We start from the raw sequence: 252,778 nt of genomic DNA on the forward strand, positions 1-252,778 counted from the left end.
AGGCTTAAAACTGGAAGCCGTCTGTAACTGACTGACACTGAAACTCCTTTGAAGATTCAAATCATCAGCTCAACAACAAACTCATATACATCCTTGGAAGATTTGGGGCACTAATAAATATTTAATAATATGAATGATTAGTTTGACACTAAAAATAACAAAATGAAAGGTTTCCTACCTCTGCTTTGCCACATTAAGTCGATAAATACATTGAGAAAAATCTAAATTATGTCATAAACCATAGACTCTTGTAGGCGCAAAGAACCTCAGCTTATTTAGTTAATGAATGACATAACCAATTAAGCTATCTGTTTCTTTAACCAATAGTTTAAGTGTAGTATTAAAAACAGTTCATTCACATACGTACAATGAATAATTAGTGATTAGTTAGCAATTCTGCTTTATTTTCAGAAAGAATTTATTCAAACGGCAGAAAAGCCACACCCCACCCAAGACCATTTCTCACTACCAGCAGCTTCTCAAGAGGAGGTCGTGTGCTTGGTTGAGAGTAAAAGTAAAAGCACCACCTACAAAGAGCTAGCTTCTTCATAAACCCAAACTTATAACTTATGAAGTTACACATACACATGCATACACATACACATAGAGACACATATATGACGATTTTGGTAAATTAAATAAGTTGTTATCATCTACATTTTTGCTTCTGAGTATTCATAAATTTTAGAAACTCCTACAATTTCAACCTTTAATGAATGCCCCCTCTTTTGATGAAATGTAAATACTTAATGCACAAAAGGAACTATTATTTTGAATGGTGGATTTTAGATTGCAGGTTGTGACCCATTATAGATTGTGAAATAAAGTTAGTGGGTCATAATTAGCACTAAAAATAAAGAAATAAATAAAAAGTAAAAGATCAGGAGGCAGTAGATATGATAAATATGCAAATAAATATTGTCTGTATAACTTTTGTTTCAATTTATATGTATGTGTGCACTGGGTCACAATGTGATATATATTTCTAAATGGAGATTTGTTGTGTATTGTTTTGAAAGCAAACAAGCCTGCATCAAATTTAATTTGCAACTGGTGATATTTTCCTTAATATTCCTATATTGGCACTGTAATATCTGTCTTATCCAGTGATCTACTTAAGAAAGGCATGTCCTATATCAAAAGGGAACAATGACAAAGTAAATTTGAGCTTTTTTTTTTTCTGTTGCCCAGGCTGGAATGCAGTGGCATGATCTTGGCTTACTGCAACCTCTGTCTCCCAGGTTCAAGTGATTCTCCTACGTCAGCCTCCCCAGTAGCTGGGATTACTGGCACGCACCACCATGCCTGGCTAATTTTTGTATTTTTAGTAGGGATGGAGTTTCACCATGTTGGTCAGGCTGTAACTACTGACCAAAAGTGACCGCCCGCCTCAGTCTCCCAAAGTGCTGGGATTACAGGTGTGAGCCACTACACCCAGCCAGTTTGAGTATTTTTTAAGAGATTTTCAGAAAGTGTCCATATGAGATATGCTTTTTTATGGTACTTTAATCCATTCAACATATGTATATCAAAATATATATATATGCATGCATATATGTCACTCTATATATCTATTCAACACACACACACACATACACACAGTCTACTATATGCCAAATGCTAGGGATGCAGAGATAATAAAGAAAGCTCTTCTGGGGGTAAAGTCCTAGTAAGGAAGATAAACCATTAACAAACAATAACACATATGCTAATGGTTTAAATACATGTTAGAACTGCTAGTCTAGAAGCATAATCTCTAGTTGGGTAATAAGAGTGCAGATCTTGAACTCAATGAAATTCCAATTTTCAGATGAATAAAAAGAATTGGGACCAATCTGATAGGAAACATTGCCATTTGGAATTAGAATCTCAAAAATCTTGAACATTTCTAGACTTGATGAATATTGTTTATAATCAAGAGATTAGAGCAGCGTGAAAAAGAGGCAAGAGTGACCCTGGGACTGAGCAAAGCAGGAAGCTGCTGCATCTCTGATTCCAGCACTTATATCCTACTGCAGTCGCCAACCTGCCCAAGAGAAAAGATGAAGGGGATGCTAAGAAGATGAAATCAAGGTGAAGGATGGACCACAGAAGACTTGCAAGGTTGTCTGCTAAATTCACTTCTCCTAACCCAGAGCCCAAACCTAAAAAGGCCCTTGCAAAAGAGGGAGAGAAGGTACCCAAATGAAAAAAGCATTCTTGATGCTGGCAAGGATGGGAATAACGTTGCAGAAAATGAGGATGCCTAAACAGACCAGGCACAGGAAGCTGAGGCGCTGCAAATGCCGACTGCAGTGTGTGTATTTTCGATATCTGTGTACTCTGGTGACAGCAGTTTGAAATAGGATTTTTTACCAAATTATATGAAAGTGCAGAATTTTCTTTTCCTGTTTTTTTAGGCTATGTTGTTAGCACACCGAACTAACAACATAGTTGTTTTCTGAGGAAGGGGTATATATTACCAATAGAATGTTCCTGAAGCTGGATTGATGTGGGAAAACACCTTTCCTTTCTAATTTTGAGAGACTTCCTCTTGGTGTCCAGAAGGAAGGATTCCCTGAGGCTGACACACATAGCCACCTTGGCACAAATGCCTGGTGGTGTGGAAAAACTAAACTGCATTTTTAAGTCCTCTTCTCGCTCTTTGCCTTCAGCGTAGACTTAACTCCTTTAAACCCAGACACCAGTTGGAACAAGACCTTCCCAGAATCAGTTACCAGTGTGCCAGGCAATCTGGACTTTCCAGTGGTACCATTCAGATTGCATCCCTCAAAAAAGCAGCAGTTCCTGTTCTAGATTGTGGCTTGTCAGATAAATTCCACCATTTCTTTTCATTTCTTGAAAGTCAGGGTTGGCTCATGAAAAGTTAAACAACATGCTAAATGTGAAATGTCAACCCTTCATCTAAACTTTCCCTTACATGTTGGTTTTCCTCATATCAGAGTGTCCTGGCTCACATAATACTCTCGCGGTCAAGTGTGATATCAAAGTTTACAGCCCCGGTGATTTTTTAGGTCTCCGCATTCTTTTCCCTTTCCCTTAATTGCCATGTGATCCCCAGAGCTAACTTGAAAGACACTCCCTGGCTAACACCTTTTGCAGTATCTATATCCTCATTGTCTATGAAATTAAGTGTAAAGCCCTTGGCATGGCATAGAAGGTTCTTCCCTTATGTGGCTGGGTCAGGGTATCAAATGAAGAGTTCGTTTGGGTTTTAGAGTGGCTTTCTGATTTGAATAGTCCATTGAAGGAGAGAATTTGAAAGCTGTTCTATATTCTTAATGACCGTCTGCACATGTCCTGCCTGATACCATGATTGTTTACGAAAAGTATCTTTCTTTTTTGAGATGGAGTCTTGCTCTGTCTCCAGGCCGGAGTTCAGTGGTGTGATCTCAGCTCACTGCAAACTCCTCCTCCTGGGTTCAGGCGATTCCCCTGCCTCAGCCTCCCAAGTAGCTGGGATTACAGGCACGCACCACTATGACTGGCTAATTTTTTGTATTTTAGTAGAGACGGGATTTCACCATGTTGGCCAAGATGGTCTCGATCTCCTGACCTCATGATCCACCCGCCTCAGCCTCCCAAAGTGTTGGGATTACAGGCGTGGGCCACCGGGCCCGGCAGGAAAGTGTCTTAATAAAGCTGGATTCAAGGCCAACCGTAGTAGCTCCCAGAACTTTGAGAGGTCTAGGTGGGTAGACTGCTTGAGCCCAGGAATTCAAGACCAGCCTGGGCAACATAGCAAGACCTAGTTTCTACAAAAAATAAAAAAGGTTTTAGCCAGGCATGGTGGTATATGAGTGTAGTCCTAGCTACTTGGGAGGTTGAGGCAAGAGGATCGCTTGAGCCCAGGAGTTGGACGCTGCAGTGAGCCATGATAGTGCCACTGCATCCAGCCTGGGCAACAGAGTGAGACCCTGTCTCAAAAATAAATACATAAAATAACAAATGAAATGAAATGAAATAAAATAAAATAAATAAAATTTTAAAGCTGTATACCATTTGGCTTGGGGGAAAAAAAGGAGTTGCAGTGACCTACAAAATAATATAGAGTGAGAAGATGACAGTGCACTGATTGATTACTCAATTCAACAAACATTACTTGAGCACTTGCCGTGTGCCAGGCATGGTAACAGGAGCTGATGAAACAGAGGTGAAAAATAATACTCTTTTTGTGTCCACAGTCAATTGTTGTCTAGTAAGCAAAGCTAATACAGGAAGATAATTAATCAGAGCACAATTAGTACAGGCAAAAGAGGTATTGCAGGTGCAATGGTAACACAGAAAAAGGAATCTCCTTGGAGAAGGAGACACAACAGTTCATGGAATGCAGGAAGTTGGAGCTGGAATTAGGTTTTCACAGTAAGAGAAAAGGAGAAAGGCATTCTAAGCTGACGGAACAAGCTCTGCAAGGGTATGCATTAGCATGACACATTTGGGCAACTACAAGCAGGTGCTACCCCGGATCATAGGGTATTAGAAGGTAGCCAACAGGAGTGAGGTTAGGGAGGCAGACCCAGCCACATAAGGGAAGAACCTTCTATGCCATGCCAAGGGCTTTACACTTAATTTCATAGACAATGAGGATATAGATACTGCAAAAGGCGTTAGCCAGGGAGTGTCTTCCAAGTTAGCTCTGGGGATCACATGGCAATTAAGGGAAAGGGGAAAGAATATGGAGACCTAAAAAATCACTAGGGCTGTGAACTTTGATATCACACTTGACCTCGAGAATATTATGTGAGCCAGGACACTCTGATATGAGGAAAACCAACATGTAATATTTTTATCTTACAAAGCTGATAATGCAGAGAATTAACAAGTTAGGCATGTATAAACAGTAGACTCACAGTTTGGAAGCCGGCAAGTGTCCGTCACTTGAGTCCTGTAGTGTCATCTACCTGATTCACCTTTGGGCTTATCAATAGCATATACAGAGTCGTCATGATCACTACCTGGGTCTGCTGGTAGCAGGCTGGTTCACTGTGGAATAAATTAACCCCTCTAGATTTGCAATGAAGTCCCCCACCTAGGTTTTTCATTTACTCCTTGCCTGACATAACTATTTTCCCAAATCTAATCATTTCTTACTTTTCAAATCTATTCAAATCATCAGCATTTGTCTCTTCATCTTTTCTGTAAATTTTGGCCTTTAAAACCAATTGTTATTTTAATAATAATAGCAAATGTTAATACTTCCACAGCACTTCCTAGCATTCCTAGAATAGCACTATTGTAGTATTCTGATACTAGAATAGTATCAGGCACTATTCTAAATGCTAAATGTATATTAAATGATTAAATCCTCATATCAACCCTATGAGATGAGTACTATCATTATCTTCATTTTTCAGAGGAGGAAACAGCAAGTTTCCCATGACACTAAATAGGAGCAGAGCCACTAATCAAATCCAATCCATTTGGTCCTGGAGCTGATATTTTAATTCACAAGTCTTAGTTTGTAAATGTACTCAGTAGGAACAAGGGACCAGTGCATCAAATGTTGCCTCAAAGAAAACTTTTCTTGGATATTCCTTTTTCATAAACTTCAAAGTCCTGTAAGTTTTGCTCCTGTACCAAGTTGTAATGCTTTTGTAAACATAGTTTGCATTGTTCCAACAACCTTAAGAAACATGTTTGGAAGTACAGTTCAGCCAGACTGAAAGATTACCACTGTCAACTGTTTTTTTTTTTTTTTTTTTTTGGTTTTTGACAGTTTAACCTATACTCTCCATCTCACAAATAAGGTCCTTCTGTAAGAGTTCTTCCAGGACATGAAACTTACTAAGGATTTGCAGCTCATTAAAATTTCTTCCTTTTAGGCCGGGCGCGGTGGCTCAAGCCTGTAATCCCAGCACTTTGGGAGGCCGAGTCGGGTGGATCACGAGGTCAGGAGATCGAGACCATCCTGGCTAACACGGTGAAACCCCGTCTCTACTAAAAAATACAAAAAACTAGCCGGGCGAGGTGGTGGGCGCCTGTAGTCCCAGCTGCTCGGGAGGCTGAGGCAGGAGAATGGCGTGAACCGGGAGGCGGAGCTTGCAGTGAGCCGGATCCGGCCACAGCACTCCAGCCTGGGCGACAGAGCGAGACTCCGTCTCAAAAAAAAAAAAAAAAAAAAAATATTTCTTCCTTTTAATACTCAAGATTGAAATAAAACATTTTCTGCAAGGTCAGCAATAACAGATCTAATGTAAGTCCTTTATTGATCTTTTAAAAGTTGACTACATTAATCTTTTCACTTTTTATCTTGTCTTTAGGTCATAAGACACCAGTCCTTTTGTGAGAGGAAACTACTTCTCTTATTCTCTGAAGCTTTTCAAGACAATATAAAAGGTAACAAAGTCATTTTTTAAAAAATCAGCCTACCATATAAGGGTTTAGGATCTACTTAGAGGTTGAAAGATCCTTCACCTTGCACAGTCTTAGATGTTTCCTATGTCATTTTTGGAGTCTGAGCTTTATTTCCAGAAATGATTAATTCTTCAGAAAAAAATAGTTGGCACTTAATTCTTTAAAGTTTTGAAACTTTTTTTTTTTGAGATAGAGTTTCGCTCTTGTCGCCCAGGCTAGAGTGCAATGGCAAGATCTGCGCTCACTGCAACCTCCATCTTCTAGGTTCAAGCGATTCTCCCGCCTCAGCCTCCTAAATAGCTGGAATTACAGGCACCCGCCACCACACCCGGCTAATTTTTTCATTTTTAGTAGAGACGGGAGACAGGGTTTCACCACGCTGGCCAAGCTGGTCTCAAACTCCTGACCTCAGGTGATCCGCCTGCCTGGGTCTCCCAAAGTGCTGGGATTACAGGTGTGAGCCACCGCGCCCGGCTGAAACACTCTGTGAGCCATTCTTAGAACTTTATGGACTTCTGATTCTCCATACACTCTGTAGTAAACTACTCCCCACTTTTTTCCACAATTTTTTCAAAAAATCAATGTGAATGACTCAAAGGTCAAAACTTTCAGATGAATTTTGTGAAAATTATCGCTAATGCTTCAAAGGGAGAGGATCAGGAAGGTGGGTGTAGAAGAATCTGTGTTTTTCTTCAAATGTTAATGGAGTGGTTTATTAGCACAGACCTTTTAAACCAAGCATCGGAAAGGCAGCGGGATGTTTTCAAGTCCCCTTGGGCTGGCGAAGCGGGTACTTGCTGTACCTTATCAAGCACTGAACACTGAATACGTGTTTAAAACAGAGCTGATACGCATCCTTAGCAACCACTCACCTCTGCTATTGTAACAAAATGTCAAGCGAGCAAGAGAAAGAAAGAAAGAAAGAAAGAAGAAAGAAAGAAAGAAAGAAAGAGAAAGAAAGAGAGATTAGCATACAAGGCAGGGCATGCCACCTTTATATTCTGAGCTCTGTCCACAGTGAGCAGGTCATGCCAAACATTGGGAGAGACAGAATGATTGATCATGCAAAGCAAACTGTAGGCCATCTACGAGTTATGAAATCTTGCCAAACTACCTAATGTCTCGGTACATATACCTAGAAAACTAGAATGATCCCAACCTTTAAGATGAGAAGGGAACTGAGTGGGAAAAGCGGACGAGAACAGCTGACCCCAGCAGCCTCCCAGTAACCTAGTTTTCCCTTCCCATCTCTGTGTCTACGGTGTTTGGTGGCCTCACCATCTCCGCCGCCTCCAGTAAGTAGTTCCTTCACTCAGTGAAGGTCCTGCACCGAATGGCCACCTTTCTGTATGTGAGTACTGATCACCCACCACCTTTCTGCTTTTCGGTGCTATGCCCTTTTTATCTTGTCTAACAGCCAAAGCTGAGACTGGTGGGAGTCATTTCCAGCTCCGATGGTAGAGGAGTAGGACTGACGGGAAATGCCAAGGCGTGCTCCACGCCTGCAGTCCCCAGCCCCGTTGGGCTGTGGCACTCTCCTGACCAAAGTCTGGGTCACCAGGAAGCAAGACGGAGAGCCACTAAAGGTCTCTTGTGCCCTGTATTTCGCCACTGCATTGCCAGGATAGGAGTGGAGGCGGACGGTGTCCGACACCAAGACTCAGGGAGCGATCCCTGAGCTCGCTTGGCAATTCCCGGGCTCCGGGAACTGGCCTAGGCGGGGAAGGAGTCCGGGCGCGCAGCGGCACCGGCGAGACTGCAAGGCGCCCGAGCGGTCGGACGGGGGAGCGAGAGCTAAAGCTTGCAGAGCGCGCCGAGCCGTGGGCGCTGGCGGCCCCGGGTAGGGAGCTGACGCCGAGCGAAGCCCGCCCGGCCGCGGGAGCTGCGGGAGGCGGAGGCCGAGCGGGGGGGGGGGGGGCGGAGCAGGCGGCGCCGGGGAGGCGGAGGCGGTGTCTCCCAGAGCTGCGCAGGCGTTGCTCGCACCTTGTTGATTAGTCAGTGCTGGGAGCGCTGCTATGGCGTTTCTCAGACCCGCGGCTCCTCCTCACACGCTCGAGGCGGAGGGAAGGAGGGGTAAGAGGAGGAGGAGGCGAGCGAGCGGCCGCCGCAGCTGCAGACCCAGGGCCAGAGGAGGAGGCGGAGCGGGAGCCGCCGCAGCCACCGGGCCGCTGCCGCCGCCGCCCGCAGCCGCGGGGCTGCTCTGAGTCTTCTCCGGGCGTGAGGGCACGCGGGGCGCCCCAGCCATGCCCCGCAGCGGCAGCTGAGCCGGGCGCCGGTCCCCTCCCTCTGGGCCGCCCCAGTCGCCGCGCCCCCCGGCTGCCCGCGGCCGGAGCTGCCCGGCTCCTCCCGCGCGCCCCAGACCGCGAACGCGAGCAGCGGCGGCCGCTGAGGCGCGGGTGGTGCCGGCGGCGGCGGGGGAGCGCGGGACAGGAGGCGGCGGGGAAGATGGACCCGGCGCCCTCGCTGGGCTGCAGCCTCAAGGATGTGAAGTGGAGCTCGGTGGCCGTGCCGCTTGACCTCCTGGTCAGCACTTACCGGCTGCCCCAGATCGCGCGGTTGGACAACGGTGAGTCCCAGCTGGGGCGCGGGGCAGACAGGCGAGGACAGCCGTCTCCACGCGGGTGTGCGCTCGTGTGCTGGAGAGGGTGGGATCCGAGGGGAGTGGGCTGCCCGCCCCCGAGCGCCGGAGTTGGCCCGAGCGGCTGCCGCAGCCCTGGCGCGTTACTCTCAACTCCCCCCAGCAGCAGACAGGGAGGTGGAAATCAGAGTCCTTGCAGTATAATTAAAAAGGACGCCCTGAAAAAAAAAAAAAAGTCAACATAGGGAGACCTCTGCAGATCGTAATTTTGGACGCCAGCGATCCCTCCCCACCCGCCTGCAAGAATTACTCAACTAGGGAAACCCTGAAGAGTTATCTTAGGCAACTTTCTTGAGACTATCATTGTGCTCTGGGTGGCATCTTAATTTGGGTGCTCTCCTCCCTGTCTCCCCCATCCCCTGCCAAACAGATTTAAGAGGAAAAGCTCCTGGGTGACCATTGAAAAGGATCATGTTTCTCAGGGACCTTGTATTACCGCTTGTCTGTTTTGTTTAACCCAACCGAAAGTAATTTAGGTCTGTGTGTAGAAAATGTTTTTAGCAGAAGTGATGGTATGCTTAAGGTTAATTATTAGGTTAGCGCATTTCCAGCCTGGAAAAAAAAAAAGTCACCAAAACATATTGATTTGGAACCTGAGCTCAGAACTAACAAGGGTGTATTTCCTGAAACTGACCACCAGAAACCCACCCAACTCCTTCCCCCAACTGTTTATTCTGCAGTGTGACAGCTGCAAACACATCGTTGCGCATACTGTCAAGCAAGTACCTTTCAGTTTGAGAGTGATGACATGTAAGGTGGCAGTTTAGGTGTGTTTGGGCTTCTCTTGTTTTCATCAGAACTTCAGTGGGCTTTGGCTTCGTGCGATTTTAGATTGTTTGCAGAAAGAAGCCAGCCCAGCTGTGGAAGTACCCGGGCCCAGGCTGGCAGACAGGCAGGCAGAGCTGTGGCTGCACAGGCCAGGTCAGAAGAACACTAAGCAGAAAGATGTCATTTCGAGTCACAGGCACTAGGGTTACTCCTTGTTTCCTAGGGTAAAAGAGTGGGTAACATGAGATGTATACATATACAAAGGAGTTTTTATTCTGTTTCTTATCTGTGGGGTTTGATTAGACATTTGTATATCTGATGTGAAAAATAAATGCAGGAAACTTCGTGAAAGCTGGAAAACAGCCTTGGCTTGCTTGCTATCCTGGTTTGATTGTTGGTAGTAGTAGGGTTCATCGGAAATAAGCTGGAAGTTTTAAAACTAGTAATGAAGTGCAGATCACAGTAGCTGTTGAAGCAGAGGGGGGGATTGGGCGGGACACACAGGTGGTGTGTTGAGGCGTTTCTTCTTAGAGTGGGGATAGGAAAATGTTGTGTGCTTTAAATAGCATCTGCAGACCTGAATTGGTGTGTGTGTGTGTGTATTCCCAGCGTTTCATTTCCTCCTCCAAAATTGTGTATATTGGAAGGTTGTGAGTCCTTACCTTTTCCTACCTTCTCTCATCTCTGCACACTGCCAAATTTGGTAGCTAGGCAGAGAGCATTGCTGCATGTGGTATAAAAGTCACTCAAAAGCTTCATTAAACTGAAAGTTTAAAGGGGCGGAATATCACTTTCAGACATGACTTTTAGTTTTATTTCCCACTTTTCTATCCCTGCCATTCATAAAAAGGATCTGAATCAGCAGTGTACTCATCCCACACTTCTTTCTAAAATGAGGACGTGGGTAGTGAGTCTTAACACTGTGTCCTTTCAAGCTGTGGAATGGATTTTGATCACTACATGTAATTCCAATTCTTCATTGTAAATTTCTCTTATTTCCTTATTGCCGCTTGAGAATCATAGTGGCACATACAAATTTGGAATCATTGCCAGATACTGCTTTATAACTTGCTTCTTTCACTTAACAGTCTCATCTCATTTAAACATTTTTGTTAACATGATTTTTAATAACTGCCAAAGAGTCTGTGGACTAAGCTATACCATGTAATTTCACCCCCTGTTGTGGACATTCTTAAGCTATATCATTTTGTGCTATTAAAAATTGTGGTATAATGAATATTCTTGTACATACATCTGGGAGTTTTTTGATTAGAATATATTTCTGCTTTGCTGAACAAGCATGTCAGTACTATTAAAATCCTTGATACCCATTGTCAAATTGCTTTAGAGACTAAAGGAAATCCTCATTTACACCAACGTGAGCATTGTGGTAGTATCAGTCTGCCCACATCCTGAAAATACTAAGTATTTACAAAAAAATTGTCTGCTAATTTGATTGGGGAAAGTGTTGTTTTAGCAGTTTAATTTGGGTGGACTTTAAAAGAGTCAATTGTAGATTCTGTGCATGTTTTTAAACATGTTTCACACAGTTTAGGACAGGTTGAGGATATGCTGGCATATTTATAAATGTTATAGGTGAAATCTTAAGTTTTGTGCTGTCCTCATCCTGTGTTTGCTTTTTCCCCAGTTTTAGTACTGCAGGTACATTTTACATCGCACACGCCCACCCTATACTTAGACATGAAAGGTAGTCATTTTCCAAATCACTTGTTTTTAAAGAGACTAGAACAAAATTGAAAAACATGCCAGTAGTTGACATTATGCCAAGAGGAAATGATTGGCTAATTTTAAATACTTTTTAAAGAACATTAAAAAAATCTAATTTCACAACTATTGATTATCAAAAGCCTACTATGGGCTGGTACATTTCTAGATGCATAATATATATTGTCTCAAATCCTCAGCAACACAATTTTTAAGAACGTCGGAAACCTAAGAGTCAGAGAAATTGACTTGCCTGAAGACTGGTACCTAGTAAATGGTGGAGTGGAATTTCCAGCCGACCTTCTGACTCTGAAGACTGACCTCTTATCTCAAACTGGGCTACCTCCTTATACTAAAGGAGAGAAGGGTTGAAGTTGTTCTGACATCTGCTCTAAATAGGTTCACTGTGTCTCTGAGAGCTTGAGGACTGGAAAGTCAATATTTTAAAAACAGTGTAGATACCAAATTAAGTGCTGGCCTCATCCATCATATATACGACTTTCTGCTTCCCAAAGGAGTGGCTGAAAAGAGGCAAGAGGCAGTGGGGAAGAAGAGGTTATAGAACAGGAGAAAAAAAGGAAAACATTGGGGTTCGAGGGCCTAGTAATGTAGATGTGTCTGTTAAGATGGCTCTTCAGGACATTTGCCATCCCTAGAATATTCACTACACGATATGTAAAGAACTCTCCAATTCTTTGTATTAAATGTGCCACTCCTGAAGTGCCAGGTAGATAGGTGTGTCCAATATTACATCCTTGATGGTGAAATTTGCCTTTGTATGATAAGATAAATACAAAATAAGTGAGCCTTTATAAATATTGCCCCATAAGTTTTTCTGGAGAACCGAAAGAAAGGTACTCTAGCAGTTCTCCTTGGGAGATTTGATGAGATACATCTCATCAGCTGAGGTCTAAGCCCAGTCAGCAGTACAGTTAAGATCAGATATTTAAACTGATTGATATCAGTCTTATAAACTGTTGGCTGTAGAACTGGGTTCAGCAAATGTACTTAGGACCAAGGAGAGGATGGAGAAAATAGTAATCTTCACTCCACCCCCAGCCATCCTCACTCAAAACTGGATAGGTGGGAAATTGTTCATTTTCTCTCTCCTCCTCATTTCATCTTGGATAGACCCTGAAAGCTTGTATTAGAGTAGCATTCTTACAACCTTTTTGCTTCTGTGCCTCCTAAAAGATTTGGTGAAACTCTGTCCCTAAGCACATTCTTCAGTTAAATGCTAAAACTTTTCATCCTAAGTTTAAATACTTCCAGGGGATGTAATTTCTCAGCATATTGTAACTGTTAATATTTTAAAGTATTACGTCATTCTAAAAACTCTAGTAAAATATATATTTGATTTCCAATATCATTTGTCTAAAAAATTCATGAGATTCAAGAATCAATCTTTCGAAAGTTAAACATTTTACATCTTTTCTTTATCTCTTTAAATTCTTACTCCATTTCCCTTCCACAGTATAGAATTCTCTCAGTGTAATATATTTTTATGCTTGAAAGTGTTCTATTGATCACTCTGCCATACTCTCTGTAACTTAAAAAAAGTATATAAATTGAAATCCAGTATTTCATATTTATTTTGATCATAAGACTTTCCATATTTAATGATTTCTGGTTGTTTTTTAAAACAAAGAATTGGAAATAAACTGACTTAACAGAAATAGTTGTTACCTAAATACTAGAGGCTTTCACCCTGCAACATGAATCAATATTTTTGTTCCTTTGTTTGTTTCTCTACCCAAGGTCTTTGCACCCTTGGGCAGTGCATCTTAGAAAGATATAGAGAAAGTAATACAGGTGTATTACTTTTGTAAAGTGGTTGAAGAACCATTGTGAAGGGGGGATGGTGAATGACAGCCTCCTTCCATCACAGTGAAGGTCATCACAGGATGGATGTCCAATGCCATTGTGGACCCAAGCCCATTAATTTTTAAGCAAGAGTACTTTTGGAAATTTCGAATATAGAAACTGATTCCTTTACAGTTGTGATGATGAGACCCTTGGGAAGCGTTAGCTTTGCCTCAGACATGTACCCCAGTTTAAAGAATGCTTGTCTAGCACAGTAAAAGATGTATTAATGGCCCTGTTTGCTGAAAGGAAAAGGAAGAGCAAGGCTGTATGGAAAGGCAGGGAGAGAGAAGAAGAGAAGGTGGTAGGAGTAGGAGACTGCTAAGTAGGTAGAACAGGAGCAGTGACCATCTCTTTGTCCTGTGTGTAGGAATCAGATCGGATTCTAAGTCCCGGATTTGTTGGGACTGTGGGAACTTTGGTCCTTGCTTTGTGCTCAGAGGCTTCTGCAGCTTTATCATTTACTGGCCTCTAGGAGCAAAAGCATGGACACTTAGGCCCCAGGGAGGCTCCAAGTGTCTGTAAATGTCAAAGATCTTTCTCGGATCCGTGTTTTATCACTGAAATTGATGTCAATTCTCAAAATCTACTTTGTAATTGATGTCTTTTTCTTTTCTTTTCTTTTTCCCATAGTAACTTAGTTTTGCTCTCGGAAGGTATTCTGTGTTTATCTTGTGGCTTCATTTCTCCTGGCGTTCTGTATTTTAAGAGAGTACACATGGCCGGGGTGGGGGGAATGGTAGTTTAAAGAATGCTGGATTTGGAGCCAAGAGACCTTCGTTCTGTTAGAGGTACTGCCATTTCATAGTCATGTGATCTTGGTCAGGTCTTGCAACCCCTTTGATTTGTAGCTTTCCCATGTAGAAAAACTGGACATTATACTTGCCCATATTCTTCATTCAGTAAATTGTGTATTAAGTCAGCTAACACTTATTAAGTCCCTACTATGTGACAAGCCCTGTTACAGGTGTTGGGACTACAGCACTGAACAAATCAGACAGAAATGTCTTTGTGGAGCTTACATTCTTGTGCATCTACTTATTATAGGAATTAAATGCAGCATTGTATGTCAGATACATGTGTGAGATAGCTGTGGTAGAGCTACAGATCAGTTGAGGGAGGTTTCAGAGTATAGCATATCATTCAGGCAGCGGCAGCTTTTATTGTCTTTGTACAGAAGAAGCAGCTGAGAGAAATGCTCTGAGTGACTTGAGTGTGTTTCCATTTGAGTATGCCAGGTTACTGATGTAGTAATCCACAGGTTAGAAAAAGGTGGCAAAAAGTCTTTATCAGACAGGAAGTGTTATAAACTGACTAATCTAACCAAGATTGGCCTTCGGAGGGACTGGAGGAGTTAGGAAAGGAACTTTTCTTTTTTAAAAAAAAGGGATGGGTTCATGTTATGTGGCTCAGGTTGCCCTCAAAATCCTGGGCTCAGATGATCCTCTTGCGTCAGCCTCTCAGGTACCTGGGACTATATAGGCCTGAGCCACCACATTAGGCTGGGAACTTTTAATTTAATCCAGAATCACAGGTGAGTTTTACCAAATGGTACCAAAATAATGAGCTTAGACACTTGTATCTTTTTTTTTTTTTTTCTTTTTGTGTCGCCCAGCCTGGAGTGCAGTGGCTCAGTCTTGGCTCACTATAACTTCCTTCTCCTGGGTTCAAGCAATTCTCCTGCTTCAGCCTCCCAAGTAGCTAGGATTACAGTCATGCACCACCATGCCCAACTAATTTTTGTATTTTTAGTAGAGATGGGGTTTCACCATGTTGGCCAGACTGGTCTTGAACTCCTGACCTCAAATATCTGCCCACCTTGGCTTCCCAAAGTACTGGGATTGCAGTCATGAGCCACTGCGCCCAGCTTTTTTTTTTTTTTTTTACCATGTACTCATCATTATATTCACTGATGGATGATCATTTGTTTTTAACTATAGTTGTATAATGGTTTGCAGGAAAGAGGTGCCTACTATAATGTTATACATAAAGTGAGTGATTTTAAAAAGTGTCTTTAATATTCATTGATATATGATGTACTTTCACTTTCTTCCAGTTTTCACCTATTCTGACTATTGGCTGTGCCTAAAAATGATGAGAAAAGAACAAGAGAGGACATTGTAGCAGGCAGTGGACAGTGACAAACATAGACCCACAGGACAAGATTTGCAGATAGCTCTTCCAGTGTCTTTTTTTTCAAGTAAGATGGCTGTTTTGAAAGTCTTATTTTTTTTCCAGAGAACAGTACTGTAATATCTATTTAGAAAGGAAAGCAAGTATCTTGAATGTAAGGTGAATATTTACATATTCTAGTTAAAAAGTATAACTTTTTAATTGACACAATCATTATATTAATACATATTTATGGAGTACAATGTGGTGTTTCAATATATGTACACATTATGTAATGATCAAATCAGGCTAATTAGCCTATCCATCACCTCAAATATTTATCTTTTTGTTTTTTTTTTTGTGGTGGGAACATATAAAATCCTCTCTTCCACTTAAATTGAGATATACAATACCCTATTGTTGACTGTAGTCACCCCACTTATTCTTCCTTTCATTTAGTTGTAACATTGTACCCAATGGCCACCCTCCCCCAATTGCCCTGCTTTTCTCTGCCCTCCCCAGTCTCTGGTAGCCACTGTTATATTCACTACATGCTGATTTCATGTCCTTTTTGTATATACTCCATAGTGGGATTGCTGGACCGCTATCTATCATCTATTACTGAACCCCTATTTAATGCCATATATAAAAATCAACTCAAAATGGATTAAAGACTTAAATGTTAGACCAGAAACTATGAAACTACTCATGGAAGAAAACATAGTAGAAACACTTTATGACGTTGGACTAGGCAAGGATTTTTTGAATAAGACCTAAATATATAGGTAACAAAAGCAAAAATAGACAAATGGGATTACATCAAACTAAAAGGCTTCTGCATGACAAAGGAAACAACAGAGCAAAAAGGCAACTTGCAGAATAGGAGAAAATATTTGCAGACTATGTATCTGACAAGATGTTAATATCCAGAGTACAGGGAACTCAACTGCATAGCAAAAAGACAAATAATCCTATTTAAAATGGGCAAAAGACCTTAATAGACATTTCTCAAAAGAAGACAAACAAATGGCTTATAGGTATATGAAAAAAATGGTCAACATCCGTCATTAATCAGGGATGGCAAATCGAAATCGCAGTGAGATCTCATGTTACTCTAGATAGAATGGCAAAAAGACAAGATATCAAAAAGACGAAAGGTAATGTTGGCAAAGATGTGGAGAAAAGGGAACCTTGACATACTGTTTGTGGGAATGTAAGAGTGTAAATTTCAATTAATAAAGCCATTATGGAAAACAGTATGGAGGTTCCTCCAAAAATTCAAAATAGAATTACCTTGTGACTCAGCAATCCCACTACTAGGTATATATCCAAAGGAAATAAGTCTTAACTGAAATGAGTATCCACATTGTCGGTAAAAATCTTAAGACACTCAGTTCATTTCTGAAAGGAGAACTGGTTTGACTGTTGTGATCAACTGCATTATAGTTTAAAGAGGGAGTATTTTAGTCTCTTTCACTCATTGGCCGCCTTACTGAAATAGCAAGTTCTTGTGGACCAGCTTGTAAACTCGTTTATTTTTGTTTGAGATTCCTGAGGTATCTGTCTTTTCACTTACTGAGCTGCTGGTTCTAGGAAGACTCATAAACTCCCCACTCATCTTCAGCAGGACTGTCAATCTTAAGAACACCAGCTATGATATGCCATGGGAAAAGTAACTTTTATTTCTGGTTTATGTAGTTTTTGTAAAATATAAATACCTGCTAAAATTTTATTTATTTATTTATTTATTTATTTATTTTTTGAGACAGAATCTTGCTCTGCCCCTCAGATTGGAGTGCAGTGGTGCGATCATGGCTCACTGCAGCCTTGAACTCTCAGGCTCAAGTGATCCTTCCACCTCAGCTTCCTGAGTAAGTGGAACTACAGGCACTTGCCACCACACCCTGCTAATTTTTGTATTTTTTATGGAAATGGGGTTTTGCCATGTAGTCCAGACTGGTCTTGAACTCCTGAGATAGAGCCATCTGCCTGCTTTGATCTCCCAAAGTGCTGGGATTACAGGTATGAGCAACACCCCTGGCAGGATGAATTCTTTTAGACCTTTCCACATGAAAAGCCTCCCCTAGCCCGGGTCCGGTGGCTCACGCCTTAATCCCAGCACTTTGGGAGGCCTAGGCGGGCGGATCACGAGGTCAGGAGATCGAGACCATCCTGGCTAACACGTTGAAACCCCGTCTCTACTAAAAAATACAGAAAAAATTAGCCGGGCATAGTGGCGGGCGCCTGTAGTCCCAGCTACTCGGGAGGCTGAGGCGGCAGAATGGCGTGAACCCCAGAGGCGGACCTTGTAGTGAGCCAAGATCGCGCCACTGCGCTCCAGCTTGGGCGACAGAGCAAGACTCCGTCTCAAAGAAAAGAAAAGACAAAAAAAAAAAAAAAAGCCTCCTCTACCACCCTGCTGTACCCCTACTCCCAGTTTCATAAGAATTGCTTACTTGAATTTCAGGTTAAAGGCATCTAAAATTATTTTTGCCATTTCTCAGCTCTTAGCACAATGCCTGGCATGTAGGACGCACCCGATAAACATTTAATAAATGAATGAGCAAATCTCGGTAGTAAAAATTATAAGGCCCGAGATGTCTGTATTACTACAGCAGTGTATGACCTCTGCAAATCTGAAATAGAATATCACTTTTGTTTGATTTGAGGCGACATTTTATATTTTTAAATATATAAATTGGAACTAAGATGGCAGGTCTTAATATTAGCAGAAGGAAAAATAGAGACTATGGTGATTTATAAAATAATGATTCTTAGGGTCATTAGTTACCCATGTTCTAAATAAGTATTTCTGGAAAGTACAACTCATTTTTCGATTTTTCACTTTTTTGCTAGTTCTTTTCATTCTGAAGTTAAGATATCTCCTTTACATATTATTAAGTGTTGCCATGTCACTGAATTTTTAATCTTTGGTATTATCATGCTTTTCATATGACTCCTGAGTGTATGGACTAAAATGCAATATATCTTAGAAACTCGTCAGTTCTTAACAAAGACCTGATGGCATAGTCAGCTAACCATTTATCTATATCTCTTCTCTGGGCTCCACGAATTTTACTTCTAAGCAAACAAGCCATTTGGTTCAAATAATGTTACAAAACTACAACTGCTAATTTGGTACAGTTGTCATCTTCCTAGAATAGCCCCAGGTTTGACTTGAAAAAGTAGTGTCTGAATCCCAGACCATGAGTTTCCTTTTATGCTGTGCGGGAAAGAAGAAAAAAGCAGTATTCCCAAGCTCCTTTCCAGTTCTGTGGATGAATTGCTTTACAATCACAGGGCAAGTTATTTTAATTGATTCTGCTAATTGTTAACCTAGTTTGAAGTATTTGAATACCACGTGGGCTTTGATGACCTTATGGTTGTTTAATAAATACCAAGTTATTGAACTAAAAATGCAATATGAATTCTTTATAGTTATGAAGACATTTTAGTTAATATTTAACATAATAAATTGTTATGATTAAGCTTGGTGATAGTGTTGAGAGGAATGTAACTGTCTCTGAGCAGTGCTTATGTAAGTGTCCCTGGGAAGATTTAAAATGAGTTGCGTTCTGTTGTTTTTTCTCCAATTAGTAGAGAAAAATTTCCTTGGTCAGACTTTTTTTTTTTTAAAATGAGATGACAGTTTTCTCAATTATCAGACTTTAGGATGTTAGAAATGAAAATTTGCCTTCCTAGCAGGAAACTAGGGTTTAAATATCTAAAAGTACCAGAAAAAGGGTAAATGTTTATTTTTAAAATTTTAAAACGTTATCTGTTACTATTAGGTAATTAGAAAGCACTCGTTATAATAGAGTCTGTCATCCACTAAAGAAAAGGTTAGTGAAATACCTGAGAAGGCCCACTTGAGTAACCCCAGAACAGCTGTCTGTGCAGATGCTAAATTCCATGATTGATTCTCATTTTGGATTGCTGCTCTCTTCTTTTAGCAGCAATGGGCAAGTAAGGGTTGGTTTGAATAAAAAAACTAACATTGTCATTTCTGGTCCCCAGTAGTTTATGCTCCTAGATCTTCGTTTTAACCTGCTTTAGGTTTTTAAAATAATGCAAGATTCATTTTTTACCTTTGGATCACTGACCCACAAAATCAGTCAAGCACTAGACCCAAGTTAAAAATTATTTAATTGGTTGTGTCGAGAGAGAGATAGAGCGTGAGAGAGAGAGCATGCACTTTAGGAGGTTCAGATTACTTATTTAAAAATAAATAACAAGTAACCGAAAGCTTTATTAAGATATTCTACTCTTATTTTTTCTGTTTAGTTTGGTCCTGTCTTTGGCCAGTTAGGAGGAAGTCAGCCACTAAGAGAAGATAGGATCAGAGGGAATCTTCATAGCCTCATTATGGCCAGGGACATCAGTTAAGGTTAATTTCAGTTGTGTAAGATAGATAAAAAAAAAAAATAGCAGCTTATACAACACAGAGAGTTTATTTTGTTTTGTTTTCATATAGAAGTAGTCTGAAGATATGTAGTCCAGGACTGATAGGGCAGTTCCACAGAATGAAGGATCTAGACTCTTTCTTTCTGCTCTGTCGTCTTCTGCAAGTAGTTTTCACTCTCAAAGCTTCGTGGTCCTAGATGGTTGCTGGAGCTCTAGCTGTCATGTCTACATTCCACACAACAAGAAAGGCAAAAGGCTATGTCTTACCACTTGTCCTGCACAGCAGTTCACTTACATCTCATTTGGTCAGCACTTCAACAGTCCTCTATGGGAGTACAGGAAGGCGGAAGCTGAAGTCTTTTAACTGCGCATAATGCCCAGAGCTTCCTACTGCAGGAAAAGGGGGCATTGGATATTGGGATCCACTTAGCAGCCTTTGCCATCTAGATTGTTGCTGTGATGCCTTTCTTCACTTTTTTTTTCCTACTAACAAACTTATTAAAATAGCCATGCATTGGGCCCTAACTCCTTGACATCTCCAGAGTAGCTGGGATTACAGGCGTGAGCCACCATGCCTGGCTAATTTTGTATTTTCACTGTATTGACCAGGCTGGTCTCAAACTCCTGACCTCAAGTGATCCTCCTGCCTCGGCCTCCCAAAGTGCTGGGATTACAGACGTGAGTCACTATGCCCAGCCACTTATTTTTCTAGTAAAGACGGTCTCACTGTGTTGCCCAGGCTGGTCTCGAATTCCTCAGCTCAAGGGATCTTCCCACCTTGGCCTCCCACAATGCTGGGATTACAGACGCTGGCCATCACACCCAACCTGATTTTATACACACAATGATAATAGTAGTTCATTTAAAAAAAAAAAATAGAGATGGGGTCTTGCTGTGCTGCCCAGGCTGGAGTGCAGTAGCTATTCACAGGTGCAGTTATGGCACACTACAGTCTCAAACTCCTGGACTCATGCTGTCCTGCCTCAAACTCTCAAGTAGCTGGGATTACAGGCATGCCACTGCCCAGCCTAGTTGTCCAGTTTTTTTTAGAGGTGCTTTTTTTACTGCACCTCTTTTGTCAGAGAGACTTCGTGTTTTCTCTTTTGTCAGAGAGACTTTGTGTTTGTGTTTAAAAAATAATATTTACTCTTCTCCCCAAAAATATTACCATTGTAGACAGCTTTGAAAATATAGACCAGGAAAGACAAAAATGACCATCAGTTTTAATTCCAGATATTGTATAACTTGTTATATAACCATGACCAACATTTTGCTATTATACAGGCATGGGATGTAAATTAAAAATACATTTACAAATGGGACCAAATTATATATAAAACTGCTTGTTAAAATTTACATTAGATCATGAGCCTTTTCCTTCATTATTAATATTCTTGGGAAATAGACTTTTTGTGACTCAATGGAATTCTGTTATTACCAATCAACTATTATTTATTTGACTGTTGTGAGACATTAGTTGTTTTGAGTGTCCTGTTTTTGAGACTTAACTTAAATTTGACAGTTTTACATCATTTTATTATTTTGGGTTCCCGGAAGTGGGATGATTGTTTAAAATTTGTTATTTTTAGATTGTTGGTATGTATTGGTAAATTGCATCCAGAAAAGATTGGACCTTCAGCAGTGGATGACTAAGCTCATGACTTTGTATATCATTGAATATCATTTTTTTGCCTTTGTTTAGATAATTTAAACATTGTATTTCTTTGCTTGATAGTAGAATAGCTTTAGCTTCAATAATATCATATTTTGTTCGTGAATTTCCTGAACCCTTTGTTAAATTTCTTTTGGTAGAGGTTTTTTTTTTTCAAATCTTCTGTAATAAAAAATCCTCCTGTATGTTTTTCTTAGTTTTCTATGGGATGTTTATAAATACTGTTCCGGTTTCATGTGGGTTAATCACTTTTTAACTTATTTGTCTTCAGCAGTTAATGTTCATAACTATTAATAGCTATTACCTCTGGTTTTGAAATTGAATAATTGTGATTCATTTACTCTTCTTTTTTTTTTTTTTTTTTTGAGACAGAGTCTCGCTCTGCCGCCCAGGCTGGAGTGCTGTGGCCGGATCTCAGCTCACTGCAAGCTCCGCCTCCCGGGTTCACGCCATTCTCCTGCCTCAGCCTCCCGAGTAGCTGGGACTACAGGCGCCCGCCACCTCGCCCGGCTAATTTTTTTGTATTTTTTTAGTAGAGACGGGGTTTCACCGTATTAGCCAGGATGGGTCTGGATCTCCTGACCTCGTGATCCGCCCGTCTCGGCCTCCCAAAGTGCTGGGATTACAGGCTTGAGCCACCGCGCCCGGCCTCATTTACTCTTCTTAACCAACCTGGATATTGGATTTAAATATGATATGTTCACTCTTGTATTGCAACTGTCCTCTGAAAGAATCCCCTTGCATTGTATGAAATCAAATAGTCTCATGAAAATCTTGGTAAAACTATGTCGTGTGTTCACAAATATAGTTATATTTGTGTTCCATTCATGCAGAGTTCCCCAAAGATACTTCATTGTTGATAAAGTCCTGTGCATTGCATGAAACAAAGCAGATGAATGATTTGTCATTTTTTGGCTTTAAATACTAATAAGTAAATGGACATGTTTGTAAAAATATTTAATTATTTTTACATGTAATACATAAACCGAAGTGACACATTTGGGATAATTAGATAAGAGATAGATGACAACAACTTCGGAGTCTGTTGAAGTTTAGAATCTGTGTACAGACACTAGTGAATAAATAATAGAAATTCACAGATCACTTCCAGATATGGGGAGAAGCACAGGTGATAGTTTGAAAGTCGTTTCATTTTTTTCTATTGAATATCTGTGTAAATATTGACTTCACTGTAATGACTAAGAAGAAGATAAATTAAAAGTCCAGTTTAATTATCTCTGGACATAGATCCAGGGGTCGATGGGTAATAAAGTACATATCACCAACAGGACACATGTATACATATGTAACAAACCTGCACGTTGTGCACATGTACCCTAGAACTTAAAGTATAATTAAAAAAATAAAATAATGAAAAATAAAGTACATATCACTCTGCCAATTTAGCACCTGAGGACTCTATAAATAGTTGTATTTATCAGAGTGTTGAGGTGACATTGCTAAAAGTGAAATAACAAGATAGCTTTAAGAGAATCTTTTAGTGCCAAACCAAAGAAGCTTCAAATTAACTTTATAGTAGATCAGGTAGACTGTGAATTTTACTCACCCCTCCCCCATCTTCTGTTTCTTTTTTTCCCCGTTGACTTGACTGGGAAGATACGTATCTGAGTAGATTGTGTACAATTGAATACTGTGTGTTATCAGAGGAGAGTTTCATGCTAAGCAGAGACCACAGAGTTGGGTGGGAGGAAGTGTGTGAACTAAGTATAAATACTATTTGTAGTCTTCATTCCCCTCTGATTATAAACATATGTATTATGAAGAATTTGAATACCTAAAAGGTATTCTGAAGTCTTGAGATAACCACCAACATTGTGATTCATTCTCTGTTCTTTCTCTACACACACACACACACACAATTTTACATAATAGTGGCATTTTAGCTACTTTTTAACAAACTTTCTTCCTTCATAACAGACCCCATTCCTCCAACCCTGCCTACCTACGTAATCCAAACGTAATCCACTCTAACAGTCCAGTGCATATTATTCCTATCTTCTTCATACTAATAGAATCCTACATCACTGTTACATATACATACAGAGACATGAAGAATTCTGTCATTGTTCTATAAAAATTGGATTATATGACAAATACTTTTCGGCCTCTTGCTTATATCACTCATGGGAATCTTTCTAAATCACCCGGTATAATTGAAATTCATAACAACTGCGTAATATCCCATGATGTGAAAATACTCATTCTTTTATTGACAGGAGTTCAATTTGTTTCCTTTTATTGGCCTCTGTGAATTATACTGCACTAAACCTTCCTGTATATATCATTAATTTGTTCATGGTTTCTGTAGAATTCTGTGATTTCTAATAAGTTTCACTTCTCCAAGACATTTTTGATAACATTGTTTTCCTGATTCTTTTCATTTCCTATGCAGCTACCAAAACTAAATAATTTTAGGAAAAAAAATGTAGGGGAAACATGATTGTCTAGCATCTCAGTAAAACTCACAGAAGTGGAGTTGATTTAATAGATGCTGCCAGAATGCTATCCAAAAAGTCCGTAGCAATTCTCATTTCTATCATGGATGTGTGAGAATACCATTTCTCCAAATCTGTGTCAACCATAGTTTTTATAATGTTTTTAAAAAAATTTGCCAGCGTAATGGATATAAAAATCTTATTGCTGTGTTAATTTGCATTTCCCTGACTGTCGGTGATTTTGGGGGCTCTCTTTTTGTATATCTGTTCACCACTCGGACCTGCTCTTCTATGGATTAAAATCATACTTTCTGTTGGTTTTTCTGTTATCGGCTTGTTCTTGTCAATTTCTAGATGCTGTTGGTATATAATGGAAATATTTTCGCTTATTTACATTTTTCCTATCAAATGACCTAGTCTACATGTTTCCATTTAAGAGTTTTAAATTTTCACATGTACAGAGAAGTCTCTTGTTCCTGTTTTCAATCTTGTCTAAGAAAGGTTCCCTGACACCTAGATTGTACACGTAGTCTCTAAGATTTTCTGGGAAGATTAATTTTTTTTGTTTTTAATCCATCTGGAATTAACTTTTGCATATGATGTAAGATTTTTATTTTCTTCCAGGCTGTTGTGCCAGCCCATTTATTCAAAGACCTGTTTATTCTTGATATGAACTATCTTTGCTAAATTTATTTTGCTCGTTTAGTAGTAGAAAAACACTTCAGCAACACCTGTCTTTCAGGGACTACCTTGGGCTGTGTTCCAGGGACACATAAAGTTAATGAAATCGGAAAACAATTATTTTATTCCTAAAGAAGTGAAGTTGTAGCTAGAACTGTTCCTGATCCTGACTTATCCTTCTTCTCCAATGGCTATGAGAGGTCTGATACGTGTTTTTCCAAAGAAAATTTAAATACATTTTGAAGCCAGTGTACCCTGGTGAGTCTCTGAAGTAATAGTAACTTGTTAAATGCCTTCTAGAAGGATAGTCCAGATGCTTTGGCAGTAAGTTTTCTCCAGGGAAGAATTTGCTTTTAAAATGATACTTTACAAAGCTGCTGCTCAAGTAAGCGTGTCTGTGTGTGTGTGTGTTTCAGAATTTAAGAAGGATTTGCACGTTGCACTCAGCTTGACTACTTAGTTGAAAGTGTATTTCCCCCATTATTTTTTGTAGGAGGGGCAACTTTCACATGCTATTTTCAATGTATATATGTGTCTCTTTCTTTGAAATCCCATAATGACCTACATCTGTCGACTTAAAAATTCTTAAATTTCTCTTACATTTTGTTTACTTTCCCCCCAATTTTTCATGGCCTTATCTTCCTGATTCCTCTTAATCTCACATGCAAAGACCAGAATGAAATCTACATTTTAGAAAAAAAAATGCAGGGCAATGTGAGTCTCACATCTTAATGTCAAAACCCAGACTGAGTAAATATAGGAGAAATGAGTGTGAGAAGAGGACTTATAACGTAGATTAGTCCCTGAGACTTTGCTACATAACCTTTGTGTAAGATTATAACAAAACCTTGATCCTGGATTCCATGCAGATTTTTATTAGGTTGGAGTTGTGTGTGTTTAAAAGTTTTATTACTTCCTTTTTCATATTTGTCTTTCTAAGCTGTCCAAAAGCAGAGAGCAGGAATCCTGTCTTGTCTTTGCACTGTTCATTTCACATGGTTCACATGATCTGGTGTGATGTTCCAATAGATGGATCAAAAATTTTGTCTGAATGACTCATCTACAGAATTGTTGGCATACTCCAGCCTATCCCTAAAGTATTTACAAGCTTCCCCGACTAATACACACACAGGTGCACACACTCTGTTCTTTACAGCCTGACTTTTTAGCAGGTTCTGGGCAAGGAAAGAAGTGATGATTCTAGCAGCCTCTTCCTGCTCAAGGAATTCAGAGTTCTTTCTCAGTCTCTGACTTTTCCAACCATCTCAACCCTGGAAGAGACCCAGCATATGAGAGTATGCCCTACTTTTAAGACTTAGTGAATTATATTTACATATATTAGCCTGATGGAAAGAGGTTGAAAAATACTCCGAGGCTTGTGAAGCCAATTCAGCATTAAAATTTTGCTGGGAAATCATTGAGATTTGGCTATACTATTTAATCAGAAGCTGTTAATTTGTCTGGATGTATTGTAAGAATATATTTCAGAATGGAAATTAACATGTTTCATTGATTCTAAGGTATACATTTTAATATCTCTGAAATCAGCATGTATCTTATAACTAATAGTGTGACAGTTTTATCAACAGTCTTGGTTGTTGTCAAACAATGATTGTCTTGCAAGTGATGGCATTCTAAATTGTATGAATTATGGTAGTGCCATGGAGTATCTTTGGGTCCAGTAACTCAATGTGCAAAGCAAACATATGAAACAAAGACTTTTTGTGAATGTCCCAGTACAGGGTGGGGGATAATCTAAACTGAAAATCAAGTAGTATTCCCTGAACCCTCCATCCCTAATGGAGAAAGTGTTAGCTTACTCATTTAACAGCAGGTAAGATGAGGTCACTATTATATACAACCGTGGTGTAATTTTTTCTCATACTACATTTTCCAACTTTAAAGAATAAATTAATTTTCATATTCACCCCACCCCCCTATAGATCCTGACTCTATGAAGGCAGAGATTGTGTATTTCATGTTCATCATTGTGTCCCCGGCACCTAACACAGTTTCCAAACTATGTTACCTTGGTAACATGTAGGTGTTCAATAGAGCCTTGTTTAAGGAGTCTTCTTTGTACAATATACAACACACATGCACACAGGCATGTGCACACACAGTGTAGTTGATTGAATGGGGGGCCTACCAAAAGATTTGTCCACATCAAAATCCCTGGAACCTGTGAATGTTACTTTCTTTTGAGAATAGATCTCTGCAAATGTAATTAACAGTCTTAAGAGGAGGTCATTCTGAATTACCTGAGTGGGCTTTAAATCCAGTGACAGTGTATTTATGAGCGAAAGGCAGACAGAGTTTTGACACAGAAAAGGAGGCAGGGTAACAATGGTTGCAGAGATTGGGATAATGCAGCCACAAACCAAGGCTTGCCTGAGCCACCAAAAGCTAGGAGAGGCAGGGAACAGAATCTCTCCTAGGACCCTCAAAGTAAGTGTGGCTGTGCCTGCAGCTTGTTTTTGGACTTTCGGCCTCTAGAGCTGTGAGAGAATACATTTTCTATTGTTTGATGCCATTCAGTTTGTGGTAGTTTATTATAGCAGTCGTATGGTTTGGCTGTGTCCCCGCCTAAATCTCATCTTGAATTGTAGCTCCCCTAATTCCCACATGTTATGGGAGGGGCCTGGTGGGAGATAATTGAATCCTGGGTGCAGTTTCCCCATACTGTTCTCGTGGTAGTGAATAAGTCTCACGAGATCTGATGGTTTTTAAGAGGTTTCTCCTTTTGCTTGGTTCTCATTCTCATTCTCCCTGCGGCCACTTAAGACGTGCTTTTCACTTTCCACCATGATTGTGAGACCTTCCCAGCCACATGGAACTGTGAGTCTGTTAAACCTCTTTTTCTTTATAATTACCCAGTCTCAGGTATGTCTTTATCAGCAGCATGAAAATGGACTAATACAAGCAGTCACAGTAAACCTGTTACAGACACATACTCAAGCACATACCCACGTGTCAACATACGCGCACACACACACACACACACACGTATAAGTTTCATTACCCTGTAGTTAATAACATGCCAAGTTTCTTTTTTTTTGAGGCGGAGTCTCGCTCTGTCGCCCGGACTGGAGTGCAGTGGCCAGATCTCAGCTCACTGCAAGCTCCGCCTCCCGGGTTTACGCCATTCTCCTGCCACAGCCTCCTGAGTAGCTGGGACTACAGGCGCCCGCCACCTCGCCCGGCTAGTTTTTTTATATTTTTAGTAGAGATGGGGTTTCACCGTGTTAGCCAGGATGGTCTCGATCTCCTGACCTCGTGATCCGCCCGTCTCGGCCTCCCAAAGTGCTGGGATTACAGGCTTGAGCCATCGCGCCCGGCCGCCAAGTTTCTTAAACAAAAAAACTTGTAAGTGTAAAACCTCCTTCTCTGGATTTTCAAAGTAACAGTTTCCCCTAACATTCATCAATAGGCTGATGGGTAAGTGGGAGTATGGTATGTGGTTTCCACAATGCTATTCATTTAACAGCTGTGGAGCATGTGCCTGCTGCTGTGCAAGCACAGAACAAGGGCTAGGCGCCCAAAGATGAATACATGTGATACTCATTCTCAGGGGGTTCAGAGGCCCACTGAATAGGTAGGTTCTTAGACAATTAAATGCTGTCATGTGATAAGCAAGGAAATGTTTCAGCCCAGAGGCCAGTTAGTGTTGCCGACAACGCTTGGGACAGATTTTACGGAAAGCATTGATTGACCACTGAGCTAGTTGTTGAATGACTAGAATTTTGCGAGGTTTTAAAGAGGAAATGGTGGCCTGACAAATTTGGAACGCCCTGAACAGAGGCATGTGAGGGGAGGGCAAGTTGGGAAACAGATTTTGAAGAGCCATAATATACTGACGTTTGACCTTTCTCCTCTGGCTAACCTGGTGGTTCTTAACTTCCCTTCCCCTTCCAGGACACAAGTAACACATGGTGTTACAACAGAATGGATTGCAACAGAATTCACTGGGGTCCTAAATTTGATGAACTCTATTATAAAAATGGTTAACTAACAAACTACAATGATGTATGTTATAATCATATGTAAGCTGCTAACATCAGTAGAGTCTCAGGAGGGACTTGATGCAGTATCTTGGGCCATGTGCACATCTTGGCTAGCTAGTGATGACCTCCATCTCTTCTCCATCTCAAGAAAGCATGTCAGAATATGAGTGAAAGTCAGGTCTTCATAGAACTTGAATTAACTCTAAACTTGAATTAACTCTAATTTTTATTTTAAAAATACCTTTTTCACAGATTTCAGTATTTTACTAAATGCTAGTATCACGCAACATTCTGCAGCTGGCTCTGTCACTGCATCATGTTGAAGATCATTGTCCAGGCACATGGCTCATCCTCATTCCTGTGGTACCTCGCACAGGGCCTGTTTGCAAACATGCCCCTCCAGTATTTGTTATGCAAACAGTGGGAAGTGCTGAAGGACTGTAAATATGTCAAAGGCCCAGATTTTTAAAAATTATTTAACAAGGGTTATTCTGGTCATTTTGGAAGATCATTTAGAGCAGAAAAAGTTTGGAATTAGACAATATTTGGAAGCTGTAGGGTTTATAATCAAGGAGAAAGAGCGCCTCTAGCCAAAACTAGATTTGTGGGAATGTAGTGGAGCAGGGTGAGTGGGAAATATTTTAACTTAAGATTTCCAGGATTAATAACTGGATAATGGGACATGAGGAAGAGGGAAGCATTAACTAGTCCTGAGGTTACTGGCTTGGGTGCTAATGCCCTTATCAGAGATAGAGAAGCAGGTCGCAGGTGGGTGTATTACGCAGAGTAGGCCAGATTAGGTGGTGGTAACAACTCCAAAGTGTTAGTTGGTTTAAAACAGTAAGGGTTTATTGCTCACTTGTACTGCATGAAATTTTGAAGAATTAGAGTAGCTGTAGGAATAAGAAATAATAATTTTGGTCTTCATAGTTGAGATGAAATGAGCTGGCTTGGGGGGTGGGGGGCAGGGGCTCTGCACTCCATCATCATCCTCATTGAGGATCCCAGGCCTAAAAGCCTTAGTTTGTGCTTCCATGGTTGTTTTCATTCTTGTTTTTGTTTGAGACAGAGTCTCACTGTGTCATCCAGGCTGGAGTGCAGTGGCACCATCATGACTCACTGCAGCCTCAGCCTCCCAGGCTCAAGTGATTCTCCCACCTCAGCCCCTGTAAGTAGCTGGGACTATAGGTGTGTGCCACCACACCTGACTAATTTAAATTTTTTTTTTTTAATAGAAATGAGGTTTCCCTATGTTGCCCAGGCTGGTCTCAATCTCGTGGGCTCAAGCAGTTCTCCTGCCTCAGCCTCCCAAAGTGCTGGGATTACCACAGTAGTTGAGGAAAGATAGAATATGGTAAGTCATGCCCTGGCCCCTTAAAGCTTCTGCTCAGAAGCGATGCACCTTGTATCCCTCTTACATGTCATTGTTAGTGGCAAGTCCCATGGCGACACCTAACTTTCAACAGGGCGAGGTACCATCTTTCCATATGCTGGGATTAAGACTCCAGTAACTGTTTTTTTTTTTGGTTTTTTTTTTTTTTTTTTTTTTTTTTTGAGACGGAGTCTTGCTCTGCCACCCAGGCTGGAGTGCAGTGGCCGGCTCTCAGCTCACTGCAAGCTCCGCCTCCCGGGTTCACGCCATTCTCCTGTCTCAGCCTCCCGAGTAGCTGGGACTACAGGCGCCCGCCTCGTCGCCCGGCTAGTTTTTTATATTTTTTAGTAGAGACGGGGTTTCACCGTATTAGCCAGGATGGTCTCGATCTCCTGACCTCGTGATCCGCCCATCTCGGCCTCCCAAAGTGCTGGGATTACAGGCTTGAGCCACCGCGCCCGGCCTCCAGTAACTGTTAAAGGCTGGAGGTATGGGAAAGCAGCAAGGTAATTTGTGGCTGTGTTGAGGTATTGAAGGGGAAATTCAGTTCAGGAGTCAGAAATGTGCGCTTGCATCTTGAGAGAGTTCAGGGCTAGAGAAATAATACTGGGAGACTTCAAAGTAATGGTCATAAATCAAGCCATGGAGTGAATCACATTGATCAAGAGGGAATTGAGCCAGTGCTGATGATGGTAAAGATCAAGGTTAATGTTTGTGGTTACAAATGTCGCAACCCCTAAACAGTTTTTTTTTTTTTTAAGCAGCTTATTAGAACTTTTAAATAATTTTATGTAACAGTTGGCATAGGGGTTGAATTAATCACTTAAACAGGATTTAGCTTTTTAAACTCCAGAATTGCTGACTTGCATTTAGGGATTTAAAAGATACCCTTAGATTTTTACAGTAGGATTTCAGCCAGTTTTCTAATCCAGCAGGGAAGAAAAAGTATTGCAAAGGATAGCCTTTATAGTTGGAACAGAAGATCAGTTATAAGTTGATTGATACTGATTGCTGACTACTCAGAATATTAGAATATATTCAAAAATTTTCTGACTGGTTGTGCCACAGACAGCAAGATAATAGCTTAACCTTACTGTAATAATACTCTTTTTGTAGCTCCAATTACTGGCAAATGGAGGTAGTTAATGGCACCTTTTCCCATTGGCTAGTGTTCATACATAAGGAGACTTGCTTTTTCTCTCTATTCTTTTTAAAGGTTCCTATGCCTTTGCCTGACCAACCTCCATAGGGCTCTCCAACTAAATTATTCACCTTTTAAACTTTTTATGTAGACATTGGTGATTACCCAAAATAGACTCTCCTCCCTTCAAGATTATGTATTAACAGGAAAATGAAAAAAAAAAAAACCTGGTTTACTGCATGTCACCATTCTCTCTGCAAAGGAAATTTTGAAGAATTAGAATAGTTGTAATGATAAGAAAGAATAATTCTGGTCTTCACAGTTGAGATGAAAGAATATTTATTAAACTTCTACCACGCCTGCCCCACAACCCTTTGTTTTTTTGAGACAGAGTCTCACTCTGTTGCCCAGACTGGAGTGCAGTAGCACAATCACAGCTCACTGCAACCTCAGCCTCCCACCTCAGCCTCTTATGTAACTGGGTCTACAGGTCCCACCACACCCAACTAATTTTTTTTAATATATATTTTTTGTAGAGATGGGGTTTCGCCATGTTGTCTAACTCCTGGGCTCAAGCAATCCACTTGCCTCCGCCTGCCAAAGTGCTGGGATTGCAGGTATGAGCCACCATGCCCAGCCTAAACTACTTTTTAGTAACACTTTACTATGAATGATTAAAAAGTTAAAAAGGAAGCTATAGCTTTTACCTTCTTACCAAAGGCACTTAAAATTGTTAAAAGTAACTCTTCCATGTTCCCGCAAACAAACAAATCCACTGGTGTTTCTTTCTCTATAATAATTATAGTTAGCGTTCATTGAGGACTAATTATAGTGCCAGCTGTTGTACAACACTTTACGTACATTATCTCATTTACTTCTCAAGAGCTCTTTAACATAAGGAATAATTTGCTCAAGGTCACATGGCTGAAAAGCTGAGAAGCCAGCAACAGAGGCAGTTCTAGAGCTTGTACTTTACACTCTGGCCTGCCTTTCCTAATTCTCAGACCAACAAGTAGTGTTTTCCCATTCGTACTGCTTATCATAAAATGAGAGAGTCTTCTGCCCATCATCTTTATTGAAAGTTGAACCACTGTAGGCAGAAATATCAAGGATAGGTCTGATCCCACTAATTGAAATAAAAAGAACCATGAGAGCCTCACAGAATTGTTAATAGAGGATGGGAACTCAACTGGACCTTGGGGATTACTCACTGAAGAAGGTTTTCCATTTTGAGTGTTTATTGTCTTCCTACCCCAGTCTCCCCAACAAGAAAGACTTGGGGTGGAAAGTGACATGTAACAGCAAAGTAAGAACTGTTTGCATTTTTCCTTCTTGGTTTGTAAAAGACTTGTTCCCAAATTGTCCTCAAAGGTACATAAATGCATACATATGATATTTGTATATATAAACACATATGTATAGTAATATCCTTCATTTACCTTGGGGTGAGACTTGAAGAAACTCCAGCCTTCTTTCTAGAGAGCCTCTGCTTCTGATATTTACCTGTCACAAAGCCCATACCTGCTATCAAACCCTTTCCCTTAACTGAGGAGCAGTGCATTTTACGATTGTGGAGTAGAGTAAGTAGCAAATGCTATGGAAACTAAGCAGAAACAGGCCAGTGCCATCATAAATGACAAGAGCATAACAGACATGAACGGGGATGTGGTCAGGTCCTACTTAGGTTCTGACATCAACAGATAATCTCCCCTCCCCCAGTATGCATTTGTACCAGGTGATAATTTTACATATTTTATTGATTACAGCATTAGCAGTGATTCTTGCTTAGCTTTTTGGAGATCCTATGAAAGCTACAAATGAACATAGCTATAAACACAGTTCTTCACATAATTTCAAAGTATTCATGGACCACCCTCCACCTGCATGAAGCCAAGGACTCAGACCCTGAGCTAGAGTGTTCTGACATTGCATGATTCCTGGACAGCACCTCACTGTGGGGGCGAATCCCCATGCAGAGTTCAGTCGCTGATGAAATTAAGAGTGGAAAGGCCCTTTTATTTTATCATTTTATATTAAAATCTTTAGTTTGCTGGCTAGTGGTTTTATCAGAGTGGGAGTAGAGGAGGTGGCAATGCTTTGGGGGTAGGAAATGATAGAGAAGGCTTCTCAAAAATGAAATATGTGGTGGTCATACAAATCTGATTTTGCTTTCAGTTCTCCCCTACCAAATGGCAATGAGTTTACCCTAAGCCAGGGGTTGGCAGACGGGCCCATGGGCCAAACTTGGCCTACTGTCTGTTTGAGTAAGTGAAATTTTATTAGAACACAGCACACCTATTTGTTCACCTCGTGTCTGTGGTTGTGTTTGCACTACAGTAGCAGAAGTAGAGGTATGATAGAGACTTTATAGGCCACAGGCCTAAAGTCTTTACTACCTGGCACTTGACAGAAAAAGTTCACCAAAGCCTTATCCTGTGCCATCTGTTCTTACCAGTTTTCTTTGAGACCAGTGTTTTTCATCTACACAGATGAAAGTAGAGATGTCTATAGATTCTATAAAACTAATGTGGATTTAGGCCAGTCTTATGTATAGAAACTCCAGCCTTCTTTCTAGAGAGCCTCTACTTCTGATATTTACCTGTCACAAAGCCATACCTATTGTCAAATCCTTTCCCTTAACTGAGGAGCTGCATTTTACAATTATGGAGTAGAGTAGCAAATGCTATGGAAACTAAGCAGAAACAGGCCAGTGCCGTCACAAATGACAAGTAAGAGCATAACAGACATGATCAGGGTTGTGGTCATACTTAGGTTCTGACATCAACAGATAATCTCCCCTCCCCTAGTATATATTTGTACCAGGTGATAATTTTATGTATTTTATTGATTACAACATTAGCAGTGATTCTTGCTTAGCTTTTTGGAGATCCCGTGAAAGCTGCAAATGGATATAGGTATAAACACAGTTCTTCACATAATTTCAAAGTATGCATGGACCACCCTCCGCCTGCGTGAAGCCAAGGACTCAGACCCTGAGCCCTTAATAGTGCTTTGATAAATGGTAGGTGTTTCTTTGACAATGGGGTAAGAGAGATCCCACAATAAATCCCTTTAGAAATACACTATAGCAGTTCTTTATTATCTGTGTCCATATTATTTATTTGTGAAATGACATAATTTTCATTTTACACCAGGTTCTCCAGTGCTCTCTTACAGTATACTTAGCCAATGCCAACTGAATTAATTGCATATAACACACGGTGTAGGATTAGGAAGGCAACACCTCAGTAATAACAAAGAATTTCAACAACATAACTTCTAAGTTATATAGTTTCTTGGTTCATCCATGACACATCTTTTAATTAATATTATTTAAGAAATGTCTGTAGAAATAAAAACAATTTCGTGAACAATTTTGTGAAGAAATGTCTGTAGAAATAAAAACAGTTTTGCGAATAAAAACAATTTCATGTGTAAAGCGGATGGGGAAGTATAAGGTCCCTACCCTCAAGAAATTTCAAAATTTGGTACTTTTAGTACTGAAGGTTACATCATTTCTTACAACTGTTTCTGTAAATTTGAAAGATTTAAAAAGGACCAAATCTGTACCAATCCTGAGAGGTAACAAGTCATCATTTATTATTTTCCTGTAAAATAGTTTTCTAGACTTCACCACTACACTGATATGATGTGACAAGAAAATATTGCATTAATATTAATTTGACTATGTATCTTCTTTTAAAAGGCTTACTTTTCTATAAAGTCAAGGGAATTTATAATATGGGGAGAAGGAGTGTATGCCCGTAAGACTACGTCTGAGAAATTTATTTGACAAATGGTTTTGTGTAATAAGCTTTTATTTTTTATTTATTTATTTTTTTGAGACGGAGTCTTGCTCTGTCGCCCAGGCTGGAGTGCAGTGGCCGGATCTGAACTCACTGCAAGCTCCACCTCCTGGGTTCACGCCGTTCTCCTGCCTCAGCCTCCCGAGTAGCTGGGACTACAGGCGCCCGCCACCTCACCCGGCTAGTTTTTTGTATTTTTTAGTAGAGACGGGGTTTCACCGTGTTAGCCAGGATGGTCTCGATCTCCTGACCTTGCGATCCACCCGTCTCGGCCTCCCAAAGTGCTGGGATTACAGGCTTGAGCCACCGCGCCCAGCCAATAAACTTTTAAATATGCAAAAGTAAAACTTCAAAAGTAGAGAATTTAGTTGAATGTTTTGATATATAAATAAGTTAGCCAGTTTCTTAAAGTTATGTATGTATATATGTAATTCCAACCAGGAAATAGTCTTAAATTTGGTAATATTTTATTCAGAAATTTGGCTCAAAACATGGAGGAATAGTGTAGTAAATGTAAATGAATTATCAGAAACCCACGCACAGCTTCCTACTGAATGTAAATTAGGTGGTGATGGTTGCTGTGAAATGGTTGTAACTGCTATTTGTGCACACTTGTAATAGAAACAGTGTATATAGTTTTAAAAGCAGCAAAGTTGCATGTAATTAGTGCTCTCTATGGATACAGGACAATCAGGGCCATTGATGGCCTGTGGCAGTTGAGCCTGCTGGGATGATGTATACAGTAAACGTCCTTTAATAAGATACTGCTCCTCAGTTACTGTTTGGAGGTTGTGCCTGATGACACTCACCACGGCTGGATTTTTTGTTTCACAGAGAGTTTTATCATCCCAGTGTCTTGAAGTTTTAACCCCACATTTATTTACCTAGAATAATTATAGGAATTGCAAGGGGATTTGAGAAAAAGTGTAGATGGAAGCAATATTAATCAGCTCAGGAAGCCTCATACAAGACATATTGATGAACTCACAATTATAACAAAATAGGGAAATAGAGAAATATTGGTACTACATTCGTCAACTTCTGGTTTTTGTTTGCCTTGGAAGTTGTTATTCTTTTGAACCACAGTCAGATACGGATTTCATTTCCAATTTCCTCTTGTCCCTGTATGTGAACTTGGGAAATTAAGAAACTTTTCTGATTTTGTTTCCCTCTTTGGAGAATCCCAGCATCCCGGTTTGGCCAGGATAGTCCAGTTTGCATTTCTTATGCCCTTTCTCATTCTCAGAAGTGTCTTGGATTGGGCAATACATTGTATGGAAATTGTATTTATAGGTGAAGCGGAGATAATACCTACCTCCTTGTCTTGTTGTGATGATTAAATGAAATAATATAAAGTGAACACTGTGGTGCTTTTGGTTTACAAAAATTTTGTTACAGCAGATAACCTTGAATATTGTGTTAATGGTGAGCAATTCTATTGTTACACACACACACACACACACAATGGGGAACTTGCAGTCTGAGAAATGGATAGACTATTTTGGTAGCCATTTATTGTGTACTAGTAATCAACAGTCCCTGTGTTTTGAAAGGAATAATTACTACTGTATTTATGTCATTAGAGATTTCTACTGCACAGCTCTGTGTATCATTGTTTCAGTGTCTCCATCTGTTACTTGAATTAATTTGAAGGCTGTGCTACCCCCCATGGAAGAGCATCATGTAAAATTAAGAGCATTTCTCTTGATGAGCAACATGCATTTTACCTCAACATGATACTTCCTGGAATAACGTGGTTCTGCTACTGAAATAATTTGTGAGACTAATTTCTACCATGCTGCTATTGCCTTAACCTATATGTTTTTGCCAGAAAAACGAATTTAGTTTAATACCCTATGGCTTGATTCTGGGATTATTATATATGCATATCAGATATTTATGACTTACTATAGGGATTTTAAACTTTTTTAGGAGGTGGAAATAATTTATTATACTCTAGTAAGATGACTGAGCATTAGATTCCTGCAAAACAAACTAAATCACATTTACACATACAACTTTGACTAGTTAAACTAGAAGTCTTTAGCTTCAACCAGTCAGCTTGATTATGTTTCGTCAGAAGACTTCTGGTTTATATTCATTAATTTATGAACTTGAAATATTACTATAGCAATAGCTTTGACAAGACTATTGATGCCATTCATTTTATTTTCTTTCTCTTTTTAAAAGAACGATGTGAATGGGGTTCTGGGGGAGAATATATACCCCTATTGGAGGAGCAGACTGCTGGTAAGCATTTCTGGTGAACTATTTTACACAGAGATCGTAGGTATACTGCTTACAAATCAGTTCTTTTATCTTCATGAAAGATGCCCAGATAATAGCTCTTCCGCCTTTTTTTGGCGGGGGGGGAAGCAGGGGTTGATCCTGAGTGAAAGCAATATATCTTTTAATAATTCTGTCATTTACCCTTTTTACTAATGTGCGTATATTTTCCCACCTGCATTCATTAGTTTGTATAGATGCTGATGCCTTTCCAAAATGAGAAATCAAAGAGCAGGTTTGCTTTGGGGAGTGGGAAAAGTAAGCTGATGAGGTCAGGGGTTGAACCTGCCGACTTTGAGTTGCTGATGGGACACCCAGGTGGAGATGTACCCCAGGTGGTGGTTTTCTCTCTCATTCACCTGTGCACATCCACGGGCACAGGCGTTCTGGGATCTCAGGTCATGGACAGAGCCATACTGATGGTTGGGAAGGGAGGCAGGATACATGCTCCAAGGAGGAAGTATTGCCTATGCTGAGTCTTGAAGAACAGATAGGAATTAAGCCAGATGAAGAGGGCCTGCTTTATTTCCCTGTATCTCTTAAACATGTCTATTAATTTTATAAAGTCATACCCACTTAAATGTTTGTGCCTTAGGAACATATGCATTTGATCTAGAATTTGCTGAACCAGCCCATCTAGGAAAAGGGATATAGAGAATTTTTCACTTGCTAGCAGTAGGTTAATTCATCAGGGCAGGTGGGAAAGAGCTGGGGTGAGATCTGGCATTGTTAGGTGTTTAGAATTCCCAGGGATAGCTTAGTTCAGCTGGTTTTACTGTGATTCTTTCTGTTTTTTGGAAGTATTAACCCTCTTGATGGTTATTTCTCATATGATGACTATACTTAAACCAGAATAGAATGTGAAATTTCTAGTGACTCCCAAATATGCAGTGGAATTGCTGCTGTTATTTTGATATCTGGCATGATCATAGAATCATCCCGTTGAAACCAGAGGCCTTGTTTTCCTAGCACCCTAGCCAAGCAGTTAACATAGGTGGCAACTGAGGTTCACAGAGCCATTGTCTTTTAGCAAGCCTGGGGGGCAAAAGCAGAGCAGGATTTGAGCCCCTTAACTCTGAGCCCATGCTATTTGCTTATAGTAAATTACTTTAAAAAACACTTTATTAACATGTTTCATTGAAGAATAATTCACGTACTATAAAATTTACCCTTTTAAAGTGTACAATTCAGTTTTTTAGTATATTCAGAGTTGTGCAACCATCACCATTCGTTAATTCCAGAACATTTTTATCACTAGCAAAAGAAACCTTGCACCCATTTGCAGTCACCTCATTCCTTCCTTTCTCTACTTCTTGGCAACCGCCAATTTATTGTCTGTCCATGTAGATTTGCCTACACTGGACATTTTGTGTAAATGGAATCATACAATATGTGGCCTTTTGTGACTGACTTCTTTCACTGAACATAACATTTTCAAGGTTCATAATGTCGTAGGATGTTTCCACACTTCGTTTCTTTTCATGGCGGAATAACACATCATACCAATCTACCACATTTAGTTTACTTATTCATCAGTTGATAGACATTTGGATTGTTTCCACTTTGGGCTGTTATGAATATTGCTGATGTGAACATCTGTGTACAAGTTACTATGTGGACATCTGTTTTCATTTCTGTTGGATTCATACCTAGGACTGGAATTGCTGGGTCATATGATAACTCTACGTTTAATGGTTTGAGGAACTATCAAACTGTTTTCCAGAGTGTCTGTGCCATTTTACATTTCCAGAACAATGTGTAAGGTTCCAATTTCTGCACATCCTTGCTGTTTCTCTTTTTGATATCAGTCATCCCAGTGCAGTGTGAAGGGGTATCTCACTGTGGTTTTCATTTGTATGTCCCTGATGACTAATGATGTTGAACATCTTCCCATGTGCTTGTTGCCATTTGTGTATCTTCTTTGGATAAGTGGTTATTCAAATTCTTTGTCCGTTTTTAATTGGATCACTTTTCATTGTTGAATGGCAAGGGTTCCTTGTGTATTTTGGATACAAATTCTTTATCAGATAAATGTTTTGTAAATACTTTCTTCTATATGGGTTATCTTTTCACTTTCTTTTTGAAGCACAAAAATTTTAATTTTAAAGAAGTCTAATTTAGTTTTCTGTTCTGTTGCATATGTTTTTGATTTCACACATAAGAAACCATTGCCAAATCCAAGGTCACAAAGATTTACTGCTAGGCTTTCTTCTAAGAGTTTTATGGTTGTAGCTCATACATTTGGGTATTTGATCCATTTTGAGCTGATTTTTATATAGATTATTTTTTAATGAAGAGTTATCTGTGTTTCTTAGCTGTTTCATCTTCACTGTGTTTCTAGTGTTTGAATCCACATGAAATTACATGAAAAGTTTTAAGAAAAATACCCATTTCATTCTTCTTTGTCTTGTTTTTGGTCATTTGGTGGAATCCACTTACTGACATAGAGTTATTAATTTTAATTTTCTTTAACCTAATGCTATTGTGAGTTGAAGAATACACATGTTCTCTTTTACAGTAGCAAATACAAGTCAGTGTAGTGCTGAAGGCTCTTGCTCTGTTAACCTGAACAGTTGGTCTCTGTTCTAGAACAATATCTTCATTTTCTGAGAACATTTGTTTGGGATCTTTCAATGAAAGCATCTCTCTTCCCATCAGCCTCTTATCTGCACAATGAACAAAGCTACTGAGTAGAGGGCAAAAGCTTAAGACATGCAGGTGACTTGGGAACTGCCACATCCCATGTGCTGTCAGTGCTGACAGTTAACATGCATACTGAAGTTGAGTTCTGGCAACTTCACAATATATTCTTTTCCTCAAATAATATGCTGTAAAGTTTTATTATAAAGTCATCTTCTTTTAAATTTTTTATTAAAACAAGATTATTTTTTCATCCTTTAATATGCTTAATTTAGCATTTGGTGATACTGCTCTTTTTATAAATAGCATGGTTTAAATTTAAAAGTGTTAAGATCTCTTAAAATGTACTTTGTATTTCAAAGAGCTTCTGCTACCCTGAAATATCACATGCCGAGTAAAGAGCTGAAATGGAATTTTTACACTGAATTCACATAAATTTGTTTCTATTCTTTGGTTATTATTTTGGTATACTTAGCTAATCAGTTTGTTAAATAATTTGTTACAAATAGCTGAGCTTCACATTTTATGGTTATAAAAATTGGTAAATGTCTGATAAATACTGTTGTAATTGAGATATAACAGGCAGTGAGCATTGTATCAAGCCATAAAATAGTTTACTTAGTGCAAAGTAGAACAACAGATTTTCAATATAAATTTTATTTTAAAATGATAGATCAATAATATTTTTCATGTAACAGCTCAGTAATTTAGCTTAGTATTTGGCAAAGCTGCTTCTAGCACTTCAGAGGGATTTTTTTTTCTGTAAAAAAAATTGCGATTTGCACCTGCCTTGAATATGGATGGAAGTAGCTTTCAGCTGCACAGTGTTGTATTCTGGGGGTTGTTAGGAATTGCTTCAAGTTCTGTTACAGTGACCTTCCAAGGGACTCGGTAGGTTGCATCAGGGACAGGAAGTTTGCTGTATTTTGGAATGCAAGCAAAAATATTGGCACATTGTTTCTCCAGCTGACTCTAAGAGCACTTTTCTTTCTGTGCGGGGTTGGGAGGGTAGCCTCTATGTGGAGAGATTTGCCGTGTGGGTTGGCTTGTGTTTGAAGAAGGAGCCCTTTCAGATTTGGATCTGATGACTGAAACGGGGAAATAAAGCAGCAGTCGGGCTGCTTTTGTTTCTGGATATAAGAGAAGGCTTCTGTATGTTTAAAAGATGTTTGTGTCTGGGTGCGTAGTCAGTAAATGGAGAACACAATCTTGGAAAGAGTTTTAGTCATGCACTTGAATATAGTATGTTTCAGCTTTACTTACCTGCTACTTTCATTTTTCTTTTCAAAAGCTGTGTTTTCCTGATTGTTGGCTACTAGGAGTAGCTCACATATATTGAATATTTACTCTGTATCAAGCAATATTCTTTCTTTAGATGGATTATTTAGTCCTCATAACAACTGCAGCTGAGTTCAGTATTGTTGCTATTCCCATTTTACGCTAGATGTTGTTATTGGACTTTGGCCGCTAGTCCACATAGAACCCAGATTCTTAAATGAATTTTAGAAAAAAAATTGTTAAGTATTCTTAAAGTATACATTGTCTTCCATATCTTTAAATGTATATTATCTGATAATTTGCTTCTGTCCCTCTAGGCTTTCTCGGACTTTTTCTCTCTCGAAAAAAACATAGGAACTAGAGTCTTGATGTCTTTTAAGTCTCTGAGTCAACTGTTAGGTATGATACTAACTTCTATCTTTTATTAAATCTTAAGCATCACTTGTGAGAGGCACTATTTTTTATATATACAGCTAAGAAAGAAAAAGATGTCATAAAATGGTGCTTCTTAATCACTTAAAATCGTATACTTGTTAAACTCTTTGAGACTTATGTAGACACAGATTTTTACTCTTGGGCTCATAAAGACAAAAATGTATATGTGAAATAAATGAAGGTATTTCTAAGACTTCTTTCCATTCACAGTTGAGGAGTTCTGCATTGCTTTTCCACGCAGCTGCAGATGTCCATGTATTTCCACACAATATGGTCCTCTGTGCCATCAAGAGCATCATTGATACAGCATTTCTTAGGAATGCCACTGTTGTCTACAGAATTTTCTTCCAAGCTGCTGACACTCGTTCTGTAAGTTCTGTGGGTATGCACAGGCAATGAGGATACAGCACAACCGCCACCTGCTCGGCAATGATTGTAGGATACATTCCAATTTTGGAGATTCATTGTAGAATCAAAACTTAGTATTGTAATCTTAAAGGAAGAAGCCAAATCAAAGGCTGAGATTTCTTCACTTCATCACCTTTTACTAAAGGCTCACTATTACATTTTCTGAATGTGCTTGTGTTAATTATTAGTAATGGTAACAGAGTACAGACAGTATACTAATTAAGCAGGGCTGGCTGGTTAATTCTCTCTTGAGAATTTGAACTAGGACATATCAATAGCCTTGGGATCTGAAGCTATAATAACATGTGATAGAGAGGTTCCCAAAACCTATTAGAGTCATATAGAAGCCGTGTGATCTTAAGCAAGTTATTTAATTGCCTCACTTTCTCCAACTAAAAAAAAGTAAGGATGATAGTTTCCATATCAAGACTTTTGGATTTAATGAGTTAATATCTGTGGAGTCTTTAAAACATTGCTTGATGTACTGGTAAGTGCTATTTGTGTTAAATAAGCTAATAAACAATCAAATAAATGCCTAAAATCATCAGGAATTAGGGAACAATGTATGAACAGAAGAGGCCAGCCACCAGAGAGAGGAGAATGGAACAGATGTGCAGAAACTGTGCTGCAAGAGTGCCCACGCTGGTCCTAAGGGACTAGGCAAAGATGAAATTTCTAGAGCTGACTCTTGGGACTGGGGGATGAGGAATGGGAGGCAGCGCTTGCACCTTCATTCACCTTCATTCACTAGAACCGTCCCTGAGTGTAAATAAAGGTCATTTGTTTGTGTGACCGTTTTTGTAAGAGAGTGTGTGTGTGTCAGAATGGAGGTTGGTGGCTGATGGAGACAGAGGGGATGGTTGGGAATGATGGATGCTGAGGCTCAGTACCCAACATTGCCCTTACTTAGCTATGTCAATCAATGACCTCTTGTATTCTTACCAGAAATAACCCCACTTTTTAAAAAGTGCTTTTTAAAGAAAGAAAAAAAAAAGGCTTACTCGGTCACTCTGTTACTTTCTAACCAAAGCATTTCAGGTGTTTTGTCAATATCTTTGGTCTAGAAATGGCCCACGATGAGGTCCAACCTGCAGGGCTGTCAGTCTGCTAGGTTCTCTTGAGTTGGAGAGGTTGAATAGGGCTGGACAAACCCCCTGGAGCATCACCTTATCAGAAGTAAATTGACTTAAGCAAAGCAATCACAGGAAGTTTCTCCTTATACAAAATGTGCCTGCTTTGGGCTCTTTCTGTGCTTATCTGATGTCAGCCTGGCAGTAGAACTGAGGTTCTTATTGTCACCTAATTCTGGTTTTTCCTTCCATGTGTGTTCTTTTGAGAGAGAACTCTTCTTTCTTTTCTCTATAATTCTTCATGTTAAATAACTGAAGTTGTAATGATAGGTGAAGAAAGTGGGCCTTAGAATTCTATTGACCGACATTTCAGTGCCCAGCAAGCCTTCAGAGCCTCGGTCTTGATGTCTGTCTTGAGGATCCTCTGCAATTATGCTGTTTAAGCTCCAGGTCTTGCAAATAATAGTATTGACTCAATAAAGGCAGTGACACCTGTTCACAATTAGAGCAGCGGGGTGAGGGTGAGATTGAGGATCAGTATATAACACGCCCCCTCCACCTGCATGTCACCACCAGAGTCCTTACTGAAATGAGTCACTGTTCCTCATGGGAGGATGTGTGGGGGATAGGAATGAAAGCTGTGCTACTTCTGTTCTCATCCCTTCCCATCTTCCTCCAGTTCCTAGGGCTCTTGCTTAGCAGACATGGTGCCTTCAGATTTGTCACCTTGAGGGGCTAACTACTTATTTCAGTGACAATTCCCTTAAATGTTTCTTGGCAGTCCTATATCTTGAAAGCAATCTTGTAAGGTAATATTATAGATTTCATTTTATAGATAAGAAAACTGAGATTCAGCAGTTGGGTAATTCCCAAAGAAGTAAAAGATAAGTTCCATTATAAACTTATAAATCAGCCCAAGTTTCTTGCTTCCATATTTAAGTGTAATTATCACGATGAGGATTTGACATGCATTTGTTCTTGACTCACCTTTGCTGCAAGGTCTGGAAAGAAAGGAAGGCTGTCATTGTCACTAACCCCTGTCCTCAGCAGCAGTTAGTTCCTGTGGCTCACAGCCTCCCAAGGGGAACAGTCAGTTTGACAGTGGGTTCATCTGCCTCTAGGGCAGAAGGGGCCATGTGGAGGAGCTCTAGCTGTCATCACAGGAGCCACGCAAGCCAGGCAGATGGCCAAGGTGAGGAAAGTGTGAGGGCTTAACACGACCTGTGAAAGGAAGTTCACGGATGGAAGCCATCAATTCACAGGGCTGGTGGCTGGCATGGGAGTCTAGCTTTAGATCATAGCAAACAGACCCGCTCTGCCAGATAAAGCCGGTTTATTTTTGTCTTTTATTTAGTTGTATATCGTAGGCCTTCTCTCTGCCTTATTGTTTTACTTGGAGTAGGAATGGCAGCTGAAGTTCGTTCCTTTCCAAGTAAGAAAGAAAGAATATAGAACTGGGGGAAGGTACATGTTTAGTTCCTCATACTCTTGGTGAAAGCAGTAATTTGTTCAAGCAGTTGTTTTTTATCTTAGACTTTAGAGGTGCTGGGGTTTGGTTATTTTGGACTTTTGGACATTAGTTTACCATTTTAACGAGATCAGTTCTACTGTTTTTTGATGGAACATCATGAGAGTCATGAAAATGCTGCTTAAAGGTAAGCTCAGTTTGCCTAATTTAAGAATGTGAGGAGCACAGAAACTGAGTAACAGCAAATTGTAAATAATTTAAAATAATTTAAAAAGGAAACATTCTTTAAAACTTATATTTGCCGGCCGGGTGCGGTGGCTCACGCCTGTAATCCCAGCACTTTGGGAGGCTGAGGTGGGTGGATCACGAGGTCAGGAGATCGAGACCATCCTGGCTAACACGGTGAAACCCCGTCTTTACTAAAAATACAAAAAAGTAGCCGGGCGTGGTGGCGGGCGCCTGTAGTCATGAACCCAGGAGGCGGAGCTTGCAGCAAGCCGAGATCACGCCACTGCACTCCAGGCTGGATGATAGAGCGAGACTCTGTCTCAAAAAGAAAAAAAAAAACAAAAAAAACTTATATTTGCTATTGTCTATGTGGGATTTTTTAAGAAGAAAATATAGACCACCACTGAAATGTCATTTTTTTCCTCCCATTTTCTTGTGTTTGAAAGCTCCCTGGTTTGCCGTCTGTAGGTAAATCTGTCTCCACATTCAGAGGTGGATCTGCCTTGACTTTCTCGGGGTATTCGGTTTGGCTGCCTGTTTCAGGATTTAATCATCATCCTTGTTGTTCATTGTCCCTGCTGCTCATTTTCTTCTTTACCTTTAACCCCTCTAGAAAGTCAGTTTCCGATGGTCATGGAATTCTAGACACTGAAGATCTTGCGATAACCCCTCAAGTGTGCAGACTATCGGTTGTCTTCTCCCTTTTCCTTTTCTTTAGAACTAATTTCAGTTGCAGTTTTTACAGCATTGCTCACTGCTGTCTTTCTCAAGCACCCAGCACAGAATAGTAGGTTGAACTCTCAGGATTCTGTAGCTAGAAGGAAGCCCTGAGATGATCCCATCCCATCCCCTTCCTATGGCAAAAAGAACAGCAGGAGAAAGCAAGCATAGGAGCTACTGTAGTCCTCTCAAGGTCATTGCTGAGTCACACGTGAAGTAACAGCTAAAGGCCACGTCTCCTGGCTCTGTCTGGTGCTATTTTCACTATAACACATTGCTTTGCTTGGTTATACTTGCTAGTTGCCCATTTGTCACTTTCATCATTTTAATGATTGTATGTCATTATAATGGTCGAAATCCAGGTGTAAAATTAAGAACGTGATATAGTTACTTTTTCTCTACCCGTATTAAAGGCTCTCTCTCTACAGGTGCTGGATTGGGATTTATATGAGTTATTTCTCATTTATTTCCATGATGACCTTTAAAGTGGGCTGCACATTTATTGACTCAAAAGATAAGGCTTGATTAAGGTCCCCCAGCTAATAAGTAAGGAGGTAAGGATTTGAAAAAGGAGTCTAGGATTTGAAACTGTTTCTCCATCTACAAAATCTGTGTCCTTTCAGTACCTCCCAGTTACATATTCAGAATAAATAAATCTCTCACACTTGAGATTTTGTCCATTTTAGGTTTGAAAATGCGTAATCAGAATAATGGGTTTTTCTTAAACTGTTATCCTACCTTTAATTTTAAAATGAAATTCAAGGGAAATTGTTGGTACAAATAAGGCGATACGCTTAAACACTCCTAATAATGAAGTTGTTTAAACTTGCAGAAATGACATTTGACTTTAGCTGCTTCGTCAGGTTAACTGTAAGAAAGAACGTTGGTATTTAGCAACAGAGGGCTGGCTTCTAATTTTATAACCTTTTACCCAGAATTAAAGTTACAGCTGCTAATATGAAGTGTTTCTTTTAGGTTAGAAGAATATAGATAAATATATGTCCTCTTGTAATTATTTTTCTTGTGGATAAGATGTTGCAAGTCATACACACACACAACTGGTAAACTAGAGCTGAAATAAATTCAAGAGTGTGACTGTAATGGCTCTATGTTCTGCCTGTTTCCCTTTAACTTACTTGACCTTCAGAGGTCTACAGGTTGGTTCTGTGCTGCGTTTCTTACATCGCTTTTCATATTTCCCCAACTCTGAAATTTTTGTGAGGAGAGCGCTCATCTAAAACCTCTTCCACCATTGTCTTCCCTTTATCATTTAACAACTTAATTAGTTCTACCGTATACCATCTTTAATCATATATTTTTTACTCATCCTCTTTGATATATTTTATTTTTCCTGCTAGCCTCTAAGTTGTGCCCTTTACCAGAGGAAAATTACTCTCAGTTTTCATCAGATGCAGTCAATAGAGAGAAGAGACCTTAAACTTTGACTTGAGATTGAAACTCAGTTCTACTGCTTAACTAGGAGACCTTGGGTGCAATTTTTTTACTTGTAAAGCAGGGCTAGTAATAACCTTTCTTACAAGGTAATAAGATTAGCTAAGATTATGCGCCAAAGCCACTTAAAACTGCCTGGCACACTCTAGGAATTCAAACATGAATACTTCTCACTTGCCTTTCACCCCTCCCAGATTCTATGTGTGAAATTAGCCATAGTAACTGTTCAGAGATTGCGTGGGTTTTTACCTCGACAGCAACATCTTTCTCCTCTTTTAATTTACTACTTTTTATCATATAACAACATTTCCTAAAACCCTAATTTTTATTCTGTGTCACCATTTTTCATTTTTATTGTTACACCTATACTGGTTTCTCCCATTATTAAAAAAAACCTCCTTGTTGGCCTAAAAATTTTTGTGAGATATCTTAGAAAATCTACCAGTGATGTACAGTTGTTCTGCAGACAAATGTGATCTAGTATTCAGACAGCCAATTAATTAATGTTAAAAATAAAACTTGTTTTTTCAACTTTTTATTTTGAAATAATTTTAGACTTAAAGGAATTAGAAAAATAGAGTTTTCCTATATTCCCTTAACCCATCTTCCCCTAAATACTGTAGTATAGTTATCAAAACTGTAAGATTAGCATTCATTCATTAGTACTAAGTAAACTGTTGACTTCATTTGATTGTATGAGTTTTTTCACTGCTGTTTTTTTTTTTTTTTTAACCCAAGATTCAATCTAGTATCCCACATTGCATTCAGCTGTCCTGTCTCCTTTGGCTTTTTAAATTTTTGATAGCCCCTCAGTTTCCTTGTCTTTATTGATCTTGACACTTTTGAAGAATTCTGGTATTTATTTTGTAGAGTGGCATTCAGTTTGGATTTGTCCAATGTTTTATCTTGATTGTGTTGAGGTTGTGCATTATTGGGAAGGATCTGAGAGGGAAAACATGCAGAGATGAGATGATGTGCTCTTCCCAGTGCATTGTGTTTAGGGATACGTGATGTCAGTATAGCTCATTACTGGTGATGTTAACTTTCCTTATTGATTAGAGTGGTCTCTGCCAGAGTTCTCTATTATAAAGTTACTACTGCTGTCTTTATAGTTAATAAATATTTGGAGAGAGTTACTTGGAAATGTGTATCTATCCTGTTCCTGCTTAAACCTTTGCCCACTCATTTTAGCATTCACCTGTGGATCTTGCCTGCAGCAGTATGATAGTGGCATTCTGATGGTGATTTTCTGTTTCCCTCTTTCCTTCTATGTTTACTAATTGGAATTCTTCTGTAAGGAAGATTTATCTTCTCCCATATTTATTTCCTTATTTGTATTATTAATTTATATCAGTATGAGTCATGGATATTTTATTCTTTTGGTTTATAATCTAGTATTATTCCTATTAAACTTGTTGCTCAAATTGTTCTAGCTTTGGCCATAGGGAACTCTGATTTTGGCTTTTGGGTCCTCCAACGTGCCTCCATCTTTTCTAAAAAAAGTATTTTCTTACTTTCTGACACATTACAAGATGCTCCTGCCCTAGGCTTGGAATCAGTGACCTCTCCAAGGAGCCCTCCTTTTTTAAAGATCCGGGTACTAGGTGTGCTTGTTACTACTAGTGACAGCCCTAGGCTTCTAGAAGCTCACAGTTAGGAAATATATGTATATCTAATAACAAATGTCCACACACACCTATACATTTTATTCTGGATCCATCTGTCTGTGTAGGAACTCAGGAGTTCATACTATATAACTGATACCTAACACAACAAGTTTCTTTTTAATAGTCCTCCTTTTCGTATTTGGAACTTCTTTTTTCAACAGTGAGAAGCTGGCTTTCATTGTCAAAAACTGATTGGCTGTATTTGGGTGGATCTATTTTTGGATTCTCTATTCTGCTGTGTTGATCTGTGTCTCTCTCCATTCACCAGTACAACACAGTCTTGATTATAGTTCAGTCTTATATAGTGTGAATCTTCCAATTTTATTCTTGTGATTAAAAATCACTTTGACAATTGTGATTCCTTTGCCTTTCCCTATAAATATTAGAATCAGTTTGTATCTACAAAAAAATCCTGCCAAGATTTTAATTGTATTAATTCTATAACCATTTTGGACAGACTGATGTCTTAACTATAGTGAGCATCCAATCCATGAACATGCTGTTTCTTCATTTCTTTACATCTTCTTTTGATTTCTCTCAAAGATTTTGTCATTTTCAGCATACAGATTCTGTACATATTTTATTAGATTTATACTTTTTTGAACTATATAAATGGTATTGTATTTTAAAATTTGTTTCCAATTGTTTATTGCTAAGATAGAGAAATGTGATTGACTTTTGTGAATTGGATTGATACTCTTCAGCTTTGCTAATTTTACTCATTAGTTCCAGGAACTTAAAAAGTAGATTTTAAAGGATTTTCTATGTAGATATTTATGTTTTCTGAAAATGGGGACAATTTTATATTTTCCTTTCTAATCTATATGTTTTTAATTTCTTTTTTGTCCTTAATTGCAATGGTTAGAACTTCTAATATTGTGTTGAATAAGAGTGGTAAGAGTGGGTATCCTTTCCTTGTTCTTGATTTTAGGGGGAAAACATATATTCTTTCACCAGAAAGTATGATGTTATTGTGGGGTTTTTGTAGATGTCTTTTATCAGGTTAGAAAGATTCTCCTCTCTTCCTAGTTAAAGTTTTTTGGTTTTTTTTAATCATAAAGGTATGTTGGGTTGTGTGAAATGTTTTTTCTACATCCACTAATATGATCCTGTGTGAGCTTTTTTTTTGGGGGGGGCCTGTTAATGTGGTTAATTAAATTAACTGATGTTCAATTGAACCATTTCAAACACTGAATTCCTGGGCTAAATTTCAGTTGGCATTGATATATTGATGTTAATATTTTGTTGAGGATTTTTACTTTTGGGTTTATGAGGGATATTGGTGTGTAATTGTCTTTTCCTGTACTCTTTTTTTTTGAGACGGAGTCTCGCTCTGTCGCCCAGGCTGGAGTGCAGTGGCCGGATCTCAGCTCACTGCAAGCTCCGCCTCCCGGGTTTACGCCATTTTCCTGCCTCAGCCTCCCAAGTAGCTGGGACTACAGGCGCCCGCCACCTCACCCGGCTAGTTTTTTGTATTTTTTTAGTAGAGACAGGGTTTCACCGTGTTAGCCAGGATGGTCTCGATCTCCTGACCTCGTGATCCGCCCGTCTCGGCCTCCCAAAGTGCTGGGATTACAGGCTTGAGCCACCGCGCCCGGCCTCCTGTACTCTTTTTGTCTGGTTTTGGTAACATGGTAATGCTGGCCCCATAGAATGAGTTAGGAAGTATCCCCTTGTCTTTTATTTTCCTGAAGAGATCTTATAGAATTGGTGTTATTTCTTCTTTAAATGTTTGGTAGAATTTGCCAATAAAACTGTCTTGGCTTTGGGATTTCTCTTTTTGAGGAAAGTTGTCTCACTACAAATTTAATTTCATTAATAGGAGACTATTCAAGTTATCTTTGTCTTCTTCAGTGAGTTTGGTAGTTTGTGATTTTCAGGAAATTGGTCTAGTTTATCTAAATTGTTGAATTTATATGTGTAGAGTTGTTCTTAGTGCTACCTTGTTATCCTTTTCATGTCTGTTAGATCAGTAGTGACATTCCCTCTTTTCTAATATTGATAATTTTTATCTCTTCTCTTTTGTTCTTCGTCAGTCCAGCCATTTATCACTTTTGTTGATCTTCTCAGAGAATGATCTTTAGATTTATTGATTTGTGTCTATTGTTTTTCTGTTTTAAACATTTATTGATGTTTGCTCTCATTTCTAAACTCTTTAAAACATTTTTCTTTTATTTGTGTTCTTCTTTCTTTTGGATTGCTTTCAAGTTATTCTGTTCTTTTTATCCAGTTGCTTAAAGTGGAAGTTTAGATTGATTTGAGTCCTTTCTGCTTTTATAATGAAAGCATTTAATGTTATAACTTTCTTTCTAATCACTGCTTTAGTAGTATCCCATAAGACACTGAAAATCCCAAAAGACAGTTAGAGTTTTTCGTTTGAACCATCATACTTATTTTAAAGAAATTAAGAAAAGAATAGTCTGTGGTATTTACACAGATATTTACTGTTTCTATTGTTCTTCCTTCATTCCTGATGTGTCTAGTTTCCTTCTGTTACCATTTCCCTCTGTTTGTAGGACTTTTAAAGCATTTATTTTAGGGCAGATCTGCTGACAACAGATATTTCTCTTAGTTTTTCTTCACATGGGAATGTCTATTTCACCTTCATTTGTCAAGAATATTTTCACTGGGTATAGAATTCTGGGTTGACAGTTCTTTTAGGACTTGAAAAATGTTGCAGTTCCTTTTGACCTCCATGATTTTTTATTTTTGATGAAAAATCAACAGTCAATTGAATCCCATTTTTTCTATAGGTAGTTGTTGTTTTAATCAGGTTGCTTTCAGGACTTTTTCCTTTGTCTTCAGTGTTGACCAATTTCATTGTGATGTGTAAGGGCATGGATTTCTTTAAGCTTACCCGGTTTGGTATTTGCTGACATTTTTGAATCTGTGAATTTATGTCTTTCACTAGATTTCTAGAGTTTTTAGCCATTATTCCTTTATTTATTTGTTTATTTTTGAGATGGAGTCTTGCTCTGTCACCCAGATTGGAGTGCAGTGGCATGATCTCGGCTCACTGCAACCTCCACCTCCTGGGTTCAAGCAATTCTCCTGCCTCAGCCTCCCCAGTAGCTGGGATTACAGTCATGCACCACCACACCTGGCTAATGTTTGCGTTTTTAGTAGAGAGGGGATTTCACTGTTTTGGCCAGGCTGGTCTTGAACTCCAGACCTCGTGATCCTCCTGCCTCGCCCTCCCAAAGTGCTGAGATTACAGGCGTGAGCCACCATGCCTGGCCTTTCTTTATTTTCTTTTTTAGTACCATACTCTCTTTTCCTTCTGGACTCTCATAACATGAATATTAGACCATTTGGTATTATTCGATAGTATCCTGAGGATCTATTCATTTTTTCCCCTTAAGTCATGTTTTAATGTTTTTCATATTGGATAATTTATATTTACTTATCCTCAAATTTACTGACTTTTCTCTATATATCAGAACTGACCTCTGTGTACATCACCCAGTAACCAGTCTTGGTCTTGGGTAGTGGTCTGTACTGCAGTTCAGTTCTTAAAGCATTTGACAAGTTGTTTACGGTCAGATCCAGGCATGCAAAGCTTTCTTACAAAGGGATTCATACTCAAATTTATAGGATCACTCTGTTGAGCTCCCTTCTCTGTGATATACCTGACATTTTCTAGCTCTCTGAAATCCCCTTCCCAGTCTTCTGGCCAGAAAGTCAAAACTTTAGCTTTTCCTCTCTGCCCTGCACTCCCCACAATTGCATTTCCAGGGCAAGTGGCGAGAGTACAGAGATTTAAAAATTAACAGTGATTTGCCCCATACTCTTGGAAACACAATTTCTCTAGTCAGAGAGGATTTTTAGGGACCTGCTTAGCTGTTACTGCCACTGTCATTGCTTGTGGATTGCTTGAAGACCCTAATGTGATGCTATATCAAATTCATGTCCTCTTCTTCTCCTGGCTGCTCCTTACTTTTTAGAGTCCTCAGAATGCTGCCCCATGCACTCTCTTCGTGGTTTATAATTGCATTCAGTGGAGAAACAGGGTGAGGTGTCCTGTATCTCTTAAGGAAGAATCCTTAAGACGCTGTAGTCTCCAGACTGAGGCTCTCTTCCTTCCAATATATTTGTTTATGTGTCAATTCTATTATATATAGAGAGAGAGTTTGTGAATCCATACTCTTGTGAGAAACAAGTTGAGCAACTAGAGTACAGTATTTGTGTACAGGTCTTTTTTTCTTTGTATTACAGCATGAAGTCAGAAATACTATTTCCAAAACGACTAGGGACAGCTCCCTTCATACCTGTCAGTGTGTTTGTATATGCCATTCATTTGTGATAAGTTGATTGATTTGGTAAGAGAGTGTTCTAAAGGTTGGTTTTCCTATTTCTGAGATACCCTGAAATACCAGCATTCTCTGCCATGATTTTGTCTTTGGTCTGTTTTCTGGGTCTGACAGCCTGCAGAGTTGTACTTCAGTGTTCATTGTTTCTTCCACTTACCACCCTTCGCTTTGATCCCACTCAGCAAACAACTGTTTCAGTGTTCAAATGAAAATATAGCACAGTGACATGGTGTTTGAAACCAAATTGTTTTATCACGTCCTTCAGTTTCATGTTACTCGGTTGTCCATGACAAGCCATGGTTTCTAGTATTTTTTGAACTTGTTTACCAGTCTTTGCAGTGCAGAAAGTGGCTGAGTATTCAACTGTGTTTTGTTTTTGTTTTCTTGTTTTTCTATCTTACATGCATACTGTAGGCCAACAGCAATTAAGATTGAAGAATGTCATTCCTCCTCTGCACCAGGAAGGCATGAGATAGAAAGGCTGTTCATTTAGAATTAAAGTTCACCTTTAGTTGGATTAGTGCTTTTCATTAAAGGAGTAAAGTGTCTTTTATCAGCATAGATTAAAATGGTATCAAGCACCTAAGCCGGAAATACAGCCGGCAAGCTGAAGCACTTTCTGGCTTTTCTCAATTCATAGCTTCACAGCTTGAATTCTCTTTTAGTATTTGAAGTACTGTGTTGTGGAGTTCAAAAATATTGTGGTAGCAACAGAATTCAGAATGGCATGCAGCGTCTCCTTTAAGGTGACTATGGCTACAATGGAATAAAGGATTTGTTTTGTTAGAAAGATTTAGGCTTGGTTACTGAGTATTAACAATAGTGATTCTGGGAGGTGGACATTACCCAGAATGCTGAAGTTCTTCTTTGAACTATCTCTATTTGATTCTTACGATAGAAATAATCCTAAGTGACTTTTGATCCTTTTTGGATCCCTGATCCAAAGGATCATTGACTCCAAAATTACTAAAATGATTTAGAATATCACTGGGAAGATCTAGGAGAAATAAATCTCTCATAGTGTAGAATGACAAATAATTTTATTAAGTTGTTATTGATGTAAAAGCGGTCCAACAATGAATCAAAATTTGAGACAGGGCATTTCCCATTGATCGATGGAGATAATAAAAGTTAATATGGACGATAGAGACTCTGAAACTTATCTTGCCCATTTCCCCTCCCCCATAAAAGGAAGGTGTCATTGCAAGTCTTTAGAGAGTTGTTTTTTGAGAGGAGAGGGTAGTATATAAAGAAACATAAATTCATTCTATAAGCATTTTTGAAACTGTAAATTTTGCTAGGGCTTTGCAGATGATACAAAAGATACGAAAATTTTGCTAGGGCTTTGCAGACGATAGTATCAAGGAATTCAAGGGCAAGAATGCAGCAAAGGACTAAAACAAGGAACCGAAAAGATGGAAGATGATTCCACATATTCATTCTTGAGCCAATCAACTGTGTCTGGAGAGTTGAAGCATTTAGTATTACACGTTGTGTCTGAGGATAAGAGTGACATTTAATGGTTGTATCAGTCTGTTCTTGCATTTCTATAAAGAAATACTTGAGACTTAAGTAATTTATTTGAGAAAGAGGTTTAATTGGTTCACGGATCTGTGGCAGTATAGGAAGCATAGAAGCATCAGTTTCTGGGGAGGCCTCAGGAAACTTAAAATCATGGCAGAAGGCAAAGGGTAGTGAGGTATCTCACATGGCTGGAGCAGGAGGAAGAAGAGAGGGGAGCGGTGCTGCACACTTTTAAACAACCAGATCTTATTAGAACTCACTCACTGTCCCAGCCACAGAGAGTGATGCTAAACCATTCATGAGAAACCGCCCCCATGATCCAGTCACCTCCCACCCGGTCCCACGTCCAACACTGGGGATCACAATTCTGTGTGAGATTAGGGCAAGGACTCAGATCCATACCCTATCAATGGTTAAAGGGTAAACTAGACAGAACTCGCAAAAGCTGTCTTTTACAATACCATGTTTAAGTTTCTAGCTTATAATAATTAAAGCGTCTAATGGTGTGTGTCCGTCAGGAAGGTTACAAAATTTATCAAACTTGCAAATATAAGTTTTTTAACCATTTTTGTTCATAAGCTTGTCAAACTGTTTTAACAATTTTCCTCCAGGTGGCTGCTCTATATCTTAAAGATCACTGCATTTTTAATGGCATTATATTTTTTAAAAAGATGATTTCCTTTTCCTCTTACATAATCTACCACCATTTTTAGAACTCTCCATATAATACACTTTCCCTCCAGACATAGTCATATTTTTTCATGCACTTTTGCTTAAATTGCATAGGATCCCTTTCTTTCCCTTTATTGATGCTATTGTGTGTTGAAAGTTTTTTGAGACCTAAGAAATTTTAACTTTCAGATTTAGAAAATATAGCTTTAATATACCCATAAATGATGTGGCATTTTTTGAAAGGTCACATTTTTTATGGTTGGAAGGAAAATTGGAAATATTTGAGTCATTTTAGTTGTCTGAGTTTAATGCCAGTTTTTCTCTCCAAGGTTAGATGCTTAATTTAAACACAGAGCATCACTTATCTTCACGTGTCTGATTTGGATTTTTATCATGTGACAGAATATAATAATACAGTCCCTTGGAGGAGAAATTTTAATGGGCATTTGTGGGTGATAAGCATGTTGCTGCCATCAGCTTTTCTGTCTATGCCTCTGATAGTAGTGATATTGCACCAGACCTCAGCTCCCTCAAACATCACCATTGCAATCATTTCACAATTGAACTCTCAATTTCCATGTCAAACTCAGGGAGGCAGACATTCCTGGTTCTCTCTCCAGCTCTGTTATTTATTAACAGAATGATTTGGGGCTGGTTACCTCACCTCTTTGAACTTAAGTTTTTCTCATCTATAAATTTGGGAAGAATAACTTACATACCTGTTGACTATTAAACACTTAGTATGTTTCCTGGAAAATAATTGCTGCTCAGTAAATGGTAGCTACTGAGCATACTTAATGATGTAGGTGTTTCCTTTGCAATATAACTTCCCCAGTGAAAAGTCCCTATCTTAGTTCATTTGATATCTCTTTTATTGATTTGCAGTGCAAATGTGTATGGCTCTCAAAAGTTGGAGATCCCAGAAACTACCATGGGAAGTTGGGACAACGAGAGTAAAACAAATTTAGGAATAGAATGGATTAAAATTTCTTAGGTCTCAAAAAACTTCCAACACACAGTAGCATGAATAAAGGGAAAGAAGGGGATCCTATAAAATTGAAGTAAAAGTGCAGGAAAAAATATGCCTATGTCTGGAGGGAAAGTGTATTATATGGAGAGTTCTAAAAATGGTGGTAGATTATGTAAGAGGAAAAGGAAATCATCTTTTTAAAAAATATAATGCCATTAAAAATGCAGTGATCTTTAAGATATAGAGCAGCCACCTGGAGGAAAATTGTTAAAACAGTTTGATAAGCTTATGAATACAAATGATTGAAAAACTTATATTTGCAAGTTTGAGAAATTTTGTAACCTTCCTGAAGGTTACAAAGGTTAACAAGCCCATTAGCTAGTCAAGTAATATTAAATTGGTGGAGTTGATTGAATTGTGAAAACACTTAAGTAGAGGTGGAAGAGGAATTTCTATAGAAAAAATGGTAGTAATACATTTGAAGATGTACATGGAGATGTACAATTGAAATACATGAAGTAGAAAATGGAAACTGAAAGAACAGATCTGTATATAGTAGAGTGAAGCATAAGCTGAAGCCAGAATTTCTGTCATGTGTATCTTTTACCTTAGATCCTGGATTCCTATTTTAATGTCAATAAAATAATATAATTTTTAAGAATAGGAAAATAATCCTGCCTGTTAGCCAGGCCATTAGTCAAACATCCTATTTTCTCTTTCAGACTCTAGAATCAAAGAAAGAGGCTGGGCGCGGTGGCTCACGCCTGTAATCCCAGCACTTTGGGAGGCTGAGGTGGGCGGATCACCAGGTCAGGAGATCGAGACTATCCTGGCTCACACGGTGAAACCCCATCTCTACTGAAAATACCAAAAACTAGGCGGGTGTGGTGGTGGGTGCCTGTGATGCCAGCAACCCATGAGGCTGAGGCAAGAGAATTGCTTGAACCTGGGAGGCAGAGGTTGCAGTGAGCCGAGATCACACCACTGCACTCCAGCCTGGGCGACAGAATAAGATTCTGTCTCAGAACAAACAAAGAAACAAACAAACAGAATTAAAACTGGAGAAAATTCAGAGAAGAGCAGTAGAAATAATCTTATTTATTAAAAATAAGGTCCATGAATGAGGAAAGGGTAAAGGAGTTGTGAATCTCTAATTTGAAGAAAAGTTTAAGAGACCACTTAACTGTCTGAATAGGTAAAAAATAGTCATGAAAAGAAGGCTGAACAACTGTTTTCCTTCTCACAAAGAACTGAAAAAAGAGAAACAGTTCAAGAGCTACTTAGATTAGATGAAAAGGCATATTTCTTGCAAAAGAGAAATCCGTATGAGTCCGACTTACTGTTCAACATATCTTTGTTTGGCTGTGTTCTTAGGAGGTAGGGTACGAGCCTTCACTCAACATTTGTTGACTTACAGTCTTGGACACAAAATTAGCGCTGAGCCTCAAAATTAGCATTTTATCTCACACTATTCTTCATTTCTTGGTTCTTTTATGCACATTACTTTCTCTTTTGTGTCTCCAACCCCTGTTTCTCTGTTCTAAGTTACAAGGTAGTACAGAGCACAAAACAAATTCTTGTGGCCACTAAGAGACTTTCCAGGAACTGATCAGTTAGCAGACTATGGAGGAAGATCTTTTCCCACAATGTTTATGAAAACACTTGGAATCACTGTTTACCTTAAAAGATAATTTTTACTTAAAAATGGTAGGACCTTTCTTAAAGAAATCTTCCCAGTAGTTAATAGGAAATGTCTCCAGATAAAATTTTGTGCCACAGTAATGGTTTAGTAAATTGGTTAACTGTGTTTCCTGTCATTAATGTGGAAAAAATATATATTTTTAAAGTGGGAGCTGCTGAGTTAATAGGGTTTAAAAGCGAAGTATGTAGAAAATACTAAGCACATTTGTAGTAGAATAGTTAAGTGAGTAATAACAAATTAACATATGCCCAACCCATTGAGATAAAAATAGTGGAGGGGAGGAGCCAAGTGATCATTTGGTTGACCCTTTACTCAATCACAAACACTGAATTGGGACTGGTACAGAATTTTAAGTGCCTTTTTCTTGGGCCTTACTGTTGTGATCTTTCTTTAGAACAGTTTGATATACCCTTTGGAGGGCTGGCCTCTGTGGATGTTGTCTGTGCCAAATTACAACACAGAACAAGGGACTGTTCTGTTTCATTTACTGAGAATAGTGCTTAATAAGTACTATTTGACAACATGCTGAATTAAGAGAATGTTATAAGGATGTTTCACAAAGGAAAGTGAGTAAAACATCTGATGTTCACAAGTTCTATTTATATGTATGTTGATAGCAATATAAAGCCATGCTTAAAGCTTTATTTTTAAAATTTTATTTAATACATGTGAATATGTATGCTGAGAGAAAATGACCTCATCTGGTTCCAAATATATACAGTATCTTGATATAGTTAATGCTATTTCAGAATGCAGTTTCTTTTTTGTTGTTTGTTTGTTTTTTGCCTTGTTGGTTTGAAATATATTAGACCCTGGTAAATTGATTTATGTTAACCAAAACACGTGCAATACTGATTTGTAACCTGGGATATAGTCATGATTCTTTCTTTTCTCTTGCCTTTGACTTTTATCTTATCCTAATATCTTATCTTACTTTATCATCATAAGTAACTGTGGTTTCCTTTCTAAAAATGGAATCTCAAGTGGAAATTATACTGAGTGATCATACATTTATGTAACTGTGTTTGCACAAGTATAAAAAAGATCAGTGAGATTTAATATCCAATGGAGAAATAACTGTCAAAAATTTTTTATAAAACTTCTATTTATACTTCAGTGTCACAGGCTACGCATTTATGTTGAGTTTAATTCATCATAGATTTTAGCATATGGAAGTACTCCTGTGAGATATTTGCTTTTTTTTTTTTTTTTTCCCTCAGCATGATCTGAGCTCACTGCAGCATCTATGTCCTGGGCTCAAGCGATCCTCTCACCCCAGCCTCTTGAGGAGCTGGGGCCACAGGCATGTACCACCACACCCAGCTAATTTTTAAATTTTTTTGTAGAGACGGGGTCTCCCTATGTTGCCCAGGCACATCTTAGACTCTTGGGCTCAAGTGATCCTCCCACTTCAGCCTCCCAAAGTGCTAGAATTACAGGTGTGAGCCACCATGCCCAGCTCCATTTCTTAATAGATATCTATACGCTATAATCAGGTCTAACATATGAAATAATTAACTTGTGTGTTGAAGTATAAAATACTATAATTTGTCATTTAAAGGAATGTAAGATTTAGATGATCCTTAATGCTCCTTGCAACTTAAAGATTCTGCACCTCACTGACATTAAGCTTGTATGAGACCTGTAGTCTGTTTGAATACATAAGCAGCTACCTGTGTCACACAGTTGTAAGGTGGTATTATACTTGTGATGATTTTAAAGAGCTATTTCTATTTTGTCACTGACAACAGAGTCTAAGAAAAACCTGAATTATTGCATAATCAAATAAGACCTAATATCCCTTTCTTTTTCTTACCTTGGAGCTGGTATAATTCTCTTGAACAGAGCAAAGGCCAGCATCAAAACAAGAGAAAGATTTAAGGATAAACAGAATAATGAAGTCGTGACTAGTTTTCACATTCACACGTGAATGTATTTTTCAGTGCGAACTAAAATACAATGTAAACTAGTACCTATTTTATGTTTTATTTTATTAATATCTGGCACTCATGTAACATTTATGATTTGCAGAATGCTCTCATTGATGTTCTCATTTAATTCTCACAACAGTTTCTGAAAGAAGTACTGTTCTCACATTGCAGACGAGAAGACTGCCCGCGAGCAGTTTAATCAGGAGCACACCGCTAGTGGCCCACTGGAATTCTAACTCTGCCCTTGGACTTCAAAGCTGGCCCATCTCTCTGTTGCTTCACTGTGTTCCCCTGGGCTGGGTTTGCTTTGATATTACATTGAGATACACAATTTAGGTCAATGTGTATGTGCTCATATGAAATTTGAGTATCTTATTTATTTTATAGATTAGGCGATTTAGTTTTCCCTCTCAGATGGTATAATGTTTGAGACCAAGAAGCAGGAGGCCGAGTTCTAGTCTTGCTATTGCCACTGACTGATAAGGGACCTTGTACATATTTCCTTAATTATAAAAGGAAAGCACCTGACCTTTAGTTTCTCCAAGCAACCTTCTAGTTCTAAATTTCTGTGATTCCAAATTTGTTCTTGTTCCACTCAAAATTGTTGCTTTAAAAAACTCCAACCTCATATGATTAGCCCAAATTTTTACATATGTTGTTTCTAATTGCCTAAGCCAGGAATTTTTAGCCTTAAAGTTTTGGATAGTATACTAATAAAATCCCTTTGTAATGATACAAGAAAACCTTTCTTCCAAAAAATTCTATTCTGTAATAAATAGTGTTCCTTAGTAAAGCTCTCATCCTGAATTTGGAGAATGGAAAATGACAGCATAATGCCAGTTACACAGGAAACTTAATCCAGGAAACATACATTAAGCATCATTATTAAGTACTGGAGTTGCTAAGACCTTGAGCTCTCAGGCTAGTGTGGAAGGCAGACCTACAAATATGAAATGTCACTGCAGTTACAAGAACCCTGGGGAAGAGGTGTACCAGGGCCAAGGAAGTGAAGGGAAGGAATCAGTTCCATCTATTGGATGGAAGATGGAAGGTATGCCAGCAAAGGTTTCACTGGGAATGGGAATTAGAAGTCGGAGAAAGGATAATTTTAGGCAGAGGGAAGTGTGTACAGAGGGGCAGAAGCTTTAAGGTTTGTACTTCCGAGAACCTTAGGTAGTTTTTTGTATCACCTGCTGGAAGAGGATGATGTGCTGGAAAGGTAACTTGTGTCTAGCTTGGGAAGGTTTTATGTAGATTTGGGAGTATCCTAAGCATTAAGGAGACTGTTAAGAAGGGAAGGAAAAACAGATCTCTTGCAAATATGACAGAGGAGACTCTCCAATTTCTAGCTTGGGTAACTATAGGGGAAGGGCTTTCTAGGCAACAGAATAAGCCTGAGAAAAAAAACCATGGAGGCCTGAGATAGCCCCTGGAGCTGTGCTGGTCTTTATCTGTGCACTTTTCTTTGATTCTGCCTTCTGGTATACGATACCAGTGTTACTGCTGTGGCTGGGTCCTAAAGGGTTGCTGCACCCATGGCATTTGGACTTTTTTGTTAGAGTAGTAAAGAGCCATTGAAGGTTTCAAAGCAGGAGAATGATGTGAGCAGATTGGCATTAGGAAGGTTCTCATAGCTCTAGAATGGGAACCAGTTTAGATGGGTATTAGAATGTAATCAGCTGGGAGCTGCTGGGACCCTTATTAGGCCTAGAACAGAGGGGATGTGCAGAAGAGAATGGACCTGAGAGACAATGAGTTAGAACAATGACAATCAATTTACCCTGCTTAATTGAGTGCTTACTGTATACCAGGTGCCTGGTCCAAGTGCTTTGCATTTATACACACATTTAATCCAGCCTACAACCTTACAAAGTAGACACTATTATTATTAATATCTGCATTGTGTTGATGAGGGAAGTGGGTTAAGTAACTTACTGGGCCTGTGCTTGACAATTATGTATATAACTTTAAATATTATACAACAGCTATCAGGATTAGTGAAGCTTAATACAGTTTCACTGGCCGTTTCATAATTGCCCTCCATCCGAAGGACTCTGAATGGGACTTGAGTTTATGTCCTCTCTGTATCTCCCTGGGTATATTTATAAATGTTACTCTAAATAGGTAGATCCAGCGCAGATGCTGAGGAAGGAACTCCAGCTGCTGTATAAGTGAGAACAGTCTTAGGTGCCCCAAGGTTGTTGAATTCTCCGTAACGAAGACAGAGCCACAGCAGAGAATGTTCATGTTTATTAAACCAATGCAGTTAAGTACTATGTGACTCTCTTGCATCCAGTTTTGGGATTCTTTTTTTTTTTTTTCCTTCCATTTTTGAAGAGAAGGGCATCTCACTACGTTGCCCAGGCTGGTCTCAAACTCCTGGACTCAAGCTGTCCTCCTGCCTTGGCCTCCTGAAACATTGGAATACAGGCATGAGCCACTGCGTCAGCCGGGATTCTGTTCTTTGCAAATTAAACGGAAACGTTTTTTTACAAACTTCCCTATGGGTATATGGTTTCCCAGTGGTGGTCATTTGGATGGATGAGTGCCCCAGGGTGGCAGTTCAGGGTCGGGAAAAGTGAGTCCATAAAGTAAGGGAGTCAGTGCCCAGCAGCAATTGAAACCATTAGCTGCATCCCAGGAGGTGGAGATGGCATTGGAGTTTAAATCATGGCGCCCATTTCCCTCAGTATCAGTGGCCAGCAGGGTTTTTTTTTTTTTTTTTCTGTTTTTAAATATTTTCTGGTCCCTAATATAGTTCTTTAGGCAAAAAAACAGAAAGACTTCCCTTTCTTCTTTCCCCTTCCTATGTAGGGTTGAAAAGTACAGTCAGAGGAGAAAAGAGAGGAAGTCCCAAGACCTCAGCGTGACAGTTAGAGTAATAATTTTGAAACTATTTAAAGCTATGATAATTATGCTCCATTAACTTGAAAAAGCCAAGTGAAATTGTTGAAAATTATTTCAAACTTTATTCTTAAAGACTAATAGGTTTTGGCTGCATTTATTTCTCAATTAAATTTATCTGAGTTTAAGATTCTGTTTATCTCCAGAGCCTGCGGAGTGTGCTCTTTTGGCCTAGTGGCAATGTGAATGAAGTAGGCTGTACTGTTATGTGGCTCTTCCACTCACGTTAGGCGAGGTGACAACTGCTTTTGTATCGTAATAGCTCAAAGTATAAAATGGGTTTTGGTCACTTTTTACCCATGAAGTCTTTTTGAAAGGTACTGTATAAACACAGCACTTGACCTGTCATTCTCTTCAGTTCTGTATCTAGTCTGTACTGAAATAACGAGCTTTCTTCCTGTATTAGCATGTGTGATAGGCAGAATTCTGAAATGGCTCCCTTGTACTCATCCCCTGATGTTATGCTAGATTATGTTATGTGTATGGCAAAAGGGGATTTAAATTTTACAAATGTAATTAGCGTCCCTAATTGGTTGAACCTAGTGTCTTAGTTCAGGCTGCCATAACAAAGTCCCATAGACCAGGTGACTTATAAACAACAGAAATGTATTTCTCACAGTTCTGGAGACTGGCATTCCAGGATCACGGTGCCAGTATGGTCAGGTTCTGGTGAGGGCCCTCTTGCAGATTGCAGGCTGCTGACCTCTCCTTGTATCACGTGGCAGGGAGAGAATGAGAGACGTGCCTGGGGTCCCTTCACTAATCTTACCTATGAGGCTCTACCCTCATGACCTACTTACTTCCCAGATGCCCCACCTCCTCATACCATCCCCCTAGAAGTCAGGATTTCTCACTTTGGGAGAACACAAGCGTTCAGCTTATTATCCATGCAGGGAGACTATCTTGGTGGCCCAACCTAATCAGGCAAGCCCTTTTGAATGCAAGAGATTTCCCTAGCTGGTCACAGAAGAGAAAGTCAGAGATGTTTGAAGCCTGAGAGGGATTTAGCATGAGACAGGTTTTCTGGTCTGGTGCTGAGAAGGGGATGGGGCCACTGGGCAAGGACCTGAGAATAGGAATCAAGAGCAGTTTTCAGTGAATACCCAGCAAAAGGACAGGGACTTCAGCCTTAACAACTACAGCAGAATTCTGCCAACAGGAATGGGCTTAGAAGAGGACCCTGAATTCCAGATGAGAAAGCAGCCAGCTGACACTGATTTCAGCCTGAGTGGAGAGCCCAGCCTTGGAGTGCTAGACATCTGACTATATTTAAGCTGCTATTGTGGTAACTTGTTGCACAATATTACAAAACTAACACATTATCCTTCTCTTCATTTCTGTCTACTGATGCTGATTATTGGTCTTGAGAGTTGCAGTGTTAGCATCTCTCAAGCTTACAATATGTTTTCCATCTGTGGCCTTAAGAGCCACTGTTGCATTGAATGAACGAGAACCCCACTCATTTCTTTCCCCTTGTCTCTTCTGAAACCCCAAGTTCGATCTTACTGGTTCTGTTGTATTATGATACTTGGTATGGATTTCAACCTCTGGGGCAGGTAGGAAAGACCTTAACCTCTCAATTGAGAGGTTACTTGTTAAAGTATCATCATGCTTAAAGTGATTTGAGGATACAGGTTTCTTTCCCTTTTACTTCACTGAGTTAATTCTTGGTGATTTTATGTCATGCTCACCTTACCCTTTGGAGTGAGTCTGTTATTCCCATTTCGTATGTAGAAGACAAGCAAACGAACAGTATGTGGCTATTCCATAGTGAGGTGGAGTTGAGCCCTAGAGCAGAGCAAGGTGTGTGGGATGAACAGAGGGTGTTTACAGTACACAGCAACCAGGAGCCGTTGACTTTGGCTCATGGACTTTGACACCATGGACATCTGAGACTCATCAGGGAACTCTGTAAGCATAGCAAGAAGGAAGTCTCTAATTTTGACTGTCTCACAAGGGGGAAAAGAACATGCGTTGCTGTATTATATGTATGTGATTATTCTATTTTAGTCTCCTTGGTGTTTTTAGACACTTTATCTACTTTCCTTTTGCATCTAGAAAATATTGAAATGGAAATATTGAAAAATATGAGATGGAAGAAAATATTCTCATTTTATTAAGTTGATGGAGAGTTGGAATGGGGTAGAAAGTTTTTCATATTCTTTTTTTTTTTAATTTTGTGGTTACATAGTAGGTGTATATATTTATAGGCTACATGAGATATTTTGGTACAGGCATGCAGTGTATAATAATCACATGAAAAATTGGGTATCTATCTCCTCAAGCATTTGTCCTTTGTGTTACAAATAATCTAATTATACTTTTAGTTATTTTTTAATGTATAATTAAATTATTAATATTGTTGACTGTAGTCCCCCTGTTGTTCTATAAAGAGGGTCTTATTCTTTTTAACTTTTTTTGTGTGTGCCCATTAACCATCCCCACCTTCCTCCCACCCCCACTACCTTTCCCAACCTCTTGTAACCATCCTTCTATGTGCTGTCTTCATGAGTTCAGTTGTTTCGATTTTTAGATCCCACAGATAAGTGAGAACATGCGATGTTTGTCTTTCTGTGCCTGGCTTACTTCACTTAACATAATGACCTGCAGTAGCACCCATGTTCTTGTAGATGACAGGATCTCATTCTTTTTGACGGCTAAATAGTACTCCATTGTCTATAAGTACCACATTTTCTTTATCCATTCATCTGCTGATGGACGGATGCTTAGGTTGCTTCCGCATCTTGGCTGTGATGAACAGAGCTGCAACAAACATGGGGGTGTAAATACCTCCTTGTTATACTGATTTTCTTTGTTTTCTATCTATACTCAGCAGTGGGATTGCTAGATCATATGTTAGCTCTAATTTTAGTTTTTTGAGGAACCTCCAAACTGTTCTCCAAAGTGGTTGTACTAATTTACATTACTACCAGCAGTGTATGAGGGTTCCCTTTTTCCCATGTCCTTGCCGGCATTTGTTATTGCTTGACTTTGGATAAAAGCCATTTTAATTTGGGTGAAATGATATTTCATTGTAGTTTTGATTTGCATTTCTCTGATGATCAGTGATGTTGAGCACTTTTTCATATACCTGTTTGCCATTTGTATATCTTCTGAGAAATGTCCATTCAAATATTTTGCCCATTTTTAAATTCAATTATTAAATTTTTTTCCTATAGAGTTGTTTGAGCTCCTTATATATTCTGGTTATTAATCCCTTGTCAGATGAGGAGTTTGCAAATATTTTCTCCTATTCTGTGGGTTGTCTTCACTTCAATGATTCTTTTCTTTGCTGTGCACAAAGCCTTTTTACTTTATGTGACCTCATTTGTCCATTTTTGCTTTGGTTGCCGGTGCTTGTGGAGTATCACTCAACAAATCTCTAGTCCAGTGTCCTGGAGAGTTTCCTCAGTGTTTTCTTTTAGTAGTTTCATAGTTTGAGGTCTTAGATTTTAGTCTTTAATCCATTCTGATTTGAATTTTGTATATGGCAAGAGATAGGGGTCTAGTTTCATTCTTCTGCGTATGGATATCTAGTTTTCCCAGCACTGTTTATTGAAGAGACTGTCTTTCCCCCAGTGCATGTTCTTGGAGCCTTTGTCAAAAATGAGTTAATTGTAGGTGTGTGGATTTGATTCTGAGTTCTCTGTCCTGTTCCATTGTTCTATATGTCTGTTTTTATGCCAGTACTATGCTGTTTTAGTTACTATGGCTCTGTAGTATTAACATAATTTGAAGTCAGGTAATGTGATGCCTCCAGTTTGTTCTTTTGCTCAGGATAGCTTTGGTTATTCTGGGTCTTTTGTGGTTCCATATAAATTTTATGATTGTTTTTCCGTTTCTGTGAAGAATGACATTGGTATTTTGGTACGGATTGTGTGGAATCTGTAGATTGCTTTGAGTAGTATGGACATTTTAACAACATTGATTCTTCAAATCCATGAACAGGGAATATCTTTTCATTTTTTTGTGTCCTTTTCATTTCTTTCCTCAGTGTGTTATAGTTTTCATTGTAGAGATGTTTTACTTCTTTGGTTAAGTTAATTTCTAGGTATTTAATTTTATTGTAAGTGATTGCTTTTTTGATTTATTTTTCAGATTGTTCACTGTTGGCATATAGAAATGCTGTTGATTTTTGTTTGTTGATTTTGTATCCTGGAACTTTACCAAATTTGTTTATCAGTTCTAATAATTTTTTGGTGGAGTCTTTAGTTTTTTCTGGATATAAAATCATATATCATCTGCAAACAAGGACCATTTGACTTTTTCCTTTCCAATTTGGATGCTCTTTATTTCTTTCTCTTGTGTTCTCTTGTGTGATTGTTCTAGTTAGGACTTCCAGTACTATGTTGAATAACAGTGGTGACAATGGACATACTTGTGTTCCAGATTCTAGAGGAAAGGCTTTCAGTTTTGCCCCATTCAGTAGCATGCTAGCTGTGGGTCTGTCATATATGGCTTTATGATGTTGAGATATGTTCCTTGTATACCCAGTTTTTTGAGGGTTTTTATCATGAAGGGATGTTGAGCTCTATCGAATGATTTTTCAGCATCAATAAAATGACCATATGGTTTTTGTCCTTCATTCTGTTGATATGATGTGTCACATGGATTGATTTCTGTGTGTTGAACTGTCCTTGCATCCCTGGGATAAATCCCCCTTGGCTTTGATGAATGAGCTTTTCAGTATATTGTTGAATTTAGTTTGCTAGTATTTTATTGAGGATTTTCTGCATCAATATTCATCAGAGATAATGCCCTGTAGTTTTTTTGTTTGTTTGTTTTGGTGTGCCTTTGTCTGGTTTGGGTATCAGGGTAACACTGACCTCGTAGAATGAGTTGGGAAGTATTCCCTTTTCCTCTATTTTTCTTTTTTTTCAGAACAGTTTGAGTATGATTGGTATTAGTTCTTTTTAAATGTTTGTTAGAATTCAGCAGTGAAGCCCTCAGGTCCTGGGCTTTTATTTACTAGGAGACTTTTATTATGGCTTTGATCTCATTACTTGTTATTAGTCTGTTCAGGTTTTGATTTCTTCCTGATTCAGTCTTGGCAGATTGTATATGTCTAGGAATATATCCATTTCTTCTGGATTTTCCAATTTATTGGCATATAAGTTGCTCATGGTAGCCACTAATGATCCTTTGACTTTCTGTGGTATCAGTTGTAATATCTCCTTTTTTATTTCTAATTTTATTTATTTGACTCTTCCCTCTTTTTTTCTTAGTCTGGCTCAAGGTTTGTCAATTTTGATTATCTTTTTTTTCATTTCATTGGTATTTTGTATTGTGTTCTATATTTCAAATTCATTTATTTCTGCTCTGATTTTTATTATTTCTTATACTAATTTTGGATTTTGTTTGCCCTTGCTTTTCTAGTTCTTTAAGATACATCACTGGGTTATTAATTTGAAGGTTTTTTTCCTTTTTGATGCAGGCACTTATAGCGATTAACTTTCCTTTTAGCACTGCTTTCGCTGTATCCCATAGGTTTTAATATGTTGTGTTTCCATTATCATTTGTTTCAATACGTTTTAAACTTTTCTTCTTAATTTCTTCATTGACCCACTGGTCACTCAGGAGTATGTTGTTTAGTCTCCATGTGTTTACATAGTTTCGGAAATTTTTCTTGTTATTGATTTGTAGTTTTATTCAGTTGTGGTCAGAAGAAGGTGCTTCATATTATTTCAATTTTTTTTTGCATATTTTAAGACTTGTTTTATGACTTAACTGTTTTTTTTATGTAACCACTTACTTCAGGTAAACTTCTTCAATTAGTTGCCCTTGTCTGAAAAAAATAACTCATATGTTTATATATGCTTAATGATATTCCAACTGTCTTTCTTCATGTCTGTATACTCATCTATTTGTCTGTCTGAGAAATTTAGAAAATAGTCACTGGATCAAGTCGACACAGTGATTTGCTGATGGATCTTGGTGAAGGACAATCCTTAATTTATTGAGCCAAGCTGTACTGATCCCTTATTTTGTCATTGTCTGTGAAAACCTTAAAATGTTATTTCAATTTAATGTAATTTAAACTTTGCAAATAGCGATCTTTTATCTATAATTTTTTGTACACTTTCAGTCATTAAAATAGATTTTTCATTTTAAAAAAGTATATGGGTATACAATAAACTTATGAATTCTCACAGCTATGGCTTGCCTCCCCTTAAGCCAGATAAATATTCCATGTCTCAGATTACAAGTTTAGGAAATATTCCTATGTAAGTATGACTAAGTGTCAAAGTGATTTTCTTTTGTTACATTTTGCCCCAGAAAATTATACTAGTAATTTATTCGTAAGCAGTATAATTGCTTGGGAATGTAACCACAGCAACAATTTAATTGATGGTATCTTTCAGTCAGTATCTGTAAACTCTTGGGGTTGGTTTTGGTGGAGTTTTTTTTTTTTCCCCTCATCTTTAGAGTTTTAAAAAGAAATGATAGCTGCTTTGTTTTCCAGTTCAGTTTTAAGAAGTTGCACCCTACTTAACAGAGACACTTATTTTACTTCTTTTAGGCCTATTATATCTTTATAGCCCTATCTATAAAACTTAATGATCTGGGTTTTTTTAGTGTTTGCTTATTTCCATTATTTTGATATAGTGCCCTTTCATGTTGAACTTTTTTATTGTGTGTGTTTTGAAGTCATGGATGTAGAATGTCATCTAGCCACTGTTTTCAGGGCAACCCACCTGGCAAAATAAAATAGTCTGCATTTTTCTTATTAACCCTCTGTTATGTGTACAGATAATATTAAAATTCGGTGGTTTTATATATTGATACTGGACACATCATTAGGTTTTCAACATTGACATTTGTATGAGTCTTTGTTTCTTTCAAGTTGTATGTGGTTTTGTTTTTAAGGCGAAGCAGTATTTTTGGAAATCTACTTAATGTGAGTGACTCCCCCAAACTGTCAAATATGTAGTTGAAATATTTTTCTGAAGGATATATATTTGGTATGACTTCTGGTACAATGAATTATATTTTATAATTTGATTCTCTTGTATTTTATGTTTGTTTTATTTGTCACATAATAAAGTTCAAAGGAAGCTATGCCAGATTTGAAACTGACACTGAAAATCCCTAACGTTTGACCTGCAATCCCAGCTGCTCAGGAATCTAAAACACGAGAATCGCTTGAACCCGGGAGACAGAGGTTGCAGTGAGCCGAGATTGCTCCGCTACACTCCAGCCTAGGTGATGGAGTGAGACTCTGTCTCAAAACAAAACAAAACAAAACAAAAAACCGAAGTCATATTTGTTGAGAGACTTCTATCTACACAGTACTATATTGAGTCCTTTATATTTATACTCATAAAAGCATCTCAACTTCCTTATGTAATTATTGATACTATTATTTTAAATGTGAGAACACTGAAGGCTCAAGATGTTAAGTAATTTACCCATGATCATATAGTTAATTAATAATAGAACCATGCTTTGAGAGGCCAAGGTGGCAGGATCTCTTGAGACCAGGAGTTTAAGACCAGCCTGGGCAACATAGGGAGTGATCCTGTTTCTACAAAAACTAAAAAACATCCAGTGTGGCAGTGCATACCTGTAGTACCAACAATTTGGAAGGCTAAGGCAGGAGAATCATTTGAGCCCAGGAGTTCATGGCTACAATTGAGCTATGATCGTGCCAGTGCACTCCAGGCTGGGCAACAGAGTGAGACTGTCTCTAAAAATATATCAATAAAAATAAATAAACCACAGTTTCAACTAAATCTGGCTGTAAATCCAATCCTAGGCTATTTCTGAGAGAATGCACACTGTGTCTCACCTACCAGGTAGAATAATAAATTCATTTAAGTTACTGGAAGCAGAGAGTTGGGGATGGAGAGGTTGGGATCTTAGAAACATGGCTGGTCATTTGGCCTCTGATGTCTGTTATAGCCTGAGATGACACCTGTCTGCTTCTGTGATTCTCTTACTTTCTCTGTCTTCTGTGTGCCTTTTATGTGTGAAGAGACCTTCACACAGTGTTATAGATACACACATTGCACAAACCAAATGCATCATCTTACGACCTGTCCAACAGTGGAGGACAAACCTGATGTATCAGACTTACTGAGAGGAATGTCTCTATATTGTAGTTTAATGGATTTTCAAAGAGTAATTCTTTGATGTAAATGTGAGCGCCCTCTCTCACCTGCATGCCTGAAATATTCCATGGTACGTGTCAGGTCTTGTGCTAGGAGATTTAGTATATTTTGAATGTTTGCAGAAATACTGGTACTACAGTTGCTCATCTGTTTTTCTGAAAGTTGCTTGGTGTAGAAATCTTATCTTTTAAATATTAGTTACAGTTCAGTATTTCAGGGTGTAAAATTTCAGATTTGAATTAAGGCATGCTTCTGTTTCATACAGCAGGAGTCTATTATATGTAATTCCTGGTCATTCTACTGTTGAGAAAGGAGTCTTTTGTCCAAGGGTTCATTTGAAAAGAGGTAATAATATATCCCTAATCTTTTTTTCTCTTTTGTATCATGCATTCCTGTTTGCTTAGATTTCACCTTGAAGTTCTTTGACTTCATTACCACATATTGCTTTGTCTAGATTAATCTCGATTTTCTTCTTTTCTTACTGGGATTTCACAGTAAACTGTAAAATGTAGAAACAAAATTCTTTCACTTGCTTGGAGTTCAAGTTTATAGTCTTTGGGCCTTTGAATAAAGTACTAACCCAAAAATAGGATTTTAATGTAGCTTTGTTGATGTTTAAGGTAGGAAGATATCAATAGAAAATACCTGAAACATTTTTTTTCTTATACATTCTGCTTTCTTTGAGGGGCTTAAATGTTTAAAATCTGAGTGCCTAATTTATATTTAGACGTATTTGATATGAACATTCACCAATTTATACCTAAGATAGTTCATGTAGAAAGCAGTTGTTACACACTTGCTCTATTGCCTAGTGGTCTTGTGGAATGCAAACAGCAGAAAAAGAGATGATGTTGAGCCAAAAGAGCTGATAGGCTAATTGGGGAGATGAGGGTTTCTGCTTGTTTCATGGTGTACACACCAAGGAAAGATAGGTGCTATGGGGACTTAAGTGCATCTTTAGCACTTATTCTGTCATTACTTTTCTAAACATTTTATACTTCTAGTCAATACAGGAATTAGAAGTCACTTTTAGATTAGTCAACATTTTATGACAGCAGATACATAGCTTAACTTAATCAGAATGTTTTCCCAGAACAAAAATATTCTGAGGGATTTAAAGGAAAAAACCTTTCTGATTTGATTGGCATATAGATTCTGCTCCCAAAAGTTAAGTTGCTTTCTTTTAAATTTTTGGACATTTTCAGAAAACAGGGAGCTCCTAATCATGGGTTGCACTAGAATTTCTGTGCTACATGTTTAAGGCCTAAGGTACAAGAGAAGGGATTGAGAGTTGGTTACTGGGTACTTAGTCTTAACAATAGTCAAATGGGTACAGAAGCCACAGTCTGTGCCGTGGCTTTCCCTTTCTGTTGTACTCACTGTTTGATATCAGTCAGGTATTAATGCTGACGTTAAGTTCTCCTGCTGATGGTTAATTCTAGGACAGATGTTTCATCTGTATTCACAATTTTTTGCCATTAATATAAAAGCACTCATTGTTTTTCTTTCTGCATTGGGGATACTTGATATCACCCCATTTAGACTTATGCCCCTGACTTAGTTTATCAATAACTTAGAATCAAAGCATATAATATATACAAATTTAACCATTCAAAGAATGAGTTAACAAATACCTCTTTTTTGTAAATAGACACAAGCACGGAGTTTTTTTTATTAAAGGTGTGACAATATTTTTAGTGATTTTAGGGTAATCTTGGCTTTCTGAAGTAATCTAGAGTTAGCAAAAGTAATACAGCCTCTACAATCAGAAACTAGGAAGCCTGAAATGATATATTAGAAGCATAATATTGATAAATACTGTAAACCCAATGGAATTATTTTGAAGTTGAAAAAAATTAGATACCAAACCTTGTTCAAAATTTACAATCTAGAACCAGGCTTAGACAGTACTTCCTTAGATGGACACCTTTAGTAAAGTTGTTTTTTAAAAAAAAAAAGAAAAAGACAAAACTCTACTTTTGTGTGTTGGAAGTAGTACATATATTTTGATTGAGTCATGCAGGCATTGCAATATTTAAACTTTATTTAAATGCTCCTGTGCATCAATTTCAGCTTGGACTCAAGTCACAGAGACCCAAAGTGAAGTCTAGCTAGGAGATCTGAGGTTGATGCTGCTCAGGATGACAGGGACCCAGGTTTTTTTCTCAGTTGTTGCTATTTCTTGGCCTCAATTCCAGTCCTAACTTCCCTTCAAGATCTGAGATGGTCGCTGGCACTCTAGTAATGTCATCTACATTCCATCTGTCAGAAAGAATAAAGAGGGAAAAGAAGGGCCCATTCTTTTTAAAGATAGATCTTTGTTGCCACTTATGTTCAGCATTGTACTGGAGATTCTAGCTAGGGCTATTAGGCAAGTAGAAGAAAAACGTGGCATCCAGTTTGGAAAAGGAGAACTAAGACTGTGTCTTTTCAGAGATGACATGAATTTGCATACAGAAAATCCTAAGGAATCTATTTGTTTTTGGTTTTTGTTTGTTTGTTTTTGAGACAGTTTCACTCTTGTTGCCCAGGCTGGAGTGCAGTGGTGAGATCTCGTCTCACTGCAGCCTCCACTCAGAACCACTGTCACCGTCTTCCTTAAGGCTGCCGATCCTTCTCACACACAGGGACCATTGGCCCTGAGACAAGCAACTGTGTTCTCATTTTTACACATGATTAGAACAGGACAGCAACTAAACTCAAGTGCCACTGTTGCTGTCTATAGTGGTTGTTTTTCCAGAGCACCTCGTGTCTTAGTATCCACAAAACAACAGCACCTAGTAATGCGCTGCATTGTTGAAGTGAATGAGAGTAGAAACGTAGGCACTTGCATAGTGTTGGAGGATCATTTGGGATAGCTGAAAGTTAGAGGTGACTTTTAGCATAGTAATAAAATTATTCATTGTGGCTGCTCAGATTTAGGACACTGATTTTCTGTTGCATTCCTAGTATCTGTCCAGAAACTTTGTCTTTTTAAAATCCATACTATGCTTTGCAGGAAGCTTTTATCATCAGGTGGCTTCAGATAGTTTTCTTTGATTGATACCAGTGTCTGTTCCTTCCTCTTCAGTCTTATACTTTCTTATAATACCTCAACCATTGGGCTAAAAGCAGTTTCTTCTCTTGTTCCAAGAGCTTTCTTTTCCCACTGAAGACATTTTGGTTTTTTCAGTTTCCATTGACTTCATTTATTACCTGTACTTCAGTGATGTCCTATAACCACATCCTTCCTTATCACTTTGTCATTTCTCCCTCTTAGAAGTTAGTTGCCAATTAGTTACTTATTTCAGAGTTCTCCTCCTCTTTTTTGACGTTCTGTTTGGAACACCTTGCTGCCTTTTCACAGACAACATTTTCATTTTTTGATTTCATGATTGTTCTTTCATTGTTTCATAGCAGTTTTCTATGATTTCACCTCTTTCCCCCCACCACATACCGTTTCTTTACTCATCATGTAATTTGATTATAGTCCATCAGGACAGAGAAGTACTACCAGAATGTCATGTTGTAGTCTCACAGTAAACAGTTCTTGTTTGTTTATAAGACAGGAAAACAACTAAGACATCATTTGTTTTAAATGTGTGAGGATGCTAGGCTGGGCGCGGTGGCTAACGCTTGTAATCCCAGCACTTTGAGAGGTTAAGGCGGGTGGATTGCTTGAGTCCAGGAGTTTGAGACCAGCTTGGGCAACGTGGTGAAACCCCCTCTCTACAAAAAAGAAGAATAAAAAATAATGTTTGAAGATGCGAATTAAATAGTGTTTAATTATATCCCTCAGTTTATAGAATCAAATGTAACTAAAAGAATGAGGAATGGCATTTTTTAATCTAAGCTACCTTTGCAAGGTGAAGGTAAGTTTGTATGTGTGAAGAATAGTTAGAAAGAACAGCCTGTGTAATAAAACTTTAGTGATGATTAGAATCAGAAGACTGCTGGTGTTGAGGGTTATGTATATAGATGTTTTAGTTTGGGTAGGCTAACTGCTGTAACCAAAAAGAAAAACTGCAACACATCACAGGCATAATATCACAGTAGAATGGTATTTCTCACATAACAACTCAGTATGTGACCGGTCAGGGCCTAGGTAGATGGTTTGTTTGAATACATATGAATTGAGAAAACCGGCCTGCTTGCAGCTGTGCTATCTTCACTTTTTTCCAAGGTATTCCTGAGAATCAATATTTAGCCATTGGTCCAGAAAAGAGCACAGAGGATAGCTTATGAGCAGCTTTCATGGGTAAGGCCAGGACAGGAAGTAGGAAATGTCATTTCTATTCATACATCATTGGCTAGAACTCAGTGACATGGCACACTTAACTGCAAGGGCAGTTAGGGATTGTGGTCTACTGTGTACCTGGAAGGAAGAGGACTCTTACTTGGTAGTCAGCCCCTTCCATTGAAGGTATTTTGAAAAAAGTTTAAATTGTTAAGAGAAGGCCGGGCTCGGTGGCTCAAGCCTGTAATCCCAGCATTTTGGGAGGCGAAGGTGTGCGGACTACTTGAGGTCAGGAGTTCGAGACCAGCCTGGCCAACATGACAAAACCACATCTCTACTAAAAATACAAAAATTAGCCAGACATGATGGTGTACGCCTGTAATCTCAGCTACTCAAGAGGCTGAGGAAGGAGAATCACTTGAACCCGGGAGGCGGAGGTTGCAATGAGCCAAGATCGCACCACTGCACTCCATCCTGGGTGATAGAGCGAGACTCTGTCTCAAAAAAAAAAAAAAAAAAAAAAAAAAATTGTAAGAGAAGTACAGTGGTTTGGGTATTTAACTGACTCAGTAAATTTCCTTTCTACGTGAAAAGGACAAGTAAACATAATTAAAATTATGCCACACTATTTATTAAAAGAGGAAGAATAAGTACAGTATTATAACTTGAATAGCTTTCCTTTTGATGTTGGTAAAATAATGCACAACTGTTAAATTAGATTGATAATAAGTGCCAAGACAGAAATCATAGAATTTATTAAATTATTCATTGTTTAATAGATCTAGCTAAGACATAAGGAACAGTTTATGTCCGTGACAGATAAAAACAATATCAAGTTCAGCCAATCTGATTCTTATTATATATGTACTAACAAATCAGATTATTTCAGTGGGGCCATATTAGTCAGTCAACAACTATTTAAATGTCTACTACTATAGACAAGGCTCTACCACAGTGCTGAGAAAAAATCAGGCTAATGAAGAATAAAAACATACTTTAAAAAGAAAAATAATCTGTCATATAAGGTTATATATTTGCAAAGTTAGGTATTTCGGAGTTGAAGGGATTAAACATGCATGCCTTCTGCAGGGATACAGCTTCAGATGGTTTACCAAGCCAGTTACTCTGATGTGAAATACAATACTCTAAGTACAAAGAAACACAAATGTGAGAAAAAAAAAAAAAACAAAAAACACCTTAATATACGAGCACACAACTTACAGAGTTAACTAAAATCACGTATACTTGCCTTTTATTTGTTCTGTCAACTGGGGTTTGTTTTGTGCAACATAAGAATGGCAAGAAACAACCCCAAAAACCCAACATGAGCATGTGTCTGTTTTGTTCTCTGGATTCATCCCAACCTTAAAAGAAAACGCATCCGTAGTTAAGCTAACAAGTTTATTATTAACATATTATATTTAGTCATCCGAATGTCTTTCCTCTTCATGTTTAAAAGTAAAAAAGCATTTAATAGAGATTTGGGTTCTGCTGTGACAGATGTTACATAACTGCTTACATTGATTCACAACCATCCTAAGTAATTCAGAAGGGTGCTTTAATTCATAAAGGCACTATAGTTATGCGGTAATTCAGATACATTCAACTGTAAGGAAGGTAATGACAATTTGGACAAAGCTAAAATACTTAACAATCAGCATAAAAAAATAAGATTCAGTGTCCAGGGAGAAATATTCTAAATAAAGATTAATAGCATGTTATGGTCCTGCAAACCTTTGTTCCTTATTCCTTATAACCATGTTTCTCAAAGTTGGTGAATGTCTAGACCAGTTTTAAAAGGGAAAAAAATGCTGGTAATTTCTACAGGTTAAGTTATTTTTATTGTGTTGGCATTTAAATATTAATACATAAACATTAAAAAGTTGATCTAAGATTTCTGTACTCATAGCTTTAAAACAAACTTATAAATTCAGCATAGACTGTAAGCAAAACTATAAAATCAGTGCAGTTTAAATGAGTAGGATTAGGACCAGGGCTGGGCTCAGTGGCTCACACCTGTAGTCCCATCACTTTGGGAGGCTGAGGCAGGAGGATCACTTGAGCCTGAGAAGTTGATGCTGCAGTGAGTTGTGATTGAACCACTTCATGCCAGACTGGGTGACAGAGCGAGAACCTGGCTCAAAACAAAAACAAAGAAAGATTAGAATCAGGAAGACATTCACAAAGGTAGCACTTGAGTTAGGGTGAGGAACTGGGTAAATAAGGATTGAGAGATAAAGGCCAAGGCAAGGAAACTGAAGTGAGCAGAGGGCTCATATTAAGTGAGAATACAGCATGTATGTAAGCAGGGAACGGTCCCTTTGGGTTTTGTGTAGGTTGGGAGCGGGAGAGGGTAACATAAGGTAGTAAACTATTAAAAATAAATCATGGGGACCTTGAGTATTGGACTCAGGGCCTCATTCTGTATGAATGGAACTGCTGCAGGCATGTGAGTAGTACTACATTTTCATTTTTTAAAATGTTATCTGCAACAATATTTAAATATATTAGGAGAATAAAAAGATTGAGACCGGGCACAGTGGCTCACTCCTGTAATCACAGCACTTTGGGAGGCCGAAGCAGGCAGATCACTTGAGGCCAGGAGTTTGAGACCAGCTTGGCCAACATGGTAAAACCTAAAAATACAAAAGTTAGATGGGTGTAGTGGTGCATGCCTGAAATCCCAGCTACTCGGGAGGCTAAGGCACGAGAATCGCTTGAAGCTGGGAGACAGAGGTTGCAGTGAGCTGAGATCACACCACTGTATGTACTTCAGCCTGGGCAACAGAGCAAGACTGTCTCAATAAAAGAAAAAGAAAGAAAGAAAAGATTGAAAATCCAGCCAAAAGGTCCACTCCACAAGCACAGGTACATGGTTCATTACCAAGTTTCCAGGTCCTAGAACATAATTGGCCCTCAATAAGTGTGTAGTGATTGAATATATGATGCCTAATGAAGGACAGAGGGACATCTAGTTAGAAATGTGTAGGAAATAAAGTCTAGAATAGGACTCAGAATAAAAGTTAGCAACTGGTATTAACAAGGATTTTGGAGTTGTCTGCAACTAATTGAATTCTTGAGAAATATGTAAGATTGTAGAGGAGACAGGGTGAACAGGCTAAGGGGTGGAGCCTCAATAACTCCTACAGTTACGGCAAATGTCAAGAAGAAAGCACTGAGAGAAAATAGCAAGCAGGGATCCGAAAGGTGGCTCAGGAGATCTGTTGGCCCAGAAGCCAAAGGAGCAGAAAAGAGAATTACCCATTTGCGCATGTCCAGCTTATAAATGTTTATTTTGGATTTTGAAATTGAATCCTTTTTTTTTTTTAAGCAGACTAACTTTGCAGGTTTCATGGATTCTAGTTATCCTAGTGTTAAAAATTATTTTAACAGGTAGGTAAGACTTAATGTTGACAGGATCGAGGTCAAATGGGGCAAGTAAAATCCAAGCATATCCCAGAAGCATGTTAAATGTGGGGAAATTTCAGGATGGCATTCACATATTTTGGAATTTGACATGCAGTTCTTTTAGACGTCTCCTTACTACATCATTGAGTTAAATATGTAAATTTTAGTACATTATATGTAGTAGTTAAGCAACAGAATAATTATGTCACAAAATTGTTTACTTTATGAATTCATTTAGTGTAATGTCTCTATTAGTGGCCTACCCCAGGATATTTTAAGTGATTATATTAAGTTTTATTTCTGGACAATTTTTCTGGAACTTATTTTGCCTAAAGCAGGCACACAGCTCAGTTAAAATAAAATAAAAAAAAATACATAAGCTCAAAAATGGGCATTGGTTTCTTACTACTTTATGGCTTTAAAAATCATTCTGAATCCTCTTACTGGAGTGTTTACTACACCAGCTAGCAGTAGGACTTAACATTAAATTTTCATTTTGATTAACTTGACTGCAGTTGTTTCTTGGCTGCCTCTTTAGAGCCCACTGTGGGATAAAATTAAAACAGTTTTTATGATACAACAATTTAGTTGCAGAAAACAACGTTTATTTCCCCCTGAGTGGCAGTGTGTTCTACCTCTGGGTTTTCTGCATACGCCCCATGTGTCTGGTTTCTCTCTTCTCCAATCCATCTTTTAGAGTTCCACCAGATTAATTTTTCTAAAGCAGAGCTTTGGCCATCTTCTCATCTAGAACCCTTCAGTGGTTCCCCTTTGCCTCTCTCTTACCTAAGCCCAGCTCATTCTTCAAAGAAAGAGCAGCTCACATGCTGTATTTGCCCTTTCACATTTTTCTTGATCTCCTCTGCTGAAATCCCAATCTCTGCTCTGCATTTCGTATTCCTCTTGCATAGCACTCATCATGGCCTCTCTTATGTAAAATTACATAGGAACCCACCTCACCCTCAAGAATGAGTTCTTGAATGTAGGGACCAAGTCTTCTTTATATTTTTACCCACTCGCTCATTGCCATTTGCATAAAAAATAATAAATGTTTGTTGGATAACAAATGAATGTTTGTTGGAATAGTTAAAAATAAATGTATGAACTGTCCCTTGTTCTAGATAATCCTGATCATCTTACCCATTACTCCCCCCGCCCCCAGCATCTCTCACCTTCGAATTAATTTGTAATTTAATTACTTATGTTTGTTACTGGTGTTGGCTGTTTTCTCCCTGTTGAATAGTAAGTGCCCTGGGGCAGTGATCTTGGGTTTGTTCACTGGTGTGTGCCTAGCACTCGGAACAGTGCTTGTTATATTGGTTGAGTGAATGAATGAAACTTGAAGCCAAAGGTCAGTTTCTCCCTGTTCTTTGGATTATTGTCAGTGGTTTTCAAGGTAAGGGACATTGTGGCATTGGAAGAGCAGGAAAGAGATGGAGAGAGACCCCAAAGTCAGCTTCTGCCACTTGCTAAGCTGTGCAGCTTTGGGCAAGTTTCTCGACTCCTCTGAAGGTCATTTCCTAATTTGTTAAAGGTTACTATAACTTGAATTACAGTATTTATAGAAGCATTACATTTTAGGAGGAAAAAGCATACCATAAAATTAATAACTTATGTGTCCTGATCTCTAATACCTGCTAGACCTGGTGCTACACACTTGCCGTTCACTGTCTCTGTGCATCTCCACATCCACTCTGTGCAGCAGGGCCTGTTGTATTAATAACTCTGTCTCACAGGTGACAGGAGGAGGTTCCTGCCCAAGACCACACCGTGGTGGGTAGCAGAACATCGCTTGAGACCAGGTCTGTGGGACTCTGAACCTGCTGCTTGTAACTCCTGCCTACTGTGCATATGCTCTACAGGGGGCTGCGTGATTTCTCCTTTGGAGCGGCAGTTCTAGAGTTTTCCTTCCTGCCCTAAGGTGGTTGAGGGATACAAAGGGCTCATGAGTACCATTGGCCCCAGGCAGTATCTTTCTGAAAAAAGGAGACCACATCTTCTCAAGAGGTGATGGGCAGCAGAGCCTGGTCTGAAAAATCCCCCCTGATGAATTGGATTCTGCCCCTCCTGCTAATGTACCTCTACTTCCAGATCTGTTTCTTTTCTCTCCCTGTCCCCTTATAAAGTTTTTAACTCTTTGTATTTTGTACTATAAAGTATTCCTGCTTTGAGACTGTTTTAATCTTTTTATTTTATTTTATGTTTATTTTTTAAGACAGAATCTCACTCTGTCACCCAGCCTGGAGTGCAGTGGCACAATCTCAGCTCACTGTAGCTTCCACCTCCCAGGCTCAAGCGATCCTCCCATCTCAGCCTCCTGAGTAGCTGGGACTACAAATATGCACCACCACACCTGGCTAATTTTTGTATTTTTGTTTTTTGTAGAGATGGGGTTTTGCCTTGTTCCCCATGCATGTCTCAAACTCCTGGACTCAAGCAGTCCTCCCAGCTGGAGTGTTGGGATTATAGGCATGAGCCACCATGCCAGGCCAAGACTGTTTTAAAGGTTGTTGCATTACTGTTTTGGAATCAAATTAGATAGTTTAGGTTGGGATAGCCAAGTTGATCATTACAGTCTCCTCTATTTATTGCAAAAGTACTGAAACTTTTAATAATTTTTGAGAGATCTACAAATGCCATTTCAAAACACACAGTTAAATCACTAATAACTTAATTACTGTAATATAGTAAGTGTCAAAATAAGGAAGGCTGTTTTCTATATAAAAAATTAGCCTTTTCAGGAATTTTCTTTGAGCACTTAAAATTACTAAATTAGGATTAAGGGGATGGATTATTTCAGCATCTAGAAAAACATCTTCTAAGTTTCAGGGAATGAATTTCTCTTTTGAAATAGTTTGCCGTCAGTTCAAATGCTGAAAAGTTACTTCAGAAAATGTTAAAATGAAAAGAAATTTCATTTGTATGCTATAAATCATTATTTTTAATTGATTGGGAAGTTTGGTAGGAGGCCAGAGAAAATTGGCAAACATAAAATTTAAAAGAAACTGTGGGCATTTAATTTCAAGTACTCTCTCAACAGAGATAAGATTATTTATTTTTGTAGCTTTATTGTAGTGATTAAATCATAAGCTTTCAATCCATCTGACCTAGCTTTGAATCCTCGCATTTCAGTTTATGAAATCTGTGAGCTTAGACATGTTAACATTTCAAACTTTGATTTTTCTCACCTGTGAAGAAGGAGCATTACCTTTTACCTACCTCCTAAAGTTATCTTATTACATGAAACAGTATATGCAAAGCATCTAAAGAGTACCTAATGTGTCCTAGGCACTTAATAAATGTTTTATTTTCATTAAAATATAATCATTTAGGTATAATGTGATATTTGAATATCTATTTGCAAATCAGTGGGAAACATTTTTATGGACTTCTATGTACAGTTGTCAGCTTGGTGTGGAATACCCTTTAAAAAAAAAAAAACAATTCGGAGGTAAACTTTATCTCATCTTGGGATGAACTATCAACTTCTGCATTAGTCAAGTTTTAACTAATGAAATTTTATTGCAAAGTATTGAGTCAGCAGATGATGAATTCTGAGTTTCTCATATAAAATTGTATTTCCTAGGAGAGTGCGTAGAAGGGCTGCGGGAAAATGACTACCTGCTGATTCATTCCTGCCGCCAGTGGACCACCATTACTGCCCACAGCTTGGAGGAGGGTCACTATGTCATTGGGCCAAAGATAGAGATTCCGGTACATTATGCAGGTAAGTCTCCTCCAAGGGCCAAGACGAGGCAGAGAGACAAAGGGGATGTGAATAGCTAAACTTTTCCTCTAAGAATTGTCTGTAAATTAGAGAGTAGAATGACTTAGAGAAGCAAACATTTGTGTGTGATTATCGATCAGTAAAAGCTCAGCTTCATTTTGTTAGAAGTCTTTCTAATTAATGCATGTAGTTAAATGGGGATTCTTATGAGGTATTTATAAGATAGAAATTTTACAAATAAAACACCTCTTTTGTCTTGGAATTAAAATCAATACATGTAGCCAACCTTGGAGCTTCAGGGGGTCATGTCTCTGAGGAATCCTGTATACAGTTTGAGCATTGCTTTTGTGAATGACTTTGTGAAGATTTCACAAGATTCCATGTCACAAATTAACACTGTGGTCTGGTTTTAAAAGTATTGGATTGGTAGCTCATATACCTGGATATGTCTCTGCTTTCAATAGGCATTTAGATTACAGGCAACTGAGATGCCTTCGCTGCTTTAGTTAAAGGAGGGTAATACCTGCCTTCTCACCTCACTTTGAACTCGACTCAATGCAACAGTGCCATTTAACTGATTTTTATTGAGTATATTCAGTGTGCCAGTACTGTTCTAGGAGCTTGGGATACATCTAGTGGCTTAAATAAGCTCTAAATAGTGATAGCTTATAAATGCCATTAAAAAAAACTTATGTTACCATATGCTTTTTCTGGCACTTGTAATACATTATATAAAGGATCTTAGTCTTTTCTCTATTATTGTTCAGTGTTTTCCAAGTCTGTGCAGAATATCTTAATCAACTAACCATAAATTGTGTAGCCCTGGACTGCCATTGTGTTCTCAAATAACCGCTTTACAATGCCCAGAGAGTTATTATTTGGAAAAGGGACCTTACTGTATTCCCACTGTCTAGACACAGCAAATGGTATTTGTTTGATGAATATTTAATGAATGAATGAATAGTTTGGTACCATTTTTGATTCCTGGGAATCTTCAATTGCCGATACAACCCAGGGATTACTTAGCTTCTCAAAAATCCTTACTCAAAAAAATTATAAGAAAACAAAATTTCTCTGGCCTAAAACTTAGTCCTCTAGAATTGTATTTCCTAGCCCTAAGGATAGCCTTCATGGAAGAAGAGAGAAATGCATAGTTGTAGAAAGCATTACATCTGTTAGACTGTAACTCAGGCAAATGGGGCAATTTTCATGGGGGCAGAGAAGGAAACAAACCCGCTACCCTACCCATTCTCTCATCAGAGTGGTTCCTGCTAGCAGTGAGATCCATGCTATTTTCAGCAAATCCAAATTCTGTTTCTGTCTTTGTGGAAAACTGGAAAGAAAGGTAAATTGCTACATTGCTTCATTCTATATTCTTTTACCTAATCTGCTGTATTCTTCTATGAGGAAATTACATTTTAGTCTTTCCCCCAAAATCATTGTGAAAAGCTCTGTCAAATCAGTCTTCCCAAGAGTGCCCTCATTTCATCGCTTCCTCAAACCCTTCTAGAGACTGCATCTTGCCACTAGATTCTTTGACTTGTTGAATGCCTTCCAGAGGCTGGTTCTAGTCTACGTCTCCAAACTGATCTTTTCTACTCCAAAGAGTGAACCTCCCACTCTAGCTACATTAGTCATCTCACTGTTTCCTGAACACCCTAGACATTTTCCATTTACACAGTCTCTGACTGGCTGGAGTTGCCTCCCTCAGCTCATCATTTCATCAGGAGGGTACAGCCATCCTCTGCAGCCCCACGTGGTCTCCTGATGTGTCCCATTCATTTAGCACACGTCCTCAGTCTTCATTCAGTTACCTTTTCCTGTATGCACACTCACCAGTTGGACTATACAGTCCTTCACAAGTTATACCAATTATAGAAAACACCTGAAGCCTTTGGATCTTCACTCAAAAGATAATTCTTTGTGGCCATGGATGTTCGACTCAGGGATCTCAAACTTGGTTATACATTAGATTCACCTGGAAAGCTTTAAAAAGACTGATGTAGGGTCCTACCTGCAGAAGTTAATTGGTCTGGAGTGTTGGCTGGATACCAGAATTTTAAAAAGCTCCCCCATGGTTAAAATATACAGCCAGTGTTGGGAACCCATTGTTCTAGCATGAGCATCCACAATGTGAGATAAGATTTCCTCAAACACCCACAAATGTTTGTAAATATTTTGGTGTTTGGAACTTCTTTTTTTTAAAAGAACCATCCAGCTTCCATTGGGAAGAAAGATGTGATATTGTTGAACAGCTTCCTTTTGATCCATAAGGAAGATGATTATGTTGCAAATGATACATTTTTAAAAAATGAAATGGAGGTGCCAAGACTAAGAGGAAATATGGGCACGAAGATCACATCATTCAACAGAAAGGAGAAAAATATATTAAATAAAATAAAGAAAGAAGAGCTTGAAACAGGACCAAATAGTTCATGATCATTTGCCATTAAACAAAATAGAATGAATGGTTAGTCATGAGTGTCTAAGTGTTCTAAACTGTCTTCCTGAATTTTCAACAAGAAATTTAAGTAGAAGTTTTGAGGTACAAATAGATTCCAGCTGATCATTTTGTTTTGGATTTCATGTCTTAAGATAGCACCATGAAACTTGCTTTAACAAAGACAAATTTAGTGATTTAGTAGTTTAAAAAAAAAAAAAACTTACAAACAGGTAAATAAGAAGGCAGTGTGGTTTTATAAGTGTTTTTGTTCGTTTGTTTGTTTTGAAACAAGGTTGCACTCTGTCACCCAGGCCAGAGTGCAGTGGTGTGATCATGGCTCACTGCAGCCCTGAACTACTGGGCTCAAGGGATCCTCCCACCTCGGCCTCTTGAGTAGCTGGCACTACAGGCTTGTACCTGGCACCATGCCCAGCCAACTTTTAAATTTTTTGTAGAGACCAGTTCTTGCTTTGTTGCTGCTCTCAAACTCCAGGTCTCAAGCCATCCACCTGCCTTGGCCTTTCAAAATGTTGGGGTTACAGGTACGAGCCATCACGCCTGGCCTGGGAGTATGTTTTGATTACAGTGTAAAATGGAGACCTATGAGTCTTGATATGATTGATCATTTCAAGGTTATAGTGGATATATTTTGTTTCCAGGAATCTATTTATTGCCAGGTTTAGCCCTTGGAAGAAAGAGAGCATATAATACATTGTGGAGACCAAAAATCATTTATGTCTCCCTAACTTATTTGTGCTCTACTTTTAATTAGAGGAAACCCTTATATATGTATGTTACCAATTTTTCAAAATTTATTCTAGGTTGAAATGAATCTCACATTCTTTGAGGACAGTTAATAAACAGTAATTAAAAATGTTTAACAGAGAAGTAAAGCCCACCAGCTTTGTAATCAAACGACGTAGTTTGATTTCTCTTTCTGCCATTTTTTGTCTATATTACTTTGGGCAAGTTACTAAACCTCTTTTTTTTTTTTTTTTGAGACGGAGTCTCGCTCTGCCGCCCAGGCTGGAGTGGAGTGCCGTGGCCGGATCTCAGCTCACTGCAAGCTCCGCCTCCCGGGGTTTAAGCCATTCTCCTGCCTCAGCCTCCCGAGTAGCTGGGACTACAGGCGCCCGCCACCTCGCCCGGCTAGTTTTTTGTATTTTTTAGTAGAGACGGGGTTTCACCGTGTTAGCCAGGGTGGTCTCGATCTCCTGACCTCGTGATCCACCCGTCTCGGCCTCCCAAAGTGCTGGGATTACAGGCTTGAGCCACCGCGCCCGGCCTAAACGTCTTTAAACCTTTGTTTCCTCATCTGTAAAGTGAAGATAATTATAGTGCCTTTCTCTTAGGGTAATTATGAAGATTGAAAGAGAAACACCTTTCCGAGTGTTTACCACTTAGTAAGCCTCCATAAATGTTAATGGTGATGATTATGATCATGTTAGCAACTAAATGTTTCTAAGGATTTAATTCTTTCTCCTGCACTACTAATTACAAGTTGAATTACTTTTCTCTTCATTCAAGCTAGTTGAATACTGACACCCCTCAATGTTATTTGGGCTGCTGTTGTTTGTTTTGCTTTTGTAATTTTATTTTGAAGTTGCAGTAGTATAGTTTACTCCCTTGTGCCATTTCCCCGGTTTTACCCGTTTTTAGCATCATTTTGCCACATTTGTTTTTCATCATTCTTACCCTCCTCCCTCCCCACCAAATGCACATAAAAATACAGACAAACATGCTATTTATTTTTTTCTCAGTTATTTTGAGAGTAGACAGCATACATCCCCCTAATACTTCACTGTGTATTTCCTAAGAACAAGGATATCCTCTTATGTAACCACAACACTGGTAGCAAATTCAGTACATTTAATACTTTAATCTACTGTCCATGTTCCAGTTTTGTTGATTGTCCCAATAAGACCTTACTGTATTTTTTTCCCCCTCCAGGACAACATCCAGTCTAGGAGCGCTTCTAGTATTTTGCTCTTGTATCTCTTTAGTCTCCTTTAATCTGGAACAAGTTCCTCAGCCGTCTTTGTGTTTCATGATATAGACATCTTTTAAAGAATACAGGCGGCCGGGCGCGGTGGCTCACGCCTGTAATCCCAGCACTTTGGGAGGCCGAGACGGGCGGATCACGAGATCAGGAGATCGAGACCATCCTGGCTAACACGGTGAAACCCCGTCTCTACTAAAAAAATACAAAAAACTAGCCGGGCGAGGTGGCGGGTGCCTGTAGTCCCAGCTACTCGGGAGGCTGAGGCAGGAGAATGGCGTGAACCCAGGAGGCGGAGCTTGCAATGAGCTGAGATCTGGCCACTGCACTCCAGCCTGGGCGACAGAGTGAGACTCCGTCTCAAAAAAAAAAAAAAAAAAAGAAAGAATACAGGCAAATTATTTTCTAAAACAACCCTCAGTTTGGGTTTCCCCGTGTCCTCATGATTGGATGAGGCTACGCAGTCTTGGCTAATCTGCTCTGTGTTGTGATAGTGGCAAGGGATGTCCTTTGCTCCTTATTGGTGATCTTAGTTTTGATCATTTGGTTAACGAATTGTCCAGTTTCTCTGCTGTATAATTACCATTTACTTACAATAATTACCATTACTGGGAAATTTGAGAGTACACACTTTTAGACTCTGTAACTATCTTGCTGTTTCCCTAAATCTTCTCCCCCCACCACTCCCCTTTTAAGTAGCTATTGATGATTACTGTCTGATTCCATTTTTACTATGAAGGTGGCAAAACAGTGCTTTTCTAACTTAACTCCATCATTCCTTCTTGTATTTGTTAGCCGTCATTCTCCTGTAAGGAAAGGCTTTTTTTTTCTCTCTTCTATTTATTTATTTTTTTACTTCCCTGTTATTATGAGCATGGACTTGTGGATTCTTATGCCATTCAGTGTACTATGATATATTGCTGTCCTTGTTTCTTCAAACAGTCCTATGTTTCTGCATTTGGGTATAGGCTGGCACCTGTGTCTCTGTGACATGCCCCCTTCATTTTTTAAATCATGTCCTTATTTTCTGGCACACGTAGCAGCCATTCTTTTCAATCAGTATTCTCCTTTGATCAAGGCTCCTACCTACACTTTCCCATTCCAAGTAGTACTCCTTGCTTTGTGATCTTTGTTAAGACAGTCCCTTGGAGTTGGGCAGTGCACAGCCTGGGCAGTCATAGGCCGCAGCTCCATTCATGCATATTTTGGAAAGCGATAAAACTCAGCATTTTAAAGATATATGCTACATCAGAGATTTTCATGAAATTCTTAATATGAAAAATAATTTCGTAAAAGTTTGAAAAAAGGTAACTATGACTTCCGTAGTTCTTATCAGAACCTCATGCTGAAATGGTGGTGATAAGAATCTCCTCAAGCCTGTAATCCCAGCACTTTGGGAGGCCGAGACGGGTGGATCACGAGGTCAGGAGATCGAGACCATCCTGGCTAACACGGTGAAACCCCGTCTCTACTAAAAATACAAAAAACTAGCCGGGCGAGGTGGCGGGCGCCTGTAGTCCCAGCTACTCGGGAGGCTGAGGCAGGAGAATGGCGTAAACCCGGGAGGCGGAGCTTGCAGTGAGCTGAGATCCAGCCACTGCACTCCAGCCTGGGCGACAGAGCGAGACTCTGCCTCAAAAAAAAAAAAAAAAAAAAAGAATCTCCTTATTCTGAATTGTGAAATTATTTAGATGTGCTTTGGGAAAATAAAGACATTCCCTATTCTGGCAAAATAAGTTTTAGACAAAAGGTGTTTTCTTGGTATACCTAATAATTGATTCTGAGAGAATGTGTCCAGTCAACATCATGTACTTTGCTAATAGTAGAGAACCCACTTAAGAAAAATTGACAGTGTTTAGAAAAGAGATTGCCACATTCATAGAAATTGTATTCAAAAGGCATTACAGATAAATGTAATCTGAACTTTCCTACTTCACATTGCTACCAAAGGGGCAAACCTTTCCTAAGAAATGTACAATACAGAACTCAGATTTTTTCTGCATTCTGTGTACTCAGAACATTAACTCCAAACTGCCTGGACCTGTGTCAGACATTGCTAGCTCAACGTGCACACCAACTCTTCTTCCCACACTTTTGCCCTGACTTATTAAACAAAAACAAATAGTAAATTTTTTAAACCTAGCAACTTAATTCTAGCCAGGAATTTCTAAAGTTGAATGGTTTTTATTCTGCAATTAATATATCTATTCATCAAATTCCTTTTGTCACTGCAGCTCAGCATGATCAGTCACGCAGATCTCCAGTTGGTTACCACTAAAGCTGGTGTCTCAGAGGCCCTTGTTTATGCTGACCCTTTCTAGGGCCTGAAACCTAACTTAGTATGCATAATGTGACTTTAAAACAAACAAAAAAAAGAATATAAACCTCAAGCCCCACGAAAGCCTAGATATGCCATTCTCTTTGGAATTTTATTTGCTGTCCTGAGCTCCAAGTCTCCACTCTATAAAATGGAGATCTGCTGTAGAAAAATGTTGTGCAGATTCTCAGAGATCTAACTTGCGTAAATGGCTCAGCACAGTGCTGGCACGTGAGTAATACAAAATAAATGGTATCACCTCTCACTCCCCTCTGTCATGAAAGACAACAAAGAAAACTCTACCAAGAGACAGCTTTGAGAAACCAAATGGATCAGAATGTGAGGTGTCTATAGATCAGTAGCCTGCCGATTTGCAAAGTAATGGAATTCTGAGTGGGTTTATGAAAATTTATAGCATTCCATGGCAAGTGTGCTGTCATCATGGATGAACAGATACTGTCATCATGGATGAACAGATTGCTACTTGAACATAAGCATCTGAGATAAACTCCAGCCACGTTTGCCTTCTATTTTTAAATTCTCATCCTCCTGCAAATCTGTGAATCTATAACAAGCTAAAATGATCTCAGTACTTTCCCTCTTAGTTGTAATATGTACAGAAGTAAGTGACACTTAAGCACAAGATGGGTAAGAATTGCTTATGCAGTTTTCAAGGCCCTTATTCAGCAAGCACCTGGATTTATATCAGCAGTGCCTGTTTTTAAAAATGTGGGATGTGCAGTGTTTGTCTCTTGGGCAAAATTATAGTAATGTGGCATCTAACATAACCTTGAATTGTAATTACTGAACAAAAGGAAATGTTGAAACAAGCTAATTTTATTCTCCTGGGTTGCAAGTTTAATTAGCATGAATCATCCATTTATAAAAGTAACTACTAGTGTTGAACAACGCTTGGTGTACTTTCCCTGTTACATGGGATAAAGCTTATGTGATGAAATGGAAAATAACCAAACTTTCTTTTCAGAAGTCCTCAGAACTAATATAGTATGCCGAGGAACATTTATCTCAGCCATTCTTGCCATTAAAAAATGTTACAGATCTAAAAAATAACCATTTTTGATGATTGAATTTTTAGGTTATCATTAATAACTAAAATTTATGTAGTGCTTACCATTTCTTAGGCACTTTGTTAACTCAGCATTTTACTTTTATTTCTTTGTATGACTTTCACAACAAACTCATGAAATGGTTGCTGTTATCTGTATTTCATACAAGTACAAACTGAGGTTTAGAGATGTTAAGTTTTTGTAGTAATACACAGTTAATAAGTGTGATTTGAACCCAGGATATGTGGCTTCAGAGCCTGCCCCCATCTCCACTATTCCCTGGAAAGTGCTAGGAGGCACTTTTACTTGGAAGTCATCCTAGAGAGGAGAGATCTGTTAGAATTAACCGAGAAGTTGGGTAAAGCTTTCATTTTTCTTCCTTTCACAGTAGCTCCCTACTTGTATTCTGACTCTAGGAAAAAATTAAGTAGATATTATGTCTTGACTTTTTTCAGTTTTACAAGTCATCTGCATACAGATGACATTCCCATTGCTCAGTAAATTTCCAGGAAGAGCTTCCAGGGGAGCCCCTTGGGCCTCCGAGGGGACAGCTGCTGGGCCTGGGGAGGTGATCAGATCAGAGGCTGGAGGCCTGGGGAAAGAGTCTTTTAAGTGTTGAAGAGGGAATTGGGTGATGTTCAACAGGGCAGTCTCAAGTAAGGAAACTGAGGAAAATTAGATTACAGAAGAGAGTTAAAAATGAGTGAAAGGTGGGCAGCAAGCAAGGATCAACTATTTTTGTAAAGATATTTTGTATTAAAGGGAAACCAATGACATTTGATTTGGGGGGAGCAAAGTAAATATAAAAATTTTATTTAAAAAAAGAGGAAGCCAAGAAAGAGGACGTAGGAGTGAAATCGCCTTTCCAGTGTTTCATATTTTTGAGAATAATGGAATCTGAGAAATCTTTCTAGACTAAGGGAAATGATTCAGAAGAGGAAAAAGAGAGAAAGTAATTAAGTAGTCTATTAGCCTGCTGTCTAGGAAATGGTCTCTACCATTTTTTTCCTCAAGAGTCAAAAATGTTATTCTCTTCCCCTCTCCACTTCATTTTGCTTAAATTTCATAGGTGCTGTAACATAGTTTTTGTGGTTAGAGGGTGAATGTATTTTTCACACATTGGTATTCACACTCATATTTTAACTCAAAACAAAGATGAAGCGATTATCTAAGTGCGTCTTTGCTGCAAAAATGGATTGAAGATTGTCACCAATCTTCAGTGTAGCTTTCTAGTCCTACTTCACATTGCTTAAGAATAACTCAAGGAAATTTGAATATGAATGGTATTCATGATGAGATGATTAGGGAATTATTGTGAGTTTGTTATTTGTAGTCAATGTATTATAGTATGATGGAAAATATCCTCACTTTTTAGGGAGACATGCTGAATTATTTAAGGGTGAAATGTGGTTATAAAATGCTTGAGCGAAAGTGGACATAAAAATAGATGACTCTGGCAAACAAGTTGTTAAATCTAGGTAAAAGATATAGGGGTGTTCATTACCCGAATTTTCCATATGTTTGGAAATTATTGTAATAAAAAGGAAAAAATTGACTCAGCACAACCACCAGTGGCGAAATAAATTGTAGAGTTGAACTCTTATATGGCATTTTTATCAAAACCACTCTGCCTCCATCCTTGAATCCGATTTATAGTCTTAATTAATTTTTCTAGGGGTGAAAGTTCATCTTTCACTGGGTTGTTTTGTTCCAGTGTTAAATGTTTGTGCCAACAACACAGTGAAGGGTGAGTTCAGGAAGAAATGATGTTGTTTTCACCATGTGGTAGAGGCTTCAGGCTCATGGCTTCCTATGGAAACCTGATTACTCCCAGCTGTGGCTGGTTTCTAGCGGCTGACCCAGTTGATGGTAGTGATTTAAGTATTAAAGGGGAAAAATTTGGGGTTGGTGTATGTAAAACTTGGAAAGAAAGGAACTTTTAAAAAATTATTTTCTTAAAATAAAAGCTTTATGAGAGACATGGAAAGGGAGAATATGAGCAAATACATTGCAGAATTATTTGGTGACATACTATGTGGCTTTTCTAGATTGCTCTATAAATGCCAGTAAAGCTCTAAAAATTTTAGAGTCTTTTGATTGCTATTTTCACATTTCAGCCTGTATATTCAGAATCCTTGCAAATTATTTACTGAATCTACAAACAAAAAGTATAGTATTAAAAAAAAACACATGAAAATTCTAGCACAAAAGAGGGATGGCATCAGAGGTTCAAAACCCGTAGGCTACTGTTTTCCATTTCTTTATACTTACATTTAGGTACTTAGTGGAAAGTTGGTTACTTGAAAGGGCAAACTCCAGTTCAAATATAATTTAACTTATGAGATAATGTGATTAACATCAGGTGGAAAGTTTGAACAAGCTGCCTGTGACCACACTGTTAATGGAGTGTTTATAGCATAGGTGGGAAAGTGCTTGTCTCACTTCATAATTTGATTTCCATATTGGATTTGGACCTCTAAGAAGTAGTGTGACCTTTTAAAAGGTTCTTTTTTAGAAATTTCTTTGAGGTTTTTCTATTTGTGGAAAACAGACTTCATGGATTCCAAAACTGATTGTAGTGCTAGCAAAACTTCCTGAATTGAAGTCACTCTGCTCCATTTTTTGGGCTTGGAATCGCTTGCCATTGTGAGTCACTATCCAGGGAAGTCGTGTGCTGGCTTTCTGTTAACCCTGACCCATTTCTGTAGTTGTTGAGTGTACTTCAACAGGAAAACAACAAACTATGTGTACCATGTGAACTTTTCTGACATTTGGAGCAAGACGGTAGATGATTCAGACATGTCTGTGTTGATTTTTGGAGAGGTATACATTGCACAGTGCCTCCAACATGTTAGAACTGGTTTACAGAACACCATAGGGTTTGTCCCTAATAGTGAGTCAAGCCAGTGCGTGAGTGTGAGACAAGCAAAGTAAACAGAGCTTTTATTTTTTAGATGTTAAAAATCATTGTAGGTAAGCCAAATGCAGTGGACACATAGACATGTGAAAGATTCCGTTTCTCTGTTCATGCCTTCTATATTCCATACGTTTCTCAGTGGCAATTATATTTTTCCTTACAGCCCTTCATAGTATTTTGTAGTCCCAACTCTTTTCCTTTAATAAAACCGGTCACCTTGTGTGGGAGTCCCAGTTCTCTAGCCACCTAGGGTCCTTTCCTCCTGACCCACAGAGTAATTATGCAGCAACTCCTGTTGATTCTCTGTCTACACAATTCCTTTCAAAACTCCTCCTCCTTTCCAGCCTACCCTGACTGTGCCTCCCTTTCCTCCTCCAGTCGGTCATCTGTGTTACTGTCAGATTATTTTTTTCAAGTACAGCTCTATTATTTTACCAGCTAGCCAGGAGTTTTCAGAGATGTTTCCTTTGTGAGTATAAACTCTGGTCTAACGCTGGGCCCTTCTGAGGTCTGGGGTTCCTTTGACTACACGCGTCATTCTCCAGCAGACACCCCAGCAGGCACTCGCTACACCAGGCTGTTTGTTGTTGCTCAGGTAGGCTCTGCCCTGCCTTGTTCCCTCCTATATCTCCTGCTTGGAGGGCTCACACATCATAGCTACCACCCAATAGGAAATCCTGCCCCAACCACACCACCTTCCTCAAGAAGAATAGTGAAATCCGGCCTCAACTACCACCTTCTTCAAGAAGCTTTTCATAATCTTTCTCACCATGTAGATCCTGCCCCTTCAGAATCCCTGTATTAATTTGCACCCATGACTGTTTATCTTGCTGTCACTCCTCCCACCATTAAAGGCTCCTTGAGGACAGTCCTATCTCATACAGCATCTAACACAGCCTTGAATAGTTTAAGGACTCAATAAATAATTTTAACCCAACTGAAATGGATTCTTCTTTCAAAGAGAAACAGCAAAGATACCTGAGAACTACCTGGAGAACAAGTCAGGTATCTAAATTCCCTCCAGTCAGGCAGGTACAGCTCTGAGATATTGACAGGGAATGGTGATTGTGTGTGCTCTAACAGGTGCAAGCAAAATGCCATGGAATTGTTGAGTAAGGAGTCATGATGGCTGTCTAGGAGTGGGAGGCCTTCAGGTGAACGAGGTCAAGGGCATTCTAGATAGAGTAGCAGGCACCATTCCTGAAGGTAACAACTGACTGTGGGATAGAGGGGAAGGAGTATTTAGGAGATAGAGTTAGAAACCTAGTTTGGAGCAAATTCCAGACTGAATAATGGGAACTGTAATCTCTGTGCCCTGGGGAGTTCCTCCCAGAATCTACTTTTAAGAAAGATTAAGTGAAGGCAAGCGTCCTCCGTCCCCTGTAGGTGAGTTAAATTGGTCAGGAATGGAGGATGAGAAGATAGTGAGAAACTGCAGGTAGAACTAGTTAGGAAGTTGTTAAAATAGACCTGATAAAAGATAATTAACACCTGATCTAGGCTGGGAGGGAGCTGCTCAGGAGGAAACAACAGATACTTAGGTAAGAGGAATGAGGAAAAGGGAGCGAAAGATAATTCTGAGAAAAATTTTAAAATTTTTTCCCCTTGCTTTTAAGGAAACATTTTAAAAAATTAACTTCCTTAGCCCAGGCACTTGCTTTTGCACACTTTTTCTTACTCTGTTTATTATTAAAGGAAGAATTTTTTAGGTTCTTGCTAATAAGAAATAGAGTAAGAAACCAACAACAAAAAAAAAACCTCTTTGTAATCTTTTGGGACCCTCAGGGTTTTGTAGCAGAGAAGTTTCACATCTTGTCAGGTATTGGACCTCTAAACTGGCAAGAATGTCCTTTTAGTTCTTGGGCTTGACAGATACGTTAGAGATCGGAGTTCCAGAGAAAAGTGCATTTGGAGTAAAAGATTGTGTGTTGGAGAAAAATGGTGCACAGAAATCTCAGGCTCTAAAAGATTGATACCATAAAGATTTGATAGTTTTACGTATATTTGGCAATTATTTTCTGCATCTAGTAGGAGGAATTCTTTGTTCTACATATAAAATTCTAGAAAAATCTGATGAATTAAATATTCTGGCTATATATTTTCAGTACTATGACAGATTCATCTGTGTGGGAGAATGTGTTTGCTGGTTGACTTGTTGGGATCAAAACATCTATTCAGGAATTTGTCACAGTTTTTAACTCTCTTACCTCCTCATTTGAGAAAAACAATTCTCAACAAAGTTGAGGTGGTTCTCAACAAAGTTTGCACCCACTTCCCCACCCCACGACAGGAGGTTGGGAAGATAGTGAAATCTGGTAGGCAGAAGCCAAGGATGTTGCTGAACATCCTACACTGCACAGGACAGCCTCTGTGTGACAAAGAATCACCCAGCCCAAAATGTCAGTGGTGCCCAAGGTGGAAAACCCAGATAGTTTATAATTGTTAATACCTTTATTGTTGGTAATCAGTTTTATTTTCTGCTGCATTAGCAAAAGCTCTCACTTTTTGGACAGAGGCTACCAGACTTGATTGCTTGCTTGCTTGCTTTTTTTTTTTTGATGCAGTCTCACTCTGTCGCCCAGGCTGGAGTACAGTGGTGAAATCTCCACTCTCTGCAACCTCCGCCTCCCTGATTCAAGTGATTATCCCACCTCAGTCTCCCAAGTAGCTGGGATTACAGGCACATGCCACCACACCCAGCTAATTTTTGTATTTTTAGTAGAGATGGGGTTTTGCCATTTTGGCCAGACTGGTCTTGAACTCCTGACCTCAGGTGATCCACCTGCCTCGGCCTCCCGAAGTGCTGGGATTACAGGCGTGAGCCATTGTGCCTGGCCCAGACTTGATTTCTAAATCATAACCAGTCATTGCCCAGACTTACAGGAAAAACGTTCCACAGATTGTTAATCAACATTACTTTCTGTACACACTGTGTGAGACTGATAGCAACCATACGTGTCATGGTGGAAAAATTCAGGAGGCAGCAATGGAGCAATCTCTTTAGTTGCAAAGCTTTGTTTGTTTTCCAGAACTATCCTGGCTCTTCTTCCTTTATTTTAAAAAAGGGTGTATCTGTAAGTGCCTAGAATAAACAGATTTTTAAGGAATTAAAACAAACCTGGTCTCCCTGCTTCAGATTGTAGTATACATCTATATGACATGTGATTCTTAAATGGTGTTGAAATTAAAATTTTCACATGTATCTGTATGAGGTCAAGATTTGGGACTCCCTTACTTAGCTTCCTTAGCCCCTCAAGAGTATTTTCCATTTCTCTTCTATTGCTCATTTTCTTCCCTTCCCAACGATTTTTTTTTTTTAGACTGAGTCTCGCTCTGTTGCCCGGGCTGGAGTACAGTGGTGCGATCTTGGCTCACTACAACCACTGCCTCCTGGGTTCAAGTGATTCTCCTGCCTCAGCCTCCCTAGTAGCTGGGACTACAGGTGCCCACGACCACGCCCAGCTAATTTTTGTATTTTAGTAGAGACAGGGTTTCACCGTATTAGTCAGGCTGGTCTTGAACTCCTGACCTCGTGATCCGCCCACTTCAGCCTCCCAAAGTGCTGGGATTACAGGCGTGAGCCACAGTGCCCTACCTCTTCCCAGCATTTTTTAAGTTTGGGCAACTTCATAGAAAGTCCAAGTCTAGGAAGGAGAGACTTCATTGAAATACTGTTGCTGCAGGTCTGTGGATCTATTCAGATATTAACCGAATAATTGAAGACCTACTAGATGCTGAGCAGTGAGTGAAGAGGGGACAACTGGTGACGAGGCAGTGTGGCAGTTAAGACCTGTAATAGTGAGTACTCTGGGAGCACCTCTCATGCAGTATCTGGGCCAGGGCTTTATACACTGATGTTATAGAAGCTGTCCTTTTCTGGATGAGAAAAGCAGGCTTTGGGACCTTAGCCAAGGTCCTACCATCTATAGGTGGTGAAGTTGAGATTCAAATCCAGAGCCTCCCAGTTGGAGAGCTAAGCACTCAGTGTGCAGCCTGCCTCAGGGGGCCAGGTGGCAGAGTGATTAGGAACCTTTTGAATTTGGTCTGTCTCCTGTAAGCAGTGAGCTCACTCCCATGATACAATATTTGTGTTTTAGAGATAACCCTTTGGCAGCAAATGGGAATGGCCCTTTGTGACTAGCAAATTGCATAAGTAAAGTGGAGATAGCAAATAGTGCATTCCACTGTTCCCTGAGTCTGCTGAGGAGACTCAGAGGCAGGCTGTGTGGGTCAGGAAGAGAAGGATGGCACACTCTCGGATATGAGAAAGCGTTTGTTTTTTCATCTTTCCTTTACGTTTAACCCTTTTGTCAGCCAGTATCATTAGGTAGTATTTTTAACCAGAGCTCTTCTATAGCAGGAAAAGCTCACAAGTGCCAGGACTTTTTGTTCCACCTCCCTCCCATTGGAGCATCGTGCAGAAAAGTCTTCTATGTTTTCCCAAGGTGTAAACGGGCTTGGGAAAGAGCTGTTTTTTGTTTTTGTTTTTGTTTCTGTTTTTGTTTTTGTTTTGAGACAGAGTCTCACTCTGTTGCCCAGGCTGGAATGCAGTGGTGTGATCTCAGCTCACTGCAACCTCCCCCTCCCAGGTTCAAGAGATTCTCGTGCCTCAGCCTCCCAAGTAACTGGGATTACAGGCGCCTGCCACCATGCCTGGTTAATTTTTGTATTTTTAATGGAGACGGGATTTCACCATGTTGGCTTGGCTGGTCTCGAACTCCTGACTTCAAGTGATCTACCTGCCTTGGCCTCTCAAAGTGCTAAGATTACAGGCGTGAGCCACCACGCCCAGCCGAGCAGTTCTTTTATTTGAGCAAAAACCCAGTGTCTAGATTGAAAGAACAGACAACTATAGAAACTTAAAGAATGAAGAGATTTAAACTGAACTACAGAATTCCTGGTATTTATCAGTTCACTTCATCTCAACCCTGCCCTCCTCCACCACACACACACACACACACACACACACACACAGAGTTATATAGTTAGTGATCTTTGGGATCTTGGCTGAGATGCCAAAGCCTGCTTTCCTCATCCAGTAAGTGGTTAGTCTTTTGTGAGGTGGTAGAAGGAAAATCATATGATGCATTTGACCTCTTGCGGGAACCGTTAAGAAATAATCTTCTGGCCGGGCACAGTGGCTCACGCCTGTAATCCCAGCACTTTGGGAGGCTGAGGCAGGTGGATCACGAGGTCGGGATCAAGACCAGCCTGGCTATCATGGTGAAACCCCATCTCTACTAAAAACACAAAAATTAGCCAGGTGTGATGACATGCGCCTGTAGTCCCAACTACTTGGGAGGCTGAAGCAGAATTGCTTGAACCTGGGAGGCAGAGGTTGCAGTGAGCCGAGATTGCGCCACTGCACTCCAGCCTGGGTGACAGAACGAGACTCCGTCTCAAAAAATAATAATAATAATAATAATAATCTTCCTTTTTTTAATCCTGGTTCTGGTGAGTTCCCATGTGGCAGCCATGGAGCATGTGGCCATTTAGAGGGAGGTGGTCCACAAGTGTTGCTAGTGTCCCAGTCACCTTATACCACTGTCTTCACATTTGGCAGCTGGGCAGTGCCTCACTTGCCCAATAAGAATGCTAGATCTTGGATGACACAGGCTCTGAGATGTCCAGGTGGTAGGAACCACCTTGCAACACCTCTGTGGTGCCTGCTGGAGACTCAAGTTCATCCCCTTCTTCCTTATGGCTTAAAACAACAACAACATAGTACTGATCCTATTAGAATCAGGAATAAGATAAAGGCTCCCACTTTCATTTCTGCTCTTCTGTGGCCTAACACCTTGGGGTTTTCTTCCCAACTGAATACTCTGTAAATACTCTGCCAAAATGACACTGTAAAGAGGAGCTCATTATCCTGGTTCAACTCGTTAGTGGCCATGTGGTCTTATGTATGTTGCCTAACCTTTTTTGTGCCTCAGTTTCATTATTTCTAAAATTAGGATAATAATACTTATCTCATAGGTATCTGTCACGAGGATTAAATGAATTTGAAACTAACGTACTTTAGAAGAGTTACAGCTAACACACTGGCTTATACTAAACACCATGTAAGTATCCTGCTGCTGTTGCTAGTGTTTTTTGTTTGTTTTTGGTTTTTGGTTTTTTGTTTTTTGTTTTTTTGAGACAGAGTTTCACTCTTGTTGCCCAGGCTGGAGTGCAGTGGCACGATCTTGGCTCATTGAAGCCTCCACCTCCCAGGTTCAAGCACCTCCACTGCCTCAGATTCCCAAGTAGCTGGGATTACAGGCATGTGCCACCACGCCTGGCTGATTTTTGCATTTTTAATAAGATAGGGTTTTGCCATGTTGGTCAGGCTGGTCTCGAACTTGTCACCTCAGGTGATCCACCAACCTTGGCCTCCCAAAGTGCTGGGATTACAGGCATAAGCCACCATGCCTGGCCGCTAGTGTTTTGTAGTTAATGTAATAAGACAAAAAGGAAATTCGATTTTAAACATTAGAAAGGAAGAGAAAAATATTTACAGTTTTCATGATTGTCTCACCAGAAAATCCAAGTAAATCAACTGAACAAAAGATTATAACTAGTATCAGATTTTAGTGACCAGATGTAAACGTCAATAATGTTTCAGATATACTTGAAATAACCAAGTGGAAAATGTAATTTTTACAAAGTAGTACAGAGCAGCATCCAAGACACATTCTTGTTTACCCTGTAAAGTCCTTGGCCTGATCTAAGTGGAGACAGTTAAATCTTGAGATGTCAGTGCATCACTTACTCAGTTAGACAAGTGATTCTTTGCTGGCATGTAAAAACATGTTAAATGTTATGTGTAAATTTGTTGTACATTTAAAAGTCTTTCTCTTATGTTTACATGGAGGATTTTATCAATAGGTTTCCTCTGGAAATTATTAATCTGTACTATACTTTTAATTCAGCCATTTGCCTGAATGTAATAAAGCATGATGATAGTGTTCATAACATTATTGCCCAGATTTTCTTTTTACATTCAACTAAGTTCGTGCAGACTTCTGTTAGAAATTAAGATGCCTAGAAATCCACTTGTGGCTGCACAGCAGTGATTATAGCAGTGGAGATTTGAGAAAAATAAGTGATATTCAACCCTTTTATGAAGACCCCTGCCCCAATCAAGTTTTTGCTCTGGGGTGGCCATATGAAGTCAGTATTGAATCTTGACCAAATCTGTTATATTCCATATAAAGTAGATGTAGATTAGATTGAAGAGGCAGGCAGATCCTATTGTCTTTTATAATCTATTCAATATTGGAATCAATTCCAAATCACTGCCTCTTGACTTCCAGACATTGCCTTTAATCAAATGATTTCTACTTTGACTGCATGTAGGACCAACAGAATATCTAGAATGACAATTCTGTATCTATGTGAGACCTAAGTCAAGGAAAAGATCATTCCAGTTGGCAGTTTTTGAATGGATTGGTTTCTCAAGTGATTCTTGACTCACTAATCTGATGACAGCCAATAGAGTTAGACTGGCATTGAACTCAGTTTAATTGGTCTGAATGAGTAAGATATGAAGGTCATCCGAACTCAAACGAACCTGTGAAGAAACCTATGTAGCTTGGGATTTACAGCCTCGCCAATATTTAGAATGGCTGTTTTGGGTGTTCAGACTCCAGGATAGCTATGGTGAGGTAGAATCGGTAGATTCTAGTGCTTGCCTCCACAGTTTACCAGCCTTATAACCTCAAAAACTGTCTTTATAGTTTCTAAAACTCAGTTCCTAAAATGTTTAGTGATAATAATACCTAGGTTGCCAGATATTCCGAATATTAAATATATCTCAGACCATATAAATTTTGTAAACTATAATTTATATACATATATAGCGTGTGTGTATATAATTTATAATAATTGCAAAGTGTTACTTTTAGATTAGAATTTCCTGGACCTTCATATTTAGCATTTTCTTTAGGAGAAAGTAGATGTCTTTTGTGCTTAAAATAAATGGTATCTGATCTCTAAGCCTGTTGAAAGGGTCTTTTCTTCTAAATGTGATGGCACTCTATTGGAGCCATGTCTGTACTTCAGTATATAAAATGCCTTTTACATATATCTGCTACTTGCCTGAGAGTTCTTGAATATAATATTTCATTTATCTTTGCATTCTTCACAGTACCTTTGTGGTGTGCCAGGTACACTGTAGATGCTTAAATGGTTTAACACTTAAATACCCAAACAGATGTTAACTTACTATACATCTTATTCCCCACGGAAAATTCTTCTCAAGGCACATATTATACAGAACAGTTTTATTTTTAGAATCATTCAGGCATTTTCATTTTACCTTTCATCCTCTACTTTTCTGTCTTCCCTTATTATCGTGTTATACATATTTCTCCAGAGGTACCTGGGTACAACTCATGCAAATTTTAATTGCTTTTGTTGGAGCTATATTGTTTTGCTAAGAAAGGGTCTAGCATAAGGTCTAGCACACTTGATTACTATCAGTGTAGCTTAAGCTACAGGTAGAACATTCTCATAGGGACACATGCTGACAAGGAGAGCAAAACTTGCAGAGAAAGCGGGGAGTTCAGTTGTTCATCCAAGAACATGTAAACGTCTATCTAGAAAACCAACCTGCAAATTAAAGGAAGCACTCTAGTTATTGTCCAGGGCAAGAAGTGGAGTGAGATGTAATGACTGAACACAATGTAGAAAGTTGGCTAGCTGCCCAGAAAAGGAATTTATGACTGTGTGACCTGATTTTGCCTTCAGCAGAGTGTCACTTTTCTAATATCTACTTGAATGTTCCTCATACCTTTGAAGACCATGTGTGAAATATCTGATAGGAGATATGTTGTGTGAATGCTGGGTTCATGGTCTTTGGTGGAAGCTGAAATATTTCACATCTGAGAGCTCAACTAAGTCATGTCTCAGTTTATGAAAGCTGCTGAACTCACATATCAGATTTTAAGCATTCAAAATTCCCAGGGAGTGTATTGGCAAAGTGAAATCTGTAAGAACATTGTCCGTAATGTAAGAACAGTTCCACTGTCATGCCCTAATCACCTGTCAAAGACCCTACCTCCAAATACCATCACACTGGGCATTAGAGTTCAACATCTGAATTTTGTGGGGGCTACAGACATTCATCGGCTTAAAGTAGTGGTAGAAAGAAATCCCTCCTCCCAAATGGGACTTAGTTTTTATTAAGTAGATATTATTTCCTTTTATTAAAATATATTCAGAAAGAGTTGAGTTTTGACATTATAAACAAGAAATAGGATTCTCTTCCAAGTTGATACAACAATTTTATGTGTCCCCTTCAGCTAGACTGTTTGACTAGTTTTCCATTCTCCATTTAAAAATAAAAATTGAGATATTTATATACTATATAAAGAGATACAGCATGAATACTTGTAAATCTTCTATTGTTTACAGACTAGGGAGAGTGATTAATACAGAAAAGCATTATCAAATATGTTCCTTCTGATGTCTGCCAGGATAACTTCTGTGGAAGGGAATTAGCTTAAGCATTGAGGGTAGGAGTGTGGGTAGAGGCGGGAGAGAGCTGTAATCAAGATGAAGCTGCCTGGGAGCTGCTCTGCTCCTCTACTAAAAAATCTACACAACCCCCAGTTTTCTACAGGAACCACCCCATGTCTTGTTCCCTTTTCCGGAAGTATTTGTGGGCCACCTTCTCTGTGTTACAATTCTGACCTCTTACCCCATTTCCTGGTAGGGCAAACCCAAGCCAACTCCAGTGGCCATTCAGCTGACTAGGCCAGTTTAGCCAGTATTCCCAGTTTTGTTGACATTGCAACACCACACTAGAGAGCTTTGTGTGTTGCTCTTTTCCATGGTCGTGAAGCAGAAGGCAGGTGTGGAAGTGCCACAGGGTGGGACTTGTCCCTTTCTGATGACTCACTGGGTGTCACTCTTTGGGTGTATATTGTCAGTACCCCCTTGCTAAAAGGTTGTTTGTTTTCAGAGGCATAGCTCCTAGGGCTCTACTCATAAGATTGTGTTTAAACCCCTGGAAGCATTTCAAGTGGGTAATTTCTAACATCTAAAAATCAGTAGGATTGGGTGTGTCTGTTTCCTAGGCTGACTGTGCTGTGTTGTTTCCCAGTAGTAAGAAACAGATTAGTGTGCGTCACATAGAAGCATTGGGTTTTGATTTAGAAGAGAAACTATACTTCCTTTTAGGTGTATGTTTACAATTCTGATAACTTAAAGAGTGGTTTGGGGTAAATATTTAATTCGCCTTCTTAGTACATAATAATCTTGTTGACAATAAATATTTTACGTCTGCCTTGTGTGTGTACACATATACACAGAAGAATGTATGAAAAGATCATCACCAAAATGTCAGTGTTGGTTAGCTGTAGGTAGTGACATTTCAATTAATTTAAAAAACAAAACAATCCAATCCACCTTTAACCCTGTTTCTACGTTTAACAGCTACTCAATGAAACGTCTCCATTCCTTACCTCTTACCTCTCATTTACTTCATAACTCATTGGGGTCTGACTTTCTTATAACTTTACTGAAATAGCTTTAACTAAGGTCTTCAGTGCATCCTGCTTTCTGTATCTAGTGGCATTCCCCAGCCCTGACCTGGCTGGGCCTTTCTACTGCATTGAAGATTGTCACTTGTGCCTTTTTCCTTGGCATTCTGGACCTCAGGGCTACTAGGACATCACCACATGCACCTAGTTTTCCTCTGAGCTCTCCTGCCCTCGGTGCCACCCTCCCTGTGGTACTTGGTATCATCCAGAGTACCATCCTAGGCCTACTCCTTTCCCTCCTGAGATATGTCTGTAGGAGTGTCCAGCTCCACTCTCTATAGCCAGACTTACTACCCACCCTTAATCCCACTCTTCTTCCTGTATCCTGTTTGGTGGTATCACTGCCCAAGCCAGAAATCTGGGAGCCCTCCCACGACTTCATCCCCCACATCCTGTGATTAAAAATCCCGCTGATTCTATCTTCTCTGCATGTCAGATGTGACTTAAGAAGAAAACAACAACATACTTCTGCTGCCCTAATTCAAACCCTTTTCATTTTTCACTTATAGGGGCCTTGTAACTGCCTCCAGTTTTGTTCCCCTAGAATTTGATAAACCATCAGAGTATTTAAATCCTCGGTATTTAAAAACACTGTATTTAAAATCTATCTGCCTCAAATTTTTGCCATAAATCCTTTTGTGGATCTCCAGACCAACAAGAGAAAGGCCAAGCTCCCCGGTGTGACCAAGTAGGTGCTCCCCGGCCTGGGTCCTGCCAGTGGCTCTCTTCATTGTTCAGTGTAGTTCCCTATACATGTCACCTCCACGTCCTTCCTTTGGTCGTGCTGTCCTCTGCACCTGGAAGATTGGGCTTCATCACCCATCATCTAGGAAGCCTCTTCTGATGCTTCCTAGGTGTTCCTGTAATCCTCTGTCTCTGACATTGAATGTCCACATTTATCATTCTTGTTTCCCCCAACAGATCCTGAGCTCTTTGAGGGCATCTACAGAGTTTATTTTGTATCTCTAGTGCCTATCAGAGGATTTGGCTTGCAGTAAGACAGTAAGTTTTCAGATCAATGATGTGTCTATGTAGTTTGGATTGCTGATAGGAAATAGGGTGTGTGTATATATATAAAGATTGTAAACAGCAGGTAGTTTGAACATAATCTTAACGTTAGTATTAGCATCTATTACTGATCGCCAATCTAAGTGGTGAAGATGAGGAGAATTGTGCTCAGTTTGGAGGGGCACACTCCATATTGAAACTTCTCTTGTTTTATGCACCACACTGTTTACTTTATGTTGGAATTTCAGATACACAAGGAGCATGAGAAAATTGGAAACCAGAGGAATATGATATATAAATTAAGGAATATTGACAAATAATTTAGCAAAACATGATTGTAAATATTGTGTGTTATGCCTATGGTAAAAATTCACCTTACACTTTTTTTTTTTTTTTTTTGAAACAGAGTCTCGCTCTGTTGCCAGGCTGGAGTGCATGGAGTGCAGTGATCTCGGCTCACTGCAACCTCTGCCTCCCGGGTTCAAGCGATTCTCTTGCCTCAGCCTCCCAAGTAGTTGGGACTACAGGTGTGTGCCACCATGCCCGGCTAATTTTTTAATTTTTAGTGGAGATGGGGTTTCACTATGTTGGCCAGGATAGTCTCGATCTTCTGACCTCGTGATCCTCCCACCTCAGCCTCCCGAAGTGCTGGGATTATAGGCGTGAGCCACCGCACCTGGCCCACCTTACACTTTTTTAAGCATGTTGATATGAGTGATATAGCCACATTTACTTTAAAATTGCCATGAAGTAGTGTGCGCCCTACCAGTCAGTGGAAACTTTGTAATTTTCTTCATGTACAACCTGTTTAAGAGCCTTGTCTCAGGTTCTTTCTAGTGATGTGTGTAGCAGCTTACAGCTCCAAGTGAAGGGTCACCTTGTTCATCCCCCACACCTCACAGCTGAAGAAAATGAAGGACACGTACACAGTTAACAGCAGACCCAGCACTACCGGCCAGGCCTCTGTAGTCGTCTGTGCATTACTGTCTACGTAATGTGGACAAATCCATATCCAGAGGGAAGATGCCAGAATGATGATGATTGTGTCAGGGTGATGCTAAGAAGCCTAAGGGTATAGGTGGTTTTTTTCTTTATTTACAAGATACCCTGTGATATGGTTTAGGGAATCAGGAAGAAATTAAATAAATGTACTTTGAATGATTCCTGACCTTCCGTCCCACCAAAAAAAGAACCCTTGATGTTCTCCACAAAAGTATTATTTATTAGCAACCATAAAATTGTCATTCTTTTATTTTAAAAGATTCTGGGGGGTTGATATTGATCTGTCTATAAATCCCTCCATCCATCTCCATATATTCTATCTGTTTATAAATCCCTCCCTCCACCCATCTCCATATATCATACATATAGATAAAACATAGCCATATAAAATGTACACGTTTTTAACCTCCAACCAATGCCAACAAAGTCTGTCTGCTAGTGCTGAAAGTAGAAGGAAAGAGTTTCAGATTGGTAAAGTGACAGGCTTCAGAAATATTCTCTGACTAATTTCTAACTATCTCTGCTCAAAAACATACAAAAATTATTTGACATATGCAGACATGAAGTAATTGGAATAATTGTCCAAATTCATGATGTGAAAAGCCTTTCCGCACCTTTCAAAGCAGCATATGGGCCCTGAAATGTGAATACACACTTGGAATTAGCTTTGCCTTTCACTCACTCACTCTCAGGATGTCTCTGATAACATGCACTTGTGCCAGAATGTAGTCATCTGTAGAACTTATTTGTGGGGAAGGCAATATGATAAAAGTAACATTTGGATGCCATGACAGTTCAGATCTTCACTAGGAACAGTGGTATGGGTGTGCTGTTGAGATCAAATACAGACTAATTATTCACCTTCTAAATGGGCAGTTATTACATTTTATGTTGAATTCACAAAGCAGATTTTTTTGGCTCGCTATATTTAAACTGAAGTGCTAGGCATTACCTTTTTTTGGTTTAATTTTACTGGTGTTATTACCAGGAAACTAAGTTTCTCAGATTTCTGATCAAAAGACAGAGCCTATTTGTGAAAAGCCACATTCATATTGCGTGTGTGAGAGAGAGAGAAAGAAAGAAAATATGTGAAAGAATGAGCTAGAAAAGTATGTAGGAGAAGGTTGTAGAGGGTCTCTATAGATCCATTTCATTCATTAAAATTAATAATTTAGCCACTTGGTACTTAGCACTAGGGTCTGTGGACACTTTAATATGTAAGATAGACTTTCTGCCATCTAGAGGTTATAAATAAGGCAGTTGAGCGATGATTCAGAGTAGAAAAAGGAGACTAGTGTTTTTACCAACTGAAGAAACCTTGAACCCTCTCTTTTAATTCTACTAGGCAGAATTTTGGCCTGATATTCCAGGAAAGTAATTTGACAACTGTGACACTTTGCAAATGTTGCAGCGATCCAGAGGTACATGGAAGTGCAATAAAGTTGTGAAATAATATGACTCAGTGCTGATCAGTGGCTCCTTATTGTCAGCAGAAATTCATTAAAACATAGCACATTTCCCAGGCACTGACGTTACAAGGGAGAGGCTAGCAGGACATGGCCCTGCGCTTGAGGACAGAGAGACCTAAGCTTAGAGACAAGTTCTAGCACAAGTCAAAAGCACCCTGGATCTATTGAAGGATACCATGAGAACTGTAGGAGTTAGTTTTGGAGGGGAGGAGGGAAGGAAAACTGCCAGGGCTTCTTGGGAGATCAAGGCCTGGCTTTAGCTGGGCCTAAAAAGGCATCCTGGATTTAAGCATGTAAAAGGGAGGGGGAGATAAAAGAAAGTGGGTAAGCACGGATAGGGATGTACTTGAGATGTTTAGAGAAAAGTGAATAGATATACTTGCCTGGAGTAGGATCTTGGTTTAGGAGTGAACATCTCAAACATTTCATGGTCTTCTTTCACTCTGCCTTGTCTCAGGAAGCCCTTCTCCATGCCCATCCCTCAAGCTCCAGACTCAAAGTTACCTCCAGTGTGAAATCTCACCTGGCTCCCATAGGCAGACAGCCATCCCACCTGTAAAGGTACCTGACTTCTCCTTCTTGTCTCCCTGTTGCTTTGTATGGTCATCATGGTTCGTATATGTCTCGCTGGCTTGCTCAGAATTGGGACTGAACCATGTCTGCCATCCTTGTATCCCTAAAACCTAAGAGAGTGGCCGGGTTGGAAATGTCCGATCAGTACAACAAAATAAAAAATAAAATTTGGACTTTGGCAATGAGGACCTGAGAGATTGCTCTTCTTGTATTTCTTTTGTGAGGGAGGTAATCTCAAACTGGGTGAATGAAGTATGAGAAATTTCTCAAAGGATTGTATCTTCTATAAATCAATGGAGTTTGGATTTTTCCTAGATGCTGTGTAAATCTATAAAACTAAATATCTTAGGAGAAGAAGAGGCTTAGTCTGAGTTTTAGACTCAGTGTATAATCTTAGACAAGTTTATGGCCTCTGTGAGGAAAAGCAGGCTGCTACCTGTATTAGCTGTTATTACATGTATATATATATACCTGCCAACCAGTCAGATATCAGTATCCCATGAAAACCTTAAGCACTATTGCTATTAGGTAAATGGTATTTCTTTTAAAATACTGTTTGAAAATAGTACTTGATCCGTTTTATAAATAGAGACTATTTTCTTGGGCTTTGCAGAAATGAAAGGATTTATATAGATCTATTTTTAAAAAGAGTATAGTGTCCTGTTTTTATTTTGTGTGGTTTTGTTGTTTGACATGAATGAATTTGAAAACCTGAAATACAAGGTTAAATATTAAAGACATTAGCACTGCTAGAGGGCTGTCGGATTAGGAAAGAGCTTAGGAGAGATTATTCAGAGTACTTTTTGACAGGGTGTTCACCGTGAAGTGTGTGACCCTAATATCATGATACTTGGTTTCTCAAGCTTACATTTCACCTGTTGACAGTAAAAGCTGTATTACTGAGGACCCAAATTCCATCCGCTGGTTTTTCCAGAATATTTGCAGGACTTTCTCAACAACTAAGAGCTGCCAACCCAGTTTTGGTATGTAGACCTCCCAGCTAGCCGGAAACAAAACATAATTTAAATCACTCTTTATTGCATAACTGCCCACTGACTGTACCATTTAAGTTAATGATTTTAACCAGAGTTGATATATTATGATGTGATCATTAGACTCTCTTGTGAAAGTAGATGAGGAAAATAATTAAAAGTGCATTGTCTCAGCTTTCTAGTCCACCAACCATTTTAGGTTTTTGAATGGATGGAACTCCATGAATAACAAAGTTTCTCTATTATATAGAGGTTCCCTTTCCTATAAAAATATATAAAATGCAGTATACTTTAAAGTCTCTTTCTTGCCTTCTCCTGGGGTAGCCCTTGCCATAACTTTATTTATCACTTCATTCGTGCAGCAGATGTTTGTTGAGAACTCTTCTGTGGGACGCCCTGGACTAGTCTTTGGGTCACAAGGAAATCATAAGCCTGCCTGAAAGGAGGCATGCTTCTGTGGTTTACCATTACAATGGTTACTGTTACAATGTGAGGTAATAAGTAGTATTATAGAGGGAAGCATTAGGTGCTATGGGACCGTTGGGGGAACTAAAAGATGATGTTCTGCTGGGTCCTAGGATGTGTTAGGTGGGCAGGGTGGAGTGAGGGGAGGAGACAAGTGTGGCAGGCAGGGAGAGGTAGCAGTATATTTCAATGAAATAAAACTACTCATTTGAAAAGACTAAACCAGGAAGAAGTTGAATCCCTGAATAGACCAATAGCAGGCTCTGAAATTGAGGCAACAATTAATAGCCTACCCACCAAAAAAAGTCCAGGACCAGATGGATTCACAGCTGAATTCTACCAGAGGTATAAGGAGGAGCTGGTACCATTCCTTCTGAAACTATTTCAATCAATAGAAAAAGAGGGAATCCTCCCCAACTCTTTTTATGAGGCCAACATCATCCTGATACCAAAGCCTGGCAGAGACACAACAAAAAAAGAGAATTTTAGACCAATATCCCTGATGAACATCGATGCAAAAATCCTCAATAAAATACTGGCAAACCGGATTCAGCAGCACATCAAAAAGCTTATCCACCATGATCAAGTGGGCTTCATCCCTGGGATGCAAGGCTGGTTCAACATTCGCAAATCAATAAACGTAATCCAGCATATAAACAGAACCAAAGACAAGAACCACATGATTATCTCAATAGATGCAGAAAAGGCTTTTGACAAAATTCAACAGCCCTTTATGCTAAAAACGCTCAATAAATTCGGTATTGATGGAACGTACCTCAAAATAATAAGAGCTATTTATGACAAACCCACAGCTAATATCATACTGAATGGGCAAAAACTGGAAAAATTCCCTTTGAAAACTGGCACAAGACAGGGATGCCCTCTCTCACCACTCCTATTCAACATCGTGTTGGAAGTTCTGGCTAGGGCAATCAGGCAAGAGAAAGAAATCAAGGGTATCCAGTTAGGAAAAGAAGAAGTCAAATTGTCCCTGTTTGCAGATGACATGATTGTATATTTAGAAAACCCCATTGTCTCAGCCCAAAATCTCCTTAAGCTGATAAGCAACTTCAGCAAAGTCTCAGGATACAAAATTAATGTGCAAAAATCACAAGCATTCTTATACACCAGTAACAGACAAGCAGAGAGCCAAGTCAGGAATGAACTTCCATTCACAATTGCTTCAAAGAGAATAAAATACCTAGGAATCCAGCTTACAAGGGATGTAAAGGACCTCTTCAAGGAGAACTACAAACCATTGCTCAGTGAAATCAAAGAGGACACAAACAAATGGAAGAACATACCATGCTCATGGATAGGAAGAATCAATATCGTGAAAATGGCCATACTGCCCAAGGTTATTTATAGATTCAATGCCATCCCCATCAAGCTACCAATGAGTTTCTTCACAGAATTGGAAAAAACGGCTTTAAAGTTCATATGGAACCAAAAAAGAGCCCGCATTGCCAAGACAATCCTAAGTCAAAAGGACAAAGCTGGAGGCGTCACGCTACCTGACTTCAAACTATACTACAAGGCTACAGTAACCAAAACAGCATGGTACTGGTACCACAACAGAGATATAGACCAATGGAACAGAACAGAGTCCTCAGAAATAATACCACACATCTACAGCCATCTGATCTTTGACAAACCTGACAAAAACAAGAAATGGGGAAAGGATTCCCTATTTAATAAATGGTGCTGGGAAAATTGGCTAGCCATAAGTAGAAAGCTGAAACTGGATCCTTTCCTTACCCCTTATACGAAAATTAATTCAAGATGGATCAGAGACTTAAATGTTAGACCTAATACCATAAAAACCCTAGAAGAAAATCTAGGTAGTACCATTCAGGACATAGGCATGGGCAAGGACTTCATGTCTAAAACACCAAAAGCAACGGCAGCAAAAGCAAAAATTGACACATGGGATCTAATTAAACTAAAGAGCTTTTGTACAGCAAAAGAAACTACCATCAGAGTGAACAGGCAACCTACAGAATGGGAGAAAATTTTTGCAACCTACTCATCTGACAAAGGGCTAATATCCAGAATCTACAAAGAACTCAAACAAATATACAAGAAAAAAACAAACAACCCCATCAAAAAGTGGGCAAAGGATATGAACAGACATTTCTCAAAAGAAGACATCCATACAGCCAACAGACACATGAAAAAATGCTCATCATCACTCGCCATCAGAGAAATGCAAATCAAAACCACAATGAGATACCATCTCACACCAGTTAGAATGGCAATCATTAAGAAGTCAGGAAACAACAGGTGTTGGAGAGGATGTGGAGAAATAGGAACACTTTTACACTGTTGGTGGGATTGTAAACTAGTTCAACCATTATGGAAAACAGTATGGCGATTCCTCAAGGATCTAGAACTAGATGTACCATATGACCCAGCCATCCCACTACTGGGTATATACCCAAAGGATTATAAATTACTCTACTACAAAGACACATGCACACGTATGTTTATTGCGGCACTATTCACAATAGCAAAGACTTGGAATCAACCCAAATGTCCATCTGTGACAGACTGGATTAAGAAAATGTGGCACATATACACCATGGAATACTATGCAGCCATCAAAAAGGATGAGTTTGCGTCCTTTGTAGGGACATGGATGCAGCTGGAATCCATCATTCTTAGCAAACTATCACAAGAAGAGAAAACCAAACACCGCATGTTCTCACTCATAGGTGGGAACTGAACAATGAGATCACTTGGACTCGGGAAGGGGAACATCACACACTGGGGCCTATCATGGGGAGGGGGGAGGAGGGAGGGATTGCATTGGGGAGTTATACATGATATAAACGTCATGCACATGTACCCTAGAACTTAAAGTATAATAAAAAAAAAAAAAAAAAAGAAACTACTGGTGCTAACAGTTTGAAGAAAGAAAATGGAGAGATGGAACTGAACTGATAAACAGGAATTCAATCCGGAGGATCTTTTATGATTTACTAAGAACTGTAAACAATATTTAAAGGTGTTCTGGAAATGCACCTGCACCTCTACAAATCCTCCCCAGCCATGAAATTCCTTCATTTAACTTTTACTTACCAAATGTATTACCTCCAAAAGTGTAACTCATAATGAAAAAGCTTCATACTACTTTGTGCATTATTTTAATGGGGTTGCTTTCCTTCTAAGATGAGCCTGAGGGAGTTAGGATTAGTACCCAGAGTGCCTTTTGATGAGGTGCTGGTGACAGAGGTGGGAGATGCCACAAAGTAGTGAGAGTGTGAAGCAGGGCAAATCCTGAAATGAGACTGGAGTGCGATGCAACAGGCCAGTGGGAGTGGGAACAAGTCAGAAAGTACATTGTCACCATCCTTGGAGTTTTGGCCAACCCTACCTCCTCTTTTCTACTTCCCATTTCCTCATCGTGGTATAGAAAGGTTGTTTACCTATGTTATCCATAGTTTTGTACTACATGTGAGATATTTGGGTCCTTAAGTATTGGATTTATAGGAAATCTCATTGATATATATGCTTAGTGAACAGATTATTTGAAATCAAAATAATCTCTTCAGTTGCTTTAGTAGACTTGGGTTTGGAATGATAATATTTCATGATATGAAGAGCTAGCATTTTTTGTTCTGTTGAATAAAATATCATTGCCAGAATAGAACATCTGGCAATGATAAGTATTGGAATATTGAAATGATATTTATTGTTTCCCAACAAAAAGTAAATTCCATATATGTAAAGGTTCTGGTTATATTTTAAATTATTGTTCTAAACCAATATTCTTTGTGAAGACTAGGAGTAAAGACAATTCCATCTCACAGCCCCTCCACTCATTTAAAAAAATTCCTTATCACCACAGTGTTAGCAGGAAAAAAACATTCTATAGATGGCTAAGGGCACAGGTTTTGCACAATCTTGGGTGTGAGTTTTTGCTTTGCCACTCACCACTCTGTGATTTCATTAACACCCTGAAGATCAGTTTCTTTCTCATTTTGTTTTAGAAGTAATATATCGAGAAGTCTGGAGAAGTGAAACACATAAAGTGTTTGATTTGTGTGTGTGTGCTCTTTTATGTGCCTCGCACATGATATTCTCATATTTAAAAACTTTGATCTGATTTTCTTTGTTCATCTCTGGTGTACTTTTTCCACATTTTTCTACTGCTGTGTTAACATGTCTTGTGTTCATAAAGAATTTTTCTGTACATCAGTGCTACAAGCTAGATTAGAGAATTGTATAAGTATATTTTACCAACCTTAATTTGTTCACTAGAAATATTGTGTTAACACTGGCACATCAGACTTTTTTTAAAAATTTAATTGTAAGTTCTGGGATACATATGCAGGATGTGCAGATTTGTTACATAGGTAACTGTGTGCCATGCACACCAGACTTTTATAAAATCAATAAATATAGTTCTTGCTTTTAGATTGTGCTTGTCTACCATACTTATTGTTTCTGTGTTACATGCTCTGTGTGCATGCACACACTGGCACGTGCATGTGTGTCTGCACGTGTGTACGTGTGAGTGGGGGCGGAGTGGTGAAGACGGGGTAAATACTTTTGGAGGTAAGATATTAAAATGATAACCTTGGCTGGGTGCAATGGCTCATGCCTGTAATCTCAGCACTTTGGGAGGCCGAGTGCAGCAGATCACTTGAGGCCAGGAGTTAGAGACCAGCCTGGCTATGGTCAAACTCTAAAAATACAAAAATAAAAAAATACATCTCTACTAAAAATACAAAAATTAGCTGGGCATGGTGGTGGGTTCCTGTAATCCCAGCTACTCAGGAGGCTGAGGCAGGAGAATCGCTTGAACTTGGGAGGTGGAGGTTGCAGAGAGCTGAGATCGCACCACTGCACTCCAGCCTGGGCAACAGAGCAAGGCTCTGTCTCAAAAAAAAAAAAAAAAAAAAAAAAAAAAAAAAAAAAAGACTATATCTATATATGTGTGTGTGGATGTATATGTATTTATAATTATATATTTATATGTGTGTATATATATGTGTGTGTGTGTGTGTGTGTGTGTGTGTATATATATATATATATATATATATATATATAACCTTGACCAAAATATAATGAGAGATAATCTTCACCAAAATAAGCCTTAAAGTCAGCTATGGCAAGGGTTTCTCCTGCGCCATTTCAAAAAGTTCTAGGAAGATTACCTTGAGCCTCTTCAAAATAACCTTTCCTTTTACATGTTGATGACTGAAAATCACAAACTGTAAAGCTTTGTCTCTTTTGAAAGTTCAGAATCTGCCAGTGTTCCTGTAACAGGGAGAAAGGGGATTGATTTAACTCATTAAACCTTTTCTAATCTAACATTTGCTTTTGAAAATTTGCAAAATTTTCAGATCCTTTACTAAAACCTGATTAGTTAGGGTGAAGACAGAGACTTAAGCCTTCAGTGCCTGGTTCAAAAAGGATTCTTCACCAAGATTCAAAAATCTTATTGAATCAGGGAAATGCAAAAGAAATTGTATCTATTTTAGTTTTACCTACTATATATAATTTATACATATCATCGATAATTTAACCAGGATAGTTAACTATACAGTTATAACATATTTATTTTATTAAAAAACAGTGTTAATGTCCAAGGTAACATTTACCTTTGCAAAGGAATGGAACCATGGATTACAATTACAGTTAATGGCTAGGCAGTTGTTTTTAATTTGCTTAAAATAATTGGTGTTTTAAAGGTGTACTGTGTTCTTAAGTAAGTTTTTTTTTTTTTTTTTTTTTTGCCTTGAGACAGGAAAATATTTTTTTCTCGTAAGAAACATGGGTAGACTTCTGTAATATTCGCTAGGGAAATTTTGGTGTATCCAGTTATTCAGGAATATTTCTTTTTATTATGACAGGCCCATCAATTTGGATTCAAAACTAAACCCCTAATATAACTTTTTGCCATAGCTGAATACTTACAAGCTACAATTTTAGTTTACCCCAATTTAAGCAAACTTGATGAATGAATTCAGATATAAAGGTATATAAATTAAATTATTATATACTTGACATATTTGCCATAGGATTCCTTGGAAGAGCAGTCTTCTTTGCTAGTTGGTATAAAATGATTCAATGTAGATGCAAATTTACAGTTTTGCAAAGAAGTACACAAATGAGTAAGCACATAATTAGTGGGATACTACTGTTTTTCAAATGCATACATGGCTGATAAACATCTCTCCTTTCCTCATTAGTATCCATCTCTTGTTATGATAGTTACAATATCTTGAAATTTGCTGTTTTGCAACTGAAACTGGAAGGGCAGGTTGAAGCATAAGTGGATGGTTAGGTGATCTCTGATGTCTTGCAAAATATTAGAGGTTTTATCCCAGTAAACACCAGCTTAGTCATCATTTGGTTAAACCATATAAATTTATCTCTTTTAGTCATTTCACAATTAAGGTTTTCCTGGTTCCCAGGAACTTCTCTCTCTTTTCTGTAATTTGCCTTTAAAATTGATATATAGAAAACAGAAAATCACACATTGCAGTTATTATTGACCTGCTACATATATTTAACAACCAAAGGAAAATATATAATTTCAAATACTATTTGTAATTTAAAGTGCATCTGAATTAGGAATACAGTAGGAATTAGATCATTAACCCACAAAAAGTCTCATAAAGGTCTTTGCAAAAGACAAGGAAAGATATTACTCTAGACAGTGACTTGTTCCAGAGAGATACATTGTTTGGGTACCATAAGGATAAATGTACATGAATGGAAAGAAATTGTGGATAGTGAAGACTGATGAGAAAGATGAGTGAATGAGAGTCTGTCCTGGAATCGGAATCCTTGGAGCTAGAACATTTGGTATGGGAGATGGTGAAGAAGAGCATGGTAGTGCAGGCCACAAATTGGGGATTTCCATGTCTCATCATTATTTCTCTGGCTTCCCATCCTCCTTGTCAGGCCAAGCATGATAGTTTTTAGTTGCTATTGGAGGTGGCAGAAGTGGTTTATAAACTTTGATTTTTGTAACATTGCTTGAAAGTAGTCATTTTTCAAGTATAATTGATACACTTAAAGTGGAAATATACACTCATGTAAAGATATGTACTGTATTCAGCATTTATATTTTTAACCTGGTACATATGTCTCCAAAAAAAGGATCAAAGGATTCAAAGGAAAGAAATTCCATTCCATCATTCTACCTGTCAGTTTAACCCTCTTGTTGTTGATTTTATGTAAGGTAAACATCGTACGTTTTATAAACTCTACTAGGAAATAGAAACAGTTTACAAATTTTTCTAAAATAATTGGCTTAAACAGGATATTGGGAAATTATAAAATACTGATGTAAAAGTCTTTCTTAAAATGTCTTAATTTCATTTCCTGTTAGTTTTGCAGAGGAAAGAAGGAATGTCAAATTTCCAAACACTTTTGTTTGAAATTAATTCTCTTTGTAAAATCAAAACTTGAAGAGAGCTCGCCTGTGCACCAGATGAATTTGTGGTTAATTATATTATTAAATTGTTATAAGATCCAGTTGTTCAGAAGCAATATATTCTTCTTAATTTCATTGAGGCAAAACAAATATCCAAAATATTTTCATTTAATTTTGGATTTTGTTTTGGTTTGGTTTTTTTGCAACAGATTTGCCTTCCTCACCATGCTTGCCTGGCTCTAACGTTAGAAAATAGCCAAGATCTTTAAAAGGCTCAGGCCAATAAAAAGTGAATGAGGAAGTAGGCCAGGTGTATGTGGTTATTGATCGGAAGTAAGGAGCCAATCCAAGATTTCAGGATTATCTGTAGGTGATCCCCAAGGCAGATAATCTACTTATGAACTGTGTGGGGCAATGTAGGCAACGACAGTGATGTCAGGGAAGAAAGAAATACCTACCTGCCTAAGACCTGACAAAACTGTGCTTCATTTTCGTGTGGTTGTATGGCAAAATCTAACAATGAGATAAAAAATCAAAAGTCTATCATTTTTGAGAATTTTATTTCTAAAACAGTATTAAGTAGGAGAATATTTTGATGTAACGAACTGTTGCATCATGAAGAGTGTTTTTAACTCTGAGGCAAAGGGAGAATGCTGATTCAATGTGCAGCTTGAGCGCAGGTGTTTAATACTTGTTATCTCCCAAAACAAAGGAACATGAAGTGAAGAATAAATAGGGTACAGACTCTTAAGAACAGACAGGAGAGTGAGATCGCAGAAAATGAAAGATATTAACAAATCTCTGGAATAAGTTACAGAAATTTCAAGCCTAATTTAATCAGTTTTCAACAGAATGGAGGTATAGTGACAATGACATGCCAGTAGTATAAACAAGAGCCCTGTGAAAGTCAAAACCCCCACTACAGTCCCCAAAGCCACTTGGTTTTGTGGTGTTTGCTGGCCAGGTATAACTTCTATAGCAGGAGGATTCCTTTTTGGAAAAATGACCCTCCAAACCCCCAAAAAAGATCTGTAGATACAACATTTGAGGGTCCTCTAATAGACCAGTAGGCCAGTAGGCTTCCCAGGTGACCATCTTGCAGTGAGATTAACCAGTCAACAAGCCCCTTTCTTGCACCTAAAACTTCCATCTGAATTTTAGTGTTTTCCTCTTAAATGAGAACTGGCAACCAAGGAGCATCAGACTTGTGAGGAAGGTCCATAATATGACTGTTAGGAACAAACCACAAGCTAGAAAAGAAGAATCTTGGAAGAAATACTGTATAGGAACCAGAAAAAAAGTTCCTTAATTGCTTGAAAGGGATCAGGGAATAGAGGGTATATGTATTTTTTAAACAGGATTTTTTTTTTTCTTTAAGAAGCAGCTGGAAACTAAAAATTGCAGAAATAAATCCAGAATGATTGGATGACTGAAGGGGAGGAACTTTCCCAGAAAGTCAGAATTTTCAAAAGGAGAAGAGCGTCAGATAGGAAAGAAGAAAACAAATTAGCGAATGTCTCCATGAGGATCAACATTTAAGTAATAGATGTCCCAGAAAAGGAATAGAGGCGATCATTTTATACATTGTATAGATAGAGGTGATTCTATTTATTTATTTATTTATTTATTTATTGTTAAGAGACAGGTTCTTACTGGATTGCCCAGGCTGGAGTGCAGTGGTGCAGTCATAACTCACTGCAGCCTCAAACTGCTGGGCTCCAGCCATCCTCTATCCTCAGCCTCCCATGTAACTGGAACTGCAGGCATGTACCACCACATCCAGCTAATTTTTTTAAAAGCTTTTGTAGAGATAGGCTCTTGCTATATTGCACAGGCTGGTCTCAGTTGATCCTCTCACCTCAGCCTCTCAGAGTGCTGGCAAGGATCTTTTTTTTATGAAAGAGAAAACATAGATCACGTGATGTGTTCAACCATATTGAGACAAGTTTTCTGCTTTGGATTAACAAGAATTTGTGATAGTTATGTTAAAGACAAAGCAACTGTAAAAGGAAGGCAGTTATCCTGGGCTGGGGAGTGGGGGCATTGCACAGGAAAGGATATATAATCCATTTGGCTCCACTGTGAACTGTATAGTATAAACTGAATTTTTATTATAATCACCAAACTGTGATAGGCCAAATTGGGAGGCTAGGGGAGGGAGAATGTGGAGTGTGAGTGTATGTAGTGTGATAAGCTTCCTACATAATGGAAAATCAGTACATAACATGTACGAGTCATTCCTATTTAGAAACATGGAGACAAGTATCAACAGAAACTGCTCCAAGAGTTAGAAATACACATCTCTAGGGAGAAGGAATCAGGTGGGAGGTATGGGGCAGGGGCTGCTGTTTTTCTTTCATTAATTATAAACCTTTTAAAACCATCTGATTATTAAAACCATGGGCATATTTTAGTTTGACTTAAAAACTAAAGCAGGCAGCACAGTTTTTTGCTTTTTCAAAACCTACCACATACAGTTTTGAAACAGCACACACATATCACAGTATGAGGGTTGCAAACTGCACAGCTGAGGACAGCTGATGGGTTCTTCCAGTCAGGTGTGGCTTCACAGGCAAGCATCCCGTGCAGTGAACAAGGCCCAGCACTTGGTTTAATACTCTGCTGTTTCTGTTTTGAAATTCTTAATAATTGAGGCACAAGAGAGACCCCACGTTTTTGTTTTGCACAGAACCCTGCAAATTATGTAGCCAGACCTGCTTCTAATAGATACATTGTTTGGCTACTGGCCTGAGTGAGGTTGCTACTACTTCCTTCGACCCTGACCTACTAGTGGCCTGCTGTTTTCACCACTCACATATTGATAATTCCACCAGGATTGACGTAAACTGACATCCCTCACAAGGGAATTTGGAAGTCATGTATTGCATGATACTGTAGAAGGTTGTTTTGGTGGCTTTTATGGGTTAATTCTCTGTCCTTTTAAGGAAGACATTTGGCGTGGGAAAAGGTTATTTTTAATTCTAATTAATTATGTACTGAGGGAAATGGTTTTCACAGGAAAGCATATCAATACTTCACAACAGAGAAGCGGAAAGCTAAGCTTGCAGCACCCTTTTGGGGGAAAGGAAGAAGCTTAGTTCGTCGTCCAGATGGGAAGTCGGTGGTGACCCTGAGGTGTGAGGAGACCCCTGTGAGCGAGGACACAGAGAGAACTAAAATCTGGCCCCTTTTGACAACCTGAAGCCCTCACTTGACCTCCTGTAATGAGCTATGGCCCCTGCAGGCAGTTCCCTTCCCCTGCAGGGGACATATCTCATTGGTCACTGTGTGGCACACTGGGAGTCCCACCTGTGAGATGGGGAAGGTGTCGTGGGAAGCACACAAGCCAGGTGTACTCTCTGAAAGGGTCCCCTGTGAAAGCCTCCACGTGGGGTGAGATGTCATTGAAGCTTAGTCGGCGGGGGGCGGGGCTCAGCTGAGTAAGTCACTTAGGGAGAGGGAGGGGATAGACAGTGCCAACTAAGGAGTAAATAGCTTGTCACCTTCAAGTGAGAAGGCAGGTTTTCTTGTTTGGTTAGTAAAGTAATTTTAAAGGCAGTTACCAAAGAGGAACCTTAGAAATATCTAGAGTAATAATAGTGTATGAGTAGTCATTGCACAGCCCCCACCCACATGATGTAATAGAATTCAAGGCACCACTAATTTGGGAATATGTGTTCTGCTGTATTTCTTAAGTTATTTATAGTTATAGCTTATTTATTCATTACAATTATTTATAATTGCAATGTTCCGGAGATAACCGTGTAGCTATGTTTAGTATAAGGAAGCTTTGTCTTAGATAAATTTTTTTCTTTTCCTGTTTTGCATTTTGGATAAAACAGTTTTATAAAGGATAGAAGCTCCAATGCAAGTAACATTAACTCAGGCATGCCTGGGAGTGCTAGGTAGAGCTGGTGCAACAATCAGAGCCTTCCTTCTTCTCAGTCTGTGATGGCTTTTGCTGTCCCTTCGGGTCCTGTGCCCATCGCTGCGCTAGACAGCAGAGATAGAGGGCTGAACACAAACCAAGTCTGTCTCTGTCATTGGGGAGCTCACGGTCCAGAGAGAGTGAGAGGCTAAGCACTTGCACTTTGAGATAAGGGCAGCACGTGAAAAGTTCCAGGTGTCTTGAGAGTTTAAAAGGAGAAGCTACTTTAGGTTGAGTTCAGGCAAACCTTTTTAAAAAAAATGTATGTATTTTTAATTGAGACAGGGTCTCACTGTGTTGCACATGCTGGTCTTGAACTCCTGGGCTCAAGTGATCCTCCTATTTGCGGCCTCCCAAAGTGTTGGGGTTACAGGCATGAGCCACCGTGCCTGGCCAAGGCAAACCTTTTTGTGGAAATGACCTGTAAGCCGAAACCTGAGTGACAAGCAAGGAGGAAGTACTGCAAGTACAGGGAACAGAGTGTGTGAAGGATGTGAAGCAAGAACAAGTTCTTTGTATGAAAGGAATCCAGAGAGCCTCTGTGTCCCTACTCTCAGAAAGGAAGGAGCGGAGTGGCACGGGATTGTGCTACGAAGGCTGTGGGGCCAGAGAAGCTAGGACCAAAACCTCCATTAGGGATTTTCATTTTAAAATTATACATACAATGGAAAGCCATCAATTGCCATTGTTGGGGTTGGGGGTGGCGGTTAAACAGCAGAACTTAAAGTCTTGGATCTTCAAATATCAACATAATGATGGTTCTCCTAGGAGACAGTTTTCACACTTTGACACTTTACTGAAGGTTTTTGGATTCATCAGATTAAGGTGGACTTGAATCCCTTTTCTCTTGCTCATTGTGTGGCCTGGGACAAATGACTTAATTGCACGGAGTCTCAGATTTCTACCTTGTAAAATTGGTGTGATACTATCAGATGTCATAGGGGAGACTGACGGATATATGATATATAAGACAGTTGTACAGTATCCAGAATCTAATAAGTTTTCTTTTTTTTTTTTTTTTGAGACGGAGTCTCGCTCTGTGGCCCAGGCTGGAGTGCAGTGGCTGGATCTCAGCTCACTACAAGCTCCGTCTCCCGGGTTTAAGCCATTCTCCTGCCTCAGCCTCCCGAGTAGCTGGGACTACAGGCGCCCGCCACCTCGCCCGGCTAGTTTTTTTGTATTTTTTAGTAGAGACGGGGTTTCACCGTGTTAGCCAGGATGGTCTCGATCTCCTGACCTCGTGATCCGCCCGTCTCGGCCTCCCAAAGTGCTGGGATTACAGGCTTGAGCCACCGCGCCCGGCCATAAGTTTTCAATATATGATAGTGATGGAAGTAGTAGTTCTTGAGTTTGTTATTATTATGTATTTAGGACATTAAACAGGTGTAAGTGGACAGAGGAGCAGAACAATAAATAATTAACCTATTGGGTCATTAAATAGGAGAGGGATATATAAAAGAATTTGTTCTAAGAATCAAAGAGAGGAGCTAAAAAATGATATTGGTCTTTGTAATACCAAAACTCAAAAAGCATAGCAGTAAAATGTGAATAATTTCACTCCTTTTCCTCCTGGGTGTTTTTCTTCGTGGAGTTGCAAGGTTAAATAGCTTGTATGTAAGAGTTCAGAAAGCAAACATGGAGATTAGTGTGACTGGTCATTAGACATATTCAAATATTCCTGGTATATAATTATCAGTGCATTTTGAATTACTCATTTTCTCAAGGAAAAGTTTTTAGAGACTTATAGCTTTTTTAGAAATGGGAAAAAAATGCTAACCTGACCTGCTTCATGGTGATTCATTCCTTTCTCATTTTGCTCCTTAAAACAAACCAAGAAGCCAGATGTTTAGTTGCCTAAGATGAAAGCTGTTTCCTTAGAAATCCTGAATGAAAGAAAAACTGCTTCTCTAGAATGGCAGAGTCCATTTAGAAGGTAATCATGACCTGATTCAGGCAATAGAATGTGGTTGAAAAATGTTGCTCATAGCAACCAAGAACACTTGTAGATAAATTAGTTTTCTAAAATAAGCCTTCTCCAATAACTGTATATGGAATTTTCCTGTTCAACTGTACTGTGCATTCTTTTTTGTCCAATGGTTGTATTGACCTAAATAGTTCTGTTTGGTGGGCTTATAACCTTTTGGTTACATCCATTTGCTTAAAAATCTTCCATTTCTTTTATAAAATGTGTTTCACCTGTCAACATACTCTTGTTCTTTCTTTGAATTTAAATTGAATGTAATGGTGTCAAGGTACTAGAAAAAAGTCCAAGTTCCCTATAAACAGCAGACCGAAATTGGTAATTTTTAATTGTCATTACTTAAAAAGATAAAAATGAAATAAATTACTAATATGTCTGTTGATTTTTGTTTCACTCTTGTTAGTGATGAAACGTTGAGCATAAAGCCCTGAAACATGAGTGTAAAATTAGTATTTTGACCACTTTTCTCTCTACTCTTGATTCCTTAAGGTAAAATTTATGAATATCATAAATAGAAATCTAGGTAAAATAGTCATATCTAAAAATGAATCAACTCCAAATATGCAAAAAAACTTTCACAAAATAAAATTTTATTTATCCACAGATAGGATTCTAGGCAGCATTACTTCTTTATTCACCATAGCTTCTTGCTTTGTGAGTTGTTTTTTAAAAAGGAATTAGATGTAGATTTGTAAAATTGTGAAACTCCTAGATAGATGTAGAAAAAGAATACCATAATTAGACACAAGTTCTTCAATATCTATAATGATCACAAGACTTTAAAAAAAGTTTTTTTTCCTTCTATCTTGATACCACAGTTTAGGCCTGACCAGTTACCCTACTTTCAGATTCTCAGCACATTCTTTGAAAAGATGGATTAAAATATTAGTTTCCATGCCATAGAGAAATGCCTGTGAAAAGTAATTTTTTTCTTCGACATAGGTACACAGCTGTTAATTTCTCCTCCTCACTCATTTCTAATTTTTGTTCTTTGCATCACCTGTAGAGATAATTTTGTTTATGGAATTTTCTGGAACAGAGTTCATTGACACAGTGGTCTCCATGGTAAATTTACCATCAGGCAAATACCGTCGCTGCTTCTGGCACTCCCTCTTCACTTATTTGCCTGTGTCTTCTGGTCTCTTACAAAACATTCATTTAAATAGTCAGTAAAGAGCAGAAACACCGGAGATCAGAGGACTGGAATTCCAGTGACTGCTCTGCTTCGTGACCTCAGCCACACCACTTCACCTCTCTGGGCCATGTTTAGCCAGTGGAGGGAGTTGACCCCACTGTCTCTGCAGTCTCTTCTAGCCCATTCTGGATGATCAAAATATTCAATTTTGCTTTTGCGGAGAAGCTTTAGAGAAGAGGATTGTAGCTTGTTTCTCTCCTAGCCTCAATGTGTTGTTCAAGTTTTAAATTTGTATCGTAGATGAAAAAGAAACACACTTTCTTCTGGAGGGAGTGCTGGTGGCAGTTGGAGTTAATTTTGGACTCTTCTGATGAAAACTGCAGTTCTAACCATAGCCTGTCTCCCATTTCCCTTAACATGTATTCAGTCAAGTAACAAAGATTTATTGACCTATGTGCCAGACACTCTTTTTGGCGCTGAAATCCAATATATTATGTAATATAGTTATCTTAAAGTTGGCAACTCTGTCTTGAAAGTATGATGCGTTCATACTTTCAAACTAAGTTATTATTGTTTATAAATGTACACAAAAGCTGTGAACTTCTTTCACATAATCCTTTCTTAATTTTGTTTTGCTTATGATATAAAATATAAATGGGGAACAGATAAGCCACAACCTCTGGTACTAAATTATTCTTTTATGTTTACTGCTACCTTGTAATGCTAATGAATTTGTCAGTTTCGATTTTCAAAATGATTTACATATGTTATCTGTGGTTCCTCTGGTTTTACTGATACTCATCAATTCATTTCTTAACATATAACAATAGGGCATCTTTTATTTGTAATCATCTATTTCTAATTAATCAACTTGTTCAGAGATTTTATAATCTAAGGACAATAACCTTGTTTTCTTGACTTGGAGCATTTTAGTTCTCCCTTCTCTTCCTTCCCCTTCCTTCTCTTCTCGTTCTTCCCTATGAAGTCCTCCCCAGATTTCTATCAATTCTAAATCATAAAGGCCCAGGTTCAACTTTCTAGTATTTCCATATACTTGTAGAACAGCATAGAATTATTTCATGGAACACCTTAGAATTCACCTGCCAGTGGTGGTATGACTGTAATGAAGTCAAAATGATTAGCCATTTTCTCCTTTTGTGACTCATCTTTGTCTCCTTATTCTTCATCTGTTGGTAAACTTTAGGTTATTTTTAATGTGCTTTTACCTAATGTAACTCAGAAGTCAAAGCCCATAGGTAAAGAAGGCCCTATTGTAATTAAAGCAAGAAATTCAGTACTTTAGGCCTGTTACTTGAGGACTTACAAAAGTGTGACAAATTATTTTAACCCTTATAGTTGGGCTAAGGTCAAAAGCTGGCTGTACACTAACAAAACAGCTATTAGGTAAGTAAATAGTGGTCTGAGAGGCCAGCTAGACATTGAGTAGCTGCCTTGTTTAGGTGGAAGTATTGTTGCTAAAAAATAAAAGTAGGATCGAGAACTTGGAGGCCATACCACTGTGTCGCCTACGCTCAGAAAAGACATGGCCCACGATATGCCCTCAAAAGATATTTGTTGAAAAAAAATGTTTCTGGCTTTGTTATCATCTGATTAGAACTTCTGTACATTTCTTATATGTGTGGACATTTAAAAATATTAATGTAACAAAAATGGACTAAAGTCAGTGATAAAAGATATACATGCAGGTTTTCATTCTAAATGGAAAATCACTTAACTTACCTATCTGTTAACATCTGACTTATCTAAAAATTCAGTCTGCTAGCCATGTAGTCAGGGTATGGAAATTTGTAACTGAAAGATTGTGTGAGTTGGCCTCTCATTAATAAAAATTAATTGACTCCTTTGTTTATATTTTATGTCTGTTATGTTATCTGTTTATGCCACTTCTATATTAGTGCTAGTTCCAGAAGGAAGGCATTGAGAACTCCTCTGTCCCATGGCCACTGCTGGGGAGTTTCCTCTTCTACAGACTCTGAATCAGCCCAGACTTCTCTCGCCTCCAGCCCCATCCTCCTTAAACCCTTCTTCCATGGAGATTCTTTCCTTCTCTCATAATCACAGGTGTGATCACAGATGTTCCCAGGTGTGATCTTCTTAATCTGATCCTGAGGAAAGAAAAGGTAAATCAGAAAAACGAGGGAAAGTCCTCACTGGCCTACCCTAAACCCCCTCCCCCCTCCTTCTGTTCCACTTTCCACTCCATCTCAACTCGTTACCCTCATCCACCTCCTCCCAAGTTCCCATTTCATTTGTCATCCCCAAGCCCTCACCTCCCGAAACTGTGGCCCTCTTATAGACTACTCTCTATCCCCTCTCATGGCGTCCCCACCTCACAAATCCCCAGGAGTGACTGTGAAAAGATTCTGAGCTTACAATGAAAGAAACAGAATTCCCTGCTCCGGCCAGCAAGGCAGGATAGGAAGATGCTCTTGCCGCCCCAGGTGGTGCTGGCCATGGCATGCATTTTCCCCAGTGTTCTGAGGAACTCCTGGCCCTGTCTTAGTATTATGTTTTAAATCCAGTTTTGTGGGCTGATCTGACAGCTTAACCTCAAATTTTATTCTTGTTTCCCTGGGAAAATATTAAAATTTTGAAGAACTGACTAATAAATGAACTTTTGGAATACCATATGTTTGTAAATGGGTGACTGCCTGTTTTCTGATAAGGGTGTATCCTGTAGTGTCTCAGAATGCCTTTGTTTGGGTTTGGAGGTGAGGAGAAAGAAAGGTTGTTTGTCTGTTTTGACACTGAGAATTTTTGGCTCTAAAAGTACTTTGTAATCATTTTAATTTTTATTATTATTTCATTTAAATTGGGGCATTTGTACCAAAAATGTCTTTCAGATTCACATAATTCCTTGTATCTATTAACAGCTGTGTACCTATGCTGAAGAAAAAAATTACTTTACACAGGCATTTCTCTATGGCATGGAAACTAATATTTTAATCCATCTTTTCCAAGAATATGCTGAGAATTTGAAAGTAGAGTAGCCGGTCAGGCCTAAACCTTGGTATCAAGTCATGCTGAGTAAAAAATGGCTTTTCATGTAGTTGTTTTAGTGATGTTTTCTGTTTGTGTAAGTAAAAAAAGAGAGAGAGAGAGAAGGTATTACTTGAGAGATATTTACGTTTCCATTTTTCTGTATATTTTTTAGAATATTTATTAACCGGGTTCCCAGGACACTGTGTGTGTATCATCATCCTGGAAGTAATTATCCACACACTTCTCTTGGTTAAACTCAACTGCATGAAGTGTGTCCTCAGGAACTTAGCTGAACTGTGTGAAACCCATTCAGTTCACACAGGCCCTTGAATGTGCACTTTAAAGCATTTCATGGAAAATGTCTGAACCTTTATTAATATATTGTTTATATCTGAATTAAGTTAGGGCCAAGAACTGTAATTATTATTCTCGTGCTTGCATCAATAGTTTTACATACGCCTTCTCTGCTGATAAATTTGAGTCAGATTAATGAGTAATAAATCTAAAGATAACCTTTTAAAACCATTGGAGAGCCAAGAAAGTGAACATATAATTATGATTTAAAAGGATATGTGACTAAGGCACTCAGATGTGTTTCATCTGGTGCATGGGTGTTCATTTCTAGTTTTAATGCAATTGAATGAAAATTACTTCCTAATTCCATCAAAATAGCATCATTGGCTACTTTAAACTTTTTAGAATTGATGTTAGGAAATACACCAGTGCACCATAAAAAATCAGAAATTGAGGAATCGGAAGTACCAGAAGTTCAACCATAGGACTAAGAAATAATAAGTTACTAGAAAAATTCAAGTCAACTTTTTCCACTTAACATTTTGCCAATATTTGTACTCTTCCTAATTAAAAATGGGTGTACCATTTAAAAACATACTGTATTTATCAAAAGTAGGAATTTGTCTAATAAATTGAAATTTTGTTTAAACGTCATGCTTTACATTCCTGATATGCCATAAAACTTAATGGTGGGCCAGAAATGTAAAACCTTGACCAGTTGGGTTTCATGTATACTTAGAAACTAGAAGGCCGTCACTTGGTTGGTTGTTTCTACAGTAGAAATGGAAACAATTTATTGTTTGCTAAATAATGGACACACTTTAAGAATTTTAAAGTGATTCGTAACCTTCAAGAGTTTACTTGGCGTGTACAGCTATTTTTAAAATTGCATTGAAATGCTGTTCTCAAATATCCTAGTTAAGGGGTCTTGTTTTTGGTTTGAAGCAGTATCAGGTCACATATATAGTCAGAAATATCATAAGTTTGACTAGAAATGTTTATCCTTCCTTCTACCTAAATTAAATGGCTTTGGATCCCTGTTTAATGTGTTGAGAACCCTGACTCTATTTTTAAAGAAATTGAGGCAAGAGTATACTAATATTAGCCAAAAATCCTTCAGTTGGATACATTAAATAATTTTAGGAAGCAAAACAAAAAATCGAATGAGTGCATTATAATAGTAGTTTGAACTACTATTCAGTTCAAAGGTTGAACTGTTAAAGGTGGTTTTATTTCTTATTTTCCAAACTATAAAGTGGTTATATTACTTTCATAAATAGACTTTTAAAAACATGTCTCCATGTGTATATATATTTAGAGAGGAGAGAGCCTCTGAATGACTCATTCTGGAAAAAAGGGGGGGGCAGTTTTAAACGTTTCAAATAGCTTTCTTTTCTCTTCTTCCCATTTCTTCACTGAAAATTGCCAGTTACTGTACATAAAAAGTGTTCCTTTTCTTTTAACCATCTCTGCTTGCTGCCAAGGTGTAAATCAGAAAGCCCAAGTTTCTTTCTCCCACTTCATAAACAAGACTTCGTTCTGCTTCAGACACTTGGAGCCCTGCCAGAGTTGTCATGATGATGTCAGTTTACCAAGAATGTTCACATTTCTCATGCTGTGTTCCACATTCCCTGGACTCGAGCAAATGTCCTTTTAGAGCTCACTGAAGTTTCAGGATTGGATTTAAAAAGCATGCCTTGTTTTCAGTACTTGCCCTTCATGTGCTACCTTTTCAAAATCAGAGATCCATTTTTAACAGCTTGACAGTTTACAAGCCCACATGATACATTTTGTATTTATCAATTAAATACAAAATGACCAAAAGTTTATCAGTTGGTGAAACCAGTCAAATTTGCTAGTTTAATAAATTGAAATTGTATAATAGTATTCTCTCATTTAGCAAGTATTTATTTTATATCTATATTTATAATTAGTTTACAATGTTTCATTGATTTTTCAAATTTCCTTTTCACAAATAACAATGACATCTACCTATTTTGGGGGAAGTAATGCCTCTATATAGGAGATGGAAGTTATCAGATGAATTCTGATACCTTGTATTATTTCTTGGTTCTTGGCTAGCTGATTGGAAACCACTACGATATACATCATTGTATCTAATTATTTAATAAATGATTTGAGCCTGTAAGCCATAAATATTAGAAAATCCAGACAGTTTTTTAAACTTACTTAGAGAGATGGCTGTGACTGGAGGGAGTAGTTGAACTTTGTGTATACCTTATCCTGGTAAACTTAATGGACATCTCGTTTATGCAGAAGTTAAGAGGGCCATGAAGAGTTCAGTCCTTCTAACATTTAAAATGTGTGAAGCCCGATTTTATGAATTTTCATAGAACAAAGGTTTCAAATAAAACCTGTTCTATTTTATATCTGCTGCATTTGATCTAGTTATCCCATGTAATTCAGTACTGTGCAGAATTTTATTTCTGAAATAATCCTTGAAAATCATTTAGTCTGACTATAATTTTACAGGTAAGTCTTGGATAACTGAGTGATTCTGGACAGTTTTAATTACATGTTCAGAAAATTGGACTAAATAAGATAAATTCTGTGAAATATATTAGTCCTCAGAATTCTTTGTAAATGCCCAACAAATATGGATATGTTTATATGGGTTTATTAGAGTAGTCGCACATTGATGCCCTAATTAACCTAAGAAACAAAATATCAGCACATTATTATTTATATTATAAACATTTGATTTTTTAATATCCCCTTAACTTGAGTTGGCAAATTACATCTTTACAAGGAAAGAAAGAGGGAATTTTCTTGATTGATTGGTTGATTGATTGATTGATTGATTGATTTAGAGATGGAGTCTCATTCACTCGGTCACCCAGGCTGGAGTGCAGTTGTATGATCTTGCTCACTGAAACCTCTGCCTCCCAGGTTCAAACAATTCTCCTGCCTCAGCCTCCTCAGTAGCCGGGATTACAGGCACGTACCACCATACCCAGCTAATTTTTGTATTTTTGGTAGAGACGGCATTTCACCATGTTGGCCAGTCTGGTCTCGAACTCCTGGTCTCAAGTGATCTGCCCACCTCAGCCTCCCAAAGTGCTGGGATTACAGGCATGAGCAACCACGCCCAGCCTTGACTTAATTTTAAAGTGGGCTTTGTTTGACTTTCTAGGCTGATGTTGAATATTACCTACTTTTCATTTCTCTTATAATAATGTGAGCTACAGTTTTCTTTTAATCACCAAGTTTTGATTCACTCAAAATAATAGAACTTCTTGAGATGGGTGCCAGCCAAAACACTAAGAGAAGTATTGTTAATCATAGGCAAAACCCTGGTCCTCTGTCCTTTGTTCTGATTGAGTGGCGTAATGACTTGCTGAACTCCAGTTCATAAACTCAAATCATTGTGAATTTTATGTTTAATCCTCCTAGCATTATTCTATGGCAAATGTATCCTTTTGATAATTTTTAGAGCATTCCCTTGTGGCTTTTTATAGAAGTTTCAAAACAAGTTTAAACTAGGCAAATTAAAATCTAGTTTGAATACAGAGATTTTTAAATCTCTATTTTAAGAAATAATTGCAGATTCTAAAAGTAGTTTTCAAATTAGCAAGGAGGCCTCAACCAGTGTTTCATTCTCATCTTTGAACTCTTCATCACATTCTCTAGAATTTCAAGAGTGAGTTTCCAGCGAGAAAAGGACCTGACACACAAGTGAAATAGTTACCTGGCATGAAAGGATACACAAGATGGTCTGCTAAGCCACAGTTGTACTGTTTTTCATATTACCATTGTCTCTATATGGATAAGAACTGTCTTATAAACCCTGATATCCTGTTGGTCCCACTTTTATGCACTGTGTAAAATAAGTAAATGTTTTGTTAATTGACATTGATTTAGTCTTTCTGTGGTTTTGAGTTTAAGTTGTTGTTGTGTGCATCTTAAGGCATTTCTCCAAGAAGTATTTCCTAATTGACCCAGTTTACTTTAGGAAAGTTTCCTCAGTTCACCTTTGAAAAGATTGTTTCTCTAAATTTAGTACTATTTAAGATTTCTCTTCTCTCCTTATTTTCCACTATGAATTCGAGTTTCTTCCTTTGTTCCCAGGCAGCCAGCTAGAGTACTAGAGGGTCCTCCCTCAGCAAGGACATGAGGTTTATTTCCTTTGCTGCAGAGCAATGCTTTCCATAGACTAGAGGTGCACTTTGTTTTCTTTTGTTTTTATTTATAATTATTATTATTTTGAGACACAGTCTCACTTTGTTGCCCAGGCTGGTTTCGAACTCTTGGCTCAAGTGATCCTTTCACTTCGGCCTCCCAAAGTGTTGGGATTACAGGCATGCGCAGCCATGCCAGGCCTTGTTTTTATAATGGTATTGTTACTAAGACTTTAATCTTTTATTCTCTCAAGTCTTTCTTTTTATCCTTAACTATCTTAAAAGTCACTTCCTTTTTTGTTGTACGCACACAGCTAGCATTTGAGGACACGATGTATGCATATTTCCATAAATTAAAGGCCTCAAACCTGGCTCTCTTGGGGAAGGTTTATATTCAGACTTCTCCAAATTCTGTTTCCAAACAGAAATGTAGTGTGAACAAAGCAGAGACTAAAGAGTGAATTGCACTGAGACAGTGCCGACACAGCGTCTCCTCTCTCCTCTTCAGCCCTGGTGACCGGCCTCCTTCCCTTTTGTAGGAAGTTCTTTTCAGATCAGTAGCTGTCTGCAAGGCCTTTTCTCCTCTGCATTTCAACTCTACTTTGTAAACATTCTTTTAACGTTAGCTTTGTGTTTTGGAACCTTATTAAAAAGTTTTTGAATCAGATTCTCTCTTAAGTTCTCCAAAATCCAGTGATTCTGCACCGCTTCCCTTTCAATGTCTGACACAACCAGGAGTAGTAATTCAGTTGTTTTTCTGATTCCTGTAACATTAATGCATGAAAACATAAGCAGAACAATAAACCATTTGTTCTCCTACCCTGAAGGAGAGCCCAAATCCTTTGGTTGTATTGGAATTTTATTTTCTCTATGGTCTGAAACAAACCAATCATCGAACCCGTGCTTGGTCACCTTTTTAAAATAGCAATTTATCTGTGATAATAGCTATCGCTTTATAAGAGGATTCACTTTATATTGATGAAACATTTGCTAAACATTTAAAGAAATTCCCTAAAATGATGGTCCAATTATAATGGTAGTTTATATTGGTCAATAATTTCATTTTATGTGAGAGTATCTTGAAATGTTTGTATTTATTACATTTGAGATTATACATTTGCTTGATGTTTGCATCTTTTTCAGTTATGTTTATAATGAAGCAGTATGTTGATGTTGATCTTGTCAACTTTTGATAAACATGGCAATTTACATGGGAAATGTATTCTATCTTAAAAAACCAGATATGTGAAGAGACAAGATAAAATGATTATTTTATAAAAAATAAAGCAAAAGGCAATAAAAACAGACCACAAAGGAGCCAAATTATGAAGTTTTCAGACACATGTTTTAAAGTAACTATACTTGTTATATTCAAGGAGTTAAGATTGAGAGTTTAGTGGAGAACTTGAAACTGAAAAAAAAAGAATTAAATTCTAGACTGTAACTCGTCTTTTTATTCTTAATTGTCTTAAAATTCACTTTAAGATAGTTAATGATAAAAAGTTAAAACCAGCCCAGAGTGTGATATAAAATAAACTTAATATCACCTTAATAGAAAGCACATTTACTGTTTAGACCATCAAGATGATTAACTGCTGCACCATCAGTAATCTGCTTTTGACCAGCTGGACTCTTTTTCTGACCACCCATTTCAGCAGTGCCATTATCGCCCAGTTCTCAGATCCAGGTCAAGTTGCCCCAGTGTCACTTTCATCAGCTTAGCGATGTGAATCCCAGCCAGAAATTCATCAGTTACTTTTCATTCTGGGAGTGCAATAAGCATTTGCTTGTTTGGGCATATTTGACCAGAAACTGGCATTTGCTTTGTTTATTGCCAACTTAACCAAATCATCATTGCCTTATCAAGGTTTTAGAGAGAGGACTTCTTAAAAGTTTTCCTATTTTTTTACTCTACTTGAAGACCTTGGTGCAGGTTCAAATGGAATTCATTTTATCTTTATCTAATTTATATCGTAAGGTTTTGTTCTCGTAGTTTATCATTTAATGATATTTCTGCCAATTAAAATTTTTTCCCAAATTTTAGTTTGGGTTTAGATTTCAAAAATGTAATTAGATTTCAAAAATGAAATATGATAGGAGAAGACTCCCTGTGCTATATTGGTAATACTAGTTTCCTAACAATGGTCTTTCTAGTACATAGATATTTCACTAGTTTGTAGTTATTTTAACCATTTCATGAATGAAATCTTTATAATTAGTCTGTCCTTTGGAGAATTGGAGTTAACTGTACTCTGCATGTATTTGATTTGCTTATATATTTTACTTGTCTGATTTGCTTATAGAATGCAGACTGTTTCTTTGTTTGTTTTTTGTTTTTGTTTTTTCAAGACTGAGTCTTGCTCTATCGCCCAGGCTAGAGTGCAGTGGCGCGATCTCAGCTTACTGCAACCTCTGCCTCCTGGGTTCAAGCAATTCTCCTGCCTCAGTCTCTTGAGTAACTGGGATTACAGGCATGTGCCACCACACCCGGCTAATTTTTTTGTATTTTTAGTAGAGACAGGGTTTCACCATATTGGCCAGGCTGGTCTCAAACTCCTGACCTTATGATCTGCCCACCTTGACCTCCTAAAGTGCTGGGATTACAGGCGTGTAATACTATAATCCTGGATTACAGGCTACCGTGCCTGGCCTACAGACAGTTTTATTGGAGACTATTCGTTAGCTTTCTGACCTGATACTTCATTATTACAAATTTTATATAAATGTATACATATGTATTATCATTTGACAGTGTTTATTTTGAAATTTTTTTTTTGTAGCGGAAATCTTTACAGTTAATTTTTTTACCCAAGTAATTTAATTTCCAAAATATTATTCAGGTAATTAGGCATTTCTAGATAGAGTAAATTGCTATTTACTCAGCATAGTGAGCAGTTACTTTTTTCCCATTTAGCATGATTAGGCTCAATTATTGATAATTTCTGTTGATAATCTGTTTTGTACCTTATAAATCCAAACATCAATGCAACATGTTGAGCTTATTTACATGTCCCAGTTGTCCACATTGGCTCTTAGCAGAAGGTTGATGTATATTGCCAAGCCTAAGAGGGATAAAGTTACCGTCAGCATTGCTCCAATTTTGAGAAACTTTGAAAGCTCCTGAGTTTTAAGGAAGAGGTCAGTGGTTCAGGACCAGATTTCAACAGGAATGCAGCCTATTTACACTAAGTCTAGTTAAGTATCTGGGTCCAAAAAGAGATCAAATCCTAAAGAAACAGTCTGCAGTTGGAGACTGGGAGTGAGAAGGTTGGGAGGAGGACAGCACAGTTCTGTGACTGTAATGCAGAGGTGTTATTAATACCACTTGTCAAGGTGGGCATTTCCAAGACTTCCTTCAAAGTGAGGTGGGAGGAGACCACAATAGGATACACACAAGCCCCTGGAGATCTGAGCCTTGGCAAAAACAAAGCAAGGAATGACCTGAAGATTTCAGTGTGCCTAGGAGGGTATCGGAGAGGCTCACGGGGGGAAGGGAGCAGCCCATCTATATTCAGGTGTGGGGCAGCAGAGCTGGGAGTGGGAGGTGCCTGTGGATATCCTGGACGGCCATCCTCCCAGGCTGCAAGGAGTGGGTGACTTACTGACACTCAGATGTCCATTCTGACTGCTCACATGGATCTAGGCAGTGCCAGATGGCAACACTATTTCCTATGAAGTTGCCATAAGTGCATATTAGGCAAATGGTAAAATGTTATACTAAGATATTAATATATCATAACCTGGAACATATGAGATTGATTATATGAAGTACACATTTTGTTTCATTTTCTTTGAATTAGCTTAGTTTAAAAGTACTCTTATGGGCACGCATGGTGGCTTATGCCTATAATTCCAGCACTTTGGGAGGCTGAGGTGGGCAGATCACTCGAGGCCAGGAATTCAAGAACAGTCTGGCCAACATGGCAAAACTGTCTCTACCACAAATACAAAACAAAATTGGTGGGCACCTTTAATCTCAGCTACTCTGGAGGCTGAGGCAGGAGAATCACTTGAACCCAGGAAGTATAGGTTGCAGTGAGCTGAGATTGCACCACTGCACCCCAACCTGGACTACAGAGCAAGACTGTCTCAAAAAAAAACAGTGAGGGAGAGTACTCTTTTAGCTTTTCAGAAATTACTTGAGGATTCTCAGTGATGTTGCTTTTTCTCCACCTGCCTTCCAGTTTGTATCATTTTTTTGCCAACTCTGGCATTTTCTGCATAGTATACTTTCTGGAACTAAATTTGTTTTTTACATTTTGGCTGTGTAGCAGAAAATTCAACAGTAATTGTCTGAAGTTTGGTTTGAGCAATTTGGGAAGATAGTAGTTCATAAAACAAGTTAGCAACGTTCTTACCACATGGGATGAATATCAGAGATACAGGGAGACTGACTGTCAGACATGTTGTCTTCAAGGCTCAGAGCAAATACTCTGATTTGAGCTCAGGTTATCGCATCTACAGACTGGAGATAGTATCTGCCAAATTGTTTAGTACAAAGGAAGCATAGATAGTACATAGATGGGGCAAAGGAAGTTGCGGCTAGAGTGGGTCGGTGGTCATGGTACCATAAAAGTAGACCTCTACCTGTCTTTGCTGCAAAGTCTCCTGAGCTTTTATTCATGCAGCACCCCCTTCATTTATTCAACAGACATTTGGATGTATATAGTATTCAATTATTGACTCTTCCTTTCCATTCGTATATAAAAGGGGTTGGGGATTCAAACCAAAGAGACTGCCCTCAAGAAGCTTCTGTTTGTTAGAGAGACAGTCAGACAATTTTGCTGCAGTAATTGCTACAGCCGAGTAAGGTTGTGGAGTCCGCTGTGAGCTGAGGTGTGCAGGAAGCGTAGAGGACAAGAGGAGGGAAGGTGTCACAGACACAGGAGAGAGCACTGCTATCCCATATGTCTCAGTCTCAGGGAAAAAAGTCACAGGACAGGCTGGTGGGGTCTATATCATGCAAGGTTCTGTGTGCCATACCAAAAGGGTGGTAAGCAGAGCCCTGCAAAAGTTTAGGCTGGGAATGACATGATCAAGTGAGTGTCCAGCAGCAGCATGGAGGATGAGACTAGCATGGAGGAGGGCGGGTCATTTCAGAGGATACTGAGATAACACAGGAGAGTTATTGATGGTAAATGTGCTTTAGGGCTCTGACTCTCTTTAGCTTTGAGACCTCAAGCAAGATGCTTAACCTCTGAGCCTCATTTCTTTTCACATGTAAAGTGAAGATAATAACAGTACCAACTTCAAAAAAAGGTTATGGAGTGGTTAGAAATGATGCTTATGCAATGCCTGGTGTGTAGTAGGCTTTTAGTAAATCGCAATAATTATTATAATGCCAGGTCTCAAAGGTCCTTCAAACACAACTTATTCAAAATGAACATTTTTTGTTGTTGGCCTCCAGAATCAGTGTTCTCCACCTCACTTTGTCATCCTCCTAGGTGTACCTCATCACCAGTGACATCAACATCCTTGACAGGACCCTCTCCCTCCCGTTGTATGGGCTTTATCACCCATTGCTGATGATTTTATCCTCTGTGTAAATCTGGAATCCACTCACCTCTCTGCAGCTCTTCCATTACAACTGTCTTAGCCCAGAGGATTACATTCTGCTATTAAACGGTTGCTGGGTATCTCCTCTCCATTCCACCTCTCCCTGCTCCACCCTCTTCTCCACTTGGGAGCCAGAGTGTGACGATCTTCCAAAAACAGAAATTAATTACATTGCTGCCATATTAAAGAAAGAAACTCCAGTGATTTCCCATTGCTTTAAAGAAAAATATCAACATTTATCTTACACTGTTGGTGGGACTGTAAACTAGTTCAACCATGGTGGAAGACAGTGTGGCGATTCCTCAAGGATCTAGAACTAGAAATACCATTTGACCCAGCCATCCCATTACTGGGTATATACCCGAAGGATTATAAATCATACTGCTCTAAAGATACATGTACACGTATGTTTATTGTGGCACTATTCACAATAGCAAAGACTTGGAACCAACCCAAATGTCCATCCATGATAGACTGGATTAAGAAAATGTGGCACATACACACCATGGAATACTATGCAGCCATAAAAAAGGATGAGTTCATGTCCTTTGTAGGGACATGGATGAAGCTAGAAATCATCATTCTGAGCAAACTATCGCAAGAACAGAAAACCAAACACCGCATGTTCTCACTCATAGGTGGGAATTGAACAGTGAGAACACTTGGATACAGGGTGGGGAACATCACACACCGGGGCCTGTCACGGGGTGGGGGGAGTGGAGAGGGAGAGCATTAGGAGATACACCTAATGTAAATGAACACTTGGACACAAGGTGGGGAACATCACACACCGGAGTCTGTCATGGGGTAAGGGGAAGGGGGAGGGATAGCATTAGGAGATATACCTAATGTAAATGACGAGTTAATGGGTGCAGCACACCAACATGGCACATGTATACATATGTAACAAACCTGCACGTTGTGCACATGTACCCTAGAACTTAGAGTATAATTTAAAAAAAGAAAAAAAATCCAATACACATCAATTCTTTTTCATCCGGTTATTTTTATATATTTAAACACAAAGAAACCCAAGCAAGGGCATGTAACACACTTTACATCAGTCTTTAAGGGGTGAGATTGGAGGTGGGGCCAGTTGGTGGCTCTGAGCTGGGCTCTAGAACTAGACTCCTTGGGATATGTAGTTCTCACTTTCTAACTTTATGGCATTGGGCTTTGACTTTGCACCTCCCTATGGATAATAACAGCATGAAAACACTTAGGAAGTACCTAGCGTCCAGTAAGTACTATATAAATGGTATGCTGCTATTATTTCTTTTCCTATTGTTGAGTTGTTGCAGTAAACATACTTTACTTTTACAGCCCCTTAAAATTTTTAAGAGAAAATTTTAAAGAAAGAGAGCTGGAAGAGTCCGAGGAAGTCTCGGTGAAATCTCGTTACTGCCTGCACGTCTCTGTGACAGACCCCTGCCTATTCTGCAGCTTCATCGTGTGCTGCTTTTCTTCCCCTTGCTTTCTGGACCCAAGTCATGCCAGTCTTCTCTCAAGTCCTGCAGCCTGACCTCTGCTCATCTTTCAGGTCTCAGGTCAAAGTTACTTCCCTGGGAAGCTTTGCCCTGGGTCTCTTAGACAAAGTCTGATTCCCATGATCTCACAGCACTTTTTCTCTAGAGCATGGATCCTAGTTGTAATTACATACTTCTTTGAGTGATTGTTTAATAACTGACACCCATCGCTTGACAAGAATCTCTAAGGCTGTGACTGTCCATTTTGCTCATCATTATAACCTTCAGGGCCTAGCGCGGCAGTTTGCCTAAGTAAGTAGGAAAAGGGCATCCCACAGAACCAGGAGAAGGCCAAGTTTGAAGTAGAGAATATAAGCTCCTTGAGGACATGGAAGAAGTGCCACTGGGGAACAGGGTAATTGCTGTGTTCTGAAGGAAGGACTTGAATTGTATCCAGGTACTTTGAGGAGCTAGTGACAGATTTTAGCCAAGGCCATGATTATAGAATTAGATAGCATTTTAGAGCACTCACTCCAGCACCAGTGTGGTGGATGGGTGGAATACAGGGTCAGAACTTACACAACAGGGATGGAGCAGCTGGAACAGCCTCGGGAAACATTCGGATGGAAGGACTTATGATACTATGTGTGGAGTGGATGTGAACCAATGCCATGATGATGAAGATGACTTCCAGTTTCCTGGTTTATATTACTTTCTGAATTTTGACTTTCATTTGGGAGCTTAAGGAACAGAGAGTGAAGATCAGATTTAGAGAGAAATACTGTGAGATTAGATTTGTATATGTTAAACACCTGCAAGGCATCGTAGAGGGATTGTCCAGTGGAGGCAGGCATAAGGTGGTCTGGGCTAGGGAGAGATTTAGAAGACACAGGTCTGCACAAGGTGGGTGCTGTAGGTGTGAATGGGACGGACCAGACAGCAGTCCTTCCCATAGGTCCAGCCCAAACCTATCTTCTGTAAAGAAAATTTCAATCTATAGGGATTCCAAGTTTTTTGCCACAAGTGCTTCTTAATATTCAGAAGTTTTTCTTAGAGGCCTGCAGGGAAGCTGTAATACACAGAAATATCTGCCCTCAGAGATTTCCCTACGTAGTAGGATAGTGTTTTCACATAGTCGTTCTGCAAGAATCATGGTAGGTGTGCTTCCTCCATGTACTGATCAGTGGGCCGTGGACCTGGCATTCGTATCAGCAAGGGAAGTGGAAGCAAAGGTCAATATGAAATAAATATTCATGGTTTCATGTTAAAAACCAATTAAGAAGGGTGAAACCAGTGTATCTGTCATACTTCTCCAGAGAAACAGAACCAGTTGGCAGCAGAGTTGGGGGATAGGGGGTGGTATTTATAGATAGAGGCGGGGAGATTTACTTTAAGGAATTGGTTCACACAGTTATAGAGGTACAAGTCCAAAATGCAGGATAGAGACCTAGCAGGCTGGAGACTTGGTGAAGAGCTGCAGTTTGGGACCAAGGACCATCTCTTGGCAGGATTCCTCCTTTTTTTTTCTTAAGGCCTTTAGCTGATCGGATGAGGCCCTCACACATTATGGAGGGAGTGTGCTTTACTCAAAGTCTACTGGTGTAAAATGTTCATCCCGTCCAAAAATAGAACTTCACAGAGACATCTAGAATAGTGTTTGACCAGATATCTGTATACCGTGATCAAACCAAGTTGACACAACATTACCCATCACACTCAGTAAGCTGCCCTGTCTGCTCCAGAAAGCTCTACAATGCTGCAGGTCTAGAAAAGATGGCCTCCATGTGAGGTTCTGATTATCTGGAGCTTCAATGTCAAGTGTCCAAAACATTCCAAATTTCGAGACCTTAAAGAACCAAAGGCCATTACTTGTTAAGGAGCTTTGCTGTTGCTTTAAGGGTGTTTAATGCATCATAGTTTCTTCATTTTGTCTTACAGTTTGTATTACAAAACTAAAAACTCATGCACTCACACACAGAAAATAAGCATTTCATGGTTCCTTTCCATTTTACAGATGAGGAAACAGGTCGAGCCAGTGTTAGGTCCATGCCAAATTGAGGACCATTAAGTGGCTAGTTTGAACCTAAGTCTTCTCCCTGTAAGTTGAGCCCTTCCTCTCCCTCCCTGCCATCCCGCAAACACCTTATTTCTAAAAGAGAAGGAAGGGAGAGAGAGAGAAACAGAGACAGACTATGGGAATGAATATTTACAGAGCTCCTACCTGAATTCACGGTAGGAGAACTAAAAATAAAGTGACCAGATTGTATACCTAGCTTGATCCCTCTGGGGCTGCAGGTATTTCAAGCTACTTGGAAATTAGAGGAATTTAAGTTTGCAGTCCATTCCTTCCTAAGTCTGCGTTTTTTGTATTTGTGGGTGAGTAAGTATTGAAACTCTGAAGAAACCACCTCCCTCACTCACTCCGGTCACCTCCCTGCCGCCCCGTAGCCTTTCAGAGGCTGTTTCCGCAGTCATCGAGTCTGCCGGGTTTGGGTCTTGTGGTATGCCTCCTTCCAGTTTGTTTGGTTAGTTAGCGAATGTGTTTTGCATTCAACCAAGGAAGTTCAAAATACTGCCTCTGAGAGAGCCGGCTAAGGTAGAAATGCTGTCCAAGGTATGAGCGGCAGACTGGCTGAGTTCTCTGGGCGATGATTGAGAAAACCACCCACTAATTTTAGGCTGGAAGAGCTTGGAGCACAAGTTGAGTTTTGAGTAGAAAACAAGGTCCTACTGAGATGTCCTATAGCCATTGGAAACACCTTCTGGCTCCTTAGCTCTTGGCTACCGGGAAAGTTCATATCCCTTACTCATTGTCCTATCAAATGTGGTAAAGATCTTAGTGTTGATCTTTACCATGATATTCTGCATGCTACCTAAGATCATTTAGGTCTCAAAGGTCATGGCAGCAGAACTTGTCCTGCTTTCCTATGACTAATGCAGATGGGAAGCCATAAGCCTCAGGCAGCAGTCTCACTTTTAAGTGGATAAGGCGGGTAATAGCACACAGAATTACCACGTTACCAGTTTCAAGCTTGTGGGCCAGATACTAAATCGTAGTGTCCCAAAATGTGTATTCACTCACCCCACTTACATACATATTGGAACTTTTCGAAGAATTGTCCTGGGTTCATCAGGTAGTTTCATCTGCTTTGTTTTTGCCAGGATGACATTTAAGTGTGTGGCCAAAGCTCCAATTGGTCTTTCACAAGGAAATTGCATATGGCTCTGTTAGTCCCAATTCTGGCACCTTTTCAACCTTTCTGGAGCCATAGCCAGGCCATTAAAAAGTAAACATATTTTCCAGGAATTGATTTCCCAATGTATTTGTGCCTTGAATATACAGGTGCTCATGTCTAATTCTTTATGGCTTTGAATATCTCCCTAGAGACTCTCACTGGGTTTTCACAGCAAATCTGCAGTTGGTAGAAAAGCTGATGTCATTACTGTTATAAAATAAGCAAAAACAGAGGAATGGTATTTACTTAAGGAGCCCTAGACTGCATATTTTTAGCAGTCACCATTTTCTGTCACTAACTTTGAGCCAGGAATTGTGCTATCTGTTTTACAGACAGCCACTAATATTATTTAATCCTCGTAACAACCTGTGAAGTCAGGAAGGTAAGTTTCAAGGTAGTTGTAATTTTTCAGGTAGTTTTAGTTTTACCAAAGGGCTGGTAAGTGGAACCCATCTGGTCTAAGGCCCATGTTTTTTCTGATTCAAGCTGCACTTCATTTCAGGTTGATACTGTTAAGTTCTATGGCTATTTATGATCCATATTTAACTCTTTATCCATCAGAGTGTTTGAGTGGTGAGTAAATAGGTCAGAACTGATGTAGATTTAACTTTTGTTGGTGCCCAGCCTCACTATATGCAGACTTCAATTAATTGTATACATCCCTGTATTTACATTTTTATGACAATTGAGATGTTTCAATCAGAAAGAAAGTATAGCATGAGGGAATTAAGATGCTTAAATTTGACAAGTACTTACAGAGCACCAGTATTTGCTGGGCACTGTGATTGCTGCTTTCATAGATACTGTGTGATTTTTATAACATCCCCGCAGGCCTTAATTGTAGTTTGTTTACAGATAATGAAATTGATCCTCAAAAAAGAATACATTACTTGGGGAAGGGCACACAGCTAATAGTAAGTAGAGCTGGACACAAACTGGCATGTTTGAACCTCACACCCGTTACTCTTTCTGGTGGTGTCAGCGTTCGCTGCTTACAGTGCACTCCGTTGCTGCTGTGGTCACTCTGCTCTTCCCCAGCCCACCATCAGCCCAACCCATTGCTTGCCATTTGCATACCCTCACTTGTGAACTTCAGATCATTTAAGCATCAACCCAGAAAGCATTTCCTGAATTGTAACTAGAATTGTCTACAGGAAATCATGCATCTAAAGAAGGTATTATATTATGCAGTCATTAGCATCTTGTTTAGAAACCTGTGCTTTTCAGAATTAATTTCACAGAAAGCAGTGGAGTTATCTATCCAGCATTTCTGAGAAATAAATACAAGAGATGGATACATGTAGTTCAAATCAGGACAGCTCGTTAAATCTGCAAGTGGGTATTGAAGGAGTCCTGGGGTAATTGAACATAGTAATTGCATTGCTCTATCCGAAGGGTTTCACTGACACCTGTTTTGTTTGTGTTTTGCTGGAGCCCATAATTGCAGAAATATTCTCCCATGGTGATTAGTTCCCAGTTCAAAACGGACGTTTCATTAAAGGTAACTCCATAATGAGACCAGTAAGGGTGCAGGCTGTGTCCTTTAATGAGAGTAATTCCCTTCTCACTTGCAGCTTGACCATGTGCACACAGAACCGTGTGAGTCAAAGCCTCCAACTTAAGGCCTATTTGAACTGCAAGAAAAGAGGAGGTTGAATTACATTGCCTTTAAGGTCTGTTCCAGCTTTAGCATTTGTGATTCTTTGGAATATTCGCCAAATAGAAGTTCAAAAATTGATTCAGCTTTCACACTGAGAGAGAAGAATGCCCACAATTGAATAAAAGATTAGAGGCTGGAGAGAGGAAATCGTTGTCTTGAGTGAGTTCTTTTATTGGAAATCAGCCTTGGACTACTGGACAGGAAATTAAGTTCTTGCCTGGGTCATTAATCATTGTGCCGATTTGAAAATTGGCAGTGGGGGGAGGCGGCTATATTTGAGGAGGAAGGAAGGAGTGGGCGGAAAGAGCGGTCCTCAAAGCTCCCAGTCTGAGTGGGCATTCGCCAGCAAAGAGAGGGTAGTATCAGCCACCTCCTTCTGGCGGAGGTGTCTAGATATTTTTGTCAACTCTCCTGAGGGTGCCCACGTATCTCCTACCCAACCCTGTTTCCCACTTCTACCAAGAGGAGGGAAATGGAATCACAGGATTTTCACTGGGTAAGGGCAGAGAAGTGATCTATCAGAGGTTGTATTTCTGTGTTTAGCTCGAGAGAGGTAGACAAAATTAGGATATCCTTAATTTTTGTCAAAGTTAACATTGATAAGAAACCTTTAAAACCAGCAAAATCACAGGGAATAGGTTATGCCGTGTCAGGGCTGCCTGTGCCCCTCAAAACTACACCATCTTTTACTATGAACTGTTCCTCCCCTTCCACGTGGAACCCCACTCGGGGGAAATATGTTTTGCTGCATAAAGCCGGAGCCTCCCTCTGCATCTGTTCCTTGGGCTAGAAAAATATTAAGACCCTCCTGGCTTTTGCTTTTTCATCCTCCTGCCACTCCCTGTGACTGTTTAAGAGTATTTGCACTTTGCTATTTTTCCTGTAAGGTGAGACATTTTGGTAAATAAAAACTTGGCGGCAGATTTTATTTCCACAAAAATAATGATCTTGACATCTCAGGGTGTCGTGTGTTTTAAAGCCGTTGCCGGTAGAGTCTGAGTATACCTCTGGGCTTTCTCGTCGCTCATCCGAACTGCCTGGAAAATGTGCCCCCCTCGGGGTGTGACTGACTAAGTCTTCTATAAAGCTCTGTCTTCTCTTATAGATTTTTCTGATTGGAAAGTGGCTAAGTTAGATTGCGAATTGAAGTATCTGGCTGGGTTACACTTTGTGTGGGTTTTTGCTCTTTCTCTCAGGACACCTGCTTCTTTCCGACTGCAATTTCACAATGGTCCGAACTGCTCTGTGCACAATATGGTCCTCAGCATCCCTGACAGCTCGTGCCCTGAATCATCCTCCAGAGCCATCTAGGGGCTGGCCTGTGTGGTTGTGGCTTTCCTGTTTAGGTGGAACAAATAGACGTCTCTCTTCACTCTGCAGACTGCACAACAGCCTGTGTACCGACCTGAGTCCTGACTCCATGCTGGTCACAGCTGCTCCTGCCCCCATTGTTGACACCAGTGATAAGCACCTAGAGATCATTTCCAAAACTGAGGAGGAAAAAAATACCAAATGCAATCAGGTTGAGCGTCATTGTCAGCCCAGGAAGAGCATTCGGAGCAGCTAATGATGTAGAAGATGAGATCTATTGCCATGGAGCCACCTCCTCACAGGAAATCACACAGGCTTGCAGTATTGGAGGCTCCTTTGAATTAAAAAGAGTAGGTGAGGTTTCTACTTTACTGGAGTTTATATATTGGCTCAGGAAGGGATACAAACTACTCAAGCAGTCCGGTAGTTCTGACTTGGAATACTGGATTGCAGCAATGCCTGCAGGGGGCCGCAATCTTCTCTTTTGGCCCTTGCCCTTGAAACTTGGCTTCTGACATAACAGCTTCTCACCATCAGACCCAGGGTCTTTCCCTTGTCTGCTCCTTGGCCCTCAGTAGCACTGGACACTAGTGAGAACTCTCCTGGGGACTCCTCTTCCCACTCTCCCTAACATCCCATTCTCCCAGCTTTCTGTCTGCTGTTCATTTTCTCTTTTTTGGTCCATCCACTATGTTGACCTGAAGATTCAGTGCCTATTCCCCGCCCCCCACTCCCCTTCTTTGTCTCTCTTCCTCCTCCTCCTCCTCTATCCCTCTTCTTCCCTCCTCTTAATGTCTCTTTCTTTTCCCTCTCATCATCTCCACAGAAAACCTAACCCTCCTAGCTTCCCTGCCACCTCCTGTGGGTCTCACTCTTTAATCAACTCCCATTCCAAAGTTCAGCAGCCTACTGAATACATTTCCACTTTTTTATTTTATTATCATCTCAGCCTCAGCTTCTCTAAAGAAAAAAAAAAAAAATTCTCCCCTAACAGCACCTTCCTCTCCTCTCCTATGTCTATTTTTGTCATTGTCATTTCAATCCACGTCCTAGGCCACTATATTGGCCACTGATACTCTCTCTCTGTCATGCCATCGTTTTCAGGAAAGAGTCTACACAGGCGTCTAGGGCACAGATAGGAGGGACCAGCATTAAGAGCTTAGAAACAACAGGTTCCATCTCTGAAGCATCAAGTGCCAAGCACTGCACTGAACTCTCCTCTAGGCTTACTCCATTTAGTTCCAACAGTGTCCTGTCAGATGGTAGGGTAAGAGACACAGCAGGGACAGCATGGTGGGCTTGGTGACAGGTGGGGAGGCTGAAGGAGAGTGGGACTCAGCTACTGAAGTGCTGAGAGCAGAGGACTGATAGGATTGAGCTGCTGCCTCCACGGCCCTCCTTGTCCAGCCACGACGCTGCACTTACAGTTCCTCAGGTAGAAGGAAAGCCACACCAGTGCCAAATGCCCTGCCAATCACAGCTTCTGCATGCCACCTTTCTGTAGCACTTAGCGCAGTGTCAGTTAAATCTTAGCTGCAAAACTGGTTGTAGAATGTGAGCATGGGGGCTGGGCTGCGTCTCTGGTGTGTTACATGGCGTGCCTCTGTGCGGTGAACACCGCATCCACTGAGCGGATGAACACCAGCATTCAGGACCTCAGACCCAAGCTACTCAGAGCACAATGCGCTCTTCTCGGCCCCTCCATTGCTCTCTCAAAACCTGTTAGGCAACGACTACACTAAGCCATGTATTTCTCACTCCTCTGAGCAGAGCCAAAAATGTACCCCAAAGGAAAGCACACGAGAAAGTCTTAGCACTCCCAAAAGGGAGGGTACAAGAGGAAGAGGACGCAAGTCCCCAACCAGAAATCCTCCACTGAGTTGCCTCCGTCAAGCAACCTAGATGATACGCTCTTCACCCTTCCTGTGCGAAAGGACACAGTCAGTTCTGTGGTGTCTAGAAGGGAGGAAGGAAAGACCGATGTCTGTTCCCGTCCCCTGGGTCACCAACCCTGTTAGACTGTCCCTGCCATGTGTCCTTGCCACCCATGGCTCTGCCTGTGCCCAGGTGTTCTCACCACTCACAATGTTTCTCTCTTCACTCTTCCACCTTCACCTTCTTTTAATGACCCAAAACCCAACTCACCCCCAGACCTCTCTCATATCCCAATTTCTTCTCTGTCCTAACAATACAATTGTGACCTGTCCCTCCTCTTATTATTTAGGCCAGGAGTTCTCAAAGGGGAACCTTGTCACCTGGGAACTTGTTAGAGATGCAGCTTGACCCCCACCCGACACCTTCTAAATCAGACACAGTGAGGCCCAGCAATCTGTTTTCATGGCCTTCCAGGTGATTTTGAGGCTCACTAGTGCTTGAAAACCACTAGTTTATGTGACTGCTATCAAACTGTACTGTGTGTTGCCTTATTTTCTTATTTCATATACAGGATTAATATTTTGCTTCTACACTGAGATAATAAGTCCACTATTTCACCCACATGTGTTTTTATGTAGTGTTAACATTTAACAATTTAATATACATTTGGCTAAATCGCTGAAAACTAATTCAGTCAATTTTTACCTCCTTCCATATGGCTAATAATTTCATCTTGATCTGCTTAGGAATTCATAGTGTGTGTAGAGAAATGTTAAACTCTTCACAACCTCTGACATAGGGTTGTGAAGGGTATAACTCCAAACCCATTCTTTGTAGGGTTTTTAAGTATGAGGGAGAAATGTTCTTGAAATTTTAAATTATTGCTACCCATCAAAGGAATAATAATAGAATTAAAGAGGGGAAAAAACCTAGAGTTATCTATGATGTCAGTTTTCTAGAAATGATCAGAGAAAAGGAGGAACAGACTTTTTGTGAACTACAGCGCTTGGTTTGGTTTTGAGGTTAGTATGTATTTATGTCAGAGCATGTCTCTGTAGGAGCCTATACTGAACTGTGAAGAGTGCTGGAAAGGCAGTCATTTCAAGAAAGAATGTTTTAATTTTTTGATCAAATGCAGTGCTTGGCTGTAAGACTCTCAAAATGTTCCCTTCTTTCCTCCTTCCCTTTTCCCGCCTTCTCTGTTTCCTTCCTGATATGTTAAATAGATGTTTAAAATAGTAGTCTTAACTTTTCTCCCCAGAAATAAAAGTGTGGGGAAGATTTTGTTTTATCCCATTTCATCCTGATAGTACATTCCCCTCCCACCCTCCCTTTTACATTTATTTCTTGTGCCTTTTTTCTTTGGCTCTGTTTTTCTAAAAGTGCAGTGGTTTGTATACAAATACTTTAAATTTACATAAATTGTGTTTTAAGTCTCATGTTTTTCATTTAGCATTATTTAAAGATCCACTCTTGTTTCCAAATCTATTCTTTTTTTAAATCATTTCAACTTTTGTTTTAGATTCAGGGGGTACACGTGCCGGTTTGTTACATGAGTACATTGCGTGATGCTGAGGTTTGTGATACAAATGATCCCATTACCCATGTAGTTGAGCGAAGTACCCAATAGTTAGTTTTTCAGGCCGTGTCTCCTTCCCTCCCCCCACAACTAGTAGTCCCCTGTGTCTGTTGTTGCCATCTTGATGTCCATGAGTATCCAATGTTTAGCTCCCACTTGTGAGAACATACAGCATTTGGTTTTCTGTGCCTGCCTTAATTCACTTAGGATAATAGCCTCTACTTGCATCTTTGTTGCTGCAAAGGACATGATTTGTTCTTTTTTATAGCTGTGTAGTATTCCATGGTATATATGTACCACATTTTCTTTATACAGTCCATCATTGATGGGCACTTATGTTGATTCCTCATCTTTGCTATTGTGGTAGTGCTTGATGAACATACGAGTGCAGGCATCTTTTTGGTAGAACAATTTATTTTCTGTTTGTCAAAATCCATTTTTGTTGCTGTGTGTGTATGATCTCACCAAAGGGTGAGCAGCAAAAATGATGCTGCCACAGATGTCCTCATGCATTCCCCTTACACTCTTGTGTGAAGTTTCTTTGGAACTTACACACAGGGGTAGAATTGCCGGGTGTTAGTAATATGAAGAGTTAATTTGACTAAATGGTGCCAGATCACTCTCCACAATGACTGCCCCAGCCCCACTCCCACCATAGCCCAATAAAATTCCTTACCCACATCAGGAATTTATTTTTTTTAGCTTTTCAATCTTTCTTTTTTTTTTTTTTTTTTTAGTGGAGTCTTGCTCTGTCACCCAGGCTGGAGTGCAGTGGTGCAATCTCAGCTCACTGCAACCTCCGCCTCCTGGGTTGAAGTGATTCTTCTGCCTCAGCCTCCCGAGTAGCTGGGACTACAGGCATGTGCCACCACGCCTGGCTAATTTTTGTATTTTTAGTAAAGACAGGGTGTCACCATATTGGCCAGGCTGGTCTCAAACTCCTGACCTCGTGATGCACCCGCCTCGGCCTCCCAAAGTGCTGGGATTACAGGCGTGAGCCACCGTACCCAGCCGGTTTTTCAGTCTTAATAGGTGTGAAGCAATACCTTTTTTTCCGCCCGCCAAGACAGGTTCTTGCTCTGTTGCCCAGGCTAGAGTGCAGTGGCACAATCATAGCTCACTGCAGCCTCAAACTCCTGGGCTCAACTGACCTTCCTACTTTAGCCTCCTGAGTAGGTAGGACTATAGATGCTTGCCACCACGCTTGACTAATTTGGTTAATGTTGTTATTGTTGAGGTGGGGTCTCCCTGTGTTACCCAAACTGGTCTAGCATTCCTGGCCTCAAGTGGTCCTCCCACCTAGGCCTCCCAAAGTGTTGGGATTACAGATGTGAGCTACCATGCCAGGCAGAAGTAATAGCTTTTAATTTGCATTTATTTGGCTGCTTGAGCTTCTTTTCACATGCTTGCTAGTCTTTAGGGATACCTCCTTAGTAAATTGCCTGTTCATCGTGTTCTTTGCCCATCATTGTATTGGTGGTGGTGTCTTTCTTGATTTTCAGGATTTTGCTGGTATCAGGTAGGAATTCATTTTCGTTTTTCTCCATGTAGGGAGCCAGTTTTACCAGCACCAGAGACTAAGTGATCTTTTCTAGTTGGCTTGTGGTGATATCTTTATCATATTATATAAAAATGTTTTGCATTTACCTAACCCTCTCTAACGTCATTTATTCCACAAATTGCTTAGGTTAAAATGACTCAGAAGACTAGAGGAAGAAGCTGCCTCCTGATGACTAGCAGGAATAACAGTCATGAAAATAATGTCAAAATGCTCTTATCCTGGCCTTGGAAAGTTTCAGCTAGACTTTAGGTAGAAATACAGTGTAACTGCTAAAAGAAGCTATTACTTGTTTACTCTGTTCTACCTACAGATTATCAGCCATACCAGTCAGCATAAATTTAGGTCCTATTCCACTATCTCCTGTAGTAATTGAGTTTATCAACTCTCTAATCATTTTATATTTAATAATTATTTATGGGATATTCAAAATAAATATGCCATCCTAAATCACTCGTCTTAAAAATTGAATGGGCATTGGAAAAAACTCAAATCCATATGTCAATGAAAGACAAGTACACACAGAGATTTCAAAGTCTATTTCTGAGTGCTTTGAAATATCCTTAGCACTTCATATACTGCTTTGAACGAGTAATACATTGATACATACCTTTGAAATTGTAATATTTTGACTAACAGTTTAAATGGGGAGGAAAAATTAACTTGGCCTTTGTATTTAATTCTCTTATGGAATCTTGATAATAAAAAATAATATTCATATTATTAATCATATTACTATGAGTCAGGGACGTCTTGCCCTTTGTTGAGCATTGTACATATATGGCCTCATTTAATCCCTGTAACAGTCCCACGAGGATGTATCAACATCCTCATTTTATATGTGAGGAAACTGAAGCCCCGAACTGTCCTCCTCCCAAGGTCACGTATCTGCTAAGGCCAAGGCTGAGATTCAAACGTGTCTGTCCACTCCAAAGCTGGGCTCTTGTTCACTACTCACATTGCCTCATATTAGTCTCACTAAGTGATGTCTCACTAAATGAGGTTGTTTTTAAAAATATTTGAATACCACATTGTGCATTTCATACCAAGAACCCAACCTCAGACATTTAATATCCAGTCACACTATAGGTTTTACAATAAAATTGTAAACATAATCTTACTCCTCCTTCACTTTCTAGTCATTCTTTTCTTGTCATGCATATTTGCTAGTGTCCAGTTTTGGGTATCACAATCTCTATTTGCTTTCATCTTACCCGCTTTCTTCGTCATGAGCTATTATCACTTTAACATAATGAATTTTCTGTGTATAAGCTTTTGTTTGCAAGGCTAAATACTTCATCACTTGTCCCATGTACTAGATGTTAATGAAGATGATGCTGTATCTCAGCAGTAAACATTAACATGAGTACATTAATGAATCCATCTACTCATTATCTGATGATTATGTTTCTTATTTGTTACATTAGCCGTAATTCCCATTCAGCATCTGTATAGGTTCTTAAATATTAATAAATTCTGAAAGTAGCCGTCTAGTATCTCTGGCACTTAAGATGTTTTTGGTTTTTCTTTTTCAAGAAATAAAAATTTACAACCACAAAATGAAAAAGTTGATCCCCTTTGTCCAATATCAGAAATCATAATTGCTGACTCAGTTATTACAGTTCTTTTTACATTTCTCCCAGTGATTTCTGTTTTTTAAAAGCCTGGTCTTACATTAGAAACAAGAGTGTTTTTTAATTTGGAAGGTATCACTGTTCCCTGACAAAGTCACTCCTCTCTAAAAGTACTTTTTCTTTCCAGCCTTGTTTATCCCATCAGACATTCCTGCCAGAAAGCAGCCCTGTTGACATAACTGCCCCTGTTGGATGGAATATTTTACTGAGCAACCATCCTACCCTTGCACCGCAGCCTGTTTAACATGGAAGAGGGTCAAAACCTGAAAGGCACTAGAGAATGCTCACTAAGCTGGATCTGTACTGAATAAAAGCAGAGGCATTTGGATGAAAATGAAGTATTGGGAGACAGGAGCAAGAGCGGGCATTTTGTCAGCAAAGACTAAAGAAAACAAAAGAAGAGAGTGTCGGTCTCTTGTGAGGGGGTGGAAGGGAAAAACCATTTGCTGGTTTGGGAGTAGGTACAAAGGTATGTATTGACTGTTTGAAAGCATACTCATTCATTAAGCACTTTAGCAAAAATGGAGCTGCAGGTCAGCGGAGCAGCAACATGGCTTTTTGCTTCTCTTCTCCATTTTTTAATTAAAAGAAAAAGACTTAGCAAGAGTGAGGGGCTCTCTACAATGTGGGTGGGGCCTTTGCATTTTACTAGCCTTTCCGTTTTTACTGCAGTTTTGACTGATTCCTAACAAGCATAGGACTCTATGCCACTGTCTTTATGGTCACAAATTTATTACAAGAATTATATTTTAAGCATGAGCCATTTTAATTGCATTTGCTCTTGGATTGAGCAGAGTTTAGTAGGTAGCTTGTCCTGGAAAAGAACACGCTTGTTACTTCCCAGTCTCTATCTTTCCCATAACCAGAGTCTCCAACCCCGTGGCAGTGAGCCACCCTGAATACCTTCTGCATTGCTCTTTCCTCTCTTCTTCCTATCTACCAAACTACGGATTGTGCCATCTTTTTATCTATGTCAAATTTAGAATACTTTTTGATGTCTCATATTCTGGAGGAGTTTTTCCAGGGTTACCGTAAGAAGGAGCTAATAAGTTTCTCCTATTCAGTAAGTAAATCAGAATAATAGCGTGATTACATTCCTTTTCATTCATGGCAAGTGTATCTTCATCCCAAACTTAGACTTCTCTCTGACATACATGCTCATTGAGTCCTTATCATGTGCCACTTACTGTGTTAAGCCCTTCATATATGTTAGTCATCCTCCTAAGTCCAGTGTTGGTATTACTGTCCTGTATTATAGAACTGGAAAGCAAATGGAGGTATAGAAGGTTATGATGCAACCAAAGCTGCATGATAGGAGGGAAAGCCAAGATTCGAACTCTGGAAGTTAATACACTACCTGCTGTGTAAAGATGTGGTGGCAAAATGATCATCAGTGAGTATATGTTGAATCCAAAATTAACATTCCTGTGCTGAGCCATGAGAACAAAACATGCCTGACTGAGGCTGTCCTACCTGAGTCTTGAATCAAATGGAAGACTTTAAGGAGTTGCCTTCCTTTTTTCTATTTTTTAAAAGCTTAATTTTTTAGAGCAGTTTTAGGTTCACAGGAAAATTAAGAGGAAAGTAAGGAGATTTCCCATGTACTCCTTGCCCCCACACACGCAGAGCCTCCACCATTAACATCCTACACCGGAGTGGTATATTTGTGACAATCGGTGAACCTGCATTGACATGTCATAATCACCCAAAGCCCACAGTTTACATTAGGGCTCACTCTTGCTGTTATACATTCTGTGAGTTTGGAAAAACGTATCATGACATGCATCTACCATTAAGGTAACATACAGAATATTTTCACTGCCGTAAAAAAAGCTCTGTGCCACACCTGTAATCCCAGCACCTTGGGAGGCCGAGGCAGGTGGATCACAAGGTCAGGAGTTCAAGACCAACCTGGCCAATATGGTGAAACCCGTCTATACTAAAAATACAAAAATTAGCCGGGCATGGTGGCACATGCCTGTAATCCCAGCTACTCCAGAGGCTGAGGCAGGAGAACTGCTTGAACTGGGACTCAGGAGACGGAGGTTGCAGTGAGCCGAAATCGCGCCACTGCACTCCAGCCTGGGCTACACAGCAAGACTCTGAAAAAAACAAACTTCTGTGTTCCACCTATTCATCCATTCCTCCTCCCTAACCCTTGGTAACCACTGATCATTTTACTGTTTCCATAGTTTTGCCTTTTCCAGAAATGTCATATATGGTATAATTTTTTTCAGATTGGCATCTTTCACTTAGTAATAGGCATTTAAGTTTCCCCCACGTCTTTTCATGGCTTGATTGCCTTGCTGTTTGTAGCTTCAAGTTTTGGTGAAAATGTGTCTCTAACCTTTACAGAAATGCAGTGCAGGACCTATAGAGAATGTTTTTATTTTACTTTGTGTCTTTGCTAACTTTCCCATATCCAAGTCAATGCACAGGCCGGCGTGGATGTTAGAATTTGGACTGTCCTCCTATCCTGTTTTGATAATAGTGTGTGTGCTCTATACTCCACTTTTAAGAAACCATTCGTGTTTCTGTACATGGAGTTTTAATCACTTCAGTTTTGGCACAGAGGTTAAAAACTAAATCTCTCATAATCAAGGAACTTTTTTCCTAATGAAAACCACAGCTCAAGCAGCTGCTTGCATTATAGTCTCTCCTCTGTGGTCCCACTGGTGTGTGGGAGTTTACTGTTAGGCTGTGGAAAAGGGAGCAAATAAGAAGCCAAGAACAGGGTCATGTTTCAATTGAGAAATAATGGTGGAATGTTAAAATCCTTGAGTGTTTTCCTCACCCTCCTCACACTCTGTACGCAGTTTGGCTTTCTTTTTCCTTTCTAAATACTTCCATAAGGCATAGAAGAGAAGCATAAGCACCGTAGTATTGAAAATTCCTAGACACCTCAGCTTTGATTCTATGCAGCTTGCCTTCATTTTGCCTGTAGTTGTACAATGGTAGCGTAGCTTTAAGGTCTGCCTCTGCTGCATATGTCCATCTTTTGTCCATCTGTGTTGGCGTGGTCTTCCTTTCCTTTGTCTGGGTTGAAATCATGTTTATTTGTGTAACTGTCGTTTTCATAGGTCGATTTCTATGTCTCGTTTTCTTTTTGTATCTATTTCCCTTTCTCCCTCTCTCCCCATTTTTCTCTTCCCTTTATATTTTCTACTCACCTTTGTTTTCCCCTTCCCTTTTCATACTAAATAACTTAAAATTCTACAAGTAAAAATTAAAGTGTAATTTTTGCTGCTCTTATTTTTTTATGTAGATTTAAAAATGGATCATTTTATATTTCTCCAAAAGGTTCTTCCTCAAATAAAATTGCTTTTTACATATTAGAACCTTGATTGATCGATTGATTGATTGATTATTTATTTACTTATTTATTTATTTATTTGAGACAGGGTCTTACTCTGTCACCCAGGCTGGAGTGCAGTGACACAATTTCGGCCCACTGCAACCTCTGCCTCTCAGGCTCAAGGGATTCTACTGCCTCAGCCTCCCAAGTATCTGGGATTACAGGTGCGCACCACTACACTTGGCTAAGTTGGCCAAGCACACCACGTTGGCCAGTCTGGTCTCGAACTCCTGGCCTCAAGTGATCTGCCCACCTCAGCCTCCCAAAGTGCTGGGATTACAGGTGTGAGTCACTGTGCCCAGCCAATAGTATACATCTTAAGTGAACTTTCTCATGATGCTTATGCTAAAAGCTGTAAAGAGTAGCCTTCCACTTCAGGACCATGGTTTCAAATGAAGGTAGAATGAAGAGTTCCTAGACCCTAGACTTCCCACACATTTCTTGACCAACCTTAATCCATTCACAAATACAATAGCATCAGCTAGATCAGTGATGTTATAAGCTCTTGCTCAATCCACACCTGTGCCTGACTCTCTAAGAAATGCAGAGCAGTTTTGGGGCTGGGTGACATTTTTTATTTGAGCCATCTATTAAAAACCATTAAAAGGTAAACACATTTACATAAAAATTTCCTGCCGCTGGGAACCAGCAGGTGCTGGAGCTATGAGGTCATCATTTCTATGTTTATCAATTTTACCAATTTACAAGACTTTGTGGTCTCATAAGTATTTGAGTTCGGGACTCCCGAAAATATATATTTCTCCTGCTCTAAACACCTACTCTTCCAAGAAAGCATTTGTTCAGTTTCTAGTTTGGACTCAAACTCAGCTATCAGAGAAGCAGAAGACACGATTCCAGCTGTTAGGGCACCATGGTCTAATTAAGAAAACAGCAAAAAAGGAAGTAAAATAAGTAGAGAATTGGTAAATAAACTCTGGTAATCAACATACATGAAAATCATTTGAGCTGAAGTTGTCAAGGAACACTTCATAGATTATTTTGGACTTGAGCTGGCTCTTAAATTCCTTCATTCAGCCGTCATTTATTAGGCACCCTCTGTGTGTCTTGCCCAGTATTGAGTACTGGGAATAAAAAAGTGATTGACACATCTGCTTTCTTTACAAAGTTTACTGGTTAGTTTACAAAGACAAGAAAACAAATAAGGACAATAAAATACTATACATGCTTTGATAAAAATCTGTAGATAATGAAATCATTCAAAATATAAGATTCTTTCAGGTATATAACTGAATCTTTGTAGTTTAGGTAATAAGTGAATTGATTTTGGAAAATAAATAGATTGGTGAAATCTGGGAATAGAGGAAAGGTATTCCAAATAGTGCCTTTGGTATAGTTCACTGTGGATGGATCTAGATGGGTTTTAGCATGATGAAAGGAAAGTGAGAGCCAGATCTTGGAGGGCCTGTATACACATCTCCTATGTGCCACCCCTCCCACAAATCTACTCTCTACCACCTCTAGCCTGCTCCACCCCAGAGGCTAACCTGTAGGGTTAAATCAGCAGACTGTCGTGCCTTTTAGTTTCAGCCAGTGGCTAAATAGGCTCAGCCAGAGGTGGGCAGGAACAGAGTGAAGTCAAGGTCTTTTTTTCTCTGTTGGCTTCCTCCCTTAAGAAAATCACGAGAGCCAGCTGCCTCTCCTTTTCTCAAAGCCAGGATATTTATACAACTCTTTGTTTCCATAACTAGTCCCTCTCTTGTCTCTTGAGGCCAGTGGTGGTAACATCTTCTCTGATGCTATCCCCAGGTTATCACTGTGGTTCCCCTATAGCCTACCCACATCATGACCAATAGTCCCATTTTACATAAATCCTGTGCAGATTATCCTAAATTGAAATATGGTTAGATTTGAATTTTAAGCAATGGTGTAAGGATGGTTTCCTGGGGTGGAAATCTAGAGGCAAGATAATCAACTAGGAAAACTGGCCAAAGTGAGAGTTGCTGTGGTTGGGAATATGTGGTAGCAGTGGAGACAGAAAGGAATTGATCGATATAAGAAAAAGAATAGAGCTGAAGTTGACAGTAATTGAATGTGAGGGATTAGGGAAAAGAAAATGTCAAGGATGACCATCCTTTCTGACTTGTATGGTTGCTTGATTGAGGAAGTAAAAAGATGATTTTAGTTTTGCATATGTTGATTTTGAGATTTTTGTGGGAGAGCCATTGGAGAAGTACACCAGGTATTGGATAGGCTGATGTGGAATTTAGGAGAGCTCCTGCTAGAGAGAAAGGTTGACGTATTGTCAACTTATATTAGGTGGTCCTTGGAGCCAGGATGATAGAGGAATTCCCCCAGGAGAGCTAAGAGAGTGAGAAAAGAAGCGGAATGAGAGAGGAAGATGGCCGTGCACAGAACTCAGAATGTCATTTAAAGGGTCTGTATTTTTGCACAGACCGAGAAAAGGGCATGAGCAAAGGCAAAGTGGAAAGAGTGAGTATTGGTTGCACAGATGGTGAGGAAATGTTTGCATAACCTAAGTGGAGCCAGATCATGGAGGCACTTAAACAAAAGCCTAGGCAGAGGAGTCTGGGCTTGGTGGTTAGAGATTAAAGAGCTATTGTATGTTTATTTATTCATTTATTCTATGAGTGTTTATGGAACACTTAGGTTTCTGAGTGAGATGGGTTTGTTTTAGGTTGTATTTTAAGGTGAATGCGTGATAATGGAAGGGCAGAGATGGAAACAGGCTTAAAATATGAAGCAGTAATACCATTACAGAGTTATGAGAATCAAAACCAGAATAGTAGCAGTGAATGCTCAGGACAAAGAGATTTCAAGGAAAGAAGTGCCGAAATTTCATAATGTGTTAGCAACCATGTTCAATCTAAGACCTTTTTAGGTTCCATCATGTTTATGATAAATTTGTCTCAGAAAACTTCTGGTAATTCTGAAGAAGCAATTAACCAGTGAGATACAATGAAAAGTGCAGTCTTCCCATTTTCAAAAAATAGGGAAACCAATTTGCATGGTGTGAAATGGTTCGGCTGCTTAGAACATAGATCCCAGAATGGTCCAGTTTTGAATTCTGGGCCTACTTAAGTTCAAGAATGGAGTTTCAGAATTGAAAGTAATGGTCTGACCACTTGCTTTATAAAATCTTAGATAAAGAAATAAATAGAAATAACCACAGATTATCTGTGGTGCGGTTCATTATTTTTGATTGATGCCTTCTTTTCTTTGGTTTTAATTCCAATTCTCTATGGTTGTTATGTTTTGAGACTTTGTATTGAGACTTGTTCCTTATACTTCCTTTCCCCCAACTCCACTTCCATTTCCTCTGCTATGAAAAAATAGTAATTTTAGGAACTAACTACAAGTGATGTGGAGAATCAGATTTTAAAATAGGGAATGCCATGTTGTAGAATTTCAAGTTTTTCTTTTTATCATTAAGACTGTGATTAAGGTCAGCAGAAATTTCAAAGATTGGGAATAAGAAAATGAACAGAAAAGTCACAGAATATAAAATATAAATTATTTATAAAATAATTATATTCTTTATAATAAGAAAAACACAATTACAATCCCAATGGGATACTATTTTTCACCTATTGGATGAGCAATGATTATTTTTCAGTTTGGTAATGAACTATTAGGAAAAGCCTGAGGAAATGCATTGTTGTAAGAATGTAAGTGGACACAGACCTCTTAGTTTGACGATATGTATCAAGAATAAAAATGCATTTACCCTTTGGCTTAGCAATTCCTCATTTAGGCATTTTCCCACCAATGTACTTGGATTAAGTACTCAAAGCCTTCAGGACAAGCATATTTAACTTCAATATCACTGTGGCTGCAAAAGATTGGAATAAATGCGGGTGTCCATCAACAGCAGACTGGTTAAATTAGTTATGGTATATGCATGGGATGAAATAGTGTGCCGTTCTTTAAAAGAATGAGACAGATTTTTATGCAGTGATGGAATAACTGTACAGAATGCAACCATTTGTTTTGAAAAGGGTGGCATTATGTGTGTAGACTATATCAGATACTGCCTCTGGACAGATGTACAAGACACTATATAGCAGCTGCTTCAGCAAGAAGATCTGAGGGCAAGATTGGGAGGGAGAATTACTTCTTCACCCTACACTCTCTAGTACTCTTTGAATTGTTTGGCGTGTACATATGTTAGGTAATCTTTAAAAGTCTTCCACCTTACTCAAGGAAAGAGAAGTGAGGTGGCATTCACTGTTGATGAAGGGTTTAGGTAAATGAGGTTTCATACACTTAGGGGAAGTGAACATTTATACAGAGTTTAAAAAGGCAATATATATTGGTTGGTGCCATACAAAATGAGGTGCTGCTTATCTTTTATGGGACAATCCTACTTTTACATTTTAATCCTATAGAAACTCTAGCTTACATGCGCACATAAGCTTAAAATACAAGAGTGTGTTTGAACTTTGGTATTGTTTTGTAAGTCCACATTCCTACCCAGGTTTATTTACTTATTGAAAAATGGCAACTGGCTAGTTGTTTCTGTCACTTGAGAATTGCTGATCTCATCACATTTGGATATGGGCCAGTGGTTTGAAGGGCCAGTTATTTGAGCCATTTTAAATGCATTTTGTTTGTACAGTTGACTTGGAACCATCTAACTTTGTCTGTGGCCTGTCTCTGAGAAAGGTAAGAGAAGAAAAGTTCATTCGTTCACTATTTAGTGAGCACCTGCTTTATGCCATGTGTGGTATGATGCTGGAGGCACCACACTGAATCACAGACCTGGGCCCTCCCCTTCATGGCATTTTCAACATTCTAGGCTTCCCTTTTCGTAATCTTTTTCCTCACATTAGCCATTTTTAGGTTTCTTTGGTGTTCTGGTGCCATTTCTGTCGCTCTTGCTTTCTTTTCTACTTTATCATTTTGTGCTGGTTTCAGCAACATTTTTCTGCTCCCAGTCATGGAGGAGATGACAACAGAATGTTGCTCACTTGAGTTGTGGGTCCACAGATGGACACTGTGGGCCTCAGCTCTCATTCTGTTTCTTTTCATTTGATACACAAAGTGGACTGCCATGCTGAAGGGATAGCAGACAGTAAAACTATAGCTGCAAAAGAGGGCCCACCCCAGGTCGTGCTCCCTGCCAGTGATAATGGCGAACAGTGAGGCACACGTCATGGGGAGCTGCATCTTCACTGGTGGCACAGAATGGACTTCCCACTAACCCTAACTTCCCAACCAGAAGCAAAATGGACAGACCTGAATTTGACCACCTCTAAGTCTCCCCCACCCCCTTTTTTTTTTTTTTTTGAGACGGAGTCTCTCTCTGTCACCCAGGCTGGAGTGCAGTGACGCAATCTTGGCTCAATGCGAACTCCACCTCCCGGGTTCACACCATTCTCCTGCCTCAGCCTCCCGAGTCGCTGGGACTACAGGTGCCCGCCACCATGCCCGGCTAATTTTTTGTATTTTTTTAAATAGAGACAGGGTTTCACTGTGTTAGCTAGGATGGTCTCGATCTCCTGACCTTGTGATCTGCCTGCCTCAGCCTCCCAAAGTGCTGGGATGACAGGCGTGAGCCGCCGCGCCCGCCCCCTTTTGTTTCTTCATATCTCAGCATTGTTGCTGTCTTCTTAATTAGCAAAATTTGTTTCCACTTTTCATTTCTGACAAGTGACCTTTCCCTGTAAGTAAAGGAGAGTGAAGTTTAGTCCCTTCAGCCCCATACAGTTGATCGAAACTTAGGTGAAGGAAGGATTTGTAGCGTCTTAACTGATGTGTTGTCCATTCTGAAATAACTCACTGTGGCTATCTTGAGCGGCACACACAAAATGGATATTTTCTAGATGACAGTTATTTCATAATGTCAATTATGAAATACAGTTTTAGAAATACATCATGAAATATAGCTTCCATCTTTGCTTTTTAAATATTACCATAAATTTATTTAAACCATAGTTAGCGAGCATGTCATTGGTGTTGAATTTGTGCCTGGAACTTTCAGGGGCCTGCAGATGGAAAAGCTCTTACAATGGAGACATTTTATGAAACCATCAAAGCTCCTGAAAGACAATGCAGCTTCCTCCCTTTCAAGAACAGAGTTTGACAGTAACATCTCAGAACAGATGTTTCAACAATCTCCAAATGTTTTTATTTTGTGGCACAAAGACTCTGTTATTCGTGAAATGGTCTGTTAAAAAATTAGTTCCTCCATGTGGGGATTGTGGGAATATGTGTCATGTAAATTGATTTCACTTTTGGCAGGAAACTGGCTCTTAACTCTTTAGATTGTCTCCAAGATTGGACTCCAAGTTCCGATTTCCAGGCCACAGCAATCACAGAGGAGGTAGTAATACTCAGGATTTTTCCCAGAGTTCTTGACGTTGGCTAATCTGAGAATGTTGCATTCTTTTTTAAAAAAAAAAAAAAGAAGAAGAAGAAGAAGAAAAAGAAGCAGCAAAATAAAAGTTCATAGAAATTTTATCTTGCAAAAACACAGTGAGAAAATGCAGGCCTTCATGTTTGCTGGTTGTTTACATTATTCTTTTAATATAAGTCCACTTCTACAGCTTTTACTTGTTGATATTAGATTCCTATTTAAAGGGAAAAACTGCCTTTCAAAGACAAACATGGGCAACTTAGAATGTGATTTCAGGTACCTTACAAGAGACCCTGGTATGACTGCTCAGTGGTATGCAATAAAAGGACTAGTCATTTTCTTTCCTTCCTTCCCTCCCTCCCTCCCTCCCTCCCTCCCTCCCTCCCTCCTTCCCTCCTTCCCTCCTTCCCTCCTTCCCTCCTTCCTTCCTTCCTTCCTTCCTTCTTTCCGTCTGTCTTTCTGTCTTTCTTTCTGTCTTTCTTCTGTTTTTGAGACAGAGCTCTGTTGCCCAGGCTGCAATGCAATGATGCAATCTCAGCTCACTGCAACTTGTGCCTCCTGGGTTCAAGTGATTCTCCTGCCTCGGCCTCCCGAGTAACTGGGATCACAAGCATGTGCCACCACTCCAGGCTAATTTTTGTATTTTTAGTAAAGACGAGGTTTCACCATGTTGGCCAGGTTGGTCTTAAACCCCTTACCTTCAGTGATCTGTCCGCTTCGGCCTGCCAAAGTGCTGTGATTACAGGCGTGAGCCACCACGCCTGGCCCATTTTCACTTCTAATGTCATATCTTGCCACTGCCCTGACCTATACTTTCTACTCCTTCCAGCAGGACACAGGTCAGCACACTGTGGCCTGTTTTTGTAAATAAAGTTTTTTGGAGCACAGCTGCTCTTATTCACTTGTGTATTGTCTATGGCTGATTTTGCCCTACATGGCCAGAGTTGAGTAGTTATGAATAGAGACTGTTTAGCTCATGAAACCTAAAATATTTACAGAACAAGTTTGCCAACTCCTGCAACAGGAAGTCACGTGTGTATTGTGACCCAGTGTTTAAACATTACATTAAGAAAATATTTTATAGGTTTTAGCTGTTTCTATTTTAAAGACATTTGTGGGGTGCAAGAAATGCAAAGTAGGGCTGCGTGCAGTGACTCACACCTGTAATCCAAGCACACTTTGGGAGGCTGACGTGGGCAGATTGCTTAGGCTCACAAGTTCAAGACTGTCCTGGGCAACATGGCAAAACCCCGTCTCTACAAAAAAATACAACAATTAGCTGGGTGTGGTGGCATGTGCCTGTAGTCCCAGCTACTTGGGAGGCTGAGGTGAGAGGGTGGCTTGAGTTTGGGGAGCCAGTGAGCCAAGATGGTACCACTGCATTCCGGCCTGGGCAATAGAGCCAGACATTGTCTCAAAAATAAGGAAATGTAAGGTAGTATTTGGTTTTCAATAATTTAACATCACAGGAGAGTGTTTAAAATATAATATATGTACACAAATATGTAAATTAAAATCTTCCAGGACCACTTGAAAACACTATGGAAAAGAGAAGAGAGAAATTAACTGACAATTGGGTATTCACTAAACAGCTAAAAGAACGAATGAAAGGAACCTATTCATCTGATATACTATATGCATAAATGTTAAAAGTTGTAGCTTTTGGTCATATTTAGCTGTTAGTTTTTTCCCTTGTTCTCTTATCTGTGTGTGTTAATCATTCTCAGTAGAATTTCTTATACATGATCCTGTGCATATGTGATTCTGAAGTCTTTCTGTCCAACAGGATGACAAAACACAGGTGCTTATGCCACGTAATATGGACTCTGACCATACCAAAAGTGGTTATTCATTTGTTCTATATGCCAAAATATGTTCGAGGCTGTTGATAGTACAAGATCACAGACACAATAGAAAAATAATTAAAGAACAAGAACCCAAGTTAGGAGACAAGGGGATAAGGGTGGTTATATCAAAAACCAAGATTCTGTTATTTAAGCCAGAAAATCAGCAATCATGGCAAACAGGGCAAAAAGGAAAATAGGAATTTGAAAGCTCTTCTTATTTCATGAGAAGAAACATTTTTCTTTTTCAGGAAATACATCTTTTTCCCTAAGAGGATTCTATCATGTAATCCTTATTTAAGGACTCGAACAATACCTGCAATCACAGTTTTAAGGGAATGCAGAGATATTCGAGACCTGTACCTACTGTCCAGTATGACAGCCAGTAGCCACATGGAGCTGTGGAGCATTTGAAATGTGGCTAGTCTGAACTGAGGTGATCCCTAAGTGTAAAACATACACCAGATTTAGAAAACTTAATGCAAAACTGTATATATATATATATATATACACACACACACACATACACACACACACACACACATCATTAGTGATGTTTATATTGAATTTAGATGTATTGGTTTAAATAAAATGTGTTACTTAAATTTTACCTCTTCTCTTTAAATGTGGCTACTAGAAAATATATAATTGCACATGTATCTATATCTGCTAGATAGTCTATAGTGTAATGTTTGATATATTAGGGTGCAGGGATGCATCCTTGGCCTATGAGTGCATTTCTGAAGGGACAGAATGGAATTTATTACAGGCATGATGCTTTCAGGTAACCTCTTACCTCAGAGATTGAGCATCTCTGGACTACTCAATGAGTGTTTGGCATACATATGAATCCCTGCATCTTGAGAACATTTTTCTAAAATATTGATCATAAAATTATAATAAATTAAACTTATTAAATACTCTTGGAAAGATACCACTTGCAGGTTTTCATGAAAGTATACCTGGCTTAATGATAGCTTGAATTGTATTTATATTCCAAATCTATAATTTCTTTTGTTAATCAAAAAATTGGCCGGGCGCGGTGGCATACGCCTGTAATCCCAGCACTTGGGAAGCTGAGGCGGGCGGATCACGAGGTCAGGAGTTTGAGACCAGCCTGACCAACTTGGTGAAACCCCATCTCTACTAAACATACAAAAATTAGCCAGGCGTGGTGGCGTGCCTGTAATCCCAGCTACTCAGGAGGCTGAGGCAGGAGAATGACTTGAACCTAGGAGATTGCAGTGAGCTGAGATCTCACCATTGTACTCCAGCCTGGGAGACAGAGTGAGACTCTATCTAAAAAAAAAAAAAAGTGACCCAAGAAATGACAATCTGTATGCATCTTGAGAAGAGGAATAGAAGCTAGGAGTTGTTGAATGGTCACTCATGCTAAATACTTTGGATGCATCATAGCATTTAATCCTCACGGCAGCCCTTGAAGTGTCCCCATTTTACAGGTGAGGAAACAAGGCTCAGGTGGATTTGTAACTGGCCAGCACCACAAAACTTGAAAGTGGCAGAGTCTGCAGTTAAATTAGGCATCTAACTCGAACTAATCATATAAGAATGGAAAAACAGTTAAATCCATTATGAAATGCTGTGCAGACATGGGTGTCATTGTATGGGGCAATGCTCAGCTCAGCGGGCAAGGGCATGGTATAAAACTGTAGAACACCATAATTGTTAGGAATTTGTGCATGGACCAGGTAAGAATAGAGACATGAAAAGTTTAACTTGTGACAGAATTTGTTTTAGTATATGTGCTGCTGAAGCGAGCACCAGAATTTGTTTAAATAAGTATTATTTTGAAATTGCCTTATTTTTTTAAAAAAGAAACTTATTTTTTGTCAAAAAGTATGTACTGTAACATATTCATACTGTATATTCAAATGTATTATTCATACCCCTACATATTTCTACGTGGCATATTAGCTGTTCTTTCATGTCTAGGTTTATCCTCTGTGTTCTCCTTATCACCTTCCTCTTAATTCCTGAAAACTCCTCCCTCATGGTCTGTCACCAGCAAAACGTCTATATCCTTAAAGCCTCCTCTGAAATTACTTTTATCTTGTTAAACCCAGACTTGGATATTCCCTGAGAGAAGCCCTTTCAGGTTGCAGCTCTGTTTTTTGTCCCAAAGTAGAGGAGTATAAATGGTCTCTTTATTCTTCCTCATCACCTTTACCATTCCACTTCACAATTCCCTAAAACTCTTTGCTTTAAACCACTTGTCCACCAGGCTTTAAACCTCTTGTTCATCAGACTCTATCACCCACTACCCCATCATTGTTAGTTACCTACCAAGCCTAGGGTTCTCTCCTCACTGTGACATCATTTTAGTTCCTGGCTCACTGTTATTCTCTCCAGAAATACTTCTCTCCTTATCAAGGAGGATTTTCCTTGGAAATATGATCCTTTTAATACCCCTGGGCTTCTCAGTCCTTTAGCTGTTTGCCATCTCAACTTTTGGCAGACATGATCCCTCCTTAGACCACATCATCACCAACAACTCCATCCTTCCATTTTCTCAACTGCATGCACTGACTTCTCTCCTCTGCATGGCTTTTGAGCTCACTCCCTCTAGGGTTCAAAACTCAATTCCATCAAAATCCATGATCCATTGATCTCATTACTTTTTTCCTGGACCCCCTTCCCTCCCACCCAGGATCTTGTGCCCATTTTATCCAGCTCAGGGTCCATGTTCAGGTGGCATAATTGCTCCCTGTAACATCCTGACTCCTTTGCCCCTCTCACTTCTCATATTCACTTGGTAGTCTCAGCTCTGGCTGAATCCGAATCTGTGGCTACTTTGTGCCAGCCTCTGTGCATCTGACTTTGGCTGGACAAGAACACAACCATACTCTGTGGTTTTACATTTAATTAATGACCATGAACCTCAAGTAGGAACTTAAAAAATGCTGCCCAGCAATCATATTACGTTGTTAACTCTGACTGGACTTTTTAACAACCTTCTCTTTCCTTAACCCTCTAACAACTCCTCTCTCAACCTTATTCTCAACCGATACCTTCCTTCCAACTTTGGCTGGAAAAATTGGAAGCTTCCAACAGCTTCCACTGCTGCATCTTTTGGGACTGGAGATGAACGACCTGTGCTCCTGTCTGAAGGCAACTCCTCCATTTCAACATCAGATGCACCTTCTCTGCCTGCTCAAGGATTGGGTTCCAGTCATTCCTCCTGTCATCATCTTGTCCCCCTCTGCTGGTCGTTCCCATCAGCATGCAAGCATGCTTGTTTCTTTTCCCATCATTCTAAGGAAAATAAAAACATTCCCTACATCTCACTTCTGCTTCCTATCAGTAGGCTCTGTGCCATCTCTCTTCTCTATTTTATAGCAGAACTCCCAAAATATCGTCTGGTATCCATTCTTATTATTTCTGGTTTCTCTCTTCCCAGGCTGCCTTCAATCCAGTTCAGCCAAGCTTTTGGCCTAGCTCTTCTGCTGCTCTTGTTGAAGTCCTCAATTAAATACAAGTTGCTGAATCCTACAGTTTTCAGTCCTCATTTCACTGTCCTGTAAGCAGCATTTGACATCCCCTCCCTGCTCATGGGAGGAATCAGATCACCTTGCTTCTTGGATGCACCCCTCTTGGTTTTCCTCTCACTCCCCTGGCCAGTCCTTCTCAGTCTCCCAGGATTCAAACCTTAGACCTCTTCTCTGTCCACACTCAAGCCCATGGTCATCATCATCAAAATGTCATGGCTTCAAATAGCATCTGTGTGCTGATGACCGCCAGATTTATTCTTTCCAGCCAGACTTCTCTCCTGACCTCTACACTTCTGTGTCTATCTAAGAACTTTTTGAACATCTCTGTTTGCATGTCCAATAGACATCTCAGACTTACCTGTCCAGACTGAACCCCTGATGCTCCCTTCACCCTCCAGAGCTGCCCCGTCTCAGTCAGTGTCAGCTCTGTTCAGAGTTGTTCAGGACGGAATCCTCACACTTTCTCACCACTTCCCAGCCCCTACCATGTCATACCCGAATTATTGTAGGAGCCTTCTACCTGGTGTCGTTTTCCTCTGTGCCTTGCACCTTTATAATCTCAACATGCCAGCTAGAGGGACCCTTCTGTAGCATTGGTTAGATCACCTCCTCTCTGCTCAAATCCCCATTCCTCTCAAATGAAGAGTACAACTCTTTAAAGGCTGTATATAGTCTGCCCACCTGCTACTGCTCTAACTTTCTTTTCCCTCTTCCCTTATCCCACTCCAGCCATAGTGGCAGTACACCAGGCAGGCACCCCACCCACCTGAGAGTCTTTGGGCAGACTATTGCCTAGTCTTAGAATTCTGAGACCTCTACCTGCAACTACCAAGCACTACCCTCCCTTACCTACACCAAAGGTCACCGTCTCAGCAACACTGACTGTTCTCCCTGCACTCTCCATCCCCCACACCCTGCCCTAAATTTAATAGCACTTCTCACCTTCTACCGTGGTATACTCTTACTCGTGTATTATAGTATCCATCTCCTGCTGGAATGTAAGCTTTGGGAGAACAGAGATTTGTGTTAATTCCATTAATTGATGGATCTCCAGCATCTAGAATAATGTCTTCATCTAGTAGATGCTAAAAAAATTGTGTTGAGATTATGAATGAAAGCTTTCCTGTTTGTGCTTGAGAGATCTGCCCCATGATAGCTTTTAATTCCTTTTATGTTTCTGGAGTATTATATTATAGCCAGGATTCAGAAAGCAACTACTAAGAAACACTGTATCCCTGACATGATTGCGTATGGTCTTGATTCCAAACTGAAAACAGTTCTTCTCAAATGCTGCAGCAGAGTCCCAGATACTGAAAATGTAAACAACATGATAGATCCTTGATATTTTAGGAATATGTTCAAAGTTCTTCATAAATCCTGTGAATTGTGGAGACCATGATATGGTCTACTCGCATGAATTTCATATATAGCAGTAAAAGGAAAGAAAGGAGCCACATGGAGCTCCAGAGGCTGAGTGGCCGGTGAGCTCAGTGGTTGGGAGGAAGCTCACCAGACAGCTGTCTGCTGCTGCTCCATGCTTCTGCCTCAGCAGCATCACACATTACAGCAGCTCATGAGCCCTAGACATGACCTGCATATTGTTGTAACCAAGAATATGAGTTATGTGAAAGCCAGGAATCCATTATATCGTTTTGTTCTACTTGCAGAAAAATGTAAATACTAATTTTAAAAACTTAGCTCTCCCAGGCTTCTAAGACTTCGTTTTAGAATGTAAATGTGTGGTTCTTATTACAACTAATGGGCAAGGTAACTTCAATGTTTAACTTACTGTTAAAAACAACCATTTATAACAAAGTGAGTTTTCACTTTGAGATCAAACAGCAAGTAAGCATTCATTCAGTTTGATTTTGGACATCTGGGAATAAACTCTGAACGTAAATAAAAAGAATGCAGTTTATTTTCATTTTAAAGCTGATTTTAAAATCTATCTACCTTCTAGTTTAATGGAACCTACCATAATGCCTTTTTTAAAAAAATTAATGATGAACAGGAATCTTTGACAAGGAAGGGCTGGACTAAAGAGAGAGGATGCTGTTGCCGTGGTAACAGCAGTCCAGCATAAACATCTTAGATCTCTTCTGTTTATCATGTGTTTTAGGGCAATTCAAGCTGCTGGAACAAGACCGAGATATAAAGGAGCCAGTGCAATATTTCAACAGTGTGGAGGAGGTGGCTAAGGCATTTCCTGAACGCGTGTACGTCATGGAGGATATCACATTCAACGTGAAGGTAGCTCTTGAAGCACCAAATATTTACATTCACTAAAGATAATTTAACTTTCAAGTCTGGATGTACACAATAAGTGTTCATCTGTGTCTCCCAGGAGTTTCACCTTCCTAATGGGTTAGTGGCAGTAGCCAAAAACCACGTATATTGTAGCTGCCCTGACTCCCTGACTGCTTCTGTATTTATTAGCGTTATCTTTTGTTAGAATTTAAAACTGATATCTGAGTTCAAAACTGTAGCTGTTGAGGCAGATAAGTGATTTTTTTTTTAATTTGGACTTCATTTCCTAATATGTAACAGTGTTTAGCCAGATCTCCACTTCTGGGAGCAAAAGGGATATGATGAAACTAAAGAATACCAAGCACTTACTTAAAAAGAAAGAAAGAAAAAAATACAGAGAAAGAATAGGTTTCTAAGCATTGCTTAAAGTCAGCATGTATTCATTCCATTTTTTGTGAACTATCTATTTCACTATACACAAAGAAAACTGATGTCACCCAGAGAAAAGCTATATAGTGTTTACTGTGCTCCATTTGTTCTACATTCTTAAAGGGACAGTACAGTCCCCGTCCAGATGTTGAGCGAGGTTCTTTGACTAGACTTGCTGCTGAAGAGGGACTGACCAGAGAAGCAAGCCACCAACCAGGCCCATCGTATTGCCTGCAAATCCTCTACGTTTTCTCCAGCAATACCCACAGTTATAAAACACTTTAGAAAGTGTTCACATTGAAGGGGTTTTCTCCTTAATGTCATTGCAGCCCAAAGTCCACCTAAATCACATTCTCTGAACATTTCAAGATTTAGAGGGGCAAGAGTCCTGTTTCTTAGAAATCCACTCTATGTCCATCCTGGCTAACACGGTGACATTTCAAGATTTAGAGGGGCAAGAGTCCTGTTTCTTAGAAATCCACTCTATGTCCATCCTGGCTAACACGGTGAAACCCCGTCTCTACTAAAAATGCAAAAACTAGCCGGGCGAGGTGGCGGGCGCCTGTAGTCCCAGCTACTGGGGAGGCTGAGGCAGGAGAATGGCGTAAACCCGGGAGGCGGAGCTTGCAGTGAGCCGAGATCTGGCCACTGCACTCCAGTCCGGGTGACAGAGCGAGACTCCGCCTCAAAAAAAAAAAAAAGAAAAGAAAAAGAAATCCACTCTATGTGAAAAACAGACTACATGGTGTCTTGGCCCAAGAATGTAGCAGTGTCTTTGTGGATGAGTCACTCCACCCACACTCTTCAGGAAAGGGAGGAGATGTCCAGAACAGCCCCTTATTGGAGAAATGGTTCTGCCCATTTCATTGTCTAAGCTAAGTCATTTCTTCTTCCAGTTCTAAAATACAGCTGCTTTGGACTACACTCTTTTAGTTTTATTATTAAGATGAGTGAGATTTTATATTTTGTAAAAATCTTTACTAAGTAAATTATGCTTATATACAAAAATATTTATCATTTTTAACTTTTTCAGTGGCCCTAGACACTAGCGGTCAAGACAGCTTGCATTTGTTTACAGTGAAAACTTGTGCAAACATGTTCATTTTTAAACATACCTAGACTCATTGGTCAGAAGTTAAATCCTATTCCATTAGTATTTTGATATGATTTAAATTTCTCCCTAAAACATATTTAGAATTCTCTAAATGAAAAAAAGAAGTTTTTTAGAAAGGAAAGTTAGTAGTTTTAAACTCCTTTCTAGAAAAATATTTCATTTGCTAATAAACAATAAGAAATCCAATGTGAATTTTAAAGTGATTTTTAAAGATTTTCTCCAGTATTAAAATGTAGCCTTTCCATCTTTTGTCACATATTGCTCATGTATACTGTTTTTTAAAAATGCCTTTAGCAGCTTTTCTTGGTGAATTTGTATTAAATCAGGAATGACTGCGAGGATAATACTGAAATTTATACATTTTGTTAGAGTTCTTTTTTAAATATAGAGTACCATGACTGAATGTATTCATTAAAATGTGTTTGATAGAGAATATCATTTAAGAGTTCAAAGGCACAGTTAAGTGTGTGAAATGTGAGCTTATAGCATCCATAAAACTAATTGGATTTGGGTTGAGTTCCGTGCTGTGCAAACATAAATATTTAATATTTCTAGTCTGTTACTTACAGAGTTTTAAGGTGCCATCACCTCTAGCTTGCATGAGTCATTAAAACATTATTCAATTCTGTTCAAAGAAAGATTGTTATAGGAACCTCAGGAAATTTACATGAAGATATACACAAAAGGTTTTGTGCTTAGTGATAAACACACAAGTAAATAAAAAAACTAAGGATAGTTATCGAAAAGTTTGTCTGGATACTACCTGGACCAAAAATAAAGGCTGGAAGTCATGGTCTTCTTTAATTAAAAATAGACTGGATTAAGCCAGGGCGTGGTGGCTCATGCCTGTAATCCCAGCACTTTGGGAGGCTGAGGCGGTTGGATCACCTGAGGTCAGGAGTTCGAGACGAGTCTGACCAACGTGAAACTCCATCTCTACTAAAAATACAAAAATTAGCTGGGCTGGTGGCGCACACCTGTAATCCCAGCTACTTGGAGGGGGATGCTGAGACAGGAGAATCGCTTGAACCCAGGAGGCAGGGGTTGCGGGGAGCTGAGATCGCACCACTGCACTTCAGCCTGGGCGATAGAGTGAGACTCTGTCTCAAAAAAAAAAAAAAAAAAAAGACTGGATTATTGTGTCTGTGTGAGAACTAAGAACTAAGCAGGGGGAGAGTTAAAGAAATGGGATTTTGGTTATTCTCATGGAGAAGGTGGGAAAAAATTAAAAACAATACTCTTTACTCATAAATGTAGCTATTATCCAAGAAGCAGTTTTTTAAAGAAAGATTTCAAACCTCCTTAGAAGATTTCACCCTCTGTCCTCTACTTCAGATACAGCATAAATTAAACCAGAAGGATAAACCACTGAGAAAAGCACTTGCAGTTAAAAATTGATAATTATCTGGCATCATGATAGTCAAAAGACATAATTATTATTAGAAATAAATATACATATATATTTTGATATATGTATTTACAAGTCCAACTGAAATTAATCATAATGAGAATATAAAATAAAGCAAAAGTATTGAAAGAATGGGAACTCTAGTTCTGGGTTTCTTCCCAAACTGTAGCAAAATTTAAATGTCAAATTTTAAATGTACTGGCGAGTACTAGTACTTTTTATACATTTGTTTAAAAATGAAACATTATTTTTAATTTGGAACTAAAATTTGTCTTTAAAAGATACCTTGATGTGTTGAAAACTACCTGCTTGATTGCCCCCATCATTGATTAACTGCATGAAATGAATTCATATGTATTAAGTGTTTAATTCTTTAACTAGCACATATATTTTGATCAGCTACTATATGCCCAGCACTACTCCAGGCACTGGGGCTGAATAGTGAATATGCAACTCCCTCACTGCATGGAGATTAGTCTAATAGGGGAGGTAGATGATAAATACATAAACAAGCATTAATACTATCTCCAAGTAGAGATACCAAGAATCAATTGGATCTGCAGGCCAGGAACTTAGATAATAGGCTCAGAATATATAGCTGGGACTCATCATCTTCTGGAAGACATTTGAAGCCATGGGTCTAGTTGATTTTACCTATACCAGTGGTTCTCAATCAGGAGTGACTTTGTCCCTCAGGGGACATTGGCAGTGTCTGTACACAGTTTTGATTGTCATGACTGTGGGGTGGAGGATGTTACTGTTATCTAGTGGGTAGAAGGTGGGGTTGCTGCTGAACGTTCTGTGATGCACAGGACAGGCTCTTATAACAAAGGATTATCCAACCCAAAATGTCCGTAGTGCCAAGGTTGAGAAGCATTAACCTAGAGACAAGATTAAAAGGAGAAGAGCTCTGAGGACTGAGCCCTGGAGTACCCCAGCAGTTGGGGGTCTAGAAGAGAAGACTGGATGGGATAGCAGTGAGGTAGAAGGATGGCTGGGAGCATATCGTGTCCCAGAAGCCAAGATTCAAGAAGGAATGAGCAACTGTGTCAAATGCTACTTAGTAATTGAATTAGATGAGGACTGAGAACTAACCATGAAATTTAGCGAAATGTGAAGATCATTAGTGGCCTTGATAGGAAGCAAATAATAATCAGCTCTGAGACTGGAAAGTGAGTTAACCAGGACAGTACAGTGGGATGGTCCTAGAGTTTTGTCAAGGTAAATTTCAAGTGAGATTACTCAGCACTACCCTTTCTTTCTTCCAGCCATTTTCAGCTCCCTCAATGCAGGTATAGAGTAGAAAAAGAGCTGAGTTTGATCGGAGTTGAGGTTCTCCCAGTGAGTATAGCAGAGATCAGAAAAGATGTTGATGGAGTGTTCCATAGAGTGAGTGACAGGTCGCACTGAGCCATGGAATCCTCACTGGGGGCTGGGTGCGGTGGCTCATGCTTGCAATCCCAGCATTTTGGGAGGCCAAGGCGGGTGGATCACTTGAGGTCAGGAGTTCGAGACCTGCCTGGCCAATATGGTGAAACCCCGTCTCTACTAAAAATACAAAAATTAGTTGGGAGTGGTGGTGCCCGCCTGTAATCCCAGCTACTCGGGAGGCTGAGGCAGGAGAATTACTTGAACCCGGGTGGCAGAGGTTGCAGTGAGCCGAGATTGCACCACTGTATTCCAGCCTGGGTGACAGAGTGAGACTCCATCTCAAAAAACAACAACAAAAAAAGAGGTATCCCTACTGGCTAACCAAGTGTGAATAGAAGTGTAGCCCCAATGAAAATTGGACTTATGAGATAGATATGTTTGAGAAAATGAGATGCAAAATAGGAGGTGGTGGTAGAGTATAAAACTCTTGAAATTTAACTTTAGGCAGTAAGGTCGGTAATGACAGGAGTAGCTCTATTTTCCAATCTAAGTATGTCCATTTGAGTGAGCAGCTGAGGTAGTAGAAACAGAAAATGGAGATGAGAGAGTCAAGAAAATAAAAGGCTATGTGGGCAGGATACCTCTCACTGATCATTTGTTTATATCTCCTCTAATCCCTGCAAAGCTAAAGGAATTCCAAGTTTTGGGAATAGCAGTCACCTATCTCTTTCACATTTTTTTTCTTTATCCATCTGGTTTTTCATTTTCAGGGTAAGAATATTGTTTTTGTTTACTTGCTTTCCTGCATATTTGTGGTTTTTTTTTTTTTAACTGTAATAGGCTTTTTCTCTCTTAATTATTTCTCTTAATTTTTTCATTAACCACCTTTCTTCTCATGTTTACTTCCAAAGTCAGAAGATGTCCTCTTTCTGAATTGCCCATTCCAACTGAAGGCTCATACCTCTCCTTTTAATAATAAAAACAGCTGCACTAACAATTTTCAAGCCATATATTTTTCTTCAAGCAGGCCACCATGATCTAAAGAGTGAGTTGGACTGTACAGTGGCTCAGGCTCTGAACTCAGAGCTGAGTTCAGAACCCTGCGCCAGGCATTGACTCTGACCATGGGTGGGTCACACAACCTGAGCCCACAGTGTCTTCACCTACAAAATGGAACTGATACTGCCCACCTCATAGATTTGTCATCAGAATTAAGTAAAGTAATGCACTCAAGTACTTTGCAAATATCTAGTAAGGGAGCTGGCAAGCTAGTCTGTGGGCAAACTGCCTGTTTTTGTAAATAAAGTTTTATTGGAAAAAGCCATGTCCATGTGTTTATGTATTGTCTATGGCTGCTTTCATGCCAACAGCACAATTAAGTTGTTGCAGCGGAGACTGTATAGCCTGTAGAGCCTAAAATTATTGCTGTCTTGACCTGTAAGATAAGATTTGCCAATCCTTGGTTCAGAACATAAAATCATAAAAAATTAAGTTTCACATTTAAAAAATTCCCACCACAGATTAAGATTATTTCACTTACTCCTTCTTTTTCTTTTCTTTTCTTTTCTTTTTTTTTTTTTTTTTTTTTTTGAGACAGAGTCTTACTCTGTCACCCAGGCTGGAGTGCAATGGTGTGATCTCAGCTCACTGCAACCTCCACCTCCCAGGTCCAAGTGATTCTCCTGCCTCAGCCTCCCGAGTAGCTCGGACTATAGGTGTGTGCCACCATGCCTGGCTAATTTTTGTATTTTTGCTGGAGATGGGGTTTCGCCATGTTGGCCAAGCTGGTCTTGAACTGACCTCAAGTGATCCACCCTCCTTGGCCTCCCAAAGTACTGGGATTACAGGGGTGAGCCACTGCACCTGGCCTCTTTTCTCTTATCCCTCCTCTCCCCTTCCTTCCTCTCCCTCCCTCTTTCTCTGTTTCTTTTTTTCACCTGTCTTATTTCTCTCTCTCTCTCTCTCTCTCTCTCTCTGTCTCTTTCTCTCTCTCTCTCTCTCTCTCTCTCTGTCTCTTTCTTTCTTTTAAGCAACATGCTTTGTCACTCAGGCTGGAGTACAGTGGCGCCCTCATAGCTCATTGCAGCCTCGAACTCCTGGGCGCAAGTGATCCTCCTGCTTCAGCCTCCTGAATAGCTAGGACTACAGGCATGCACCACCACACTTGGCTGATTTTTAAAATTTTTCTGTAGAGATGAGCATCTCACAATGTTGCCCAGGCTGGTCTTGAATGCCTGGCCTCAAGCAATCTTCCCGCCTCAGCCTCCCAAAATACTGAGATTACAGGCATGAGCTACCATGCCTGGCCTGCTTACTCTTCATGTAATACTTTCTCCCTAGTGACTTACTGTTAACAACTCAGTACATAGTAGCTGTTCTTTGTTGTGGTTTCGAAATACCCCTTCACTTCAAATCCTTTTTTGGAGACCTTACTACACTACTAACTACTGAATTATTTTAAATGTCTTCCAGTCTTTCAAAGCCCAATACAGATGAGAAAATTTACTCCGCCTGCTTTTCCTGCCATCAAAATAATGACTAACAAATTAAGTTTTAATTTAAGTTCTATCTTTACTGTGACAGTTATAGAGAGAGAGGGAGAAAAGGGTGGCCTTCGATTTGGCACTGGGTCCGAGGCATCCTGTCTTCACTGATGTAATCCAGAAGCTTTCTACATTAAAATTACGACTCTCAAATCTGAGAGCCCAAATACCCTAATCTGGATACTGTAATGTTGCTATTTTAGCTCCAGCTAGCTAGTGAGAGTCATACTTTCAGCTGTTCCAGCATAGATTTCCCCAGAGGCAAAGTAACAAGTTTACATTGTCTCCATTAGAGAAAGTTACCCACTCAGGAATGTGAAGTTCAGTCAGATGTGGTATACAGTCGCTGCCTCTGCCTGCCTAGACCTCTTCAGAACCACTTCCGTACTGTGTGCATCGTCTGGCCAGGAGCTGAGGTGACAGCCCTGTCACCGGCATATCAGCTTCTGATTACTGCTTTGGTACCTGCTGTGGGCTGGGGTGTCAGTGCCTAGCAGCAGAGCCACTGTAATGTGGGGAGAAGGATTTCAGCGGTACCTTTTCTTTGGATATTGATAAAGTGATGCTGTGATACACGTATCCAATGTGGAATGATTGAATCAAGCTAATCGACATTTCCATCACCTCTCAATACTTATTTCCCCCCCATTCTACCTGGAACATGTACCCTTTGACCAGCATCTTCCCGTTCTCCCCACTCTCCAGCCTCTGACAGTCACCATTCTCTGTGTATCTATGAGTGTGATGTTTTCAGTTTCCACATATAAATGAGACCATGTGGTATTTGTCTTTCTGTGCCTGGCTTATTTTGCTTAGCATAATACCCTCCAGGTTCATTCATATTGCCACAGATAACATGATTTTCCTCCTTTTAAAGCTGAATAGTATTCCATTGTGTATATATACCCAGAGGTGCCTCTTTTTAATTGGAGAAAACATAAGTTTCAGAGAACTTAAGTGAAAAAACTAGAGCCTTGCAGTACTAAGAAACGTGACCAAGAGTAAAATGATAAAATACTATATAAATTATCCAACAAGACTGGGAAGTTTACAGACTTTGAGTTGTTATAATCATCACATTTGAGATCTGGAAAGGCCCTTCCACGTTGCCTAATCCTACTTCTTTTAGCAAATATGAAAACTGAGAAATAGCTGTGTTAGCTTACTTCATTGATTCATGTGAAGCCACAAAATGACTCAGCAGCAAAGCCCAGCATAGAAACCAGGTCTCCTAATACAATCCAGTCACCTCTCCGCTCCATCACACTCTGTGGATTTGAGATAAGACCCAAGATTGTGATCAGAATGTACTTTCACTTTGACACAATAACTTGTACAGTTTAATTTATTTTCCTTTTTAAAAAATACAAACATGTTTAATCATTATGGCATGTAGTACAGTATAACCAAAATCCTTCTGTCATTTGTATTTCTGAAACATTTATGGTCTGACACACAGGATTTGGCAGCTTTTATGAATGTTATACATGTACCTTTTTATATCTTATTAGTAGTAAAGTATGGTGCCAGTATTTAAAAAATAAAATCTTGCAACTTATATGAACAAAAGTTCTCTGAAATAGGAATTTGAAGGAAAGACTCTTCCAATGAACAATTTGCAGACTGTGGAGAGATAGCCTTCAGTGTAAAATGAAGATGCAATTTCAGAGAACAAAGGGAGGGTCCCAGGTTTTATAGCAACAGTGCCCACTCAAGTTCTCAGTCAGGTCCATATAGCAAGCGAAGGACTGAAACACAATTAGTTGGTGCTGCTGAGCCCTGATTGGCTGAGGCTGGTGAGTTCTAATTGGTTGGTTCGCATTAGCTCTGAAAGTCCCGAAGTTGAATGGAGGCATGGGTTTTCCAGGAGCTCAGAGCACATGTGTGACCTCCAGTCAGCAAATGGTTGGTTGGCTGTCTTTTAAATTTAGACCCAGTTAGCCACTCAGGATCCATCTTAGAGGATTGGCTCTTTGATGTTCACATTTGTTCACACTTACTTTGATCTTTTCACTCTATCAATATCAGTGTAGTTTCTGATTATTTAAACATCACATGTCAGAATGAACTCCTTCAAACTCCATAAGGTCTTAACCCAGAATTTTTAGAGTGCTAACCAGTATTAATAAAACAGCAAGACCAGAGGTTGGGTTCTTATATTGTTGCTTGAAGCAGTGTTAAAGATACACCGACATGACTAAAATGCATTGCTGAATAAATAAGCACAGATTTTAAAGTTTAATATGATTAACGCAACTTAATACCAAACTCTGAATGTCTTCCAAGACTTCCAAGTTACTGAAAAGCAGCCAATATATTTTCTCAAGTCGTAGATTTGATGCAATCCATGTGCCTTTTATTTTAACATATTAGTTACACTTTTAAAAGTTGCTATCTGAAAAAGTGCTGAAAAAATGAAGACTTTTCACTTCTGCTGACCAGTTAGACTGTGCCTTCTTTTTTTGGGGGGGTGGGGGTGGGGGGGAGATGGAGTTTCACTCTTGTTGCCCAGGCTGGAGTGCGATGGCGCAATCTCAGCTGACCGCAACCTCCGCCTCCCGGGTTCAAGCAATTCTCCTGCCTCAGCCTCCCGCGTAGCTGGGATTACAGGCATGCACCACCATGCCTGGCTAATTTTGTATTTTTAGTAGAGACAGGGTTTCTCCATGTTGGTCAGGCTGGTCTCAAACTCCCGATCTCAAGTGATCTGCCCACCTTGGCCTCCCAAAGTGCTGGGATTACAGGTATGAGCCACTGCGCCCTGCCTATGTTACTTTCTTTATTCATTTTAGCAGAACAAACTACAGACTGGGCCACTTGTGATTCTACTCTTGTTATAACTATTTATGCTCTGCCATCCTCCTGGTCATGTTTTGTCTTTGAAAACACAAAAATAGTTTATTAATAGACTTTGCTCTGCATACATGGGCCATCCTGTGGTTGTCCTGTAAAATCATACAAGCTAGTAGTACTGAAACATTTAGTATTCTTTGGGGTTTTTTGTTTTGTTTTCAGAGTGTAGTTCAGTTGTAACTCACCATTCCTCATTTAAAATGTGATTCTTAGTTTCCGTCTCAAGAATTCAGAAAAGGAGTCATGCGTTTTAAGTTTATAATAATGCCAGAGAGACCACCTTTTCCTGTGATTTTTCAAAATGGGTAAGAATTACTTGCTCCAGCTTTTTCTACCTACTCTCTGGAGTCTTTAGGGCATGAGTAGTTCTAGCTAGCCAGTTTTTGGAATAACTGTGAATGTTAACAGAATTCTGTCCAAAATGACTATAATTTCCTTTCAGTATTTTATAATACATTTTCTACTATCTTAAAGACAGTACTTGAACAAAATTTAAACTTACCACTGTCTCCTGTTTTATAATTGATGAAAGCACTCAGCCCCACTTGAGATGAGTATAACTTTTGCCTTTATATGTAGAGACCATCAGCCCTGAGAATTTGATATTTTATGGTCTCATAATGTATTTTTTTAAAATTTTTATGTTTAAAAACCTTTAAAGGTTTGTTGTCTTGTTTGCCTCTTGTGTCTTTTTCAGAATATCTTTCTTAACAGTCCCTATTTTTAGTTTAATTTTTCAGTTTTGCTAAGGCTGTAAATTGGCAATCATGTTTAGTGAAGTTTTAGGAATCAGTACACTGATTTAAGGACCTCACAGGCTTTCACCATAAGCCCTAACATCAACAACATCCCATCATTTTGGTTAGCTCACTGCCTCGTTCTTGGCTGTATTCCAGAGAGGTCAGAAATTATTGATTCCTGCGCAACTTGAATTTCGTCAGATGTAAAAAGAAATATTTAAAATGAAAATGGAATGTATTTAGATATAGCCACTTTTTATTTTCCAGTTTTTCAAAATTATATGTTTCCTTTAGGGTGAGTCAGATGTCATTATTTTCAAGATCCTTTCAGAATGATAAATTGGATACAATTGCGAGGTTAATTATTTCAATGTTTGAAGATAGCTCTGCTTTTGTTGTCATCTGAGATTTTGGGCCCTCTGAAAAACTACCAGTTGGCAAGCCCTCTGCTATGGCATCACAAATGAAACCTTTGCCATTGTACTTGTCATTCTCGCCCTATTTTGTGTTAAAAAAAAAATATATATATATATATAAACACTAGGATTAACGTTTATCTTAACTCTTAATGCAATTTTCTTTCATTTACTGTCATTTTCCTAAAATAAAGAGTAATGAAAATTTAATTTGGGAAGACATAACATAATACTAATCAAATATTGTCTATATAACCTATATATCAATCAGATCATTCCTGATTTTATCTTATGAGTTGGAATTTTAACCTCTTACATGTTTGAGCAATTGTTATTAGAACAATTGTTAGAGAACAGATTTCCTATTGCCAGAACCTTCAGAGAGAGAGAGAGAGAGAGAGAATGTGTGCACGTCCACAAGCTTAAAATTTTACGTCAGTGTTTTAAAATGTTTCTTGACCATGGGATATTAATTCTGAGCAGTATTATGAGCAATAAAAAGTAAAACCCTGATAGTTTCCTGGATTAGACCTATTAGAGTTGTTTAGATAACACACTTCGAATTACTTCCTCTCAGGAAACACTGAAACTGGAAATGTTAACCAGACACACATACGGAAGCACTTAGACAGAATGCATTGTTTCTTTTGCTATTAAAAAAAGAGGAAAGAAATTATGCAAATAAATTACATCTGTAGAAACCTGAGGAGACTATTTGGCTCTACTGCTAAAGAAAGAGCAGTTATTTATGAGATTTTTCATCTGTCACTGGCAGTGACCACAAAATTAGTCAGTATGTTAGTTTTATAATTTATTCAGGGCTAATTGCTAGCATTAATAATGACTTCAGAGTTGGAAGCATGGGATTGCAGACTGTTCTCATGTATGTTACGCATTTTTATGTATGAGAGTAGGAGTAAGTTACTTAAGAAGTACACACCTACACGAAAATGTAGACAAAACTGTTGAATGTGCCCAGATAGTGACATTTAGTAAGGATAACTTTGATCTGCTTATTCTGTATGTGTACTGTCTGATATGAGTCTCAAAAACTGGTGAACATTATCTTTCAGTTCACTTGCTGTGCAGTACTTCACTAGACTTATTTCTTAATTCTGGACGGTGTATGTTTATAAAGATAAATTAGGAAAAATTTAGTAAATATTGATTTAAACAGATAGAAACATATTTTTTAGTTTCCAGATCCCTGTCTGTATCTTCATCCCTGTCTCCATCCCTCTCTCCATCTTTATTCAAATGGGTGACTCGCCAAGTTTTTCACAAAGTTCTAATAAAAAGGAAGTATAACAGTGCAGCTGAGAGTTTTGCAGACTAGACTATTCTAAAATGGTGTATTTTGAATTATTTCCATATGTTCACATCCTTTGGGATATAATTGTAATGATATTTCAGGCTCTATTCTGGCATTAAGTTTTATTCTGGGATAACATAGTCAATAAAAACATGAATGATATTCAGTACAGAGAGAAGGATAATTCTTAGAAGTAGTGGTTTGGGCTTGAACACAGTAGGAAATGAAAACTTAGAAATCCATGTGAAAATACAGAGATGTGAAAGGCAATGTGAAACAATTAAAAGAAGTAAAATGGTTTGTTAATAAAAATAAGAGGGTAACGATGGCCTCCATTTATTGAGAGCCTACCTTGTGCCAAGCACTGTAAGCATTTGTTTACATACATTCACTTAGCCTGCAAAATAGATGGTGGTGTTCCATTTTATAGGTGAGGAACCTAAGGCTCAAATAACTAAAAGCATTTTGTCTGTGGTCACTACACTCTAAAGGCAAGATTCAAACTCAGCTTGTAGTTTAGCTAATAGTATTGTACCTGTCAGTTTCCAAAGGCCATGGTTCTTTTCATCCATCTATACCCAGTATCAGCAAACCTTTACTGCAAACAAACAGAGAGCATGTATTTTACAGTTTGCAAGCTGTACAGTCACTGTTGCAGCTACTCAGCACTGCCATCATAGCATGTAAACAGCTATAGACTATTTATAAATGAATGAGTGTGGCAATGTCCCAATAAAACTTTATTTACAGAACCAAGTCGTGGGCCAGGTTTGGACTGTGGGTAGTAGTTTACTGACCTTTGATCTATATTTTTATAAGTTTAACTAGATGCTGGTTGCAAGTAAAAGCCTTAGGGATAAACCAAAATCTAAAATTGATAGCAGATGATTCTTGGTGACCTAAGTCAAGAGATAAAATAACTGAAACCAGGACCCAGTCAGAGCAGCCTGTTCCTCTAGTCCCAGCCACTTGGGAGGCTGAGGCAGGAGGATCACTTGAGCCCAGAAATTGAAATACAGCTTGAGCAGCATGGCAAGACCCAGTCTCTTTAAAAAAAAAAAAAAAAAAAAAAGCTGAGAAAAAAAAATAATAATAACTGAAAACTTGAAACTGCAGGTCCTATGGAAAATGAAAGCCCTCGTATGTGTCAAGCACTGTCATTTACACATGATATATTAGCTCTAAACAAACAAAAACTCTAAGCTATATTCTTCAAAACTGGCAAAGCCTTAGAAACAAGGCCAAGAAATTCACAGATCAGTAGACTAGAGGCGATGTAGTATCCTGGCTTGATCCTGGGATATCAAAATGACACTCATGGGAAAAAACTGGTGAAATCCAAATAAAACTTGTACTTTATGTAACAGTATTGACTAATGTAAATTTCTTAGTTTTGATAAACACGCCATGGTCACATAAGATGTTAACAGAAGCTAGGTAAAGGGTATACAGGAACTTTCTGTACTGCCTTTGTAACTTTTCTGCAAATCTGAAATTATTCCAAATAAGAAGCCACCCGGGCGCGGTGGCTCATGCCTGTAATCCCAGCACTTTGGGAGGCTGAGGCGGGCAGATCACAAGGTCAGGAGTTCAAGACCACCCTGGCCAATATGGTGAGACCCTGTCTCTACTAAAAATACAAAAATTAGCTGAGCATGGTGGCACGTGCCTGTAGTCACAGCTGCTTGGGAAGCTGAGGCAGGAGCATCACATGACCCCAGGAGGCGGAAGTTGCAGTGAGCCAAGATCACACCATTGCACTCCAGCCTGGGTGACAGAGCAAAACTCCATCTCAAAAAAAAAAAAAGGTAAACTTTATTTACCTTCCTAGGCTTGAATTTAGATCCCTAGCATCTATGTTAGAACCAGATGAATACTGAAGTACTAAAAGTAAACAAGTTAGGTTGAGATCTTGTTAAAAAAATAATAGCAATACTTATCTGAATCATCCAAAATGGACTTTAAGCCTTAGCAGCATATATTCCCGTTAAAACAATATTGTGCTGTCATTTCTGTACTTACAATGTCTCCTAAAACCGTTTGTTTTTTATAGTACTAATGTTGATTGACAAATTCCTTGTTCCAAAGATTAAAATTATACAGAGATGACCTAGAATAGAAGGTAAGAAATTATTTACAAAGGTTGCTTTTCCTAGTTTTCTAAACACATATTGCTGATGGCCACTCAGTATGTGGTATGAATATTGTCAGTTACTTTACCCAGACATTTTTATTAACGTGAGAGAAAAAAATTCAAGCTTAGTAAGTTTAATGTAAGCCTGATACCAAAACCTGATAAAACATACATAGTAAAACTGTAGGCCAGTCTTATCTGTGACAAAGATGGCCACATCATAGATCAGGTACTATCAGAGAATTATACAATATTGTCTTAAGTGTACTGTGATCATGTAGAGATTATTTGAAGCAGGTAGAATTATTTAAATATTTCGGAATCTATTATATCATCAGTGTATTAGAGAAGTGAAACATGAACATATGGGCCAGGCGTGATGGCTCACTCCTGTAATGCCAGCTACTCAGGAGGCTGAGGCAGGAGAACTGCTTGAACCCAGGAGGCAGAGGTTGCAGTGAGCCAAGATCATGCCACTGCACGCCAGCCTATGTGACAGAGCAAGACTCCATCTCAGAAACACAACAACAACAACAAAAATAAAGATACGACCATCTTAATTGGATATAGAATCAACATTTTATTAAAACCTTTAAAAATTTTATTTGTAGAAACTTTTAGAAAACTAGTATTGGAAAGACATTACTTACATGATAAAGAATATCTTAAACAAACTTCTCATATTTTTATATTAAAATACTGACAATATTCTCATTAAAATCTGAAACACTAAAATGCTCACTGTCACCACCACCACTCTGTTATGAGAGAGAATGGATGAAAATTGAAAGAATAAAGATAAATTTTTCATTATTTGTGTAAGATATAATCACCTAATCCCAAGAGAATTAACTGGAAAAAAAACTATCACAGTAAGACACTGGACATGCAGAATAGCAATAAAACGTATTCAACAACTATGACTCAACAGCAGTGTCCAGGGGTTGATAATGAAGGCAGAATTAAATACTAATAAGGGAAATAAAAGATCTGAATAAATGATGAGAATTATGTGCCTCTTTGGAAATGCTATTACAATGATGTCACTTCTTGCCAAAACACCATGTAGATTTAATGTACTACAATAAAATTATCATTACAAACCATAGACAAAATGATTCTAAAGTTTATCTGGAAAAGGCACATTTTTCAACCTTTCGTTTTTAAATTATTTCAGTTCTAAAGAATTGTTGCAATAATAAAAATGAGGACACCCTATCACTTTACCCAGATTCACCAACTTTTATCATTTTAGCACATTTATTTTACCCATTTCCCCAGTCTCCACCCATATACACATACACATATGCGTAATATAACTTACCCTTTTCTGAATCATGTGAGGGTGAATTGAATGCATTATGTCCCTTACCCCTTAATACATCAGTGTATATTTTCTAAGAATAAGGGTTTTTTCTTATGTAAACACAGTATATTCAGGAACATTAGCAGTGATAATATTTTTATTTATAGTCCCAATTCCAAATTGTCCCAAAAGTGTACTTTATTGCTTTGCTTTTCACTTCTCTTTATTTCATGTTAATCTGGAACAATTATTCAGCCTTTCTTTGTCTTTTCTGGCGTGGACATTTTGTTAAGAATACACACCAGGTGTTTTATAGAATATTTCTCAGTTTGGGTTTGTCTGATATTTCCTCATGATGAGATTTCCATAATAGTTTTGGCTAGAATGGTACATAAGCAAGGTCATGAACTTCTCAGGAAGTCACATTCAGAGGTAGAGGATGTCAGTATGCCTCTCTTTGGTGATGCTAAATTTGATGACCTGGTCAAGGTATTGTCCAAGGTGTATTCTCCACTGTATCGTTACTTTTTTCCCCTTGCAGTGAATAAGCATTCTGGGAAAAGACACTAAGACCATGCATATAACCTCCTTAATCAAACTCCTATAAATTTGGCATCTATTGATGATTCTTATATAAAATGACTTTTTACTATAATAAAGTTATAATAGTAGAAAGTATAATAGTAATAAATAATGAAGTAAATAATAAGTTGCAAAATTATGATTTTCCAGTCTTCCTTGTTTGTCATCTTTTTGCTATCAGCATGGACTTAGGTGTTCTTGTTTTATTCAATAGATTATAATTCATTGTGGTCTTTATTTATTGTGATGCTCAAATTGTCCCAGATTTTAGCAGTAGGAGCTCATTTAGGCTGGTTGCTGTGTCTTTTTGGCATGTTCCCGTCATCTTATGAGCACCTTACTTTCTGGCACGACAAAATGTTCCAAGCACACCTTGTACCATTTCTGCCCTACCCTTGGAATTCATAATTTCTCCAGGGAGCCCTGGTTCGTTTTAGTGGGGAATGATTTGGGCGGTTTCTGGTTGCTTGGAAAGGAAAAAACTAAGATATACGTGTGTGTGTGTGTGTGTGTGTGTGGTGTGTGTGTGTGTGTGTGTCTGTGTGTATAACTGCTGAAAAGTGTGAGTTAATATGGATACCTCTAATTTCAATCCAAACCCCAAGGAGTTCTGTCTTGCCTTTCCTGCTCTTCATTCCATGTTTCTGTCTCTCCTTCCAAAATGAAATCTCTGTACTCCCAAGACATCAATATATTTACCCATTCATTCAATCTTACAATACACATACATTTGATTCAGAGTTGTTCTACCCATATCCCTATGAAAAACAAATCTACCAAAAGGATCAGAGTATTTATTGGGGTTTTTTTTCCCTACTGGCATTATACAGTCAAAGTGTATTAGTCCGTTCTCACACTTTTGTAAAGGACTGCTCAAGATTGGGTAATTCATAAAGGAAACAGATTTAATTGACTCACAGTTCTGCATGGCTGGGGAGGCCTCCGGAAACTTACACTCATGGAGAAAGGTACCTCTTCACAGGGTGACAGGAGAAAGAATGAGTGCCCAGCAATGTGGCAAGCCCCTTATAAAACCGTGATATCTTGTGAGAACTCACTATCATGAGAACTCACTCTCAGGAGAATAGCTTGGAGGAAACCCGCCCCCATGATTCAATTATCTTCACCTGGTCCCATCCTTGACAAGTGAGGATTATTACAATTCAAGGTAAGATTTGGTTGGGGTCACAACCAAACCATATCAGACAGCATTCCAAAGCTACTTGGATTATTTCTCTTTCCCCAGAGTGGTTATTTTGTTGATTTAAAAAACAGTTGAATTTTGCATTTGTTTCCATTTGCACTCAGTTTTAAAATAACTTAAATTTACAAGAAAAAAACCCCATCAAAAAGTGGGTGAAGGATATGAACAAACACTTCTCAAAAGAAGGCATTTATGCGGCCAACAAACATAAGGAAAAAAAAGCTCATCATCACTGGTCATTAGAGAAATGCAAATCAAAACCACAATGAGATACCATCTCACGCCAGTTAGAATGGCAGTCATTTAAAAGTCAGGAAACAACAGATGCTGGAAAGGGTGTGGAGAAATAGGAACACTTTTACACTGTTGGTGGGAGTGTAAATTAGCTCAAACATTGTGGAAGACAGTGTAGCGATTACTCAAGGATCTAGAACCAGAAATACCACTGGACCCAGCAATCCCTTTACTGGATATATACCCAAAGGATTATAAATCATTCTGCTATAAAGACAGATGCACATGTATATTTATTGCAGCACTGTTCACAATAGCAAAAGCTTGGAACCAACCCAAATGCCCATCAGTGATAGACTGGATAAATGTGGCACATATACACCATGGAATACTATGCAGCCATAAAAAAGGATGAGTTCATGTCCCTTGCAGAGACGTGGATGAAGCTGGAAACCATCATTCTCAGCAAATTAACACAGGAACAAAAAACCAAACACTGCGTGTTCTCACTCATAAGTGGGAGTTAACAATGAGATCACATGGACACAAGGGGGAACATCACACACCGGGGCCTGTTGGTGGGGGCGGGTCTAAGGGAGAGAAGATAGCATTAGGAGAAATACGTAGTGTAGATGATGGGTTGATGGGTGCCACAAACCACCATGAAACACATGTATACCTATGTAACAAACCTGAACGTTCTGCACACATATCCCAGAACTTAAAATTAAAAAAAAATTCTTGTTGACCTAATTTTTAAAATATGTAGCACATTAGCATACATCCTTGAAGTCCAAACTCTGTGGCAAGGTATACTCAGAAAGGTTTCATTTCCTCCCTTGTCCCTAGCTCCAGTAGGTAACCAGTTTCATTGTTTTCTGTTTTTCCTTGTGCTTGTTTTTGTTTTTGTTTTTGTTTTGTAACAAAAATAAACAGAAAATGTATATACTAATTTTTCCTTTCTTCTTAAACAAAAAAAAAATACACTGTATAAACTTTTTTTGCACTTTGCTTTTTTTTATTTAACAATATATTCTTGAAAGTAATTTCATATCCATTCCTTGGATTCATTATTCTCATTGTCTTTTGCATAGTACCAGGAAGTGTGTGTACCATAGTTTAATCAGTCAGCCTCCTATATTTGAGCATTTAGATGAGTTCCAATATTTTGCAAAGACAAATAATGATGCAATGAATAACCTTATACATGTGTACTTTCATATTGTTGGAGGAATGTCTTCAGGGTAAAGTCCTAGATGTAGATTGCTGGATGGAGGGATAAATGCATATGTCATTTGGCTTGATACTGCCAAATTCCCCACCACACAGGTTGTATCATGCTGTATTCTCACCAGCTATGGACAAGGATCCTTTTTACCCCATAGCCTTGCCAACTGAGTGTGATGTCAAGCTTCTGAATTTTTAATCAATGTGTTAGGTGAGAAATGGTATCTTAGTATAATTTTAATTGGCATTTCTCTTATGAGAAGAGAAGTTCAACATCTTTTCATGGGTTTGAAAGCCATTGTACGTCTTGTTAGTTAATTGATTTTTCATATATTTTGCCTATTTTTCTACAACATTTTTGTTTTTGTTTTCATTTTTTTTTCTTTTTTTTCAGACAGAGTCTCGCTTTGTCACCCAGTCTGCAGTAATGCAATGGCGCAATCTTGGCTCACTGCAGTCTCCGCGTCCTAGGTTCAAGCGATTCTCCTGCCTCAGCCTCCCAAGTAGCTGGGACTACAGTCGCGTGCCACCATGCCCTGCTAATTTTTTTGTATTTTTAATGGAGACAGGTTTCACTGCATTAGCCAGGATGTTCTCAGGTCCATACTTTTAAAAAGCTACTTGTATATTAGAGATATTAGCTCTTTATCTGTGATATGTTTTGCAAATATTTCAGTCTGTCCTTTGACTTTTGACTTTATTTCTCTTGTTTTCTGCCATCCACATACTTTTTGAGTCAGAATAAACACAATTCAGGGCTTTTGTTATCAGATCTGAAAATATAAGATGAAGACAAATACAATATAGTTAAAGTGGGAAAATAGAAAGGTCGCTAAGGTAAATGGCCCCCAAATAAATGCAAATATAGGTATATATTTGAATGTATTTTATGAACTTAGTATATAATACTTTATATATTTTAAATTTATGATACAAAAGTACATAATATTAGTATACAATAAAAGTGACACTTCCAATTAGTGATGAAAGGGATGGCTATTTAGGAAGTGTACTCAACACTCAGTTAATTTACACACACACACACACACACACACACACACACACACACACACAAACCTACCTTAAATAATCCACCAGAGTAAATAGAGTTACATTCCCTGTTGGGTTAGGATTTAAAAAAAAAATAGAGCTACATAGCAAAGTATTAAAAGAAAACACTGGCAATTATACCAGCGTTTCTCAATCTCAGCACCACTGAGATTTTTGCACTGGCTAATTCTTTGCTGTGGGGAGCTGTCCTGGGCGTTATAGCATATTGAGCAGCTTCCCTGGCCTCTATCCACTAGATGCAAACAGCAGGTTCCCCAGTCGTGGCAATCAAAACTGTCTCCAAACATTGCCCCCTAGTGGGTACAATCACTCCTGGTTCAGAATCATGAATCTGTATCATCTCAGCTAGAAACCTAGCATCCAAGAATGAAATCATAAAGGAAAATTTTGAAAATATTGACTACATTTAAAAAAGACAACTTTAATAGTTAAGCTATAAAATTGCCATTCAGGGCCGGGCGCGGTGGCTCAAGCCTGTAATCCCAGCACTTTGGGAGGCCGAGACGGGTAGATCACGAGGTCACGAGATCGAGACCGTCCTGGCTAACACGGTGAAACCCCGTCTCTACTAAAAAAATACAAAAAAACTAGCCGGGCGAGGTGGCGGGCGCCTGTAGTCCCAGTTACTCAGGAGGCTGAGGCAGGAGAATGGCGTACCCGGGACGCGGAGCTTGCAGTGAGCTGAGATCCGGCCACTGCACTCCAGCCTGGGCGACAGAGCGAGACTCCGTCTCAAAAAAAAAAAAAAATTGCCATTCAAACAACAAATGGAAGAATACATAGCATAAATGACATTTTCATTTACATAAAAAGTAATCAGAGATCTAAATAGATAATGAAAAATGAATATACCAATAAATATATTTAAAATAAAAAAATAAATTCAGCATGGATGCTTTACCTGTCATACTGGTAAACATGAAATAAACTTCAGTGTGAGTATAGGGAGACATAATTTCATAAAGTGATAAAAGCATAAATAAGTATAATGTAGATGAAAACACAGTGGGCAGTGCATATTAGATCTTTCAAATACATGCATATTAGCCAGGGGTGGTGGCTCACACCTTAGTCTCAGCTACTCGGGAGGCTGAGGTGGTAGGATTCCTTAAGCTTGGGAGGTCAAGGCTGTAGTGAGCTATGATCGTGCCACTGCACTCCAGCCTGGGCAGCAAGATCTTGTCTTCAAAAACAAAACAAAACCAAAAAACAAATATATGCATAGCTTTTGTCCCTGCAGTTTTTCTGGTACTTTATCCTAAGGAAATAATTGAGCTGTAAAAAAGTTCATTGCAGTACTATTTATAATTGCTAGACATTGGAAAAAATCCATCTATATTTTTATTTTAGAGTAAGGAGCTAGTCAAATAATGCGCATTCATACAAAATGGAATATATTAGGTTAGTATTACTATTGATGAAGTATATGCCCTGGGGAAATAGATACAGTTAGAAACTCGAGTAACAGAATTGTGTACATATGTATCTCTGAGATAGATGAATCAATTCTATTTCTTTTTTCTATTTATATTTGACAGATTATCTTTAGTGATAAGATAGCATAGAAGTTCTTCATTTTTATATTTGTATTTTTAAACATTTCTTCCAATTAAATAATGGATGTATAGTTTTTTTTAAATGGAGAAATACCACATTTTTAAGTTCTTTGTCTCAATTTCAAATTTTAAAAATTTAGTAAAATTTTAAAAAGTAAAAAATTTAAATTTAAATAATAAAAAACAAGGAATTTTCTACATCAGCATTCTTGAAAACATTTATAACTAAAAAAGAAAAAAAAATTACAATGTCCCTGTTAGTATCCATATGATAGACTACTCTGCATATATAGAGAAAAGAGATGTTTATAAAATTCTAGACTAATATCATCTTGTTCTGAACAAAGAGTAGTTATTATTAACCACATAAGTATAATAAAAGAAAAACCAAGTGTCTAAATTTAGTATTAAAGAAAAGCACAGCATTTTCCTCTGTGTATGTATTTGTGTGTGTCTTAATAGGAAGTTCTTCTTTGCATGAGTAGATCAAAGGAAATGAACCTAAAATGTGATTTATTATATTGTAGGTTGCTTCAGGTGAATGCAATGAAGACACTGAAGTTTACAACATTACCCTGTGTACTGGGGATGAACTCACTCTAATGGGGCAAGCAGAAATCCTTTATGCAAAGACATTCAAGGAAAAGTCACGACTCAACACAATCTTCAAAAAGATTGGGAAGCTCAATTCCATCAGCAAGCTGGGAAAAGGCAAAATGCCATGCCTTATTTGCATGAATCACCGGACCAACGAAAGCATTAGCCTTCCATTCCAGTGCAAGGGCAGATTTAGCACCCGAAGTCCCCTGGAACTTCAGATGCAAGAGGGCGAACACACCATCCGCAACATTGTGGAGAAAACCAGGCTTCCTGTGAATGTGACTGTGCCAAGCCCTCCACCGAGAAACCCATACGACCTCCACTTCATCCGTGAGGGGCACCGCTATAAGTTTGTGAACATCCAGACCAAGACGGTGGTGGTTTGCTGTGTGCTGAGGAACAACAAGATCCTCCCCATGCACTTTCCTTTGCACTTGACTGTCCCCAAGTTCAGCCTCCCAGAACACCTGGTGAAGGGAGAGGGATGGCCCGAAACCCTGGTCCATCACTGGCTAGGTATCTGCCAAGAACAGTTCGACATCGATGAGTATTCACGGGCTGTCCGTGATGTCAAAACCGACTGGAATGAGGACTGCAAGAGCCCCAAGAAGGGCCGGTGCTCTGGCCACAACCACGTGCCCAACTCCCTCAGCTACGCCCGTGATGAGCTCACTCAGTCCTTCCACCGACTCTCGGTCTGTGTGTATGGCAACAATCTCCATGGCAACAGCGAGGTGAACCTTCATGGTTGCAGGGACCTGGGAGGAGATTGGGCCCCCTTTCCTCATGACATCCTGCCCTACCAGGACTCTGGAGATAGTGGAAGCGACTACCTTTTCCCAGAAGCTAGTGAAGAATCGGCAGGTATCCCAGGAAAGTCAGAACTTCCCTATGAAGAGCTGTGGCTGGAGGAAGGCAAGCCCAGCCATCAGCCTCTCACTCGCTCCCTGAGCGAGAAGAGCAGATGTGATCAGTTTAGAGGTTCTGTCCGATCTAAATGTGCAACTTCTCCTCTTCCCATCCCTGGGACTCTGGGAGCAGCAATGAAATCTTCAGATACTTCCCTACCTCCACCTCCAGTGCCTCCCAAATCTGAAGCCGTAAGTCATTTCTGTTTTTGAATGAGGTGCCAGTCTTTCTGTCTCTCTGCTCAGTCATCCACCACTTTATTTTCTTAAAACTCCCCAACTGAAGATTATCAGCGTGAGCGAATTTGTTTAGTTTGGAGTGAGATATACATGCTAGCTTGATTATTTTGACCAGTTAGAAATTAGAGTTTTACTCTATGTCTGATGAGAACCTCTTGGAGAGTTTTTAACAGGAGAGTTTGAAACATGACTTTTGCTGCTGCCTGGAGAATGGATTATAGGGAGGAGAGAGTGGAAGGTGGGAGGCAGAGAAGAGGCAACTGCGTTAACGTAGGTGTGAGGTGGTGAGGCCCTAAACCGCGGCAGCTGGTAGTGGCTGGTAGAGAGAGACGACTGCTTCAGACTGTTTCACAGGTAAACCCAACAGTATTTACTTGTGAATTGGATGTTGGGCATGAAGGAAAGAGAGCAATCGAAGAAAACGCCTAGATTTTTAACCTGGGCAACAGAATGGATATTATTGTCATTTACTATGATGGGGAAGACTGAAGGAGGAGTAAATTTATTTGGTGGTGGGAGGGGAAGCAGAGGAAAATCAAGAGGCAGCAGCCTCACTTATAACTCTCTCCTATACCCCTGAAGTTACTTTGAGATCAAAGCATAGTGGATGTGCTAATGTATACACACACACACACATATACACACACCCCCGCCAGAACCAGGTGCCAGGGCAGTTCTATTTAACACCTTAAACATAACTCATTCAGAGCTTGATTTTAATGTAAAACTAAAATTTTGGTACAGTTCTGTTTGGAACAAGAGAAAGGGCCCTCTGTTTTGACCATGTTCTTTGATTGACAGCCATTCTGAACCTTTGCTATTCATTTTTAATCATTGAATTTCGTTATCCCTGAGGGAGAAAGGGCTACAGGTATTAAGTGTAATTCTATTAATTTATTTGACAATATCTGTTACAGTGGCTTCCTTTTTTCTATCCCTAGAAGAATCCTTTTTAAAAGAATTATATGAATCCCAATATATAGAAGAGTTCAAATCAAAACCTATCTGACCAAAGCACAGATTGTGGGGAAGCGGTCTTCCTTGGGTCCCTGCCCACTCTCTGCCCCTACCAGGTGATCTTAGGATACCTTTCTAGAACCCTGGGGCTGTGCAGAACCCGGTTTTTTAAAACTATGGAATTACTAGGCTAGATGCTAGAAATACAGTCATCAAGAAAACCTGGACTCTAGCCTCTCATACTTCTCAGTTTTACAGGGAAGGTAACAGATGAAAAGAAATGACTGTTATACAAGTTAAAGGGTGATAAACAATAGGAAAATGAGAGGGAGATAATGTATGGGGAATTCAGAGGAGACAGAGAAACTTCTAGTCAGGGGATGAATGAGAGGAGCCTCTGTGGAGATTATGACATTTTAAATGCGTTTAGAAAATGTACCTGAATTGGAAGAGAAATGAGAAAGAAGGACATTCCGGACAGAGCAGCATGAGCCACGAGCTGGAAGCTGGGGCAGCTTTAAGCATGTAAGAGGGAAAACAAGAAGTTCTGTGGGGCAGTTGAATAGGGATGGGCAGTGGTGGCTGAGAGGCTGGCACCAGGGCATGGACAGCCCTGAGTGTCAGGCAGCAGTTTGTGCCAGGCTCCATGCTTAGTTGTCCATAAAGAGCCCTCATTGCTGCAAAGCTTTCCTGAGAGAGGACCCACCTCTGGCCTTTTGTTGCAGGGCGTGAGAGCTCCCCAGCAGCTACCGATCTGGACTTGCCCTTGCTCCTTACAGGATCCTGTAGGGACCATCAGGCACAAGCCCAGAGATCCCTGTATTCACTAAATGGCACGGACCGTTTAGGGAACTTAATGGTAGAGCTGGGGCCTTGGTCCTTGTGTTTATGTCAGCGATTCCCTAAGAATGTTCAGCAAAAGCCAGGTAAAAAGTAAGGGGCAGCCCTCCAAACAAGTTCTCCTGGAACTTGAGGGATGTCTTAATTCAGCTATGTGTTTCGTGTTACTTGAAGGTTGGGACTCTGACCTTCAGTAGAAACATGACTGTATGAGCTGTTCCTATTGAACTTGGGTCCTACCTGGCACACAGTGGGGTCTCATGTTTGTTGACTGACTTATAGACTCATCTGAGATGGTCACACCCAGGGTCACTTACGTAACCAAGTCTGGAGGTAGGAAACTAGCATCACTTGTTTTTTCTGTGGCTAATGAAAGATGAGTAAGAACATAAATATTAAGAGGTCCAACTCTGACCTTGGTACTAAAAAAGAAATGCTAAATTTGAAACTAAAAGCAAATCTCACAGAAAAAAAAAAAAAATTGGCTTCCAGTCTAAGCTGTAATTTCTTATGACGTAAGAGAATCTTTTCAGAGCGTGTCCGGTGTTTGTAGAATGCTATAAACCTAATGATTTTTTATAAATACCTGAAATCATTTAATTTGGTTTTTTAAAAAAATTTAGGCATTTCAAATGAAGCCATGTTTTTTATTGGTTCTGTGACCATGAAATGAATTTTCCATTTTTAGGATGTGCGTGGGATCCAGAGAACATCATAGTTGTTAGATGTGGCTTCAGCTTGTAATTTTCAAAAGGGAACTTTAATGGGGCATAAATTTAAGTGCTCCCACAGAATTAAGTAAAAGTTCTTTGGATAGTTCCGGTGGAGTGAGTCTTGGGAGAGAGATGTGCCATGTGTCCAGCCAACTATCCTACCCAGTAATTAAAGATGTTGGCTTCACTTGAAAGTTCACCAGCTAGATATTAGCTGGGAAGGTGACAACTCTCACCAGGTCCTTAGGAATAGAAGGTGCCAGGGCAATGGAAAGGAGTCAAAGAAAGGGTGTCTTCCTCCCCACTTGTGCTGCAGCTCTGGCATCCTCTGGGCTCTGCTTGTCAACCCTTTTCTGTTTGTGTCTTAAACAGGGAAACTACATTGTGAGCCAAACAGAAAATCGTTGGGGACAGAGTCGTCCGTTTAATCCCGTTCATATGTTTTGTTAATATACCTTGTATATTCACTTGTATTTGACGCTCTAGTCCTCTTGTATCTTTGTATTTGATGCTCTAGAATTGTGTGCTCTAGTCCTCTTACATCTTTGTAAAGATTGTTTAAGAATTTTTTATGCTTGTTTTGTTTTGTTTTGTTTGAAACAGAGTCTTACTCTGTTGCCCAGGCTGGAGTGCAGTGCACGATCTTGGCTCACTGCAACCTCCACCTCTCGAGTTCAAGCGATTCTTGTGCCTCAGTCTCCTGAGAAGCTGCGATTACAGGCACATGCCACCACATCTGGATAATTTTTTTGTATTTTTATAGAGATGGGGTTTCACCATGTTGACCAGGCTGGTCTCGAGCTCCTGACCTGAAGTGATCTACCCACCTCTGCCTCCCAAAGTGCTGGGGTTACAGGCATGAGCCGCTGAACCCAGCCATGTTTAATAATTTTTTAAACAAAACACTGACACTAACCTCTCTGGAATATGACAGGCCGTTCTCTTCCTAATAGGAATGTCACAGGGAAAAGTAAACAGTTCCTGGTTCAAGAAATAGACAAGATGCAACACCTAGAACTGTTGCATCTGAGCCCAACTGAGGGAGCGTGCCCAGTCTGGCATTTTCCCTTTTTAAAATTTTGCAAGTTGCCCCCAGATCAGAATGACCTGACAGTCCCTCTTGAGTGGATTATCCTTTCTGATCTAAACACATCCTCTATTTTATAACATTGCAGGCCTCTATTCATCAGTTAGATTTTCTGGTTATTGGCTGATATGTAAAGTATTTACCCAGATGTACTCTACAAAAGGCAATCTTCAAGAGCAATCTTCTTTTCCCCCTCTTTAGAAAATGCCATTTTGGAGAGCAATGCTGGGAAGACTTTATATTGCACAAGATTCTATAAATAAAGCATTTGACTTCCAGTCTGTTCCCGTCTATGCAATGAGTTACAAATGGTTATCAAAACTGCAGGGTCAGCCTGGTATGGTGGCTCATGCCTGTAATCCCAGCACTTTGGGAAGCCGAGGTAGGCAGATCACTTGAGCTCAGGAGTTCAAGACCAGCCTGGCCAACATAGTGAAACCCCGTCTGTACTTTAAAAAAAAAAAAAAAGCCTGGTGTAGTGGTGCACTCCTGTAATCCCAGCTACTCTGGAAGCTGAGGCAGGATAATCAACTGAACCCAGGAGGTAGAGGTTGCAGTGAGCTGAGATCATGCCACTACACTCCAGCCTGGGTGACAGAGCAAGACTCAGTCTCAGAAAAACAGACAAAATAACCCTGCAGGTTCACAGCTCTTCTGAAACCATTTGTGTGGCAGTATCCTATCCGAGGACCCCAGCACCCAGTGGTCAGTGTTCTCCATTTGTCCTTTTTTTTTTTTTTTTTTTTTTTTTTTGAGACGGAGTCTCACTCTGTCACCAGGCTGGAGTACAGTGCTGCGATCTCGGCTCACTACAACCTCCACCTCCTAGGTTCAATCGATTCCCCTGCCTCGGCCTCCCAATGAGATGGGAATAGAGGCTCACGCCACTACGCCTGGCTAATTTTTTTTGTTTGTTTGTTTTAGTAGAGATGGGGTTTCACCGTGTTGGCCAGGATGGTCTTGATCTCCTGACCTCATGATCCACCCGCCTCAGCCTCCCAAAGTGCTGGGATTAAAGGCGTGAGCCACCGCGCCCAGCCTCCATCTGTCTTTAATAACAGAAAAAAAACACATTCCCTCTTGGATAGTGGTTGATATTATAGCAATTCCTGGTAAAAGGAAAATCGTAAAAGGACCTCTTTTGTGAACCACTGATTTCAACCATGTTTTACTGCAGTGTTGATGAGTTTGTGAACCTTTGTGATAGACAAGGTTGCCCCACAGCTTATGAGAAAGAGTTTAGGGACTAAGTTTTAAGATGGGTTGGTAGCACACATTCATTGCTAGAAGGCCGAAAGTTCACCATAAAGTTTCTTTAATGAAGCACACTGTTTTGTTGGTGTTTGACAAAAATGGGACTTAAAGAGTAACTTTAATGCCAGATTGATGGGCCTAGCCTAGTAGGTGCTTGCAAAAAACTGATTTAACTATAGAGAAGTCTGTTGGGGCATCTGAATCTGCCTCAGACAGGCAGAACCCTCACTACGTGATAGATAATTAGAGGCGTGCAGCAGTGCATCTGAGAGCTGCACATCGATTTCAATCCTCACGCTACCACTTTGTAGCTTCATACCTTGCACAAAATATTTAACCTCCCTAAGTCAGTTCCTGTGGGGATAATAACATCTTCACTGCATTTTTGTACTGTACAAAGAACTTGGCACTTCTCCCTGGCACTTGGTAAACATTTACAATAAATAGCAATAATTTAATATAAGATGGATTCCAGTTTAGGGTCAGGTAGACAGTCACTGTTTAGAGGTTTTTTCCCACTGTCTTTCCTTGACTAAGGAATGGAGAGAGGAAGTCACACTTTCCAGGTACATAAGGCCCCTCCAAAGAATCAGGAGGTGGGTGGGAGTGGACATATCCACCCCGACAGCAGATGGGCAGAGCCGGCTACCACGGGGGTCAGTCAGCCTCCCATTCCAGAAGTGGGTGTGCTAGTTCATTCTGCTGGGTTTCTGAGATATTATAAAAACACACAATTGGTTTTAAAAATAGCAAAACATTCTTTTAATCTGACTTTTAAAACGTCTACTTGGTAAGGTAGGTATTATGTTTTAGTTACATAACTGTGGAATCATCACAAACTTTGTAATCATCATAAGCCCAAAAACAGAGCTCCAGAAACGCTTGGCACCCTGTGGATCCCAGTAGCATAATCTTTTAGTGGCAGAGTCAGGGGTTTTCAGAACTAGAGTGCCTGTGAAAAAGCCACGTGAGGCTCTAAGGCTGTGAACTAGTGCCAAGAAACTGGTATTCCTGGGCAAACCTACACAGAAATATCAAAGGTGAGAAGTGGCCTTGGATAACTGACTCCCTTCCTCAGGCTTGGCCAGGCCAGCTCCTGGTGCTGCCAGATCTCATTACTTTGAATATGCCCAGCCTACAGAATTAGTGGCCTCACATGACTACCCAAGTTAAGAAAGTACCATAAAATATGTTTGTTGATAACAAGCTGTGGGAAGTAGCTAATAATTGATTCTACTCTGCATTTTTATTTTATTTTGTCTTTGGGCTTTTTCTCTCTGTAAAATATTAATATTAGAAAGGTATTGACAGCTTTTCTTAAATCTGATATATAAATATTTAAGCTTAGTGATTATTTACTTTTCAAAATAACTGGTCTACAAAAACATACAGTCAGGATTCCACTAGTTAATGAGGTTTCCTAGGGCATTTGACGTTTAATTAATTTTAATTACAAGCTTTGAGGAGTATTTTGTAAGCAAGCCATACCTAAGTTCCCATTTGTTAATTGAAATAAGGACTAAATTATTATTGTGTTTGGTGACTTTGAAACTAATTGCCTTCTGTTTCATGTAGGTTCTTTTTAAATGAAAGCTTCTAGGTCAAGATTTATTTTTTTCTTCTTTTGTGTCCATTGAAAATCTTAATGATTAGAATGATAATAAAGATAATTATAATATTCTATTGCCATAGTCCCCAACCTTTTTGGCACCAGGGACCAGTTTCACGGAAGACAATTTTTCCACACACCAGGGGTTAGGAGAGGGAGTGGTTTCGGGATGACTCAAGTGCATTGCATTTGTTGTACACTTTATTTCTATTATTACTACATTGTCATATATAATGAAATAATTATATAGCTCACCATCATGTAGAATCAATGGGACCCCTGAGCTTGTTTTCCTGCAACTAGACGGTCCCATCTGGGGGTGATGGGTGACAGTGACAGATCATCAGGCATTAGCTTCTCATAAGGAACACGCCACCTAGATTCTCATAAGGAACATGCAAAGTTCCCTCACCTGTGCAGTTCACAGCAGGGTTCGTGCTCCTATGAGAATCTAATACCACCACCGATCTCATAGGAGGCGGAGCTTGGGCCGTAATCCGAGGGATGGGGAGCAGCTGTAAATACAGATGAAGCTTCACTGGCTTACTAGCCAGCTGCTCGCCTCCTGCTGTGTGCTGCCTGGTTCCTGTCAGGCCACAGACCAGTATCAGTCCATATCCCAAAAGGTGGGGACCCCTGTTCTATTGGATAAGTCTTGTTCCAAAGCTGTACAATTAGGTACGTACCATTTGTATAAAATCACATTAATAGGAAGGTTATACATGACTTAAGTATATTTATCACATATTATACTCGTTGCTCAGGAAGGATCTTTATTCTACTCTTCAATGGCATATACTTTCTGAGTCCATGAAAGCACCCTACATTCTAAACAAGTACATCTTTTCAGAACCACTTGCCCCTCCTGCCACTGAGTGAGTGGCTGCCCCCTCTTTCCCCTGGGCCTCCTTTGCCTGAGGCTGGAATATTGGAGACCATTTCTGAGAAAGGTCTGTCTTAGGTCCTTATCATCAATATATAAAAATGGAAAAAAGAAGCTCATACGTCTAAGATCAGGATTTTGACTGTAAATCACATTTGCTCTCGTGTAATTAATCAAATAGAGGTTCATTTATTGTACTTTGTCATTATAAAACTTTAATTTTTGTTTGGCTGAAAATATCCACTGATGGTTATGCGACAGGGTTATGAACTCTTTGTATAAAAGCCTCTTTATAAATATGATTTCTTACAGCTGTAATGATTTTGTTATCTGGGAGTGTGGGAAGAAATGTAAAATACAGGGCAGAGGGCAGAAGGCAAAGTTACAAAGTTCAAGGAAGCATGGTTACAAAACTCCTTTCTTTGGGTTGCTGACGTCGTCCTGCATTTGGCTTTTTAGGGAAGAAAATGCACAAGAAAGGTGAATCTCATTTTAAATCAAGCTCCCCTGCAGTGTATGTATTTTCTTAATCATTGTCAATATGGAAACGAAAACGATCCTTACTCCACCTGAGTGTGCCAAAATATCTCTATTGATTGTCCACAATTCCAAGCAATATGATCTTTGAGACAGGAGGTATACTCCCTCCCCCACGCCCCTGCCAGGCATGTGACAATTGGTTCTAGAAGGTTAACTAAGGAAATACATGGCCCCGTCAGCAGATGTCCCTAGATCCATTGTCTTGTATGTAAGATTGAGCAGCCACCACTGCTCTGAAATTGATTTTTTTCCCAAAAGACTATCTGAAAACTGTTAAGTAAAGACCATGCCATAGTTAACTGTCCTTTCACCTTTCTTAAGCTCTTTGGTCCTGTTAGTGACTGCATGTGAAAGTTGTGTTTCTTCCACAGAACAGAGGAGTCGAAGGTGTGAGAAACAAAGGCTTTCCAAGAAATGCTGTTGTACCAGAAACCCCCAGTCTTAGTGATGCTGTTTCATAAACCCCTAGGAAGTGTCAGAGAAAAAGATGTAACAGGAGAAAGAAAGTATTTCATAGATACTATGTAGAAAACACTCCAATTGTATGTATGTACCATTTTTTCCCTCCAGAGATCTACATGTAACTCTGCTTTCCACTCATGCAATCATGAGCTTCCTACTATTAACAAATTCTCATGCATTATTTTCAACATGTGGCAATTTAGAGGAGACCTTGTTTTCCACTTTTCAAATTACTGATCCTTGACCTGTGCTCAGTTCGCTCCCAACTAAGCAAGAGTTAGAACTGTAAGAAGGGGAGAAGGGAAAAGAAGGTTAAATGTCTATTCCAGGACTCAGGAAATGACGTTAAGCTCCCTGGGCAGTGTTCTGAAAGTAAAGAAAATAGTTCCATTTTATGATGTGTTTGATTTGGACCATAGATTGGAGTTGCGCTTGACTTTGTTGACCACCTCCACTTAGAAACATGAAGCTTTCCAAAGCATTTGTTCTATTCGGTGTGTTTCATGTTTGCTTTCACTGTTAGATGATATGCTACCATTAATTATTTTTCTAGCTTTATGTGACCACTGATGGCATGACAGAGGCAGGGAACAATGGAAAAATGGTCTCCCCTTTATCTTCTTAGGTTAAAGGAGAGCAGAGTCCCAGGCGTCAATGCGCACTTGACCTCCAGCTTACATGCATGCATATATATACCCAGGCACATTTTTTCAAGTTTCTTTAAAGTTTTTTTGAAAAGTCATGCCTCCTTCAAACCAGTATCCTTTCCTAACAACTGCCTCACTCCTTCCTTTCCAGACAATTCCTGAGAAGAGTGGTCTGCCCTCACCAACACCACTCTTCCCTCCTGTCTAGCTTTGACTCACTAGAGTCTGGCTCTGTCCCCTCACTTGACTCATGCCTCATTTGCTAAGATCACCAGTGACTTGCTAATTGTCACATAAGGGGAACCTCTTCCAGCCCCTTTTCTGACTTCCTGACATCTCTCCATCTTTGCACTGTTGTTCTCCTACAGCTCTCCCTCCACTGGCTTCCTTGATGCCATTCAAGCGTGATTCTGCTCTGTGAGCATTAAAGTGCAGTTACCTGGTTTTCCCCTCCTCTGTCTTCTCTTCTGCCCATCCTTTGGGGGTTCAACCTTCTTCGCTTCTCATCTGGGATCTCAGTGCCGCCGTAACTTCAGATTCTATCTATCATTAGAACACTGAGCTCAAAGTTAGTATTTTCAAAACTGATCTCCTCTGCTTCTCCCAAGCCCTGTTCTTCTAAATTTCTATCTGATGAATGGTACCAGTGTTTTGTTTCATCATCTAAGCCTGCAGACCAGATCATCATTCTGCTGCTTCTTTCATGCCATGTTCTTTTATGTTCTACCTTTTGCACACTCATAATCCCTCCTAAGACTCTCTCAGTAAAATCACCTGTGAATTTGTTCTTCTCCTGCCATCTTGAGTAAATTGATGGTGCTCCCATGAACCTTGCACATACTTCTATTATTATACTTACCAGATTGTATTTTAATTATGTGTTTGTTTCCCTCCCTCATAAGTAATTCCATGAGTTACTCACTGTTGTAACTCAAAACTAACTCAATGAGCACATGATAGGCACTCAATATATTTGAACAAATAGCAAAGTGGAATTAATAGAGGCTGTAGGAAAAGAGAAAGCGACAGCCATGTTCTTCAGACTTTTAGGGATGATGGAAGTCGATGCTTGTGATCCCTGCTGGCAGCCCCCAGGACAGACACCTTTTACAGTTTGCTTTAAGCCACCACTATTAGATTATTTCAGTTGCCTGAATATGCCTCTCTAGGAATATGCCTCATTGACTAAAGAGGGTGAAGTTCAAGAAAGAACAGAACTCACCATTTCTACCTCTTCAATAAGTGAGCTTTCTGTTTAGCTCTGCATTCGTGATCTGCAATGTGAATACCAAGGAGACTTGTATCAACACCAGGTTAGTGGTGTCTCATTTTTGATGATAATTGAAACACTGAACATTTTAGAAAAGAGACAGACAGACTCTGAAGGAGCAAGAGGAGAGAAATATGCTCGCAGTGAAGCAGCTGCGAAGAAGAGCTTTAGGCCAGGGAATTGCTCAGGAAGCGAGGCTTTGGGGACTCCATGTATCCACACTGTGCCCGTTGAGCCTGTCATCAACAGCACTTTGGTTCCAGGAGCTTCTCTGTGAATACTCAAGGTACTCATAACCGGAAATTAACCATACATAGGCAGAGATCACCATCATCTGCAGTGGACGGTAACACCCACCTCAAAACAGAATGCCAGCTCTTCACTGGGCACGAGGATTGGAGGTTCATTCCTGATACTACAGGGGCCCCTCTCTCCTTGTGTTGCCAGCGGAAGTCCAGTCGTAAACATTGCATTGGAAATAAATAGTCCATTAGGCACAATATAGTCCTTTAGATCTTCATTTTAGAATAGTCATTACTCTGGCGTATGCTAGATGAAAGCCACAGCATTTCCTAGTTCAGGAATACTGTCATTGTCATTTTCACCATGACACTGTGTCAAAGGGTGGTGGTAGAGTTGGTGGTGATCGTATGTGCCAGGTCTGCTGGTGCCTTTTTTCCCCTAGATTGACTCAGTGTCACCAAAAAAAATCTTAACATCCAGCCCAAATGACTTGTCAATAATAATTTCCACATAAACATATAAAAGATATTCTATGGTATATGGGTTTTTTAAGTGCCTTTTTTTTTTTTTTTTTGGTATTTTTTGTGACATTCCTTAACATCTACCAGGCATTCTGTGTGACATGCTCGTGACAGGAGTGACAAATCCCCAAACTCTGCTATCCCCAGGATGGTAATAACAAGTATGGCAGTCCCTACGTTTTAGCTCTCAGGCTCATTAAATATAGATGGAGAGTAAGTAAATATGAACAGTGTGTGGCACACAGAGTGTGTAATGTGTGGGGCTGGCCCACAGGAACTGGTGTTTAGGTGTGGTGGGCAGTAAAAACTAAACCAGAGAAAGGGGCAGGAAAGCACAGGGTGTGCTGGGGGGACACTGAGTCCACCACTTTGCATGGACCTGTGTGCCCCTATAGACTAGGAGCAGTGGGAGAGCTTGCTAGAAAGATGCGTGGGACCCTGGCTGCACAGGGCCTTGGGTGGCAGGCAGGGGAGGCCGGCCTTTGTCCAGGAATCAGAGGGAGCCACCGGAGACAGCCAGTAACATGATGAGAGCCACATGCTGAGGCTTCCAGAAGGGATGTGCTGAAAATGTTACACTTAAAAGCTAAATTGAATATGAAGGAAAACTGGAAAGAGGGTGATTGACCGTCTAGTCTTATAAATTGTTTCTTATTGACAGATAAAATTCATCTAAAACACAGCTGCCTTCCTCCTGGATGTAAATATCCCGCGTGAATCAAATCAAGAAGCAAAGAGTAGTAGAACTGTTATTGCTCTGGTAGTAAGAGATGGGATGTAAGATGGTACAATATACCCTCACTCTGCCACTTCTGAATCCCAAAATGCATACATCCCACCACAGCATGTAATTCTTCCCTTAAGATGCAGAGAAATAGGCCATCATCAGAGCGGCCACCCATGCAGCAACAAGTTGAAAGTTATAATGCCACTTGGCGATGTGTCTGTGGAGTCCTCAGCTGTGCCCACCTGCCGTGGGCTGCCCCTCACCTGCCTGGCATAGTGCAAGCCACTCACTCTGTGCCTCAACAAAATGACACTCGAAATTCTTGTCATGGAGTCCCTTTAAAGTCATCCTTTAAAAAAAAAAAAAAAAAAAAAACCACCTTTCCCTAAAGTGAGTTTCAAGTAAGCCTAATTCTTTTACCTTGACCTCACGTAACAACACCCAGATTGTCCTCCCACCACAACAGAAAAAAATCCTGGCCTCATATTCTTGCGTCATCACTGACAACATCCCACCTCCTAAGAGTAAGAATCAGCTTGTTTCTCTCTCTGTCTGTCTCTCTTTCTCTCTCTCTCATACACACACACATACACACACACATTAGTTCTTTAACTCTCTTCAGGAGTCATGTGGCCACCCCAAAAGCTTTCCGTGTCTCAAATTCTATCTTGAGCGCCAACCATAAACACTCCCAGTTGGCCCTGGCTACCTCGTCACCAGGCCCTGTAGCTTGGAAGTGTTTCTCTTCACTACCACCCTCTCCTCGCCATTGTGGGAAACCTATTAGCCCTTCAGGAGTCCCTCGTTATGAAGGTGGCGGAACCAGCTCTAAGTGACCTTGGGTACCTGGGATTGGTTATGAGAACAGGAAGAGGGGAGTTCCTTTAGGTCAATTTCAACTGCAAGTGGCTTCTTTTCTGAGTTTATAGACCGAAGTCAGCCGACTATTGTAAATTAAAATGCGTATTGTAATTGGCATCTGAGCATATTATAATTGACATCTTAGGTAAGTGTTTCCTAATGAAATGTCATATTTAATGGCTAATTTTAAAGTTTTGAAAATGCTAAATTGAATCCAGCATTAACCATGTTTTCCTCATGTTCTACTGTAATCCAATATTGGGAAGTGACTAAGTATTTATTTTAAAATTAAAAAGTTAACTGACAGAGTCCTTATCGTCTCACATTTTCCATGAGCCCTATTACTATAAACATAAATAGAACCAAGCACATCTGTAATAAAGTGACGCCCATCCACCCTAAAGTCTACAGATATTCCCTAAGAAACAAACACATTTGGCTACCTTACAGTTCACTAACAAGGCAGAGGAAGATGAACCAAAGCCAGAAAGCGGGGTGGCCCAGCCTGAGCTCCAACATCCTGATCGGTTCTCAGCCTCTTAAGAAGACCCGGCTGGCCGAGGAGGGTGGATCACCTGAGGTCAGCAGTTCGAGACCAGCCTGGCCAGCATGACGAAACCCCCTCTCTACTAAAAATACAAAATTAGCCGGGTGTGGTGGCACATGTCTGTGATCCCAGCTATACTCAGGAGGCGGAGGCAGGAGAATCGCTTGAACCTGGGAGGTGGAGGTTGCGGTGAGCGGAGATCGCGCCATTGCACTCCAGCTTGAGCAACAAGAGTGAAACTCCGTCTCAGAAAAAAAAAGGAAGACCCTAGAATGGTGCAAGGGTCTTTCCTGGGCCAGCCCAACCAAGCATTCCTCTCACGTCATTATCCAAACCTCATTTCCTCCTGGGCATCCTTTCTGCAGTCATCCACCACCTTTTTAAAAGCTCACAAGGGGAAAGCCTGCATCTATTGTAGAAGGAATCTGCTGCTCCGAATATTTTGTTTTAGTCTACAGAGCTTCTCCAGATGAAACCATTCCCTCTCACCAACCCACTGGGCCCCAGTAACAAGGGCTATCGGCCCTGCAGGTAGGAGCAGTGATCTGCAGCCCCGGGAAGAAATGTAGCCAATGAGAGACTTTTTACATTGCTTCCATTTCATTTAGAATTGGATTTACTGGGCTACCCATAGCCGTGTGTCTTTTCTTAATGGCTGGTTTTCTCTGGCACATGGATCAGGCCTGGGGTGTGAGGTAGAGATCCTGGGTGCGGTGTAGATAGTTGGAGATGCAGTGTGATAACATGAACCCATTTCATTTCAGCTTAAGCAAACTCAGTACCAAAGCTAATAGGAGCTTGCTGTTTCATTGTCTTATCCCAGAGCTGCTTGGCCAGAAAGGAATTGAAAGTGAAGGTGAAAAACTTGGTAGGGACATAGCCTAAAAGTATATCGGGAGAGCATTTCAAAGCATAGCATTTTTGACAGAGTCAGAATTGGCTCTATTGATATTTTTACCGCTATACCTTAGGGTAGACTAGCAGAGCCAGGTATAAACTGCCCCCTGCTGCCTGACACGGAGAAGTACATGAAAAATGTCACTTCATTGGTAATTATATTCTGAAATGCCTGCAAGGAATGGAAAGCAAATTAGGGGAGCAGCAGGCAAGTCTCAGAGAAGCCATGGACATCGCAGATCAGCTAGATCAGAGAAGCCATGGACATCGCAGATCAGCTAGATCAGAGAAGCCATGGACATCGCAGATCAGCTAGATCAGAGAAGCCATGGACATCGCAGATCAGCTAGATCAGAGAAGCCATGGACATCGCAGATCAGCTAGATCCTCTCCAGTGTGAAGACGAAGGAAAGGCGAGAGAGCTAGAAGCAGCTCTTTTAAAAAGTACTTTTCGGCCGGGCGCGGTGGCTCAAGCCTGTAATCCCAGCACTTTGGGAGGCCGAGACGGGCGGATCACAAGGTCAGGAGATCGAGACCATCCTGGCTAACACGGTGAAACCCCGTCTCTACTAAAAATACAAAAAACTAGCCGGGCGAGGCGGCGGGCGCCTGTAGTCCCAGCTACTCGGGAGGCTGAGGCAGGAGAATGGCGTAAACCCGGGAGGCGGAGCTTGCAGTGAGCTGAGATCTGGCCACTGCACTCCAGTCCGGGCGACAGAGCGAGACTCCGCCTCAAAAAAAAAAAAAAAGTACTTTTCGGATGTGGAGAGCCGCTTCATTACTCCTTTTGCAACCTTGTCAGTGAGTGTGGACCATGGTCCAGTAGCATCAGTATCACCTGGGAACTTGTTAGAAATGCAGATTCTCAGGCCCCACCCTGTGTCAACAGAATCAAAATCTGCCTTTCAGACAAGATCCTCCGGTGATACTCACATTTACATTTCAGAAGCCCTTGCGTGGGGGGGGGGGGGGGGTGCGCAGTATCTCATACCTGTAATCCCAGCACTTTGGGAGGCCCAGGCAAGTGGATGACTTGAGATCAGGAGTTCAAGACCAGCCTGGCCAACATGTTCAAACCCCGACTCTACTCCAAATACAAAAATTAGCCGGGCGTGGTGGCAGGTGCCTGTAATCTCAGCTACTCAGGAGGCTGAGGCAGGAGAATCGCTTGAACTCGGGAAGCGGAGGTTGCCGTGAGCCAAGATGGCGCCACTGCACTCCAGCCTGGGCAACAGAAACTTCATCTCTACTGAAAATATGAAAAATTAGTCAGGTGTGCTCTTGGGAGGGTGATGTGGGAGGATAACCCGAGCCCAGGAAGCAGAGGTTGCAGTGAGCTGAGCCAAGATTGTGCCACTGCATTCCAACCTGGGCAACAGTGAGACTCCATCTCAAAAAAAAAAAAAAAAAAAAATTCCCTGCATATGACTTCAGAAGGAACTTTAGCCCTGGACCAGGTCCAGGATTCTCTAAGGTTTGGATCAAATTGAATTCAGCTTGAACAGTGAAAAAAACACAAACTAATAGAAGAGATGAATCCTCAAGTTAAATTTGTGAATGCCTTATGTTCTTATTTTCTTAATACTTCCTTTTTATCCATCCTCACACCAGCTCTTTAACCATTGATACTTTAACTTGCCATATTTCATATTACTTTCTGTATTTCAGTAGCAGCCAGCATTTGCGAAGCAGTTTCTTTCAAAAAATCATTCTGTCCCGGCAAGTGTGTGACAGGCGTCTGATTTGCTCTCTGGCAGCCTCTGTGCTTCCCATCATTCTTGTTTACTTCAGTCTTCTCTCTGCCATGCTTACACCCTGCTGTTATGGTTTAAGAGTAGTGACTTGAGCAAGTCTGCAGGATTGAGCGGGCCCCCAGTGGCATTGTCAGTCTGTTGCTAACCTGGAGTGTTCTTTTCTGCGCCAGGTCAGAGAAGAATGCCGGCTCCTGAACGCCCCACCTGTTCCACCCCGAAGCGCAAAGCCTTTGTCCACCAGTCCCTCCATCCCTCCTCGCACAGTCAAGCCAGCGCGGCAACAGACTCGCTCTCCCAGCCCCACCTTGTCCTACTATTCTTCAGGGCTACACAACATGTAAGTCTTCTTGCCAGGCTCCACTGCACGCTTATCTTCTCATCCAGCAGTTCATGGGTTCTTGAGAGCATTTTCAGGGTAGCCCTAACTGAGGCAGGGTGGTGGGAGAGGAAATGGCTTTTTAGTTTTTTAAATCATTTCACTGGGTGAGCATGCTGGGGCCCCTTAGCTAGGATGGAAGAGCCAGTGTGTCTTGGGAAGAAAAGATGCCACACCAATCTGAGAAATTCAGAGGTAAAGGCCAACTAGATTCTCCTGGAAACACCCCGGAGGCTGCCGTCAGTTCTCACGGATCAGCATCTAATTCTTTCCACTTTGACTTTGACACGAGCAGACAGTACCTTCAGCAGACAGCACCTTCGACCAGGACCTGAAATGAAAAGGGTCCCATTGGCTGTCTACTCTGAATTCCCATCCAGACAGGAGTCCCCTTTTGACCATCAGTGTTGAGTAGTCATTTCCTTTTGCCTGGATACTTCCAGTGCTCTGAGCTCATTCTTCTACAACACAGCTCATTCCATTGTTGGCAAGTAGCAATACTTTACAAAAAAGGAAACTTTTATTATATTGAGTTGAAATCAATCTCTATGTAACTTTCAATCGTTTCTTAGGTCTAAAGAAACAAAAATAGGTCCATCCCATCTCTCTTTGTCGACTCATGAAAATTCCGAGTCAGCTGTGATAGAAGTCTTCTCTTCTCCAAAAGAAACATCCTTGCCTCCCTCTGCCGCTTCCCTGACATCACTGTCAGACCCCTCACCGGCCTGCTCACCCTCCTTTGAGCACACTCTAGTTTCATGTTGCTCTTAAAACACGGCCCCCCCAGAGCCTAATCCACCACTCCACATGTGCCCGTTACAGTTTAAAGTAGCTCCGTTTGCAGGTATTTCTTGTTCTCTGGACAGTTAAATCCTTGTGCTAATGTTACTCGATTGTTCAGAAACTAAGGCAAGGATTAGCATTTTATTTGAAGCATTTCCTCCTACCTCAGACTTTTGGATGGAAATAGAGTCACAGGTGATGTGATGCCATCGTGTCACTGTAGCGCAAGCATGGCAAGCATGCGCCACCCATTTACTATTCTCTCACTCTACCCTCGCTCACTGCAGACATCATTCATCAATCATGGCACCTGTTGGTACAGAGCCTACACATGACTTAATAATTTTTCTCATCATAAAGACCCAGGCACCTATTAACAATGATTTTCTTACTAGCTGAAATACTTATTTTATCTCCACTGTAGCATTTTAAATCATTATGTACATATCTACAATTACCAATGTATTTTATTAAAGATTCTTTAAAAAAAAAACCAGTGAAGTTAGCAGGAACTTTATTGAATTCAAAACTAACTGCACTTTTCTATTCAGCAGTAACATCTATAAATAACAAAAGCCTTGGGATTTGGCTTTTTTCTTGTAACTGGTTTCTTTGTGTGTTTGCTTTTAAGCAGCGTCACTAAAACTGACACAAATCCTTCTGAAAGCGCTCCTGTTTCCTGCTATCCATGTAACCGAGTGAAAACTGATTCTGTGGACCTGAAATCCCCATTTGGAAGTCCTTCTGCTGAAGCTGTGTCCTCTCGGCTCTCATGGCCTAATCATTATTTGGGAGCATCAGAGAGCCAGACCAGGAGTGACTTCCTTCTGGATCCAAGCAGGAGTTATAGTTACCCTAGACAAAAGGCGCCAGGCACACCAAAGAGAAACTGCCCAGCACCTTTTGATTTTGATGGCTGTGAGCTCTTGTCCAGCCCCTCTAGCTCAGTCACTGCAGAATTCAGTAGCAGCGTCTCTGGTTGTCCCAAGTCAGCCAGCTACTCTCTGGAGAGTACAGATGTGAAAACTCTTGCAGCTGGTGTGACAAAGCAGAGTACTTCATGCCCTGCCTTACCCCCCAGGGCTCCAAAACTAGTAGAAGAGAAGGTCGCCTCTGAAACATCTCCTTTGCCTCTGAAAATTGATGGTGCTGAGGAAGACCCCAAGTCTGGGTCACCAGATCTCTCTGAGGACCAGTATTTTGTTAAAAAGGGCATGCAGGACATCTTCTCTGCCTCCTACCCTTTCTCATCTCCGCTCCACCTCCAGCTGGCCCCCAGATCCTGTGGCGACGGTTCCCCGTGGCAGCCACCGGCTGACCTATCAGGACTCTCTGTAGAGGAAGTGGCCAAGTCACTACGGTTCATTGGTTTGTCCGAAGATGTCATATCATTCTTTGTTACTGAAAAGATTGATGGGAACCTGCTTGTTCAGCTAACGGAAGAAATCCTCTCAGAGGATTTCAAATTGAGCAAACTGCAGGTGAAGAAGATAATGCAGTTCATTAATGGCTGGAGGCCCAAAATATAGCCAAATAACCCTCAGCCAGCATGGAACAAAACTGATCAATGCGTGTGCTAGAAGGGGTGGGCTGGGACACAATTTCATGTTTTTGCACTAAAAACCTTCTCTGTAAATAGGGATAAGAGAAACTCTTACTATGCAGATTACGTTTTTGAATGGTGAACAGGCTATTTTGTACATCAATAAAAATGCTGTACAGAACACTTGGAGGTGTGCCTTGTACGTCACTCAACAAACACTCAGCAGCTGCTAACAGAAAAAAAGGCATGTGCAGAGAAGTCATTCTTACCCAAGTAGGTTTATGCGAGAAGGTATGGTATTTATTACAAAACAGCCAAAGCTGAAAGACATAAAAATCTTTAAAAAAAAAAAAAAAAAAAAAACACTTTGAACAACAATTCCCTTCTTTCGGGAGGGTTGACTTTAGACAATTAACTATGTTCTGTGCTCCGTCGTTCAGATTGCTTCATGCTAATTGTTTTACTCTTGTGCCTGCAAATGTTAGTGATATGAATTGACACTTTAATGTTATATGCTTGGTGGGGATCTTTTTATGGCAAGGCATTTTCCAAAAGTCATGTGTTGATAAAGGGATATATGTTGTCCTTAGAAATCACACAAATCATGACCACAATAATTTATCTGTAACTGCTGCTAATTTTACTGAGCAGAGAAAAAATAATATACATATATAAACATGTATAGATGCATACACAATATACCCGGATATGTTTTACACATAATTTTGATTCTGATATTTTAGGTAACATCTGTTCACTTTTAAATAATCCATTGAGGTTTGGGGACTGTTACCTACATTGATTCTCTTAGGAATAGTGGACAGAATGACTCCAAAGATTCTCAGAACCCTGTCACTTGAAGCTCAGTCTAATTTGGGTTCATCACTGAAAACTTAGAACAAGTCAGTAAAAAGTCCTGTATTGAAGGATTAAGTTTGAGTTTAGGCCCACTCACGGCAGGGCTGGTTTTTGCATGTGATACTCCCATGACATCTGCGGAAATGACGGTTTCTGTTGAATTATAATTCTCGGGTTTGAGGGTCTCCTTCCCCTGATGTCTGATGATGAGAGGTCTGAAGAGCATTTGTCAGCATGCATTAGCCTTTCTCAACCTTCATGCTTTACGCTCAGAAATCAGACGCACCAGCCTTTCCTATTATATATGCCACATCTGTTGAGTATTTTTAAAATACCAAGAAGAGGACTTGTTTATTTCATAAACCACTTCTTCCCTCTCTTTCAAAGAAAATACATTATTACCATACTTTTACATTAGTCTCAGAATTTTTGCTAAATATGATTAAGTATTCCAAAATATAATGGCATCGTCATTATTCTTTTTTAGAGAATATACATCTGAGGATTGTGTTAGTTCTCAGAGCAAGGCATCATCTACCCCCCTGCACCCCAGAGTCTGGCCCCAGATTCCAGATGTGCGGACAGCCCATGACCGAGGTGCACACTGTGCCCTCTTGAATAGGAAGGTCAGCCAGCGAGGCGGCAGCAAAACTTGCAGGATGGACTTACATCTTATCATCTCTTCCTGCTACCAAAATAAAAAAATAAATTGAAAGACAAGACCCACCAGTCTAGTTTTGTAGATCTGTGAAACGTGTCTCTATTTCTTGGCATTAGAAGAAAGATACTTTTAATCCATATCATGGTTTAGAGTTGAGGTGAATTAATACCTAATTTTCCATGTTAGATCTAATTTTCCATCTTAGATCTGCTTTATCAAAAAAAGTATTTTTTTCTCCTAACATGGTCCCAAAATGTAAATACTATAGGCAAAAAGAATACCCTGTAAAATTCTCACACTGGAGCACCTCTTCAAAAGTCACTGACAAGTGGATGAGGAAGTGTCTGGTACTGCGCACACAGGACTTGAGACCCATGAGGCTTTCGTATTCTGAAAGCATCCTTCTGTGTGAGGGGGACTGCCTCCCTTAGGAAAGTAAATCTCTCAGAACTTCTTTTTAAAATAAAAACAGACAAGAATGCAGTTACTAAGCTGCAAGTTTTCATTGGCAAACCTAGCTGAATCCGTTTGAAAATACTTAACACTCAGACACAATTCTCAAATTCAGGAAGAAGGAACAGGGTTGGTTTGGGTTTACTATGAAGGTTGCCTCACAAAAACAACTGACTCCTTTTAGCGTTTTTTGTTTTTATTTTTCTTTCTGTAAAAACTTTACACAAAATAGGGTTTTAAATTATTTTTGCTTGTTTGGGACTTGGCGTATTTTTGTCAGGTTTATATTGATTGGCAATGCGGCGACTCCTTGAGGGCAGGGACTGTGGCCTTTGGTTCACTTATGCATGAAACAGTCTAGTATCACTCTACAGTGCTGAGTAAAAGACACAGCCCCTGCCCTCTTGGAGATCATATTGTTTATATTTGAAATCTCAGTTGCTAAGAGTATGTATGTGTGGGTAAGAAAGATGTGAAGTCCTCTGGGCAGCTGGGTATATGGAGAATTACATGTGTCCTGTCTTTAAAATATCAGCCTCTAGTAAGGGGTACAGAACACCCCAAGATCACTAAAACTTGGAATGTGTTGGAGGCAGAAAGTATCTCTCTCATTGCCTAGTGTTGTTGTTTTTTTGTTTTTTTGTTTTTTTTTACTGACCTGGAATTCTTTTAATTGTAATAAATATCTTCTGTCATCTCTAAAAGCCACAAATAAATGAAATTGCCATTCCTAAGCCGAGCACCTGTCTATGAAGGACCTTGGCGCCCTGACTAGACAAAGCATTCATAACTCCAAGAGAATCCTGAGAAGATATGCAAAGCAGGGATAATAAGGAGACAGCAGAAAAGTGATGCCCAGAGATCCACACACAGAACCTTTCTAACCAACCAGGTCAAGGCTTATCATCTTATCTCCTCTGGCAGGTCCCCTGTAGTCAAAAGAGAGGAAGTGTCTGTCTAAACAAGACCCTTTTGGGTCCTTAGATTCATGGCAAAAATCATCATAGCCCCCATCAGAAAAGAAAATCAGCAATAAACCAAGCCAAGCAGCTAAAATGTATAATGTGGACCTGACTCATGTTGGGAGGCAGAATTCAAACACTCACAGATCAGTCTTGCAAGTTTTCTCTTCTTTAAGTTGAGCTGCTCAACTTTATGAACTGTGAAATTTCCTTACATTCTTTCAACCCACATATATCATTGCAGTTTATGAAGTTGCAGCGGACTGCCCATTCAGCTAAATTGCAGTGTTTATTCTTGTCTCATGTCGAAATCCAACAATCTTATAGGAAATATTATGACAGTCCATTCCAACTGTTTTCAGACACATGCACAAACAGTCTCTGCTCACATTCCACAGCCACCTGCATGTTATCCATACAGCTCCCTGAGAAGTCCGGGGATGGGAGGTGGGGTGTGGAAGGATGGAGGGTCCTTCATTTTCTAAACACTTTGTGTAAGTCACTACTCATCGTGCCTAGCAAGTATAAGATTAACATTTTGAATAACCAACTGGAAAACAAATAATCCTCTGAAGAACCTAGTGAACTGTTCAAAGGAAATTTTAATTTCAGTCTACCAGAAAAGTTAAATCTGTTGTTGGACATAGGAGGTTTTCAGAAACATGCCTCTTTTATCAATTTCCACTATCTTTCAAGTTACCTAAAGGCACCAGGCTGCTTGAGCAAGAAGAATAAAAGGCCTAGAGTGCAAATTATGTGAAGTAGAGCTTTTAGATTGTGGGATTGTAATAATATGGGATGCTCATGCTCGCATCATGTTAAATCACACCGTTTAGTCTTCAAAACTTGGTGTTTTAAAATGTGTCTCATTGTGATAGCCAGAAACAAGGAATAAATGTGATTTCAGTTTAAACTGTATACAAATATCTTCTGTAATTTTGCTGCTCTAATTTTTAGGCTATAAATTTTGTAATAGAGCTTATCAAATTGCGAATTTCCTTTGTTTACAATCTCATGTAGTAGGGCTCAGATAATCTTAGCTATAGCTATAAACCTTTTCTCCCACTCTCATATTAAGTTTCATTTAAAATATTTAAGCTAAGCCTAAAAATTGAAATCAGTTAAGAATTTGGAGAGTTTATCTTAAATGGAAATGGTGTATTCTTTTCAAAGAATTTTGTAACCGTCTTTACAGTTTCTTTGCTTGGAAAACTTGGGTTGTTAACTATCAGTTAACAGTTGCATTACTTTCCAAAACATTATCTAATGGGCCCAATGTGTACCTCAAGATAAACACAGTATGTTATGTCTAAAAATTTCATTGTCTGTTGATTTAAATGGTTCTGAGATGTCTCTAATAAAGAAATTTTCAAAGTTGCTTTTCTTGCAGTTGTTCCTCAGTTGTCAGACCTAGTGCACAGTTTTCCAAGGACTTGTTTCCCATCCCCACTTAGGAGTAGGGAATTTGGAGGGAGTCTCAATACTGCAAGTCCATTCTGTATTAATAAGAGATGGAAGACTGTGACTATTGTGCGTAGTCAGAAGATGCAGGTAACTAGGTAGCTTGATGGCGTACAGAGAATCCAGTACCTGTGTGGTCAGGAGATAGCACAGAAGATGAAATAGATGAACTGGTGAGCAAAAAAAAAAAAAAAAAAAAAAAAAAAACTGGTCCAAAGATAGTTGTCTCAATTGATCATTCACTGTCAGTTACAGATCAAACTCCTTGTTCTACTCTTTCCTCACTCTCACTACTGCACTTGACTAACTCTTAAAAACTAAATAAAAGTATACATTTGAATGAGGAAAAGAAAGATAACATAAATTTATATCTCTTCGGCTTGCATACAGTTTAACTTATGTAACTAGCAAGTAGCAGAGATGGCTGAGGTGACTAAAGAAAAATTGAGTGTTCAATATGCTGCAGCGTCCAATGGGAAGTGTTACACAGAAGCTGGAGAATTGCCAGTGGAGTTTGGTTAAGAGAACTTGTAGCATAAAATAGTTTCTCAGTATTTTATGCCCCAAATCTTCCTGTCTTCTTTTACCAGACTAAAAGCATCCCCAAATCATTCATTCCATCTTATACTTAAGCCTTCAGCCCTTCTTTCCTGTTTCACGGGGATAAACCTGTGACTAAACCCATACGTGGCCACTTCACTGTATTTCAGGAATGTGTGCTAGAAGAACCTGTAGGCTTGACTCAGATTGACCGAAACTTCCCGAGATCTATCTCAAGATTTAGAGTATTTCGTCAAGTAGTGTACACTAGAGCATTTGACTCCCAAATTTAGATATTGCAAAGTAAATTTGAGTTTAGAAATAAGTTGGGTTAGAATCAGATGTCCTTTGATTCCTTATATATCTGAAGTCAGAAAAAGCCAAATCATTGAAAACAATAAGTGCTGATTCAATTCTTATTACACTGAAATGAGTAAAAAGATGTGCTCAGCCTCTTCTTGCTTAGGTGATTCATGCACATCCTTCAGGATTTACCAAGTGTCACCCCCAAGCTGATTAGATTTCACTCCTTTGCACTGATACAGCTCTCTGTGCATATCTCGGTCCCCTGGAAAGCTATAAGCTCTTTGATATCAGGGCTTATGTTTTCATTGTTGTATCTTCAGAAGTAGGTGCTGTTTGAGGTTCTGTTGAATGACAGTGTGAAAATCACATTCCTGATGGTGGCCGGTCTTTGTGCCGTCAAGGTCAAGACTGCAGCCACGTGACAATGTAACGAAGTAAGGTCAAATGAGTGATATCAGTGAAACTTGTACTCATCATAATTAATATCTGAGTGCCTAGAAATGGATGAAATGTAAACTTGTCTAGAAATCCCAGGTTGAGTTTGTATCGCTTCCCAATGAATAAATTTTTCTTAGTTCATTTAATTCAATGACTTCCATTTAATGGCTTAAAAAAAGGACATGAAAGGATGCGTTCCCATAGATTGACTCAAATACTAGCTCTAAAAGACACAGGCAACTGAAAAGTAAGAGATGTGGTTGAATGACCTAAGCTAAGAATGGTCTCAGGGTCAGAGGCAGTGATGAGTAAAGATAAGAAAAAGATTCTGTGTGCTCAGAAACACATGGCCAGGAGACATAGTGCCAAGCATGGAAAATACCATCTGTAGGCAGATTATAGAAGTTTAGAGACAGAGGGGACCTTGGAAAGGATCTGGTCCCTCCTCCTCATGGGAATGAAACCCATAGAGGGTGAGTGACGGGCCCCGGACCTCATATGGGTCATGAAATAACCAAGGCTAGAAATAAAATCTCCCGGTTCCCTGTTTTGTCTTCCTTCCATTACAGCACTGTTTCCCAGTTCCCTCAGCTTTTAACTTCCAAAAATAACTTGTTTTCTTAGTGCGTGGAACGCCCTACCCTGATCCTCCAACTTCTTTGTCTAAGACTGAAAAACAGGACAGTCCTCAGCTGATACTCCTCAGTCAGTGTTAGGTGGAAATCAAGAGAAACCTATGTATGAAATGGAAGCTCTGGGTACATCTCCTGCTCTTATCACGGATCATTCCATGGAGACACTAAATGAGACGAATGGGACAGAAAATGTGAGATTCACAGATAGCACACATTTCATCCAGGCTAGCTGCTAGGAAGAGTTTACAAACTGGCACCTAGGAAGAGATGCAGCTCTGTAGCATGAAATATGGCCACAGGGTGTAGAGCTTTTCCACTCAGCCAATACCTGTGCAGGATTACCCCAGTCAACTCTTAACGGAGTACAGTGGAGAGCCAGGGATTAGGAAAGAGTAAAATTTCAGTCCAGCCATTTTGGAGGTCTCTCTTTCCATCAGTCACGTCTCAACTTTCCTCAGCTAGCCAAGCGCATTGGAATCCTAGTTATAGAAATGAATAAACAGAAGTAGCTCAAGAAAGATAAGGGGCCAGGGGCGGTGGCTCATGCCTATAGTCCCAGCACTTTGGAAGGCCGAGGCAAGTGGATCACTTGAGGCCACTCGAGGAGTTTGAGACCAGCCTGGCCAATATAGCAAAACCCTGTCTCTGCTAAAAATATGAAAATTAGTCAGGCATGGTGGTGGGCACCTATAATCCCAGCTACTCGGGAGGCTGAGACACAAGAATCACTTGAACTTGGGAGGCAGAGGTTGCGGTAAGCCGAGATCGCACTACTGCACTCCAGCCTGGTCAACAGAATGAAACATCTCTTTAAAGAAAAGAAAAGAAAAGATAGATAAGGAATTTGAGGATGGGGCACTATGCATTTTTTCACAGGTGTCCACTGGGGAAGAGAGTAGAAAACTGATCTGTCATATGCTTTGCCACTTCTTGGTTCTGAGTCTGGGATTTTTTTTTTTTTTCCTTTATTTTTTTTTGAAGTGGTCTCACTCTGTCGCCCAAGTTGGAGTGCAGTGGTGCAATCATGGCTCACTACAGCCTCAACCTCCCTGGGCTCAAGTGATCTTCCCACCTCAGTCTCCTGAGTAGCCGGGACTACAGGTGCACGTCACCACACCTGGCTAATTTTTTAATTTTTTTGTAGAGACGGGGTTTCACCATGTAGGCCAGGCTGGTCTCGAACTCCTGGGCTCAAGCAGTCAGCCTGCCTCAGCCCCCCAAAGTGCTGGGATTACAGTTGTAAGTTAGCATGCCAGGCCTGTCTCTGGAATTTTAAGAGTGAATAGCTTGAGTCAGAAGCTCTTGAGTACAAAGAAGTTGTACTTAAAAAAAAAAAAAAAATCCATTGGTTTGTTTTGAAAAACAAAACCCTCAACCTGAAACTAAATAAATCAACTAACATTACGCTAAAACTGACTTTCAAGTTTGGGTTGAGAAGCCATATCTCAATCCTCCTCCTTGGCCTTCAGAGTCAAACCATGAACCCACCCGGTTGGCCATGGAAGAAAGGACAAAGAAAAGATACATCATAATTAAGAAAAAGAGAATTATCAATCTATAGTTTTTGCATAAATGTTTCTGCCTCATTCTGTGTGCCCTTTACTACTCTTAGGAACACAGTTATTGACAAAGTAAAGCAAGTCTATTTTTCAGTTCACCTTTTAAGGAGATGACTGATTTTTATAAATCCAGTAAACTACCAACAATTTCATTTTTCATAGTTTAAGTTGCCATCTTGAAGCAGTATAATTGCCTGTTAAAAGTTTTCATGGCTGTGTGTGGTAGCTTATGCCTCCCAAGCCCCAAAGGGATTACAGGCATGAGCCACCACGCCCAGCCATGAAATGCACTTTGAGAGGCCGAAGCAGGTGGATTGCTTGAATTCAGGAGCTTGAGACCAGCCTGGGCAACATGAGGAAACTCCATCTCTACCCCCAAAAAATACAAAAATTAGCTGGGTGTGGTGATGTGCCTTGTAGTCGCAGCTACTCAGAAGGCTGAGGCAGGAGGATCACTTGAGCCCAAGAGATCAAGGCTGCAGTGAACCTAGATTGCACCACTGCACTCTAGCCTGGGTGATAGAGTGAGATGCTGTCTCAAAAAAAAAGAAAAAAGTTTTCATATAATCATGTTTTTATCACACATCAGTGATTCATGAGTAAGAGTCGTGGGGTAATGTGATTGTTCTGAGAGTAGACCACAGGTTTTGTTTTGTTTTGTTTTGTTTTTTGTTTTTAGACGGAGTCTCACTCTGTCACCAGGCTGGAGTGCAGTGGCAAGATCTCGGCTCACTGCAATGTCTACCTCCCAGGTTCAAGCAATTCTCCTGCCTCAGCCTCCCGAGTAGCTGGGACTACAGCCGTGTGCCACCACGCCCAGCTAATTTTTGTGTTTTCAGTAGAGATGGGATTTCATTGTGTTAGCCAGGGTGGTCTCGATCTCTTGACCTTGTGATCCACCTGCCTCGGCCTCCCAAAGTGCTGGGATTACATGAACTACCACACCCGGCCAACCACAGTTCCTGTTGTAAAATGGTCTGCTCCACTGGCTTTATGTTGTTTTTTTTTTTTTAATCTTAACCCTATCCTGCACACTATGCCCTCACTTTTGGTTTGTTTTCTGTGAAGGCTCTATAGAATCATGCCAGTTCTGCATCTGTATCCTATTTGCCCCCATCTAAAGCTGGAGAAGTTTAGCCATGTAAATTACCATTTTCCCATTGAAGCAAATGCAGTCTTGAGAGGACATGTGACTGACCTCCCATCCTGAGGCAAATCACTCACAAACCCACTTAGTCTCAAAATCTCAGTCCTGGACAGGACTTCAGCCTCCTCGTGCTGTAATGATCTCTTCCTGTATTTAGAGATCTCTATGGAAGTTTCTGCTCCTATACTGAACAGTTCTCAGTTCTTTCTTCTCTGCCTCATTTTGCAACTTAAATCATTCACCTACTTTTATGGTATGTGAGTTATATTTCCATTTTTTTAGATGTTTACCTATTTCTCCATGGAGATAAATTGCAAACCAGGTCATTTTCTATCCTATTGTTTCTCAGGCCTAGAGAATGTTACTTTTCTTTCTAGTTGTCCTATTAGATGAAAATAGCACTCGAGTTCTTGTCACTGTGATTCAGTCTGTGTGCACCAGTTACCTGGAGCATATTTGGGAGAAATATGATTTCCCTGCATTAGTCATTCTGGATAATAGATGTGGACATTATTTGTTCTGGCAACAGGAAAAGGCAACCTGTAGAGACACCATTATGATAGCAACCTAGAGAGGACTATGATCCATGAATCAGTTATTTGCTGAGAGTCTGTTCTTTGGAAGGCTGAGATAACTAACTTATCTTTCACAGATAACTCACTGTAAAAGAACAGTTTAAAATATGGGCTGGGAGAATGAAGGACATGCCCTCCTTATTCAGTTAACTATTAGGTACATCTCACTAGAATTCATGCTTGAGGGGGAAATGCTCTTATTTAACCCTTGCCAGCTTCTTCAAGAGGAGTGTTGTTTTATTTAAATTTTTTGCCTTAGCATGTTGCCAGTGTTGACCATTTTTGGAGCATCTGTCTTTTGTCTATTGGCTTTGTCACCTCCCGACTGTCGCCCAGTGTCAGGGCCTGATTATGTTTTAGGAGGATTGAAAAGGAGAAGTCAACAGTTGCTGCTGGAGGAGAACCTGATACACAGCAGGTGTATCCAGCACCCATTTCCAAACTGTGGATGATCCCATTACCAGCTTATCTCCTGACCTCGCTCAGGTGTTCTCCCAACTTACTGTTCACAGAAAGAGAGGATCCCCTCTACCACTCTGCCTTCTGTTCTAGGTTTCTGCTCACACCCTGAGACTTCTTGTATTTTTACTCAGATTTAGCCCAAATTTCACATTTCCTTGAATTCCCTTTTTTCTCTTTTAGTCTATCTCCAGCTAGTTTATTGTGGTGCTTTAAAACATTTTGTAATCGGATTAGATCTGCTAGGGTAAACAGCATTGGAGAAATTCTGTCGGTCTCCTAGGCAGATGGAGGGAGGAAGGAAGGGCAGCTGGTGTGTGCTTGTATGGGTTCATTCATTGAAGTAATTTGGGGGAAGTACCTAACATCATTTCCAAACAGTCAAAATTTACCCTTCAGTAAATACCAGATCCACTGAATGCAGAAGACAGGTTAGAAGTTATTTTTAATATCAATCGATTATTTATCTGCCAGCTCCCCATGCCCTGGTGTGCTCCTAAGAGACTTCCCCAGAATGTTTCAGGGAAGGTGTGCTTCATTTGTGCCTATGTTGATCAACACAGTTATTCTCTGATTCTCAACCCTGGCCGCAGCACCCAGGCCTGCCCTGGCCGCAGGCTCACTTCCCACTAGTCGTCACTGCCAGGAGCTCCCGGACACAGCCTTTGGTTAGACAGCTAGTCCTGTGAACAGGCACCACCTGAGAGGTGCGTGGGGCATTTCCTGTCTCCACTGTGGCTTCTTCTCCCCAGTACCACTATATCATCCATAGGAAATCACATGCATTATTTCATTTAATTTACACAGCAACGTTAAGAGGTAGCTACTACTGTTGTTCCTCTTTTTTTTTTTTTTTTTTTTTTTGAGATGGAGTTTTACTCTTGTCGCCCAGGCTGGAGTGCAATGGAGCGATCTCGGCTCACTGCAATCTCCACCTCCTGGATTCAATTGATTCTCCTGATTCAGTCTCCCGAGTGGCTGGGATTACAGGCATGCGCCACCGTGCCCGGCTAATTTTGTATTTTTAGTAGAGACAAGGTTTCTCCATATTGGTCTGGCTGGTCTCGAACCCCTGACCTCAGGTGATCTGCCACCCTCAGCCTCCCAAAGTGCTGAAATTACAGGTGTGAGCCACCACACCCAGACTGTTGTTCCCATTTCTTTTTTTTTTTTTTTTTATACTTTAAGTTCTAGGGTACATGTGCATAACGTTTATATCATGTATAATTCCCCAATGCAATCCCTCCCTCCTCCCCCCTCCCCATGATAGGCCCCAGTGTGTGATGTTCCCCTTCTCGAGTCCAAGTGATCTCATTGTTCAGTTCCCACCTATGAGTGAGAACATGCGGTGTTTGGTTTCTCTTCTTGTGATAGTTTGCTAAGAATGATGGTTTCCAGCTGCATCCATGTCCCTACAAAGGACGCAATCTCATCCTTTTTTATGGCTGCATAGTATTCCATGGTGTATATGTGCCACATTTTCTTAATCCAGTCTGTCACAGATGGACATTTGGGTTGATTCCAAGTCTTTGCTATTGTGAATAGTGCCGCAGTAAGCATACGTGTGCATGTGTCTTTGTAGTAGAGTAATTTATAATCCTTTGGGTATATACCCAGTAGTGGGATGGCTGGGTCATATGGTACATCTAGTTCTAGATCCTTGAGGAATCGCCATACTGTTTTCCATAATGGTTGAACTAGTTTACAGTCCCACCAACAGTGTAAAAGTGTTCCTATTTCTCCACATCCTCTCCAGCACCTGTTGTTTCCTGACTTCTTAATGATTGCCATTCTAACTGGTGTGAGATGGTATCTCATTGTGGTTTTGATTTGCACTTCTCTGATGGCCAGTGATGATGAGCATTTTTTCATGTGTCTGTTGGCTGTATGAATGTCTTCTTTTGAGAAATGTCTGTTCATATCCTTTCCCCACTTTTTGATGGGGTTGTTTGTTTTTTTCTTGTATATTTGTTTGAGTTCCTTGTAGATTCTGGATATTAGCCCTTTGTCAGATGAGTAGGTTGCAAAAATTTTCTCCCATTCTGTAGGTTGCCTGTTCACTCTGATGGTAGTTTCTTTAGCTGTGCAAAAGCTCTTTAGTTTAATTAGATCCCATTTGTCAATTTTGGCTTTTGCTGCCGTTGCTTTTGGTGTTTTAGACATGAAGTCCTTGCCCATGCCTATGTCCTGAATGGTACTACCTAGATTTTCTTCTAGGGTTTTTATGGTATTAGGTCTAACATTTAAGTCTCTAATCCATCTTGAATTAATTTTCGTATAAGGGGTAAGGAAAGGATCCAGTTTCAGCTTTCTACTTATGGCTAGCCAGTTTTCCCAGCACCATTTATTAAATAGGGAATCCTTTCCCCATTTCTTGTTTTTGTCGGGTTTGTCAAAGATCAGATGGCTGTAGATGTGTGGTATTATTTCTGAGGACTCTGTTCTGTTCCATTGGTCTATATCTCTGTTTTGGTACCAGTACCATGCTGTTTTGGTTACTGTAGCCTTGTAGTATAGTTTGAAGTCAGGTAGCATGACGCCTCCAGCTTTGTCCTTTTGACTTAGGATTGTCTTGGCAATGCGGGCTCTTTTTTGGTTCCATATGAACTTTAAAGCAGTTTTTTCCAATTCTGTGAAGAAAGTCATTGGTAGCTTGATGGGGATGGCATTGAATCTATAAATCACCTTGGGCAGTATGGCCATTTTCACGATATTGATTCTTCCTATCCATGAGCATGGTATGTTCTTCCATTTGTTTGTGTCCTCTTTTATTTCACTGAGCAGTGGTTTGTAGTTCTCCTTGAAGAGGTCCTTTACATCCCTTGTAAGCTGGATTCCTAGGTATTTTATTCTCTTTGAAGCAATTGTGAATGGAAGTTGATTCCTGATTTGGCTCTCTGCTTGTCTGTTACTGGTGTATAAGAATGCTTGTGATTTTTGCCCATTAATTTTGTATCCTGAGACTTTGCTGAAGTTGCTTATCAGCTTAAGGAGATTTTGGGCTGAGACGATGGGGTTTTCTAAATATACCATCATGTCATCTGCAAACAGGGACAATTTGACTTCTTCTTTTCCTAACTGGATACCCTTGATTTCTTTCTCTTGCCTGATTGCCCTAGCCAGAACTTCCAACACTATGTTGAATAGGAGTGGTGAGAGAGGGCATCCCTGTCTTGTGCCAGTTTTCAAAGGGAATTTTTCCAGTTTTTGCCCATTCAGTATGATATTAGCTGTGGGTTTGTCATAAATAGCTCTTATTATTTTGAGGTACGTTCCATCAATACCGAATTTATTGAGCGTTTTTAGCATAAAGGGCTGTTGAATTTTGTCAAAAGCCTTTTCTGCATCTATTGAGATAATCATGTGGTTCTTGTCTTTGGTTCTGTTTATATGCTGGATTACGTTTATTGATTTGCGAATGTTGAACCAGCCTTGCATCCCAGGGATGAAGCCCACTTGATCATGGTGGATAAGCTTTTTGATGTGCTGCTGAATCCGGTTTGCCAGTATTTTATTGAGAATTTTTGCATCGATGTTCATCAGGGATATTGGTCTAAAATTCTCTTTTTTCGTTGTGTCTCTGCCAGGCTTTGGTATCAGGATGATGTTGGCCTCATCAAATGAGTTAGGGAGGATTCCCTCTTTTTCTATTAATTGGAATAGTTTCAGAAGGAATGGTACCAGCTCCTCCTTGTACCTCTGGTAGAATTCAGCTGTGAATCCATCTGGTCCTGGACTTTTTTTCATGGGTAGGCTATTAATTGTTGCCTCAATTTCAGAGCCTGCTATTGGTCTATTCAGGGATTCAACTTCTTCCTGGTTTAGTCTTGGAAGAGTGTAAGTGTCCAGGAAATTATCCATTTCTTCTAGATTTTCTAGTTGATTTGCATAGAGGCGTTTATAGTATTCTCTGATGGTGGTTTGTATTTCTGTGGGGTCGGTGGTGATATCCCCTTTATCATTTTTTATTGCGTCTATTTGATTCCTCTCTCTTTTCTTCTTTATTAGTCTAGCTAGCGGTCTGTCAATTTTGTTGATCTTTTCAAAAAACCAACTCCTGGATTCATTGATTTTTTGGAGGGTTTTTTGTGTCTCTATCTCCTTCAGTTCTGCTCTGATCTTAGTTATTTCTTGCCTTCTGCTAGCTTTTGAATGTGTTTGCTCTTGCCTCTCTAGTTCTTTTAATTGTGATGTTAGAGTGTCAATTTTAGATCTTTCCTGCTTTCTTTTGTGGGCATTTAGTGCTATAAATTTCCCTCTACACACTGCTTTAAATGTGTCCCAGAGATTCTGGTATGTTGTATCTTTGTTCCCATTGGTTTCAAAGAACATCTTTATTTCTGCTTTCATTTCGTTATGTACCCAGTAGTCATTCAGGAGCAGATTGTTCAGTTTCCATGTAGTTGAGTGGTTTTGACCGAGTTTCTTAGTCCTGAGTTCTAGTTTGATTGCACTGTGGTCTGAGAGACAGTTTGTAATAATTTCTGTTCTTTTACATTTGCTGAGGAGTGCTTTACTTCCAATTATGTGGTCAATTTTGGAATAGGTGCGATGTGGTGCTGAGAAGAATGTATATTCTGTTGATTTGGGGTGGAGAGTTCTATAGATGTCTATTAGGTCCGCTTGGTGCAGAGATGAGTTCAATTCCTGGATATCCTTGTTAACTTTCTGTCTCGTGATCTGTCTAATGTTGACAGTGGAGTGTTGAAGTCTCCCATTATTATTGTATGGGAGTCTAAGTCTCTTTGTAGGTCTCTAAGGACTTGCTTTATGAATCTGGGTGCTCCTGTATTGGGTGCATATATATTTAGGAGAGTTAGCTCTTCCTGTTGAATTGATCCCTTTACCATTATGTAATGGCCTTCTTTGTCTCTTTTGATCTTTGATGGTTTAAAGTCTGTTTTATCAGAGACTAGGATTGCAACCCCTGCTTTTTTTTGTTCTCCATTTGCTTGGTAGATCTTCCTCCATCCCTTTATTTTGAGCCTATATATGTCTCTGCATGTGAGATGGGTCTCCTGAATACAGCAGACTGATGGGTCTTGACTCTTTATCCAGTTTGCCAGTCTGTGTCTTTTAATTGGAGCATTTAGTCCATTGACATTTAAGGTAATATTGTTATGTGTGAACTTGATCCTGTCATTATGATATTAACTGGTTATTTTGCTCGTTAGTTGATGCAGTTTCTTCCTAGCCTCGATGGTCTTTACATTTTGGCATGTTTTTGCAATGGCTGGTACCGGTTGTTCCTTTCCATGTTTAGGGCTTCCTTCAGGGTCTCTTGTAAGGCAGGCCTGGTGGTGACAAAATCTCTAAGCATTTGCTTATCTGTAAAGGATTTTATTTCTCCTTCACTGATGAAACTTAGTTTGGCTGGATATGAAATTCTGGGTTGAAAATTCTTTTCTTTAAGAACGTTGAATATTGGCCCCCACTCTCTTCTGGCTTGGAGAGTTTCTGCCGAGAGATCTGCTGTTAGTCTGATGGGCTTCCCTTTGTGGGTAACCCAACCTTTCTCTCTGGCTGCCCTTAAGATTTTTTCCTTCATTTCAACTTTGGTGAATCTGGCAATTATGTGTCTTGGAGTTGCTCTTCTGGAGGAGTATCTTTGTGGCGTTCTCTGTATTTCCTGAATTTGAATGTTGGCCTGCCCTACTAGGTTGGGGAAGTTCTCCTGGATGATATCCTGAAGAGTGTTTTCCAACTTGGTTCCATTTTCCCCCTCACTTTCAGGCACCCCAATCAGACGTAGATTTGGTCTTTTTACATAATCCCATACTTCTTGCAGGCTTTGTTCATTTCTTTTTCTTCTTTTTTTCTTTTGGTTTCTCTTCTCGCTTCATTTCATTCATTTGATCCTCCATGGCTGATACTCTTTCTTCCAGTTGATCGAGTCGGTTACTGAAGCTTGTGCATTGTCACGTATTTCTCGTGTCATGGTTTTCATCTCTGTCATTTCGTTTATGATCTTCTCTGCATTAATTAGTCTAGCTGTCAATTCTTCCACTCTTTTTTCAAGATTTTTAGTTTCTTTGCGCTGGGTACGTAATTCCTTCTTTAGCTCTGAGAGGTTTGATGGACTGAAGCCTTCTTCTCTCATCTCGTCAAAGTCATTCTCTGACCATCTTTGATCCGTTGCTGGCAATGGGCTGCGCTCCTTTGCAGGGGGAGATGCGCTCTTATTTTTTGAATTTCCAGCTTTTCTGCCCTGCTTCTTCCCCATCTTTGTGGTTTTATCTGTCTCTGGTCTTTGATGATGGTGACGTACTGATAGGGTTTTGGTATAGGTGTCCTTCCTGTTTGATAGTTTTCCGTCTGACAGTCAGAAGGACTGTCTGTTGGTCTATTGGAGATTGCTTGAGGTCCACTCCAGACCCTGTTTGCCTGGGTATCAGCAGCAGAGGTTGCCGAAGATAGAATATTGCTGAACAGCGAGTGTACCTGTCTGATTCTTCCTTTGGAAGTTTCCTCTCAGGGGTGACTCCACCCTGTGAGGTGTGGGGTGTCAGACTGCCCCTACTGGGGGATGTCTCCCAGCTAGGCTACTCAGGGGTCAGGGACCCACCTGAGCAGGCAGTCTGTCTGTTCTCAGATCTCAACCTCCGCGTTAGGAGATCCACGGCTCTCCCCAAAGCCGTCAGACAGAGTGGTTCGCGTCTGCACCGGCCCCCGCTGCTTCCCCTATTGGACTGCAGCTGTGCGCTGTCCGCAGAGGTAGAGTCTACAGAGACAGGCAGGCTTCCTTGAGCTGCTGTGAGCTCCACCCAGTTCGAGCTTCCCAGCAGCTTTGTTTACCTACTTAAGCCTCAGCAATGGCGGGCGCCCCTCCCCCAGCCTCGCTGCTGCCTTGCGGATGGATCGCCACAGACTGCTGTGTTAGCAGTGAGGGAGGCTCCGTGGGCGTGGGACCCTCCCGGCCAGGTGTGGGATATATTCTCCTGGTGTGCCTGTTTCCTTAAAGCGCAGTATTGGGGTGGGAGTTACCCGATTTTCCAGGTGTTGTGTGTCTCAGTTCCCCTGGCTAGGAAAACTGATTTCCTTCCCCCTTGCGCTTCCAGATGAGGCGATGCCTCGCCCTGCTTCAGCTCACGCTGGTCAGGCTGCAGCAGCTGACCCGCACCGATTGTCCGGCGCTCCCTAGAGAGATGACCCCAGTACCTCAGTTGAAAATGCAGAAATCACCGGTCTTCTGTGTCGCTCGCGCTGGGCTGTTGTTCCCATTTCTATAGATAAGAAAACTGCATCTAAAAAGGATAACCCACCCAAGATCACATCGCAAGTAAATGGTCAATCCCAGGTTGAAACCCGTCTTTCCGACCCAGGGTCCATGCTCTTATGAGGGGATATATACAACATGCTCTGAGAACTTCAGTTGTGGGGTGGGAAACCTCACTGTGTCTTAGAGCTCAGAGAGGGCGTCCTGAAAGAAGTGATGCCTAAATAGGAATCTGAAGGATAAGTAGGAATTAGGAAGATAAAGGGGAGGCAGGAGAAGGTGGCTGATATTCAAGGGAATAATACAATACAATCATCCCTTAGTTCCAGGACCCCAGGGGATACCAACATCCGAGTCCCTGGTATAAAACGATGTAGTATATTTGTATATAACCTATGCACATCCACCTATATACTTTAAATTATCTTTAGATTACTTATAATACCTAATACAATGTAAATGCTATGTAAATAGTTCTTATCGTATATTTTTGTGTTTTTTTATTGAATTGTTATTTCGTGGAATTTTTCCGGATGTTTTCCTTCAGTGGTTGGTTGAATTTGTGGATGTGGAAATTCAACATGGGGGGCCAACTGTATTTGCAGACTCCTAAAGATCCAAGGGAGCACACATTGCTTACAGAATTGTCCAGTAGGACTGGAGGGTAGCGAATAAAGAACACTGGTGAGAAACAAAGTGGCAGGAAGGAGTCTTTGCATGAAGATCAACCACAAGGCAGATGAGGGAGTCTGTTCTTTCATCCTGAAAGCATCGGAGAAACTCTGTCATTGAAAGTAGGGGTGATGTGACATGAACAGACAGGACTTCTGTGAATGCAAGGTGGAAAACAGAATGAAAGAAGGCAGACCTGGGGGCTGAGAGGTCAATCAGGAAGCTATAGGAATTCATGCAAGGGATGAGAGGAGCTGGGTGGAGTACCACCTGTGGGGATGTAGAGAAATGGACCAAGTAGGGCAGTGTTTATGAGGTAAAACTGAAAGGGCTTGGCAATTCATCAAACATGGCAGCCAGTGTTTACCTTTGAGAGCCTGTGCCTAAAGCTCCCATAGCCCACATGCCTGCGAGTCTCTCAAACTTTTGTCACTCCCTCTCCTAATACAATACGAGAAAGGAAACTAAAAGATTAATATTATAATAGTATTTCAAGGGCTTCTAGGTATAAAAAAAACAATAGCATATGAATTTTATGACAAACCATAGCACTTGCTGTGTCCCAACAAAATTCATATGTTGAAAACTAATCACTGATGTGATGGTATTAGCAGATAGGGCCTTTGGAAGATGATTTGGTCATGAGGGCAAAGCCCTGATGAACGGAATCAGTGTCCTTAGGAGAGACCCCAGAGAGCAAGTTAGCCCCTTCTGCCATGTGAGAACAAAGCAAGAGGTGCCATCTGTGAAGAAATACACCTTCACCAGACACCAAATCTGCTAGTGCCTTGATCTTGGACTTACCAACCTCTAGAACTTTGAGAAATAAACTCGGGTATGGTATTTTATTATAGCAGCTCAGATAGACTGAGAGTGCTCAAGCCAGAATCCCTGCTAGATCCTCTTTGCGCAAAAGGATAAAACAGAGGCTCTGTCACACAGACTCCATCTGCAGACAAGCTTGGTAAGGAGCTACCAAGACGGTGGCCCCGAACCAGAGTATCCCTCTCTCCACCCAGCCATACTGGATTCTGCAGCACCCAAATACTGCAAGCAGGGATTTCCTCAAAGTCAGAAGCTCTGGCAACTGCCTGCCAGGAGTTTGAGAGGTTGCACTCAGTGGGTCGCAGTGGCTGGGTAGCAGAGGTTGTGCTCAGAGCACCTTTGGTGGCAGCAGCACAACAGGTGTCCCAGCTAACAGCAATGAGGGAGGAGCAGGAGTGAAGATGGCATCCAGGGTGTCCACTTGGGCAACTGGATAGAAAAGAAACAGAGAAGCAGCATGAAGGAGATGCTCACTCAGCTTTGGGTGTGTTGCATTTCAGGCCCTCCACCAGTTAGGATCGCGTTTGGCCACACAGAACTAAAACCCAGCTACAATGGCTTTGTCAAGTAGGGGTGTGTTCTTTTGAATAACAAGAAGCTCCAAGAAGGCAAGTTAGGACTTTTGCAGCTGCTCAAGTGGATCATCCAGGAACCAGGACCCTTCAGCTTTCCTGCTGCACTGCCCTCACCAGAGGCTTTAATCCTCACCCTCATAACTTGGACCCAGTACATACAAGCATTTTTACTGACTTCCAAGAGAAAGAATGGTTGGAAGTGTCCAGAGGCAAAAACAAATGGCAACTGAATCTTTCCCTTCTTCTTTTTCCTTGAGATGGAATTTCACTCTGTTGCCCAGGCTGGAGTGCAGTGGCATGATCTCGACTCACTGCAACCTCTGCCTCCTGGGTTCAAGCGATTCTCCTGCCTCAACCTCCAGAGTAGCTGGGATTACAGGCATGCGCCACCATGCCTGACTAATTTTTCTATTTTTAGTAGAGATGGGATTTAACCATTTCAGCCAGGCTGGTCTCAAACTCCTGACCTCAAGTGGTTCCACCCCACTTGGCCTCCCAAAGTGCTGGGATTACAGGTGAATCTGTCCCTTTTTTTTTTTTTTTTGAGACGGAGTCTCGCTCTGTCACCCAGGCTGGAGTGCAGTGGCCGGATCTCGGCTCACTGCAAGCTCCGCCTCCCGGGTTTACGCCATTCTCCTGCCTCAGCCTCCCAAGTAGCTGGGACTACAAGAGCCCGCCACCTCACCTGGCTAGTTTTTTGTATTTTTTAGTAGAGACGGGGTTTCACCGTGTTAGCCAGGATGGTCTCGATCTCCTGACCTCGTGATCCGCCCGTCTCGGCCTCCCAAAGTGCTGGGATTACAGGCTTGAGCCACCGCGCCCGGCCAATCTGTCCCTTTTTCATAAGGAAATATATTCCTCAGAAATGCCACCTATAGATATCCAACTGGGCAAAACTATGTCACATGACCACCCAGCTGCACAAGTTGCATTGCTGTGTTATTTCTAACCCTGAAGTAATAGAGACTCTCTATGAGCAGGGAAGAAGAGGAGATCAGATATTGGACAGGCAACCAGCAGTGTCTGCCATGGGCTTGCAGTGAATATTCATTGCCTCCATGTTGACTATAGGAATATAGGACATCCTGGTGGGGATTTTTATTTATTTATTTTTTATTTTTTATTTCAGTAGGTTTTGTGGGGATCAGGTTGTGTTTGTTTACATGGATAAATTCATTAGTGGTGATTTCTGAGATTTTAGTGCACCCAGCACCTGAACAGTATACACTGTACCCAGTGTATAGTCTTTATCCCTCCCTGTCCCCCACCCTTTCTCCTGAATCCCCAAAGTCCGATGTATCTTTCTTATGCCTTTGCATCCTTGTAGCTCAGCTCCCACATATGAGTAAGAGCATATGATATTTGATTTTCCATTCCTGAGTTACTTCATTTAGAATAATAGTATCCAGGGCCGGGCACAGTGACTCACAGATGTAAACGCAGCATTTTGGGAGGCTGAGGTGGGTGGATCACCCAAGGTCAGGAGTTCGAGACCAGTCTGGCCACCATGGTGAAACCCCATGACTACTAAAAATACAAAAATTAGCCAGGCCTGGTGGCATATGCCTGTAGTCCATTTTTGCATCCTCCTCATTTTCTCTTGCCACCGCCATGTAAGAAGTGCCTTTCACCTCCTGCTATGACTCTGAGGCCTCCCCAGCCATGTGGAGCCATAAGTCCAATTAAACCTCTTTTTCTTCCCAGTCTCAGGTATGTCTTTATCAACAGCATGAAAATGGATTAATATAGTAAATTGGTACCAGTAGAGTGAAGCGTTGCTGAAAAGATACCCGAAAATGTGGAAGCAACTTTGGAACTGAGTAACAGGCAGAGGTTGGAAAAGTTTGGAGGGCTCAGGAGAACACAGGAAAATGCGGGAAAGTTTCGAACTTCCTAGAGACTTATTGAATGGCTTTGACCAAAAGCCTCATAGTGATATGGATAATAAAGTCCAGGCTGAGGTGGTCTCAGATGAAGATGAGGAACTTGTTGGGAAGTGGAGCAAAGCTGATTTTTGTTATGTTTTAGCAAGAGACTGGCGGCATTCTGCCCCTGCCCTAGAGATCTGTGGAACTTTGAACTTGAGAGAAATTATGTAGGGTATCTGGCAGAAGAAATTTCAAAGCAGCAAAGCATTCAAGAGGTAACTTGGGTGCTGTTAAAGGCATTCAGCTTTATAAGGGAAGCAGAGCATAAAAGTTTGGAAAATTTGCAGCCTGACGATGTGATAGAAAAGAAAAACCCATTTTTTGAGGAGAAATTCAAGCCAGCTGCAAAAATTTATATGAGTAACAAGCACCCAAATGTTAATCCCAAAGACAATGGGGGAAATGTCTCCAGGGCATGTCAGAGGTCTTCAAGTCAGCCCCTTCCATCAGAGGCCAGGAGGCCTAGGAGAAAACGGTTTCATGGGCCAGGCCCAGGGTCTGGGTGCTGTGTGCAGCCTAGGGACTTGATTGAATGAATTTTTTGACAAGGCCTATCGAGAGATTAGAGAAACTCTCCAGACAGCCAGAGCTGAGACCCAGGCACCCAGGCAAATTCTAGTGAAGCTCAGGATCTACTTTTCGAGCACCAATCGTTTTGTCAAGTTTATCTGGAGTTCTAAAATTTAAACTTATGCCAGTGAGTAGGAGCTAGTCATGTGACTACGATGAATGATTCCCTGACCCCCAAGCATACAAGTAGCAACCACAAATCTACTTGGTCTTCCACATTGAAGGAAACACCTAAAAACAGGAACATAGTTTTCATAATTGGAGCTAGGTTGCAGATCCTCTTAATTAGGAATTTTCTTTGAAATCTCTGGAAGTGGGCAAGAATGATGTAATGGTTTAAACAGACTTACCCATAAGACCAACTAAGCAACAAAAAATAATGAAGCTGATTTCTCTAGCCTTAGCTCCAGGCAAATATGCAGTTTTTAATTTATTTTTTCACTGTTCTACCACTTTCAGCCTAAAATATATTTATATCAATGACTTATCACCACAGCCTTCGTGAATGGAATGCAGCAAGGTATTAAACACCTTGTAGGGAAAAAAAAAATGTGGAGTATTCCACAAAGGGTAGTTAATGAGTCAATATACCTTTCTATCTAGGATAATCCATGCCTAACTTTCTTTGACTTTAAAAAGCTTAAGCAGAGTCTTGGGAACAGTATCAAAGAAATAAAAATTGCCTTTGGGAAGCAAGATCCAGACTTTCATTTCTTTGAAAGAGGAAAGTTAAACCCAAAGGAAAAACAAAAAACCATCAAAATGACAAGGCTTATCTATTAGCAGAAAGAGGGAAGGAAATTCTCTGTCATTGTTTGTCAGGTAAAGTGGCAAGATAATGAACCAACAAGGACTGACCTTTTCACTGGAAGGAAAATGCTGGCATTTAGGTTATTTTTCTGAGGTCAGGAACTGGGTCTTATTCACCTTTACATCTCCCTCACAGCAACCAGCACAGCAATTTGTCTGCAGTGGATGTGTGGTAATATCTATTGGTTATTCGATGGGTGAGTGGGTGGTGCAGTGCATGGGTTGGTTGGTTGGTGGATTTAAATTAAGCAAATTTCTCTCTTTTCTCCTCCAAGCCTATATAGCAACCTCTTTCTCCTGGCCTCCTGCCCATAATGCCTTGCCCCAGTGCCATCACCAATGTTGTCAATGTTATTTAATGTTGAACCAGCATGCATGTCCTTGTATCAGTACCACAGGGCCATTCCCCTCTAGAAGGTGAATGGGTTTCCTCCAGAAGGCTTCTCCTTTTGCCACTGAATTGTAAACTCCTATGTCTCATTTATCATTGTCCTTTTCTCCCAAGGCTGTCCCACCTGCTCCTCAACCTGCCCCTCCCAATACTTATGTCATTGGCTTGGTGAATGTAAGCAAGTTGCACATTTAAATTCTGTTTTTGAAAACAAACTTTTCTTTAAGTAATTTTTTTACAAAGGAAGATGAATGTTTGCCAAAAGTGCTAAATGTCTTAAGATACTTGTATTTACCTATTTAAGAAATCTTTTTTGTCCTTAAAATTGAAGTTTACATTTAATTTTCAATCCAATGAAATAATCTGTCATAGCTTTAAAAAAAATACAAGGCACTCACTTTTGCTAGCTTTTTTTAGTTTTTCTTTTCTCATTCAAATGGTTTTTTAGAAGAGTATTCAACTTACTGAATATATAATTCTCTGTAACATATAATGTGATTTGCTCTGTAAAATTTGAAACATTTGCCTCTGTTACGTTTCTTTCTCTTCCTGTGTTAACAACCACATGCATTGTGCTAGATTTGCCTCAAAGCAGAGGGAACATCGGTATTGAAGACCTCTAATTCTCATAGACCATTTCATAGCAATCTTTTTACCAGTTCCTTCTTTAAGCTTTACGAGACCTCAAGTCAAAAACAATACACAGTATAGCGTTGTATCTGAGATTTAGAAAAGACAGGCAAAGGTTAACAAAAATACAAAGAAAATCCAACTCATTCCATTTTACTGAAAACAGTTTCCAAGTAGCTTATCTGTTATGAAGATAACATCATCCAAGCATTTATTTAATAGTTAATTAGCAGCAGCTCTTAAAATACTTCTGCAGCTTAGAAAACACAGGGCCATCATCCTAGCTAATAATATCACACTGATGAGCAAAGACACAGTACCTACGTTTTCAGCTGATGATGTGGCAAAGATCATGAAATTCTGCAAAACTCAATGTAAAGTGAGTTATAAATCGCACAAATACCAGCTAATGGATAATGAGATTCTATTCTAATGTTGATAATGTGCAATGTAAGTGTTTCCTGTTTCTTAAATAGGATATCTTTGACCATTTAAACAAGTCTTTAGTACCAGGCATCCACAGACATGAGTATATTAAAAAACCCATTTTGTGTATGCTGCTTGGAGGTAATGAGAAAGTGCTTTTCAATGGGACACGCATAAGAGGAGACATCAATGTCTTATTAATAGGTGAGAGCATGCTGAGTTAATAGTGCATTGATAACTTATTTTTATTGTCCCCTGCTCACCACGCTTGTGTGACTCGGTGATGTAATATTAGCAAGAAAACAAAAAGCCAAACCAGCACAATTACTGTGTCATGATTTTCTGGTATAAAAATGTGCTTGCCTTTTATTGGAAACATTTTTTATCCTTGAGAACATCATTTGACCTTTTTCACAAATGTCTTGTGTCCAATACATCAACCTCCTAGCCTAAATTCCCCTTTTCTTCGCACTCCCACCCTTTTATCCAGCACCATGTCCCAACTTTGATCTACTGAAAAATCCCAAAAAACACCCTGAAAAATCTGACTCTCTTTATTGTCTAAATCTCTCTCTAACCTAGGCTGTTCCCCATCTTTCCATTGTATCTTTTCAGCAAAGGTTCAAAGACCAAGTACAGTTTGAGCCAAGATTTTGGGGTGCTTTCATCTGTTTAAGAACTCGAAATAGGCAAATCTTTATCCACTACTAACTCTGTCCCTCTTGATGCCAAGCACTCGGGGGGACACAAAAATACATGTGATACAATATCTGCCCTTTTGCCTAGTTGTGGGATGAGACAAATATGTTTATTGAACATACATTTATTAAATTATTACTCCACATCAGATACTGCCAGCCATGGACAAAACAAAAAATGAGAGACACAAAGCTTGTCCTTAAGGGACTTATAGTAGAGAGCAAAGGGATAGACGTGAAAAGGAATTAGTGCCTCAAAGTGATCTAGGCGCTATGATCGAAACATAAGCAAAATGTTGAGAGGGCACTAACAGAAAGTACCAGAAAGGGGATATTATTCAGAGGAGGAAGATGTTACACAGGTGGGAAAGGAGGAGAAGTTTCCAAGAGTAGGATTTTAGCTTTCAACACCTCCTCTTTAATGGTCGTTTCAAGAACTTGTTAGAAAATATTTGTAAAGAGGCTATAGTTACCAAAACAGGCTGGTACTGGCCGGCATAGTGGCTCACACCTGTAATCCCAGCACTTTGGGAGGTTGAGGAGTTCAAGATCAGCCTGGCCAACATGGAGAAACCCCATCTCTACTGAAAATGCAAAAATTAGCCGGGCATGGTGGCAGGTGCCTATAATCCCAGCTACTCAGGAGGCTAAGGCAGGAAAATCGCTTGAACCTGGGAGGCAGAGGTTTGCAGTGAGCCGAGATCATGTATTGCACTCCAGCCTGGACAACAATGCAGGACTCCATCTCAAAAAAAAAAAAAAAAAAAAAAACAAAAAAAAAAAAAAACAAAAAAACCCAGCATGGTATTGGTATAAAAATAGGCATGTAGATCAGTGGAACAGAATAGAGAACCCATAAATAAAGTCAAATACTTACAACCACTGATCTTCAACAAAGCATACGAAAACATAATTTGGGGAAAGGACACCCTATTCAATAAATGGTGCTGGGAAAACTGGCAAGCCACGTGTAGAAGAATGAAACTGAATCCTCATCTCTCACTTTACACAAAAATCAACTCACGATGGATCAAAGACTTAAATCTAAGACCTGAAACCATAAAAATTCTAGAAGATAACATCAGAAAATCTCTTCTGGACATTTGCTTGGCAAAGAATTCCTGACAGACCCCAAAAGCAAATACAACAAAAACAAATAAATGGGACCTAATTAAATAAAAAACTTCTGCATAGCAAAAGTAATAATCAGCAGAGCAGACAGACAGCCCACAGAGTGGGAAACAATATTTGCAAACTGTGCATCGCACAAAGGACCAGGATCCAGATTCTACAAGGAACTCAAACAAATCAACAGGAAAAAGACAATCCCATCCAAAAGTGGGCAAAGAACATGAAGAGACATTTCTCAAGAGATTATATACAAGTAGCCAACAAACATATGAAAAAAAAAAATACTCAACATCACTAATCATCAGGGAAATCCAAATTAAAACCACAATGAGATACCACCTTACTCCTGCAAGAATGGCCATAATTTAAAATTCAAAAAATAAAAGTTGTTGGTGTGTCTGTGGTGATAAAGGAACACTTTTACACTGTTGGTAGGAACGTAAACTGGTACAACCACTATGGAAAACAGTATGATTCCTCAAAGAACTAAAAGTAGAACTATCATTTGATCCTACAATTCCACTACTGGGTATCTACCCAAAGGAAAATAAGTCATTACATGAAAAAGACACGTGCACATGCATGTTTGTAGCAGCACAATTCACAGCTGCAAAAATATGGAACCAACCTCAGTGCCCATTGACTAATGAGTAGATAAAGAGAATGTGTATATACACCATGGGTACTAGTCAGCCATAAAAAGGAATGAAATAATGTCTTTTGGCAATTTGGATGGAGCTGGAGACGATTATTCTAGTGAAGTAACTCAGGAATGGAAAACCAAGTATTGTATATTCTCATTTATAAATGGGAGCTAAGCCATGAGGATGAAAAGGTCTAAAGGTGATAAATAGATTTTGGGGACTTGGTGTCGGGAGAGTGGGAGGGGTGAGGGATAAAAGGCTACATATCTGGTACAGTGCACACTGCTCATGTGACAGTTGCATGAAAATCTCAGAAATCACCACTAAGTAACTTCTCCATGGAACCAAAAGCCACCTGTACCCCAAAGACTATTGAAATAAAATAAAGCAATGTTGGAATAAAAGTAAAAAAAAATCGTAAAGAATATCTGTTTTCATAGTATTCCTCAATATCTCCCACACTTATGCTGTAATTTGTTTGGATTTTCACTTAATTATCACCTTCAGGAGGTTTGATTGGACTTCCCAAAATACAGTAACTACCCAGGCACTCTCTCTTATGTAAATGTATGTCATCCTTTTCTAACACTTTCAAAATCTACTGTTTTGTTTTCTCTTGTCTCCCCAGTGCCTAGAACGGTTCCTGTCACATCGGAGGTGCTCAATGATTTTTGTTGAATAGATGAATGGTAAATTCGCAGGATTTTCTCAAATCAGCTTTGTAGACAGGCCATTTTCCCTTTCTCAAACCTCTATATTCTGCACACTTCCTCCACTGTCATCAGCTTTGAATCAATAACCAGTATTGTTCCACAGAGAAATAAGTTTTACAGCTGAGAATGCTCATCACACCCTATTGCCCTTTCACGGTGCTCAGGTGCCTTAGACAAAGGTCATAATCAGAGCCAAAGCCTGTAGCAACTAGGAAACTAGCTAAGTCTGCACAAATGTCAAATTATAATATCAATTTTAAACAAAATATAAGCTATGTAAGAAAATGAATTCTGGACTATAGAAAACTGTTGTCTTTTTGCTGTAAGTTGATTGTCTTTTAGTTCAGATTTCATGAGGATTTAGAATTTGGAGTGATGTGTTTTACTTATTTCCCAATATTTTATGTCAAACAGAAGGACTGTCATTCTGAAAAGAGGGAAAATGGCATGATTACATTTGAAAATAAATATTATTTAGTCCTAGCTAGCTGATAATTATAATAATACAAATGAGATGTTATCTCTGCTGTAAAGCTTCTTCTTAAAAAATAAAACATGCAGCCGGGCATCGTGGCTCACGCCTGTAATCCCAGCACTTTGGGAGGCAAGACAGGTGGATCACCTGAGGTCAGGAGTTCGAAACTAGCCTAGCCAACATGGTGAAACCCTGTCTTTACTAAAAATACAAAAATTAGCTGGGCCTGGTGGTGCATGCTTGTAGTTCCAGCTACTTGGGAGGCTGAGGCAGGAGAATGGCTCAGGTCCGGGAGGTGGAGGTTGCAGTGAGCCGAGGTTGCGCCACTGGGGGCACTCCAGCCAGGGCGACAGAGTGAAACTCCGTCTCAAAAAAAATAAAAATAATAAAAAGAAAACATGCTTGTATTTATTTTTACCATGCCTTTGAATATGCTAATCTGTTCAACTCAATTTCACAAGTATTTACTGAGTACTTCCAGGTAGTGGGAAATGGGTTGGGGGTGCTGTTAGGTATGTCAAGATGAATAAGAACCTCAAGAAGCCTGAAACCTAGTGTTTTACCATGAGTTCTAGAATATTTTTATACTAGCATCTCATATTTAAAGGAGAATTTGGCCAGGCGAGGTGGCTTACGCCTGTAATCCCAGCACTTTGGGAGGCCAAGGTGGAGGTGGGTGGATCACTTGAGCTCGGGAGTTTAAGACCAGCCTGGGCAACATAGTAAAACCCTATCTCTACCAAAAATACAAAAAATTAGCTGGGCATGGTGGTGCACACCTGTGGTCCCAGCTACTTGGGAGGCTGAGGTGGGAGGATCGCTTGAGCCTAGGAGGCAGAGGTTGCAGTGAGCCGAGATCACATCACTGCACTCCAACCTGGGTGACAGAGTGAGACCCTGTCTCAACAATAAAAAAAAATAAAAGGACACGCCTCTCTTCACTTTGTGTTTTCAATATTCAAAGTGGAAACAAAGTCAGGGAAAGCTATGCCGCAGTAGCAGAAGCCCTTGCTAGTGGTGTAGAGTCCCCCAAACCCCAGAACTGCGTGGTTCTAGTTTTCCTGGTTGCCTTCTCCACGGGAAAATTAGGGGAGCGTCTGTTGCTCTGAGCTCAAAAACAAAAACGTGCTCTGCTGCTCTAGGAGATAACATCCACAGAAGGCTGAAAATTAAAATAAACTAAACAGAGGACTGCAGATTGTTCAAATTAGCCCACATGAAAGCCAAGGGAATAGCCAGTCATTTAACTGTTAAATTAGACTGCGGCTGCAGCTGATTTGAGAGGACAGATGACTGAATGACAAGTGTTAATAAACTCGGGAAAAGGTGTTAAGTAAGCCACAGGGAAGCAAGGGAATGCAAAGCAGATGGACAGTTGGATTTGAACAGAAGGAGAAAAATTTAATTTTGATTGAATTTTTTAAAAAAGATAGCAATAACCTATATTTCCACAGACACACTCTGTTTTTGAAAGATTTCTAAGTCCTTTTTCTGTTTACTGTCTAAAAGGAAGGGACAGGGGCTGCCGATAAAATGTTACAGATAAGAAATACCTGAGTGAGAATGTTGGATGCTTTCCATAAACCTACAAAAGCGTTGCATCACTTGATATGTTGTTAGCATACATAGGCATTCTAAGAGATTTTAAGCCCAAATACAGGCCAGTGAAATCAGTCAGTCAATGAACATAGTCCATTTCTAGTAGGTTGAGATACAAAAGAACTCTTCATTCACTGCCATTTGAAAATGAATGATCTAGGTGACAAGTCTTGCCCTTTTAAGAACCAAAACTTTTCCATTTGAAACTTAGTGAATTCTGAATTTTGAAATTTGAAATGGTGAATGCCACAAACCGGGTCGCTCACCATTCATACATTTGTTGAACAAATATATGAATAAAACTTTTTGTTGAATGAGTGTATTAATAAAATCTTGTTGAATAAATGGATGAATGAATGAATGAAATGGATTATGCAATTGAGTTCAGCAGTAGGGGCTGAAAATAATTTCTTGTTGACGCTGTAAACAGAAGTTATACTGCAGTCCCACCATATGAGAACAAATGAGGGCTCAAGGTGAGTTGGGATTACAACTTCACTTGGGTAGTTCTCACTTGGGGAATTGGATGTAATGGAGAAAGTCTAGAACGTCAGTGGGATCGGCCCAGCAGGAGACTGCCAGTGATGGTCACTAGGGCACCTACTGAGGGAACGTCACCTGAGGGGCAAATGATCAGACCTCACAATTTGTTAAAAGAGCAGTACCAGGTTCCTTGGAGGTGAGGTGAAATTTTGAGTTCTGCACATCATTAGTGAGTCTGATAGTTTTCTTCTAGGCAGCTTTCATGGACTCATATCTAAGTCTTAGGGAAACTGTGAAATGTAAAGGGAAAAGCAAAGAAATTACTCTTACATAAGCTCTCCACGCAACACTGGTAATACTGCTGTGAAGAAATGAGTTCTCTTCCATTTGGCACAAAACTTAGCATCGTTTCAACGTGGGACAGCTCCAACATACCAGCTGCATCCAGCAGCACCCAGCTTCACCTAGGCTACAGCCCTGGCCACCAACAGTGGCAGCACAAGCAGTAGTGACCCTCCACTGAAAAACACCCTCACGACAGCCATGTCCCCAGCACAATCACAGATTATCCACCGCGACACAGCTGCACTGCCAGATCTGTGGGCACTGGCCCTGGGTGAGGATTGGGCTATTGTTAGCTATCCAGGCTGACTGAGCACAGTATGTCAGACTCTGGGCTGAACTCTGTGACACAGTGACAAATAAGACACACTTGACTTGGTCTCTGCCCTTGTGGCACTTGCATTTCGGAAAGGTCTTGGCAGGTGTCTTAGTTTCCTAGGGCTGCTGTAACAAAATGCCACAAACTGGGTACAACAGGAATTTACTGTCTCTCAGTTCTGGGGGCCAGAAGACCCAGATTAAGGTGTCAAGATTAAGTGATGATTCCTTCTGAGGGGACTGTGAGAGAGAATCTATTTCATGCCTCTCACCTACGGTGTTTGCTGCAGTCTTTGGTGTCCCTTGGCTTGTAGAAGCATTACCCTGATCTCTCCCTCATCTTCACACCGTGTTCCCCTTGCATGCATGTCTGTGTCCCAATGCCCCCTTCTATAAGACACCACTCAGATTGCGGCCCACCCTAGTATGCAGCCAACCTCTAGTATGACCTCATCTTAATTAATTACATCTACAAGTACTCTATTTCCAAGTAAGATCACATTCTGAGGTACTAGAAGCTAAGACTTCAGTATTTGAATTTGGGGAAACACAATTATAGTGGAGAAAATTTTTTTCTTTACCCTTCTGAGTTCTCAGCTGGGACTCCTGGATCAAAAGACAGATTAACAAGAGAAAAGCAAGCAGAAGTTTATGAACATGTATATTTCATATGTGCATGAGAGAAAACTCAAGGGCAGAGTAACCCTCAAAGAGGTGGCTTAGGTCTCCAGCTGATAAAGCATCTTCAACAAAGAATTAGCACATTTTTAGAAAAGTGACAAGGCGACAGGAAAGGATGTTAATTAAGCCTGTAAGTAAGTGCAGCAGTTGTGAGAAGCCAACGACATAGAAAACTCATGGTAAATAGAGACTAATTAGTAAAGTTTGTACATAGATTCCTCTGGTGCCCTCCCCAGGCTGATAAGTGTCTAAATGTGTCTCCAGTGACCAACCTTTGCCCTTCCTGGTAGAAAGAGAAGGAGGGACACATTTGTAAATTTATGTCCTGCTTTTAGACTAATGGGGGGGGCAGGGCACGGAGCTTTTCTTGTGTCTGATTCTTCTCAACTGCCTTTAGCTCAAAATAATCTTTATACCAAAGTGGCACATTTTGGGGTGGCGTATTCTGCTCCATTCACCATACCACCCATAAGAGCAGAGAAACACTGGTGGGAGCTGAGCCACAGAGGGTAATGGTGGATGCCACATGTAGCTGAGAGAACATGTTTTTGAGCCTATGTGAGAAAACCCCTGAAATTCCAAAAACTACGATGGACCCCTTGTCAGTGGTGGAAGTTCTCACAGAGCAGATGGAGGCAAAGGACAGAAAAATATGACTTAATACTCGAAAACCTCAATTTTACTGCCTAGGCTAGGAAACATATGTTCATATGTTATTCTGTTTTCTTCCAGTTTTTCACATATTTTTAAACGTTTAGCCATCTGAACGGTTTCAAATTCGTTGTGGTATATAGAATAAGCATACATCTAATTAATTTTTCTCTCTCCTGATATCCACTTACCCCAATCATCTTTATTAAGCAATGACTTGAGAAGAACATATAGTGAGTTTTTATTCTATTGCAGTTGTAATCCAAAAGGTTGTCTGACACAGATCTCAGTCAATTTTGAGGTTTATTTTGCCAAGGCTGAGAATGTGCCTGGGAAAAAGAAACACAAGTCACAGTAGGATCTGTAGCTTGTGCTTTTTCCAATAAGGGTTTTGAGGGCTTCAATATTTAAAGGAAAAAGAGCACACAGGAGAGGAAAGAGAAAAGAAAAAAAGGGGGAGGGTAAGTAATGAGGCAAGTGGTCCCATTCTTGTAAGGCTTTGATTAAGGCTCACTGAATCCACATTTTACATGTGAAAAGAGAGGAGTGGGGAAAGTCAATTGCGCATTTGTTTCATGCTCAGTAGATCTGCATTTTATGTAAGTGTGTGAAATTACAGCTATCTGTTTAGGAACAAGCAGAAGGCAGTTTTTGCATGACCCAGTTCCCAAGCTTAACTTTCCACTTTGGCTTAGTGAGTTTCGGGTCCCGGGATTTTATTTTCCTTTCATGTAGTTAAGAAAGCATCTCTAGCCCATTGCCCTATCATCAAATGATTATTCTAATCTATTATAAAACACATCTTAAGGTTTATAACACTCTGTAAAAGGATGCTTTTCTAGTGTTATTTTGGAGGAGCTAATGATAAAGCAACATTGAACCGTTCTAATAAAAGTTGAGAATAGATCACCAAAAAAAAAAAAAAAAAAAGCAAGCAAGCAACTCTGTCAGCCATACCCATTCAAGCCTTCCCTTCTGCTTGAGACTCCCAAAAACTTTGCTACAAGAAATAGCAAATAAGAAAGTACTGGTTTGATAGGACCAAGTTGGTGCCCAATACCCCAAGTGCAACCCTGTAACGAAGCAGAGCTGGAGCATGCAACTGGGCCTGCAAACCGAAGCCTGCTCCAAAATCCTGAGATAATACCATTCTCCAGCCAGACGCAAGATCCAACAACACACCCAATCTGTGCCTTTCAAAGTGTGTGTAGAGAAGAGAGAAACCTGGAAGGCCCTAAGTTCACTTAGCACCCAACACATGAAAGCAGCTCAGACCCGGAGGCAGGGAGGCAGAGGCAAGCTGAGCACCATAGCCTCCCTCTCCAGTTGTCATATTGCTTCTATTTTACCTCACATTCATTTGCTAATAGATGTACAATAGAATAGACTCCTCTGGTTAGTTTATCCTCTTTTAACCCAATGGTATACTGTCTTGGTTTTTATTACTTTCTAAAATGTTTCAAATTTGATAGAGCAATTTTACATAAACATATACATATTTACTATTTCATATCGAGTCCTTTGGTCCTCCAGGATACTACCAAATTGTCAAGTTCTATTTTCTGTTCTGCTATAACTTCAACTGGTAATGCATCAATGATGCATTACCTATGTGTTATGCATTACCTATGTGTACCTATAAAACCTATGTGTTATATTTAGTTAAGAATTACTGTCTTCTTTACTTAAAATTCTCGACTGGCAATAGCATATATCTGTCCATTTATTCTTGTCCTCCTTTCTCTTTCATGTTAGGATTTTATGATTTCCTTAAATGTTTTGTGTCCTGAGTTAATTCTCAGTAATTCAATATTTATACAAACAAAAAAAGGAATCATTTCTTAGCATCATATATTTTAGCATTATGGCATTCACAGGTACAAATAATAAATCTTACAGACTTATTTCATATGTGCATTTAGGAGAACTTATTACCTCTGATAATTTTTGATAGATCCCTTTGAATTTTCCAATGATAGATTCATAAAATCTACAAAAAGTAAAATATTTATTTACTTCCTTTATTTGTCAATTTTTTTTTTTTGAGACGGAGTCTCGCTCTGTCGCCCAGGCTGGAGTACAGTGACCGGATCCCAGCTCACTGCAAGCTCCGCCTCCTGGGTTTACGCCATTCTCCTGCCTTAGCCTCCCGAGTAGCTGGGACTACAGGTGCCTGCCACCACGCCCGGCGAATTTTTTGTATGTTTTTTAGTAGAGACAGGGTTTCACCGTGTTAGCCAGGATGGTCTCGATCTCCTGACCTCGTGATCCGCCCATCTCGGCCTCCCAAAGTGCTGGGATTACAGACTTGAGCAACCACGCCCGGCCTATTTGTAATTATTGTTTTCTTCTCAACTATCATTAGAATTTTTGAATAATTAGGGTTTTTTTTTCCATTTGGGTATATTCTTTCTGTCTGCTAAGTCTACCTCTCATGCTAAGTAATTTTTTTATTTCTACAAGTCTTAACATGTGCTGTTTTTAAGATCACATGGGCCAGGCATGGTGGCATACACCTGTAGTCCCAGCTTCTCCAGAGGTTTAGGCAGGAGGATTACCTGAGCCCAGGAGTTCAAGGCCACAGTGCACTATGATTGTGCCTGTGAGTAGCCACTGCACTCCAGCCTGGGCAACATAGCAAGACCCTTTATCTTTTTAAAGAATCACTTGAAAGGAGCTATTTGTGATTAAGCATAAGAAATTCAAATGCTAAGTAGAGTAGCAATCTTTCATTTCCTTTAATGAATTAGGAAAACATCTCTAAAGAGTTAAATATTTGGGGCACATCTCAGAAATCACTAACTTTTGGGGGCCATTAATTGCTTTCTCTTTCCCTGAAGTCTTCAAGAATAAAGTAGCTTTGAGTGAGGGTTTGTGGGGGAAGCAAACGGATGGGATTCTGATAGTCAGGGCTAATCATGTCTAGCAGAAGAGTACCTTGGAGAAAGTCACTCTCCCAGCTCCGATCTTAATGCCTGTGGGTTTTTCAAATAGAAAAGTGGATAATCAATGAGTCTAGTTCCATGGGCAGCTGGTTAAGGGATGGAATCTGCCTTCTAGCATAACTGCTTTAAAAACACTATTTATCCTTTTAAAAATTATTATTAATATTATTATTTTGAGATGAAGTTTTGCTCTTATTGCCCAGGCTGGAGTACAATGGTGCATTCTTGGCTCACTGCAACCTCCGACTCCTGGGTTCAAGCAATTATCCTGCCTCAACCTCCTGAGTAGCTGGGATTACAGACACCCACCAGCATGCCTGGCTAATTTTTTGTATTTTTAACAGAGATGGAGTTTTGCCATGTTGGCCAGGCTGGTCTCGAACTCCTGACCTCAGGTGATCCACCCACCTCAACCTCCCAAAGTGCTGGGATAACAGGCCAAAATTATTGTTTTTTAAATCATTCCAACATTAGTTACTTGTAGCTGACACAAAATACAGTGGCCTCTCAATCTTGAGTTCCCAAGGCCATGGTTCCATCCCCCTCCTTGACCACAGGGCTGAGTACTTGAGCCAAATTGAGTCAATCATGACACCTCACCCCTGGCCACAAGAAATTGGCAAATAACTAAGTCAGGGCAAGCAAAATCTTTCACCACAATGCTCCAAAATGGAGCTGGAGACAGAAAGAACCATGTCCTGTCTGTGGCAGAGCTGTTAGGACCTCAGTCTGGCACTGCCTGCAGCCGCATCCCCTGCCACAGAGAGAGAACTGGTTGGATAGAACAAAGTCAACACACAGACAGAGGTGGAGGCAGGAGAGCAGAGGACAAGAGGAAGTCCTGGTGGCATGCAAGTTTCTGATTCCTGTTATTCCTGGGACCAGCTTGAGTCCCTGCCTTCCCAAGTTTCAAACTTGCAAGCCAGTAAGTCCCCATCTGCTTAAGCCAACTTGTAAATTTTTCACTTATAACCCAAGGAGTCCTGTTCCTAGATTTTTTTCGCCCTTCTCTGGATTCAGTTGGGATATCTATCACTAACCAACAGTCACTGCACTGTCTTTAAAGGCAGCTACAATTTCTCTCTCATTTCATATACACTCTGCGACTAAATACAGGGACTCTTGAGTTATGAGTCTCCCTTAGTCCCCCTACTCCTCACTCCCTAGTCAAATCCCAGCTCCAGCACTTATTAGCCGGAAGACATAAAAATCTACTGTGACACCTGGAGAAAGTGGTCTGTTTCGGTGGACCCTGTTTAATTGGAATTCCTTCTTTTTTGTGGGCTGCTTTGTAGGTTGGCAATCACATAGCTTATGAATGTCACTAATCCGGGGGCTCCTGGAGCATTATCTCAAGTATACATTCCCATTTGGTCATTCAGGGCCATCATTCCTTAGCTTCCCCTTCCTTCATTATTCCTTCATATACTACACTGCCGTTATAAATGATCCAAAAAGCTAAAACCGGAAGAAAGAATAACACAGAGGCAGCACCTGCCAAAAGAAGACACAAATGGGAGGGAGAATCAGAGTAGAAAATGGATGTTTCTTGGGACTGTTGGAGCTTCCAAGGAGAGAAGTGTATTCTGTTCTTTTTTGATGTTAACTATCTTCTTCTTTTTTTTTAAAGATGGGGGTTTCACCATGTTGGCCAGGCTGGTCGTGAACTCTTGGCCTCAAGTGATCCACCAGTCTCAGCCTCCCAAAATCTAGGATTACAGGCATGAGCCACCATGCCCAGCCAATACTATCTTTTTTTTTTCTTTCTTTCTGTTTTTAGAGACAGTGTCTTGTTTGCTCAGGCTGGAGTGTAGTGATGTGATCATAGCTCACCACAGCCTCTAACTCTTGGGATCAAGGGAAACTCCCACCTCAGCCTCCTGAGTGGCTGCAGTCACAGGCACATGCCACCATGCCCAGCTATTTTTTTATTTTTAAGATAGGGTCTCTTTATGTTGCCCAGGCTGGTCTCAAACTCTTGGCCTCAAACAATCCTCCCGCCTTGGCCTCCCAAAGTGCTGGAATTACAAGCATAAGCCTTGGTGCCCAACCAACTGCCTTTTTTATATTTACCCTAATATTGGTTTATAAGCTGTCAGAGGACTACGAGAATTGATTCATGAAATACTGCCGAACTGGAAACGGAGAATTTCCTCATGAGGAGGGTGCTGTCGTGGCTAAGGTTTACAGATAAGCCAGTGTTTGTTACTGACTGTACAAGTGCTGCCTAATCAGCTGGTGCATTATCCTGACAATTCCACGTACTTATTACACACAATCCTTTTCCAAGGATCCATCTAAAATGAAATGTTTCGCAATCCTAGCTGTTTTAAGGTGTACCAAATCACTGTCATTAAGGTTTATAACAACTGAGTCATCTGCCAGGAAGGGGAAACCTTTACCCTAGAACTCTTCATCCAGAGAAGGTAAGTTCTTGAGGACCTGGGATGTTTTTTGTTTTTCTTTGTTATACAATGATCAGAAAAATAACAAAATATTAAATCTTTTTATTATGACCATTAGAGTAAGAACACAAGAAAACCCCAAAATAGTAATATTTGAAAATACTTGGAAAAGGAAAATGTAAAAGCCTAGATAGGTAACCCAGCACAGAATCTAAGTTATGGACACTTGAGGCAGTTATATAAAGGATATAGAAATCAGAACCTTTAAAACAAATTCCCCTCACAGAGTAGATGTTCTAATTGTAGTTATTGGAAAAATATGTTAAAAATATAATCACTTAAATTAAAAAGGGAAATGTTGTACTTCTCTCTTTCTCCTTCTCCTGTCTGTGTATACCTTTCCGTGGCCCCTAAGAGATCTGTTCAAGTACATACGCATATGTGGGTGGAACTGTAGCAGGAAGAGGACCTCAAACTCTCCTTCTGGAAACTACTATAGCCATCAGCTCCTGGGCAGAAGGGTTTACTGAATTTTGAAACCTGGAAATTAGCCTTAAGTCTTAGGGAAATAAAAAGCAGTTAAAAGCAGAGATGAGAAAAGGCCTTAGGTGAGAGGACCAATCCTTTTATTGGCAGGTCAAGTTCCCTAGTGCAGCAGGCTGCTGAGTCTGAGGAATGGCTTTGTAGTCTCAGTCAAATTGCAAATCAGATTTTTACCTCCATTCTCACACTTATTAGTCTAATTTCCTTTCCATTCGTTTTGGAGGTAGAGCATCGATTTGTTTGGGCTCTGCTTGGTAATTTACCACCTTAAAGATCTCCATGTAGGTTCTGCGTAAGTTGCACTTAAAGAGGAGACAGGTTGCGCCCTCTCCCTCTCCTGAGGCATGATGGGACCCTCCTGGGGTGGCGTGTGCTGCCTGGGGACTGCACAGTGGCCTCACAGAAGAGACATGACTTGATGGCCAGACTGACGGAATTCTAAACCCAGTATTTCTCCTCCGCCAAAAAAGGATTAACAACGTCCCCTATCACAAAAGACTGTTTGGAGGATTAAATAAGATCATGTACAAAACACCTGACACAGAGGCTAGACCTGAGTACAGTGTCCCTTCCTCCAAAACCGCATTATTCCCTCAGAGCAGGGAGTGATAATCTCTAAAATCCCAAAACTCATGCATATCCACCTTGAAGAGTCTGTTTCCACCTCCCAAGCTAGTCTGAAATGAAATCTCATGGCTGTTTAAATGGCCAGTGATTAATTATATCTTTCCAAAACAGCTTTTCACAGGCATCTGAGAACACTGAAGAAATTTCTTGGCCGGGCGCGGTGGCTCAAGCCTGTAATCCCAGCACTTTGGGAGGCCGAGACGGGCGGATCACAAGGTCAGGAGATCGAGACCATCCTGGCTAACACGGTGAAACCCCGTCTCTACTAAAAAATACAGAAAAATCTAGCCGGGCGAGGTGGCGGGCGCCTGTATTCCCAGCTACTCGGGAGGCTGAGGCAGGAGAATGGCGTGAACCCGGGAGGTGGAGCTTGCAGTGAGCTGGGATCCGGCCACTGCACTCCAGCCCGGGCGACAGAGCGAGACTCCGTCTCAAAAAAAAAAAAAAAAAAAGAAATTTCTTATAATTGGCAACTGTAAAGATGGCAAGCCCTTCGTTTCTAATGTAAAATACAACTCACACTGGGGTTAATGTTATAGAAGCTTCTAGTCTAATGACTCTAGCAGTCAGACTTGACTTCAGTAGTGAAATTTGGTTTTATGTTAAGACCGTAGATACCAAAGGATAATTGTCTTTCCTGCAGTCTACACGCTTATTTAAATACGATTACTGATACGGAAGATGATCTGAATCTGAATGGAGTCCTATTTTTTCCAGGGCCTAACTAGTGATATCAGTAGAAATGCAGGAACTTTAAGGCCATTTTGAGCCCACAGATTAAATAATGTTCAATCTCTCCCTGGTATTTAAGAAAATAGATTAACTCATCAATTTCCCTGGGTACCAACAGGCCCAAAAGAGAAAATGACTGTATGTGCTTCCCTGAGTATTCAACTACTAGAGGATAATTTTGCCTATGAAATGTGATGTGGCAAAATTCTATGCAAAATGTGGAACTTTAAATCTGAAATAACACACTATTAAATGCAGGCATAAAGTCTCTGTACAAAATTTAAAATAATGTGAAACATCCCAAATTAAAAACTCTTCAAGAATCTCATCATTTTAAAGCTAGTAGTCCACATGAATTGAAACTAATTATGTTACAGCCACAAAGCAGTCCATTTTCCACAAATATCCATTGTCCCTTGTCAGTCAAAACTGGTAGAACCCAATGGCATTAAAAACGTGCAATGATAGGCATGACAAACTTGCAATGATAGGCCTCACAAGTCTGTCTTGACAGCTTGCTGTCATAAGGGGTATGGAACTATCAAAGGCTAGCAGGGAACCAAATCTGGAGATTAGCAAAGCCAATCCCCTGTCTACGGCACTGAGACCTTCCATGGAGGGACCTATTCTCTGCTTTGAAACGATACTGAAAATTCTTGAACTCCCACTTGGGAAGCAGTTAATTATTACCTTAGAACACTTATCTTAAATAATCACAGGGAACCATAGAAAAAGTAATCAAATGAAAGTCTCCTGGTACTACCTGGTACTCCTGGTACTCATTGTAAGTACTAGGCCATGACAGGCTAACATGGTTCCATTTCCCCTCTTACTTTAAAGATAACTGGATGTGGGATGGGAGTTCTCCTATAATTGAAAAAGAGGAAACGTTTGCTACCAATTATGCACAACTAAGTAAACTGTTATATGCCCTAGTCATAATCTTTAAAAACAACTACAAAACAAAAATCCATATACTATCAAAAAACTTAAAGTCTGAAACTAACAGGTCACTAAAATTTGGACCAAATGTAACTACATGATATTTAAAAAGTCATTTGGGCCGGGCGCGGTGGCTCAAGCCTGTAATCCCAGCACTTTGGGAGGCCGAGGCGGGTGGATCACAAGGTCAGGAGATAGAGACCATCCTGGCTAACACGGTGAAACCCCGTCTCTACTAAAAAATACAAAAAACTAGCCGGGCGAGGTGGCGGGCGCCTGTAGTCCCAGCTACTCGGGAGGCTGAGGCAGGAGAATGGCGTGAACCCAGGAGGCGGAGCTTGCAGTGAGCTGAGATCTGGCCAGTGCACTCCAGCTTGGGTGACAGAGCGAGACTCCGTCTCCAAAAAAAAAAAAACAAAAACAAAAACAAAAAGTCATTTGACTGAAATGTATAGATACCTGCTCATTGGTTTGTCCTTATGATATATTCTTATACTACATATGAGTAATATGATTATATTCCCATATAAGAAATTGAAGGTTTTTTTCTTCTGTTGACCCTAGAGTAAAATATAAAATTCTCAAAAATGTATCTCGATCTCAATTTGAGAATTTTTTATTATGGAGCAGTAACAACTTACCCATAACTTGGTAGTGTTAACCACTCAAGGGAACCGTAGAACTTGTGGCTCAAATGGCCATGACTCTACATAGAAAACAATGATGAGATCAACCTTCAAAGGGCTGACTTTTCTTAATCAGGATTTTTATTGTAAACCATCGTAAACACATACTGCAAGGAAAGGCACATATGCTATTGCTTTTGTTAATCAGACTCATATTAGTTTATTTTCACTCTGCTATAAAGAAATACCAGAGACTGGATAATTTATAAAGGAAAGAAGTTTAATTGACTAACAGTTCTGCATGGCTTGGAAGGCCTCAGGAAACTTACAATCATGATAGAAGGGGAAGCAGGCATGTCTTACATGGCAGCAGGAGAGAGAGGAGAAAGCAAAGCAGGAGAGCCCCTCATAAAACCATCAGATCTCATGAGAACTCACTCACTATCAGGAGAACAGCATGGGGGAAACCACCCCCATAATCCATCAACTCCCGCCCTCGACACATGGGGATTACAGGTCCCTCCCTCCACAAGTGAGGGTTACAATTCAAGAAGAGATTTGGGTGGGGACACAGATCCAAACCATATCACCTATTGAAAAACCACTTTCAATCCGTTCCCCCTCTTTATCCTCCTCCTTCCTTTCTCCAGTTCACTGAAAATAATCTGTTTTTCTCTAATGTTCTTCCTCCTGCTTTTCTACCGCCCCCTGCTTTCTATCATCCCCTCATATTTCCTCTTCTAGCACTAGCCGTTTTTACTTACGCAGAGCTTATGATGTGCCAAGCACTGTTCTAAACACTTTACATGTGTTATGTAATTTAATTCTTGCAACAACATTATAAGATGTGTATTTTTATTACTTATTATAGAGATGAGGGAATTAAGGCATAGCGACATTGAGTAATTTGTCTAAATGCACACAACTAGTTAGTGTGTGGCTGGGATTCAAACCCAAGCCATCTGGCTCCAGAGTCTCCACCTTCACCACCAGCATGTGGGCCACAATTATTCTTCTGTCACTAAAGTGACTTGCTACACATTCCTTTTTGGGGGGTGACCACACTTCCAGGTTTGCCAGGAACAGTCAAAGTCTGCTGTCCACAGTCTTTTTTTTTTTTTCTTTTTGAGATGAAGTCTTGCTCTGAAACCCAGGCTATAGTGCAGTGGTGTGATCTTGGCTCACTGAAGCCTCCATTTCTCAGGTTCGAGCAATTCTCCCACCTCAGCCTCCCGAGTAGCTGGGACTACAGGCATGCACCACCACGTCCGGCTAATTTTTGTATTTTTAGTAGAGACAGGGTTTCGCCATGGTGGCCAGGCTGGTCTCAAACTCCTGACCTCGGGTAATCTGCCTGCTTTGGCCTCCCAAAGTGCTGGGATTACAGGTTTGAGCCACCGCACCCAGCCCACAGTCATTTTTAACATCACCTTTTTCACCCTCAAAATTGTTCCTGTTGAGGTAATAAAGTATATCACACTTTTAAAACTACCTACTTTTTATATCTACCATTTGTTGAATGCCTGCTGTATACCAAAAAATCTGTACTTATTATTTTATTTAACCTCATGGGAATTCCATGGTGCCGTGATTACTGTTCCCACTTTATAGCTGAGGAAATTGTGGTTCATAGAATTAGGAAGCCTCCCAAAATTGCATAACAGCAATTACTGGCCCAGGATTGAAATTCAGGTCTATCTGATGCAAAAGCTCATGGTCTTAACCACTACTCCCATATTTACCCCTTATGAAAGGCAAGAAGCCATGAAAAATCATCTGAAATGTCACTAGCCAGGTAAAGAAAGGTCTACCATTACTGCCTGCATAGCATTCAACTAGGGCAGTTATTCTGAAAGGGTGGTTCACAGACCCTGGCAACCTCAGATCCTTCCATGGGTCATTGAGATTCAAAATATTTTCCTATTATTACTAAGATATTATTGGCCTCTTTCACTGTGTTGACATTTGAACTCCTGGTGCAAAAGTAATGGTGAGCCCATGACAAGATACCACTTCACACCCACTAGGATGGTTACAACTTTTAAAAAGAGAAAATAATATTGGAAAGAATATGGTGAATTTGGAACTCTCACACGTTGATGGTGTGAATGTAAAATGGTTCAGCTGCTATGGAAAATAATTTGATGGCTCTTTAGAAAGTTAACACAAAATTACCATATGGCCCAGCAATTCCACTCCAAGAGGTATACCCAAAATACTACAAATAACAATACACACATAACTTGGACAGCTTTGAAGAAGTTGATCAAATTTTTTGAAAAACAGCCACTATAACCTTCATGAAATATGAAATAGATAATTTGACTAGCCCTGTAACTATTTTAAAAAAAGATTGAATTCATAATTTTAAAACTCCCCCAAAAGAAATTCCAGGCCCAAATGGTTTTACTGAAAATTCT

General features: G+C 39.9%; 1 protein-coding gene across 4 annotated transcripts; it reads left to right on the plus strand.

Moving 5' to 3' along the window:
• Positions 1-8,355: 8,355 nt before the first annotated feature.
• Positions 8,356-214,017, plus strand: GAREM1 (GRB2 associated regulator of MAPK1 subtype 1). 4 transcript variants are annotated; one of them, XM_033178038.1, is made up of 7 exons: positions 8,797-8,920; positions 29,913-30,031; positions 81,983-82,123; positions 167,817-167,947; positions 189,972-191,144; positions 207,175-207,341; positions 208,795-214,017. In XM_033178038.1, exons 4-7 carry the CDS (start codon positions 167,921-167,923, stop codon positions 209,690-209,692), a joined length of 2,265 nt encoding a protein of 754 aa, XP_033033929.1. In that variant the 5' UTR covers positions 8,797-8,920; positions 29,913-30,031; positions 81,983-82,123; positions 167,817-167,920; the 3' UTR covers positions 209,693-214,017. The 4 variants fall into 4 exon arrangements, with proteins under 4 accessions (XP_033033927.1, XP_033033928.1, XP_033033929.1 ...); XM_033178036.1 differs by lacking the exon at positions 29,913-30,031 and having other exon boundaries at positions 8,356-8,920; XM_033178037.1 differs by lacking the exon at positions 29,913-30,031 and having other exon boundaries at positions 8,356-8,920; positions 208,798-214,017.
• The last annotated feature ends 38,761 nt before the right edge of the window (positions 214,018-252,778 follow it).

Source organism: Trachypithecus francoisi, unplaced genomic scaffold (genome assembly GCF_009764315.1).
Source record: "Trachypithecus francoisi isolate TF-2019V2 unplaced genomic scaffold, Tfra_2.0 Lachesis_group19, whole genome shotgun sequence".
Classification (NCBI taxonomy): Eukaryota; Metazoa; Chordata; class Mammalia; order Primates; family Cercopithecidae; genus Trachypithecus; species Trachypithecus francoisi.

Coding starts and splice junctions, on each gene's coding strand:
- GAREM1 (XM_033178036.1), top strand. CDS start 8,800: ATGGACCCGGCGCCCTCGCTGGGCTGCAGCCTCAAGGATGTGAAGTGG. Junction 167,948..189,971: donor ATATCACATTCAACGTGAAG/GTAGCTCTTGAA, acceptor ATTATATTGTAG/GTTGCTTCAGGTGAATGCAA. Junction 191,145..207,174: donor TGCCTCCCAAATCTGAAGCC/GTAAGTCATTTC, acceptor TTTCTGCGCCAG/GTCAGAGAAGAATGCCGGCT.